This window comes from Achroia grisella, unplaced genomic scaffold (genome assembly GCF_030625045.1).
Source record: "Achroia grisella isolate CSIRO2021 unplaced genomic scaffold, CSIRO_AGI_Agris_v1 utg4748, whole genome shotgun sequence".
Lineage (NCBI taxonomy): Eukaryota > Metazoa > Arthropoda > Insecta > Lepidoptera > Pyralidae > Achroia > Achroia grisella.
The window spans coordinates 19,488-307,845 of NW_026712880.1; the positions used below are offsets into that span (position 1 = coordinate 19,488).

The 288,358-nt window shown below is 34.4% G+C and overlaps 1 protein-coding gene across 1 annotated transcript; it reads left to right on the top strand.

Moving 5' to 3' along the window:
* Nucleotides 1-42,400: 42,400 nt before the first annotated feature.
* On the top strand, nucleotides 42,401-171,977 carry LOC131845593 (TWiK family of potassium channels protein 7-like). The gene is made up of 3 exons (XM_059194669.1): nucleotides 42,401-42,860; nucleotides 169,206-169,864; nucleotides 170,788-171,977. Exons 2-3 carry the CDS (start codon nucleotides 169,315-169,317, stop codon nucleotides 171,528-171,530), a joined length of 1,293 nt encoding a protein of 430 aa, XP_059050652.1. The 5' UTR covers nucleotides 42,401-42,860; nucleotides 169,206-169,314; the 3' UTR covers nucleotides 171,531-171,977.
* Nucleotides 171,978-288,358: the final 116,381 nt, after the last annotated feature.

Here is a 288,358-nt window from a genome sequence, read left to right on the forward strand (position 1 = left end):
CGAGGAATCGAATCGACTATAGGAAGTAAGGCACCGACGCCATCATCTAAACATCTATACATATACATATATGTAAATAGAATTGGAGTGTCTGTTTGTAATATAGAAACAACCGTTTTTTACTATATAAATAATATAAAGACAGTACATACAACAAAAATACACTTTTTACAAATTTTGTCTGTCTGTCTATCGGTCTGTTTGTTCCGGCTAATCTCTGAAATGGCTGGACCGATTTTAACGGGACTTTTTTGGCAGATAGCTGATGTATTAAAAAGCAACTTAGACTACTTTTATTTTGAAAAATTCTTTTATTTTAGAAAAATAAAGTTAAATTCCACGCGAACGAAGTAGCGGGAACAGCTAGTAAATATAGAATAGAATAGAATAGAAATCATTTATTCAAATAAACTTACATTGAAGCACTTTTGAATAGTCATTACATTTTTTTAATCTACCGCTCATTCGGAAAGCTGTCTCATCACAAGAAGAACGAGCAAGAACCTTGCGTGTTGCTCTTTTAAATAATTTTATTATTACGTTACATTTTTAAGTTTAAGTTTAAGTGAATACAAACCACCAATTAGCACTAATTCAATTAAATACTCAAAAAGAAAAAATATTGAATACATAACCAACTGGTTAAACAATTAATAAGAGGAAATCAGTCATAGTGATTAGAGCAGACCAGTCCTTACAAGCAGCACCCGTTCACGAGTATGACGGATGAGCCAGCCATCACTGCGCTCGACCATATTTTAGGGACCCCAATGACCCGGCCCACCACGCCGCCACAAGTCTGGACATTTTAGTGAGCATGACTACTCAAAACACTAGACTACGTCAAAGCTACTTACAATTGCCATCTGATAGTTACATATTCACATTTCACATAAGAATGCATGCGGCAATTAATACAATAACCGCTACGCTTTCATATTTCTAAAGTCAATCAATTAAATCAAGAAAGCAATGAGATAAATAAAATTATAACGTTGTATGCTAATAAACTAATTATTTATATATATATATATATATATAAACCATTTATGAATCATTCCGTTATAAGTTTCCTACAATAATATTGGATGTATGAAATTTATTAATTTTCAGTAGACATGCGGTTTTCAATAACCGATGGTAAGTACATTCAGATAACAGAACTCCCGATATAATACGTTTTGGTCAGTGCACTACCGCAGCAGACTGTTCATCAAAATTTACCATTACTATTATTATTTGTGGATTTTAACTTTATTTTTCTAAAATAAAAGAAAATTCCACGCGGACGAAGTCGCGGGAACAGCTAGTCCTATACATGTAAATAAAATTGGAGTGTAATATTGAAATAACTGTTTTTTACTACATCCATATGAATATATATACGGTACATACACCGAAATAGTATTTTTTACAATTTTTATCTGTCTGTTTGTTCCGACTAATCTCTGAAATGGCAGGTAGCTGATGTAATAAGGAGTGACTTAGGCTACTTTTATTTTAGAAAAATATAGTTACAATTCACGCAGACGAATTCGCGGGAACAGCTAGTCCATACATATAAATAAAATTGGATTGTCTGTTTGTAACATTGAAATAACCGTTTTTTACTACATTGCATATGAATACGGTACATTTTTTACAATTTTTGTCTGTCTATCTGTTTTTCCGGCTAATATCTAAAATGGCTGGACCGATTTTGACTTTTTTTGGCAGGTAGCTGATGAAATAAGGAGTAACTTAGGCTACTTTTATTTTAAAAAAATTAAGTTAATTTCCACGCGGACGAAGTAGCGGCTGCAGCTAGTCATATATAGAACAAGAAACTCAATTAAGTGTACATGCTCTATTAAATATGAATTCCAAAATTGTTTAAGTCTAAAAACATTAAGGCACGTACAAATATTTAGTTTACAACTTAACGAAATTTTCCCCGGGGTCCCCTGAGCAGAGCGGGGGGACATTATCATATTCCCGGTCGGCTGTAGGTAAAAGCTTAGGGGAACAAAGGTCAGAGGGCGAAATATTCCCTAAGTTTCCTGTTATTGTATTTCTAATTATGTTTTAGTATCTGGGCGAGCGGATGTTGCGATGCGTCAGAGGAAATGAGTAGTTTTATCAATTTCTCATTTTACTCGCCTCCGTTGCGTAGTTTTAAAGATTTAAGTATACGTAGGAACGGACAGACAGCGACAGCGACTTTGTTTTATGTGTGACTAGCTACTCGCCCCGGCTTCGCCCGGGTGTACATGTATTATACATATAAACCTTCCTCTTGAATCACTCCATCTATTAAAAAAGTCGCTTCAAAATCCGTTGCGTAGTTTTAAAGATTTAAGCATACATAGGGACGGACAGACAGCGACAGCGACTTTGTTTTATGCGTGACTAGCTACTCACCCCGGCTTCGCCTGGGTGTACATGTATTATACACATAAACCTTCTTCTTGAATTATTCTATCCATTAAAAAAACCGATTACAAAATCCGTTGCGTAGTTTTAAAGATTTAAGTATACATAGGAACGGACAGATAGCGACAGCGACTTTGGTTAAAGTGTGACTGGCTACCCACCCCGGCTTCGCCTGGGTGGAAATGTATTATACATATAAACCTTCCTCTTGAATCACTCTATCTATTAAAAAAGTCTCTTCAAAATCCGTTGCGTAGTTTTAAAGATTTAAGCATACATAGGGACGGACAGACAGCGACAGCGACGAACGCAAATTCATCACAAGAAGAATGCGCAAGAAACTTGTGTGTTGCTCTTTTGAATAGATGTTTTTTTACATATAAATAATTACAGTATAAAGAACATGCTTTTCAAATTTGAAGGAATTAGAACGCGAGATATCCTTACCACCATCTCGAAAAAAGATGTTTCGAGAAATAGAAATAGAAATAATCTAATAATCAAATAAATATAAATCAAATAATAATATTCAAGTAAACTCATTACAAGCACTTTTGAATAGTAATATTTTGATTCTACCACTCATTCGGAATGCAGATTCATCACAAGAAGAATGAGCAAGAAACTTGTGTGTTGCTCTTTTTAATAGATGTTTTTTTTTATATAAATAATTACAGTGTTCAGTGAGAAAAACGCGTTCAAAAGTTTGTGCCAAATTTTCGACGATTTTAACTTCTAGAACGATACAGTATACTTACATATAATCGGGGATTCCTGCTCTGTATAAAAGTCCTCTACTTCGAATATACCTACATACATACAAAAGAAAGGGTCGTTCATAATTTGGGACTCCAGACCTACTGTCTTTTGTTAATTTGTAGCGGTTAACCGGAACCGATGGCTCGTCATTAAAACGGCTATAACTCATTAAATAATAGGAATTTTGGAAAATCCTTTTAATGGCATATTCTTGAAAGTCTTATTGGAAACTAGCTAGTCGGCCCGGCTTCGCACGGGTGTATATGTATTATATATATAAACCTTCCTCTTGAATCACTCTATCTATTAAAAACAGCTGCATAATTCATGTAGGTCTATTACAGACTCTTATGATATGTCAAATCTACCGTCAGTTCGGAATGATTGCGAGATGAGAAGGACTTGCTAGAAACTCAGCTCGTATTCTTTTCAAATAAATGATGTACATGTTTAATGTTACAATAATACAGATTCATTTTTAAATTCAAATTTGAGGAATAGAGTGACCACCAGCATATGCTATTGCAAAAAACAAAAATCTAGTCAGTGTTCGCAACCTGAACAGACCAATCCCAACAAGCAGCACCCGTTCACGAGTATGACGGATTAGCCAGCCATCTTTGCACTCAACCAGGGACAGACCAGTCCCCACAAGCAGCCCCGTTCACGAGTATGACGGATGAGTCAGCCATCATTGCACTCAACCATATTAGAGGGAGCACATCGACCCGGCCCACCACGCCGCCGCAAGTTTGAACTTTATAGCGTTTTTTTAATGTTTTTTTTGTTATCTAAGTAAAATAAAGCTACATATGTATGTAACGTATTTACTTACTGTAAGATGATAAACAGATCTGAACGTAAATACATCTACAACTCATCCCAGCCACAGCATTATCTTATTCAGCCCTATCTCATTGTCTACAATATATAGAGAGTGGCATATGACGAGGTATGTTAGTGGTTAAAGCCAGGGTTGCCAACCAATTCTCATGAGAGGTGGGGTGGACCCCGAAAATACTCGCAAACTAAAGCGCCCCCTCCAATCGATCCCCCGTCCAATGGGGATCGAAATTACGACGGCCTGAGCCGAGGTTCGAACCCATAGTCGTGCCCTGAGACTAAAGTCGTATCCATTAGGCGGAAATTGGCCTTCAGCTGCACTATAAGTCCTTTCTTGGTTTGGAGTGCCATCTGCACTCGCCGCCTATCGTCCGGTGAAGCTGTAAAGGCCAGCTGCGGCCAACAGCATTGGAGTAGTCCGAAAAAAAAAAACTAAAGCGGGTCGACGTCGCCGGAGTTGCGGTGAAGTGACCTTCGATCCCGCGGCTCCGGCTATAGGCACTTCGTGGGGACACCTTGGAGTTTTTAGTAAGTAGGAGTCTCACAGTACCCGCTTGCCTCCTCTGAAATGACAATTTAATATATATATATTTAAACTTGCTTTTGCCCGCGCTCGCTTTAATTTATCACCTTAGGGGTGGAATTTATCAAAATCCTTTCTTAGGGGATGCCTACGTCATAGTAGCTTTATGCATGCAAAGTCTCAGCCCGATCGGTTTAAAATTGACAAAGTTTCATACGAACTTTCATCCCCTATTTTATCCCCTTGGGGGTAGAATTAATCAAAATTCTTTCTTAGCGGATGCCTACGTCATAACATCTACCTGTATGCCAAAATTCAGCCCGATCCATTCAGTGGTTTGGGCTGTGCATTGATAGATCACTATGTCAGTCAGTCACCTTTGAGTTATATATATTTAGAAATAAAAGTCTAAGAAGGTGCGTCTCTTATTAATTGTTTATCTAGTTGGTTGTATATTCAATATTTTTCCAATTTGAGTATTTAATTGAATTAGTGCTAATTGATAGTTTGTCTTCACACACTTAAACTTAAAAATGTAAAGTAACAATAAAATTATTTAAAAGAGCAACACGCAAGTTTCTTGCTCGTTCTTCTTGTGATGAGACAGCTTTCGAATGAGCGGTAGATTAAAAAAAATGTGATGACTATTCAAAAGTGCTTCAATGTAAGTTTATTTGAATAAATGACTTTCTATTCTATTCTATTCTATTTTATAAAAAGGTGCGTTATCAACATCTACCCAACCGGTTTATACGTTTTAGTTTGTTAAAAAGAAAGTTGGCAACCCTAATTATAGTCGCGGAAGTTAAATCCAAAGCGTTGGGATGTAGGAGGTTAGCACAATACGGTTTTACGTTGGTGTTTCACCTTTGAACGAAAACTGCTGAGTAGCGTTTGTTTACTAAGTTTTGGATATGATATTGTGAATTCTATGTGGTCATGAGAATAATTGTTACTAGGGAATATGAATAACTAGCTTTTGTCTGCGGATTCGGTTACGTTATTTATCCCCTTAGGGGTGGTATTAATCAAAATCCTTTCTTAGAGAATGCCTACGTCATAGTAGCTTTATGCATGCAAAGTTTCAGCCCGATCGGTTTAAAATTGACAAATTTTCATCCCCTATTTTATCCCCTTGGGGGTAGAATTAATCATAATCCTTTCTTAGCGGATGCCTACTGCATAACATCTACCTGCATGCCAAATTTCAGCCCGATCCGTCCAGTGGTTTGGGCTGTGCAATGATAGATCACTATGTCAGTCAGTCACCTTTGAGTTATATATATTTAGATACATGTGCACCCGTGCAAAAGCCGAGGCATACTATTCTTTTATTAGTAACTAGCTATGTGTGTATCGTATATGTGTTTATACAAAAATCAACAATCCCTAGTGTTAGAGTTAGTATATATATCAATTGTGGGAGTACTAACTTGTCTCACGCCCAATATATGGTGTCTCGGCAAAAGATTTATCGTTCCCAAAGGTATCCTTCTGCACCTAAGTTGTATCACCATCAATTACTATCGAGACCAATGTCTGTAGAGGTTTAAGAATTTACTTTTTATTGAAATTAAATAATAATATGTACTTCCTATGATCTCTTTAATAAAATAGGTTACCTTGATAACTATTTTATCAAAGTAGATGTTTTGCGGAAGTACATATTATTATTTAATTTCAATAATCATCTGTATATATCTATACATATAAATAAAATTGGAGTGTAATATTGAAATAACCGTGGCCGAGTGGAATGAGTAGTCGTGCTCACTAAAATTTGTATGAAACTTTGTCAATTTTAAACCGATTGGGCTGAGACTTTGTATGCAAAAAGCTACTATAACGTAAGCATTCCCTAAGAAAGGATTTTGATAAATTCCACCCCTAAGGGGATAAATGAACGCGAGCGAAGCCGCGGGCAAAAGCTAGTTATACATATAAAACTTTGTCTTGAAAAACTCTATCTGTAAAAAAAACCGCTTCAAAATCCATTGCGTAGTTTTAAAGATTTAACCTATGTATATAGGGACGGACAGACAGCGACAGCGACTTTGTTTTATACTATGTAATGATGATGTGATGTGATGTGATCTTAAATGACGTGACGTGACGTGACGTATCCTGACAAGACGTGACGTGACGTGACTTTACGTGACGTGACGTGAAGTAAACAGACATTACGAAACGAGATTTCTTCAATGAGACTTGCTGTCAAACACAAACACAAAAACAATCATACTCATATGTACAAAGTAGAAGACAAAACTAAAACACTCATATTTTTCGGAATTAAACATAAAAGGTTTCAAAAAGAAATACCATTGAAATGATATTTCTTCAGTAGAAGAAAAAACTAAAACACACATTAAACAAACAAGAATAACAAACAGTGTGACAATTACAAAAAAAAAACAGTACACAAATTACATGTGTGCGTATCTACTGAATAGGTCCGTGCTCAGCATAATGCTGCAGCGGCTGGAGCGCTGCAACGCTGTTTTTCAGCACAAGACCTGGGGTGGAATCGACAATGGACCATTGCTGGAAGGTGATTCCACAATGTGGTTGTGCGTGGCGAAAAGTTTCAAAATAGCTATATAATAATTACATTATCCCACAGAATCACACAAGGGCAGCGGAAATGTATTTAGCCTATGATATTAATAAACCAAATAACGTGCACTCGGCCGCTCTACGGCCTTGGAACTAATCATTAAAAATTAACTGCCTTGTTAAGAGGATGCGTGCACTTAAAGTACTACGTTATCTGAACAATTCCTCGGTTAAATAGAAAAATGGTACTATTCAAAATGTACATTTTATACAAGACAGACGTTCAAAGTTTTTAATTTTTTTTAAATTACTAGCTGTTCCTGCTACTTCGTTCGCGTGGAATTCATTTTTATTTTTCTAAAATAGAAGTAGCCTATGTTACTCCTTATTACATTAACAACAAACGGACCGATAGACAGACAGACAAAAATTGTAAAAAATATTATTTTGGTATATGCACCGTATTTATATTCATATGCATATAGTAAAAAACGGTTATTTCAATATTAGAAACAGAACCATAAATACGGTACATACACCAAAATAACATTTTTTGTCTGTCTATCTGTTCCGGCTAATCTCTGAAATAGCTGGATCGATTTTGACGGGACTTTCATTGGCAGGTAGCTGATGTATTAAGTAGTACTTTTATTTTAGAAAAATAATTTTAAATTCCATGCGTACGAAGTCATGGGCACAGCTAGTTGATAATAAACAAAAGTCCTCTAGAAATAGAAATAGAAATAATCTTTATTCAAATAAACTCATTACAAGCACTTTTGAATAGTCATATTTTGATTCTACCACTCATTCGGAATGCAGATTCATCACAAGAAGAATGAGCAAGAAACTTGTGTGTTGCTCTTTTTAATAGATGTTTTTTTTTATATAAGAACCGTGGCAGGCTCTCTCTTAAATGGATCTCGCTGACCCCGCCCTTCGGTAAAGTGTTTCCACATTATAATAGCCAACGCTGGCTAATTCGCTTTAAAATTTATGACGAAAAATGCTCAATTTCGCTAAATAAGGGATGTTTCTGTAAGAGACTCGTAATTCCAGTCACGGTGCGGCGCGAGTCATTAGTTGGGGCTACACAAACGTGCTAACTATGTACTGTGAATATTACGGATGTACCGTTATTAATGATGTTTTAGATTGTTAACGTCGCCTATGCATGAGGAGTGCGAGTCCGCGCCCTCACCGGAGTTGAACAATCTTATGTTAAACGCTAAAAAAACAAAATGTGTTAATTTCTCTCTGTCTAAAAGTTTTAATACTAATTGCAATATTAAATTAAATGACGAATCTCTCGAATTTATAGAATCTACTGTCTTTCTAGGAATCACACTAGATAATAAAACACAATGGGGTGCACAAATTCAAAGTCTTGCAGCGAAACTAAGTTCAGCAGCTTTTGCCGTGCGTAAGGTTAGACAGTACACTGATACTGATACTGCTAGATTGGTCTATTTCAGTTATTTTCATAGTTTACTCTCTTATGGAATATTACTATGGGGAAAAGCGGCAGCTATTAAAAATATATTCATATTACAAAAACGTGCCGTTCGAGCGATCTACTGTATGAAAAGTCGTGACTCATTAAGAGAAAAATTCAAAGAGGCAATTATTCTCACCGTTGCTTCTCAATTTATATATTCAAATATCCTATATGTTCATAAAAATCTTGACTTATTTCCAAAAAACAGCAATATTCGTAATATTAATACTAGATTTAAAGATTTTTTGCTGTCCCCAAGTATCGTTTAGAAAAAGTTAATAGGTCTTTTATGGGAATAGGTATAAAAATTTACAATAAGATACCAAAGGATATGTTGGAATTACCCTTAAATAAATTCAAAACATCTGTTAAATCATATTTACTGAGCAAAGCCTACTCACTAAACGATTACTTGAATGACGAGTGTGCATGGCAATAGTTGTTCATGCACTGAATTTTCATTGAATGTTAGACATAGACACCTATATAAAAATACATTGTAAATAAACTGGCTTTAAAAAAAAAAGTAATTCAATTGAGTTTCTTGCCAGTTCTTCTCAATTGGATCTATATACCGAACTGGACGGTAGGGAAAAAATAAAATTATAATGTAAAAATTACGTTACGTGACGTTCATAAGCGGCTAAAATGTCCTACATGAATAAATGATTTTTGAATTTGAATTTGAGCAGGCGTAAACGCGGGGTATAGAACGAGTATGGTACGCAGGGTCGCTGGACATCCTCCGCGGATGGCAGACAGCTGCATCGTTTCTTCGCCGATGTAGGTATGCGGTTGAGGTCTACGTGGGTCGAGCCAGACTACGAGGCGATCCTCAGATCCCCAGATCACTGGACACGGCTGGTTTAGGAAGCGTCTGCATACCATAAAGCTCAGCGAGCAGAGTGGCTGCTACTGCGGGGCTAAAGACGAGGTCGTCCACCATGCCCTGTGGGAGTGTCGGCTGTAAGGCGACGCGAGGATGGTGATGCTGGACGGCATACGTCGAGACAACGATGAGGAGGGACCGGTCTACTACCAGGATCTCGTGTCTACGGTGGATAATTTTAGACCGCTACAGCAGTTCGTGCAACAGTGGCGTAGGAGGCGGAGCAGGTCGGAGAGGATGACACGTGGAGCGGCACCAGGAAGCACAGATGACATTGGGGAGTATCCGGAAGATGGAGTGCTGCCCGGCACCGAAGTCATAACTGCTGTTGCTGTGGAGTCCACTGCCCCAGAAAGGGGGGAAAGTGCACTAGGGACAAGGAATGTAGATTAAATAACTTGTAATTCTTGTATTATTATTATTATTAATTTTAAGTTAGTTTTTTTTTAGTAGAGGTTTCTACATTGATTGTCGCATACCTTGTTAATATGTGTATTGTGTTTACTTAGTACAACATTTATTTAAAAGAGCAACACGCAAGTTTCCCACTCATTCTTCTTGTGATGAGTCTGCGTTCCGAAGTGGTAGTATAAAAAAAATGTGACTATTCAAAAGTCCTTATATTAAGTTTATTTGAATAAAGATTATTTTTCGAATTATAGTTTCGAAGCATTGTATGTTCAGATGCAGGAATATGCTGAGACTTTTTAGTAGTTCCTTTTTACTAGATGTTTTAAAGTAACATATTGGTATCTTTTTATCGGTTTGATATGATTGTGTGTATCCATAATATATGTACGTTTATGTACATGTATGCATGTATAATGCAATTGGCAATATATTAATGTACTAACTTTTGCCCGCGGCTTCGCTCGCGTTAATTTATCCTCTTAAGGGTGGAATTCATCAAAATCCTTTCTTAGCGGATGCCTACGTCATAACATCTACTGGCATGCCAAATTTCAGCCCGATCCGATTAGTCGTTTGGGCTGTGCGTTGATAGATCACTATGTCAGTCACCTTTGAGTTATATATATTTAAATATATTGCCAATTTAATCCATACTTATTTGTAACTAGCTGTTCCCCACGACTTCATTCGCGATGATTTAAACATTTTCTAAAATAAAAGTAGCCTAAGTTACTCCTTATTACATCAGCTACCTGCCAATAAAAGTCCCGTCAAAATCGATCCAGCCATGTCAGAGATTAGCCGTAACAAACAGACAGACAGACAGTCGGACAAAAATAGTAAAAAATGTTATTTTGGTGTATGTACCGTATTTATATTCATATGCATGTAGTAAAAAACGGTTATTTCAATATTACAAACAGACACTCCAATTTTATTTATATGTATAGATGAATGTCAATAATATTAACTTAATATATATATATTCTTCTTATTATACTGATAACTTTTTTCATTAATCACTTTTAAGATAACTTATTCCTATAATCACGAGAAAAATACTTTAGTACTTTGTGAACAGCTGTCCCAATGAGAGCCTGCCCATTAAATCTCTAAATACTTAAAGTTTTAATAGAACTAACTTCTTCCTGCCACTCTGTCCGTGTAGCTATAATTCGTCAACATCACGATCAGAGATATTGTTCAGATTAATACCAGCTGCTGAATATCCTCATCGCTCTACCCGCCAGAAACATTTTTATACTAAGATGGTGGCAAGCAAACCAAATACTATCCTGATCATTTGGATGAATAGAGGTCCTCCAATGTGCGTTTCTGCCACGCACAACCACATTGTATCATTAATTGTATTTCTGAACTACAATTTATATATAATTAATATTACTATTACTAAAAATTATAATAAATATATATAACTCAAAGGTGACTGACATAGTGATCTATCAACGCACAGCCCAAACCATTGAACGGATCGGGCTGAAATTTGGCATGCAGGTAGATGTTATAACGTAGGCATCCGCTAAGAAAGGATTTTGATTAATTCTACCCCCAAGGGGAATAAAATAGGGGATGAAAGTTTATATGAAACTTTGTCAGTTTTAAACCGATCAGGCTGATACTTTGCATGCATAAAGCTACTATGACGTAAGCATCCCCTAAGAAAGGATTTTGATAAATTCCACCCCTAAGGGGATAAATTAACGCGAGCAAAGCCGCGGACAAAAGCTAGTAATATATATATAAGATAAAATTATTTATTGGTATATATCAAAGATATTGTCTGTTCGACGTAATTGTGGATAAATGAAATTAATTTGCTTCTATTGTGAAAATATCAATTGCAATAAAAAAACAAAAGACGAACAGTGACAATTATTTATTGCATGTATAAATATAGTTTTCCTTCTTAAGAACTGTAAATTCTAGATTATTCTTTGAGTAGCTGTTTACGAAATTGGCTGTTAGCAAAGTGTTACTGTGGGATACTACTTTATACGATGGAAAGGTTGTAGGTTATGGTGTTCTTATTCTTCGGTTATTCTTAAGAACAGTTTTCCTTCTCTGTCAAAATTAGGAGAATAGAATAGAATAGAAAATCATTTATTCAAATAAACTTAGTTTAAGCACTTTTGAATAGTCATAACAATTTTATTTATCAACCGCTCGTTCGGAAAGCTGTCTCATCACAAGAAGAACGAGCAAGAAACTTGTGTGTTGCTCTTTTAAATAATCCTTGTCAGTTTCCATTTACAAGTCGAAACGTGTGAATACAAACTACCAACCACCACTAATTTATAGGGTCAAATATAAATATACAATAAGATTAAATCAGCCGTAGTGATAAGAGCAGACCAGTCCCTACAAGCAGCACTCGTTCACGAGTATGACGGATGAGCCAGCCATCTACGCTCGACCATATTTTAGGGAGCCAATGAGCCAAATATTAAGATTAATATATGTATTTTTAGTACCTTTGGAATATTACAACCGTAGAGGAAATAAGGGGCCGCCTTATCGCTGAAAATAGATTTTTTTCAGCTAACCTTAGGAGCGATTACACTTGAGTCTGCTTTAAGATTACTTAAACAAAACTGACTATTATAAGTTCACACTCTATATTTAATTTGTTATATTGGGGGGAAAATGGATTGTTAGTAATGTGGACTGATGATCTCATTGCTAACAATGTACCATGTCAGGTTGACCTCCACGCGGTTCCCTCTGGAAACCATCGTGATAAATTACTGGTGAATTTGTCACGATGTGCTAACTGACCTGATCTCATGTTCATCTTATCATCCTCCACTGGTGCCCCGCCAGCGTAAACCGATAGCGCAGGCGGGTACTCCATTCAAATATATTAAAAAAAAAAATTTTTCAGATGCAATAAATAAAAAAATGTATCCCTTTATACTACACTCCCATATTACCTAACTTAGTCCGACATACATTATCTGTTCGCAAATTTTTATACAAACACTACCTTGAAAGTTGTAGTAGACGAGCCGTTACAAGCCCATCTGTTGAACTCGTGCATGCTACATAAAACAAGTTTTAAACCCGTCAAAAAGTAATTTGTTGTACCCGGGCCGGCGTCCCCGCCTGTTTGCTCTGCACGGATCTTTTACAACGAACAAACAAACAAACAGCGCAATTAACTAAGATAAATAAGGGTAATTTGTTCTATTCCAAATTTCAGACGGGAGTGGCCGTTTTAAACGGTTTTTTTCAACTTGTTTGGCGCGGCGTTGGTTATAAAAATTCAGATTAACGTTAGCGGCAACCAAATGGTAGTTAGTTCGCTGGGGAAAAGTTTTGCTTTGTGTGAAATAAGAATGCAGTTTGTCGCAAATTTCGCTACTACTAGCGGCTACTTAAAGAATAAAGCCATCATATAATCAAACCACAATCTAAATATATATAACTCAAAGGTGACTGACATAGTGATCTATCAACGCACAGCCCAAATGAGGTATCGGGTGAAATTTGGCATGCAAGTAGATGTTATGACGTAGGCATCCGTTAAGAAAGGATTTTGATTAATTCTACCCCCACAGGGATAAAATGGGGGATGAAAGTTTATATGAAACTTTGTCAATTTTAAACCGATCGGGCTGAGAGGTTTGAGAGCTGAGGCTTTGCATGCATAAAGCTACTATGACGTAGGCATCTCCTAAGAAAGGATTTTGATAAATTCTACCCCTAAGGGGATAAATTAACGCGAGCAAATCCAAGGGCAAAAGCTAGTATATGTATATTCAGTGAGACATTATTTCTTCAGTGGTTTTGTAGAAAATTCTAATTGACCGTCTAGAGTTTCTGCATAAATATAACTTCGTGGAATTACTCGAAGTAATTGAGAACTGTCCTCGTAAAGAGTCATTTAAAGTTAAAGGAATTTACAAACGATTTGTTTAGAGGTGACGCCGATGGTAGCAACACTCTTCAGATATTTGTAAACTCTATGTAAGCAAATGATAGCAATATTTCATTACTTTATGTATTGGTTTGACGGCCTCGGTGGTCCAGCAGTTTAGCACACCAACTTACTTCCGATGGTCGGGTTCGATTCCTCGCGTACAAACATTTGTATTCATGAGTATGATTGTTTGTATCGGTCTGGCTGTTTTCTGTGTATAATATGTATTTACGAAAAAATATATCTATGTATTTGCATCAGGTGTCTAGTACCCATAACAAAAGCTTAGCTTAGCTAGTTTAACTTGGGTCTAGATGGCGCTGTGTGAATAGTCCTGAGATTATTACTATTATTGTTTTCATTCATACATTTTATATTCTCGAATTTCTTCGGTGTAACTCTAAACCGGTAACTCTATGATCCTCTATAGTTTAGAGTTACGGATCATATCTCCCTTTGATGGGGTAATAGACTGATCATTGCGGGTAAAAATCCCCAAACAATGATAGTATACCTGATGAATGATGAGGATGGATAATTTTTAAGTGGAAGACAAAAATTTGCGGACTATTCTACAAGTGTTTAACATTATAGCTTTTTGGAGAAGGATGAAAGTAAGTGGGTGAAGTTGTAATATCTTGAGGCTAGTGTGTAGGGATGCTGAGATGACATCTGTTGACTGGATAATAATTGGGAGAGTTTTCACTGTTTCTACCTGCCATTGTATTTTTAGTTCTATTGCCAGATCTTTAGCGACTTTTTCTGTATGTATGTATTATTATTGGTATTATTTTGTTTAATTCCACTACAATTAGCATGCGTGAGACCGCACATATTTAGTGCGGAAACCTGACCAACGCTACTAGAACTGTTTTCTCTCTCTATGTTACAAATTACCGATTGTTATTATTTCTACACCGTTATTATACTCGTAGATAAGGGGGAAGGGAACTGTTAGTAATGGGAACTAGTAACTCCCATTGCTATCAATATACCATGTCAGGTCGACCTCCACGCGGTTCCCCCTGGAAACCATCGTGATAAATTCCAGGTGAATTTATCACGATGGGCGAACTGACCTGACCTCGTGCTCATATTATCATCCGCCACTGGTGCCCCACCAGCGTAATCCGTTAGCGCAGGCGGGTGCACCTTGCCATTATCATACGCAAAAAAAAAATATACTCCTAGATAATTCATCATCAGGCAATGAATAGAAATAGAAATAATCTTTATTCAAATAAACTTAATATAAGCACTTTTGAACAGTCACATTTTTGTTATATCACTTATTCGGAACACACACTCATTATAAGAAGAATGAGCAAGAAACTTGTGTGTTGTTCTTTTAAATAAATGTTGTTTTAATTAAATATTAACAAGGATGAGGCACCTTTTGTACAGAATTTAGAATTTAGAAGGTTTTTCTTAATAGATAGAGTGATTCAAGAGGAAGGTTTGTCTAGACACGCGGTAGCGTGTCAAGCCGAGTTTCAAGTAAACTGGCGAGCAGCACCGTGTGTATATTTACACGAACCATTTGGAGCCACTTTTGACCCCCTCATAACTCAAAAACTCTTTCACATAAACCTGTCAAATTTGGTTCATATATTGAGACTTGCGAGATAAATATGTGTTCCAAATTTCATAAACATATCTCAAACGGTTATTTAGATATTAATGTCCAAAAATCGTCATTTTTATCACTGATCAACTATAGATCAAAATTATAACCCACTTCCAGATGACCTAGGAAGTTCAAATTTGGCATGCAGATAGGTAATTAGGTGAATATAAAGGAAAAAATGGAACAATGGAATAGTTAGACCTTAGGCTACAGTATATTATCCTAAGTTATAAGAAGAAATGATATTTTATATTGTTATAAATACATTTCAGGACAGACCATTGAACTTGGCACCCATTTAGATCTCATATCTTTTGTCGTAGAAGTCAACAATCAAGGCATATATCATAATATTAAACTCGGCTATCATTTCACATTTATGTTTTTGATGGGATATATATAATACATGTACACCCGTGCAAAGCCTAGTCCTTTATGAATAGCAAAACTTATTGTTTGCGTTTAAAATTTTTTGGATGATACTGTCGTTTTACAACCGCAGTGAATACGTTTAAATATGTAGTCTAAATACTCCTATTCAACTGGATGTCTGTTTCCATATTTCAAGCAAAGATAGTACGAAAGTAGGGAGAGAGGCGGCGGCCGGCTTCCGCGGGGCTTTTAGATGTTTTGTGTTCCTTATCAGCCGCGACTACAGTATTGTCGCGTGATGTGCCTGTATTCTTTACGGTTATTATTTTTTACTTGTAACATTGCGACTGATGGAATACTGATTGTTCAGATGTTGAATTATGTAAAGGAGTTGGAACTATTTCTTACTTTACATTGATATTAAAATGCTTTGCATGCTTGTGCACGACGCACCTCTTTAGGTATTATTTGTTTTTATTTTTCGGACTACTCTAATGCTGTTGGCCGTAGCTGGCCTTTACAGCTTCACCGGACGTTATGGGACGAGTGCAGATGGCATTCCAAACCAAGGAAGGTCTTATGGAGCGGCTGAAGGCCAACTCCTGTCTGACGGATACGACTTTAGTCTGAGGGCACCACTAGGGGTTCGAACCTCGGCTCAGCCCGTCGTAATTTCGACCCCCGTTTGAATTGGACGGGGGATCGATCGGAGAGGCCCGGTTGAATGCGCGATATTGAGTGTTTGAGGTCGTCGTCTTCGCCGGCGAGGACGGTGTCGTGTGTGTGTGTAAAAGTGTGGTCGGGGTGGAACGGGTGGGCCCGTGGGGAGGTTACCTGCTGTTATGGGGTCGTCGGGGTCAATGAGAACGTGCCTCGGGCGACGTTGTCGCGTATGTCGGATATTACTCCTCGGTGCGTAGTCGACCGCACTGACTATAAGCAGGTTAGGGTGGGATTGGGCAGAGTCGAAGTAGTCTGTTTTTTACCTATTATTTTTATATAGAAAAATATATATGTCATTGTAATTCTTGTTCTGCTGTTATACTTTTGTATATAATATTATATTATTTCTTCCTAAAACCCGTGTTTGCATAATTATATCTACCAGCCATATATATATATACAGTCCTTCGTTCACAATGTTTTTTTACAAGATTTAAAACGAAGTTGACGAAACTGTCTGTTCGCTTATATCTCTTAAATTAGGTAACGGATTTTAATGCAGTTTTTAGTAATAGATAGAGCGATTCAAGAGGAAGGTTTATATGTATAATATATGCGTGTTGTAGTATAGGAAAGCAGAGATTTTTAAAGATTTTTAATGCGTATCCGGAACGGGTCGCTAGTAACATACTAACTTTCTTTATGTAATAGATATATAAAGTAAGTTAGTAACTGCAATAGCAGTTGATACCTGATTAATAACTAAATACATTTCTTTATTCGGTAGTCGATTAAATTTTATTTTGCTTTCATTATTACTTATAAATGTCAACTTGATCTCCATGCGGTTTCCCCTTGAAATCATCATGACAAATTCTCGGTAAATTTGCCACGATGGGTTGACTGACATGATCTCATGTTTATATTATATCATGTAGGTTTGTTACAGACTCTTATGATATGTCAAATCCACCGTCAGTTCGGAATGATTACAAGGTGAGAAGAACTGAGAAGAAGCTCGTATTATTTTCAAATAAATGTTGTACATGTTTACAATAATACAAATGAATTTAAATTCAAATTTAGGAGAATAGAGTGACCACCAGCATATGCTATTGCAAAAGCAATAAGTCTAATCTGTGTTCGTAACAAGAACAGACCATTCCTCACAAGCAGTACCCGTTCACGAGTATGACGATAAACTGCTAGCGCAGTCGGATGCAGCATTCCATTACAGCAATATGACAACATCTCAGTCCAGAATACGTAGAACGTTTAATAAAAAAAAAATTTGCTCAACTCATAACAATTTTTACGAATTTCGTACATTCCATAAAAAAAGATCGTTACACACGATCACCAACAAAACAACGATAATAAACCAGTCGGGGCAAGCCACATAAAATTCCATTCTTATTTTATGTTACGAATTAAGTGCAGGAATGAAATATTAACTACGATAAGCATTTTCTGACGTACGCAGATAGTACTGGAGAGCCATTACACGTATTTATTACTCAGTGTAAAGTGTATTTTATGTATCTACTAGCTTTTACCCGGTGCTTCGCTCGCATAACTTCATTACAGCTAGTTGACGCCGAAGCAAGCAAAATGTTGATATATTACTTTTTGGTTTTTTGTAAAAAATATTTGTTTTTTATATATATATCTTATATATAAAATTCTCGTGTCACAGTTTTCGTTCCCATACTCCTCCGAAACGGCTTGACCGATTCTCATGAAATTTTGTGAGCGTATTGAGTAGGTCTGAGAATCAGCCAACATCTATTTTTCATCCCCCTAAATGTTAGGGGTAGTCCACCCCTAATTTTTTTTTATTTTAAGGCAAAACGTTTGCCGGGACAGATAGAATATATATATATATAAAGTATTCTAGGTTATTTTTATAATACATTTGAGGTATTAGAATGAACCTAGTTTAGTATCACAACGTATGTTTACGCCTTTTAGTGAGAAGAGGATCTTGATGGTGTAATGAAAATCGGAGATTCCTGGCTAGTTTTTAATTTACTTGACAGATTACAATGATTGCGTATGATAATGCGTATATGATCATTGACAGATTTTGAATATGAAAGTTAAAGGTTAGCATATTGTCAAACGGTAACAAATAAATTCAATCAATATCTCAGGACAATTCATACAGCGCCGTCTAGTCCCAAGCTAAGCAGAGCTTGTGTTATGGGTACTAGACAACTGACAGCTGCTTTAACTACGTTTAAAGAGTTAACCGTAGGAAATCAGACGTTATGAATTTATAAACGTGTTTAGCGAAATTTGTAGTGGTGAAATGCAGAATGAAGCTTTGAATACGTTTAAACGTTTTAATCGCGTTCAGTTCGAACTAAACGCGATCAGTTTCTTTGGTCAAGTCCAGCCTAAGTTTTGCAGAAATATGTGCATTATAGGTATGCACGTAGCAGATTAGATAATATTAACTATTACCACTTTCCATCAAGTAGGCCAACAGATTTCCTTGCTTTTATTTAAAACTAGCTACTCCCACCGGCTTCGCCCCGGTGTACATGTATTATACATATAAACCTTCCTCTTGAATCACTCTATCTATTAAAAAAAAATCGCTTCAAAATCCGTTGCGTATTTTTAAAGATTTAAGCATACATATGTACGGACAGACAGCGATAGCGATTTTGTTTTGTATGTGACTAGATACTCGGCCGGCCTTCGCCCATGTGTACATGTATTATACATATAAACCTTCCTCTTGAATCATTCTATCTATTAAAAAAAACGCTTCAAAATCCGTTGCGTAGTTACATATAGGTACAGACAGCGACAGCGACTTTGTTTTATGCGTGACTAGTCACTCGTCCTGACTTCGCCCGGGTGTACATGTATTATACATATAAACCTTCCTCTTGCATCACTCTATCTATTAAAAAAAACGCTTCAAAATCCGTTGCGTAGTTACATATAGGTACAGACAGCGACAGCGACTTTGTTTTATGCGTGACTAGCTACTCACCCCGGCTTCGCCTGGGTGTACATGTATTATACACATAAACCTTCCTCTTGAATCATTCTATCTATTAAAAAAACCGCTTCAAAATCCATTGCGTAGTTTTAAAGATTTAAGCACACATAGGGACAGTCAGCGACAGCGACTTTGTTTTATACTATGTAATGATAAAAAAGTGGGTAGGTTTTTTTTACCTTGAGGGTATCTGAGTACCTTACATGACAACCAAATATCATTCAGTTTAATAAATTTGTCATGCGTTGTATATTCACAATATCAACAAAAACTCGTTTGTAGTTTGTACCTAACTGCCGTTTGATGAAAGTTAGCAATTCGTTTTATGGGAATTGCAATGTATTGTAAGGAATTGTAAGGTTTTACAAACTGCCAAAGTCTGTACTCAATTTGCCAGAAAAATGATTCTTATTTCTCATAAAAAAGTTTCTTTATAAAAAAAAACTTATTATAAAATTGAAAAATTTATAAATGACAATAATGTTTTTGTAGGAAATATCTAACTTAAAATTCTTAGCGCTGACAATGTTATCTGATTGAACAGATATTAAGTGCATAGCTATGTTCATTGTCGAATGAATAGAATAGAAAATCATTTATACAAATAAACTTACATTGAACTTTTGAATAGTCATCACATTTTTTTCAATCTACCGCTCGTTCGGAAAGCTGTCTCATCACCAGAAGAACGAGAAAAAACTTGCATGTTGCTCTTTTAAATAATTTTATTCTTACTCACAATTTAAGTTTAAGTGTGTGAATACAAACAAATAATAAGAGGAAATCAGTCATAGTGATTAGATGCCATGCCTTATCCTTACTAATGTAAATCAATGACGTGGTCGAGTGGAAAGAGTAGTCATGCTCACTTAAATGTCCAGACATGTGGCGGCGTGGTGGGCCGGGTCATTGGGCTCCCTAAAATATGGTCGAGCGCAGTGATGGCTGACTCATCCGTCATACTCGTGAACGAGTGCTGCTTGTAGGGACTGGTCTGCTCTTATCACTACGACTGATTTAATCTTATTGTGTTTTTATATTTGAGCCTAAATAAATTAGTGCTCGTTGGTAGTTTCACAAGTTTCGACTTGTAAAATGTGAACTTACAAGGATTGTTTAAAAGAGCAACACACAAGTTTCTTGCTTATTCTTCTTCTTTCCGAATAAGCGGTAGATTTAAAAAAATGTTGACTATTCAAAAGTGCTTAAATTGAGTTTTTATTCTAGTTCTATTCTATTCAATATTTATTTAATAGAGCAACACACAAGTTTCCTGCTCTATCTTCTTGTGATGAATCTGCGTTCCGAATGAGCGGTAGAATAAAAAAATTGTGACTATTCAAAAGTGCTAATATTGAGTTTATTTGAATAAAGATTATTTCTACTTCTATTCTATTTTATTCCATGGTGATTTATATTATTCTATTTGTTTATGTTCAGTATATGTTGTTTAATAGAACCTGTATACTTTATAAGTGTCATTAAAGCGTGTGATTGATGGATCACAGCCGACTCGACACTCCAATACACTGTAAAATGAGCCGGTATTAGGGACAATATATTTTTTATACCTTTTATCCCTAAGCTAGGTATTCTTGTCTGACATTTTAGTGGTGATCAATTTTGAAGGAAGAAAGTAAGTGATAGGCAAAGATTGATAGAATAATTTATAATTCAATTGCCTAGGGAGCGATATACGGTTTTGTTATTGTCCTGATATCCGGGATTGTGAGTGAATTATTTGATGTTCCTCGTGATAATGTTACACCGTTATAGGTATGTTATAACGCTACACTACGCATTACTTTCTTTGGTCGTGGATTCGATTTAGTTTTCTATGTGTACTGTATATGTATACTAGCTTTTAACAGCGGCTTTGCTCGCATTGGACCCATTAAATTGGATTCGATAGTGAGTGAATTATTTGACGTTTCCCTGGAGTACCTTTCCCAGGGACGAACACTCAGACGACAGTGAGGGGCACTGGTACTGTTTTTTTTATGGATGATAATGGATATATGCACCCGCCTGCGCTAACGGTTTACGCTGGCAGGACACCAGTGGAGGATGATAAGATGAACATGAGGTCAGGTCAGGTAGCCCATCGTGACAAAATCACCAGGAATTTATCATGATGGTTTCCAGGGGGAACCGCGTGGAGGTCAACCTGACATGGTACATTGCTAGCAATGGGGTCGAGAGTCCACATTACTAACAATCCTTTTCCCCCCGGCCCCGGTGGTTTAGCGGTTTAGAACGTCGATGATCGCGGTTTCGATTCTGTTTTCTATGTATACTAGCTTTTAACAGCGGCTTTGCTCGCATTGGATCCATCAAAAAAGCATCGGAGATCTTATTACTTCAATGACGAGCGTGCATGGCAATAGTTGTTCATGCACGGGATTTTCGTTTAACATTAGACATAGACACCTATATAAATATACATTGTAAATAAACTGGCTTTTAAAATAAAATAAAATAAAATATTTAATTGAGTTTCTTGCCAGTTCTTCTCAATTGGATCTATATACCGAACTGGACGGTAGGGAAAAAATTATAATTTAAAAAATTTGTCGTTCATAATCGGCTAAAATGTCCTACATGAATAAATGATTTTTTAATTTGAATTTCAAAATGATCATTACAATAAAAATGAATCATAATAACTTCATTACTGGCTGCCACATGGCGCTGAATCAGCAAAATGTTGATATTTTCTTTTTTATTTAATTATTTTTAATAAAATGTACCTATACTATGTTCATTCCTATACCTCCACGAATATGTGTACAAAATTTCATTTAAAGAGGTTCAGTAGTTTTGGCGTAAAAGCGAGATAGACAGAGTTACTTTCGCGTTTATAATATTAACTAGCTATCCACCCCGGCTTCGCACGGGTGTACTTGTATTATACATATAAACCATCCTCTAGAATCACTCTATCCATTAAAAAAACCACTTTAAAATTCATCGCGTAGTTTTAAAGATTTAAGCATACATAGTGACGGGCAGACAGCGACAGCGACTTTGTTTTATACTATGTAACTAGCTACTCGCCCCGGCTTTGTTCGGGTGTGCATGTATTATACACATAAACCTTCCTCTAGAATTACTCTATCCATTAAAAAAACCACTTCAAAATTTGTCGCGTAGTTTTAAAGATTTAAGCATACATAGGGACAGCGACTTTGTTTTATACTATGTAATGATGATGTTAAAATACTGAGCATTTTCTGCAACATTAAAGATATTGTGCAGTGCACTCGAGTAGATTTAGTCCCAGAAGAAATTTCTTTACGACATCAAGCCTTAAAAACATTATAACATCTTTAATACGCTGCTTAGTGGCCAAGGAATTCTGTAAAAAATTCCAATACTATAATATTAAAACACTAGCTGTATCCGCGACTTCGTCCGCGTGGAGTTTAACTTTATTTTTCTAAAATAAAAGAATTTTTCTAAAATATAGGTAGCCGAAACCTCTGCTGACGAGTTGAAACCTTCCAAACATTGTAAAATCTTTAATACGCTGCTCATGGTCAAGGAATCCTGTAAAAAATTCCAATACTATAATATTAAAACACTAGCTGTATCCGCGACTTCGTCCGCGTGGAGTTTAACTTTATTTCTCTAAAATAAAAGATAGCATAAGTTACTTCCTATTACATGAGCTACCTGACAAAAAAGTCTCATCAAAATCGGTACAGCCATTTCAGAGATTCGCCGAAACAGACAGACAGACGGACATTAAAATTGTAAAACATGTTATTTTGGTGTATGTACCGTATTTGTATTCATATGCATGTAGTAAAAAACGATTATTTCAATATTACAAACAGACACTCCAATTTTATTTACATGTATAGATAATCGAAAGTATTTACAAAATTATGTGTTTATGTACGTATACCAGTAGTCTAGTACCATAGACCTCCGTGGTCTAGCGGTCAAGCACACTGCTTTACAACCGATGGTCGCGGGTTCGATTCCTCGCACGGCACAAACATTTGTATTCAAGAGTATAATTGCTTGTATCGGCCTACCCAGACCGATTTCTATGTATAATATGTATGTATTTACAAAAAAAATATCAATATATATGTATCAGTTGTCTAGTACCCATAACACAAGCTTTAGCTAACTTAACTTGGGTCTAGATGGCGCTGTGTGAATTGTCCTGAGATTATTATTTTTTTTTATTCTATAAAACAAGCACAGATTTTATCCAGATTTGTAAACTGTAACTGGGATATTATACATGTAAATAAAATTGGAGTGTCTGTTTGTAATATTGAAATAACCGTTTTTTACGATGTAGTAAAAATTTGTTATGCATGTGCATATGAATATAAATATATTATTTTATACCGGATATCCGATAGGTTCGGTTACGGTTACGGAAAATAGCAAATAAATGGTTACATTTGCCTCAATTAGGACCGCTTCTATCCGATATTATGGAAACTCTTATTTCGGATTCGGTTACGGATACGGATAGTACATAAACACACATTTTTGTAAATACATACGGAAAATAGACTAATAAAATGGTTACATTTGTCTCAGATTACTTCTATCCGATATTGTCCGAAACTCTTATGGTTTTTATATCGGATAAAGCAAATAGTCTAACATCCCAATATCGTATGCACACCTCCCGTTCTATTATATAGTTTTATCTCAAAGTTCATTCTGAAACTGCTATGGCTGGTCCGATTCTGATGGTACTTTTTTTGACAGGACATAGTAGTTTACGCTATGTTTTTTGGAAAAATTTTTTATTTTAGAAAAATAAAGTTAAATTCGTTACGGTTCTGACAGCAATATCAGTTGCACACCACCCGTTCTATTATATAGTTTTATCTCAAAGTTAATTTAACTGCTATGGCTGGGATGTCTGATGGTACTTTTTTTGAAAATTTCGGATGTTTTTTGGAAAAATCTTTTATTTTAGAAAAATAAAGTTAAATTCGTTACGGTTACGGTTACAGCAATATTGCACATGTTCTATTATATAGTTTTATCTCAAAGTTCATTCTGAAACTGCTATGGCTGGACCGATTCTGATGGGACTTTTTTTGACACATAGCTCATGTAATAACGGATTTAGTTTAATGTTTTTTGGAAAAATCTTTTATTTTAGAAAAATAAAGTTAAAATGGTTACGGTTCGCTGTAACATCCCAATATCAGTAGCACAGTATCTCCCGCTCTATTATATAGTTTTATCTCAAAGTTCATTCTGAAACTGCTATGGCTGGACCGATTCTGATGGGACTCTTTTTGACAGATAGCTCATGTAATAAGGAGTAGTTTACGCTATGTTTTTTGGAAAATCTTTTATTTTAGAAAAATAAAGTTAAATTCGGATTCGGTTACGGTTACAGCAATATCAGCTGCACACCTCCCGCTCTATTATATAGTTTTATCTCAAAGTTCATTCTGAAACTGCTATGGCTGGACCGATTCTGATGGGACTCTTTTTGACAGATAGCTCATGTAATAAGGAGTAGTTTACGCTATTTTTTTTGGAAAAATCTTTTATTTTAGAAAAATAAAGTTAATTTCGGATTCGGTTACGGTTACAGCAATATCAGCTGCACACCTCCCACTCTATTATATAGTTTTATCTCAAAGTTCTTTCTGAAAGTTCTTTGTCGGTAGATGTAATTTATATAGGTGTAACACGCTCGTACCTGTCAGTCTCTTTTCTCTAAGCCAGCTAAGTCCTCGTACTTTTGCAGACAACTCTTTAGCAAACACTGGACGTGGTAACAATCGCAGACTTAAGGTCTCGTTTCGATTTCTATGTTCGCACGAATTTAACACATAAAGTCACGGTGTATGAAATGTAATGATTAATTTGTTATTTCTGACTTTAATAATAATAATCCTGGATAATTCAAACATGACATCTTCTGCGTGCTGCTCTTTCTGCTATCAATATATTCATCTATACATATAAATGACATTGGAGTGTCTGTTTGTAATAATTAATTAACCGTTTTTTACTACATGCATATGAATATAAATACGGTTCATAAACCAAAATAACATTTTTTACAATTTTTGTCTGTCTGTCTGTTTGTTCCGGCTAATTTCCGAAATGGCTGGACCGATTCTGATGGGACTTTTTTTGACAGGTAGCTCATGTAATAAGGAGTAGTTTACGCTATTTTTTTTTTGAAAAATCTTTTATTTTAGAAAACACGGTCACGGTGTATGAAATACGACGACGGCTCAACTTGTATATTTTAATTATTTCCATAGCGTAATGTCATGGCATACTGCTGTGGGGTAAAGCAGCCGATATAAATACTATATTTATATTACAAAAGAGAGCCATACGTTCTATTTATGGTATGGGTTCAAGAGAGTAATCACGTCATCATCTGCTTCTTCCTTATCCCATTTATTTGGGGTCGGCATAATATGTTTTTGTCTTCCATTCATCTCTGTTCGCAATCATTCCGTTATTTACTCCCTTTCTCACCATATCATCGTTCACACAGTCCATCCATCTCTTTTTCGGTCTTCCTCTACCCTTATAACCATCCACATTCATATGTAACACCGTCCTTAGGATATGATCTTCATTCCTACGCATTACATGCCCATACCACGATAGACGATTACTCTGTAACCTCTCTGACATCGCTCAGTGCTTTAAAGAATCAAACATCCTCACCGTTACTTCACAATACGTTTATGAAAATATCATGTATACACGGAAGAACTTAGAGAGTTTCAAGAAACTTAAAGACTGTACAAGTAGAAACTTACGCAATAAAAATAAGTTAATTTTACCTAAATGCCGTCTACACAAAGTTAGTAATTCATTTTATGGTAATTGCGTAAGATTCTATAATAAACTGCCAGAATCTACTAATCTAAATCTGACAGAGAGGCAATTCAAATTTTATATTAAATAAATGTTCGATTCCTCGCAAGCACAAACATTTGTATTCATGAGTATGATTGTTTGTATCGGTCTGGGTATTTTCAAAGTCAAAGTAATCAATTAGACGATGTAAATTGTGCTATGTCTGCAATATTAAATTGGTTTACATGTAATAACCTATTATTAAATTCCAGCAAAACAAAGTGTATAAAATTTACACTTCCTAATGTAAGACTAATAAATACACAGTTATTGCTTAATGACGAAATAGTAAATTTTGTTAATGATAGTTTTTTTTGGTATTACAGTAGACTCGAAATTACAATGGGGGCCCCATATTTCAAAATTGGCCAATAGACTCAGTTCAGCTGCATATGCAATTAGAAGAATTAGGCAATTAACAGACGTGGCGACGGCTAAACTTGTATATTTTAGTTATTTCCATAGCATTATGTCATATATATACTACTGTGGGATAAAGCAGCCGATATAAATACTATATTTATTTTACAAAAGAGAGCCATACGTTCTATTTATGGTATGGGTTCAAGAGAGTCATTACGTCAGTGTTTTAAAGACTCAAATATCCTCACAGTTACTTCACAATACATTTATGAAAATATTATGTATACACGGAAGAACTTAGAGAGTTTTAAAAAACTCAAAGACTGTACAAGTAGAAACTTACGCAATATAAATAAGCTTATTTTACCTAAATGCCGTCTGCACAAAATCAGTAATTCATTCTATGGTAATTGCATAAGATTTTATAATAAACTGCCAGAATCTGCATTAAATCTGACAGAGAGGCAATTCAAATCTTATATTAAACAATTTTTATGTCAGAAAGCCTATTACAGGATAGACGAATTCATAGATGACAACATATCAAGTAAATAATTAGTTTATTAGCATACAACGTTATAATTTTATTTTCTCATTGCTTTCTTGATTTAATTGATTGATTTTAGAAATATGAAAGCGTAGCGGTTTTTGTATTAATTGCCGCATGCATTCTTATGTAAAATGTGAATACTATAACTATCAGATGGCAATTGTGAAGCTTTGACGTGGTCTAGTGTTTTGAGTAGTCATGCTCACTAAAATGTCCAGACTTGTGGCGGCGTGGTGGGCCGGGTCTTGCCAGTTCTAAAATATGGTCGAGCGCAGTGATGGCTGGCTCATCCGTCATACTCGTGAACGGGTGCTGCTTGTAGGGACTGGTCTGCTCTAATCACTATGACTGATTTCCTCTTATTAATTGTTTAACCAGTTGGTTATGTATTCAATATTTTTTCTTTTTGAGTATTTAATTGAATTACTGCTAATTGGTGGTTTGTATTCACACACTTAAACTTAAAAATGTAAAGTAATAATAAAATTATTTAAAAGAGCAACACGCTAGTTTCTTGCTCGTTCTTCTTGTGATGAGACAGCTTACCGAACGAGTGGTAGATTAAAAAAAATGTAATGACTATTCAAAAGTGCTTCAATGTAAGTTTATTTGAATAAATGATTTTCTATTCTATTCTATTCTATTCTATTTTTTTCTATGTATAATATGTATGTGTTTCCGAAAAAAAAACATATGTGTATTTGTATCAGTTGTGTAGTACCCCATAACACAAGCTTTAGCTAGCTTAATTTGGGTCTGGATGGCGCTGTGTGAATTGGCCTGAGATTATTTCTTTATTTATTTATATCTATATATCTAGATAATCACTATATCAATGAATATCGAAATTTAGTATTTCTTTGATGTTGCCTGAAAAATCTTAATTTATTTTATACTAGCTGCGATTTCACCCATATTAAATTTCAGTATAAAATATAGCCTATGTATTACTCTGAGGCATAAGGTATATTACTGGAAATTTTCATCAAAATTACATTACATTACATTCAAAGTATCGTTTAGAAAAAGTTAATGGCTGTTTTATGAGAATAGGTATAAAAATTTACAATAACATACCAAAGGGTATACTGGAATTACCCTTAAATAAATTCAAAACATCTGTTAAATCATATTTACTGAGCAACGTCTATTACTCACTAAACGATTACTTGAATGACGAGCGTGCATTGCAATAGTTGTACATGCACGGGATTTTAATTTCATGTTAGACATAGACACCTATATACATATACATTGTAAATAAACTGGCTTTAAAAAAATAGTAATTCAATTGAGTTTCTTGCCAGTTCTTCTCAATTGGATCTACATAACGAACTGGACGGTAGGGAAAAAATTTAAATTATTATGTAAAAAACTTGTTGATAAGCGGCTAAAATGTCCTATATGAATAAATGATTTTGAATTAGTTTTTGCGTAAAGTAACAAACATCCATACTTACAAACTTTCGCGTTTATATATAATATTATTAAGATTAAATATTGTATTTATTGTTATTAGTTATTTTTTTTCTTATTTTCGAGAACTTTATTTTATTTATTCATTTAATATTTATTATATATATTTATACCAAAACTCGCAATCGTATTAAACAAACCGTGCCTTAAGAGCAGCGTGCAGTTTCTGCGCTGGATGCTTTTAAACTTTTACAAAGGTTTAAAGGATTTTCTTCTCGTCAATTATTTCCAGTAGGTTTTAGTCACGTATGAGGGAGCCAGTTATTTATAGTCTGCTGAACAGTTTCTTGGATTTATTAGGATTATAACCGAAGAGGCTATGGAAAAGGTACCAAGGTACTTTATATAATAAGATTTACAGGTCTTAAAGTTTAAATTAAGATAGCCAATCGTAGTATTACACTAATATTTAGACTCTAATGAGTTAGTTCTAGTTGATAGCTCAAATTCACACATTTAGACTTAAAAATGCAATGTAACAATGATTATTTGAAAGTGCAACACGCAAGTTTCTTGTTCGTCTTCTATAGACAGCTACTTTGCATAACAGGTCTTAAAGTTTAAATTAAGATAGCCAATCGTAGTATTACACTAATATTTAGACTCTAATGAGTTAGTTCTAGTTGATAGCTCAAATTCACACATTTAGACTTAAAAATGCAATGTAACAATGATTATTTGAAAGAGCAACACGCAAGTTTCTTGTTCGTCTTCTATAGACAGCTACTTTGAATTGGCATAGCAGTTTCAAATATTAGAAATACACAGACAGACATTTTTTTTTAAATGTCATATATACTTTCATGTGTTAGACAGCTATCCGAATGAGTGGTAGATTAAAAAAATAACTAGATATGTCTATTTAAAAGTGCTTAAATTAGGTTTTGAATAAAGAATTTTCTATTCTATTCTATTCTAAATTCCATGACTGACCGATGTCCGATGGTCGTTGTTAAAATGTATGTAATATAAAAGCAGTCTAAGCTACTGCTTAAAACATCTACATGACAGTGAAAGTCCCGTCAAAATTGGCATAGCAGTTTCAAATATTAGAAATACACAGACAGACATTTTTTTTTAAATGTCATATATACTTTCATGTGTGTTTAGTGAAAAGCTGTTAGTTTGAAATTACAAACTGTTTTGTATAGATATCTTTTACTAATATAATAATAAATAATAACGGCCGACTGTACTTCTGCTTGTGTTATAGGTACTAGATAACTGATACTCAAGAGGGGAGATGAATTTTTGTAAAGTTTAAAAAATAATAATAATCTCAGGACAATTCACACAGCGCCATCTAGACCCAAGTTAAGCTAGCTATACCTTGTGTTCTGGGTACTAGATAACTGGTACAAATACAGAGATATTTTTTTTTAAAAACATACATATTATTATACACAGAAAATACCCAGACCGATACAAACAATCATACTCGTGAATACAAATGTTTGTGCCGTGCGAGGAATCGAACCCGCGACCATCGGACGTAAAGCGGTGTGCTAGACCGCTGGACCACCGAGGTCGTCAAATATGATACTAGAACCGAAACACTGTTTCTAAAGTAAGCTATTTGACGATTGTAATATGTAACACTGAGGTACCTAGTGGAGGAACACAACTTTTAACTCAAATTGCCAGAAAAAAAAAATGTAATTTGTTCTGAAATATTTTCTTTGTAAAAAATCTTATTATAAAATTGAAGAATTTATAAATGATAATAATGTTTTTGTAGGAAATATCTAACTTAAAATTCATAGCGCTGACAATGTTATCTGATTGAACAGAGATTAAGTGCGTAGCGGTTTCTATGTTGATTGTCGCATGCCTAATCCTTGTTGTTAATTAAATATAATTAAATCAATATTTATTTAAAAGAGCAACACACAAGTTTCTTGCTTATTCTTCTTGTGATGAATCTGCATTCCGAATAAGCGGTAGAATAAAAAAAACTTGACTATTCAAAAGTGCTTATATTAAGTTTATTTGAATAAAGATTATTTCTATTTCTATTAACAAAGTCGACTTTGATAAAATCTTTTTTACTCCTTTACAGTATATATTTAGGATATTTTTGGTTCATACGTTGAACCTCTGTTAAACATGCCTCGACATGGCCATATTTCAGTCAGGTCACAACATGTCGGTCTGCTTGCGAGCCGTTTCCCTCAAATATAAAAGTATTCCGGACAAGTCACTTGCAGCGCGTGGACGGGTAAAAGTAACTACACACGGTCCGAAAACTCGCAATGATATTGAAACAACTTCCACCAATGCATGGTCATACCAACCTCGCAGTATAAACAACCAAATCTGCAGTGTTTTTGAAAATTATGAATTATTATTCTGCTTCTTGTCCCCTCTGTACGCTTTCTCCCCCTTCTGGTGCAGCGGACGACCATATATAGAAACAGGAACAGAAGCAGAAGCAGAAGCAGAAGCTGAAAAAGAAGCAGAAGCAGAAGCAGAAGCAAAAGCAGAAGCAGACGCAGACGCAGAAGCAGAAGCAGAAACAGAAATAATCTTTATTCAAATAAACTTAATATAAGCACTTTTGAATAGTCATATTTTTTTATTCTACCGCTCATTCGGAATACAGTGTTTTTCTGTGCATTTAATTGTTTCTGGCTATGATGTAGGTGACTATGATACCTGTGGATGAGAGGACTATGGGTATTATATAAACTCCTGCCTGTTTCCAGATTCTTGTCACTTCTTCCATTAGCTCTGCATATTTATTTATTTTTTCAGCAATTGTCTTCTGGAGTTTGTGGGTATTAGAAACTGCAATGTCTATCAGGTAAGTTTTTTTATTTACTTTATCTTGTAGTATTAAGTCTGGTCTGTTGTAATGAGTAATTATTATTATTATTATTCTCTCTATCGTCTCATTCTCTCAGCTTTTGCTTGTTTTTTTTTCACACTTACGGGCCGAAACCAAGTAAGTGCAGTGTGTTTGTGTGTGCGTGGGCGCGTGCTTTTGTGTGTGTGTACTATTATTGTGTGTGTAATTAATGTGTGCTGGTCAGAAATCATCACCGATTTAGCGCCGTGTGTATATGTGTGAGTGTGTGTGCACCATTATTATTATTTATTTATTCACGCAAGCCTTTCAGAATCATCGAAAATGGTTGCCGTGTGTAACGCTAAAAGCGTCGCGACCCCATCACCTTTTTTTTGACAAAAAAAACATTCAACCGTTTATTTTTCAAAGCCTTAGGAAAATCATAATAATAAAATGGGACAATTCAACAGCGCCATCTAGACCCAAGTTAAGCTAGCTAAAGCTTGTGTTTTTTTGACAAATAATAGAATTTTTTTTTTGTAAATAAACATATTATATATAGGGATACAAACAATCATACTCTTGAATACAAATGTTTGTGCCGTGCGAGGAATCGAACCCGCGACCATCGGTCGTAAAATAGACCGCTGGAAAATACATTATTGTTTTTTTACATTAATAACGTATTTTTGTGTGCTATTAATACTAGAGCTGTGACTACACTAGAATGTAACAACTCACAATTGACATGTAACATTTAGTTCAGTAATTATAAATCGTTAAGTACCCATAATGAGTATTTTGTTTTACGCATCACAGTAAAGGTTGAGAATAAAGTATTTTTGCATAAATTCTGTCAAAAAGTATAATTATCAAAAATTAAGTAGGATACGTTAATACAGAATATCAGCGCTGCAGAGTTATCTGTAGCATTATGCTGAGTTGGCTGCCTTTTCACTTTTGCGGCACAAAAAGTCACCTACATTTCTTTTATTAATTCGTGTTTTTTCTATATCTCATGTATGTTATGTGTCTGTAACTGTGAATAAAGAATTTATTTATCTATTTATCTATCTTATTATTGTTAGAATTCACATCATTATTGTAGAAAAAATCCGATATTTTAAAAATATATTAAAAGAAGGTAGTTTGTTTTTAGTACTAATGAAGTACCCAATCTAAAGATTATTACGAATATTGTAAATAGCGCCATCTAGTATTTCTAGACCAACCTACTACACTGACTTTAGTCTATAAATATGGAGGTCGGTAGTTGAATAATCCTCTTTCGTTGGGCGAGCCGCGGCATTCAGTCGACGAGCGCAGAGCGTGCCGGTTGTGTTTTGGATATTAAAGTAAATTGTATTAGCAATGGGTTCATCCCGGTCTTAGTTGGGCCTGGGGGGAAGCTGCAAGCAGTGAAGGTGAGTGTTTATGCATTCTAAAAGGGCCTTTTAAACCTTCACCCGTGTCACAAGTCACTGGCGCTACTTGGGCTTTCTCTTGCGGTAGCCGGCTTCAAAGCCTCAATCGTCCATCATAATTAGTGTTTCTTACATTATAGAGTATGGTTGGCAACCCTAGCGCCGGGCGGCATAGTTTAATCGTAGCGGCTGAAAGCGGGACTTGGTCGAGATTAGTCAGATGGTACACTTCTATATGAACTTTGTGTTATGGACAGTGCAAAGACAATACGTGTCATGACCATCATTTTATAAATGACGACCTCGATGATCTAGCTGTTTAGCATACCGCCTTACTACCGATGGTCGCAGGTTCGATAGAGTGATTCTAGAGGAAGGTTTATATGTATAAAAGATGTACACCCGTGCGAAGCCGGGGTAGTAGCTAAATACTAATGACTATTCAAAAGTGCTTAAATTAAGTTTATCTGAATAAAGATTATTTATATTTCTATTTTTAATAAACTATTATTACTAAATAAATATAGGACAATTTCAGGACCGCGGTATTCTGGCGTTTCGTCGCGGGTTCGATTCCTCACACGATGCAAACGTTTGTATTCATGAGTATGATTGTTTGTATCGGTCTGGCTGTTTTCTATGTATAATATGTATGTATTTACGAAAATATATTTATGTATTTGTATCTGTTATCTAGCACCCATATCACAAGCTTTAGCTATCAAACTTGGGTCTAGATGACGCTGTGTGAATTGTAAAAAAAAAATCTTTACATACTATAAAGTGCAGTCGCTTCCTCTGTCTGTTCGCTTAGATCTTTTAAACTACGCAACGGATTTTAATTTTGTGTTCAGCAGTACATAGAGTGATTCAAGAGAAAGGTACATATCTATAGTATAATCTAAATATATGTAACTCATAGGTGACTGACATAGTGATCTATCAACGCACAGACCAAACCACTGGACGGATCGGGCTGAAATAATAATATAAATTTGACATAAAATATGTTTGAGATCTCATTCCTCGGAGATGAATTAAAACATGGACAGTATCAATTGCTAATTATATTATATTATAGGAGAATTGTATAAACTTACGCCGATGGTGTAGTGAAAGTTTGTATGAGGGCCGTTTGTCCGTGCCGCTTAGTGCTGAGGATTTTTCACATCCTCGCTAGCATATTCAAATTCAGAAATCATTTATTCATGTAGGACATTTTAGCCGCTTATGAACGTCAATTTTTTATATTATATTTTTTTCACTACCGTCCAGTAACAGTATATATAATACAATAGATCCAAATATGAAGAACTGGCAAGAAACTCAATTGAATTACTTTTTTGTATTTGAAAAGGAATATGTAATAAAAATTTACATATTTCTAACAGACAGATAGACAGACAGACATAAGTTGTAAAAAATGTCATTTTGGTGTATGTACATTTATATTCATTTGCATATAGTAAAAAACAGTTATTTCAATATTACAGACACTCCAATTTTATTTATATGTATAGACTAGCTGTTCAGGCACACGTTGTTTTGCCTTATAAATTAAAATCGCTATTAAAAAATAGGGGTTGATGCTAGAAGGGTGAAAATTTAGAGTTGTATGTATTTTTAATAATAATTAATAATAAAATGAAAATATAATATTATGTCGAAAAAATAAAAAATATATATTTAGGGGTGGATATCCCTTACCACTTAGGGGTATGAAAAATAGATAGTAGCCGATTCTCAGACCTTTTGAATATGCATATAAAATTTCATAAAAATCGATGAAGCCGTTTAGTAGGGTATGGTAGGGTATGGTAACTAACATTGTGACACGAGAATCTAAATATATATAACTCAAAGGTGACTGACGTAGTGATCTATCAACGCACAGCCCAAACACTGGACGGATCGGGCTGAAATTTGGCATGCAGGTAGAAGTTATGATGTAGGCATCCGCTAAGAAAGGATTTTGATTAAACCCCCAAGGGGATAAAATCAATGAAACTTTGTCAATTTTAAACTGATGCTGAGACTTTGCATGCATAAATACTATGACGCATACAAAATAATTTTTTAATTTCACCCTTAAAGGGATAAAATAGGATATTTTTAAATCTTCTTAGATTTTCGAAAATGAACTGAAATTAAAGATTGGAGCTACTATGATGAAGACGTTCGCTTAAATATGATTTTGATAAATTCAACCCCCATGGGGATAAAATAAGGGATGATGCAGGATGTAAATTATAAAGTTTGAACCTATCAGTTACCTAATGGAACGAATAAATGAAGACGAACAAAATAAATTCTTTGCTTTTATTTTACAAAAATAAAGTTAAATTCCACGCGGACGAAGTCGCGGGAACAGCTAGTTATTCATATAAACCTTCCTATTGAATCACTCTCTATTATTTATACAACCGCTTCAAAATCCGTTGCGTAGTTTTAAAGATTTAAGTATACATAGGTACGGACAGACAGCGACAGCGACTTTGTTTTATACATGTTTCATGAAGTAATGCATCACCATTTTAGTGCCCCATTTCATTGGGGTAAAATACCCCCAGTACGTAATTAATAGAGTCCCTGGTAATTGACTCCTGATCGCCACTCGTTGCTCATTCTCTGCTATTTTTCTTGCACTAAACACATCGGCGGCCCTCCATAAATCAGGAACAAGCTGGTTTATTGTATCCAGAGGTTTTAGCGCCTTTAGTTTGTTTTTGGTTCAGTGATAGATGTGAATTCTTTATTAGAATAGAATAGAATAGAAAATCATTTATTCAAATAAACTTAATTTAAGCAATTTTGAATAGTCAACATTTTTTAAATCTACCGCTTATTCGGAAAGCTGTCTCATCACAAGAAGAATAAGCAAGAAACTTGTGTGTTGCTCTTTTAAACAATCCTTGTAAGTTTACATTTACAAGTCGAAACGTGTGAAAACAAACTACCAACCAGCACTATTTTTTTTGGGTCAAATATAAAAACACATTAACATTAAATCAGTCCTAGTGATAGGAGCAGACCAGTCACTACAAGCAGCACTCGTTCACGAGTATGACGGATGAACTAATATTACAAATGCGAAAGTAACTCTGTCTATCTCGCTTTCACGCCAAAACTACTGAACTGATTTCAATGAAATTTGCTACACAGATACTCTAGACCCTGAGACAGGATATGATAGTCGAAGTTTGATGTTACACTTATTGGGTTGAAATGAAATAGAAGAAGAAGAAGAATTATGAAACTTCAATCCATTATTAATAAATTTTTTTTTGATCAAAGTCGCGGGCACAGCTATTGATATATATTGTTTTAAATTTGACGCAGTCATCATTACATAGTATAGTAGCTTTTGCTGTCTGTCCGTCGCTATGTATGTTTAAATCTTTAAAACTACGAAACTGATTTTTAAGCATTTTCAAGAAGAATGTTTATGTATAATAAACCGTCCTCTTGAATCACTCTATCTATTTAAAAAACCAGCTTAGTGTTAATACATGTACACTCATGTGAAGCCGGGGCGAGGAGCTTGTTAATTATACGTACAAGTAGAGAAAAGTACGGAAATTGTACAGGCTTATTGTTATTATTATTACAAATAAATAAATAAACAATAGTAATATTGTAAAATTGGGGATTTAATTTATTCTTAGATTATCGATAAAGTGGTTCAGTTTCAAAACTTGTTGAATGGTTGCTAACTGGCTCGAAGATCTAGAGCGGCTGTTCCCAAACTTTTATATCGTAGACCCCTTGCCATATTTTTCGGTTTTGGGTAGACCACCTATTCTTATCTGGTATTGTTTTTTTTAATTTCTAGCTGTAGTAAAATTTAATACAACAAACTCCCAGAGTCTGTAGTCAATTTGCCAGAAAAAAAATTCAAATGTGTCATAAAATATTTTCTTTATAAAAAAGCTTATTATAAAATTGAAGAATTTATAAATGATAATAATGTTTTTGTAGAAAATATCTAACTTAAAATTCATAGCGCTGACAATGTTATCTGATTGAACAGAGATTAAGTGCTTAGCGGTTTCTATGTTGATTGTCGCATGCCTAATCCTTGTTGTTAATTAAATATAAGTAAATCAATATTTATTTAAAAGAGCAACACACAAGTTTCTTGCTTATTCTTCTTGTGATGAATCTGCATTCCGAATAAGCGGTAGAATAAAAAAAAACTTGACTATTCAAAAGTGCTTATATTAAGTTTATTTGAACAAAGATTATTTCTATTTCTATTTCTATTAATGTTAAAAACAATAAGATGACCGCTATCGTAGACCCCTTGCAGTTTGTCATAGACCCCTAGAGGTCTAGAGCTTATACCCAATGCATCCACTTATCACGACATCCATTTAAACATTCTATTCATCGAATCATCCATTAATCTAACTGAATAAAGTTAAAACGAATTAAATTTCAAATTAACATTATTATTCTGCCGCGGCGCCGCTCGCACTGAGACGGGGCGAAGGGTAATGAAGTGTGGTAAGTGATAAAATACGGAGGCTGTTGAATAAACTATGCGCTTCATCTCCGTGAATAGGGCTGTCGAATGCCTCTGAATTGCTGATGGGAGGTGTTCACTTATTTATAAACCCCTACAATATATTATGGTGTATTTTTTAAACTTATATTACACTAACTCTGCGACTTGGTCCGCGTGAATTTTAACTTTTTTTTATTAGAATGGAATTATAATAATAATAATAATCTCGGAACAATTCACACAGCGCCATCTAGTCCCAAGTTAAGATAGCTGAAGCTTGTATTACGGGTACTAGATAAATAATACAAATACAGATATTTATTTATATATTTTTTAGTAAATACATACATATTATACTTAGAAAACAGCCAGACCGATACAAACAATCATATGAATACAAATGTTTGTGCCGTGCGAGGAATCGAACCCGCGACCATCGGATGTAAAGCGGTGTGCTAGACCGCTAGATCACCGAGGTCTATAGAAAATCATTTATTCAAATAAACTTAATTTAAGCACTTTTGAATAGTCATAATTTTTTTTATTACCGCTCATTCGGAAACCTGTCTCATCACAAGAAGAACGAGCAAGAAACTTGTGTGTTGCTCTTTTAAATAATCCTTGTAAGTTTACATTTACAAGTCGAAACGTGTGAATACAAACTACCAACAAGCACTATTTTTGGGTCATATATGATCATGCAATAAGTTTAAATCAGGCGTAGTGATTAGAGCAGACCAGTCCCTACAAGCAGCACTCGTTCATGAGTATGACGGATGAGCCAGCCATCACTGCGCTCGACCATATTTTAGGGAGCCCAATGACCCGGCTCACCACGCCGCCACATGTCTGGACATTTTAGTGAGCATGCCTACTCAAGACGCCCCTCCGATCGATCCCCCGTCCAATTCAAACGGGGATCGAAATTACGACGGTTTGAGCCGAGGTTCGAACCCCTAGTGGTGCCCTCAGACTAAAGTCGTATCCGTCAGGTGGGAGTTGGCCTTCAGCCGCTCCATAAGTCCTTCCTTGGTTTGGAGTGCCATCTGCACTTGCCTCCTAACGTCCGGTGAAGCTGTAAAGGCCAGCTGCGGCCAACAGCATTAGAGTAGTCCGAAAAAAAAGCCTACTCAAGACACTAGACCAAGTCATAGCTACTGACATTGCTTACTTACATAGATAGATTGATATATCGTTTATTTGTTTGTTACTAATCACACACATGTTCATAAGAATAGACAATACATAATACGATATAAGACAACATTTTAGTGAGCATGACTACTAATTCCACTCGACCACGTCACAGCTACTTAAAATTACTATATGGTAGTAATACGAGTAATGATACGAGAGGTACGAATGGTACGAGTATGGTAATGATAAGAGCCGTAAAATCTACAATCTAGTGACGGTAGATAAAGAAAAACTGCTGTCACCTATCTACATTGACATCGCTGTTACTCCAGTTAGCTCGTGACCACGGCTAGTGCAACCTAGTCGAAACGTCAAGAATAGAAAAGAAAGAATACAATATAAAATTCTTTATTCAAATAAACTTAAATTGTTGAATAGTCATAATTTTTTTTTAATCTATCGCTCATTCGGAATGCTGTCTCATCACAAGAAGAACAAGCAAGAAACTTGTGTGTTGCTCTTTTAAATAATTTATTCTTTTAAATTTAAGTTTAAGTGTGTGAATACAAACCACCGATTAGCACTAATTCAATTAAATACTCAAAAAGAAAAAATATTGAATACATAACCAACTGGTTAAACAATTAATAAGAGGAAATCAGTCATAGTGATTAGAGCAGACCAGTCCCTACAAGCAGCACCCGTTCACTGAGTATGACGGATAGCCATCACTGCGCTCGACCATATTTTAGGGAGAGTAAATACCTTTATTCAAGAGAGGTAAAAATATAAAATTATTCGTGTTAAGACCCGGTTAATAATTTAAATAATCTATATCTATTGAAAACAAGGACTGTATTACTGGTTAAAAAAAAACAGTAATCGTCAAAATATAAAGACCATATGGCATAAGAAAACAAACGGTATATAAAAATAGAACGTCAAAATATAAAATTCAAATATATATAAAAAACTATCAAAAAGGTTGCCATCGGCAACATCTATTATATTTTTTTTTAATTTTACTGCATGGCCTGGTATTTTAGGAATTTCTTAATCAATGAAGGCACCGCGAGCATGTAAACAGTATGTCGATATTCTGTGAAGCTTAGTAGCAAATGCCATGAGAGTTAAGGAATTCGCTTCGCTCGGGAATGTGGGCGATGCAGTTGCACTTAGATCAACTTTATTATCATTTTCTATTAGCATACAAGAATGTATGGATTGTACAGTTCATTTTACCTAAATGCTTATGCTGTAAGAAGAATTAGACATTTTACAGACGTGGCAACGGCTAAACTTGTGTACTTTAGCTATTTCCATAGCATTTTGTTATGGGGCAAAACTGCCGATATAAATACAATATCTTATATATAAAATTCCCGAGTCACAGTTTTCGTTCCCATACTCCTCCGAAATGGCTTGACCGATTGTCATGAAATTTTGTGAGCGTATTGAGAAGGTCTGAGAATCGGCCAACATCTATTTTTCATCCCCTAAATGTTAGGGGTAGTCCACCCCTAATTTTTTTTTTTATTTTATGCAAAGCAACGTTTGCCGGGACAGCTAGTTTATTTTACAAAAGAGGGCCATTCGCTCCATTTATAGTATGGGTTCCAGGGGGTGTATGCGAGAGTGGTTTAAGGAATCAAATATCCACACCGTTGCTTCTCAATACATTGTAAACGCGAAAGTTTGTTAGTATGGATTATTTGACGCCCTCGGTGGTATAGCGGTCTAGCACACCGCTTTACGTCCGATGGTCGCGGGTTCGATTCCTCGCACGGCACAAACATTTGTATTCATGAGTATGATTGTTTGTATCGGTCTGGGTGTTTTCCATGTATAATATGTATGTATTTACGAAAAAAAAATATCTATGTACTTGTATCAGTTATCTAGTACCCATAATACAAGCTTTAGGTAGCTTAACGTGGGTCTAGATGGCGCTGTGTGAATTGTCCTGAGTTAAAAAAAAAATAGTTTTATAAGTTGTATAAGTATAGGTATGGATGGATGTTTGTTACTCTTTCACGCGAAAATTACTGAACGGATTTTAATGAAACTTTACAGTGACATAGCTTATACGCTATAAATGTCATGCGGATTCAAACTGCGCGTACAGCTTGTAAATAATATATATATAATATTATTATATTTGATCCAAAAACTTGGACGAGGTCAATGTGAGACGGATGTCCTTCATCTGAGCGTCAATTTAAATTCGGACAAGTGATAATTGGTCATTTTCACGGAACAATCAACCGTATTACTGGGAAATTGGGCTCAAATCTTGAAACTGAAATCACTTGAAACTGGAGGGCCACTGAAGTCCAGTGTAAATGGATTGCTTGTTAACTTACTGGATTTTAGAGAATAGAATAGAAAATATTTATTCAAATAAACTTACATTGAAACACTTTTGAATAGTCATCACATTTTTTTTAATCTACCGCTCATTCGGAAAGATGTCTCATCACAAGAAGAACGAGCGAGAAACTTGCGTGTTGCTCTTTTAAATAATTTTATTGTTACTTTACATTTTAAGTTGAAGTGTGTGAATATAAACCACCAATTAGCACTAATTCAATTAAATACTGAAATAGTAAAAACATTAAATATATAACCAAATAAGACGAATATCATTGACAAGATTCTGAACTTAGTGCTGCCCTCCATGCATTGCAGTTAATATTAACTGCGAATCTCTTCGTAGAACTGTACATGTTGCATGTCCTATCTACAGATTGTCTAAACTGTAATATAACCGTTTACTCAATCAGTATAACGAATCATTCCATAAAACAAAGTCGCTGTCGCTGTCTGTCCCTATGTATGCATAAATACAAAAATAGTGTTCCGTATTCCGAACCTGTTTAGTCTAAGCAGGTTGTATCACTGGCTTGGTTACTAAAGCAAAGGGCGCTTGGTGATACTGGTCACAGATAAACATGTGGCCACTTAAATTTCGATAAAAGAATGATAAAACAATTGAAAACAAGAACTGGAACTAAAAGGACGCTCCGTATTTTTATCTATATAAAACAAGATAATTAATGATTTATTTAACACAATATAATTGTTTTTTATGAAAATATACACTGTAGAGTGCGTGGCCACTAAACAGTACTACACATCGGGACGTTCCTGAACAAAGGTGAGTAAGTTTGGTGTTACATTGCTTACTTTGGGGAGTTCGGAGTGTGGAAGACATTCTTCCAGATCGAAATCGTATTTTTACTTCCATTTCCATTAAATATTTTCTTTTCAATAAATACAGTCCACTCTCTCTTTTATATATTAATTCATAAGGATTCGTAATCCAACAAATAGTATTGTTCAAAAATTATACATAATTAACTATACTGAGAGAAATAATAATAGTCAAATAGGATCTTTCCAGTCGATAATTATATATTGTCAAAAAAATCCTTTAAACTGTAAAATGTTTTATTTTGTAACCATTCTCGTAATGTTTTCTTAAATAATATTTTGTTATTCGTCTTCAATGTCTCAGGAATATAATTATAAATTCTTATACACGTATTTTCAGTTTTTTCTTTTTACGACAAGAAACCAATATGGCACCTAAATATAATTATAATAGAGATAGACTTTCATTACCAACCTTCATTATTCACTATCGCAAACGAAATAAACGTAGGTAAGGGTGAAACCACATTACGTAGGGTACATGCGCGCGCACTCGGCCTAGCAGAGACTCTACACGCGGCCACAAGGCAGTCAGTGATCGCGAGCCATACGGCCGCGCCGCATTCTGCACGCGAGGCCAAGTTTTGGATCAACTACTCTCGTGTTTCAAACGAGAAAAACATCATGTGAAAAAAAAACAGCATTCAAAAAGTAGTGATTTTTAAAACGTTTAGAAACCAAACTCAGTGTCATTTTTAGAATAATTAGTGTTAGGTGTTTTTGAAATTAATATTAATATAAGTGTTGTATTAAAAAAATTATGTACTTAGTGACTTCTATATTTCTCTTAAATTAAACGGTAACATTTTAATTCAAAAGTGTTATAAGTACATAAGGATTATACTTGATTTTGTACCTTACGAGGTATATGTTTAGATAATATATTACTGTTGTGACGTATATTGAAATAGTGGCTAACGACTTTGAAAAACTTGCGGGAGATATCTTTTCCCGGATTTGGATCAACGCTGGCTCCCGGCCAGGACATCTGCAAGCGAAATTAGCTCTTATGTAAGTGGAATATTGAATGAATTTATATATAGGCTATAATCACCCCCATTTATTAAGGGGTGGCTGCGTTATGAATGTTTGATCATTTTCTCGTCAAAGTACGCAATTCTTCATATTGGGATCATATCTGTCGTTTTGATCATTTGTAAACCATTTCTCGTATTAGCTGATGTGTTGTTTGAAGTGATAATTTATTACCTACATCTATACCTATAATAATAACAATATAATAATAATCTCAGGACAATTCACACAGTATCATCTAGACCCAAGTTAAGCTATCTAAAGCTTGTGTTATGGGTACTAGACAACTGATACAAATACATAGATATTTTTTTTTCTTTTTACTTGTGTTATGGGTACTAAACCCATAACACAAGTTTTAGCTAGCTTAACTTGGGTCTAGACGGCGCTGTGTTAATTGTCCTGAAATTATTATTATTATTATTACATATATTAAAAATGTAATCGTTTGCTGTCTTTATACAAATTATATATTAATTATTATATTATTTTATATTTGGCTTTCCCCGTCCCAGTTTCAGAATAAATATAACTTCACGAAATTACTCGAAGTAATTGAGAACTGTCCTCGTAAAGAGTCATTTAAAGTTAAAGGAATTTACAAACGATTTGGTTGGAGGTGACGCCGATGGTAGCAACACTCTTTAGATAATTATAATAATAATAATAAATAACCCTGAACACTTGACACAGCGCCATCTAGTCCTACGGCAAGCAGAGCTTGTGTTACCAGTACTAGACAACTGATATAAATACTTAGATATATTTTTTTCCGTAAATACATACATATTATACATATAGAACACCCAATCAATACAAACAATCATACTCATGAATACAAATTTGTACAATTTTTGCAACGTGCGAGGAATCGAACCCTCGACCATTGGATAGTAAAGCGGCATGCAGGCTATCAACTTTATATACTCTTAATATGCAATATTTAATTACTTAATGCATTTATATTATTTTGTGTTGTGGAAGGAAGGAAGGACTGTATTAGGGCAGGTTAAAAATGAGACACGTTCCTAGGTGAGGCAAAATAGGTGTAATCAGCTCGCTAGCAAAAATATAAAGACCATATGGCATAAGAAACCAAACGGTATATAAAAACAGAACAACGAAATATAAAATTCAAATATATATAAAAAACATAAAAACTATCAAAAAGGTTGCCATCGGCATTTTGTTTAATTTAGCTAACATTAGCAGTGTGAGATCACAAATATTCAGTGCGGAAACCTGACCACTGCTACTGGAAGCGTTACGACCTTTTCTATTAACATATTATCTTTTCTGAACTATTTGTGACCAATAACTGTCGGAATTTGATCAATAATTAGGATAGTGATCAAGTTCAGAGTTATTGGTTCTACACGTATATAGCAACACAACTACCATTTTGTAACTTGAAGTAGCTATGACGTGGTCGAGTGGAATGAGTAGTCATGCTCACTAAAATGTCCAGATATGTGGCGGCGTGGTGGGCCGGGTCATTGGGCCCCATAAAATATGGTCGAGTTATATGGTTAATTTTATTGATTGTTTTTATATTTGACCTTAATAAATTAGTGCTGGTTGGTAGTTTGTATTCACACGTTACGACTAGTAAATCTAAACTTACAAGGATTATTATAAATGATGATAATATATATAATAGAATAGAATAGAAAATCATTTATTCAAATAAACTTAATATTCAATAACATTTTTTTTTAATCTACCGTTCATTCGGAAAGCTGTCTCATCACAAAAAGAACGAGCAACACAAGTTTCTTGCTCGGTCTTTTATTATTATATTTATAAAAAAAATGTTATTGAATATTAAGTTTATTTGAATAAATGATTTTCTATTCTATTCTATTCATGTTTCGCCTCTGACCGAGGCATCATCAGGCAATGAATAGAGTTCGGATATAGCTTCGAAGCGTTCTGTTCTGTTCGACGATCAGACTATGATAGAAGCGTCTAATGCAGGAGACTTTGTATGAAGTCTATTTTGACATAATGATACTAGTTGTGCCCATGACTTTATCCGTGTGGAATAGCAACTTTGACGAAATAAAAGAAACATATTTATCTAACCTAAAAAAGGCAAACAAAAAAGTTTCCTCGTTCTAGCTACAATAATGACAAAATTTCATCCACAATTTTATGTTATACCCTCTAAGGTAAAATTATTACAAACTTTGAATGTCATATTCATTTATATTTAATCAACAGCCTTAAAAATAACTATAATTGCATCCCAGCTTTTGTCTTTGAAAGGGGCTTCAACCTCTTAGATCTCTTTTTCTCATTAAAAAGTAGCCTATGTCCTTTCTGAGGGTCTAGAATATATATATATGTATATCAAATTTCATTTAAATCGGTTCAGTAGTTTTGGCGTTAAACCGCGATAGACAGACAGAGTTACTTTCGTATTTATTATATTCGTAAGAATTATATGATTGAATGACGAGCGTGCATGGCAATAGTTGTTCATGCACGGGATTTTCATTTAATGTTAGACATAGACACCTATATAAATATACATTTTAAATAAACTGGTTCTTCTCTTGAATCTATATACTGAACTGGATGGTAGGGCAAAAATTTATGTTCATAAGCGGCTAAAATGTCCTACATGAATAAATGATTTTTAAATTTGAATTCGAATTTAATAATTTTAATATAATAAGTCAAGAAAAAAAAATATATACAATGTCAAGTACACAGATAGTCAAAAAAAAAGATTCGAATTTAATATAATAAGTATACAATGTCAAGAAATAAAAAAAAGGAAATTTAGTTGAGTTTTTTACCAGTTGTTCCCAACTGGATCTGTATACTGAACTGGACGGTATTGCACTTATAACTCTCAGCAATATTGATTAATAATATTATTTTATTTTCTTTTTACAAAAAAACTTGACCTTCATAAGCGGCTAAAATATCCTACATGAATCAATTATTTTTGATTGGATTTGATTTGATTTGATAGTCTGTTGTGTATTTCATAATTCGTTCATTTAATTAAAGAATTATCCATTATTCATAGGACTTAAAATATGCAAATTATGAAATTGTTAATTTGACGAAAACATTTTGATTATTATTCTCAGCCTCTCCTCTCATAAGGCTTAAGGCTTAAGGTTTACATTTCTATTTGTTTTTGCAAAGCCAATAAAGTTCTTCAAAGCGTATATTTAATTATGTTCGTATTTATTACCCTTCGAATATTGTATACTAACTATTTCGCGAGTTCGTCCGCGTGGAATTTAACTTTATTTATCTGAAATAAAAGATTTTTCTAAAGTAAAAATAGCCTGAGTTACTCCTTATTATATCAGCTACCTGCCAATAAAAGTCCCGTCAAAATCCAGCCATTTCTGAGATTAGCCGGAACAAACAGACAGACAAAAATTGTAATTTTTGTCTGTCTATTTGTCAAAATTTTAGTTTGGTGTATGTACCGTATTTATATTCATATGCATGTAGTAAAAAACGGTTATTTCAATACAAACAGACACTCCAATTTTATTTATATGTATAGATGTTTATTAGCTGTAATTCTGGAGAGCGAAGGGTAAGTTGGTGCCTTAAATTAGGGGTTAAGGGGCTGTAATTATTCAATAATATGCCAGTGATTTCATGATACCAACTTTATTAGAGTTAATAATGTTATTCTGGGGGATGTTTTTATAAGCATACTAGCAGTATTATGTGACTTTCATCATCTCAGTCCGGAAGACGTCCACTGCTGAAAGAAGAATAGAATAGAATAGAAAATAATTTCTTCAAATAATCTTACATTGAAGCACTTTTGATTAGTCATCACATTTTTTTTAATCTACCGCTCATTCGGAAAGCTGTCTCATCACAAGAAGAACGAGCAAGAAACTTGCGTGTTGCTCTTTTAAATAATTTTATTCGAACCTTACAATTTAAGTTTAAGTGTGTGAATACAAACTACCGATTAGCACTAATTCAATTAAATTATTAATATTTTTTATTAATAATATCAGGATAATTCACACAGCGCCATCTAGACCCAAGTTAAACTAGCTAGAGCTTGTGTTATGGGTACTAGATAACTGATACATATACATAGATATTTTTTTTTTTGTAAATACATACAGATTATACATAGAAAACACCCAGACCGATACAAACAATCATCTCATAGATACAAATGTTTGCGCCGTGAGAGGAATCGAACCCGCGACTATCGGTCGTAAAGCGGTGTGCAAGACCGCTAGACCACCGATTGGTCGTAGCGTAATTTTATATAGCTTAAAGCCTTCCTCGATAAATGGTCTATCCAACACTAAAAGAATTTTTCAAATCGAACCAGTAGTTTCTATGATTAGTGCGTTCAAACATACAAACAAACTCTTCAGCTTTATAATATTATTAATTATATATATAAAAACTGTTGCGAATATACCTGATTGTCCGCTCCAGAGGCACTGGATAACGTTGCATTGTGGACCCAGTGCTTCTGGACGTGGACACAGATATATGAATTAAATATATCTACGTATATGTATATTATAAGTTACTAACATAGTTTTATAAGTTTTTACTAACACAATATGGATGTAATCCGAATTAAAATTAAATAAAAATAAATATATATATATTATTATTATAGATTCTACTGTGGCTTCATAGATCTATAGTAGTGCATATATACAATGTTATAGTTTTACTAGCTGTCCGGGCATACATTGTTTTACGATATAAATTCAAATACAAATTTAAAAATCATTTATTCATGTAGGACATTTTAGCCTCTTATGAACATCATTTTTTTTATATTATAATTTTAATCTACCGTCCAGTTCAGTATATAGATCCAATTGAGAAGAACTGGCAAGAAACTCAGTTGAATAATAATAATAATATAATAATATCTGAGGACAATTCACGCAGCGCCATCAAGTCCCAAGATAATATTTTTTTTTGTAAATAAATACATATTATACATAGAAAACACCCAGACCGATACAAACAATCATACTCATGAAACAAATGTTTGTACCGTGTAAGGAATCGAACCCACGACCATCGGATATTAAAGCAGTGTGCTAAACCACTAGACCACCGAGGCTGTCGATAAACTGGCTTTTAAAAAAATTAATAGTTTATTAATTTGTTTTAATTACAATGTATATTTATATAGGTGTCTATGTCTAACATTAAATGAAAATCCCGTGCATGAACAACTAATGCCATGCACGCTCGTCATTCAAGTGTATAAATGAATATTTCAAATACAAGTAGAGGTTGATGGATGAGGGGTGAAAATTTGAAGTTGTGTATATTTTTCAATGATAAAAACTAACAATTTTGAAATCTTGCCAGTTCTTCTCAATTGGATCTATATACCAAACTGGACGGTAGGGAAAAAACTAAAATTATAATGTAAAAATTTTACGTTCATAATACGCTAAAATGTCCTGCATGAATAAATGATTTTGAATTTAATTTTGAACATTTTTCACAATTTTTGTCTGTCTGTCTGTTTGTTCAAGATAATCTCTGATATGGCTGGACCGATTTTGACGGGACTTTTTTTGACAGATAGCTGATCTAATAAGGAGTAACTTAGGCTACTTTTATTGTAGAAAAATAAAGTTAAATTCCACGCGGACGAAGTCACGAGCACAGCTAGTCTATAATAATTTCACCTTAGGTATTCACGTCGAAGCTGACTGAACTTATTTAAGTTAGACCCGACTGTTAGCTGTGTAAGTTTGTTCCAATTATGCTAAAAGTCGGATAAGCGACTATGATGCAAGTTTATTTTAGAAGCCATTGTAATATAAGCTTTTAAGCATTTTCCTTTGTGTGGGTTAATATTTTTACAAAATAATGTTATGATGGTAAGTATATGTTTTTTTTATGAAAATGAGTATATCGCATTTGTTATTAATTTGTAAATCAGTTTTATTTTTGAAAATAAATTAAAGTAATTTTTTTTCATCATCATTATGTATATTGTCAGAAACAAAGTCACTGTTTCTGTCCGTCTATGTATCTTAAATCTTTAAAACTACGCAACGAATTTTAATGCTTTTTTTTCATCATCATTATGTATAGTATAAAACAAAGTCGCTGTCGCTGTCTGTCCGTCCCTATGTATATGCTTAATTTTTTAAAACTACGCAACGGATTTTGATGCGGTTTTTTTTTAATAGATAGAGTGATTCAAGAGGAAGGTTTATATGTATAATACATGTACACCCGGGCGAAGACGGGGTGGGTAGCTAGTAACAGAGAGGGATGAAAGATTGTATAGAAGAATCTTCATTTTCAGCTTCAGCTAGAAGCTTAAAACTTTTTTTTGAGGCAGTTAATTAAATACTAATAAATATGACATTCATAGGGGGGGCTTTGAATGTCATATTTATTAGTATTTAATTAACTTAAGCTTAAGGGGCTTAAGGGGGTGAAATAATTGACCTAAACGGGATTGAAGTTTGTATGGAAAATTTTGTATGCCTTTTTTAGAAACTATTGAATATTTTTTCTTTGTTTTCTCGAGGTCACTAGATCACGCGGACGAAGTCGCGGGCACAGCTAATATTATTATAAATAGGGACTTGTGCAATATATCATCTATGCCAGGAAGAATATAGACAGTTTCAAAAGAGTTAGTGATTGCACTAATAAAAGCTGACGTAACAATAACAAACTGATTTTAACTAAATGTCGTTTGGCTAAAGTTAGTAATTCGTTTTATGGCAATTGCGTAAGGTTGTACAATAAAATACCAGAGTCTGTTATAAATCTGCCAGAAAAAATATTTAAATGTCAAATAAAACAGTTCCTTTGCAAAAAAGCTTACTATAAAATTGAAGAATTCGTTAACGATAATAATGTTTTTATAGAAAAACTTTAAATCCATAGCACTGACAATATTATCTAATACTAATAATAATACACTAATAATGAGTGCGTAGCGATTTCTATGTTGATTATCGCATGCCTCTTACTTGTTATACTGTAATTATTTATATAAAAGAAACATCTATTAAAAAGAGCAACACACAAGTTTCTTGCTCATTCTTCTTGTGCTGAATCTGCATTCCGAATGAGTGGTCGAATCAAAATATGACTATTCAAAAGTGCTTGTAATGAGTATATTTGAATAAAGTTTATTTCTATTTCAATAATGGATTGTTGTATTTAAAGTTAAACGAGCAATTCATCGATCCTGCAACAGAACAGAACAATTTCTCATTAGGCTGGCCGTCAGCTTGATTTCCATTGCAGGTAGATATTAATGGTGCCATCGTAATACAAAAGAGGTAGACATTTTCAATTTAAATCACCTATTCTCGTCGCCTGGTGAGTCAGCGCGGAAAATTGACTGTACCTATCGGGTCAATAAATCTAACTGAAGCCCTGCTCTGCTGACGAATGACATTTTTTTAAAGGGGAAATTCCTTTAAAAAACCCGCAAATTGCCAGTACGACTTGTGTGAAGGGTTCTGGAGTTAAATTCTGGAGTTAAATACATACAAATATATTATAATTTACTAGCTGCAACTGCGACTTAACTTAATTTTTCTAAAATAAAAGTAGCCTATGTTACTCCTTGTTACGTCAGCTACCTGCCAAAAATAGTCCCGTCAAAATCGGTCCAGTCATTTCAGTAGTTAGACGGAATAAACATACAGACAGACAGACAAAAATGTGATTTTGGTGTATGTAGCGTATTTATATTCATATGCATGTAGTAAAAAACGGTTATTTCAATATCACAAACAGACACTACGATTTTATTTATATGTATAGATATCCGCCTAGTATATATTGCATGCTATATAATTTAACTTTTAAGCATATATAGTGTTGGATTACAACCCAGTCTTGTACCAAACTACACTCTCCAAATCTTGTAATAAATAATCTGTTTTGTGTGTAATATTAATATAATATGTATTTATTTACAAAAAAAATGTATCCATGTATTTATATCAGTTGTCTAGTACCCATAACACAAACTCGGTTTAGCTTGGGACTAGCTGGCGCTGTGTGAATTGTCCTTAGATATTATTATTATATATCTTATTCTTATGTAAGAAGTATGAAAGTGGCACCGATGTCAGAGAGGTTAAAGAGTAATCGTCTATCGTGGTATGAAGATCATATCCTAAGGACGGTGTTACATATGAATGTGGATGGTTATAAGGGTAGAGGGAGACCGAAAAAGAGATGGATGGACTGTGTGAAAGATGATATGGTGAGAAAGGGAGTAAATAACGGAATGACTGCGAACAGAGATGAATGGAAGAGAAAAACATATTACGACGACCACAAATAAATGGGATAAGGAAGAAGCAGATGATGATGATCTTATTCTTAATAACGTGAAAGTTTGTAAGTATGGATGTTTATTACTTTCACGCAAAAACTATTGAACAGATTTTGATGAAATTTTACAGTAACTTATGCATCAGAATAACATCTAGACTATATTTTTTATTGATATTTAACGCGGGTGCGACCGCGGGCAGAGGCAGTAAATATATTGTCGTTTTAAAACAAAAAAAAACAAAATAAAGGACTAGTACCTATAACTATTTCAAATTGTTGTAGTTTCTAAACTCAAAGGTGACTGACTGACTGACATAGTGATCTATCAACGCACAGCCCAAACCACTAGACGGATCGGGCTGAAATTTGGCATGCAGGTAGATGTTATGACGTAGGCATCCGCTAAGAAAGGATTTTGATTCATTCTACCCCCAAGGGGATAAAATAGGAGATGAAAGTTTATATGAAACTTTGTCAATTTTAAACCGATCGGGCTGAGACTTTGCATGCATAAAACTACTATGACGTAGGCATCCCCTAAGAAAGGATTATGATAAATTCCACCCCTAAGGGGATAAATTAACGCGAGCGAAGCTAGTCTTAAATATATAACTATGACAGAACTAACTACAATAGACAGACGGACGAATGGATATATTCGCACTATATATAGTCCATTTAACTTTCTCGTATGGAACCCTAAAATAAATTTAATTGCGTGAGAGATTTGCTTTTATTAGAACGCAATGTCTCATGTTTGATTATGACTAAAATACCGTCCATTCTAAATTTATCTATCCCACGCAAGTTGTCTAAGTTTGTTTAAGTTAACTTTATAGTTAATTTGTTATGATACGCCCAATTAAACATAATTGTTAGCATCAAATTCAAATTAAAAATTCATTTATTCATGTAGGACATTTTAGCTTATGAACGTCGAGTTTTTTACATTATAATTTTTTCCCTATCGTCCAGTTCGGTATATAGCTCCAATTGAGAAGAACTGGCAGGAAAATCAATTTGTTGTATTTTATTATATTTGTATAGATAAGAAGAAGGATTTGGTATACAGAAAACAATTTATATTAGGGTAGACTACTGACATATACCAGAATAGAATGAAAGTAATAAACAAGAATCTACAAAAGGTGCTATAAATTTTAAATACAAATTTAGAATATAAAACATTTTTTCATTAGCCAGTTACAACACAAGTGAATTACTTTTTTTTTTAAAGTCATTTTACTTACAATGTATATTTATATAGTACTGTTCCGGCAAACGTTGTTTTGCCATATAAATTAATAACGCTATAAAAAAATAGGGTTTGATGATAGCAGGGTCAAAAGTTAGGATTGTATGTATTTTTGTATGTTGTATCATAAAAAAAAAGAAACTAAAAATTTTGTCTAAAAAATAAAAAAAAATTCAGAGGTGGACTACCCTAACATTTAGGGCGATGAAAAATAGATGTTGGCCGATTCTCAGACCTACTCAATACGCTCACAAAATTTTATGAGAATCGGTCAAGCCGTTTCGGAGGAGTATGGGAACGAAAACTGTGACACGAGAATTTTGTATATAAGATTGGGAAGTTTCAGAAATGATACGTCGATGCAGCAGTACTTTTATTTTATTCCTTTTTCAAATTACATTCCACATAAATTGCGTCGCTGTACATTCACGTGTGGTCGTCTCGGTCGCCTCGAACAGAGAGAGAGCAGCCCGCTCTCTCCTTGTTCCCGGCCTCTTTTACTCTATTACTATTGGTGGGGTCATAATCGTGACGTCACCAACATTACGTGACTCGCTATGGTTCCAAATTTGAAATGTAAGTAGTTTGTGAGTATGGATTATTGGGAAGTTTCAGAAATGATACGTCGATGCAGCAGTACTTTATTTTATTCCTTTTTCAAATTACACTCCACATAAATTGCGTCGCTGTACATTCACGTGTGGTCGTCTCGGTGTGCTCTCTCCTTGTTCCCGTCTATTCTATTGGTGGGGTCATAATCGTGACGTCTCGAACAAATTTGAAATTTAAGTAGTTTGTGAGTATGAATTATTGGGAAGTTTCAGAAATGATACGTCGATGCAGCAGTACTTTTATTTAATTCGTTTTTCAAATTACACTCCACATAAATTGCGTCGCTGTACATTCACGTCTGGTCGTCTCGGTCGCCTTGTTCCTTGTTCCCGACCTCTTTATATCCACTAATTTTGGTGGCGGCATAATCGTGACGTCATCAACATCACGTGACTCGCTATCGTTTTAAATTTGAAATGTAAGTAACAAATTGGTCAACTGAGTGTTATTTATGTATTGAATCTAACAATAGGTGTCTATGTCTAACATTAAATGAAAGTCAAGTGCATGAACAACTGTTGCCACGCACGATCGTCATCATGATTGATAACTTTTATATATAATACATGTACACGCGGGCGAAGCCGGGGCGAGTAGCCAGTTACATTATGAAAACGTTATGTTATTAATACAAATGAGTTTTCCTACCAAGAATTGAGTTGTCTTACTTACCTTGCCTTATGTTGTTTTCTTTCTGCGTACAAAAAAATCGAGCAAAAACGGCGATTTATTCGTATCACTGTCTTTTGCCTCTCTTGATTTATTGCTGTACTAGGAGCAGAACATTTGGGTTATATATTTAGACTAGCTATTGCTCGCGGCTTCGTTCGCGTAAATTTATCCCCTTAGGGGTGCAATTTCTCAAAATCCTTTCTTAGAGGATGCCTACATTATAGTAGCTTTATACATGCAAGGTCTCAGCCCGATCGGTTTAAAATTGACAAAGTTTCATACAAATTTTCATCCCCTATTTTATCGATTTGGGGGTATTAATCAAAATCCTTTGTTAGCGCATGCCTATGTCATAACATCTACCTGCATGCCAAATTTCAGCCAGATCCGTTCAGTGGTTTGGGCTGTGCGTTGATAGATAACTATGTCAGTCAGTCACCTCTGAGTTATAGGTAGGTATATATTTACATTTAAACATAGTAGTATATTTATGAAATAGCTATTGGATACTAGTTATATTCCAAGGCACTGCCCGAGAAATCTGCTAGTATATGGGCACTAGTTTTTGCTTGAAAATAATTTCAATTCTATTTAATAGTAATAATAATAGTTATTGTATAATAGGGTAAAAAGTTTCTGGGATATTATCTGTCTGTTTGCAAAATTTGACGTTGATAGAGTCTTTGCTTTTAATAGTAACAAATTAAACAATTATTTAGGAATGTTTATGAAGTTTGTAAGAAAACTTAAAATTCATAGCGCTGATAATATTATCTGATTGCACTTAGAATAAGTGCGTATAGGTTTTTTGTATTGATTATCGCATACCTCTTACTTGTTAATTTGTCATTATTTATTTAAAACTGCATTTAATTACTGCAGTGGAATTTAACATTATTGTTCTAAAATAAAAGTAGCCTAACTTACTCCATATTACATCAGCTACCTGCCAAAAAATCCCGTTAAAATCGGTCCAGCAATTTCAGAGATTAGCCGGAACAAACAGACTGACAGACAGATAGCCAAAAATTGTAAAAAAATATATTTTGGTGTGTGTACCGTATTTATATTCATATGCATGTAGTAAAAAACGGTTATTTCAACATTACAAACAGACACTCCAATTTTATTTATATGTATAGATAACATCTATTCAAAAGAGCAACATAAGTTTATTGCTCTATCTTCTTGTGATGAATCTGCATTCTGAATTAGTGGTAGAATAAAAAAATTACTATTCAAAAGTGCTTATATTGAGTTTATTTGAATAAAGATTATTTATATTTCTATTTTTAACAGCTCAATTACAAGAAACATTTAAAAATAGACTAAAATCTTTATGTATATATGTAGGTTTATATGTTTATATCTAATTTATGTATGTATGTTTATTAGTTCAGTAAATATAGTGTGTTATTTATTTTTTATTTATTTATTTAATTCAGGCTACATGGCCCATATTATAAATACCTTATAGACTAACATACATAAGAAATATGTAAATAAAATTGTCTCTATGGTCACGGCACTGACGACGGCAATCTGCCACGGTAGCGCCGATAGACCACCCCCTTCGGCCAGTAGTCCTCCTTCATGAAGGTGGGCAGCATGTTGGTGGGGACCAGGGTTGGGTCCTGACGAACGCTGGAATCGAGTTGAGCTTTAAAGCGTTCGTGGCTCTGGTCCCCACCAACATGCTGCCCACGTCATCCTCAATGGCACAACAGGTTACTTTTGGTCCGGATGTAGTCAATAATGTCCTGTTTCTTGGTAGCGTAGTGTAGGCGGGATAGGTACATTGCCGTGGTCGGTGTTGCGGCACGTAACAAGAAGTTGGGCCCTGTCAGTGCTGTGCCACAATGACGTTCCGATTGACCCTCTTTGTGCGCCTCTTCTTTTGTACCGTGACAAAACCATCATCGTCACGGTCATGTGTGACACCATGTAGATATTTCAAGAAAGCAGAGTTTACTGAATCTATTGTTTATTTATATAAAAACTATTTTTATTTATGTAAAGTATAGATGCTTGGTGGCTGATATACATGAACTAGATCTAGATCCTATAGGTAAAAACAAACTCAAGTATAGTACTGAAATGCGTATATTCCGTAATTAGAAAATTCTTTCTTTAGTTTTTTTTTTTATTTTCGTACTACTCTAATGCTGTTGGCAGAAGGTAGGCTTTACAGCTGCACTAGACGATAGGGGGCGAGTGCAGATGGCACTCCAAATGGAAGGACTTATGGAGCGGCTGAAAGGCAACTCCCGCCGGACGGATACGACTTTAGTCTGAGGGCACCGCTAGGGGTTCTAACCTCGGCTCAGGCCGTCGTAATTTCGATCCCCGTGTGAATTGGACGGGGGATCGATTGGAGGGGCGACTGGGGCCACCGGTGTAGAGCTAGCGGGCGTGCGAAGACGGTTGATTGCGCTGTATGGCGTGTTTGAGGTCGTCGTCTTCCCCGGCGAGGACGGTGTCGTGTTATTTAATTACAAAACGTTCCATGTCTCGAGACATAATACAAAAACATCTTGCCACCGCGATGTAGAAATCGAACATAAATGACACAGCGCCATCTAGATCCCTTTTCGGAACTATTATATTGTATATAACTATATTAGCTTAAACAAGTGAAACTGAGGTACGCAGGCAATGTTTTACCTTTCGTGAAAGGAGCATTTCGTCCTAATACTCCTTAATTGAGGTAACAGAATCAACTAAAACAGAAACTGGGTCTCCAATAAGAGGAATGATTCTGTAACTCGCTTCGTAAGAACTCAATTGGGCCACTCGTCAAACTATACGCAGGTTACGGATAGGGTTACCAACTGTGCGGATTCAATTGAGACGTTCCTATTTTAGACGTGTCCCGTGTCCCAACGAAAGGACTGATAATAATAATAATAATAAGAGGGGACATGAAAATTTTTATAAAGTTAAAAAAAAAAAAAATATTTTGAATGTATTACCCCTGTAAAAAGGGAGATATATAAAATACTAGCTTCTGTCCGCGGATTCGCTCGCGTTATTTTATCCCTTTAGGAGTGGAATTTATCAAAATCCTTTCTTAGGGCAAAGTCCTTCAAAGTCTCAGCCCGATCGGTTTAATATTGACAAACTTTCGTAACTTATTTTATCGCCTTGGGGGTAGAATTAAACAAAATCCTTTCTTAGCGGATGCCTACGTTATAACATCTACCTGCATGCCAAATTTCAGCCCGATCCGTCCACAAAGTAATTTTACAACAAGAATGGTATATGATAAATAAATACGATCATCTATACATATAAATAAAATTGGAGTCTGTTTGTAATATTGAAATGACCGCTATTTAATACATGTATATGAATATAAATACGGTACATACACTAAAATAACATTTTTTTTAAATTTTTGTCTGTGACTTTGAATGCATAAATCTACTATGACGTAGGCATCCCCTAAGAAAGGATTTCTATAAATTCCACCCCTAAAAGGATAAATTAACGCGAGCGAAGCCGCGGGCAAAAGCTAATAATTATTAATTACGTACCAAATAGTATAAAAAAATATTAATAAAACGATGTCTCGACTTTTATTAAAGTCCCGAATTATTCCTTATCAGAGTTGGCCAGCCTATCCGCAGATTAAGCAACTTTGGGAGACTCGGCTCGCAGTTCCGGAAAGTAAACAAACTCTTGTAGGCTCGCGAAACTAATTACAAACATATTAATTTAGTTATATGCAACATACATACACACATCGTAGGTCATTGAACTTTACCTCTAGGGAAGAAATACTTAAAGAGTTTTATCGCTGACTCAAAAGAAGGATGTTTTTCTTGGTATATTTGACATTATTTTACCAAATATGATTGCTTGACGCTTCAACATATCTGATGGGAGATCCGTTGCTACCACGTGAGCCGGTGCTGGCAGGGAGCTGGTCTAATTCCTTGCCATCAGATATGTTGTATGTTTTTCTGCTGTCTTAATGTGTTTGTTTTAGTATAAAGCAGTTCCATCTATTTGATTATCTTCTTATATTTAAAACTAGGACCTAGATTGTTTTTTTTATAATCCTGGACAATTCTCACAGCAACAGCATTTTTGTCTATGTTTTTCTTATTAATATTTTATTTTTTCTCGTTTAATTACACTTAGTTAAAATTATATCAAACTAGCTTTTGCCCGCGGCTTCTCTCGCAATTAATTTATCCCCTTAGGGGTGGAATTTCTCAAAATCCTTTCTTAGGGGATGCCTACGTTATAGTAGCTTTATGCATGCAAAGTCTCAGCCCGATCGGTTTAAAATTGACAAAGTTTCATACAAACTTTCATCCCCTATTTTATACCTTTGGGGGTAGAATTAATCAAAATCCTTTCTTAGCGGATGCCTACGTCATAACATCTACCTGTATGACAAATTTTAGCCAGATCCGTCCAGTGGTTTGGGCTGTGCGTTGATAGATCACTATGTCAGTCAGTCAGTCACCTTTGAGTTTAGAAACTACAACAATTTAAGAAAGGACAGATCAATCTAAGAATCAATCTAAGAAGAACAATCTAAGAAAGAATTTTGATTAATTCTATCCGAATTAATCAAAATCCTTTCTTAGCGGATGCCTACGTCATAACATCTACCTGCATGACAAATTTTAGCCAGATCCGTCCAGTGGTTTGAGCTGTGCGTTGATAGATCACTACGTCAGTCACCTTTGAGTTACATATATTTAGATTATACTCTGAACTATTCACATTATTTTTATTGTACACACACAGTCATATTGCTCTTTTTTTTATATTCATTTTAATTAATTATTATTTTCACGTACCCTCAAATGGGTTGAAGCTGAAAATCATTGTTTTGTTCCCTGAACAATGTTCCACGCTGACCTTCGACCTTTTTGTATCGCTACAGATCACACATAATAACACAAACTTGTAAATCTTATATCGTATTATGTATTGTCTATTCTTATGAACATGTTGTGTGTGATTAGTGACAAACAAATAAACGATATATCTATCTATGTAAGTAAGCAATGTAAGTATGCATGACTACTCAAGACACTAGACTAAGTCATAGCGACTTGGTCTAGTGTCTTGAGTAGTCATGGTCACTAAAATGTCCAGACGTGTGGCGGCGTTGTGGGCCGGGTCATTGGGCTCCCTAAAATATGTAGGATTTTTATGAAACTTTACAATAATATAGCTTATACATCAGAATAACATACAGACTGTACTCTCGGGACAGCTAGTACAATATATATATATTTAATTACACATTTACATAGCGTAGTCGTCAAAGCAATGTCTTTTTTGTGTATCTATTTGCTTTACTTACTTCAAAATTACTTTTTCCTGAAATATTAAAATGTTCCTTGAATAAACATGAGCACGACTGAAACCCAGACGGAATGATCAAAGGTGTTCAGCTTTATTTCTTGTGTTTGAGAAAAATGGAGATATATAGCCTTATCATGATGTACAGTATCATTGGTAATCAACGTCTATGTGACAGACTCGACCCATTGGCTTTGCGGCGTGATATTGCATCTCTGTGCATTTTCTACCGCATATATCACGGGGAGTGTTCTGAGGAATTGTTCGGATTAATACCAGCTGCTGAGTTTCACCACCGTACCACCCGCCAGAAACTGAAATACCATCCTGATCATCTGGATGAATGGCGGTCTTCCACAGTGCGGTTTTCTAGAAACTTTTTGCCTCGCACAACCACATTATGGAATCACCTTCCAGCAATGGTATTTCCGAACCGATACGATATTGAAACCTTCAAGAAAAGAGCTTATTCCTTTTTAAAAGGCCGACAACGTACTTGCAATTCCCCTGGTGTTGCGGGTGCTCATGGGCGGCGGTAATTACTTACCATCAGGTGAGCCGCATGCTCGTTTGCCCCTGTGTTATAAAAAAAAAATTGTAATATATAGCAATATTTTTATGAGCTTATTTGTTACTTGTAAAGCATTTTTAATTCAATGATTGTAGACTATAGTGTAACATTATTTATTAATTATAATTAATTTTGTATAAAACATACCTGCCGAGGTTTTCCCACGAGACTACAGCATGGGGTTTTTCAAGAAGGGTATATTAAGGTTTCTTAAGGGTCGGCAACGCGCAAGTGATACCCCTGGTGTTTCAGGCGTTCATAGGCTACGGTAACCATTTACCATCAGATGGGCCGTATGATTGCCACCATCGTAGTATAAAAAAAAACATATATTTAAAATAGATATTTATTCGATTAATATAAGATTGTCTGTAAGATATCGCTTTTTAGCGATAAGGCCGCCCATTGTTACCTCTTTGTCTTGTTTATTGTATTATATATTTTATTTTCTGTGACAGGAACAATAAAGCGTTTCATTCATTCATTCATTCATTCAAAATCTGTAATGTTAAATCTTACCTTCTACAAGAGAAAAAAAAAGATATACGTCAATCTGACATACATCTTTAGAAGTCAATGTCATTCGAATCGTCAGATGTCAAAGTCATTTTTTAAATTAAACTGTATGATCAAAACGGGAAAATAACAAGATTGTCATTGTCGGTTGAGATATAAAAAAGTTGAGAATAAAAACTTGCTTTGTATTGTAAAACTGAACAGCCTTGAATATATTACCCTGATTCTTTTACTGTACAAGCTATTCGTCTCTGGAACTCCTTACCATTTCCCATTCGATCAGCACAATCATATGCCATTTTTCAAAAATTATTAAAATCGCATTATCTATCCCTGTAATAGAATGATATCACGTGCTCTCGTCCATTATTATGTAGTATATGTATGTATATTGTATGTATTGGTATGTAAGTTTGTTTATTTTTTTTTTTTTGACAATTCACACAGCGCCATCTAGACCCAAGTTAAGCTAGCTAAAGCTTGTGTTATGGGTCCTAGACAACTGATACAAATACATAGATAATTTTGTTTTCCTAAATACATACATATTATAAATAGAAAATACCCAGACCGATACAAACAATCATACTCATGAATACAAATGTTTGTGCCGTGCGAGGAATCGAACCCGCGACCATCGGTCGTAAAGCGGTGTGCTAGACCGCTAGACCACCGAGGTCGTCATATTTATGTTTATAAAATGTATATTTATCTATAATTGTATAATAAATAGAGTGTTTAGTGCACCTCCTACCTTCTTCTTATCTTCCCTAAAATATGGTCGAGCGCAGTAGTGGCTGGCTCATCCGTCATACTAGTGAACGGGTGCTGCTTGTGTGGACTGGTCTGCTCTAATCACTATGACTTATTTTCTTTTATTAATTGTTTAACCAGTTGTGTATTGAATGTTTTTTCTATTTTATTATTTCATTGAATTAGTGCTAATCGGTAGTTTGTATTCACACACTTAAACTTAAATTGTAAGTAAGAATTAATTATTTGAAAGAGCAACACGCAAGTTTCTTGTTTGTTCTTCTTGTGATGAGACAGCATTCCGAATGAGCGATAGATTAAAAAAAATGTTATGACTATTCAAAATTGCTTCAAATAAGTTTATTTGAATAAATGATTTTCTATTTCTATTCTATTCTATTCTTCTCTCTTTATGTAAATACTCTCTGTTAACACCGGGTTGTCTGTAAGAGATTGCTGATAGCGATAAGACCGCCTTTTGTAAAACATTTATTTTCATTGTTTTGTACTTACAGTCCTATGTTTATGTATGTGCAATAAAGAGTTATTATTATTATTATTATTATTTATATTTCTAAAAGAAATCTCATCTCCCCTCTTAAGTAGAGGAGATGGCAACTTATCCCCGGCAGAAGCACAGTCGGCCGGGGTTCAGGGCCCCAGGGAGAGAAACCGGCGTACAATGCGGGCAGAATCTAAGAGCACCGCTTTCTGCATCTTTCCCGGGAGTGAGCCGCCTCGGAATCCCAACCGTCTGAGATGTTGTTCCAGACTGGTTGGGATAAGACCGTTCACCGATATAACGATTGGAATGATTTCGGCGGACATCACCCCCCACATTTCGGTCACCTCGTGAGCCAGGTCGAGATATTTTCTCTTTTTCTCAGTTTCGGTTTTCACGAGGTTCTCGTCATGCGGTATGGTTATTATTATTATTATTATATTTCATTATTTCAAGTAATTATTGGTTGCAATATATGTTAAACTGGAATTATATATCTATTATTAAACAGCTGTTTTTATAGTGTAGTCTAGTCTTTAATACAGCGTGTACAGAATGCTTGCGCACGTTTTTGTTATCATATTCCTCCACGTGCACAGGTCACAACTTATCTCAACAAAGGATATATGTTGAAGATGAATTTTAGAAGACAGTTACATTTTGCCACTCTGCTCTGCTCTGCAGCCATATCACTAAATGGAGCTCCATCGCCGATCTGCTCCGATTTCCGGTATCTAGGTTCTCTCCTCCAAAGCAATGGGAAATTAGACCGAACCATAAAGCATAGGATTAACTCAGGTTGGATGAAGTGGCGGCAGGTTACATCGACAACGTGCGACTCACGAGTTCCCCTTAAACTTAAGGGCAAAAGTTACAAGACCATGATCCGGCCGGCCTATTTTGTATGGATCAGAGTGCTGGCCCATAAAGGCGACGGGTGAGAGACGACTGCATGCAACTGAAATGCGAATGTTGAAATGGATGTGTGGTGTGACGAGGATAGATAAGATAAAGAATGAATACATCAGAGGAAGTATGAAAGTGGCACATCTGCTTCCGCTCATCTGCTTACTGGAAGAGAAAAACACTCAAACACATAGAACTGCGTCTTTCAGGGGCTCTTTCAGATACATCTACATCTTGCTGGAATTATTAATTAATTAATTATACATATTCCGCAGATATAGAATTAATATAAGATGACTAGCTGTCCCGGCAAATGATGTTTTGCCTTAAAATAAAAAATAAAAATTTAGGGGTGGACTACCCCTAACATTTAGGGGGATGAAAAATAGATGTTGGCCGATTCTCAGACCTACTCAATACGTTCACAAAATTTCATGAGAATCGGTGAAGCCGTTTCGGAGGAGTATGGGAACGAAAACTGTGACACGAGAATTTTATATATAAGATTTTTTGTAATTGTTCTAAGTGTGTATGTATGTATGTGTATATGTATATGAGTGTGTGTGTGCATATGTATGTATATATATATGTAAAATGTACCTTTGTCAAATGTGAATAATGTAATAATGGTTGTTTGGATGTTTTTCTTTCTTCTTTCTATAGTTCACAGATTATAGGGACCACAAAATTCTAATTCTAATTCAAAATATCTTTATTCATATATATACACCAAGATAACATTTTTTACATCTATACATATAAATAAAATTGGAGTGTCTGTTTGTAATATAGAAATAAACGTTTTTTACTACATGCACAAGAATATAAATACGGTACATACACCAAACTAAAATTTTGAATATTTTTTTAATTTTTGTCTGTCAGTTTGTTCCGGCTAATCTCTGAAATGGCTGGACCGATTTTGACGGGACTTTTTAAAAAAAGACTTTTTGAAAAATGAAGTTAAATTTCACGCGGACAAACTCGCGGGAACAGCTAGTATAATATATAGTTGTATAATATATACTTGTACATATTGTAATTTAAATTTATTAACCACTTTAATTGTTTCTTCATTAGTTGTATATAGTGACACGTGAATACTAATTAATATTCCTCCGCCACAATGTCCGTCTGTCTGTTTAAATAATATCATTAATTCGCGTTCAGTGTCGTGCCGTAAATCACCAGAATTAATACCGCCAGCCCCATTTATCATGGGGGCCGGACGCAAAACTAATTTGATTTAATTGAACTATCATACCGTCATTGTGGTTCCTGTGTTGGGATGTCAGCATGAAGAAGAGAGAACGGTAGCTTCTCAGTTCAATAATATATTAAACTACCTGTACCAGCGACTTCGTCCGCGTGGAATTTAACTTTATTACTCGATGCATTTATATTATTTTGTTTAATTCCACTACAATTCCCACAATTCCCCTTCCTGTACAGCGGGTATAAATACGGCCGCGCAACAGACAACATCAGTCGTGGTTTGGTTTCGTTGTGGTCAGGGACAATAATTGAAGGATATTCTAACATTAAACTTTTTTTTTTATTTATTGGGTTGTTTGGGCTATTGTCAGATGTTTGTAGCACCTGTAGCACTGCGACCTACATAGATCTATTGTGCTCGCCTTTTTTCAAAGTTCGCTGCCTAGACCCGTCAGGGACAAGAATTGAAGGATATTCTAACATTACAACGTAATGTCATTCTTTCTTTTACCTTTCTTTGTTTCTTTCCCTTTTTCTTTTTCGTTCATTTCTTTTAAAGGTAGATAGCGATTTCATTCATTGCATTTTTTTAGTTGTTCTTTCTATGTTTTCTTGTTTTTATTAGTGTACAGACTACAAAGCTATCATTTCAGTTGTCTTTTACCCTAACATTACAACGTAACGTCATACTTTCTTTCCCTTTCTTTGTTTCTTTCCCTTTTTTCGTTCCTTTCTTTTAAAGGTAGCTAGCGATTTCATTTACTGCATCTTTTTTAGTTGTTCTTTCTATATTTTCTAGTTTTTATTAGTGTACAGACTACAAAGCTATCATTTCAGTTGTCTTTTACCCTAACATTACAACGTAACGTCATACTTTCTTTCCCTTTCTTTGTTTCTTTCCCTTTTTTCGTTCCTTTCTTTTAAAGGTAGAAAGCGATTTCATTCATTGCATTTTTTTTAGTTGTTCTTTCTATATTTTCTTGTTTTTATTAGTGTAACTTTCATGTCATCAGTGGACAAGGAAATTGGTAGTAACGTGGACTGATGATCCCATTGCTAGCAATATATCTTGTCAGGTTGACACGCGGTTCAACCTGACACCATAGTAATAAATTCCTGGTGAATTTGTCACAATGTGTGAAACTGACCTAACCTCATGCTCGTCCTATTATCTATATATCTAAGTATTTATATGTATATCACTTGTCTAGTACCTATAACACGAACTCTGCTTACCGTGGGACTACATAGATGGCGTTGTGTTAATTGTTCAGCGTTATTTATATATGCTTTTTTTATAGGTAAACTATATATATAAACATACTAAATATACAACTATGCGTGATGTATAGATACCGCATCTGTCTCACGGCGAAGTGAGCATGTAATTACACAATACTTGGTTATGAATAATTAATTTACGCCTATAATTAAGTGTTCGAGATGGATTTAGTGGTGTAAACGTAATTACATTCAAATTACACACAAAACAATAGTTACTAAATATGCTTATATAATGAGAAATGATGAGTTCATGTAAAGAGCAACACCCAAGTTTCTTGCTTATTCTTCTTGTGATGCATCTGCATTCCGAATAAGCGGTAGAATAAAAAATCTTGACTATTCAATAGTGCTTATATTAAATTTATTTGAACAGAGATTATTTCTATTAAAAAAAAAAGAGGTTAAAACGCAAAAAAAAGACACTCACACACATACACACAGATAAACATACAGACACTTACATAACATACACGCACTCTTCATGTAACTGATGGTCTGTTAAGTTCATCTTAACATCCATTTTTTCTCATAATTTTTTTCTCTTAACATCATTTTTTCTAAATAAATATTGATTTACTTATATTTCATTTACAACAAGGATTAGGCATGCGACAATCAACATAGAAACCGCTACGCACTTAATCTACAATCCTCAATATTAGTAAAAAAAAATGGCTTGTCTATAAACAAGAAAAAGTTCTAGGTTTAAAGGTTCAAAAGTGATGAAATTTCAAAAATAAAATAATAATAATAATCTCAGGACAATTCACACAGCGCCATCTAGACCCAAATTAAGCTTGCTAAAGCTTCTGTTATGCGTACTTGACAACTGATACAAATACATAGATATATTCTTTTGTAAATACATACATATTATACATAGAAAACACCCAGACCGATACAAACAATTATAGTCGCGAATACAAATGTTTGTGCCGTGCGAGGAATCGAACCCGCGACCATCGGTCGTAAAGCGGTGTGCTAGACCGCTCGACCACCGAGGTCGTCACATAGAAAGTTTAAGACCAAGATTATTTTAGGGCCTGAATAGATAGGAGGTGATTTCACCGACTCCCCATTTTCCAATGTTCAACGATCTGCCAAACACCGTATATATATATATGGAAGTCTTTTGTTTGCTATTTTAAGGAGGGAAATAATTTAAACTTAAGAAAGTTCGTGCAAGTCAATTTCCTTGAGAAAATATAAGAATTACTTGAACCAATTAATTGAGTTGAGATAATTGAGTTGAGTTTTTGAATAATAAAGAAAATGGAATCGAATTTACATATAGTTACATAGTTGAACAAATATAAGTAAATATCTACACATATATACATATAAATAAAATTGTAGTGTCTGTTTGTAATATTGAAATAACCGTTTTTACTACACGCATATGAATATAAATACGGTACATACACTAAAATAACATTTTACACAATTTTTGTCTATCTGTCTGTCTGTTAGTTCCGGCTAATCTCTGAAATGGCTGGACCGGTTTTGATGGGACTTTTTCTGGCAGATAGCTGATATAATTAGGAGTAACTTAGGCTAGTTTTATTCCAGAAAAATAAGGTTAAATTCCACGCAAACGAAGTCGCGGGTACAACTAGTAGTGTAATATATTAAGCATAGGCAATTATTTGTGTTATTCACCCATCCAATTCCTTTGAGCTTTTAACTAAGTCCGATCATAAAAGAGCTTTTATTTGTTACGTTGATTGATACAATGTAATATACCTTAAGGTTTAGAGTTGTTTTCAGGCATAGACGTAAATGAAAAGCTCAGGCATCAACATTATTTGAATTAGTAGACTTTGAAAGGGTTGCTTTTCAAGTTTATTATGAAGAATTTTGAAAGCTATGTTTTGTTAATGATAACAAAAAAGCTTACTATAAAATAGAAGAATTCGTTAACGTTTAATAATGTTTTTATAGAAATACTTAAAATCCATAGCACTGACAATATTATCTGATTACACTAATAATGAGTGCGTAGCGATTTCTATGTTGATTATCGCATGCCTCTTACTTGTTATACTGTAATTATTTAAATAAAAAAACATCTATTAAAAAGAGCAACACACAAGTAAGAAACTTCTCATCTTCTCGTGATGAATCTGCATTCCGAATGAGTGGTAGAATCAAAATATGACTATTCAAAAGTGCTTGTAATGAGTTTATATGAATAAAGATTATTTCTATTTCTACTTGATACAACGTTACATATTAGTATAAACCTATAAATACTCTAACAATATGTTTTTTTCCTAAGTTTTTCGATGATCTCGGTGGTCTAGCGGTTAGTACACCGTTTTACGACTGATGATCGCGGGTTTGATTCCTCGCACGGCACAAACGTTTGTATTCATGATTATGATTGTTTGTATCGGTCTGGGTGTTTTCAATGTGTAATATGTATGTATTTACGAGAAAAAAATTATTCATGTATTTGTATCAGTTATCTAGTACCCATAACACAAGCTTTAGCTAGCTTAACTTGGGTCTAGATGGCGCTGTGTGAATGGTCCTGAGATGATTATTTTTATGATTACTATTTACGTATATTGCATGTACACTTATAATTAAACTTTTAAAATTGGTACTGATGTAGTAAGGAGTGACTTAGCGTAAGTTACTCCTTACTACATCAGCTACCTGGCAATAAAAGTCCCGTCAAAATCGGCCCAGCCATTTCAGAGATTAGCCGGAACAAACAGACAGACAGAAAAAAATTTAAAAAAATGTTATTTTGGTGTATGTACCGTATTTATATTCATATGCATGTAGTAAAAAACGGTTATTTCAATATTACAAACAAACACTCCAATTTTATTTACATGTATATATTATTATATATTATCATAAATATATATAATTGCATAAAAATAAATAGACATCCAGTGTGGATCATTAAAATCAAATTTATCTCCCGTACAAGAATACGGTGTGTATTTTTTTGACTTTTCCTTATTTTCATGGAGACAAAGTGATATCGTTATATTGAACGGAGATGGGGGTGGGAAATAAAATAAACAGAAATCGGGGAGGGCAGAACTAATGACGGTGGCGACATTGTGGACCCCTGGATGGGTATATTAAAAAAAGACTACAGTGAAAGAAAGAAAGAAAATACGTTTATTCGATACACACAAATAATAAAAAACGAAACAAAATAAAATATCTATACTTATAAATATAAAATGTAATAATAACAATCTATATATATAAAATGGGAGTGTCTGTTTGTAATATTGAAATTACCGTTTTTTCCTACATGCATATGAATATAAATACGGTACATACACCAAAATGTTTTCTAAAATGTTTGCCTGTCTATTCGTTTGTGTCTTTTTCTATCTTTTTTTGTTTCGTTCTTTGTCTCAATCTCATCAATTTTTTTACAGTTTTTGTCCGTTTGTTTGTTTCGGATAATCGCTGAAATGTTTGGACCGATTTTGACGGGACTCTTTTTGGCAGGTAGCTGATGTAATATGGAGTAACTTAGGCTTAACTTTTATTTTAGAAAAAAAAAAGTTAAATTCCACGCGGACAAAGACGCGGGAACAGCTAGTCTGATATATAAAATTCTCGTGTCACGGTTTTCATGTTTGTACTCCTTCGAAATGGCTTGAGCGATTTTTATGAAATCTTTTATGCAAATTCAGTAGTCTGAGAATAGGATACATTCAATTTTTCATACCACTAAGTGAGGTGGATCCACCCCCAACATTTTCTTCTTCTTCTCTTTTTTAAATTGCTTTATAATGTGCATTTAAAAAATACATATAATCTTAAATTTTCATTCTTCTAGCATGAAACCCTATATTTTAATAGCTATTATAATTTATATTGCAAAACAGACTGTCTGTTCGCTTATATGTTTTAAATTACGCAACAGATTTTAATACACGTTTTCAAATAATGGTAGGACATTATACACTTTTCTAAAATAATGGTAGGACATTATACACTATTCCAAATCATGGTAGGACATTATACACTATTCCAAATCATGGTAGGATATTATACACTATTCCAAATAATGGTAGGACATTATACACTTTTCTAAAATAATGGTAGGACATTATACACTATTCCAAATAATGGTAGGACATTATACACTATTCCAAATAATGGTAGGATATTATACACTATTCCAAATAATGGTAGGACATTATACACTATTCCAAATCATGGTAGGATATTATACACTATTCCAAATAATAGTAGGCAATTATACACTTTTCCAAATAATGGTAGGCTATTATACACTTTTCCAAATAATGGTAGGCTATTATACATTTGTCCAAATAATGGTAGGACATTATACACTATTCCAAATCATGGTAGGATATTATACACTATTCCAAATCATGGTAGGATATTATACACTATTCCAAATCATGGTAGGACATTATACACTATTCCAAATCATGGTAGGATATTATACACTATTCCAAATAATGGTAGGACATTATACACTTTTCTAAAATAATGGTAGGACATTATACACTATTCCAAATAATGGTAGGACATTATACACTATTCCAAATAATGGTAGGATATTATACACTATTCCAAATAATGGTAGGACATTATACACTATTCCAAATCATGGTAGGATATTATACACTTTTCCAAATAATAGTAGGCAATTATACACTTTTCCAAATAATGGTAGGCTATTATACACTTTTCCAAATAATGGTAGGCTATTATACATTTGTCCAAATAATGGTAGGACATTATACACTATTCCAAATCATGGTAGGATATTATACACTTTTCCAAATAATGGTAGGCTATTATACACTTTTCCAAATAATGGTCGGCTATTATACATTTGTTCAAATAATGGTAGGACATTATACACTTTTCTAAAATAATGGTAGGACATTATACATTTGTCCAAATAATGATAGGCTGTTATACATTTTTCCAACTAATGGTAGGACATTATACACTTTTCTAAAATAATGGTAGGACATTATACACTTTTCTAAAATAATGGTAGGACATTATACACTATTCCAAATAATGGTAGGACATTATACACTTTTCTAAAATAATGGTAGGACATTATACACTTTTCTAAAATAATGGTAGGACATTATACACTTTTCTAAAATAATGGTAGGACATTATACACTATTCCAAATAATGGTAGGACATTATACACTTTTCCAAATAATAGTAGGCAATTATACACTTTTCCAAATTATGATAGGCTATTATAATTTTCTAAATAATTGTAGGTTTTATACATTTTTTTCAAATAATGATAGGCTATTATAAATTATCTGGCTCCCGATGGAGCAAGTAATCAAATTACGTAATCACCAAATATTACGTTAACGAAATCCGACTTTATTGCAATAGTACACGGTTGTTATTTCAAACATTTCTTTTATAAATACAACCTTATTATGTCAGATATAATGGACTAATAAAAAATATACGCTTGTGGGAATGCGTCCCACAGCTGCTTCTTGTTATAGATCTTATTGTTTTTTCGTGTTATTTTATGATATCTAGTTATAAGATACGGGGAAAATCTATTTCGATACATGGATGGTCATGTACAAGACATATAACACATGTAAGTATATATAACTAGCTTTTCCCGCCACTTCGTCCGCCTGGAATTTAACTTTATTATTCAAATATAAAACATTTTTTCTGAAATACAAGTAGCCTAAGTTACTCCTTATTACATTAGATACCTACAAAAAAAAGTCTCGTCAAAATCGGTCCAGCCATTTCAGAGATTAGCCGGAACAAACAGACAGACAGAGACAATTGTAAAAAATGTTATTTTGGTGTATGTACCGTATTTATATTCATATGCATGTAGTAAAAAACGGTTATTTCAATATTACAAACAGACACTCCAATTTTATTTATATGTATACATTTACTGTAATATAGCTTATGCGTCAGAATAACATATAGGCTGTATTTTTTATTGAAATTACGCGGGTGAAATCGCTAGTATTTGATATATAAAGATATGTACGTTATTACTGAGTAATTATTAATTCAAAACCAGATTATAGTAATCGTAATGCCCATATATATATACCATTTCGTTATATTAATTAAAACGTTCGTTACAAGTGTTCATTTCATACGAGTCAATACAAAAAGCAATATGGGAAAGTATTAATAAATAAATGGAGACAACTTTGGAACAGTAAATGAAACTGGTAATAGGGAAATTGCGAGGGATCTATTTGTTGCTATGTAATTACGCTACGTGAGGAAAATTATATCGTATTGTGCAGTGGTTCTCAAAGTTGGGCAAGTGGGGGGTCAATTTGCCTATCTGAGAATCGATAGTGGTCTAAGTGAGGTTTGACGGGGAGTGTTCAAAATCTACCCTGTACCAACAGAAACTAACGGACTCTAATATAATAAGCACAGATTATTATATTAGAGTCCGTTAGTTTCTGTTCCCGCGCTTTCGTTCCCCTCCCTTACTCAGTACTGAACAGACCGTACAGCGGTATTAACGCGCGCGCGCATTTGTGTTGTGAATTAAAATAAATTAGAACTGTGTTAAACCTACTGTGAAACTGGAAAGCTAGCGAAGATATCTTCGAGACCCTGAAGCCCAAGAAATCCGCAGAACCATACAGGTACGAGACAGACGTTTCCAAATATTTTTCCCTATATATATACATAGTACTTTCCCTAACATTTTGGTAGCAGAGAGTATTTTCCCTAACAGGGAGTCTATGATACAATGCATGCATATTTATTGTATTATTGTTAGTAGCATTCAACTTGATATATGTAATAGTAGTGATATAATTTTGTAACTCAAAGCGTGCTGTGGTTACCTATAATAAGGAGAACAGTTAGTTTAAAACCATTAGAATTGTATAGAAACATGTCAGATTTTTATTGCTGTATCTTCTGTTGGTAATCCTTAAAAATAAATTAATAAATAAATATGCATTCATGATGAAATGAAGGTTTACAAATTGTTAGGGGGGGGGGGTATAAATTGCTGTATCTTCTGTTGGTAATCCTTAAAAATAAATGAATAAATAAATATGCATTCATGATGAAATGAAGGTTTACAAATGTTTAGAGTTATGGGCTAGAGGGCAAAAATGTTGTCTTAGGGAGATAAATAATCTGGATTACTTAAATTATCAATTACTTAAATGACAAATGTTCATGCATGCGATTTTCATTTAATTTTATATACAGACATCTATATTAAAAACAAATTGAATTGAGTTTTTATGCTAGTTCTTCTCAATCGAATCTGAATACTGAACGATGGTAGGGAATAAATATTCTACTGGAATAAATTATTGTTTATTTAATTTGGTTTAAATATAACAAGCACTATTGAATTGTCATATTTTTTTATTCTACCACTCATTCGGAACGCAGAATCATCATAAGAATAAGCAAGAAACTTGTGAAATATATTCAATATGACGAATGACAAGGAGTAAATAGGCGATCTATAACTTGTACTATGTTTGCAATCTACAAATTTTCTTTGTAAAATCTAGGCCTCACATTTTCAAGAGTTCTGAAATAGTAGAAATTTCTCAGTGGAGGGTCCATCGAAACCTGACAAATTTTGGAAGTGGTCCACAAGAAAATATACTTTGAGAACCACTGGTATGAAGCAATCACGTTATTTTTTATCACGAAATTGGTATAAATGCTACTAAGAACGTGTAGAGAACGTCTCAATATGTTTGTTTACCTCATTTGTATAATCGTAGACGCCCATACAGTTCAAATAACAAACATTCACAAAAAGATAATAAACAATGTATTATAATAAATCAAAAAAAAAATTTTTTTTTTGTCCAATGTTTATTTATATCATAACAAGCTACTCGCCCCGTCTTCACCCGGGTGTACATGTATTAAGGTTGTAACATAAGTTCGTTCGGTTTTATTTATTCTTTTCGGTTACAACGATTTGTAGAAATTTATATAGAGTGTATATACTCATTTGATACAGCTCTTTTTGCTCTATAAAACTGTGTATTTAGTTATTTTGGATAATATAATTTTTCATTGTTTTTATGTCTCCAAAAGGAACTATCCAGGAGGCAAAAAACTCCATTTTCGACACCTGCTTTTCTTCGCTTATCATCGCGGTCAATAAGCAGCAAAAATCTCTAAGGACATATGCTATATTATACATATAAAACTTCCTCTAGAATCACTCTATCTATTAAAAAAAATCGCTTCAAAATCCGTTGCGTAGTTTTAAAGATTTAAGCATACATAGGGACGGACAGCGACAGCGACTTTATTTTATACTATGTAATGATAGGAGTGTGTTTACGCAATTAAAAAAATGGTATAGATTATTCTATTCTTATTAGTATAGAATAGAAAATCATTTATTCAAATAAACTTACATTGAAGCACTTTTGAATAGTCATTACATTTTTTTAATCTACCGCTCATTCGGAAAGCTGTCTCATCACAAGAAGAACGAGCAAGAAACTTGCGTGTTGCTCTATTAAATAATTTTATTATTACTTTACATTTTTAAGTTTAAGTGTATGTGTGTAACCACCTACGCAAATGTTGGAATTCTACCGAAGTAGGACCAAAATTTGGGCGTTAGAATGAGTGGATTGTATGTGTGATGTAAATCAAACAATGGATATAAAATGGTAAATACTTATAATGAAGATACGTGTACAAACAGTTGTAAGACAAAAAGTGACAATACTAAACATACATTTAAAATTGATAGAAAAAAAAACGTATAAAAATGTTCAAAGATTTTGCAAGTTCGGAATGATATCGCTATGAGAAGAACTGACAAGAAACTCAGCTCGTATTTCTTTCAAATAAGTGTTATACACATTTACAATAATACACAGTCATTAAAATTCAAATTTGGAAAAATAGAGTGACCTCCAGCATATGCTATCGCAAGGAACAAATAATTTAATCAGTGTTCGCAACCTGAACAGACCAGTCCCTACAAGCAGCACCCGTTCACTAGTATGACGATGTAAATGTTTATACTAGCAGGTTTTGTATGTAAAAGGCTCGGGAACGTACAACCTTAAGGTAAACAACATACAGAAGATCAGAGAGCGAGTCATAATGAAATTACCGATCTTATACCCGCTGGGAATAAAAATTCTCATATCAAATTACATTCACATGAGATAACCGGGAACTGTCAACAACCGAAAGAAGTATTGAGAATATGAAATGTTGTGTGCACAGAAAGACGGCTTCCTCAAATGTTGTGTGCGTGGGGTAATTTAATTTTGCAAATGGAAGATAACCACGGCCCTGCTAGCTCAATCATGTTTATAATATTTGGTTGTTTAAGATTTATTGCGTGTACATAAGGCGGAGTTATAACTTGGGGTTTCTGTCAGTCTGTTTTTGAACAACTTATATATATATATATATTATATACTATACATTTGTTTATGGTATACATTATGACGACCTCGGTGGTATAGCGGTCTAGCATACCGCACCGTCGCAGATTCGATTCCTCGCACGCCACAAACATTTGTATTCATGAGTATGATTGTTTGTATCAGTGGGTGTTTGAAAAAAAATCTATGTATTTGTATCAGTTATCTAGTATCCATAAGACAAGCTTTAGCTAGCTTAACTTGGATCTAGATGGCGCTGTGTGAATTGTCCTGAGATTATTATATATACTTACTCTACATTAGTTTGTTGTATATAAATATATTATTGTAAATAAACTGGCTTTAAAAAAAAGTAATTCAATTGAGTTTCTTGCCAGTTCTTTACAATTGGATCTATATACTGAACTGGACGGCAGGGAAACAATTGAGGAAAGGACGGAAGAAGGAAGACGATAGGAAACAATTGGGAAACAAAGAGCAACACGCAAGTTTCTTGCTCGTTCTTCTTGTGATGAGACAGCTTTCCGAATGAGCGGTAGATTAAAAAAAATGTGATGATTATTCAAAAGTGCTTCAATGTAAGTTTTTTTGAATAAATGATTTTCTATTCTACTCTATTCTAATTAAAATTATAATGTAAAAATTTGACGCTCATAGGCGGCTAAAATGGATAACTAAACCACCGATTGAATAGACTGTTGGAAAGATTATAAACACAATATATATATAAATAGAGTAAATACCCAGATAATTTTTCAAAGAAATTGATAAATTCTCCTTCGATCGACAAGAGATATGAATTATTTATTAATTGATTTAAAATAATAGATATGTGATTATTTGAGAATGTCCTAAAGAAATAAATCAGTCGGGTAAAATAAAAAGAACTCAAATGATGTAAGATAAAGGCAGAAAAATGGCGATTGTGATTCAAGATAAGTTATCTTTGTAAGCAAGCAACATACGATAATCTATACATATAAATAAAATTGGAGTGTCTGTTTGTAATATTGAAATAACCGTTTTTTACTACATGCATATGAATATAAATACGGTACATACGCCAAACTAACATTTTTTACAATTTTTGTCTGACTGTCTGTCTGTTTGTTCCGGCTAATCTCTGAAATGGCTAGACCGATTTTGACGGGACTTTTCTTGGCAAGTAGCTGATGTAATAAGGAGTCATTTAAGCTACTTTTAAAAAAAATCCTGGACCGATTTTGACGGAACTTTTCATGGCAAGTAGCTGATGCAATAAGGAGTAACTTAAGCTACTTTTCATTAAGAAAAATTCGTTTATTTTAGAAATATAAAGTTAAATTCCACGCGGATGACGTCGCGGGTACAGCTAGTATAATATAAATATGTAAGTAGGTCTGTCCCTCGGATATAAAATTATGAATGTTTATTTTCCTTGTTCAGCCTACCATTTGATTATGTTCTTGTTTGAGTTCATATGTGCAAACAACATATTTTAGACAATGTATGTGTCTTTTATAAATCCTATCCTTTATTTAGTTATTAGCTTTATTTAGTACCCGCGACTTCGTCCGCGTGGAATTTAACTTTATTTTTCTATAAAAAAAATAGCCTAAATTACTCCTTATTACATCAGCTACCTGCCAATAAAAGTCCCGTCAAAATCGGTCCAGCCATTTCAGATATTAGCCGGAACAAACAGACAGACAGACAGACAAAAATGTTGTTTTGGTGTATGTACCGTATTTGTATTCATATGTAGCTTGTAGTAAAAAACGGTTATTTCAATATTACAAACAGACACTCCAATTTTATTTATATGTATATATAATAATAATAATAATGTAATTAATTTAAAAAACATCTATTCCAAAGAGCAACACACAAGTTTCTTACTAATTCTTCTTGTGATGAGTCTGCGTTCCGAATGAGTGGTAGAATCAAAATATGACTATTCAAAAGTGCTTGTAATGAGTTTATTTGAATAAAGATTATTTCTATTTTTATTAATCTTATAACTGCGTATGCAAAACGTATACGCTATGAATAACATCAATAAAGGTATCAAAAAGTAGCTTTTAAAAGCTTCAGAAAAGCAATGAATATTACGCTCCGCGTTTCGAAACTTTTTACCACAAGTTGTGACAATGCCGGAACTGATTGAACACCAATTGGCTGGCGTAATGGTGCTCCGATTTCGATTGGTGCTCTGAATTCTTCTGCTGATTCGGATTACGGCAACTTTACTCAATATACATTCAAACTTCAAAAGGGGCTTGTTACAAAAGCGCTACTAAAAACTTTAGAATTTCACAAAGTTGCAAACAAAGTTCGCTCGCTCGCTCGACAAGTTGTAAGTCGGTCGGTTCTACAATAGCAACTAGCTCTGTGGGAATGTTTTATTTTTCGCTGACGTGGATGACACACATGTTTTACAAAGTGACAATGTACCGTTTTGCAACTAGATCGTGATCTACTTCTTCTAAGGTCTTAGTTTTATTTGTTACATACATTGTTGCTTTCTTCTGAGTTAACTGATCTTAAGACAGATCAGATTCAGCGATGAAATGATTTTGTTCAATTGTAATAAAAAATTCTACTGCATTTTAAAAACATTTTAGTCAACTATTATCAAAAAGTTACCACGAACCGGAAGACGCTGGGAATACCTCCAGCAAGGTGGACCGAAGATCTGGTCAAGATCGCTGGAAGGCGATGGATGCGAGAAGCTCAGGACCGATCGTCGTGGAGGCCTTTGTCCAGCAGTGGACGTCTACTGCTGGACAAAGGGTCCAGGCTGAAATGATGATGATGATGTTGATTGTCAAAATACCTAATTAGAGCAAAAACCCACGACTGCCAGACATACATCATTTTAGTAAACGTAAAAGTTCTTGTATGTGTGTCCCCAACACAGGTAAGAACGATCCCCAAACATGAAACCTGGATCGTGGTTCCTTTGGCAGGTAACAGGTAACAAAGGTGTAAAATTTTTTATACCAAATTCGTTACTTTAAGAAACTCCATTTTTTCATATATTGTTCATAGCAGTATTATAACTTGCGCTGCTCATTGCCAGACGCTTAGTGTCGTTCCAACCCCCCCGCCTGACCCCCCTAAACTATACTATTTTATAAATAAACTTACGTTATTTTAATAAAGCTGAACTGAACATGCAAAAACTTTCACATTTATCTTCCATAAGGCTCTTGGGCAAATTTGTATTACTGTAATCATGTACAAACTCATTAGAAAATAATAAGACATGAGTTTCAAGTTACTTCTTCTTAGCTCGAAAGCACTCTGAACTGATTGTAAATTTGTCATATCATATACATGATTTTACTACGCAATGTATGATGCCGGCGGGGATTGAGGTGCGGGGGCATCGAGGTCGTCGCAGTGGCCGGTCGGCGATTACTCATCAATGCCATCACGATCGGCTTCAAGGACGCGCGTCGTCACTCTCTTTATTAGATTAATTTAGAAATTCATATTAGAAATACATTATATTATACATAGAGTCCGCTTTTATTGAAGATCCCTTAGGGCCTCGACAGTGGTCCTTCGAGCCGGATTGTCTTTCGACGTTTGGTCAACTATAAACTAAAATCCTACTATATTTGTATTTTTAGAATCATTTACAAGCTCATTTGAAAAGAATAAGTTAAGTTTCTTATCAGTTCTTCTCAGCTCAAAAGCACTCCGAACTGATGGTAGATTTAACATATCATAATAGTTTGTAATATTTATAAAGATAATTTTTTTGGTATGATTGCGGGTAGTTTAAATTTTAAACATGATAACAACTATATATATCAAATTGAAGAAGCTGTCTAAACTTTAAATGATAAATTTATTATTGTTCACTTCAATATGATATGTGATACCATACTGATATCAAAACATACAAATACGAGGATGTCGATAGGTTTAGCTCCTGTCATTTTTTATATAAATAAAACTAGTTTCATTTCCAATAGTTCCATATTAATCATAAACTGAGGAAGGCCGAAAAAGAGATCGATGGACCGTGTGAAAGATGATATGATATTTTTTATCTGAATATTTTCAGTAAAATGTCAACACATAAGATTCACACAATTCACGATGCCTCTGGTAATCCCATTTGTGGTTACAATTATGATGATATTTTTTGACGGCCCCGGTGGTCTCGCGGTTAAGCAGACCGCCCTACTTTCCATGGCGCGGGTTCGATTCCTCGCACGACACAGACATTTGTATTCATAGTGCGATTTTTTGTATCGGTCTGGTTGTTTTCTATGTATAATATTGAGGTATTTACGAAGGAAAATATGTATTTGTATCAGTTATCTACTGCCCATAACACAAGCTTAAACTAGCTTAACTTGGGACTAGATGGCGCTGTGTCAATTGTCCTGAGATTATTATTATTTATTGCCATGATATTTAATGTGGATTCATTTAATGAACTTTTTAAACAGTCGTAATTTTGTTTTTATTTTTATGAGTATTTTTTTCACTGAATTTTTTTAGTGGTTTGTAATAAAGGAAAGATTTCCAATGAGATTAATGAGAATTTTCACATAAAGATTTTCGTTTAATTTCACAATACAGTGTTTGAAATAAAAATTTCCGTTCATTTTCCTGCAGCATCAAAGGTCAAACAGATATTGCGCACTTCATTTGAAGTCAAGATTAATCTCGAATCATGTAATGTTAATTTCGAAGTAAGATCTTTTGTCATTCATTAATAACCTAATGTATATTCATCTGAGTGTGATTAGGAGGGAATAGAAGTGCCATCTGCACTCGCCCCCTATCGTTCCGTGAAGCTCAATGAGATATGTCGTATTGTATCCACTCACAGGAATTGCTCCACCAGATATTCGAAGACAGGTGTTGTGTGAGATAGAAAAAAGGAGACAAGAAATCAATTCCTGCCACTCATTTCATAACCACTCTACTCCTGATGTCCGATTAAAAAGCAGGAAGAGTTTTTTAAGAAGGATAAGTGCTTTGACCAACGACCCACATAAAGCAAAGTAGACTTATGGAAGATACAGATGTAGATCATCCAGCTACTTTGGACTTTATTCAACCAGCCGAACACCTGCCCCCAGGTAGCGACCTGCAATGGCCCATTTGGAAATCTCTCAACAGACTACAAATCCAGATGGACCGCTGCAGGTACGGTGGTAAAGTGGGGTGCCGCTTCAAGGGAGGCTTGTGACTGCGGAGCGGCATCCCAGACTATGGCACATATATTGACTCGTCCTTTGTGCCCGCCATCCTGCAGAAAGACCTAAAAATTGCGACAGAATTCGCAAAGGTCGTTGCGGCGTTCTGGAGAGAATATATTTAAATATATGTAGTTAGTTGCCGTTGAAACGAAAGAAGAGGAAGTTCGGTGAAGCTGTAAAGGCCAGCTGCGGCAAATGTATTAGAACAGTTCGATAAAAACATATTTGTATTTTCACGCTATGCTAACATAGTAATAAAGATATATACCACATATATCATTAAATATTTGCATCTAGCAGATATATAGTACAATATATAGTACACTAGCTACTGGCCCCGGCTTCGCACGGGTGTAGATGTATATATATAAACGTTGCTCTTGAATCACTCTATCTATTAAAAAACCGCTTCAAAATCTGTTGCGTAGTTTTAAAGATTGAAGCATACATAGGGACAGACAGCGACAGCGACTTTATTTTATACTATGTAATGATGTTAGAAAAGAACACTGATACCTATAGCACACGTGTAATAATAATAATAATAATAATAATAGTAATCTCAGGACAATTCACACAGCGCCATCTAGACCCAAGTTAAGCTAGCTAAAGCTTGTGTTATGGGTCCTAGACAACTGATACAAATACATAGATAATTTTTTTTTTCGTAAATACATACATATTATACATAGAAAATACCCAGACCGATACAAACAATCATACTCATGAATACAAATGTTTGTGCCGTGCGAGGAATCGAACCCGCGACCATCGGACGTAAAGCGGTGTGCTAGACCGCTAGACCACCGAGGTCGTCTGTGTAATACCTGTTTAGTTTAGGATCAGGGTCCTCATTTTGTATTGTACTGTCTGTCATTTACTTACTTGCTAAGTTTAGTATTTAACTAGCTATTCCCGCGATTTCGTCCGCGTGGAATTTAACTTTTTCTCAAAAAGTAGTCTTCTTCTCATTCGTTTCGTTCTTGTCAGAACGGTCGTGGTCATTATGTAGTGGGATGTGAAGCTGACGTCATCCGCCGCACGACAGCTCGCCATTTGTCTCTACTGTCTGCCATCTGGTACACTCGTGGAGTGGACCGCCTATTGCTGCTTTGATTTGGTCGGTCCATCGCATGGGTGATCATCCACGGGGTCTATTACCATCAACTCTACCCTGTATGACAAGTCGCTCTATGGATGTGTCGTTTTTTCGTGAAACGTGACCGAAGAAGGTAATAACGCGTGATTGTGTTGTTGCTGATAGACGCTGTGTAATGCTGAGTTTTTATATAGAAGCCTAAGTTACTCCTTATTACATCAGCTACCTGCCAGTAAAACTCCCATCAAAATCGATCCAGCCATTTCAGAGAATACTCGAAACAAACAGACAGACAGACAAAAATTATAAGAAATGTTATTTCGATGTATATACCGTATTTATATTCATATGCATGTAGTAAAAAACGGTTATTTAAATATTACAATCAGAGACCGAAAAAGAGATGGATGGACTGTGTAAAAGATGATATGGTGAGAAAGGGAGTAAATAACGGGATGACTGCGAGCAGAGATGAATGGAAGAGAAAAAGATATTACGACGACCACAAATAAATTGGATAAGGAAGAATCAGATGATGAGACTCCATGTTTATATATATGTATAGATTAACATATTTACAAGTAGATATTGTAAGGCCAATAAAAATAATGTAAAAAGCAGTAAATAAAGAAATAATTTTATTGAATACATCACTATAGAAAGAATTCGCCATCCCTCTTTTCTAGCATAATTTTAGTGCTATGGATGAATGCCAAATGTGAACCGTCTGTCTGAACGCATCATAAACTTAAGCAATATAATTGTTGTTACTTCAGCCAGTCGTCTCCTGATTCGATCATTATATTCTTACTTGATTTGATTTATGCTGTAACTGATTGTAGTTATATCTCTTTAAAAATATTGTAAATTTAATATTGTAATGGGTGAAAACTGTGATCGGTACAGCCTATGCTGTAAATAATATAATTGACGTAGTGGAGTAACCTGAAACAGTCATGCTCGCTATAAAGTTCAAACTTGTGGCGGCGTGGTGGGCCGGGTCGATGTGCTCCCTCAAATATGGTTGAGTACAATGATGGCTGGCTCATACGTCATACTCGTGAACGGGTGCTGCTTGTGGGGTCTGTTTAGGTTGTGAACACTGATTAAATTTTTTGTTCTTTGCGATAGCATATGCTGGAGGTCACTCTATTCTCCCAAATTTGAATTTTAGTGACTGTATATTATTATAAACATGTTCCACTATTATTTGAAAAAAAAATACGAGCTGATTTTCTTGTCAGTTCTTCTCATCTTGAAATCATTCCGAACTGACGGTAGATTTGATATATCATAAGATCCTGAAAATCCTTTATTCAAATCAATTTAATTTAAGCACTTTTCAATAGTCATAACGATTTTTTTTTTGGAAAGGTAACTTAGGCTACTTTTATTTAAAAAAATATATAAAACTCCACGCGGACGAAGTCGTGGGAACAGCTAGTACTTAATAAAGTAAGTAATAAAGCTTATTTATATTCCTGACAACCTCGGTGGTCTAGCGGTTTAGCATACCGCCTTACTTCCGATGGTCGCGGGTTCGATTCCTCGCACGTCACAAATTCATGAGAGTCTGTAATAGACCTACATGAATAAAGATATTTTGATTATGAAAAGAAAAACATATCAAACATTTGGTTTAGCACACCGCCTTACTTCCGATGGTCGCGGGTTCGATTCCTCGCACGTCACAAATTCATGAGAGTCTGTAATAGACCTACATGAATAAAGATATTTTAATTATGAAAAGAAAAACATATCAAACATTTGTTTCTGTAAATCAATTACGTTTACATATACACGTAAATATATATATGTATGAGATACAGGAAACTTTCTTAATTTCATTTCGTGTAAGTAGAATGTTTCGCCGATTCACTTCCTCTGTAAGGAGTATGTGTAGATACTAGCTGTTTCCGCGACATCGATCGCGTGGAATCTAACATTATTTTTCTAAATTAGAAAGATTTCTTCTAAAATAAATAGAATTTAATGAGTAACTTAGGCTACTATAATTAAAAAAAAATCTTTAATAACCTAAGTTACTCCTTATTACATCAGCTACTTGCCAAAAAAGGTCCCATCAAAATCCGCCCAGCCAATTCAGAGTTTAGCAGGAACAAAAAAACAAACAGGCAGACAAACAAAAATTGTAAAAAATGTAATTTTGGTGTATGTACCGTATTTATATTCATATGCATGTAGTAAAAAACGGTTATTTCAATATTACAACAAGACACTCCAATTTTATTTATATGTTTAGGTATAAATAGAACATCAGAGTTTAGCCGTAAAAACCAGACAGACAGACAAACAGACAAAAATTCTAAAAAAATGTTATTTTGGTGTATGTAACGTATTTATATTCATTGTAACTGAATGTAGTAAAAAACGGTTATTTCAATATTACAAACAGACACTCCAATTTTATTTATATGTTTAGGCATAAATAGAATATCAGAGTTTAGCCGTAAAAAACAGACAGACAGACAGACATAAAAATTGTAAAAAATGTTATATTGGTGTATGTATCGTATTTAATGTATGAATGTAGTAAAAAACGGTTATTTCAATATTACAAACAGACACTCCAATTTTATTTATACGTTTAGATATAAATAGATAAGTTTGTCTTGCCTAGCCAATTTGATTTATCTCCCGGAACTTCAAAGGAAGGTTACTCGAATTGCGGATTGTAGTACCACCCACGTCACCTGTTACTTAGTCACTTGTTCAGCATTAAGCTTATATCGAGTAGTATTGTGAATCGCGACTGGTATTAATGTTGCAGTTGTGTAGGAGTCTGTTCATCCGGGATGAAAGGGTTGAAGGTTTCGGATTAATCCTTACTAATATTATAAACTAGCTAGTCGCCCCGGCTTCGCACGGGAGTATATCTTATATATAAAATTGTCGTGTCACAGTTTTCGTTCCCATAATCCTCCGAAATGGCTTTACCGATTCTCATGAAATTTTGTGAGCGTAGTGAGTAGGTCTGAGAATCGGTCAACATCTATTTTTCATCCCCCTAATGTTTCAGGTAGTCCACCCCTATATTTTTATTATTATTTTAAGGCAAAACAACGTTTGCCGGGACAACTAGTGTATTATAGATGATCAAACGAACTTGCAAGTGAAGTTCGATCACTATTATATAAATTCGCTTCATTCGAAGATACAAATTAACAATGTAGTCCTTTTATCCTACTGGCAACATTCGCACATTTAGAGGGTAACCCGAAATTGTCGATTTTCCTTATAAATCGCCGCCAGCCTACATTTAACTCATTCTTTAGAGATTGTAACAAAATTTTGAGATTCTAAGGGTTTATGGGAAGGGAGGGTAGTTATATCTTCGAATGAAGCGAATTTATATAATAGTGATCGAACTTCACTTGCAAGTTCGTTTGATCATCTATTATACTTCATTCGCTTCATTCTTCAGATACAAATTAACAATGTAGATGTTTAGAGTAAAATTTTGTTACTAATGAAAATAGGTTCAAAATTTAAAGGCTTATTTCTAATCACTTATGTTTTATTAAATAGAAATTGTAAATTATAAAGTTATGATTGAATAAATCAGTACATAGAATCAACATTACATTACTAATTATTCTCCTAAACAAACTGCTGTAGAAAAGCCACTATGATCTATTATTGGGCGATTATAAAATTTTGCGAAAGTTTGTGAATTTTGTGTCCATCCAGCCGTTTTTCTAATAACATCAAGCGAGATGCCAGCGGCATGTGCAGCAGAGGTAGCCGCATGCCGCGTACTGTGAGCCCCGAATTGTGTGACATCCACTCCACTATCTGCTAACACCTGCTTGATCCAGCGACTAATAGTTGACGCAGTCGCAGCGTGATATGGTCGTTTTAACGTTAAAATCAAATTTTTAACTGTCAGAGGCCTTATATCTTTAGTTACTGACAAATAATCTTGTATTGTAATAGCTGGACAAATATTCTTATTTTCTTGAAAAAAAGGCAAAAAAAGTATCGGTTGTTCACGTCCGACGGCAGAAGTTTTCACTATGTCATTTATTAATATTTCAATTCCATTTTGGTTTATTCTAATGTTATCAATTTTTATTAGTGATAATGTTTGTACCCGATGAGCTGTGCATAATGCGAGAAGGATCACCATTTTTTTTGCTAATTTATCAAGGGTTAATTCTCTATTTGGGATCCAATTTGAAACATGATTTATCACTAATTGGGGATCCCAAGTAAATGTATATTTTGGTACAGCTGGCCTTAACTTAAATACCCCTTTAAGTAATCTTTTAATCCTTTCTTCAACACCAAGATCATTCCCAAAAGGCAAACTAAGCGCAGAGCGATGACTATTTAACGTACCATAAGCAGCACCACGATTAAATTGGTCTGTCAAAAAAGAGATAACCGATGACATTGAGTACACATAAGGATCTTTATGGTTAGTAAAACAATATTCCCACCAGATTTTATACGTAACACCATATTGTAATAAAGTATTTTTAGCCAAAGAGGCCATTATTAAATCTAATGAGGCCGTGGGTACGTCTCGTTTGACAAATGCTTCCCGGAGAGCTTGGCTACAGCCAGGGTAAGGAACTTGGAATGCCGGTTTCTGGAACAAGAGGATGACATATGCTTATTAGAATTAAAGAACAATATTTCTGATACCACCATAGATTTTAATAAAGGGAACCAAGGTTGTGTACACCAATATGGAAAAACAAAAATACCCTCTGATTTGTCATTAATTATTTTTTGTAAACATCTAAGAATTACGGAAACTGGGGGAAATGCATAGAACAGTTCTTCCCAAGTAATGGTAAAAGCATCTACTGTTAGTGCGTCTGGATCCGGTTTCCATGAAATATATTTTTTGCATTTGGCATTAGTACGAGATGCAAAAAGATCTATACTAGGTTGTCCAAAAACACGGACAATTTTTTGAAATGCCGTGTCACTCAAAGTCCATTCTATATCGGGATTAATTTTCCTTGACTCTTCATCCGCTTCTACGTTTTCTTTTGTATTTATATATGACGCTGTTATCCAGATTTTTCGAATCTCGCACCACTGCCATATTTCGCGGGTTAAATCATTCAAATGTGGGTACTGAATACCACCCATACGATTGATATAACTTAAGGCTGTTGTATTGTCGACTCTTAACAAGATATTTGAGTTATATTTGTTACATACAAAACACTTTAATCCGAAAAATACAGCGAGTAATTCTAAATGATTAATATGAAATTTCTTTTCAGTATCCTTCCATTTACCATTAACGCGTTTCCTGTTACAAAAAGCACCCCATCCGGACCTAGACGCATCTGTGTATATTATGGTGTCAAATTTTATTGGTTTTAGTGGACAAACGGTCAATAAAATATTTTCGCTCCACCATTTCAAGTCGGGTAAAATATCTGCCGATGGTTTAAACTTGGCATCATAATCCTGTGATGTTTCAAGTGAAAGGTATTTTTGTCTCTCTAAACGTTTAGTATACAGCCAGCCATATCTTACTGCAGGACAAGCTGCAGTAAGCACCCCTATTAAGTGTGAAAAATCTCTAATAGTACAAAATGGTAAAGAATAGTACTTTCCTACTAGTCCCTTTATATATACTCGTTTTTCATTAGGTAGAGATATTGTTAAAGTAACCGAATTAAAAATAAAACCTAAATATTGTTTTTCCTGACTCGGCCGTAAAGAACTCTTTTTTAAATTTACCACAAAACCTAAGCATTCTAATAGCTTTCTTGTTTCAATTACATTATGTAAGCATTGATCATATGTCAACCCTAAACATAAGATGTCATCTAAATATATTACAGACAAGAAACCACGGCGTCTAAGGCAAGAAATTACTTCACGCATGATTTTTGTGAAAATTCTTGGTGCAGAAGATAAGCCGTACGGCATTGCATTAAACTCATACATTTTATCCTGAAAATTAAATCTTAAATATTTTTTGTGGGTATGGTGTATGGGAACTAAAAAATACGATTCTTTTAAATCAATGCTTGCCATAAACATGTCTTCTTGAATAATTTTTGAAACTGTTCGAAAATCTTCCATTTTAAAGTGATAGTTATATACAAATTTGTTCAATGGTTTTAGATTTAAAATAAATCGTTGACTACCATTTGATTTTGGTATTAAAAATATATTAGATACGTATTGATCGACTTGAGATTCACATTCTGAAATCGCACCTAACAGTAACAAATCCTGAATAGCTAAAAACATATTATGCATCTCATTATCAGATAAAAAATTAGAGGGTAATACAGACTGCGAAATATTTTCTGATAAATCTATCCTATAACCATTACGAATCCAGTCTAGTACAATTTTATTATTAGTCACAGTACGCCAACATTTATAAAAATATTTTAATCTGCCTGCATGTACCTGAATCACTGACGTGGGGCAGGCCTGTTGTTGGATGGTGCACGTCGCGACTGAATTTGTTTCAAGTTGGTTGCCGTGCGACGGTATTGCATGCGTGACGATTGTTGAAGCCCTCCGCGCCCCCCCCTGATCGACGAGGGATAACGAGGAGGGCCTGTCCAGTTTTCCTGGTAACGACCTCTGGAAGTAGATGGAACTGATGTTGATGCGGATAGTTTAGTCCCTATTGTTTTCTTTATTTGATGACCCTGCTTTTCGATAGCCTTGGATGCCTTAATTTTCTCCGGGAGGCTTACACCAAAAAGGGTCTCGTCCCTATCTTCTTTTTCTATAATAGATAGAAACGATTTATCCAGACAAGGAGTGATAAGTTTGACTCTCAGTTTAGTCTCCAAAGAGTGTAAGTCTGTTAAAATCCTGCATCCATCAGATAAGACCTTGATAGCTTGTATTTTGTCATCACCAGAGAGCAGTAATGAAATACCTCTATTCACGGCGGTAATTCCATAGCCTAATTGATCTTGTTTCACTAGGATACTTTTATCACGGTTTCTCACTACCTCTGCCACCGCCGCTGAAATTTCTGAATTGAGGGTAGGAGCTTTTAGCAGTTTACAATTGGCTGGGATGGGATATTCCTTAAATAATTTGGTTTTGGTATCTTCTAACAAACCTTTGCGTAATATGGGCATCCAACGCTCTGCCAAACTGTTATGTATATTTTGCCCATATACAGGCGTCTCTTCAACGGCATCTCCTAATGCTGACAACTCGACCCCGACGTGGGTCGAGTTGCGTCTCATTTGAAACATCTTCATTCGAAGCAGTCTGTATCGATTCTATCTCGGTTACTATGTTAGGAATAGGTACTGATATATCCTCGTTCACAGTTCCGTTATCTACCAAAAAGGAAAAAAAAAATTATTGTAAGGTAGATAATCATTTGTATCATAATCCTCATAAATAAGATTACACAAATATATTTGTAATACACCATACTAAACTTAGTTTAGCTTATAGGTGTTTGTTTTATAGGACCCTCATGTTTGACTTGGTCAAACTTACGGGTTAATATTATACATCATACTGAACCCTTTTATGTTATAAAATTATAAATTTTATAGGTACATAGTAACAATATAGGGCAGCTTAGAGATGCAAAATGTTTTCGTTCGTTCAGTATAAATAATTTCATAATTACCTTCATTTTCTTCGGAATCTGACGATGAAGACAATACAATTCTCCGACGTTTCTTTGTTTTTGCTCTCAATTTTTCAATTTTTCTTTCGTAATATTGTATGTTACGTTTCGGCATAGTAACACTACACTTGGACAAAATATATAATTAAAATGAAAAAAGACTTGTGCTTGTTGCCGCGCACGATAAAAGAATGAGTTAAATGTAGGCTGGCGGCGATTTATAAGGAAAATCGACAATTTCGGGTTACCCTCTAAATGTGCGAATGTTGCCAGTAGGATAAAAGGACTACATTGTTAATTTGTATCTGAAGAATGAAGCGAATGAAGTATAATATATATAAACCTTCCTCTTGAAAAATAAAATATCTATATATTTATATCTAATACCCATAACACAGGCTTTAGCTAGCTTAACTTGAGTCTAGATGGCGCTGTGTGAATTGTCCTGAGATGATTATTATTATTATTATATTATTAAACTACCTACTCGCCCCAGCTTCGCGCATGTAGATGTGTTAAATCTTAAAACTACGTAACGGATTTTGAATCGATTTTTTTTAATAGATAGAGTGATTCAAGAGGAAGTTTTATATGTATAATACATGTACACCCGTGCGAAGCCGGGGTGGGTAGCTAGTATAGTATAAAACTAAGTCGCTGTCGCTATCTATCCGTCCCTATGTATGCTTAAATCTTCAAAACTACGCAACGGATTTTGAATCGATTTTTTTTAATAGATAGAGTGATTCAAGAGGAAGGTTTATATATATAATACATGGACATGTACACCCGTGTGAGGCCGGAGCGAGTAGCTTGTTACATAATATAAAACAAAGTCGCTGACGCTGTCTGTCCGTCCCTATGTACATATGTTTAAATCTTTAAAACTACGCAACGGATTTTGAAGCGGTTTTTTAAGAAAAAGAGTGATTCAAGAGGAAGGTTTATATATATAATACATGTACACCCGGGCGAAGGCGGGGCGAGTAGTTAATAATAAACAAAATGTAACCTATCCTGTAATATTGGAGGATATAAAGATGTTTCGAGATAAACATATTGCGTAAGTCTAAAAATGGCAACGAGGTAAAACTAAATTTAATTTATTTGCTTTTATCTGGAGAGTATGTGGGAATTTCTCGAGTGAGACTGACTTGAGGAATTGTCTTTTATAAAATAATGAGATGACTGAAGGATGTACGCACAACAGGCTATAGGAGAAGGATCTTTAAATAGTTTAAGCGTAATAGTTTTCTAACTTAATCTTACCTATAAAACTACCGCGACTTAACTTAACGGAACTTAACTTTACTTTTCTAAAATAAAAGTAGCCTAAAGAACTAAAAATTATTTTGTTAGTCTTAATTTACTCATTCTATTAGGCTGATAGGTTCAAAGTAATACATTTACATCCTGCATCATCCCTTATTTTATCCCCATGGGGGTTGAATTTATCAATATCCTATTTAAGCGAACATCATAGTAGCTCCAATCTTTAATTTCAGTTCAATCAGTCGAAAATCTAAGAAAGATTTGTACAAACTTTTATCCCCAATTTTATTGGACTGTCTGTTTGTAATATTGAAATAACTGTTTTTGTACCGTATTTACATTAATATGCATGTAACATATTAATGTAAATACGGTACATACACCAAAAAATAACTTTTTACATTTTTTGTCTGTCTGTCTATCTGTTCATTTGAAATATGTAAATTTTTATTACATATTCCTTTTCAAATACAAAAAAGTAATTCAATTGAGTTTCTTGCCAGTTCTTCACATTTGGATCTATTATATATACTGTTACTGGACGGTAGTGAAAAAAATATAATATAAAAAATTGACGTTCATAAGCGGCTAAAATGTCCTACATGAATAAATGATTTTTGAATTTGAATTTGCTAGCGAGGATGTGAACCTAAAGTGACCTCTAGCGACTAAGCGGCACGGCCGGGGAACGGCCCTCCGCACCGAGTCACCTTCACTTGCCACTACACCATCGGCGTAAGTCGTGTATACAATTCTCCTATAATATAATATAATTAGCCAGTTGATACTGTCCATGTTTTAATTCATCTCCGAGGAATGAGATCTCAAACATATTTTATATCTAATTTTGAATGATTTCAGCGAAAATTTATATTATTAAGCGGGTCAAATTTATATTATTAACCGGGTCAAATTTATATTATTAACCGGGTCATATTTATATTATTAACCGGGTCAAATTTATATTATTAACCGGGTCAAATTTATATTATTAACCGGGTCAAATTTATATTATTAACCGGGTCAAATTTATATTATTAACCGGGTCAAATTTATATTATTAACCGGGTCAAATTTATATTATTAACCGGGTCAAATTTATATTATTAACCGGCTCAAATTTATATTATTAACCGGGTCAAATTTATATTATTAACCGGGTCAAATTTATATTATTAACCGGGTCAAATTTATTTTATTAACCGGGTCAAATTTATTTTATTAACCGGGTCAAATTTATATTATTAACCGGGTCAAATTTATATTATTAACCGGGTCAAATAAAGGTATTTACCTGTCTGTACGTTTCGACTAGGTTGCACTAGCCGTGGTCACGAGCCGACCGGATCAACAGCGATGTCAATGTAGATAGGTGACAGCAGTTGTTTCATCCACCGTCCCGACCCGGTTAATAATATAAATAATGTATATTAAACACGAAATTTTAAAAATAACTTCAACGAAAATATTAAGATAAGCTTATTGAATAAAGCCTATTACTTTCTAATGGATTATTTAGTAGACGATCTTGTATGGCCTTAGTTGTTCAGACAAGGGATTCTATATTTTAAATATAACAAACATATAAAAATATACACTATTTACATTTTACGGTCTCGGTGGTCTAGTGGTTAAGCACACCGCCTCGCTTCCGATGGTCGCGGGTTCGATTCCTCGCACGGCACAAACATTTGTAAACATGAGTATGATTGTTTGTATCGGTGGGTCTTTTAAATGTATATAATGAACGTGTTTATAAAAAAATGATGTATTTATATCAATTATCTAGTACCTACACAAGCTCTGCTTAGATTGGGGATGGATGGCGGTGTGTGAATTGTCCAGGATTATAAAAAAAAATCTTAGTCCTAGTTTTAAATGAAGATAATAAAATAGACGGAACTGCTTTATACTAAAACAAACAGATTAAGACAGCAGAAAAACATCCAACATATCTGATGGCAAGGAATTAGACCGGCTCCCTGCCAGCACCGGCCCACGTGGTAGCAACGGATCTCCCATCAGATATGTTGAAGCGACAAGCAATCATATTTGGTAAAATAATGTCAAATATACCAAGAAAAACATCCTTCTTTTGAGTCAGCGATAAAACTCTTTAAGTATTTCTTCCCTAGAGGTAAAGTTCAATGACCTACGATGTGTGTATGTATGTTGCATATAACTAAATTAATATATTTGTAATTAATTTCGCGAGCCTACGAGAGTTTGTTTACTTTCCGGAACTGCGAGCCGAGTCTCCCAAAGTTGCTTATCAGTTGTCTAGTACACATAACACAAGCTTTAGCTAACTTAACTTAGATGGCACTGTGTGAATTGGCCTGAGATCACGCAAGTTTCTTGCTCGTTCTTCTTGTGATGAGACAGCTTTCCGAATGAGCGGTAGATTAAAAAATGTAATGACTATTCAAAAGTGCTTCAATGTAAGTTTATTTGAATAAATGATTTTCTATTCTATTCTATTCTATTATTATTACATATATATATATATATATATTTATTATATCTCCCTTTTTTTACCCCCGGTAATATATTCAAACACGCGGGCCTTAGCCAAGCATGGATGAGTTATGTGATGAAGATAGAAATTTTCTGACTATTCGGCATGTGTTTAGTATGACGGCTTTTTGTAATAGGTCTATTGTAGAGGAGGGGATGTGCAACGTGTCTAGGTGTTTGTTCAGACTTTTTAGTATAACTCCTGTGGATGACAAAACTATGGGTACTATGTGGATGGTGTGTGCTTTCCATTGTTTTTTTAATTCTATTGCTAGATCTGTGTACTTTGTTAGTTTTTCATTGACTGTGCTTTGTATATTGTGTGTGTTTGGGATGGCTATATCTACAAGATATACTTTTTTATTGATTTTGTCGTGTAATGTTATTATTATTATTATTATATTATTAAATGCTACATGATATTTAAAAACAAAAATGAAACTGAGTGAAAAAAAATAACCAGTTGAGTGTCTAGCCAAGTTCTTTTTAACTGAAGAAGCTGATCTGAATCTGATCTATAATAGGGATAAAAACTCCAAGGTTCGAACTCCTACAGGTACCATCAGACTAAAGTCGTATCCGTCAGGCGGAAGTTCGTCATAGACTACTTGGTAGTCCCCTCCGATTTACCCCCGTCCAATTTAAACGGGGATCGAAATTACGACGGCCTGAGCCGAGGTTCAAACCTCTAGCCGTGCTCTCAGACTAAAGTCGTATCCGTCAGTTGGGAGTTGGCCTTCAGCCGCTCCATAAGTCCTTTGGTAGTGCCATCTGCACTCGCCCCCTAACGTCCGGTGAAGCTGTAAAGGCCAGCTGCGCTCAATTTTAGTAGGCCGAAGATAACGTGCACAAGTCTAAAAAAGGTCGTATATGAATAAATGATCCTGAATTTCAATAAGATTATCGAAAAGTACTGTTACACTGATAAATTGAATTGAGTGTTACATTACGAAACATCTAAGATGCAAACATTATATATGGTAGTATGTCGTAAATGTTTACTCTTTGCTTCCGCCTAGGTCTATGTATGTATGTGTATTATTATTATTTTATTATATTTATTATATATGAAGGTATCCGCAGAAAACCTGCGTCGTGGCACCTCACGACATATGCTGAGCGGAGACCTATTTGGTACTGTAAAATTAATATAAACCGATAAAATGTAAATTAAAATTTAAAAATTATTTTCAGTGTACCAAATAAACAATTTTCTTTCTTTCTTTCTTTTCTTTTCTTTTATATCTTTTCTTTTCTTTCTTTCTTTCTTTTCAAACAGCGGTTGCCAACTCCGGTACTAGTTTCCGAGCCGGCGCTAGTGCCACGTAATTTGAAAGTATAAAACGAGTACGTGACGTCATTAGCTCCGGCCCGGACCGGTTCTCCTTGCAAATAGTGCAATGGTTGATAAATGTGAGGGAGCTCGGCTAACTATTGATTGGCTTGCACCGCTGCGTGCCAAACATACATTTGTTATGTGAAAATTGCATTTTCTCCAATATCTTGAAACACCTAATGGAAAAAGAACTTTGAATGTGTTTCGTAAAGTTCTTTTTTGTGTACTTTGTTTTTGTATTTATTCTCATTGCAAAGAATATATATTCTCATGCACACATTTATAAGTGATTTGTTTCATATTTGCTGCAGCATATGGTTATGTTGTCTACAATATTTTGAAATACTTTGTGATAAAAGAACTTTAAATGTGTTTCGTAAAGTTCTTTTTTGTGTACTTTGTTTTTGTATTTATTCTCTTTGCAAAGAATATATATTCTCATGCACACATTTATAGCTGATTTGTTATTTGCTGCAGCATATGGTTATGTTGTCTCCAATATTTTGAAATACTTTGTGATAAAAGAACTTTAAATATGTTTCGTAAAGTTATTTTTTGTGTACTTTGTTTTTGTATTTATTCTCTTTGCAAAGAATATATATTCTCATGCACACATTTATAGCTGATTTGTTATTTGCTGCAGCATATGGTTATGTTGTCTCCAATATCTTGAAATACTTAATGGTAAAAGAACTTTGAATGTGTTTCGTAAAGTTCTTTTTTGTGTGCTTTGTTTTTGTATTTATTCTCATTGCAAAGAATATATATTCTCCTGCAGACATTTATAGCTGATTTGTTTCATATTTGCTGCAGTATATGGTTATGTTGTCTCAAATATCTTGAAATACTTAATGGTAAAAGAACTTTGAATGTGTTTCGTAAAGTTATTTTTTGTGTACTTTGTTTTTGTATTTATTCTCTTTGCAAAGAATATATATTCTCATGCACACATTTATAAGTGATTTGTTTCATATTTGCTGCAGCATATGGTTATGTTGTCTCCAATATTTTGAAATACTTTGTGGTAAAAGAACTTTAAATATGTTTCGTAAAGTTATTTTTTGTGTACTTTGTTTTTGTATTTATTCTCTTTGCAAAGAATATATATTCTCATGCACACATTTATAGCTGATTTGTTATTTGCTGGCGCAGAGGCGCCACTTTACAGGTAGGTACATACTTACCCGCTAAATTACAAATATACAAACCTTGACTGCAAATACAACAGACCTAGTGAAATAACAATATATATAATTGTTAACAATAAAAATGTTATAAATGGCGTAACCACATATGGTATAAAAAAAATCTACATTAACATATCAATCGAGTTTCTCATACATAACATATTGCTACATTATCATCTATATGAAATTTGAATAACTTGTACAGTCGACCTCCTAAACTTATTAAGTAACTGGCAACCGATTATATTGTGCCGCCAAAGTTTAGCAGTTGAACTTTAGGTTGATTTGATAGCGTGCATTGTTGTTAGAATAACACTATTGTTTTAACCACGTGGGGGGTGGGGATTGTTAGTACTGGGATCATGGGCTAATGCGGAATATCCGTCAGGTTTTTAGCCGGTAAGAGTCCAAGAGTCCTCACCAACCCCGCATGACTTCTATGAATATTATTTTGAGGTAAAAGAACTTACCTTTTTTTTATTTATTATTAGATGTGCCCGCGGTTTCACCGCATGTAATTTATAGCCTATATGTTATTCTAATATATAAGCTATATTACTGTAAAGTTTCATCCAAATCCGTTCAGTAGTTTCTGCGAAAGAGTAACATACATCCATCCATACTAACAAACCTTTGCATTTATAATATTAACTAGTTACTCGCCTCATGTACAGATGTATTATACATATAAACCTTCTTCTTGAATCACTCTATCTATTAATTAAAACTGATTTAAAATCCGATGCGTAGTTTTGAAGATTTAAGCATACATATGGACGGACAGACAGCGACAGCGACTTTGTTTTATACTATGTAATGATGATGATAATAAGAAAGAAATATTTTTTAACAGTGCATTTTAAGTTTTGTTTTCAATACTGGTCTAATAAGAAGTAAATCTGTCGCGTTGTATGTTTATGTAGCCTACAGTTTGTAGTATAGTAAATAGACTAATGCGATCCCGATCTGTATGAGGATAAAGTGGATAGCAAAAATCAAGGTGCAAAGTAAATTCGTTTACAACTCGGCTATCGTCAGCCGCCACGTGACCGGAATGTATTGTCTTCAATTTGAAATCCAGACCAATTGTTTCAGTAGTTTTCAGGAGGGAATGCCATTTTACAAGTCATCTACTACTTCTCTGTAGTTTATCGAAACTATTGAATTTTTTACTGTTTTGAGTCAGTATTGTTCTTTATCATCAGTGTCATCACCAGCAGTGGACGTCTTCCGGGCTGCGATGATGATGATGATTGTTCTTTATCAGTATGGCTAGATAGCGATGTATTATTTCATCTATTTTTAAACCTTCGCGTTTAGTACACATCTATACATATAAATAAAATTGCCGTGTCTGTTTGTAATATTGATATAACCGTTTTTTACTACATGCATATGAATATAAATACGGTACGGTACATACACCAAAATAGCATTTTTTACTATTTTTGTCTGTCTGTCTGTATGTTTGTTTCGGCTAATATCTGAAATGGCTGGACCGATTTTGACGGGACTTTCATTAGCAGGTAGCTGATGTAATAAGGAGTAACTTTGGCTACTTTTATTTTATAAAAAGAAAGTTAAAATCCACGAGGAACAGCTAGGTATAAATATAGTCAAACCAGTTTTAATACGAATAATTTTATGGTAAATAAAGGTATTTACCTCTCTCGACGATTCGACTAGCTTGTACTAGCTGTGGTCACGAGCTGACTGGAGTAAATATCATTCATTCATTCAATGATAATTCAGACTCATATAATGATTATTACAAGTAATTATTATTATGTGCTATTGGGATGTTTTTGTTAAAACTTATAGAGAAATGTATTTTTTTTTACTTGTGCTTGGACATTAGATTTTAATCTTTCATATCTAAGTATTTAAATCAACACCGATACAAGCAATCATACTCTCCCAAGTTTTAACTTAAAAATTAATGTATATAATATTAATTTGAGACGAATACGAGGTCAGTTTCTTATCAGTTCTCCTCATCTCGAAATCATTCCAAACTGACGGTAGGTTTGACATATCATAAGAGTCTGTAATAGACCTACATGAATAAAGATATTTTGAATTTGAATTTGACTAATGAAAACGAAATTTTAGAATCAAACCTGCGACCATTAAAAGAATGGGATTATTCTAAACTAATAGATCACCGAGGATGAAACATTCATTAATAATTGTATCATCGAATACAGAACCCATAGCTGTTGGAAGTTCGTTAAACCACTAAAATCTAAACATATATAACTCAAAGGTGACTGACATAGTGATCTATCAACGCACAGCCCAAATCACTGGACGGATCGAGCTGAAATTTGGCATGCAGGTAGATGTTATGACGTAGGCATCCGCTAAGAAAGGATTTTGATTAATTCTACCCCCAAGGGGATAAAATACAAGATGAAAGTTTGTATGAAACTTTGTCAATTTTCAACCGATCGGGCTGAGACTTTGCATGCATAAACCTACTATGACGTAGGCATTCCCTAAGAAAGGATTTTAATAAATTCCACTCCTAATGGGATAAATTAACGCGAGCGAAGCTGCAGGCAAAAGCTAGTTGTTATAATGAACAAAATGACAAAGAAAACAGAGTTTTTTCAAGACAAAAGATTTGTAATTTATTTTTTCTCCAAACTACGTTTATATTTGTTGTAATAAAAAACTTGGACGTCTGTCAAGGAACATAAAATCAATGTTGAATTAATGCTAACGATTTTTAAGGTCATATCGGAGAAATCGTAATATTAATTCATTGGTCTTTCCATATTTTTCGCATAGTATCAGAATAGAATAGAATAGAATTTCCTTTATTCAAATAAACTTAATTTAAGCACTTTTGAATAGTCATCACATTTTTTTAAATCTACCGCTCATTCGGAAAGCTGTCTCATCACAAGAATAACGAGCAAACAACTTGCGTGTTGCTCTTTTAAATAATCCTTGTAAGTTTACATTTTACAAGTCGAAACGTATAAATGGTAGTTTGTACGTTTCGACTTGTAAAATGTAAACTTATACTATATTATGTAAACTTATATATACTAATACTAATTAACCAGCATTAATTTATTAGGGTCAAATATAAATACACAATAAGATTAAATCAGTCGTAGTGATATGAGCAGGCCAGTCCCTACAAGCAGCACTCGTTCACGAGTATGACGGATGAGCCAGCCATCACTGCGCTCGACCATATTTTAGGGAGCCCAATTTTATTATCTATTTAAAGACTCAAAATTCAAAATTCAAGATATCTTTATTCATGTAGGTTTGTTATAGACTCTTATGATATGTCAAATCTACCGTCAGTTCGGAATGATTTCGAGATGAGAAGAACTGACAAGAAACTCAGCTCGTATTCTTTTAAATAAAAATGTTGTACATGTTAATAATAATACACAGTCATTTAAATTCATATTTGGGAGAATAGAGTGACCACCAGCATATGCTACTGCAAAAGCTTACGTAACAATAACAAACTGATTTAACCTAAATATCGTTTAACTAAAGTTGGAAATTCGTTTTATGTGTAAGGTTCTACAACAAAATACCAGAGTCTGTAATAAATCTGCCTGCAAAAATATTAAATATGATATAAAACAGTTCCTTTGTAAAACAAAATTACTATAAAATTTAAGTGTTCATTAACGATAATAATGTTTTTATAGAAAATCTTAAAGTTCATGGCGCTGACAATGTTATCTGACTGCGCAAAAAATGAGTGCGTAGCAGTTTCTATGTTGATTATCGTATGTCTCTTACTTGTTATACTGTAATTATCACTATATAGTATAAAACAAAGTCGCTGTCGCTGTCTGTCCGTTCCTACGTATGCTTAAATATTTAATACAGTGCAACGGATTTTGAAGCGGGTTTTTTAATAGATAGATTGATTCAAGAGGAAGGTTTATATGTATGTGTACATGGACACCCATGCAAAGCCGGGACAAGTAGCTAGTTTATATATATAAAAAAAACATCTATACAAAAGAGCAATACACAAGTTTCTTGCTCATTCTTCTTGTGATGAATCTGCATTCCGAATGAGTGGTAGAATAAAACATATGACTATTCAAAAGTGCTTGTAATGAGTTTATTTGAATAAAGATTATTTCTATTTCTATTTCTTTGACAGTTATTCAATCATTGTAATTTATTCCCGTGGTGATCTGACACTAATTATGCAAGATTGTTCTTAGAGCAAGAAGAGGCCGAGAGGGAACATTACGCATAATAAAAATTAAGTTTTCATAAGAAAAAATGTAGAATTAGAATGGTCTAAATAATTCTTTTTTATGTATAATAAATCTTTATACACCTTAAAAATATCATTTTCTTACCTTTTTTTTCTACTACTCATGTCCCACCTAACTCTATACTCTCTTTCTGCATTTCACGTAACTCCATTATCTGTCTACTAGTATAGTAATATACTCTTTTGCAATAGCATATGCTGGTGGTCACTCTATTATGATTTGAAATTAAAAATTAATCTGTATTAATGTAAACATGTATAATATTAATTTGAAAAGAATACGAGCTGAGTTTCTAGTCAGTTCTTCTCATCTCGAAATCATTCCGAACTGACGGTAGATTTGACATATCATAAGAGTCTGTAATAGACTACCTAATACACCTACATGAATAAATATATTTTGAATTTGAATTTGAATTGAATTTATAGACTAGATAAATAAATATAATTTATATCACATATCGGAAATATATATAAAAAAATTACAACATTTATTTTTTGATGCTTATGTTCCCTCTCAGCGTTTATCATGCTCTATGTTAAAAATGTATTTTTTGTGGAATATGAACCTGAAAGAATAGTTCGCCTTAAGAAAGGTCTATTTGCTGTCTAGGCACTGCGTATAAATAATATTCAGAGATAAATCCACGATCCCGTGCTCCCGACCTCACCCGACACAAACCTGATAAGCCGGATCCCATTCGTCTTTGTCTTTGCAAATGATTCCACCAAATTCGACATTACATAGATACTGTTTCAGAGTGAAATGTTTCACGATAATAATTTAATATAATAATATCTCTGAACAACTCACACAGCGCCATCTAGTTCTAAACTAAGCAGAGCTTGTATTATGGTACTACACAATTGATATAAATCTAAATATATATAACTCAATGGTGACTGACTGACATAGTGATCTATCAACGCACAGCCCAAACCACTGGACGGATCGGGCTGAAATTTCGCATGCAGGTAGATGTCTATATCATACATACAACACCGGCACTAAATCCTCACAGATAACATTTTGAGTCAATTTTCGCTTGGGGCGTATTTGGTTGATCTGCAAGGGTTCAGCCATTGCGATGAGCATTTCCGATTATAGTACAAGATTCGATATAAAATCCCTTCATTATCATGCCGGTTGACTAATGTAACGCAGCAGTCTACGCGCGTTTCTCGAATTGCTCCACTCATTTCATGAGGAACCCACCTTTCAAGCTTTTTCACTTTCCCAATTTGCTTTAAGTGGATTAAAACAGTTTTGTCACAAACAACGCAGCCTGCAGCTAACTCGGACATGGCTAACGATGGATCCGCTTCCACAATAGCATTCAATTTTTCATTATCAACCTTGGACTCTGTTCGCCCACGGGGCTTGTTGTACAGTTCGAAATTTCCAGAACGATAACGTTGGAACTAAAAACGCACTGTGTTTTTTTTTGCGACACCACCGCCATACACATCTTTGTTCCTTCGAGCCGTTTCTGCAGCACTGGTGCCACGGCGGAACTCGTTCTCGTAAATAACACGATATTTTAAGTTTTCCATTTTGTAACCTGAGTGTCGCAAAGAAAAAAACCAAATAAGGAAAAAACATATGGATTACGAAAAAAAATGCATGAGGAAATAGCTGTATAAATTTAAAATTGGAATTCCTAACCGAAGAGGAGATATTCGAGATCAAAGTGGCCAGTACGACGAAATGCCAATTTCATATGTAAGGACCTAATATATATGGCAAAACCACGTTTGCCTGGTGATCTAGTTATTTTATATACATCAGTAAAGTATCAAATAAACATACGACCCTTACACCCCTGAGTAATGTCACGTGCGTATTCACAAGCAAACCCATCGAAGCCTTTTCAAACAGCCTTTGAAGAATCGCTAAATGTACATCTATTGACAAGACCTGAAGGGAAGTTGAATTTATAACTTAAGCCTCTTAAGTAAAGCAACTACGTTTGGTACAATTTTTTAACTGTTACTATATATTAAAGTAGCTACTCGACCTGTTATAATTTCTTTTTCATACTGCATTCTTGATATATGATAGCGTAGCGGCTTTTGTATTGATTGCTGCATGCATCCTTATGTAAAGTGCGAATACTGTAACTACCATATAGTAATTTTTGTAGCTGTGACGTGGTCGAGTGGAATGAGTAGGCATGCTCACTAAAATGTCCAGACATGTGGCGGCGTGGTGGGTGCGGTCATTGGGCTCCCTAAAATATGGTCGAGCGCAGTGATGGCTGGCTCATCTGCCATACTCGTGAACGAGTGTTGCTTGTAGGAACTGGTCTGCTCTTAGCGATGGGCTAACTGACCTGACTTCATACTCGTCTTATCATCCTCCACTGGTGCCCAGCGTAAACCTTTAGCGCAGGCAAGTGCACCATTCCATCATCACACATAAGAAAAAAAAATCAAAATATCTTTATTCATGTAGGTCTATTACAGACTCTTATGATATGTCAAATGTACCGTCAGTTCGGAGTTTCCAGCTTCTATATAATTTTATTATTATTTATTCATTATAAATAATAATTTTAAAAATACGTACATTAAAATTGTAATAAACTATCTCTATTTTATTTTTTGACTAGCTGCCCAACGCAGCTTCTGCATCTTTTCCAATTATAGCACATATGTTATCCTATATTCCTGCATAATTTTATAACAATCTGTTCAGTAGTTTTTGCGTGATAGAGTAAAAAACCACCGTCCATACTCACAATAAGATATTTTCTTTAAACATTTTTTTGTTACAATAAAATAAAGTAATTTATGCTAAGATATACTCATTGGCCGTGTGTAAGCTTGCTAATTCATACACGGTTCACGATACTGATTATTTATGATACGTTAGGGGTTAAGAAGAGGTTAATAAGCCTTATTTGGCACTACCCCCCGCATAATGTTCCGATACAACACCCCTGAGATGGGGGTGACCTCGGTTTCCCCGATGCCGTACATCTTGTTAAGTACGTGTCTAAATAACCTCCGGGGAAGTGCTACACGCTTATAGGAATCTTGTAGAACTAATGGATTAGTTTTTGTGCCGTGAAAATGTTCAAATAAATATTATATCCGGCACGTTTTGTGGATGTTTCTCGTACTAGCTGCGACACGTGTTCTTGTGGAATGTAGTCAAAGTCAAAGAAAGGTTTTAATTCCCATAAAAGACCTATTAGTATCTTTAGAAGTCGTAGTGCTACAGGTTTAAACTATCGAGTACTAGCCCAAATCTCTTGTTTGCTGGAGAAATTTATTTATTGACTCATTTATTTCAGGCAACTAGGCCCATATTATAAATACCTTATAGACTAACATACATATAATATAATATTTAAAAAATAATATAATAAACTAATAATATTGTCTGTGTGATCACGGCACTGAAGACGGCAATCTGCCACGGTAGCGCCGATACACCACACCTTTCGGCCAGTAGTCCTCTTTCATGAAGGTGGGCAGCAAGTCGGTGGGGACCAGGGCCACAAACGCTTTGAAACTCGCGTTGTGACTCGACTTCAGCTGCGTTACCCTCAAAATATTGATGTTCATATTATTGTAATAACGAAATAAGATATGGTTAGAATTTATTGTACATGAATTTAATAGTGACGCCACGGAATGTTCCAGAACAAGTGAAAGAATGTATACAAACTTAAACAAAACAACGTCGATGATGTGACGTTCCAAATTTGAATTTTATAATTTTACTAGCTGTCCCGGCAAACGTTGTTTTGCCTTAAAATTAAAAAAAAAAATTTAGGGGTGGACTACCCCTAATATTTAGGGGGATGAAAAATAGATGTTGGCCGATTCTCAGACCTACTCAATACGCTCACAAAATTTCATGAGAATCGGTCAAGCCGTTTCGGAGGAGTATGGGAACGAAAACTGTGACACAAGAATTTTATATATAAGTTTTTTAAATCTTCAATCATCCCTTAATAATAAAACGGTACATGTCTGTGAAACGTTCGACAATGCCATTTATCTATATAATATCGATTCTATTTCCATTTAGATTTGATCTTTATTCCAATGCGTTAAAATTCAGTTGGTAGATCATGCGCCTGATTTGTTTGATCAGTTTCTTATTTTCATCACAATTTCATACTAGACTAGGTGTACCTAAAATAAAAAAAAAATAGGGGTGGACTACCCCTAACATTTAGGGGGATGAAAAATAGATGTTGGCCGATTCTCACACCTACTCAATACACTCACAAAATTTTATGAGAATCGGTCAAGCCGTTTCGGAGGAGTATGGGAACGAAAACTGTGACACGAGAATTTTATATATAAGATTTAAAGACAAACTTACTGTCACCAAGTATCGTTTAAAAAAGTCAATAATAGGTCTTTTATGGGAATAGGTATAAAAATTTACAATAAGATACCAAAGGATATACTGGAATTACCCTTAAATAAATTCAAAACATCTGTTAAATCATATTCACCGTGCAATGCCTATTACTCACTAAACGATTACTTGAATGACGAGCGTGCATGGCAATAGTTGTTCATGCACGGGATTTTCATTTAATGTTAGACATAGACACCTATATAAATATACATTGTAAATAAACTGGCTTTTAATAAGTAAAGTAATTCAATTGCGTTTCTTGCCAGTTCTTCTCAATTGGATCTATATAAACTGGTCGGTAGGGAAAAAAATATAATATAAAAAACTTGACGTTCATAAGCGGCTAAAATGTCCTACATGAATAAATTATTTTTTAATTTGAATTTGAATTCAGTTGACGTTTAGAAACACGAGATAATCAAATAAACAATCGACTTAAAATAAAAATGAACAAAATCAATCATAATTATAAGTAAATGAATTTATAAAATATTTGCGCGTATGAAACGTTTATTATAAAAGTATTTTTGTTTAGTTATACAAGTATATAGGAGGTATACATGTATATATACATACATACATATATCTAGACATATGTAACTTAAAGGTGACTGACATAGTGATCTATCAACGCACTTTATTACATAATCCTAAACCCAACAATAGAATAGAATAGAAAATCATTGATTCAAATAAACTTAATTTAAGCACATTCTTTTTTTTAAGATTATTGTAATAATAATAATCTCAGGACAATTGACACAGTACCATCCCATAGACCCAAGTTAAGCTAACTAAAGCTTGTGATATGGGTACTAGATAACTGATATAAATACATAGATATTATACATAGAAAACACCCAGACCGATACAAACAATCATGCTCATGAATACAAATGTTTGTGCCGTGCAAGGAATCGAACCCGCGACCATCGGACGTAAAGCGGTGTGGTAGACCGCTAGACCACCGAGGTTATCAATAATCATTGTAACATTTCCAATTTACATTTCCAATTCGAAACGTCCTAATAAAAATCAACTAGCACTAATTTATTATAGTCAGATATTCAATACACAATACAATTAAAATCGTAGTGATTAGAGCAGACCAGTCCCTACAAGGAGTACTCGTTCACGAGTATGACGTATAGCTAGGCATCATTACGCTCGATAATATTTTTGTTCAGTATCATTGAATAGCATCAATGAACCCAATGAGACGGAATCACATCATTGAAGTTATGAAGGGCTGACAAATGAATGGACAAATAATAATTGACGATGTATATCTCACAAACGAATGTCACAATGATCATAAAACGTCATATCTAAATTATTAATGATTAATCAATAAGTGCTTTTATGTGAATTATTAAAAATTCAATAGCCATAGAGTAAAATATAGAAGCCTTATGAAACTATAATTCATTCTGTTCATTCATTTATTCATGAAGAGTTTTTTTTATGGATGACTAGCTGAACCCGCGTCTTCATTCGCGGGAAATTTAACTTTATTTTTCTTTAATTACTCCTTATTACATCAGCTACCTGCCAATAAAAGTCTTGCCAAAATCGGTCCAGACATTTCAGAGATTACCCAGAACAAACAGGTCGATAGACAGACAAAAATTGTAAAAAATGTTATTTTGGTGTATGTACCGTATTTATATACATATGTATGTAGTAAAAAACTATTACAAACGTTATTTCAATATTACAAACAGACATTCCAATTTTATTTATATGTATAGATAATGGAATGATACAGCCGTCTGAGCTAATAGTATACACTGGCACCAGTGGAGGACGATGAGTTGAGAATAAGGTCAGATTTTAAAACCACAAGGTCCTAAGGGTATAAACCAAAACACTACACTCGTGTATATAAGGTTTATTGGTCGGTTTAATAATTTAATTAATTAATATAATAAAATACTGGTACAGGTACAATTTTTTTTTTTTCGGACTACTCTAATGCTGTTGGCTGCAGCTGGCTTTTACAGCTTCACCGGACGATAGGGGGCGAGTGCAGATGGCACTCCAAACCCGCGGAAGAACTTATGGAGCGGCTGAAGGCCAACTCCTGCCTGACGGATACGACATTCGTCTGAGGGCACCACTAGGGGTTCGAACGTCGGCTCAGGCCGTCGTAATTTCGATCCCCGTTTGAATTGGACGGGGGATAGCATAAGGGTGATGTATTAAATTACTGTATGCCAGGGGCATCATTTGCACAAATTATTAACAAAATTAAATCTACTAAAATGAATAAAATGACCACAGTTGTGTTATTTTTTGGTAATAGTATTAAATTAAATAGACAGGATATAATTAAAGGTATTCAATATTTGTTACAATTGAATGTATATAAGATTGTATTGTGCGCTCTTCCTTATACAAGTAGCCATTATCATAAAAAAATTAACAATAAGGTACATTACCTTAATAATTTATTACATACATTGACATGTCGTCATAGTGACGTTTTTACATTTTTTGACACTAATAGTTTTATTAGTGATTTTTATTTGACAAAAGATACAATGTATCTTTCTAAATCTTCTAAGAATAAAATAGCCACTTTAGTGGCTTATAATATTGACTTCATGAACAGTTTACATGGTAAACTTCAATATAAAAATTGTGACATAACAAATGATTCTATTAATTTTTGTTTAAGTAGTGATATAAGTAATTTGACTGCAGATTTAAACTGCTAACAAAGACAAAGGGAAAGCAATTAGAATTGGTAATTGTTCATCAGAACATACAAAGTTTTCCCGGCAGTGAATTTATTATACAATTATTTTTGGAAAAATACAATATTGACATTATCTGTTTCACTGAACATTGGCTTAAAGAAACCAATATGATGTTCAGTTTAAATAATTATAATGTTGTCAGCTGCTTCAATAGAAAGTCAGTTAACAGAGGTGGGTCTATGATAATTGCAAGAAATAATATTAAAGTAAAGGAACGTGCTGACATTGTTAGACTTTCTATTGAGTGTTGTACAGAAATCTCATGTATAGAACTAGATAATTATATACTTATATGTGTTTATAGGCCTCCTAATAGTGATTATAATGTATTTGAAGAGGTGATGGAGGATATATTAAAAAAAGTATTTAATAGCAGTAAAAAAATCATTGTGTGTGGTGATTTTAACGTTGATATTCTTTGTGATACACCCACATGTACAAAAATTATTAGTTTATTTCAGTCTTTTAATTTGAGTAATGTCTTTCAGGAACCCACTCGTGTAACCGCTACGACTGCTACTTGTCTTGACAATGTTTTTTGTAACTGTGAGTATATTGAAAAATTAATAATAAATAAACTTCCTTTGGATCACTGTGGTCAAGTTGTTAAGTTTAGTAATCAGACTAAAAAAAATACCAATAATAAAAGATCAAAAAGACAAATAAATGCTTACAATATTAATAAATACAAAAGCACGGTTAAATATAAATTAGACTTAGAGTTACAATCTGTCAGTCTTAATAATCCTGATATTCTTTACACCAAGTTAATTAGTCTTTTGTCAAAAGAATACCAGAATATTTTCAAGAAAAGAGAATATTGTGTTAAATCTAGATTTACAGAATGGGCAACAGTAGGAATACTTAAAAGTAGAAACATTTTATTTGATTTATATGATAAAAAAAAATATAGATTTGATGACAAATTTACAACTTATGTGAGAAATTACTCTAAAATTTTCAAACAAGTTTGTATTGCAGCTAAATCTAATTTTATAAATAAACAAATTAATCAGTCCTCTGACAAAATTAAGACCATCTGGGGAATTATAAACAAAGAAACTGGACGGTCTGAAAAAGCCTGCAATCAATTCTCATTAAATTATGACAATAAGTTAATAACAGCAACAAAAGATATAGTTCATATTTTTCAAGATTTTTTTGCTAATATTCCGATTGATATTACATCTTCTCTAGACTCATCTCCAATTCGAGCAAAAACATTACTGGAGGCTAATGTCAGCCCTTGCTCTTTAACATTTAAATTTTCACATGTCAGCCCTTTTCATGTCATAAAAATATTCAAACAGTTAAATTTAAAAAATACGGAAGATCTCTGGGACATGTCAGTTAAAGTAGTTAGTACATTCATAGATATTGTTGCTCCTTATCTAGCTACTATTTTCAATAAATGTGTTGATAATGGCGTGTTTCCTCAATTAATGAAATTTAGCAAATTAATTCCACTCTTTAAATCTGGAGATAGATTTGAGCTAGGCAACTATAGACCAATTTCTATTTTGCCAGTTCTAAGTAAAGTATTTGAAAAGATTATGTTTAACCAAATGTTAAAATACTTCAGGGATAACGGACTGCTTCACAGTCAGCAATATGGTTTCACTGCCGGCAAGTCTACTACTGATGCAGGTGTAGCGCTTATTACACATATATTCGAATCATGGGAAAACTCACAGGATGCTTTCGGCGTTTTTTGTGACTTGTCGAAGGCGTTTGATTGCGTAGATCATGAAACACTTTTGTACAAGCTCAAATATTATGGTATTAGAGATAATGACCTAAGTCTAATGAAAACTTATCTAGAGGATAGGGTGCAAACTGTAGATATTGATGGTGTAAAGTCTAAGGGAACTAATATAAAAATGGGCGTTCCTCAAGGTTCAATATTAGGCCCATTTCTCTTTTTAATTTATATAAATGACCTTCCCTACATGGTAGAGAAAGTTGCAGATATAGTGTTATTTGCGGATGATACTTCGTTAGTGTTTAAAATTGGTCGCCAATGTAATCAATTAGACGATGTAAATTATGCTATCTCTGCTATACTAAATTGGTTCACATGTAATAATCTATTATTGAACTCCAACAAAACTAAGTGCATTAAATTCACGCTGCCTAATGTAAAACAAGTAAATACGCAGCTATTGCTTAATGATGAAATAGTAAATTTTGTTAATGATACAGTTTTTTTAGGAATAACAGTGGACTCGAAGTTACAATGGGGGCCCCATATTTCAAAATTAGCCAGTAGACTTAGTTCTGCTGCTTATGCAATTAGAAGGATAAGGCAATTAACAGACGTGGCGACGGCAAAACTTGTATATTTTAGTTATTTCCATAGCATTATGTCATATGGCATACTGCTATGGGGTAAAGCTGCCGATATAAATACTATATTTATTTTACAAAAGAGAGCCATACGTTCTATTTATGGTATGGGTTCTAGAGAGTCATTACGTCAATGCTTTAAACAATCAAATATCCTCACCGTTGCCTCACAGTACATTTATGAAAATATTATGTATACAAGGAAAAACTTAGATAGTTTCAAGAAACTTAAAGACTGTACAAGTAGAAACTTACGCAATAAAAATAAGCTAATTTTACCTAAATGCCGTCTACACAAAGTTAGTAATTCATTTTATGGTAATTGCGTAAGATTCTATAATAAACTGCCAGAGTCTACGCTAAATCTTACAGAGAGGCAATTCAAATCTTATATTAAACAAATGTTATGTAAAAAAGCCTATTATAAGATAGATGAATTTATAGATGATAGCAATATATAGCAAGAATAAGTTTATTTGCGGACAACGTTATAATTTTAATTTTCATACTGCTTTCTTGATATATGATAGCGTAGCGGCTTTTGTATTGATTGCCGCATGCATCCTTATGTAAAGTGCGAATACTGTAACTACCATATAGTAATTTTTGTAGCTGTGACGTGGTCGTGTGGAATGAGTAGTCATGCTCACTAAAATGTCCAGACATGTGGCGGCGTGGTGGGCCGGGTCAATGGGCTCCTAAAATATGGTCGAGCGCAGTGATGGCTGGCTCATCCGTCATACTCGTGAACGAGTGCTGCTTGTAGGGACTGGTCTGCTCTTATCACTACGACTGATTTAATCTTATTGCATGATTATATTTGACCCAAAAAATTAGTGCTTGTTGGTAGTTTGTATTCACACGTTTCGACTTGTAAATGTAAACTTACAAGGATTATTTAAAAGAGCAACACACAAGTTTCTTGCTCGTTCTTCTTGTGATGAGACAACTTTCCGAACGAGTGGTAGATAAAAAACAAATTGTTATGACTATTCAAAAGTGCTTAAATTAAGTTTATTTGAATAAATGATTTTCTATTCTATTCTATTCTATTCTATAGACCAGAGGGGGCGCCGGTATGGAGCGCTCGGGCGCGCGCATGCGCCCGGTTGAATGCGCGATAATGTGTGTTTGAGGTCGTCGTCTTCGCCGACGAGGACGGTGTCGTGTGTGTGTGTAAAAGTGCGGTCGGGGTGGAGGTACAAAAAATATTACAAATAACATATGAGAAATCAATAAAACGAAACATTAGCGCGTTTCAATTTTGTTACAGCGCCATCTATTGGCGTTGAATGCAAACACTATTGTTTCACTGATTATTATCTATTTAAAACTTAACAGTTAGTATATCGTGGTATATGGTTTCCAGGGGAAACTGCCATGGAAGGTGTCAATCTGACATGGATACATTGCTAGCAATAGAATACAATAGAAAATCATTTATTGAAATAAACTTACATTGAAGCACTTTTGAATAGTCATAGCTAGTTTAACTTGGGTCTAGATGGCGCTGTGTGAATTGTCCTGAGATTATTATTATTCAAACCAGAACAAAACTTATAAAACATAAACCTACCGGTTTTGTTAAATTAACAAGTTTCTTTGTTATAATTAATAAAATAGATTTATATTTTCAAAGAGAATTGTTTATCGAAATATTGTGATCATTAGGTACATTTTCAAGTAAAGTCAATTAATATTATTTGAAAAGAAGAAAAGTTATACAAATACGTATCTAATAAAATGTTTAAGATTTTTCCATAGCTAATTAAATTAATTTTGTAGACAAAGGAAATCATTATAATTACATAGTATAAAACAAAGTCGCGATCGCTGTCTGTCCGTCCCTCTACGCAACGGATTTTGAAGCGGATTTTTTAATTAGGTATAGTGATTCAATAGGAAGGTTTATATATATAATACATGTACACCCGGGCAAAGCCGGGGTGAGTAGCTAGTTACATAGTATAAAACAAAGTCGCTGTCGCTGTCTGTCCGTCCCTATGTATGCTTAAATCTTTAAAACAAGGCAACGCATTTTTTAGCGGTTTTTTTTATATATAGAGTGATTCAAGAGGAAGGTTTATATATATAATACATGTACAGCCGGGCAAAGCCGGAGTGAGTAGCTAGTTACATAGTATAAAACAAAGTCGCTGTCGCTGTCTGTCCGTCCCTATCGATGCATCTTCAAAAAAACGCAATGAAATTTGAAGCGGTTTTTTTTTATATACAGAGTGATTCAAGAGGAAGGTTTATATATATAATACATGTATAACTGTGCGAAGCCGGGGCGAGTATCTAGTAATTTATAAATTGAACAAATTCTTTTTAATTACAAATTAGTATCAATACTCATTGTAATCGATGGGTTCCATAAACAAAATATATTCAAATATTGTAATAAAATGGTCAAATGTTTTGTCTATACGTGCGGTGATATTACAATTTGCACTTATAACTGGCGAACGGACAGTGTTGCCAATGTAGCATATTTTAAATGTAAGATTTGGCATATTTTTACTTCGCTTAGCGTATTTATTTGTTGTTTAGCAAATAACATAGTTTTTAGCATTATTTTGTAAAATTTACAATTTTGGCTAAATTTTAACAGTAGATTTGCAAGTTTTGTATTAGTCCATCAGTTGTCTAGTACCCATAACATAAGCTTTACTTAGTTTGGGACTAGATGGCGTTGTGTATATTGGCAAGTAATATTATATTATACTAGCTGTACACGCGATTTCGTCCTCGTGAAATTTAACTTCATTTCTCTAAAATAAAACTAACCTAAGTTACTCCTTATTACATCAGTTATCCGCCAAAAAAAGTCCCGTTAAAATCGGTTCAGCCACTTCAGAGATTAGCCGTAACAAACAGACAGACGGACAGACAGACAAAAATTGTATGCATGTAGTAAAAAACGGTTATTTCAATATTACAAACAGACACTCCAATTTTATTTATATGTATAGACTAGCTTTTGCCAGCGGCTTCGCTCCCGTTAATTTATCCCCTAAAATCCTTTCTTAGCCTACGTCATTGTAGATTTCATCAAATTTTCATCCTCTATTTTATCCCCTTGGGGGTAGAATTAATCAAAATCCTTTCTTAGCGTCATAACATCTACCTGCATGCCAAATTTCAGCCCGATCCGTCCAGTGGTTTGGGCTGTGCGTTGATAGATCACTATGTCAGTCACTTTTGAGTTATATATACATATATATAGATAAAGAACCCTCTAAGAGCAATCCCTGCTGGCACTTATCTTATCTTTTTATACAGAACAATCTTCTGAAATCAAACTCGTAAACATTAACACCAGTTCCACAACGTAATTTCCTTGTATTTTTATTCAAATTCAAATTCAGTTGAACATCTGACATAATACTGGAGCTGCTTACATCTAACGGAGTTATTTAAATGGGAGACTGTAAAAATACACCTAACTGTGGAGACAGATATACACAAAAGATCTTGAGTGGCGGAAACAAATTCCAAACGTTCAAATTCGAAACATATTACAAGGTTGAAAACGAAATGTGATTTTAAACAAATGAAAACATTTGAAATTTGCTCTGAAGAATTATTCGACCTGATGCTTACAGATACCTTTTATCATTTATCATCCCCAGACGTTGGGGCTCCCCAGGGCGTTAGGGCTCCCCAGGGCGTTAGGGAACGAGCAATAGTGGCTGATATTGAAGTACACTTTTATTATATGTAATAGTCCTTTTTTGGACAATTCACACAGCGCCATGTAGACCCAAGTTAAGCTACAACGCTTGTGTTATGGACGCTGGAACCACTTAGGTTACAGCGTGTGGGGATGATGTACAATAGAATAGATATAGATTATCTGTCATACTCGTGACCGGGTGCTGCTTGTGGGGACTGGTCTGTTCAGATTGCGAATATTGATTAGATTTTTTTATTTTTTGCGATAGCATATGCTGGTCACCCGATTCTCCCAAATTTGAATTCAAATAACTATATTATTGTAAATATGTACAACATTTATTTGAAAATAATACGAGCTGAGTTTCTTGTCAGTTCTTCTCATCTCGAAATCACTCCGAACTGACGGTAGATTTGACATATCATAAGAGTCTGTAATAGACCTACATGAATAAAGATATTTTGAATTTGAATAGAAAATCCTTTATGATGAAATCAATTTAATTTAAGCACTTTTCAATAGTCATAACGATTTTTTTTTGGAAAGGTAACTTAGGCTACTTTTATTTAAAAAAAAATATATAAAACTCCACGCGGACGAAGTCGTGGGAACAGCTTGTACTTAATAAAATAAATAATAAAGCTTATTTATATTCCTGACAACCTCGGTGGTCTAGCGGTTTAGCATACCGCCTTACTTCCGATGGTCGCGGGTTCGATTCCTCGCACGTTACAAATTCATGAGTATAATTGTTTGTATCGGTCGGAGTGTTTTCTATGTAAAATATCTATGTATTTGTATCAGTTATCTAGTACCCATAACACAAGATTTAGCTAGCTTAACTTGGGACTAGATGGCGCTGTGTGAATTGTCCTAAAAAAGGACTATTACATATATTTACAGTATTACTTTGAGAGTACACTTCAATATCAGCCACCATTGCTCGTTCCCTGACACTAAGGCCCTTCGTACACATGGCTACTCAAATCTTCGATACTAATGTTGTACAGTACATTAGTATCGAGTAGCACACGATCCGTATACACAACATTGTATCGCAAGATGCAAATCGACTATTCAATCACTAATAAGCGTAGAGGTTAAACAGATCACACGTTTACAAAATGTGTAATGATCCGCCATCTTGGAATTTTCAGCGACTTATGTAACGACGATCTCGACTGACAGATAGCGCACGACTGACGCGATGCGAGTCGCGGGACGAACATCAGCAACGCGACTCGTGTATGAACGTCAATAGATTTATATGGCAGTAGTCGCTTAGAGATTAAAATCGTAGAGTATCGAAGATTTGATAGCCCTGTGTAAGAAGGACCTACTGCTCCGCCATCTTGGAATACGCAGCGACTTTTGTAGCGACGATCTAGACTAACAGGCAGCGCACGACTGACGCATTTAAGTAGCTTTTTTCAGACTACTCTAATGCTGTTGATCGCAGCTGGCCTTTACAGCTTCACCGGATGTTAGGGGGCGAGTGCAGATGGCTCTCCAAACCCGCAAAGGACTTATAGAGCGGTTGAAGGCCAACTCCCGATTGACGGATACGATTTCAGTCTGAAGGCACAAGGTTCGAATCTCGTCTCAGGCCGTCGTAATTTCGATGCCCGTTTGAATTGATCGATTGGAGAGTGAGTAGCCTTGTGTACGAAGAGCCTAATACGGCACTTGTAACAAATGACATCCCAGCTCCCCGCTATCTGTTACAACTGGGGATGAATATCTTTCCCATTAGTCATTCAGTGGCTCTCGCTGAACATAATACATAATGATGAATCGTCATAATATGCAGTATAGCAAATGATGAAGAAATAAAGGTAATGAAAATATATTATATTATTTATTCCACAGACTATATTCAGAATAATGTTGTCATAATGCGAATGAAACAGAATTATTGCGTTCAGTGTATGAAAATGTACAATAAATTACTCAGCAAATATAATAATGTAACGGTAATTAAATGATGTAAGTAGGAGTAAGGATAACTTATAAAACCTATATATACACAATCTAATTAATTAATTGAAAGCAAGCAAAAAGGAAAAAACAATTGGATTTAAATTTATAAAACAACTAGCTTTTGCCCGCGGCTTCGCTCGCGTTAATTTATCTCCTTAGGGGTGGAATTTATCAAAATCGTACGTCTTCTACGTTCTTAGGGGATGCCTATATCGTAGTAGCTTTATGCATGCAAAGTCTCAAAAGTGATTGAAATGTGAAAATTTAGGGTTATATGTAATTTTGAATGACATAATAAAAAAAATGGCCCACACATAAAAAAATAATGTTAAGGGTGGACAACCCTTATCACTTAGGGGTATGAAAAATAGATTCTCAGACCTACTGAAAATGCATATAAAATTTCATAAAAATCGGTCAAGCCGTTTCAGGGGAGTATGGTAACTAACATTGTGACAACAGAATTTTATATATAAGATATAACGTGTTGAAAGGTGTAATTTAGAAAAAAAAAAGTGTAACTGCATAATATTAAATCAAAAGAGTGTAGCTCCTTTTTCTTGTGATGAGTTGGCGTTCCGAACGCGGAACGCCACCTCATCACAAGAAGTGAACTCATCACAATTTCATATATAAATTCATATTATATATGAAATTGTGATGAGTTCATTTCACTCATATATCAGCTGCTGAGTTTCACCACCGTACCACCCGCCAGAAACTGAAATACCATCCTGATGAATGGCGGTCTTCCACAGTATGGTTTTCTAGAAACTTTTTGCCTCGCACAACCACATTGTGGAATCACCTTCCAGCAATGGTATTTCCGAACCGATACGATATTGAAACCTTCAAGAAAAGAGCTCATTCCTTTTTAAAAGGCCGACAACGTACTTGCAATTCCCCTGGTGTTGCGGGTGCTCATGGGCGGCGGTAATCACTTACCATCAGGTGAGCCGCATGCTCGTTTGTCCCTGTGTTATAAAAAAAAAATGTTTTTAATTGTACCACTCGTTAGTGGTAGAAATAAAAAAAATAATATTTCAAAAGTGCTTATATTAAGTTTATTTTAATAAACATTCAATAATAATAGATCAGTTGCACACGCAGCTAAAAATGCAAACAAAAATATAAAACCTAAATAATTAACTATATTACTATTGTATTATTAAGAAATTGTAACTACGACTAACGTTATGTTCGCATAAAGTTTAGACAGGTATATCAGTCTGGTTACCTTATAATTAGACATCAGATACCAGCTTATTTAGCATCAAACAACGACTATAAATGTCTAATTCACGTAACTCTAGGAACAAACTTCGAGGAAACGTTTGAAGTTTCATATTTCAGTTCATCCCCTCCGTAAAATGCATCCTTTTCAATAATAACTTATCCCCCCCCCCCGCAAACCCCGCGATCTCGGTTCAACATCTATATATATAAAATTAAATATAGCAACGTTTTTTTTAACTTTACTTACGCAATACATTTCTGAACGCAACCTGTTTGACAGGTATCAGCCGTTTGTATGGGAAAATATAATGGTTGTTTTTACTGTTTTACATGCAATTTCTTCATATTTTATCGCCGTTTAAACCTTCCCTGGATATCCACGAATATTTCAAGACTAAAATTAGCCAAATCGGTTCAGCCGTTCTCGATTTTAGCGAGACTAACGAACAGCAATTCATTTTTATATATTTACATGCAATTTCTTCATATTTTATCATCGTTTAAATCTTACCTGGACTTCCACGAATATTTCAAGACTAAAATTAGCCAAATGGTACACCCATATGGCTAATTTTGGTCTTGAGTTCAGCGAGACTAATGTACAGCAATTCATTTATATATATAGATTATGATTTTTTAGCATACCATAATATAGAGTAAAAATATAGAAAAACTTATAAATTAATATCGCGCTATGAGCTGAAAGGGCATCCACTCAGCTGGTGTCGCAGCGTCTAACTGCAGCGCTGAAACTCTTGAACATGAAGCGCGGAGTTATTGAAAATTTCATTAGATTTGGAAAAAAACTTAAAATTCATTATGCTGACAATATTATCTGATTGCACAAAGAAAAATACGTAGCGGTTTCTTTGATTGCCGCATGCCTCCTCCTTCTTAATGTGTATTTATTTAAAAGAGCAACACGCAAGTTTCTTTCGTTCTCCTTGTGATGAGTTTGCATTCCGAATGTAGAATAAAAAAAATATGACTATTCAAAAGAGCTATTAAGTTTACTTGAATTATTAAGAATATGCTCACGTCTCGTTCCGAAATTAGAGCTTAACACAACGGAAGAAAGTTGGGGTCGTGAATTCGATTCCTCGTATGGTATAAAAATGTATTCATGAGTTTAATTGTTTGTATTGATGTGGGTGTTACTATGTATAATATATATATATTTAAAAAAAAATATTTAATATCAGTTGTCTAGTACCCATAACATATACTCTGCTTACTATGGGACTAGATGGCGCTATGTAAGTTATTGAGGGTTATTTATTATTTAATTTATTTGATTGTTAGCAGTTTGGCGCGGCCGGCGATTTTTTTTTTTTTTTTTTTTTATTTATTAGAAACCAACAGCGTTACAATTTCATTTACATTAACTTATGTTGTAAAATTAAAGCTACTATAGGTTTCACTTAATTAACACAAAGTATGTAGTATTGGCTTGCGCTAAAACAAAATAACAAAATAGGAAATCAAAGAAATAAACTGAAAACATAAAAAAAAAAAAATGAATTAAATAAATGATTGAATGAATGAGTGTGGAAGCTATACATCTCCATATAATATATATTACACACTGATGCCGGTAATTTGTCCATACAATGTATGCAGTGTGCATATTATAGATACTAGACTATCGCTTCGTAACTGTCACTTATATATTTAACAATGTGCTTTTTAAATGTGCCTTTTGTGTGAAAAAACAAGTCCACGTCATGAAATTCGTTATTGTATACACGAGGAATTCTAGCGAGGGGTGAGTTAGTTGCATAGTTTAACACAACGGAAGTAAGTTTATACTCAGATTTAAATTAAGAACCATAAGTGCTTCGTTTAGTTGGTGCATAGTAGTGGATCAGTACATTACATTACTCCTAATAGTAGCGGGTTCGATTCCTCGCACGGTACAAACATTTGTATCCATGAGTATATATTTTTGTATTGGTATGGGTGTTTATTATGTAAAAAATGTATTTATTTATATCAGTTGTTTAATACGCATAATGCAATCTCTGCTTGTCGTAGAACTAGATGGCGCTGTGTAAATAGTTCTGGGTGATTATTATCATTATATAGTATAAAACAAAGTCGCTGTCGCTGTCTGTCCGTCCCTATGTATCTTTAAAACAACGGATTTTGAAGCGATTTTTTTTAATAGATTGATTGATTCAAGAGGATGGTTTATATGTATGTACACCTGAGCGAAGACGGGACGAATAGCTAGTTATTTATAAGATCAACGAGGTTCATCATTGCCTTGCCGTTATCCCATTATTTGTGGTCGGCGCAGTATGTCATTCTCTTCCACTGCTCTCTATCAGTCGTCATATCTAAACATACTCTTCTTTTATTCATATCATCTTTCACACAATCCATGCATCTTTTCTTAGGGCGTCCCCTCCCTTTACATCCATCCATATTCATATTATACACTTTCCATAAGACATGAGGAACGAGGTACCTCCGCATGATCGCATAAAATCAACCAACCAGGTTGTTATATGATATTCTTATTTCATAAAAATGGACTGATGGACTCTTCGTGAAACGAAGAAGAAGAAAGTTGATGCGTTGGAGATGTGCTGCTGGAGACGGATGCTAGAAATATCGTGGACAGAGTTTAGTACAAATGATTCCATATACGAACTCTCCATCAGACAGCGCCTATCAACCACAGTGCAGTCACGCATTCTGACCTTCTTCGGTCATGTATCTCGCCGTGGTAATGACTCCATAGAGCGTCTCGTAGTGCAGGGAAAAGTGGAAGGCACCAGCTCACGTGGTAGATCACCAATGAGATGGACAGACCAGATCAAGGCAACTAAGTGCTCAGTTTACGAATGTACCCGGAAAGCTACAGTCCGCAACGAATGGCGCCGTATTACCAAAAATCTCACTCATCGTGATTCAAAATGTTGACCACGACCACTCTGACAACAGTGTACCGACTAAGAAGTATTTCATAAAAATGGTATTAAGTTATGATTTTTTAATTATAATTGAATTTTAAAGGCATTGTGCGCAGGAAATGAAAGATTAGACCGAGCATCTCATTCAGGGGACGGTATTATGTCGCCAGCATATCTGATGAGCTTGAAGGCAGACAAAGTGGGCGGAAAAATTTCTTTTAAGGAACTTTGATTAATCAAATCTTGAATAACGTTAGTGAATTACAAATTTGTTAGCGGAGATCAGAATGATAAGGACCTCGAGTTAGTAATGTAGGGAACAGTTCGTTATTGATATTGGCCGCGGTGGGTTAGCGATTTAGCACACCGCCTTCCTTCCGATGGTCGCGGGTTCAATTCCTCGCCATCTAGACCCAAGTTAAGCTAGCTAAAGCTTGTGTTATAGGTACTAGACAACTGATACAAATACATAGATATATTTTTTTCGTAAATACATACATATACATAGAAAACACCCAAACCGATACAAACAATCATACTCATGGATACAAATGTTTAAGCCGTGCGAGGAATCGAACCCGCGACCATCCGAAGTAAGGCGGTGTGCTAAACCCTCTAGACCACCAAGCCTGTCAATATAATATCCCATATTTTTTTATTTTACAGTAATTTTGATGTATTGCTTCATTACATAGTATAAAATAAAGTCGCTGTCGCTGTCTGTCCCTATGTATGCTTAAATCTTTAAAACTATTCAACGGATTTTGAAGCGGTGTTTTTAATAGGTACAGTAATTCTAGAGGAAGGTTTACATATATAATACATGTACCCGCGCGAAGCCGGGGCGAGTAGCTAGTATTATACATAGAAAACATCCAGACCGATACAAACAATCATACTCATGGATACAAATGTTTATTCCGTGCAAGGAATCGAACCTGCGACTATCGGAAGGCGGTGTGCCCTGATATTTCTTTTTAAATTTACAGTGATTTTAATGTATTGCCACAAAATGACTCTACAGAAGACTAGCTTTTGCCGGCGGCTTGGCTCGCCTTAATTTATCCCCTTAGAGGTGGAATTTATTAAAATCCTTTCTTAGGGGATGCCTACGTCATAGTAGCTTTATGCATGCAAAGTCTCAGCCCGATCGGTTTAAAATTGACAAAGTTTCATTTTATCCCCTTGGGGGTAGAATTAATGAAAATCCTTTCTTAGCGGATGCCTACGGCATAACATCTGCCTGCATGCCAAATTTCAGCCCGATCCGTCCAGTGGTTTGGGCTGTGCGTTGATAGATCACTATGTCAGTCACCTTTGAGCTATATATATTTAGATTTATGTGGAACAAATTATGTAATTAATAGCTGTAAAATAACATTAAATGCTATTTTTTTAGGATAATTTTATTTATACGGATAAACACAGCGCTGTTAAGCCAGTATCAGTGAAGTATTCGAGCATGAAATTGAATTTCAAAGTAAAGAAACAATATTTATTTTCACGTCCCTGAAAAAATGTCTAGAGACGACCGCGTTGTAGTTTAAATGATCACCACAAAATATTAGCAATATACGCTTCTAAATATAATTTTCATATCCCAAAATAGATAGAATATACTTTTACTAGCTACTCGCCCCGGCTTCGCGAATGTGTACATGTATTATACATATAAACCTTCTTACCTATCACTCTATCTACTAAAAAACCGCTTCAAAATCTGTTGCGTAGTTTTAAAGATTTAAGCATATATGGGGACGGATAGACAGCGACAGCGACTTTGTTATATGTATACTATGTAATGATTTGCATTTTGTAGTAAAAGTGAAAAGTTGCATTTGAACTATTCATCATTACATAGTATAAAACAAAGTCCCTGTCTCTGTCTGTCCTTATGTATGCTTAAATCTTTAAAACTACTCAACGGATTTTGAAGCCGTGTTTTTAATAGATAGAGTGATTCAAGAGGAAGGTATATATGTACAATACATGTACACCCGGGCGAAGCCGCGGCCAGTAGCTAGTTCATTCATAATTTAAAAGCGACGCTTTTGTCGGTGGAGCTCTTGCCACTTTCCATGATCTTCCATCATGCTCCTTAAACCTTGATACATCACGACTCCAATTCTGTTTGCAATTTGCTTCATGTAGGTGTGTCTTGATCTTCAACTCCACCTCTTTCCTTCTCTCCTTCCCTCAGTAATAACTTTCATAAATTCATTTAACTTTACTGCACAAAAATAAAGTGTTAAATTACATATGTTAGCATCAATACATAAAGAACACTCAGTTGACTAATTTGTTACTTACATTTCAAATTTAAAACCATAGCGAGTCACGTGATGTTGGTGACGTCACGATTATGCCGCCACCAATAGTAGTAGATATAAAGAGGCCGGGAACAAGGAGGGAGCGGGCTGCTCTCTCTCTGTTCGAGGCGACCGAGACGACCACACGTGAATGTACAGCGACGCAATTTATGTGGAGTGTAATTTGAAAAAGGAATAAAATAAAAGTACTGCTGCACCGACGTATCATTTCTGAAACTTCCCAATACGTATTACGGAGGCATGATGCTGTGGATTAATCCACAGAATATTATCAGAGCTGTTGTTTATAATCGATAGAATACTATCTGGAACATCATATAACAATGTAACGTCAGTTATATATATATATATATTCCCCTCCGACTGATCCTCTGTCCTATTTAATTACAGCAATCCGAGTTGGTGGCCAACTAAACTCATATCCGTCAGGAGTTATCCTTCAGCGGCCTTATAAGTCCTTCTTTCGTTTGGAGTGCCATCTGCACTCGCCCCGTATCGTTCGGTGAAATGTAAAGGCCAGCTGCGGCCAGCAGCATTAGAATAATTCGAAAAAAAATGTAAACTGGTGACAGTTACCAGTCTCAATCAAATGGATCAGTCATATGCTCCTCCAGATATAGAAGAATACAATTCCAGCATCAGGTGGGTATTTGGTATAGCGGATTACTACCCCTAACCGACCCTTAATCCCCGAAGGACCCAGAACCACAGAATCGAGTTGAATGGACACGGTTTTCAGTTTCCTTTCATTATTTCACGTATAAACGTTAAAAACATTCAGGTACAAAAACCGTTATTTGTTTAACATCTTTTGAAATGTTCTCTGAGTTTTATTTTCTCTTTAATGGTATATTAACCCAATTTCAAACCTGTAGGTCATGAATACAAATCTGGGCGAGACCAAAAAAAAACTGTGTGGCTATCATATTTCTGTCAACACTTGATATGTTCACATTTCGCTTGGTAGTTTTTGAAATCTGATTTTCGGTACTTTTTTTGTTATCGGTGTTTCCTTCATTATTCATAAAGCGAATGTAGGCATGTACATACCAAAATTATATATATAGCATAATTATATATTATATATGCGTTCATATAGTGTGTGCTGAAACGGTAAAGCTCGCTCAGTAAGACATAAGTAAATAAATATATGTTTACATCGGTTAAGGAATCAGAACCACGAACATCGTTGGTGAACGGTAACAATTCAATTCTCCAACAATATAACCCAAGATGGCCGATTAAATTGCCAAGAAAAATGTTAGCATGACGTGGGTAATAGAGTTACATTATTCATTGCGCGTATTCCATCCTGTTATGGTCCCAGCCGCAGTCCGCCTAGAAGTGTAAAGAATCTGACTACTGGATTTACCTTTAAATGTAAAATAAATAAAACACTTCCTTTGCAAAAAAGCTTACTATAAAATTGAAGAATTCGTTAACGACAATAATGTTTTTATAGAAAAACTTAAAATCCATAGCACTGACAATATTATCTGATTACACTAATAATGAGCGCGTAGCGATTTCTATTCTTCTTGTGATAAATCTGCATTCCGAATGATTGGTAGAATCAAAATATGACTATTCAAAAGTGCTTGTAAATGAATTTATTTAAATGAAGATTATTTCTATTTTTATATCTTCTTAAAAAATGAAGATTATTTCTATTTCTATTTGTTCTTAAAAACCTTGTTTACTTATAATTATATCTACCAGCTCGATATATACAGTCCTTCGTTAACAGGGGCGTTTCAATTTTGTTGCGGTTCACACTAAATCTACGAATACAAGTGTTGTATCTGATATTACATTTGCTTAGCTTGGAGCTAGATCTAGATCTCCAGCGTTATTATTATTAAGGGTCAAATTTCCTCGCAATATTTAGATTAATTCCACCAAAATTCTAAAATACCAGCCCAATATATATACAGTCCTTCGTTAGCAGGGCGTTTCAATTTTGTTGCGGTTCACACTAAATCTACGACTACATGCTAACAAGTGTTGTATCTGATGTTACATGTAATATATCAAATACTTCTTCACTCGCCTCGTACATTATCCCAGTCTGTCTTACTTCTTTCCTCGCACTATATATATCTGAGTATTTATATCAGTCGTCCAGTACCCATAACACAGGTTTTGCTCAGTTTGGGGCTAGATGGCGCTGTGTGAATTATGCAAGGTTATTATTATTAAGGACCAATTCCACCATGTGCACGACGTACATCTTTGTATACCATTTATGTATTTTATCTATTATTTTATATAGAGAAATATATATGGCATTGTCATTATTGTTCTGCTAACTGATTTACTTCTGTACATAATATGACATTATAAAAAAAACATCTATTCAAAATAGTTTCTCACAAGTTTCTTGCTCATTCTTCTTGTGATAAATCTGCATTCCGAATGATTGGTAGAATCAAAATATGACTATTCAAAAGTGCTTGTAATGAGTTTATTTGAATAAACAATATTTCTATTTCTATTTCTTCTTAAAAACCGTGTTTACTTAATTATATCTACCAGCTCGATATATACAGTCCTTCGTTAACAGGGGCATTTCAATTTTGTTGCGGTTCACACTAAATCTACGACTACATGCTAACAAGTGTTGTATCTGATATTACATGTAATATATCAAATTTCCCGTCACTTGCCTCGTACGTTACACCCGCCTGTCTTGCTATCAACTCTATTGTATAATACACTCATAAATTACAGCCCCGTTGTAAATTTTCAACGTAACTATTATTATAATTTGGTTTTACTAACGAAGGTTTTTGTTCTAGTGGTTTTGCATGTTGCTTTACCTCCGATGGTCGAGGGTCCGATTCCTCTTACAGTACAAAAATTTTAATTGATGAGTATGATAGTTTGTTTTAGTCTGGGTAATGAAGATTTTTGTTCTAGCGGTTTTGCGTGTTGCTTTATCTCTGGTGGTCGTGGGTTCGATTCCTAGTAGACAAAAAATAATTTATGAGTGTGATAGGTCGTTTTAGTCTGGGTAATGAAGGTTTTTGTTCTAGCGGTTTTGCGTGTTGCTTTATCTCTGGTGGTTGCGGGTTCGATTCCTAGTAGAAAAACTAATTTATGAGTATGATAGTTTGTCTGGGTGTTTTTTATATATATTATGTAGGTATGTATTTACAAAAAAATCAAAGTATTTACATCAGTTGTCTAGTACCATAACACAAGCTCTGCTTACCGCGAGACAAGATGGCGCTGTATTAATCGACTAAAAAATTACCTTACTTTGTTGCTATTGGAATTTAAAGTTAGTATTAATCATTACATAGTATAAAATAAAGTCGCTGGCGCTGTCTATCCATCCCTATGTATGCTTAAATCTTTAAAACTACGCAACGGATTTTGAAGCAGTTTTTTTAAAAGGTAGAGTGGTTCTAGAGGAAGATTTATATATATATGATAAATGTACACCCGTGCGAAGCTGGGGCGATATTATCATAGAATAGAATAGAATAGAATAACATTTATTTCATAAAATTTAACTTAAGTAACATTGTAACTATGACCCCACACTAGACTATGTCTGTATCGTGGAAATCAAAGTAAGTTTGACAATTAACGTTACATTGGTACGGCGATCAGAGTGCATATAAAAATTTAGTGTTAATATAATATTAATACTAGTAATTTATGACAAAAAATAAAATAAAGAAAGAATACAATAATAAAAATTACAGATATGTATTTGTTAGTTGTGTGTGTATGTGTGTACGTATGAGTGTGTGTGTGTTTGAGTGAGTAAGAATGGTATTTGGAAGCATTGTAAATTCATATAGAATATTTCAGAATTGTCTAAATTTATATTACGGGTTTTGTACTTTCTCGGTGTCCTCATATGTCCAGGACATCAGTATACTGTTGAGGAATGTTTTTAAACCTGATAACTGAGAGTGTTTAATATCAATATACAGACAGACATATGGTACCGTAATAAATAGCAAATGGTCCGGGTATCTACAAAATCAAATGACAATAAATTTAATACCGCTCGTACATATCCTGTTCGGATTCTATTGTAAATATTTGGGGATGAAATTCGAACAAAGGACGACGCATTTGTGTTTCTCCTTCAATAAATAAAATCGCGAGAGCAACCTTTCGAGGGCTCACGAAGTTAATCTCTTCCTTCTGCGAGTTAAAATTGAGCGAGAATAGATATTGGCTGTTTGGAAGTTAAGTGTTTGTTTTATATGATCGTGACTAGATGATCCGCGCAGCTTCTGCGTTGTATTTCCTCGTTATTACTATACAGCGTTCGCCAATAAATAGCCTATTTGAGGTATTATTTTTAAACAAACAACTACTTTACGTACTTTACAATAATAAATAAATAATAATAATAATTTATTATTCTAAAATAAATGTATTTTAGAATAATAAACTTAAATTCCACGAGGAAGCTAATACAAAAAACAAACTTTAAAATAATAACTCATTGTTCAAAATCTACCCTATATCATCGTAAGCACAGATTATTATATTAGAGTCCGTTAGTTTTCTGTTCCCGCACGTTCCCTTCCCCTCCCTGACTAGTAACAAACGGACTGTACAGCGGCCTTGACGCGCGCGCGCATTGTGTTGTGAATTAAATAAATTAGAACTGTGTTAAACCTACTGTGAACCTGTGAAAGTGTGTGAAAGCTAGCGAAGATACCTTCGAGACCCTGAAGCCCAAGAAATCCGCAGAACCATAAAGGTAAATGACTGACGCTTCCCTAACATTTTGGTAGCAGAGTAGTTTCCCAAACACTCATCTATAGATTTGTACTTCGCTAAAGAAATATTAATGATAAAATTTCTGGAGCGCGAATCTTACCCACTCGTGCCATTGGCTGACATAACCGCTAATTGGATCACTCCATCGCGCCGCTGTACTACTCAGCGCCGTCAGTGCCAAAACATTGAGATCTCGTGTCAAACGAGCCGCTAGGATTTAAGAAGTTTGCATTTATAATATACATCTACTTGTATTAAACTTACAGTTAGCAGCCTGTTTTAGAGTTTCGTTAAAATGTATATAATAAAGGAAGCCTACTTCTAATAATATTAGCTATCTGCAAGTGAAAGTCGCGTAAAAATAGAATAGAATAGAATATATTCTATTCTATTCTATTTATTACTATCACACATCACAACACAACAATGACGATACTCACAGCAGCATATAAATTATTATGACATATAAATAGAAATAAATACAATACAAATCATTAAGAGAAAAAAAAATGTTATAAAAAAAAAGCGAACAAGAAATCAAACAAAATAAAATAATATATATACCAAAAACAATGATAAAAATGAAAAAAAAATGCGTATCCACCACTGCGGAGCATCGTCACCGCGTCACTTTACTGATGGTGAGGGGCCCCTCTCAGCATTATGCCATGACAAAAGACACAATGCTGATTTTCAGTGGAACCCCGAATAAGTAACTCACGGACAAATGTGCAGAAAATTTAACTAATTTAATACTTAAATGTTTAATAATTTAAATAAAATCGGTCTAACCGTTTCAGAGATTAGCAAGAACAAACGGACAGACAATCAAAAAGTTTTTTAATATTTTTTTATTTAGCTACCGTATATACTTTCAGAGGTATTTAGTGGGAAGCAGTTATTTTGAATTTATAAAAATCGGTCTAGCCGTTTCAGAGATTAGCAAGAACAAACGGACAGACAATCAAAAAGTTTTTTAATATTTTTTTATTTAGCTACCGTATATACTTTCAGAGATATTTAGTGGGAAGCTGTTAATTTGAATTTATAAAAATCTAGCCGTTTCAGAGATTAGCAAGAACAAACGGACAGACAATCAAAATTTTTTTCAATATTTTTTATTTAGCTACCATATAGGTATTTAGTATATAGTGAAAAGCTGTTAATTTGAATTTATAAACAGACAATTAAAGTTTATATGTTTGTATATATATGATGAAATATCAGGAGGGTTACTAATAAACCATCAACCTGGTTGAACAAAAACCCTAGTATCTCCTAAATTCATCTATACATATAAATAAAATTGGAGTGTCTGTTTGTAATATTGAAATAACCAGTTTTTACTACATGCATATGAATATAAATACACATTTTTTACAATTTTTGTCTGTCTGTCTGTCTGTTTGATCAGGCTAATCTCTGAATTGGTTGGACCGATTTTAACAGGACTTTTTTTGGCAGGTGTAGCTGGCTGACGTAGGATTAAATTCCACGTGGACGAAGTCGCGGGTACAGCTAGTATATAAATAAAATTGGAGTGTCTGTTTGTAATATTGACATAACCGTTTTTTACTACATGCATATGAATATAAATACGGTACATACACCAAAATAACATTTTTTACAATTTTTGTCTGTCGGTCTGTCTGTCTGTTTTTTCCGACTAATCTCTGAAATGGCTGGACCGATTTTAACGGGATTTTCATTCGCAGGTAGGTGATGTAATAATTAGTAACTTAGGCTACCTTTATTTTAAAAAGTTTCTTTTATTTCATAAAAATAAGTTAATTTCCACGCGGACGAAGTCACGTGTACTGCTAGTCCATACATATACTTTTAAAATACTTTCTACTACTACTAGTAGTTTTTGAGATTACGTTACACATATACAAAAAAATAGCCCTCTTATTAAACTTGAAAATCAGTGTTTTGTTCCCTGAACAATGTTCCACGCTGAGCTTCGACCTTTTTGTGTTATATATATCACACATATAACACAATTTTATAAATCTTATGTCGTATTATGTATTGTCTATACTTATGAACATGTTGTGTGTGATTAGTGACATACATATAAACGATATATCTATCTATTTTTTTTTAATAATAAGTATAGTATAAGTAAGGAGCCAACAGAATATCAGCGCTCCAGAGTTATCTGTAGCATTATGCTGAGTTGGCTACCTTTTCACTTTCGCGGCACATAAAGTCACCTACATGTCTTTTATTAATTCGTGTTTTTCTGTATCTTATGTATGTTATGTGTCTGTAATTGTGAATAAAGAATTTATCTATCTATCTATATATATATATTCAATCTTTATTCAATGTTTAATCTTTATTCAAATAAAATAAACTTAAGGTTAGGTTAGCATTTTTCCAATATAATTTTCTAATCTAATCTAATTTTATTCCACTTTTGTTAATTTTGCTATTTATAAACTATATAAAACAAAACAAATATTTTTGAGGGTATATAGTTAAAAATCATTACCTCCATAAGGTAGTTAAAAATGTGGCAAATGTAAAATAATATATTTATATAATAAAGAATGTGAGAGAAATTATTTAATTCACCACACTACCTCTCATTACGACGAGCTGATGTAAGCCCACACTCTACAGGGCACAGAGTAGGTTAACCGTAAAGGGTAGTTCGCGTAAAAACTAAGGATTTTTTTTGTGGATGAGTATAGAATGGTGTACCCGCGCTAACGGTTTACGCTGGCGGGGCACCAGTGGAGGATGATAAGGTGAGCGTGAGGTCAGGTCAGTTATCCAATTGTGACGAATTCACCAAGAATATATCACGATGGTGTCCAGGGGGGACTGCGTGGAGGTCGACCTGACATGGTACATTGCTAGCAATGGAATTATTAACTTAAATTAATATTAATTATATAATTAATATTAAACCTATATATTATTAACAATCCAATTTAAATTATTGTCTTAACACGAATAATAAAGGTATTTACTTCCCTTTCCCATCAAACCGTGGAATTAGTGGTAGGTAGGCTTTTGCTAAGTAAATTGTAAAAAAAAATATTTTGGTGTATGTACCATATACATATCCATATGTAGTTTACGGTTATTTCAATATTACAAACAGACACTCCAATTTTATTTATATGTATCGATTTTCTGTCTCAAGTTAAGTAGAGCTAGTGTTTACTAAACAACTGATATAATTACATAAATTATTTTTATAAATACATATATAAAATATCCCGACCGATACAAACAAACTAAACTCATTAATAGAAATAATTTTACCATACGAGGAATCGAATTCGCAACCATCAGAAATAAGGTTAATCCGCTAGACCATGAAATACAAATAAAACAACAACGCTGTCGAAAATCCGTCTGTCATTATGTATAACTTAAATCTTTAAAACTACGCAACGGATTTTGAAGCGACTTTTCTTAATAGATAGAGTGATTCAAGAGGAAGGTTTATATGTATAATACATGTACACCCGGGCGAAGCCGGGCGAGTAGCTACTTACATAGTATAAAACAAAATCGCTGTCGCTGTCCGTGTCTATGTATGCTTAAATCTATAAAACTACGCAACGGATTATAATGCGGTTTTTTTGTAGATAGAGTGATTCAAGAGGAAGGTTTATATGTATAATACATGTACACCCGGGCGAATCCGGGGCGAGCTATTGCTAGCTAGTATATTATAAACATAGAGAATAGTTCTAAAATACTTGTGGAATTTAAATATTTAACACGGAAATCCATTCTAAACTTATAAAGTGGTAACAACTTCCTTCACTGAAAGCCTTCTCATAACACTTCCTTCTATTCTACATCCTTTTCAGGCTGTCAGGTTATGGAACTCACTCCCCCCATGCATTAGGAGCATTCAGTCACCTGCTAGTTTCAAAGTCTCTGTGAAATCTCACTTTCTTTCCCGTTAAGTTCATATTGTCCTCTATCTCTCATAGTTCCTTACTTTTTTTACATTACTTACCATATATACGTGTGTTTATATTTTATTATATATATTAATAGATATATTTATATACAAATATATATGCATATATTTATGTTCATTACGTGCACCATCTATTTTTTATCTTAGCTTAACATTACATTCTCTACTGGTAGTCTGGAAGATTGCGTAGCGATAAGGTCACTAGTTATGTAATACTTTTGCCCGCGGCTTCGCTTGCGCTATTTTATCCCCTTAAGGGTGGAATTTATCAAAATCCTTTCTTAGGGGATGCCTACGTGATAGTAGCTTTATGCATGCAAAGTCTCAGCCCGATCGGTTTAATATTGACAAAGTTTCATACAAACTTTCATCCCCTATTTTATCCCCTTGGGGGTAGAATAAATCAAAATCCTTTCTTTGCGGATGCCTACGTCATAACATCTACCTGCATGCCAAATTTCAGCCCGATCCGTCCAGTGGTTTGGGCTGTGCGTTGATAGATCACTATGTCAGTCACCTTTGAGTTATATATATTTAGATAGAAGATATCATTTCGTGTGTTTTTTTTGTCTGGTGTAATAAAGAGTTTAAATAAATAAATAAACACACTCGTTGACTCGGATTTGTTCAACAACAAATCAATTCAGCCTGGTGTACTAAAGAGTTTAAATAAATAAATAAACACACTCGTTGACTAGGATTTTGAAAATAGCAAGTTTGTACGGAAATCGTGTTCAACAAACAATTCAGCATTACAATTTGAAATATTCACGGGATCGCCAAAAAGTTACCGAAGGGCAACATAAACTATTCAGTTTTAGTGAATCATCTGCAATTTGTTAGTCTGTGCGAGTAGGGCGCTGACTCCGCACTTCATTACTGCTAACGACCGCCCCTCGCCACATATTATCGTCATTCCCTTCCACTTCCAGTGCTTAAAAGAGCTTATTCTTTTTAAAAGGCCGACAACGTACTTGCAATTCCCCTGGTGTTGCGGGTGCTCATGCGACTTACCATCAGGTGAGCCGCATGCTCGTTTGTCCCCTGTGTTATAAAAAAAACCTTCGTTTGTCTTTAAAAAATGTCTACAAATGTATATATTTGACTCTTTCCTGAGGCTTACCTAGCTCAGGTTCGGTTCTTTTGTGATGGAATGAACTTTTACATTACATTAATCTTATACTGTACCCGTGACTACGTCCGCGTGGAAATTAACTTTATTTTTCTAAAATGAAAGTAGCTGAAGTTACTCCCTGTTACGTCGGCTACCTGCCAAAAAAAGTCCCGTCAAAATCGGTCAAGCCATTTCAGACAAGAGTTGGAACAAACAGACCGACAGACAGACAGACAAAAATTTAAAAAAGTGGTTTTTTGGTGTATGTACCGTATTTATATTCATATGCATGTAGTAAAAAACGGTTATTTCAATATTACAAACAGACACTCCAATTTTATTTATATGTATAGATTTTCTGTGTTTACTAAACAACTGATATAATTACATAAATTCTTTTTATAAATACATGCATAATATATATATAGAAAATATCCCGACCGATACAAACAATCATACTCATTAAAACAAATATTTTTACCGTGCGAAGAATCGAACTGGCAACCATCAGACGTAAGGCTAAACCGCTAGACCACTGAGAACAACTAAAACAACAACTCATGTCAGAAAATCCTTCATTACAAGGATTCATTATTTAATTAAGTCTGTGTATAGATTATTACTCAGGTTAAGTCTGTAATATTTCTGACACAACATTTATTACTAAATATATGAATATTCATATTTTCTTAGTTTTATTTTTACTTAAATGTGTGCATGGCTGTTGTTCATGATTTTCATTTAACGTTATACATAAACTGTAAAATGTTACACCTACAGAAATGAACAGTAAAATATTATTAAACTTTATAAATAGAAACATAGTTGAGTTTCTTGCCAGTTCTTCTCAATTGGAACTTTATACTGAACTGGCGGGTAGAGAAAAAATATCACAATTAATTTAACACTTACATAGATCATCATCATCATCATTAATCATCATCATTATTTTCGATTTTTTTTATATATTATATAGTTTATATATATAATACATGTACATGTACACCTGTGCGAAGGCGATTAACTAGTTACATAATATAAAACAAAGTCGCGTTGTCTGTCCATCCTTAAATCTTTATATGATGCGGTTTTTTTAATATATAAATTCAAGAGGAAGGTTTATATATATAACTACACCTGTGCAACGCGATTAACTTTTGTATAAAACAAAGTCGCTGTCGTATTATTTTCTTAAAATACGCAACGGATTTTGAAGCGGTTTTTTAAAAGATAGAATGATTTATATATATAATACATATACACCCGTGCGGAGCCGGGGCGAGTAGCTAGCAATATATATAATAATACTACTTCTACAACAGACAACATATTCAGATAGAATATTCCGACCGAATTTCACAAACAGATAATATCTAACGATTATGCGCCCCGCCTTAATAAGGTTAAGGGTTGACAGGGTGTAATGAAAAGATTCCTAAACGCTGACTACTATTCTTAGCCTTCCAATTATTCGATTGTCCCGTATGATTAAACGAAAACGATCGAGTTTTTCCTCTCATTATATTAATATTCGATAGGTAAGCTATCAAAATTTTCACTACATTAACTTGCTTGATAGAAATCCTGGAGCTCTACGTCTTAAACCTTATAGCTGTTATAAATAAAGTATAATTTATTATGAGATTAAAATTTAATTACGTCCCTGTCCTCTCACAATGCAACCGCCAGATTTACCTGCAAGCTATTAACAGACTTCGTTCCCGCAATTTAAAGTAAGTAATCGAATGATCGCTCGGTATTACCTTACAACAGATATCTTTTGTTTTGCATGATAAATTACTATGAAAGTGTAAGCTGCTATGGACGGAAAATAAAAGGATTCAGTGTGGAAAATTATTGGAAAGACGAATTACAGATAATAATACAATTAATGATGAGACGAAAGAAAATTTCTAAAATAAAAGTAGACTAAGTTACTCCTTAATACATCAGCTACCTGCCAAAAAAGTCCCGTGAAAATCGGCCCAACCATTTCTGAGATTTTCCAGAACAAACAGAGAGACAAAGATTGTAAAAAATGCTATTTTGGTGTATGTACCGTATTTATATTGATATGCATGTAGTAAAAAACGGTTATTTTAATATTACACTCTTAATCAATTTAATTTATATGTATAGATTATTGCAATATGGCGCTAAAACCCACATGATTCTTGTACACCACCAATACCTCTTGAACGGGTGCTGCATGTGGGGACTGGTCTGCTCTAATCACAATGACTGATTTCCTCTTTATAATTCTCTAACCAATTGGTTATATATTCAATATTCTTTCTATTTGAGTATTTAAGTAAATTAGTGCTAATTAGTAGTTTGTTGCACTTAAACTTAAATTGTAAAGTAAGAATAAAATTATTTAAAAGAGCTACACGCAAGTTTCTTGATCGTTCTTCTTGTGATGAGAGAGCTTTCCGAATGAGCGGTAGATTAAAAAAAATGTGATGACTATTCAAAAGTGCTTCAATGTAAGTTTATTTGAATAAATGATTCTCTATTCCATTATAATTAGAATAAAGTAAAAGGAAAAAAGACAAAAAAACAGAACAACCAATATATTATAGACAACGCTTATCTTTAAAAAACAAAACCATAAATGAATTTCTTCTCCCTACAGACTTTTCCAATTTTCACATCTTCGAGAATTATTTCTATAACCACATCTAAATATATATAACTCAAAGGTGACTGACATAGTAATCTATCAACGCACAGCCCAAACCACTGGACGGATCGGGCTGAAATTTGGCATGCAGGTTAATGTTATGACGTAGGCATCCGCTAAGACAGGATTTTGATTAATTCTACCCCCAAGGGGATAAAATAGGGGATGAAAGTTTATATGCAACTTTGTCAATTTTAAACCGATCGGGCTGAGACTTTGCATGCATAACACTACTAGGGGATTGGTAGTAATGTAGACTTATAATCTTAGTAGCAATGATGTAGGCATCTGGAAACCATCGTGATAAAGAATTTGTCACGATTTTGATATCTTAATTCACTAGTGCCCCGCCAGCGTAAACCGTTAGCGCAGGCGGGGCACCATTCCATTATCATCCATAAAAAAAACACTACTAAGACGTAGGCATCCCCTAAGAGAGGATTTTAATAAATTCCACCCCTAAGGGGATAAATTAACGCCAGCGAAGCCGCGGGTACTAGCTAGTTATACTATAAAATTAAATAATTATATACAAAAGAAATATAGAGAGAATTTATATTTATCAATGTTTATTTCATTTAAAGAATTTGTAAATTATTTCATTTATATATCGCAGCCCGGAAGACGTTGTAAATATATCTGCTATTCGATCTTGACCAGTGCCCCAACGGCCATCTGTTGGACAATATTCTTCGGGCTATGTCGGTCACTCTGGTTCTTCTGCGGATCTCCTCATTTCTGATTCGATTTGCCCTCTCCATGAGTGACTAGCTTGTTGATGGGGCCCATAGTTAGCGACCACGTCTCTGTTCCGTAAGTCATCACTGGCAACACACATTGGTCGTAAACCTTCGTCTTGAGACACTGCGGAAATTTGGACGAAAAGATATATCGGAGCTTCACAAACGCTGTTTGAGTTGGTACCCAATGGTTTGCATTAACTACAATAGTAATAAGTAAGAGATATTTACAAAATAAACACTGAAGCGGACGGTATTGATTTAAAACCAGGACTGTAGTGGTTGACCACAGCTATTTTAGATTAATGATAGTATGGAGGCTATTAACAATTGTAATCTTGATTGAATGAGAGCAGACCAACTCCGTTGCCATTACGAAGCACGTACTCTATTAGATTCCTTCGCAATGGAAAATAAACAAGTTAAATTAAAACTCTTCTAACTTTAGCCTCGGTGGTCTAGAGCTTTAGCACCGTCTTACTTCCGTTGGTCTCGGGTTCGATTCCCCGCACGGCACAAACGTTTGTATTCATGAGTATCATGTATTGTATGTATATGTATGTATTTAAGGAAAAAATGTATCTATGTGTTTGAACCAGTTATCTAGTACATAATTTCTAATTACCCTCTGGTCTAGCGGATTAGCACCGACTTACATCTGATGGTCGCAGGTTCGATTCCCCGCACGGCACAAATATTTGTTTCATGAGATTGTTTGTTTCGGTTTGGGTGCTTTCTATGTATAATATGTATGTGTTTAAGATAAAAATTATCTATGTGTTTCAATCAGTTATCTAGTACATAACACAAGCTTTAGCTAACTTAACTTGGGTCTAGATGGCGCTGTGTGAATTGTCCTGAGATTATTGTTACTATTAGTTAAGCATTTAACTTAACATGTTTAATTGTTTGTCTGTTGTTATTAAAACATTAATTGTTTGAATTTATATAATTTTAGCATTCATTATTATTATTAATTTCTCTTCTCTGACAGGGAATTCATCCCCACACGCTGGAACCTAAGTGGTCTCGGACAGTGTGGTTTCAGAGGAGCTTCCTCCCGCGTACACTTAGATTGTCGAATGAACTACCTGCCGAGGTTTTCTCGATACCTAAATATATATAAGGTTTCTCAAAGGTCGGCAACACGTGACACCCCTGGTGTTTCAGGCGTCCATAGGCTACGATAACCGTTTACCATCAGATGGGCCGTATGCTTATTTACCACCCACGTACTACAAATTTGAATTTAAATGACTGTGTATTATTCTAAATATATATATAGGTATATAATAATATGTGCTGAACGGATTCTGATGAAACTTTATAGTAATATATAGCTTATGCATTTGATTAATTTTATATTAAAATTTAGCGGCATAAAATAGGGGATGAAATATATGTAACTGAAGGTGACTGACGTTGATCTATCAAACCCAAACCACTGGTCGGATCGGGCTGAAATTTGGCATGCAGGTACATGTTATGACGTAGGCATCCGCTAAGAAAGGATTTTGATTAATTACCCCCAAGCGGATAAAATAGGGGATGAAATTTTGTATGAAACTTTGTCAATTTTAAACCGATCAGGCTGAAACTTAGACTACTATGACGTAGGCATCCGCTAAGAAAGGATTTTGATTAATTCTACCCCCAAGGGGATAAAATAGGGGATGAAATTTTGTATGAAACTTTGTCAATTTTAAACCGATCAGGCTGAGACTTTGCATGCATAAAGCTACTATGACGTAGGCATTCCGTAAGAAAGGATTTTGATAAATTCCACCCCTAAGGGGATAAAATAACGCGAGCGAAGCCGCGGGCAAAAGCTAGTGTTATATATATTTGAATATTCCGTAATGTAACGACGTACAATTTTTAATCTGTCCCTTCTCGTCAAAAAAAACATCATGTCACCCGGGACTCGAATATTAACCATGTTGACATTTGAAAGGGCTAATATTTCTTCAAGAAGATGGCCATGAATAATAATTTATGTTATTATATCAGTTTTACAAATTTCTTCCCTTTTTAATATAGACAAGTAATTTTTTTTTATTAAAAAATTCAAAATATAAAATATCTATATTCATGTAGGTCTATTACAGATTTAGGAGTAATTTTTTTTTTAATTCAAAATATATTTTTTTTTTTTTATATAGGTCTATTACAGACTCTTATATGATTAGAGATTATATCAAATCTACCGTCAATTAAATGATTTCGAGATGAGTAGAACTGACAAGAAACGGTGGTCTAGCGGTCTAGCACACTATTTTACGTCCGATGGTCGCGGGTTCGATTCCTCGCACGGCATGAACATTTGTATTCATGAGTATAATTATTTGTGTCGGTCTGTGTGTTTTATAAATAAAATGTAATATGTATGTATTTACGAAAACAAAAATCTATGTATTTGTATCAGTTGTCTAGTACCCGTAACACAAGCTTTAGCTACCTTAACTTGGGACTAGATGGCGCTGTGTGAATTGTCCTGAGATTATTATTGTTTTTTTTTTCTTAAAACAAATTCTCATCTCCCCTCTTAAGGAGAGGAGATGGCAACATACCCCCGGCAGAAGCACAGTCGGCCGGGGTTCAGGGCCCCAGGGAGAGAAACCGGCGTACAATGCGGGCAGAATCTAAGAGCACCGCTTTCTGCATCTTTCCCGGGAGTGAGCCGCCTCGTCTTATTCTTATTATTATTATTCTTTTCAAATAAATGTATTTGCATATCTTTGCTTCTATAAATAAAGTGTTGTATATTTAAACTATTTTATAGACCTTATTGCAACATTACAGCGCTCTTTCATATACTACATACAGATATACCGTGAACTCGTACCTATAGAAGAATAAGATTATTCTGGATCAACAAATCTATACATATAAATAAAATTGGAGTGTTTATTTTGAATTCTATTTTCAAATTAAATTGTAAAATAACAATAAAATTATTTAAAAGAGCAACATTCCAAGAAGAACGAGCAAGTTTCTTGCTCGTTCTTCTTGTAATGAGACAGCTTTCCGAATGAGCGGTAGATTAAAAAAATGTGATGACTATTCAAAAGTGCTTCAATGTAAGTTTATTTGAATAAATGATTTTCTATTCTATTCTATTTTATTCTTAATATTGAAATAACTGTTTTTTACTACATGTATATGAATATGAATACGGAACATACACCAAAATAATGTTTTTTCAATTTTTGTCCGTCTGTCTATTTGTTTCGGCTAATCTCTGAAACGGCTGGACCAATTCTGACGGGACTTTTTTTGCAGGTAGCTGATGTAATAAGGAGTAACTTAGGCTTACTTTTATTTTAGAAAAATAAACTTATATTAAATAAATAAACCATTTTCTAAAGTAAAAGTGCATATTAGAAAAAATATTTTTTTAGAAAAATTAAGTTAAATACCACACGGACGAAGTCGCGACTACAGCTAGTTATAGAACAAATAGCCTAAAGTATTATGTTGTAATTGTTTTCGTAGCTGAAATAAATTGGTTATGTTTCTTTCATGAATACGTACAGTCCTTTAGCTTTTGATTTGACGCCATGAAAGACAAAGAATTGTTTAATTTAATTATGCTTCATCCCTTTTATCATGTAATATGGTATCAAATGGGTCTCGTATGGAAATAATTTTTTATTTATTTATTTATACTCTTTTTTGCACCAATTACAGAACAAAAACAAAAAAAAACAATTAAAATGGAAAATATACACTGATACAAAAGGCGGTCTTATCGCTAAGCAATCTCTTCCAGACTACCTATAGGTGGATAGAGAAATGAAAATAAGAACAGAGAAATAAAAATAATAATTTTGATATCGGACGATTATGAAAGCAGTTTTTGCGATCAACTGATTTGCGACAAAACTTATTTTCATTAGAAATTCTTGGTCCTAACTTTCTTAATATATAGATGACATATATATGTTCGTTAATAGAGGTTTACTATAATGTTTTACTTCTGATAGTAGCGGGTTCGAATCCTCGCACAGTACATTATATTCATGTGTATGACTTTTTATGAGTAGGAGTAGGTATGTTTATGTATATTATTCATATATTTTCAAAAATATATAATTACCAGCTGTGTCCGCTATACATTTGAATATAAGAATTTCCAATAAGAAAATATAGCCTATGTCTTATTCTGATGCATAAGCTATATTACTGTAAAGTTTCATCAAAATCCGTTCAGTAGTTTTTGCGTGAAAGAGTAACAAACATCCATACTTACAAACTCTCGCGTTTATAATATTAATAAGATTTGTATCAGTTTTCTAGTATTAATTTTGCTTGCACCGTGCGAGGAATCGAACCCGCGACTATCGGCAGTAAAGCAGTATGCTAAACCGCTAGACCAACCGGGACGTTATTATCTTAGTTGTTTTATCAAGAGTGGTTTATCACAATTATTTTGCATTGCATCTTTATTTTCTAAATGACATAAGTGCTTACATTAAGTTTATTAGAATAAAGATTATTTCTATTTCTAAATGCTTTATCTGATATCTTTCCATTTCATTTTACGTTGTAAGCCAGCCGCGATAACAACATTTAATTTATTTCAACGAAAATAAACAATATTCACTTTAATATTGTAGTTTGTTGGGATCGGCCACGTAGCTTAATAAAGTGAAAATTTTTAACTTTGAATGTAAAAAGATTTCTATTCTAGATGTAGACAGTATTTTAAGAAATTGAAGATCTTAACAGTTTCTTCATTATATATTTTAGAAATCGGACTGTTTGTAAAGAAACATCCTGAATTATTTAAAAAAAATTATGAATGTAATAAAATTACTCAAAGAGATCCTACAAAATTGAGAATGCCTGCAGTAAATAGTGCGCTATTTCATCAAAATTGTAGAATAATGTGTATAAAAATTTGCAACAAAATACCTCAAACTTTTAGAGAAATGTTTTTATACAGTAAAAGAATTTTTAAATTTTGATGGTAAAATGAGTTAAGAATTGGATTATATTAATATAATAGTAATGACATAACAGTAATAATATTGACATATAATGACTAAATAATAATATAGATATAATAATTTCTTAAAATTGTATAATATAATAATGTAATATGCTATCTGAAAGACAGAATTGTGTAATTATTTACAGAAGCATAACTAATATAAAATTTTGCATGTCTTCATATAAGACGGATTGTATGGAACCATATGTACTTTATAACATCTGTGCACACCACATTTCTCGCAAAATAAAATCATTTCATTTCATTTCATTTCTATTCCTTAATTATGAACATCACACGGCCTAGAATACTCAAATTTTCAAAGTTACCAAATACGGGACAATTTGGCATTCCAGGTGCCATTTCGGGGACAACGGGACTCGTCAATAAAAAGGGACAGTCCCGTTCAAAATGGGACGCCTGGTCGCATTATCATGACATAAAACAACGATTTAAGATCTTGTATTTCATTTAGACTCTTTAACGAGGTACACAGCTCGTTTAATTATTTCACTAGAATTTCGTTCAAAACGATTTATAGTCTCACCATCACTTCTAGTTGCGAAAAAGACGTATTGCATTTAAGGGAAATATTGAATTACGAAACTTCCGGCGGAGAGCTCACCTGGAGCGTTAATCTGCCGCACTGTCCATCATCCCCCCGCTAGGGGTGGATCGCTGCTAGGGGTGGCTGCTATAAAAACGTCGTTAACCTCATCGTGGAGGCGCCTTCAAATGTCTACCGGTTTATTCTTGGTCAGTCGCATATCGATTTCTGTCGACTTTTTGCTATATCATATAAATAGAACATTTCTTTATCATCATCATTACATAGTATAAAACAAAGTCGCTGTCGCTGTCTGTCCGTCCCTATATATGCATAAATCTTTAAAACTACGCAACGGATTTTGAAACGGTTTTTTAATAGATAGAGTGATTCTTTACGCTACTTTTATTTTAGAAAAATAACATTAAATTCCACGCGGACAAAGTCGCGGGAACAGCTAGTTGTTGAATAAAATCATTATGAATTTTCATTTAGTTTCGCTATCAGATATCATTGTATATATATATCTTATTAAACAGTTTGTGTGTATTCGAGAAATTTGTATGTCGTCCCTATATAGAATCTTTAAAACTACGCAACGGATTTTGAAGCAGGTTCTTTTTAATAGATATGTATTCAAATCAGGTTTATATGTTTACGTATAATATTGTAGAGAAAGATAAATTGTTATATGTCGTAAATAAACTTATCTTTTTCCGCTTACATTGCAAACGCTGGCTGAAATCCACGAGATAAATCAAAATAATGTACTACAGTATTGTACACCTTAAAAAGTTCAATAAAAAAGTCTATGATGGTATATATCTATCTCTTAAGGATGACCCACAATATCCTTTTTTTTTATCAATTTGTAGGTAGTTTTTATAAATGCGAAAGTATTAAATTTTATCCAATTGTCTCTTATATACATTGTCTATTTAATATAACTACTGAACCGATTTAAATGAAATTTGGTACACAGATAGTCTAGATCCTGAAAAAGGATGTAGGCTATTTTTTTATGCGAAAACCGGGTTGTAAATCAGTTGACGGTTTACGTTGGTGTAGCAAGACAAATTGTTATAGCTGTAGACCTATACACATAGGCACTCGTATAGGACATTTTTTGGCAATTCTTCAAGGTAACTTTTTTATCAATTTGTAGGTAGTTTTTATAAATGCTCAGAATTTTAGGCTATTGATTAAATATGACACTCAAAGTTTATAAAAAATTACCCTTAAGAGTGTAAAATAAAATAGGGTATGAAAATTTGTATGGAAAATCGTAACTTTTGAAGAAATAGAAATAGAAATAATCTTTATTCAAATAAACTCATTACAAGCACTTTTGAATAGTCATATTTTGATTCTACCACTCATTCGGAGCTAAAACGATGAAATTTTTTTGGTTTAGGTTATTGGAATTTATAAATGATAATAATGTTTCAGACAATGTTATCATATTGAACAGAGATTAAGTGCGTAGTGGTGTATGTGGAAAAACAATATTTATTTAAAACAGCAACACACAAGTTACTTGCTCATTCTTCTTGTGATGAGTCTGCATTCCGAATGAGTGGTAGAATCAAAAACTTGACTATTCAAATATTAATTAATATAGTTTATTTATAAAAATTCTTTCTATTTCTCTATTTGGTAAAGGTCGCTATAGGAAGCGACGTAATCGCGGGCGTAAGTAATATTTGTATATATACACAGCAGCAGGTCGCAGTGCTATCAGGTTTTAGCAACTCATGTTAACAAAACCTTCAATAAAAAAATTACTCCTAGTATAACTCATTTTGAAAGCAGTATGTGATGCACACAGTATAATTTTAACATCAGAAACAGCAGCGTATAAATTGAGTATACTCAGATTTAAATTAAGAACCATCTGTGCTTCGTTTAGTTGGTGCATAGTAGTGGATCAGTACATTACATTACTCCTAATAGTAGCGGGTTCGATTCCTCGCACGATACAAACATCATACAATTCGACAGCCTCGGTGGTCTAGTGGTTTAGTACACCGCTTTACTATCCTATGGTCGTGGGTTCGATTACTCGTATGGTACAGACATTTGTATTCATGAGTATGATTGTTTGTATCGGTCTGGGTGTTTTCTATGTACAATATGTATATATATAAAAAAAAAATGTATCCATTTATTTATATCAGTTGACTGGTCTCATAACACAAGCTTTGCTTATTTGGGACTAGATGGCGCTGTGTGAATTATCCTGAGATAAAAAAATATATATGTATATATTTATGAGTATGATTGTTTGTATTAGTCTGGATGTTTTCTATGTGTATTAGGTATGTATTAAAAGTAACAGTTGTCTAGTACCTATAACACAAGCTCTACTTAGTTTGAGACTAGATGGCGCTGTGAGAGTTGTCCTGGATTATTTTTATTATTTATTTATTTAATTCTATGCCCACAATCTTCATTACATAGTACAAAATAAAGTCGCTGTCGCTGTCTGTCCCTATGTATGCTTAAATCTTTAAAACTACGCAACAGATTTCGAAGCGGTTTTTTTAATAGATAGAGTGATTCTAGAAGACGTGTGTACATTTATTATATATATATATATATATATATATATATATGTACATCCGGACGAAGTCAGGGCGGGTAGCTAGTACAAAATATAGTAAAGTGCATTTGGATTGGTGTTAAGTCCACACTAGTGTAGAGTATTGGAAAATCTTGAACACTAATATATTTAACTAGATTTTAATATGTATCAACACTGAAAGTTTATTTTTATACTAGGATGGTGGCAAACAAGCATACGGCCCATCTGATGGTAAATGGTTACCGTAGCTTAAGGAAGATGTACAGGTTGCGAACATCAATTAGTATTTTTGTTTTTGGCAGTAGCATTTGCTGGTGGTCACTCTATTCTCCCAAATTTGAATTTTAATGACTGTGTATTGTTGTAAATGTGTACCACATTTATTTTTAAAGAATACAAGTTGAGTTTCTTGTCAGTTCTTCTCATCTCGAAATCATTCCGAAGTGACGGTAGATTTGACATATCATGAGTTTGTAATAGACCTACATGAATAAAGATATTTTGAATTTAGAATTTTGAAGTTTCAAGTTTGAATTTAGAGTTCAGAACTATGAATTTCGAATCGAATTTCGAATTACGAAATTCCAAATTCGAATTTTTAATATTGAATTTTGATTTTAGAATTTAGATACTTGAATTTTGATATTTTAATTTTGATATTGAATTTTGAATTATGAATATTAAATTTTGAAGTTTGATTTATGAGTTTTGAATTTTGAATTTTGATATTTATTACAAACTCAGCTGTTCGGGGAGCCACAAAACAATAATAATCAGCCTATTGTTATTGCGAAAGTTTAGCAGCAACTTTGATTGTATCGGTTGTAGTAATGGCTTTAGAAACATGTTTCGCAGTATGCTCGTTAGAATTTACTACTCTTTATAAATAGATTCATTTCGTTCATGATTTATTAGTTCTTTTCTTAGATATCTATAAAAAAGTATTACATATCCCCCTATGATCGAAACCCGTTCAATTCAAAGGGAGATCGAAATTAGAATGCCCGGGCTTCGTCAATTCGTTGGTGATTTCTTAATGATTTTTTTATATATCTATAAAAAATGAAATTCAATGTTTTTATTAGTATTATAGATCCTCCTCCGACCGAACCCCGAAAGATAAATTCAATGAATTTATTAGTATTACATAAATTCCCCTTCCGATCGTCCAATTCCAAGGAGATCGAAATTACCACGCCCGAATTATTTGTCACGAATGAAATGACGAAGCTTGGGGGTGGTAATTTCGAAGAGTATTATCTTTTCTTATATGTCTATAAAAAACTAAATTCAATGTTTTTATTAGTACAAATAGAGATGAAACAAATATAAAATTATCTGCAATCAGTACTGGTACTATAAGCAGGTGAGTTGTCGGTATTAGGCGTGGGAGGATCTCTATCCTTTGACAAGGTCCCCATGTTTCAGCTAGCTAGAAATCTTTCATCCATCTCAAGGATGTAGTACATTATATTGATCTTTTTAATCTTTTTGCTTGGTTGTTGACTAGAAGCTTCTGAGCTAATTCGTTTGGGTGAATAGCAAGGCGGGCCTTATATTTGATGCTTGATTTCCCAATTTCTTCCCTGACTGTGGCGCGTGGTGAACCTCAGAGTTGGTGATGAACCATGGAGCTTTTAAGATACACTTTAGGATGCAGTTTTGACATCTTTGGAGAATTTTGATATTCGAGTGACAGGCGCTTCCCCATAACTGAATGCCGTATGTCCAGATTGGTTTGAGTGCAACCTTGTATATAAGAAGTTTGTTCTCCATGGCCAGAGATGATCTCCTACCAAGTAGGAACTCCAGATTTCTGAATTTTATATTTGTTTCATCTCTAATTCTACTAATAAAACATAAATTCCCCTTGATCGCGCGCAGTTCAAACGGGGATCGAAATTACGACGGTAAGAGTCAAGGTTCGAACCCCTAGCGGTGTCCTCACACTAAAGTCGTATCCGTCAGGCGGGAGTAGGCCTTCAGTCGCACCATAAGTCCTTCCGCGGGTTGGAACATCTACACTCGCTCCCTGTTTCCTGAAAATGTAATCAAATTTCATACAAAAAATACATAAAAAACAAACAATTCTGTCATACATATTTTTTGAGTACGCAGCGAAAGTACTCAAAATCTTTTTTGTAAAATTTTTCTTTGCTGCTCCGCTCCTATTGGTCGTAGCGTGATGTTATATGACTTATAATACTCGAGGAAAATATACCTAACTGTGAAAGAATTTTTAAAATTGGCTAGGCAGAAATGGAGATTTTCCCGATCAAACAAACATACAAATTTTACCTCTTTGTAATATTGGTATAGATTACTTTATACATAACTAGCTACTCGCCTCGGCTTCGTCCGGGTGTACATGTATTATATATATAAATCTTCCTCTTGTATCTACTAGAAAAATCCGTTGCGTAGTTTTAAAGATTTAAGCATACATAGTGACGGACAGACAGCGACAGAGACTTTGTTTTATATATATGTAATAATGGTCGTACGTTCCATTAGAAATATAAAACTATGAAAATAGAATATACAATAACAAAAAATAACTTTAAACAACTACTCCTCTATGCCAGCAAAGTTTTTATTAACTATTACAAATTCTAAACAATAATAATAACTAACAATGGGGCACATTCAAAACACACTAAAGTTTCCCCATTGTCTAAAGCAGTGTTTTTCAATCTTTGATTTGACCCCTTTAGTGGTTAAAATATTCTGCCGACCCCCCTGTGTCATGGAAAAGTAAAGAAATTTAATTAAAAGCTTACATACGTTTGTTAGGTAAAACTGGCAAGAAAGGCTCATAAATTATTAGTGCCTTTCGCCGCTTCACTTCACTTCACTGACATTTTCTGCAATGGTAGATATTAAAACTAAAAATAGAAGTAGACTGCAATTAGAAAATCATTTGATTAACGTTTCAAACCCACCCCCGAAAAACACTGATCTAAAGTGTTTAAAAAATAAACAAACACATCGTTATGTTTTTGTTGTACATCCATTATGTTTTTGTTGTATATGAATTTTTACTTTTTCTTTCAGGCGACGACCCCCCGAGTAAGGCCTCGCGCCCCCTAGGGATCGCGACCCACATTTTGAAAAACACTCATCTAAAGTGTTTAAAAAATAAACAAACACATCGTTCCCACTAAAATTGTGTTTTTGTTGTATATGAATTTTGACTTTTTCTTTCAGCCGACGACCCCCCGAGTAAGGTATCGCGACCCCCTTAAGGTTCGCGACCCACAGTTTGAGAAACACTGATCTAAAGTGACAGCACAGTTTGAAAAACACTGATCTAAAGTGACAGATGTTCAGAAATGTCCTAACTTTTAATTGACCAAGTGGAGTCGCGCGAGCGACTGGTCCGACACAAACGCGCGATAATTCCCGCCAAATGGTTCGTTTTGCAATTCTACGATGGCATTAGAGCGGCGTGGATGCAAAACGAACGTTTTTACGCCATTTGTCGGGTTTTGATACAGTTTATTCGATACTCAGAGGTTGAGTTATATTCGTGAAAGAAAGGACTATAGGGACTGGTCTATGTACTGTAATAAGTACTGATTAATTTTGTTACTCAAGTAACTTATTTACATAAATAACCACATTCCAATAAAAAGCATAGCCTATGTGTTCTTCTGATGTATAAGCTATATAATAATAATCGCAGGACAATTCACACAGCGCCATCTAGACCCAAGTTAAGCTAGATAAAGCTTGTGGTATAAGTACTAGATAACTGATGCATATAATTAAATATTTGTTTGTAAATACATACATAATATACATAGAAAACACCCAGACCGATAGAAACAATCATACTCATGAATACAAATGCTTGTGCCGTGCGAGGAATCGAACCCGTGACCATCGGTCGTAAAGCGGTGTGCTAGACTGCTACACCACCGAGGTAAATATAGTATATTACTGTAAAAAAGTTACATCAAAATCCGTGCTGTAGTTTTTGTGTGAAAGAGTAACAAACATACATCAAACTTTCGCGTTTATAATATTATTAAGATACTAGCTACTCGCCCCGGCTTCGCCCGGGTGTACATGTATTATACATATAAACCTTCCTCTTGAATCACTCTATCTATTAAAAAAACCGCTTCAAAATCCGTTGCGTTGTTTTAAAGATTTAAGCATACATAGGTACGGACAGACAGAGACAGCGACTTTGTTTTATCCTATGTAATGAAGATTAAGATGTATTCCGTCATACTCGTGAACGGGTGCTGCTTGTAGGGACTGGTCTGCTCTAATCTCTATGACTGATTTCCTCTTATTAATTGTTTAACCAGTTGGTTATATATTCAATATTTTTTCTATTTGAGTATTTAATAGAATTAGTGCTAATTGGTGGTTTGTATTCACACACTTAAACTTAAAAATGTAAAGTTATAATAAAATTATTTAAAAGAGCAACACGCAAGTTTCTTGCTCGTTCTTCTTGTGATGAGACAGCTTTCCGAGTGAGCGGTAGATTAAAAAAATGCAATGACTATTCAAAAGTGCTTCAATGTAAGTTTATTTGAATAAATGATTTTCTATTCTATTCTATTCACACATAATTCTCAATAATGTAATTTTGAACAATATTTATTTAAAAGACCAACGAAGAAAAAGAAGTGTATCCGGAATGAGTGGTAGAATAGAATATATAACCCTGGACAACTTACAGTGCACCATCTAGTCCCACGGTAACCAGAGTTCGTATTATGGCTAGACAACATAATACAAGATACATATATAATATACATAGAAAACACCCAGACCGATCATGAATACAAATGATTGCATCGTGCGAGGAATCGAACCAGCGACCATCGGAAGTAAAGCGTCGTGTTACACCGCTAGACAACCAAGGCCGTTAAACTTCAAAAATGTAAATATTAAGTTTATTTGAATAAAGAATATTTCTATTTCTATTTGAGTTTACTACGCAATGGTTGAGTTTACGTTGCTCAACGGCTGAGTTTGGATATTGTAAATATTGTAGCCTCCATTTTGTTGTGTATAAATTATGTTTGACAAACACCCGCTGTGGGAACACGCGCCATTGTTAAATGAACCGCCATTTTGGATCCGCCATGTTTGTCGCCAAAATGGCGATATATATGAGTTGATTCGGCGGAAAAAATGTCACTCTCGCTGTTTACTTGCACCGTATACCTGCATTTTTGTGATAAGGACACGTGTTTCAGAATTTTTATGTTTACATATATATTTATTTATTAGTACATACTTTAACAGTGTTATAACAGGTGTGTTGGTAATTCCCTAGCGGTTTTTTCGCTAAAGAAAACATATTATATTAACACCTACAGTGGATAGATATTTATTTTTATTAAAATAAAATATGATCGAGCGCAATGATGGCTGGCTCAACCGTCATACTCGTGAACGGGTGCTGCTTGTGGGGACTGGTCTGCTCTCACTATGACTGATTTCCTCTTATTAATTGTTTAACCAGTTGGTTGTATATTTTTTTCTATTTGGGTATTTAATTGAATTAGTGTATTCACACACTTAAACTTAAAAATGTAAAATAACAATAAAATTATTTAAAAGAGCAACACGCAAGTTTTTGCTCGTTCTTCTTGTGATGAGACAGCTTTCTGAATGAGCGGTAGATTAAAAAAATGTGATGACTATTCAAAAGTGCTTCAATGTAAGTTTATTTGAATAAATTATTTTCTATTCTAAACTATTTTGATTTTGATTGATTATTGTTCAAATTATTGGCTACTTGATTTGTGTAGTTTATTTTACAATACTATATTCAATTTAGTACATATACGTCCTTACTAATATCATAAATGGAAAGTAAGGATGTTTGTTACGCTTTCACGCAAAAACTACTGAACCGATCTTCATGAAATTTTGTACACATATTCTTGGACGTATTAGAATGAACATAGGATACTTTTTATTTAAAAATAAACTAAATATTTTTTATAAAAAAACAAAAAGAAAACATTTTACTACTTCAGCTCCATCTAGCGGCCAAAAATGAAGTTATGCGAACGAAGGCACGGGTAAAAGCTAGTAGGTACAACAAAAAACAAGACAATGAGTGTAGAAATTTAATTTAAAAGTAGTATTAACTAAAAAAATTTTACGTAATAATTAATACAAGCCCCGACTTTGTGGAAGTGTATATTGCATGTGACAGAGGTCACATAACTACGTGAATGTATTATCTAAACATCTATACATATAAATAAAATTGGCGTGTCTGTTTGTAATACTGAAATAACCGTTTTTTATTACATGCATATGAATATAAATACGGTACATACACCAAAAATATCATTTTTTACAATTTTTGTCAGTCAGTCTGTTTGTTACGGCTAATCTCTGAAATGGCTGGACCGATTTTGACAGGAGTTTTATTGGCAGGTAGCTGATGTAGTAAGGAGTAACTTAGGCTACTCTTATTTTAGAAAAATAAAGTTAAATTCCACGAGGACGAAGTCGTGGAAAAACTAAAAACCATAATGAAAATACGTTGCATGCTTCATAAGAAGTGAGGGATTAAACAGACAGACGTAAAGAGCAACTATTGATAGTATTTATAGATTTATATAGATACATAAACTTGTTCCGAGACAGAGCAGTCAAAAGCTAACATATACGTGTGATTTCCAAATACTTGGGGTCCGGAACAGATGGCGTCTGTACCCTCGCGGTTCAATAGCGGTTAGGTACGAAATAATAGCCACTTTATCTAACATATTCCTTTTTCTTCTGACATTTTTCAGCTATCGGGAATTCGATTACAATTTTATTGTCAGTAGTATTTATGGCTTATTTTATTGGTGTACTAGCTCAATTTCGTGGCGTTGCACGCGTTTATTCAAATAAACTCATTACAAGCACTTTTGAATAGTCATATTTTGATTCTACCACTCATTCGGAACGCAGATTCACAAACGTCTATATAAATCCACGAACTTTTGACTTATGACTTATTTTCTCTTATTAATTGTTTAACCAGTTGTTGTATATTGAATGTTTTTTCTATTTTATTATTTCATTGAATTAGTGCTAATCGGTGGTTTGTATTCACACACTTAAACTTATATTTAAAAGAGCAACACACAAGTTTCTTGCTTGTTCTTCTTGTGATGAGACAGCATTCCGAATGAGCGGTAGATTAAAAAAAAAATGTTATGACTATTCAAAAGTGCTTCAATGTAGGTTTATTTGAATAAATGATTTTCTATTCTATTCTATTCTATTCTTTTGTTCGAGCAGAATAAAAAGATTGCAATATTTAAAATGCAATAAGCACTGATAGTTTTAGATAAAACATTTCAATTATTTAAAACCTATTCATGGTATAAGTACTACCCCCCGGGGGTAGTTTTAAATAAATGGTGCAACCCCTACAACACAAAGGAGTTACGGCTGAATACATTCAAAATGTACGCAAACTGAAACTGAATAGTCGTGTTTTACTCTATAACTGCTCGGTTATTGATAAAGTAAACGTTAAAAGAGTGCATGCAGCTATAACGATCAATGTAAATAATGAAATAAAATTATGTTTGTTTATTTCGTTACGTCGATTGCACTGGCCGGATCGAGTTCTTCCATTTAATAATTAGTTCTGACTATTTGTATTGGAAAATCTTTTACGCTTCATTTATACTAATATTATAAAGAGTAAAGTTTATGTTTGTTTGTTCCGGATAATATCCGGCTCTACTGATACGATTTTAAAAAATTATTTCACTGTTAGAAAGGTACATTGTCCACGAGAGCTATATGCACATAGCATATAGCTATCCGCCCCGGCTTCGCACGGGTGTACATGTATTATACATATAAACTTCCTCTTGAATAACTCCATTCTCCTATTTCACCTATCATTCATCACCGTTGCTTCTCAATACATTTATGAAAATATCATCTATACCAGGAAAAATATAGACAGTTTCAAAAGAGTTAGTGATTGATATATAAGATATATATATATATATATATATATATATATATATATATATACTGATTTTACCAAAAATGTCGTTTGGCTAAAGTTAGTAATTCGTTTTATGAAATATAAAAAAAAAAATATGTCTTGATAGAATATATATTTATTTATACAATAAAATACCAGATAAAAGTACTGACTTAATAAATCTGCAGGTTGTGCAGAGAAAAAAAGATCAATAAGAAAAATAATATTGTCATAAATAATATATATTTACTAAACGTAAGTTGCATACATATACAAATACATACAATATATATAAAGCTATAGATAAATATAAATAAAATATATAATATTTTTATAGAAAAACTGACAATGAAATCCAGATAGAACGTAACAAAAAAAACAAATTCTGACTATAATATCTTATATGTATATAAAATTCTCGTGTCACAGTTTTCGTTCCCATACTCCTCCGAAACGGCTTGACCGATAATGAGTATTGTAGGTCTGAGCGATTTTTTCTATGTTGATTATAGACAAAATTTTTTTATGATACAACATACAAAAATACATACAATCTAAATTTTACTTGTTATCAACCCCTATTTTTTATAGCGTAATTATTTATATAAAAAAAACATCTACAAATAAATAAATAATGAGCCACGCAAAAAAAAAAAAATCTATTCTACATAATAGAAAAACACACATTTACGCATTAAAAAAAAATTATCTAATATTGATGTATGTGTGATGATAAATTCTATCGTACCTAATATTTTCTTCTTCGCCATCTAGTTACTTAGACCTAGTTTGGAACTAGATGGCGCTGTATGAGATATTAAAAAATATAAATCGTGATATACTAAATCCCGTGAATGATAAATACAGCTTAAAGTAAGTAGATACGTAAACAAAGTTTATATCCCATCATGTATAGCCGGGTCGCATCAAACAGTTTGAAATAGTTGAGCTAAAGTTTACGTTACAGGAGGTGTCGTGTTTTAAGTGGCTTGTAAACTAAACTAACCTGTATCAGCTTGTTTTACTTTACATAATAATTGGATAACATCACGGCTGTTATCCTAGATAGGGTAGATAGAGATGGTGACAACTGGTGGCGTTAAGGACGCAATATTGTGCTTTTTTTTAGCGTGACGAAAAATCTTCAAAATGACGATGTAAAGTGACGAGGATTATGTGGTCAAAAAAGTCTTAAAACTACCTGAACGTAGAAGAGGTAGTGGATGTCATGAAGCCACATGGTGAACCAGGAGTAAACTTATTGCTACGGGAAAATACCCGACCCAATAACCCAGGACGGATTGTCCTGGCGCGGTAAAATTAGGACCGACCTCACATAAAGTGGAACAGAGCTAAGACGATGAAGCAGAAAGATCTTCAAAAGCTATCCCTCACCGGAGGGGTGACAAGGGTTTTGGTTTCTTAGCCACTAAAAAACTACACGGTGTACCTACAAGTCATTGCCGGAGTCACGAGGTCGCGATAGCATAACTACCGCGGCTCGGCTTGTGGAAGCGTGTAGGTACACACGGCTCCGGTGCCAATTAGTTAGGGCGTTGTCTGGTACTGGTGAGCTTACTCTATAGCTTGTATTAATTTACTTTGTTATCGATGTTTCCATCACCGGAGAATCACTCAAATATATAAATTAACACGCAAAGTTTTTTTGTTGACCATATTTTGTACTCATGACCTTTGGCGTCTAAGTCGGATATTTAAACCACTAAATCACGACGCTCTATTATTTGATGAATTAAATTTGAAATAACATATGTTTTTATGTAGGTACTTCGAATTAGAGATGTGTCAACTCGAGTTACTAACTCGTGATAACTCGAGTTGAATTCTGCCAACTCGAGTTGGAAGAATTCAACGGGTAAATGAATGAATCAAGTAAAAGAGCGAGAGCATGATTCTGTCATCGAACCGACAATGACATCAAATTTTCTGATCATATCATATCATACGAGACTACAGCATGGGGTTCTTCAAGAAGGGTATATTAAGGTTTCTTAAGGGTCGACAACGCACGTGACACCCCTGGTGTTTCAGACGTCCATAGGCTACGGTAACCATTTACCATCAGATGGGCCGTATGCCTGTTTGCCACCATAGTAGTGTAAAAAATAAGTACAATTTTCACTCATCGCAAATATTTCAGTATTGATTTGCGGTTGTTATTTTTTTTCGCATATTCAGAAGGAAGGAATTCGCATAATGATGTAATCATTAAAATCATTATGCGAAGTCCTTCTGCGGGTTTAAAGTCCCATTTCTGGCGAACAGAAATGGGTCTATGGGTCCCTATAGTTCGGTCAAGCTTTCAAGGCTAGCTGCGGCTAAAAACAATAGAATTGTTCGAAATAATAAAAAAAAAACTTTTTATTCCAGGTAACTCGAGTCAACTCGAGTTAACTCGAATTACCTGAATTTCAACTCGACTTAACTCGAGTCATGTTTATTACGAGTTAGCACATCTCTCTCATCCTGTTATTTTGTTTTAATTAGTAAATTAATTCACCGTTCTTACTTACAAGCAATTCAAAGTTTCTGAAACAAATATCTATATAAATCAACCTCTTTGTTTGTCGATTCAAATATTCCAAGTTTCGGCTCAGAGTAGCATTCCAGTGTACGAATATCCTAGACTGTTACATTATCCGATACCCAGCGTCTATGATAAAAGTTTTCTTGCGGACGTGACCTTTATTAACTGAACCCTGATCGCATACAAATGATTCCGCATATGGGATCAAATAAAATATGCCTCGGATACAAGGGTTAGTTTTCCCTTATATACAATGCAGATTGTTATCGTTCTAGATCAATGTGGTCTTGTGCCCTACAAAGTTATATTAGATTGATTAAAGGAAGTTTTGGTAACGCAATTAACATAGATTGGAGAGTATGTTGTATTAACATATGTTGTAGAACATGTTGTAAACATAAACTGATGTTACGATGTAGATTTTTTTTATTAGGTCTACAAAACTGGATGTCTATAATAATGTTGAATCTAATACCGATAGAGAGCACATTTGATTATATAAAATTAACTGACTTTTGCCCGCGGCTTCCTTCGCGTTAATTTATCCCCTTAGGGGTGGAATTTATCGAAATCCTTTCTTAGGGAATGCCAACATAGTAGCTTTATGCATGCAAAGTCTCAGCCCGATCGGTTTAAAATTGACAAAGTTTCATACAAACTAAAAACTTGAAAAACCCCATGCTGTAGTCTCTCGAAAAATCTTGGTGTACGTAGGAGGAAGCTCCTCTGAAATCACTACTGAACTGTAGAAAGAAAAAGGGGGAAGCTAGACAAAACTCTAACTTTAACTGGTCTTCGTCCCATGATTTCGTCGCAAATTCATAAAAATTGTGTTTTTATAACTCTATCTCACGTATCTAAATATATATAACTCCAAGGTGACTGACGTAGTGATCTATCAATGCACAGCACAAACCACTGGACGGATCGGGCTGAAATTTGGCATACAGGGAGATGTTATGACGAGATGATTTTGATTAATTTCAAGGGGATGAAAGTTTGTATGAAACTTTGTCAATTTTAAACCGATCGGGCTGGGAATGCATAAAGCTACTATGACGTAGGCATTAAGAAAGGATTTTGATAAATTCTACCACCCCCGATGATCCCTTACCAAGGGTATTAAAAATAAAATAGACCTACTGAATATGATGAAAGTTAAAATGATGAAATGAAACTTTGTCAATTTTAAACCGATCGTGCTGAGACTTTATATGCATAAAGCTATTATGACGTAGACATTCCCTAAGAAAGAATTTTGATAAATTCCACAACTAACGGGACAAATTAACGCGAGCGAAGCCGCGGGTAAAATCTAGTTGAAAATAATTGTTTATTTAAGGAAAAGGCCGCTGTTAATAGAAAAACGTTAAGAGGAAATCGATACGTACAGATGGACTGCCCAACTGTTTTCGACACCCACGTACAGTTCTCAAGCAAATATAATTAACAGAAAGCTTTTGTTGAAATCCACAACCCATTGACCCTTTATAATGAATATCAACAAACTGATAGAGACAGCCCGGAGTAGGGTTGCCAACCATATTTTATAATAACGTATCCTACTTTAATTTTTTTTTTCGATAAAGTGGTCAATTGTGAATCCAACTCAGATGGGCAGCATTCGGGAAGCTCCGATATATCTTTGCGTCCAAATGTCCGCAGTGTCTCAAGACGAAGGTTTACGACCAATGTGTGTTACCGTGATGTGATGACTTACGGCACAGAGAAGTGGTCGCTAACTATGGGCCTCATGACAAGCTCAGAGGCACTCAATGGAGAGAGCAATGCTCTGAGTTACTCTGCGAGATCGAATCAGAATAGAGGAGATCCGCAGAAGAACCAGAGTGACCGACATAGCCCGAAGAATTGCCACACTGAAGTGGCAATGGGCAGGGCACATAGCCCGTAGGACAGATGGCCGTCGGGGCAATAAAGTCCTCGAGTGGCGACCGCTGGCCGCAGGCCTCCAGCAACGTGGACCGACGATCTGGTCAAGATCGCTGGAAGGCATTGAATGCGAGCAGCACAGGACGTGGAGATCTTTGGGGGAGGCCTATGTCCAGCAGTGGACGTCTTCCGGGCTGCGATGATGATGATGATGATGACTTTATTTTTGGTAACTATACTTTATACTTTGACATAAAGTTTGCAAAAATACTTTATTCTCAACCTTTACTGTGATGCGTAAAACAAAATGCTCATTATGGGTACTTAACGATTTATAATTACTGAACGAAATGTTACATGTCAATTATGATTTGTGACATTTGTCACAGCTCTACTATCAAAAGCACGTTTTTAATGCAAACAAAAATTTTGAAAAATACACTTTTTTCCTAATACTTTATTTTTTATTCTTTGTCATAAAAAGTTGGCAACCCTGGCCTGAAGTAACTTAATATATGTATAACAACAAAATATTGTACATTTTCATTAATATTTACACAATAATAATTGTTTAGATTTACGACTATTATCCCGGGTGGGGTAGTCAGAGATAATGAACTGTTGGCGTTATGGTGAATGCAACACGTGGAAGGGGAAGGTAATTGTTAGCAATGAAATGAAATGAGATGAGATGAGATGAGATTAGATGAGATGAGATGAGACTAGACGAGACGAGATGAGATGAAATGAAATGGTATTTATTCGGTAGATGTTTAAACACACGACACTCATAATTACAATAAATTAATGTGGACTTTGATAGTTTATATATAACCTTCGATACAAAAACACCCACTTATGAAATATGCAACTTATAAGGCAAGTAAATTGAGCTTAAAAAAGCTCCACCGATAAGAGCGTGGCTCTTAAATTATGAATGAATGAATGAAATAAAAAAAAATGTTCTTACATAAATTTCAGTACCCCTCCGATCGATCCCCTGTTTAATTCAAACGGGGATCGAAATTACGAAGGCCTGACCAGAGGTTCGAACCCTAGCGGTGCCCTCAGACTAAAGTCGTATCCGTCAGGCAGGAGTTGGCCTTCAGCCGCTCCATAAGTCCTTCCTTGGTTTGTAGTGCCATCTGCACTCGCCCCCTATCGTCCGGTGAAGCTGTAAAGGCCAGCTGCGGCCAACAGCATTAGAGTAGTCCGAAAAAAAATTAGTGTTGATTTGTAAACGTTATATATGGGGTTCAATAAGATAAAATAAATTTGGTTGGTGTTATGTTATCTTTAAAGTTTAGGGATCCAGCTGTTCCAACTAACGGGTAGTGAATCTTTTTTTTTATGGATGATAATGAAATGGTGCACCCACCGGCGCTAACGGTTTACGCTGGCGGGGCACCAGTGAAGGATGATAAGATGAGCACGAGGTCAGGTCAGTTAGCCCATCGTGACAAATTCACCAAGAATTTATCACGATGGTTTCCAGAGGGAACCGCGTGGAGGTCAACCTGACATGATACATTGCTAGCAATGGGGTAATTAATCCACATTACTAACAATCCCCTTTCCCCTAATGAAATGGTGCACCCACCGGCGCTAACGGTTTACGCTGGCGGGGCACCAGTGGAGGATGATGAGGTGAACATGAGGTCAGGTCAGTTAGCACATCGTCACATTTATCACGACGGTTTCCAGGGGGAACCGCGTGGAGGTCAATCTGACATGGTACATTGCTAGTAATGGGGCCATGAGTCTAGGCACTGGACTGTTTTCCTAGGATACCAATTTTCCAGGTCACTAGCGGAAATTGAAAATTGTTTATTCAAGTCAAAAGTAGCAAAGGTTAATTACAAAGTTCCTTACAACAATTGTAGAGTTAATTGGATTCTCTTTGATTCAGAATAACATTGTTTCTATCTTACTAAAGATGGAATGGAAACTATCAGATATACATACATACAAAACAATTGTTTGAGTCAATTCTAAAGATATTAAATATAAGTTGTTTCTAAATTAAATCACTACACTAGCTGTTCCCGCGACTTCGTCCGCGTGGAATTTAGCTCTATTATTCTAAAATAAAAGTTGCCCAAGTTACTCATTACCTGCGAAAAAAAGTCCCGTCATAATCTAACGGGCCATTGATGCCAAAATAAACATATTATTATTATTATAATTGGTCCAGCCACTTCAGAGATTAGCCGGAACAAACATACACACAGACAGACTGACAAAAACTGTAAACAATGTTATTTTGGTGTATGTAGCGTATTTATATTCAGATGCATGTAGTAAAAAAACTCATTACAAGCACTTTTGAATAGTCATATTTTGATTCTACCACTCATTCGGAATGCAGATTCATCACAAGAAGAATGAGCAAGAAACTTGTGTGTTGCTCTTTTTAATAGATGTTTTATTTATATAAATAATTACAGTATAACAAGTAAGAGGCGTGCGATAATCAACATAGAAGTCGCTACGCACTCATTATTAATGTAATCAGATAATATTGTCAGTGATATAGATTTAAAGTTTTTCTAAAAAAACATTATTATCGTTAACGAATTCTTCAATTTTATGGTAAGCTTTTTTGCAAAGGAACTGTTTTATTTGACATTTAAATCTTTTTTCTGGCAGATTTATAACAGACTCTGGTATTTTATTGTAAAACCTTACGCAATTGCCATAAAACGAATTACTAACTTTAGCCAAACGACATTTAGGTAAAATCAGTTTGTTATTGTTACGTAAGCTTTTATTAGTGCAATCACTAACTCTTTTGAAACTGTCTACATTCCTTCGGGCATAGATGATATTTTCATAAATGTATTGAGAAGCAACGGTGAGGATATTTGATTCCTTAAAACACTCTCGCAATGACTCCCTGGAACCCATACCATAAATGGAGCGAATGGCCCTCTTTTAACAATCTACTAAATCAAAACATATGCTGAAATTAACATTCAAACATTTTTAAATAATGGAAATGCATATAAGTAACATTAAATTCGATACTTATAACTCAAAGAATTGCCTGCTCATCACGGCCCTTTATTTATGTACAACAATATGATTTTCTTGAATTTTAATACTTTGAATTGCCTCCTCGTGCTTCCATTACTGCGTTTACCTGGTTTGGCATGCTGTACACCAAGTTCCTTATACGATTTTGGGACATATTCTCCCATTCCTCTGTGAGAGCAATTTTGAGCTCACGAAGCATAAATGGGGAGAGGGTTTCGTTGTTTTACGCATCTCCCTAGCTCGTCCCAAGCATGCTCGATCGGGTTGATATCTGGGCTGCGTGCTGACCACTCCATACGAGTGATGTTCATCTCTTGTAGGTAGTTATTCACAATTATACCTGTATGAAGCATTGTAATACATGGCTGTGGTACATCTAGTTCTGTCTGTTCCTGGTCTACGTAGGTTAGAACCAGATTCCTCGTAACGTCGGAGAACTCTTTGTACTGTTGACAGCGACACACCGACAGTCCTGGCTGTATCGCGCTGACTCCGGCCGGTTTCCAGCATTGTGAGGATTCTGGTGCATTTTCAGGAGTAAGAGACATTATTACAGGTTGACTAATAAATATTCAACACTATAAATATGGTTTGCGTACCCATTTAAATGATAGATTAGAAACAAAAGTAAAATCAAATGCAGTAAATTCATAGAACCATCTTCGAAAGTCTTTTTCAAATTTGATTTTTTATGACATAACCCTTATTTAATTAATACCTTAATTTAAGGAGAATTTAATTGTCTATTAAACACAATATATTTCATTAAGCTAGCATTCTTAGTTTCCGAGATATATAGGTTTTTTTAAGTGACCCGGATTCATTGCTCTCGAGTGTAGCTTATACATCAGAATAGAATAGAATAGAATAGAAAATCATTTATTCAAATAAACTTAATTTAAGCACGTTTGAATAGTCAACATTTTTTTTAAATCTACCGCTTATTCGAAAAGCTGTCTCATCACAAGAAGAATAAGCAAGAAACTTGTGTGTTGCTCTTTTAAACAATCTTTGTAAGTTCACATTTTACAAGTCGAAACGTGTGAATACAAACTACCAACCAGCACTAATTTATTTAGGCTCAAATATAAAAACACAATAAGATTGAATCAGTCGTAGTGATAAGAATAACACATACACTATATTTTATAATGAATTTTGTACATTGAAATCTAACGCAAGTGAAACCGCGGGCACAGCTAGTAATATACATTTTTGAAGGTTTTTTTTGATGGTATATCATTTATGGGTTATTAAACGCGAAATAACGGATATATTGTCGAGATGCGGCGTAATGTTTAAAAAGGGTTGCGAATGGGAGCTCGTATGTCGAATATTTTTCAAACTTTATTATACAAATCCATCAAAATGAGTGAAGTCAAATGGACACATATTCCGCATAAAATCACGTTAGACGAATTAGAGCTCTATTATATATACCAGTAGGTATATATTATCTGTTCACTAGCTGTTCCCGCGACTTCGTCCGCGTGGAATTTTGTTTTATTTTTCTAAAATAAAAGAATTTGTCTAAACTGAAAGTTGCCTAAGTTATTCCTTATTACATCTGCTACCTGCCAAAAAAAGTCTTGTCAAAATCGGTCCAGTCATTTCAGAGGTTAGCCGAAACAAATAGACAGACAGATAAAAATTGTAAAAAACGTTATATTGATGTATGTACCGTATTTATATTCATATGCATGTAGTAAAAAACGGTTATTTCAATATTACAAACAGATACTCCAATTTTATTTATATGTATAGATGTATAGATTGTTTACTCCCAAACAAAAGGCAATAAATTTCTGACTATATTGAAATGAACCCTTGGCTGAGCCCGTTTGCAGTCCATATTAAATAGAACAATAGTTCAGATTTTTTTTTGTTTTACAATCGATGGGAATTTATGACGAGCGTGCATGGCAATAGTCGTGCACTGAGTTTTATTTAATGTTAGACATAGACCTATATAAATATGCATTGTAAATAAACTGGCTTTATAAAAAGGCAGTTCAGTTGAGTTTCTGGACCCCTCCGATCGATCCCCCGTCCAATTCAAACGGGGATCGATATTCTTACGGCCTGAGCCGAAGTTCGAACTCCTAGCGGTGCTCTCAGACTAAAGTCGTATCCGTCAGACGGGAGTTGGCCTTCAGCCGCTCCATAAGTCCTTCCGCTGGTTTGGAGTGACATCTGCACTCGCCCCCTATCGTCTGGTGAAGCTGTAAAGGCCAGCTGCGGCCAACAACATTAGTTGATAGAGTTGAGTTGAAAATGAGTTCTTCTCAAGTAAATTCCACACTATAGTCATTGTTATGAATTAATAAATGAAATAAATAAATTTAAATTATTAATATTTCAAAATATTAATACAAAACTCTTGACGTTCATAAGCGGCTAAAATGTCCTACAGAATAAATGATTTGAAATTTTATATGATTTGAAATGACAAATATACTAAACTAGCTTTTGACTGCGGCTTCGCTCGCGTTAATTTATCCCCTTAGGAGGGATTTATCAAAATCCTTTCTTAGAGGATGCCAACGTCATAGTAGCTTTATGCATGCAAAGTCTCAGCCCGATCAGTTTAAAATTGACAAAGATTCATACAAAGTTTCATCCCCTATTTTATCCCCTTGGGGATAGAATTAATCAAAATCCTTTCTTAGCGGATGCCTACGACTTCGTCCGCGTGGAATTTAACTGTATATTTCTAATATAAAAGTATCCTAAGTTACTCCTTATTACATCAGCTACCTGCCAAAAAAAGTCCCGTCAAAATCGGTCCAGCCATTTCAAAGATTAGCCGGAACAATCAAAGCCTGTCAGACTGACAGATAAAAAATGTTATTTTAGTATATGTTCCGTATTTATATTCATATGCATGTAGTAAAAAACGGTTATTTCAATATTACAAACAGACAGTCCAATTTTATTTATACTTATAGATGTATAGATTGCGTGTATGTATACTTTAATGAAATTCCTGAAACAACAAAACTCGATGGGAGGCGCAGACATACTTACAATTTATATTCTTTCGACTTACTTGAGACGCAGCGCCGTGAGCATTTGAGAATATTCACAAACAAGTGTTATTTTTGTTTGTTGATTTTGTATTATTATCTTTATTAAGCTTCAATTCTCAATCTGTATTCCTAATGTAGTGAAAACAAAATGCTATTACAAATTATGTATCTGCATTCTGAATTATCAATCTGCATTCGTAATGTGGTAAAATAAAAATACTATTACAAATTACATATCTGCGTTCTGAATTCTCAATCTGTATTCCTAATGTAGTGTAAACAAAATACTATTACAAATTATGTATCTGCATTCTGAATTCTCAATCTGCATTCCTAATGTGGTGAAAAAAAAAATACTATTACAAATTATGTATCTGCATTCTAAATTCTCAATCTGCATTCCTAATGTGATGAAAAAAAAATACTATTACAAATTGTGTATCTGCATTCTGAATTCTCAATCTGCATTCCTAATGTGGTGAAAAAAAAATTCTATTACAAATTGTGTATCTGCATTCTGAATTATCAATCTGCATTCATAATGTGGTAAAATAAAAATACTATTACAAATTGTGTATCTGCATTCTGAATTCTCAATCTGCATTCCTAATGTGGTGAAAAAAAAATACTATTACAAATTATGTATCTGCGTTCTGAATTCTGAAACTACATTCCTAATGTGGTGAAAAAAAAATACTATTACAAATTATGTATCTGCGTTCTGAATTCTGAAACTACATTCCTAATGTGGTGAAAAAAAAATACTATTACAAATTATGTATCTGCGTTCTGAATTCTGAATCTACATTCCTAATGTGGTGAAAAAAAAATACTATTACAAATTATGTATCTGCGTTCTGAATTCTGAAACTACATTCCTAATGTGGTGAAAAAAAAATACTATTACAAATTATGTATCTGCATTCTGAATTATCAATCTGCATTTGTAATGTGGTAAAATAAAAATACTATTACAAATTATGTATCTGCATTCTGAATTCTCAATCTGCATTCCTAATGTAGTAAAATAAAAAATAATATTTCTAAAATATATATTTTGACGACCTCAGTGGTATAGTGGTTTAGCACGTATGATGGTCGTGGGTTCGATTCTTCGCACGGTAAAAACATTTGTATTCATCATCATTGTTTATATTCGTCTGGATTTTTTTATATATATACATATATTATGTATGTATTTAAGTATTTATATCAATTGTCTAGTACCTATAATACAAGCTCTGCTTGGCTAAGACTTAGATAATGCTGTGTAAATTGTCCTGAGATATTATTATTGTTACTGCGAGCGGATTAAAACGGTCTCGGTAGTCTAGCGGATTAGCCTTACTTCGGATGGTCGCGGGTTCGATTCCTTGCACGGTTCAAACTTATTTATATCAGTTGACTAGTTCAAAATACAAGCTCTGATTAGCTTGAAACTAGATGGCGCTGTGTGAAGCGTCTTTCTCGCTTTAATTGTATTAAATTAATATTGTGTTATATACTATAAAGTTGTTGTTTACTACGATACCGTAGCCAGTGATTACTTGGTGATTACAGACATGGTCGCTAACTATGGACCTTATGAACAAGCTCAGAGTCACTCAGAGTTCAATGGAGAGGGCTATGCTCGGAGTTACTCTGCGGGATCGAATCAGAAATGAGGTGATCCGCGGAAGAACCAGAGTGACCGACATAGCCCGAAGAATTGCGAAACTGAAGTGGCAATAGGCAGGGCACATAGGACAGTTGGCCGTTGGGGCAACGAACTCCTCGAGTGGGAAGGCCTCCAGCAAGGTGGGCCGACGATCTGGTCAAGATCGCTGGAAGGATGCGAGAAGCGCAGGACCGATCATCGTGTATATGGACGTCTTCCGGGCTGCGATGATGATGAAGATGATGACATATATTTATGTTTATACCAAGCGAGGAATCGAACCCGCGACCAAATATATATAATGGGCCGACGATCTGGTCAAGATCGCTGGACGGCGATGGATGCGAGCAATGCAGGATCGATCGTCGTGGAGATCTTTGAGAGAGCCCATTGTCCAGTGGACTTCTGAGATGATGAAGATGATGATGATGTTATCTTAGTATAGTAAGGTGATGAAATTGAATTTCGAATCTCCATCCGGCAACAAAATATATATAATAATAAACCCGCATCTCAGTTTTTTTTTTATGAGTAATGGGGGCTGCCTGAGAACCAGTGCTGTATAGGTGCACCTCATTGAGGTTGTGCTTACATCAGCAACAGCTGAGGCAGCTCCTATTGCCAACTTTCTATGTTGTTATTTATTTCTTATTTTGTGTCTTATTGTAAATTATATTATTTGTGTTATGTTGGCAATAAATCAATTATCTATCTATATATAAAATTTCATTGTACCAACAGTAGATGTTACTTTAATAAAAAAATAGAATGTCCGTTGGACAAACACACAGGAAATCGAAGCTTCAATCGCAATAATGAAACAATACAGACCTTTGTCATGTGTTTACTGAACTAAGGGTCCAATACAGACGCAAAGATATTTGATAACAATATTTGGTACGAAATAAATGTAAGAATATTACATTTTTTTTTCAACTATGTCTTTTGTCTTTAGTTGATATCTTTATATATTTTATATAAACATTAATAGTTGTGACTGTCTGTATCGAGAACGTCACAGTTCAGTAGTATTATGACGACTTACAGACAGTAAAGTCTGGAGTTTGAATTTGATCAGAATCAAAAATTTTTTTTTCATTAATATGAAATTTGACCGTGTTTAACTGCAATCTTAGCTGATGTTAACATCTTCACTTAAGTGAATAATTAATTTAGTAATATCGCTACTACCGATTAGGGGTTGGTGACGGTAGATAGGTAGGGGTGAAAAGTCAGAGCTGTATTTTTAATGACAAATAGTCTATACATTATCTGTTCGCACGGGTGTACATGTATTGTACATATAAACCTTCCTCTTGAATCACTCTATCTATTAAAAAAAACCGTTTCAAAATCCGTTTTTAGTTTTATAGATTTAAGCATACATAGGGACAGACAGACAGCGACAGCGACTTTGTTTTATACTATGTAGTGTTAGGTAGATATTTTATTGCAAAACTCATTTATTAGATTTGTATAGGTTTTATTTGACTGAGCAATTGTTATTACATTTTTATATACAACATAGCTGTTCCCGCCACTTCGTCCGCGTGGAATTTAACTTTATTTTTTCTAAAATAAAAGTAGCCTAAGTAATTCGTTATTACATCAGCTACCTGCCAAAAATAGTCCCGTCAAAATCGGTCCAGCCATTTCAGAGATTAGCCGGAACAGACACACAAAAATTGTAAAAAATGTTATTTTGGTGTATGTATCGTATATTCATATGCATGTAGTAAAAAACGGTTATTTCAATATTACAAACAGACACTCCAATTTTATTTATATGTATAGATTTTATTATGCCACCGTAATTGCGTTACATATTCATTTTACTTGGTAATTTGAACAAGATGTTTTATATGATTTTGATAAGAAATATTCAAATGTTTCTAATTTCTTACATTCAATTTGAATAATGTAGAAAATTACGACTAAATGTTGTATGCATGGATAGGAACGTGCGATATGACAAGGACAGATGGTAACGCTTTTATGCAAAAAAAAAACGTATAAACTGGTCTGGATAGGAAAAACATAAAGTATAGAATAGAAAATTAAAAATTAATATCCCACTCCTCAGACACACATCTAGGGTTGCCAACCATACTTTATAATAACGTATCCTACTTTATTTTTGTATATTGCATAAATAAAGTATGCAAAAATACTTTATTTTCAACCATTACTGTGATTGTTAAATACAAAATACTCATTGTGGGTACTTAACGATTTATATGCTTCACCCGCCTGTACTAACGGTTTACGCTGGCGGGGCACCAGTAGACGATGATAAAAAGAACATGAGGTCAGATCTGTTAGCCCATCGTGATAAATTCACCAAGAATTTATCATGATAGACTAAAGACGAAATGTTAGATGTAAATTGTGAGTTGTCACTTTTGTTACAGCTCTAGTGTTAAAAGTACACAAAAATACGTTTTTAAGGCAATAAAAACATGATATTTGAATAATACTTTTTTTCCTAATACTAAAATATGGTCGCGCGCAGTGATGGCTGGCTCATCCGTCATACTCGTGAACGAGTGCTGCTTATAGGGACTGGTTTGCTCTAATCACTATAACTGATTTCCTCTTATTAATTGTTTAACCAGTTGGTTATATATTCAATATTTTTTCTATTTGATTATTTAATCGAATTAGTGCTAATCGGTAGTTTGTATTCACACACTTACTTAAATTGTAAAGTAAGAATAAAATTATTAAAAAGAGCAACACACAAGTTTCTTGCTCGTTCTTCTTGTGATGAGAGAGCTTTCCGAATGAGCGGTAGATTAAAAAAAATGTGATGACTATTCGAAAGTGCTTCAATGTAAGTTTATTTGAATAAATGATTTTCTATTCTATTCTATTCTATTCTATTCTATGCTCCGGAAGTAAAGCAATGTGCTAAACTGTTACAGCAACGAGGTCGTCGAAGAAACAATTTGGTCAAAGAATACACAAATTTATATTAAAAATGTTCAGTTTCATAACTTTTAATTTTATTACATTAACTTTTTTACCTATTCCCATAATCCATCACGTATCCTTTTTTAAATTAAACAAACATTCGTTCATTCCTCGATAACCCGTATATAACACGCCTTGAATTCCCGAAAGGGAAACTTTCACGTTTACACATTCAGATCGAGGTTTGATTTGGGTGTTCATTACTCATGTTATGAGGATTTCAGGGGCCCACGACGTAGGTAGCTATGTTGGCGAAATCCGTTTAATCCAGACCCCGTTTACGACACTATAAACAATATGGCTTTAGAAATAAATCCACCATTTGCCAGTTTTTCTTTATGGATGCATAACGCTTTATCGTTGGATAATATTTTAAATTCAAACATTTGTTTACATCCTTTAGAATAGAATAGAATAGAAAATCATTTATTCAAATAAACTTAATTTAAGCACTTTTGAATAGTCATAACAATTTGTTTTTTATCTACCACTCGTTCGGAAAGCTGTCTCATCACAAGAAGAACGAGCAAGAAACTTGTGTGTTGCTCTTTTAAATAATCCTTGTAAGTTTACATTTACAAGTCGAAACGTGTGAATACAAACTACCAACCAGCACTAGTTTTTGGGTCAAATATAAATATGCAATAAGATTAAATCAGTCGTAGTGATAAGAGCAGACCAGTCCCTACAAGCAGCACTCGTTCACGAGTATGACGGATGAGCCAGCCATCACTGCGCTCGACCATATTTTAGGGAGCCCAATGACCCGGCCCACCACGCCGCCACATGTCTGGACATTTTAGTGAGCATGACTACTCATTCCACACGACCACGTCACAGCTACAAAAATTACTATATGGTAGTTACAGTATTCGCACTTTACATTCGGATGCATGCGGCAATCAATATAAAAGCCGCTACGCTATCATATATCAAGAAAGCAGTATGAAAATTAAAATTATAACGTTGTCCGCAAATAAACTTATTCTTGCTATATATTGCTATCATCTATAAATTCATCTATTTTATAATAGGCTTTTTTACATAACATTTGTTTACATTCTTTTATAATCGCCTTCGCCAAAAGGTCTTATCACTATATGAAATCTCTTATAGACAAACTTGTTAATATATATATTCCTAATTCTAATATTAGTATATATATTAACAAGGTTGTCTGTAAGAAATTTCTTATAGCGATAAGACCGCCTTTTGAAGGCGATTGTTAGTAAAGAAGACTAAGGACCGCATTGCTAGCTTCTTCTCAATTGGATCTATATACTGAACTGGACGGTATAGATATAAATATATTATAAATATATAATATATAGTATCAATATAAATATATAGAATTTCCTCTTATTAATTGTTTAACAGTTGGTTATATATTCAATATTATTTCTATTTGATATTTAATAGAATTAGTGCTAATTGGTGGTTTGTATTCACACACTTAAACTTAAAAATGTAAAGTAATAATAAAATTAATTAAAAGAGCAACACGCAAGTTTCTTGCTCGTTCTTCTTGTGATGAGACAGCTTTCCGAACGAGCGGTAGATTAAAAAAAAAATGTAATGACTATTCAAAAGCGCTTCAATGTAAGTTTATTTGAATAAATGATTTTCTATTCTATTCTATTCTATTCTATATTTTTTTTTACCGACCAGTTAAATAGGTAGGTAGAAAAAAAATATAATATAAAAGATTTGACGTTCATACGTCAAATTTTTTATATTATAATTTTTCGCTACCATCCAGTTCAGTATATAGATCCAATTGAGAAGGACTGGCAAGAAACTCAATTGAATATTTCTTTTAAAAGCCAGTTTAGCGGCTAGCGGCTAAAATGTCCTACATGAATAAATTATTTTTGAATTTGAATTGAATAAGTTTAGAAAACTTTTATAACAATAAAAAAACACATACTCATGAATACAAATGTTGTTACCGTGCCATGTGAGGAATCAAACCTGAGAGCATCGGGCGTAAAGCAGTGTGCTAAAGCGCTAGTCCAGCGAGACCGTTATCACGTTGGACTATCATCATACAGCATCAAAACTACAGCACAATTTTAGAAACCTTCAAGAATTCAGTTTAAAAAGATAATTACGCGATGAATTTGCATATACAATGCTTCTAGTCTCATATCCCACGTGGCAGGGGCGGATCTACCTAAGGGCAGCAGTCCAGGGCCCCGATGACACAAAGGGTTCACTGAAACCAAATTTAGAAAATAAAAAAATATCTAGAATGTTAAAAAACTTATCATAAGGTTGGCAACCCTGAGATCAATCAACCCTTGCTTCTTTCTTTCTGGTCGCTTGTTTTTTATTATATTTATTTATTTAAATCAGGTAGCTAATGGTCCATATTATAAATACCTTACAGACTAACATACATATGAATAATATAATTATAAAAAAAGAAATATAAATTGTCTGTGTCATCACGGCACTGATGATGGTACTGCCACGGTAGCGCCGATACACCATACCCTTCGGCCAGTAGTCCTCCTTCATGAAGGTGGCCAGTATGTTGGTGGGAACACGGGCCACAAACGTTTTGAAACTAGCGTTTTGACACGATTTCAGCTGCATCACCCTCAATGTTAGGTTACTCCTGGTAAATAGTCGCCAATGTCCTGCGTAGTGTAAGCGGGACTGGTACATTGACGTGGTCGGTGTAGCAGCACGCAATAGGAAATCTGGTTTTTGATCGGTGTATTTTTAGTTGAATATTTTTATCATTAAGCCCCTAAGTAGATTTAGCCCAGGGCCCCACAAATTCACGATCCGCCCCTGCCACGTGTAGTTTTTTAAGCCCCTAAGTAGATTTAGCCCAGGGCCCTACAAATTCACGATCCGCCCCTGCCACGTGTAGTTTTTTAAGCCCCTAAGTAGATTTAGCCCAGGGCCCCAAAAATTCACGATCCGCCCCTGCCACGTGGAGTTCATTAGACCTCTAAGTAGATTTAGCCCAGGGCCCCAAAAATTCACGATCCGCCCCTGCCACGTGTAGTTCATTAGGCCCTTAAGTAGATTCAGCCCAGGGCCCCAAAATTCACGATCCGCCCCTGCCACGTGTAGTTCATTAGACCTCTAAGTAGATTTAGCCCAGGGCCCCAAAAATTCACGCTCCGCCCCTGCCACGTGGAGTCATATCAAATGACGATCTAACCTAACAAATGCTAATATAAACCAAAGAAGAGTATCTTCACAAACTCGGAAGCTTAAAATAAAGTATTATGGGTCGCTATAATATTTTATTGGTATGTTTATTCACGGTACATTAAACTTTAACTGCATCGTACTAGCCATTATTAGAAACTGGAAATGTAATAAACAATTCTTCCATACAATTTACTACATCGATAGCAATAAGGGGTCATCAACGTCTGTATTTGTCTATATCATATGAATCTATTTTATTCATACTTTCATACTAATGTATAATTAAACCAATATTTATTTTAAAGAGCAACACACAAGTTTCTTGCTCGTTCTTCTTATGATGAGTCTGCCTTCCGAATGAGCGGTAGAACCTAAAAACTTGACTATTCAAAAGTACTTATATTATGTTTATTTCAATAAAGAATATTTCTATTTCTATCCCTATCCCTATCCCTATCCCTATCCCTGTCCATATATCTATCCCTATTTCTATTCCTATAGCAGTTTAGCAGATCTACACATCGCTTTACTACGCATTTAATTTTGCACGGTACAAACTATTGTATTTTGGGTGGAAGGGGATTGTTAGTAATGGGATTATTAGTATTGCATGTCAGAAACGACTAATGTGTAGAACTAATATATATGTTAATTATTTTATTTATTTTTTTATTTATTTAACTTTACTGCACAAAAACAATGTGTACATATGGCGGACTTAACACCATGCGGCGTTATCTACCAGGCAACCATGAGTGGTGCAGAGAAATATTGTTGGCGGTGCACTAATATAGATGAGAAATGTCAAAAAAAAGATATATATAAATATAAAGCAAAATATTTTAAATATAAATTTCAATAAAAATTAATAATAATAATAAACATACATAATGATCTGATAATCAAATCATAAGTACAGCCTCAAATTGAAAGTAAGAAAAAAATATATAGATATAGATCTATAGGGAAATAACAGAAAGATATGTAAAAGGTAGAAAGACAGTAAAAAAGTTACAAATTTAAATAATGTTCCCGCAATTTCAGTTTAAACGAAATTTTACTAGTTAATTATGTGAAAACCTGAAATTTCATTTCATTTCATCAAATTTGGTTATTTTTAAATATGCCTCCAATGCTATTCCTGAACTATTAAGATACGTTTGAATCAAGTCGTTTATATAGAAATGTATCTCTTGTTACAGGTATAAAAGCTCAGTCAATCATCTCATAAGCAATGCCCAGAACAAAGAGAAGACACCACAAGAAGTACAAGGTGCGATGAATCATACGACATGAACCGACGCTAGCATCATGCTTGAAGACGGTAGCAGGGAGCTGTCCAAGCGAGCCTACTGCAAGACTGAGATAGGCTTCGTTGAAGAACCGAAATGCTGCTTTCAAACCAAAAGAGGCATCGACGACACTAGACTTTTCTGCTGTCGCTGCGTCCATAAACGACGAGCATCCCCTTTAACCTGTCTAGCAATTTGCTTTCTCGTTCTTACCTACAACCTCCTTGGTGGGTTTCTCTTCCTGGCAATAGAAGGGAACACAGTCACAGAAGAAACTGCAGTAGCTGCATCGAAGCCTAATCTTAGTCAGTCTCAGAGTTCAAGTAATGATTTGCGTTCAAAAACTGTAGAGAGACTTTGGTCTATAACAGAAGATTTGAATATTCTGTATAAAGAGAACTGGACAAAGCTAGCAGCTAAAGAGTTGATGGATTTCCAGAAAGTGCTAATTAAAACGATTAGAAGGGGTGCAGTACTTGAAAACAGAGTAACGTTTGATCACGCCGGAGACTACAGGTGGACGTTTTCTAGTAGCTTCCTCTATGCCCTGACGCTCATTACAACTATAGGTAAGTTTAAGAAAAAGAAAGAATAAGGAAAGAAAATTGTTTATTTGGTACACTGAAAATAATTTTTAAATTTTAATTTACATTAATAATTACAGTACCAAATAGGTCTCCGCTCAGCATATGTCGTGACGGGGTGCCACGACGCTGATTTTCAGCGGATACCTTCATATATAATAAAATAATAATAATAATAATACACATACATACAGTTTTACTATATTACGCTACAATATCCTAAACCATTAACAATGATGTATCTACCGAAAGTCAGAATTAAAACATATATGCTATGTCTCATTAAAACCAGTCTAATAGTTCTTGGGCAAAATCTAATCTAAAACCTGTGGCTATGATTAGTATAACTCCTTAGCTGCAGAATGTGGTAGATGACATATAGTATGTTATTGGAGATGAAACAGTAAATTAAGATGATGATATTGTATCTATTGGTCTTAATTTTTCCATTATTGAAATAATAGTAACAAAGAAAAAATAATAGTTACATCAAGAAATTTATATAGTTATATCTATTGCATATAATATGTTTTGATATACTTTAATGTAAATATTTTGACAGACTCATTCTGTCAAAATCAATACATATAAATAAAATTGAAGTGTCTGTTTGTAATATTGAATAAACCGTTTTTTACTACATGCATATGAATATAAATACGGTACATACACTAAAATAATATTTTTTACAATATTTGTCTGTCTGTCTGTTTGTTTCGGCTAATCTCTGAAATGGCTGGACCGATTTTGACGGGACTTTTATTGGCAGGTAGCTGATGTAATAAGGAGTAACTTAGGCTACTTTTATTTTAGAAAAATAAAGTTAAATTCCACGAGGACCAAGTCGCGGGAACAGGTTAATAAAAATAGTAGACTGTCAGAAGGTTTATTAAAACAATTTGTTTCAGGTCATGGAAACGTCACGCCGCAGTCATCGGTGGGCAAGATAGTGGCAGTCGTGTACGCGTGCATCGGCATACCAATTATCATGCTGTACCTTTCAACTATTGGAGAAACACTCGCAAGGAACTTCAGAGTCCTCTACTCCAAGATTTGTCCTTCAACTTTGAAAAATGGGAATTTCCACTCCAAAGCCGATTGCTTGAGCAGATATGCATTGCCTGGTGTCGAATGCAAGCAGTACAATGACTGTGATAAAAAAGATAAGTACTGCGAGAGGCAGCGGCGCACGCCGTTCCAAGCAGCTCTGAATCTGGACAGTTTTAGTGGAGGTTACCATTGGACGTGTAGGGACCATACGCGAGTGCCAATTATCCTAAGTTTATTCCTTATCATATTATATATCGCACTAGGTACTATTGTGTTTCATACCACGGAAAAGTGGAGCTATATAGACGGTTACTACTTCTCCTTTTCGAGCCTCGCGACGATCGGCTTTGGTGATCTCAAACCTGGACACTACGCAAGCACCGTATCAGCTAAAGCGGAGGATATAGCAATCGGGGTGTGTTGTATATATATATTAGTGGGTATTGTTATCATTGCTATGTGTTTCAATTTAATACAAGAAGACATGAGCTCAGCTCTAAGAAACTTTACTGCGCTTTGTACAGGTGGCTCTAAGTCTCGCGCTGTGCACAGTGTAGAGAAGATCTGCGACGATAAGATATCCATGTCGGTTGTGTCCTGACATCGAGAAACGGCCGACACCGGGCCGTCAGTTGCATTCGCTAACTGCCAAGAGAAACGTCAGCAGGTTACGTTCAAGATCGACAGTTTAAACCCAACAAAGTTCAATAGTTTACCGAGGCGCAAGTCTTCGAATTATGGGGAGGAGAGCTTCCAAAGGAATACCCCGGTGCGTCGGTCGGCTGGTCACGCCGAGAAGTGTATAGAGTATTTTGTTCCGAGGAGTTTGAGCGAATTTAACTTGAGTGGAGTTGGCGGTGAATTGTGTGATTTGTCGACTTTTGGGGACAGGGGGAAGGCTCAGGAGAGTAAGGGACAAAGTGTGGGGGGGAGTAAGGGTCGTGATAAGATGGTGACGTTTGAGGACGACCGGCCTCAGGGCAAGGCACTGGCCGACGACGTCTTCATGTGACAACGACGCTCGGTACATGTAGATATAGGTTTGTTGGTCTGGACACACTTTGTTACACAATAAATATGATTTTTTACATTATGTTGTTAATTATTTAATTTGATATGATCGCCTGAGGCTTTACCCTAATCATTCTGTACATGTGTCTTCAAGAAGATGTTGAGCTTCATAGATATAATTATTTTAAATGAGAAAGATGCAGGAATTTCTGATCTATTATAGTAAGAAAAAGTCACATTCATATTTGGACTAATATCATAAGAAAGTAAGTATGGATTTTTTTGTAATGTAGAATTTTAAGAAAATGCTCACCCGCATCTAAAATCCGAGTAACATAGACTGAATTTTGCTCTAAAACTGTATAGTGATCCCTGCCTAATGCACCCATCGAAATTATTTAAAAGAGCAACACGCAAGTTTCTTGCTCGTTCTTCTTGTGATGAGACAGCTTACCGAATGAGCAGTAGATTAAAAAAAAATATTGACTATTCAAAAGTGCTAAATTAAGTTTATGTGAATAAACGATTTTCTATTCTATTCTATTTTATTCTTGCTCGTTCTTCTTGTGATGAGATCTTACCGAATGAGTGGTAGATTAAAAAAATGTGATGACTATTCAAAAGTGCTTCGATGTAAGTTTATTTGAATAAATGATTTTCTATTCAATTCTATTTTAGTCCAATTGATTTTAATTTGTTCAAACAAACACACAACACAGAGTAGGGTGTATATTCAGATGAAACCCCAATGCAATGCATTAAACTGTGACTCGATAACACAATCACGTATTGATTTATAGTTCAATGCTTGGCTGAGATTACGTTTAGTTGGTTTTAGTCATTACCATGATTCAGTTAACGGCAAATCTAGTTTACTATTATATACATTGTGATTAATTTGAACAATGATAGAAATTGGTATTAATGGTTGACGGCCCCGGTGGTGTACCGGTTTAGCACACCGCCTTATCTACGATGGACGCAGGTTCGATTCCAAGCTCGGTAAAAATATTTGTACTCATGAATGTGACGTTTAACGGCATTAGTGGTCTAGCGGTTTAACACGCCGCCTAACCTCCGATAGTCGCAGGTTCGATTCTTCGCACGGTACAAATATTTGTATTCATGAGTATGAGGTATTGGTTAACGGCATTGCTAGTCCAGCGGTTTAGGACACTGTCTTACCTCCGATGGTTGCGAGTTCGATTCCTCGCACGGGACAAATATTTGTATTCATGAGTATGATAGTTTGGATTGATCTGTTTGTTTTCTATAGATATATATTTCATGGATGATAATGCAATGGACCACCCCCCTGCGTTAACGGTTTACGCTGGCGGGGCACCAGAGAAGGATGCTAAGATGAATATGAGGTCAGGTCAGTTAGCCCATCCTGACAAATTAACCAGGAATTTATCACGATGATTTCCAGGAGGAACCGCGTGGAGGTCAACCTGACATGACACATTAGCGCTGTCGCTGTCTATCCGTCCTTATGTATGCTTAAATCTTTAAAACTACGCAACGGATTTTGAAGCGATTTTTTTAATAGAGTGATTCAAGAGGAAGGTTTATATGTATAATACATGTACACCCGGGCAAAGCCGAGGCGAGTGGTTAGTAATTAATAAAATTTGATTAACTCTGCAAAAACAAATCTAAAAATAAATACAAAACATCGTCTTCGAGAAATAAGTTGTACAACAAAGCTACTTAAATCAGAGAAGCAATTACGTACTCGCAAAACTATTCGTGCAATTACAAAAGTCTTTATTAATTAAAACTTCGAGGTACGAGGGATATTTTTAATCCAACAATGATCCAAAGTTTAAGCACTGTATTAACAACTTCGGGGCAGTTTTGAAGAAAAATGTAGACAACAATATTTTTATTGCTGGCAATCTGTACGAGAATCTAATTATTTATCTGTGATTTAACATTACGAATTCACACCCAACTAAATAATAAAGAAATAAAAATAGAAAGAATCTTTTTTCAAATAAACTTATAATAATAATAATAAATAATAATTCCTCTCCTTAAGAGGGGAGATGAGAATTTTTGGATAAAAATAGTAATAATAATAATCTCAGGACAATTCACACAGCGCCATCTAGACCCAAGTTAAGCTATCTAAAGCTTGTGTTATGGGTACTAGACAACTGATACAAATACATAGATATTTTTTCGTAAATACATACATATTATACATAGAAAACACCCAGACCGATACAAACAATCATACTCATGAATACAAATGTTTGTGCCGTGCGAGGAATCGAACCCGCGACCATCGGTAGTAAGGGGGTGTGCTAAACCGCTAGACCACCGAGGCCGTCTACATATAAAATTACTAGCTGTTTTTTTGCCATAAACGTTGCAAACGACGTTGTATTGCCATATAAATTAAAATCGCTATTAAAAAATTGGGCTTCATGCTAGAAGGGTGAAAATTTAGGGTTGTATGTATTTTTAATGCCACATTATAAAAATTGTTCTAAAAATATTAAAATAATGTTAGGGGTGAACTACCCTTATGACTTAGGGGTATGAAAAATAGATAGTAGTCGATTCTCAAACCTACTGAATATGCATATAAAATTTCATAAAAATCGGTCAAGCCGTTTCGGAGGAGTATGGTAACTAACATTGTGACACGAGAATTTTATATATAAGACAAGCAGTTTTACCTATACGGAAAACTAATTATTTATCTGTAATTTAGCATTACTAATTCACGCTCAACTCAATAATAAAGAAATAATCCTTATTCAAGTAAAGTTATTACAAGCACTTTTGAATAGTCATATTTTCGATTTCATTCGGAATGCAGATTCAGCACAAGAAGAATGAGCAAGAAATTTGTGTGTTGCTCTTTTGAATAGATTTATTTTTATATAAATAATTACAGGTTCCAAATTTGAAATGTAAGTAGTTTGTGAGTATGGATTATTGGGAAGTTTCAGAAATTATACGTCGATGCAGCAGTACTTTTATTTTATTCTTTTTTCAAATTACACTCCACATAAATTGCGTCGCTGTACATTCACGTGTGGTCGTCTCGGTCGCCTCGAACAGAGTGAGAGCAGCCCGCTCCCTCCTTGTTCCCGGCCTCTTTATATCTACTACTATTGGTGGCGGCATAATCGTGACGTCATCAACATCACGTGACTCGCTATCGTTTTAAATTTGAAATGTAAGTAACAAATTGGTCAACTGAGTGTTCTTTATGTATTGATGCTAACAATTATATTTTTAACAGTTTTCCTTAACTGCAGCTAGCCAAACTGGATAGGGTAGAGAGATAGGGATAGTTATAAAATCATCTCGAAATCATTCCGAACTGACGGTAGATTTGACATATCATTAAAGTCTTTAATAGACCTACATGAAAAAAGATATTTTGAACGTTGAATTGAATTTGAAAGGATATGAATAACTTATTATAATTTGACTTCAAGAAGGGTATATTAAGGTTTCTTAAGGGTCGGCAACGCGCACGTGACACTTCTGGTGTTTCATATGACATTAAAGTCTGTAATAGACCTACATGAAAAAAGATATTTTGAACGTTGAATTGAATTTGAAAGGATATGAATCCATAGACACTTCTGGTGTTTCATGCGTCCATAGGCTAAGGTAACCATTTACCATCAGATGGGCCGTATGCTTGCTTACCACCATAGTAGTATAAAATAAAACAGCCTTTTAAGTCAAATTTATTAATCATAAAGTTTTAAAAGGGTATTTTCTATGTATGTGTGTATTCACAAAAAAAAATATCTATGTATTTGTATTAGTCATCTAGTATCCATAACACAAGCTTCAGCTAGCTCAACTTAGGACTAGATGGCGCTGTGTAAATTGTCCTGAGATTATTATTATTATTTCCAAAAACACTAAATCAGAAACTAAATTAAAAAATCGATTTTTGTTTTAAATTAAACGATTTATAAAGTTAATAAGTGCTCTGCTAATTGCTTTGTGATACGTTAAGATAAAGTTCATGAACTCGGTTAACAAGTTTAATCTACGTAGGAATACTATGTACTTATTCCTTTCATTATTTGCTTTACGTATCAAACTTCTGTAAAATCATGGATAAACAAAATATACGATATTACTAACTTTAGATGCGCGAAGCAATGTGCATATATATATATGTACTTTAAACAGTGACTGCAAAGTTGTGTAGTAGATATCTGCACATAGTATACTAATTATTTAAATAAATAGTCGAGTAATTTCTAGAGTATTTAGACTTATTTACTCTATTTGTTTCATTAAGTTCCAAACTTACAATATCATTGGTTGTTTCAATAAATTCTTAATTTTTTTATTTTATTTAATTAATATTGTAAGCGTATAGCGTGCACACAGAATTTGGAATCAAAACTTCTTCCTATATCGATTTCCTCTTACGTTCGTTATGTATAGAATAAAAGAATAAAGTAGAAAATACACTAACCGGGGAGCCGCGTGGAGGTCAACCTGACATGGAACATTCTAGTAATGCGGGAATGAGTCCACATTACTAACAATCCCCTCTATATATATATATATATATATGTATTTTTTCTTTATGGGTGATTATGGAATGGTGCACCCGCCTGCACAAACGGTTTACGCTGGCGGGGCACCAGTGGAGGATGATAAGGTGACTATGAGGTCAGGTCAGTTAGCCCATCGTGACAAAAACACGAAGAATTTAGCACGATGATTTCCAGGGGGAACCGCGTGGAGGTCAACCTGACATGGTACATTGCTAGTAATAGGGTCATGAGTCCACATTACTAACAACCCCATCTCCTTCCTATATATATTATGTATGCTATTAAAAAAAAGTGTTCAAGTATAGCTATCAGTGGTCTGGGATACATAACACAGGCTCTGCTTAGATTGGGATTAGATGGCTGTTGTTAATAGAATAGAATAGAATAGAATAGAATAAAAAATAAATTATTCAAATAAACTTAATTTAAGCACTTTTGAATAGTCATAACAATTTTTTTAATCTACCGCTCATTCGGAAAGCTATCTCATCACAAGAAAGACCAGCAAGAAACTTGTGTGTTGCTCTTTTAAATAATCCTTGTAAGTTTACATTTTTCAAGTCGAAACGTGTGAATACAAACTACCAACCAGCACTAATTTATTAGGGTCAAATATAAATACACAATAAGATTAAATCAGTCGTAGTGATAAGAGCAGACCAGTCCTAAGCTGCACTCGTTCACGAGTATGACGGATGAGCCAGCCATCACTGCGCTCAACCATATTTTAGGCAGCCCAATGACCCGGCTCACCACGCCGCCACATGTCTGGACGTTTTAGTGAGCACATTTAGGACTACTCATTCTACTCGACCACGTCATAGCTACTTAAAGTTACTATATGGTAGTTACTTTACTATGTGTAATACATTGCCTGCAATAGCTCACAGTGCAGTTTATACATATATCTTATACATAAACATATAATACAACTGTAGAGGTTGAATTTCTGAACATAGAAGAAATACACTAAAAATAGATCTTAGAAGATTTTCATCAAATTTATTGTTCCTCTGTCTGTTTGTCTGTTTATATAGGTTCATCTCCGAAACTGCTAAACCGATTTAAATAGAATTCTGTATGGAGATAGCTTACATCTCCGGTCAATATCTTAGATACATAGTTAAAAAGGTATAGTAACTTATTCAGCTTAGTACACAACTTACTTAAGTAAAGTCATTTGAACGAGAGATGAATGATGATGATGGTGATGATTTTGAAAGAGTGAAGATAACGACACATACACATCTTGGTGGGTGGGTACAGTACCACAGTGGTTCATTGGCCATCTTTTTTTTCGGGCTACTCTAATGCTGCAACTGGCCTTTACAGCTTCACCGGACGATAGGGGGCGAGTGCAGATGGCACTCCAAACCAAGGAAGGAAGTGGAGCGGCTGAAGGTCAACTTCCGCCTGACGGTTACGACTTTAGTCTGAGGGTACCACTAGGGTTCGAACCTCTGCTCAGACCTCGTAATTTCGATAACCGTTTGAATTGGACGGTGATCACTCGGAGGGTATTGGCCTCTTCTTTTGTACCACGATGAAGCCACCAATAACAGCACAAATATAATATTATATGAGAATCGAACTTGGGACTATAGCAAACCGCTAGACCAGCAATGCTGTTGATAATACAATCATAACCGTAATCGTAACCGTTTACCATCAGATGGGCCGTATGCTTGTTTGCCACCTAAGTGGTAAAAAAAAAATCGTTACATAATATAAAACAAAGTCGCTGTCGCTGTCTGTCCGTCCCCATGTATGCTTAAATCTTTAAAACCACGCAACGGATTTTGAAGCGGTTTCCTTTAATAGATAGAGTGATTCTAGAGGAAGGTTTATATATATAATACATGTACACTCGGACGAAGCCGGGGTGAGTAGCTGGTATTAATTATAATTTATTATTAATTAGTTCAGTACGGTTTTCTAGAAACTTTTTGCCCCGCACAACCACATTGTGGAATCACCTTCCAGCAATGGTATTTCCGAACCGATACGATATTGAAACCTTCAAGAAAAGAGCTTATTCCTTTTTAAAAGGCCGACAACGTACTTGCAATTCCCCTGGTGTTGCGGGTGCTCATGGGCGGCGGTAATCACTTACCATCAGGTGAGCCGCATGCTCGTTTGTCCCCTGTGTTATAAAAAAAAAAAAAAAAATTAGTTGTGCCCGCGGCTTCATCTGCTTGAAATTTCTAGTCTATATGTTATTCCGATATATAAGCTATATTACTGTACAGTTTCATCAAAATCCGTTCAGTAGCTTTTGCGTGAAAGAGTAACAAAGCTCCGCAGGCGTATTATGATCTCTTACTCCCATTCAGTTTAAGGCCGTAAACTGAACTGCCTGAAAACTGACTGGATTTTAAAGAGTTCATAATACGCCCCCAGATGATGGTAGAGGAATCAAGAGGAAGGTTTATATATATAATACATGTACACTCGGACGAAGCCGGGGCGAGTAGCTAGTAAATAATAAAGTGAATGACAAAACGAAGTTATACAAATAATATAATGAATAACATAAGCTGGGAACGTGGAGTGGTCGTATTTGCGAAGTTCCAATACAAATCTATTACACATAATATAAAGACGCCCAAAACTTACTTAATTGCCCGCCGGCGACTACATAACAAGTGTCTATACACTGTATTACTACTTGCTTCGGTCGGATTTCACCAATCGTAGCATAAACACGTTCAAGGAAACGGAGTTCAGTGTGAACTCGAAAAAAGAACGACGTTAATCTCGTTTTACTTTAAATGGAATTCACCAGCGTTATATAGATCGCGTTTACCAAAATCAAGTTTAGATTTTCATTCGTTCAGTGTTACACGCTCATATATTGATGCAATGGGTCATTTAAATAAAATAATTCTAAAAAATATTTGTAATTCAATCATGTGATAATTAGGATAAGTATTTTAATTTTTAATTTCAAAAGTGCCGTCGACTAGAATATATATAAAACAACCTATACCTATAAACTAGTAAAACATTATTTTATTGAGGATATTTTTTACACTACCGCCAATTTTCTTTTTACTCCCGATATTGTATTGTCAAAAATTTGATTGATGACTGTTTGACAACAAACAGCTGATTTAAATACGTTTAAAGAGTTAACTGTAGGAAAACAGACGTTCAGAATTAACCCACTACAAATTTCGCTAAACACGTTTATAATGTGTTCACCAAAATTTGTAGTGTTGAACTGTTTCCATTTAGTTTTAACATTAAAACAGTTAGAAATAACGATCCAAACTGAAAAACTATTCAGTACCCACTCATAAGAGTAAGAGATTGTCATTTAGGGAAATCGTCCTTTGCAAAATGAAGCTTTGAACACGTTTAAACGTTTTAACTAATTACTTCCCAAGCATCGATGTAATAGGATTAAGGTCTTAATACATAAAAAAAAGTTATATTATGTATTAAAATGACGTAAATATGTATTACTACTTAAAAACATATTTTAATAGAAAAAATATTTTAAAATACAAACTTCATTAGTAGCTATAGTGTAAATACATAGTTTGTTGAAAAAAAAATTAAATGTAGTGTCCTAAAAATAGGACAGTGGGAAGGAATGGGTTACGGCGTTCAGTTCGAACTAAACGCGATCAATTTCTTTGGTGAAATCCGACGTTTAGTTTGTTAAAAAAACAATTAAATGTAGTGTCCTAAAAAAAAAATGGGTAACGGCGTTCATGTTCGAACTAAACGCGATCAATTTCTTTGGTGAAATCGGATATTCAGTTTGTTGAAAAAAAAAATTAAATGTAGTGTCCTAAAAATAGGACAGTGGGAAGGAATGGGTTACGGCGTTCAGTTCGAACTAAACGCGATCAATTTCTTTGGAGAAATCCGACGTTTAGTTTGTTAAAAAAACAATTAAATGTAGTGTCCTAAAAATAGGACAGTGGGAAGGAATGGGTTACGGCGTTCAGTTCGAACTAAACGCGATCAGTTTCTTTAGTGAAACGTATAGTTTGTTGAAAAAAAAAATTAAATGTAGTGTCCTAAAAATAGGACAGTGGGATGGAGTGGGTAACGGCGTTCAGGTCGAACTAAACGCGATCAGTTTCTTTAGTGAAACGTATAGTTTGTTGAAAAAAAAAATTAAATGTAGTGTCCTAAAAATAGGACAGTGGGAAGGAATGGGTTACGGCGTTCAGTTCGAACTAAACGCGATCAGTTTCTTTAGTGAAACGTATAGTTTGTTGAAAAAAAAAATTAAATGTAGTGTCCTAAAAATAGGACAGTGGGAAGGAGTGGGTTATAGCGTTCAGTTCGAACTAAACGCGATCAATTTCTTTATTGAAATCCGATAGTCAGTTTGTTAAAAAAAAAATTAAATGTAGTGTCCTAAAAATAGGACAGTGGGAAGGAATGGGTTACGGCGTTCAGTTCGAACTAAACGCGATCAATTTCTTTGGTGAAACTGGACCTTAGTAATACACTTGCGAGAATTGATTATAACTCGTGTATTATGTACACAATCACGAAGATGTGTATATTTCAATTATTAAGTTGTTTGGTAAGTGATTTCGTTCGACAAGGTATTTCATTATAATTTTTCAAACACTTAAGCCACATAATCTTATTAATACTACTAGCTGTACTCGCGGCTTTGTCCGCGTGGAATTTAACTTTATTTTTCTAAACTAAATGTAGCCTAAGTTACAACTTATTACATCCGTGACCTGGCAATAGTCCCATCAAAATCTGGAACAACCAGACAGACAGACAGACAAATATTGAAAAAATCTTATTTTGGTGTGTGTACCGTATTTATATTCATATGCATGTAGTAAAGAACGGTTACTTCAATATTACAAACAGACAGTCCAATTTTATTTATATGTATAGATGTATAGATAAACGCGTAAATTTGTGAGTATTGATGGATGTTTGTAATTATTTCACTCAAAAAGTACTGAACGGATTTTGATGAAACTTTACAGTAATATAGCTTATAGCAGAATAACATATAGACTATAAATTTCATGTTTTAGAAACTGCGGGCACTGTTAGTCATTCTATAGTTTAAAAGATGATACAGAGAGACTTTTTTTGTGTAGTCAAATATATTTTGATTGGTGTCTTTTTAAATATGCAGAGCAATATACACTTTCGTCATATTTTCCTTTTTCACTATGGAAAACGTAAAAATGCTAGAAACGTAGAAATTGACTGTTGTATCTGGATAATTGGAAATGTATCTATATTTTTAATTTTAATTTTTCTTGACGATCTCGGTGGTCTAGTGGTTTAGCACACCGCTTTACGTCCGCTGGTCGCGGGTTCGACTCCTCGCACGGCACAAACATTTGTATTCATGAGTATGATTGTTTGTATCGGTTTGGGTGTTTTCTATGTATAATATGTATGTATTTACAAAAAAAATATCTATGTATTTGTATCAGTTATCTAGTACCCATAACACAAGCTTTAGCTAGCTTAACTTGAGTCTAGATGGCGCTGTGTGGATTGTCCTGAGATTATTATTATTATATATTTTATAGTATATTCTTGTTTATACTTCATTAGGTCTTGTCAATAGTTTCCTAATATATATGTCCAAATTCTAAGTTTTTACCGTATTTATATTCATATGCATGTAGTAAAAAACAGTTATTTCAATATTACAATCCAATTTTATTTATATATATAGATTATAGATGTATATTAAAGACGAAAGTTAAAAACAACTAAAACTAATTTAATTTAGATAATAACACAAAATTAAGTGGAAGCCGATACAATACGGGTCTAATAAAACAAAATAGATAAGTTGGAGTGTACGCAGTAGGTACTTCGAATAATAAAACAAGTTGGATAAACCTTGGAAACATACTTTACTGATATTATAAGAGAAGTGTATAATAATATACTTTACCGACTTTGACTTTTTACAAAGTTATATGTGAAAGGAGTTGGTATAATTGAAAATCAATATCATACATACAACGGATGTCAGAATGTTACACAATCTAAATTACACAAAATTAAATTAACTGAAACTGGAGTTAGTTACCTGAAGCTTCCTAGGTTAGTGATGAGCTTTTTAGTTTTATTGTCCGATAATGTCTTCACACAACTACCGCTACTCGTTAAATACTCCAATAATACATTTGTTTTTATTTTTCAGACTATCTAATGCTTATATACTACTTTGTGACAATACAGTATACGGTAGGCCATTGTAAGAAGCACTAATTATGGTGACAACTTAGGTCGGATTTCACCAAAGAAACTGATCACGTTTAGTTCGTACTAAACGCCATTAAAATGTTTTAACGCGTTCAAAGCTTCATTTTGCATTTCACCACTACAAATTTCGCTAAACACGTTTATAAATTCTGAACGTCTGATTTCCTACAGTTAACTCTTTAAACGTATTTAAAGCAGCTGTCAGTTGTCAAACAGTCATCAATCAAATTTTTGACAATACAATATCGGGAATAAAAAGAAAATTGCCAGTAGTTTAAAAAAAATGCTAAATAAAATATTTTTTTACTAGTTTATAGGTAAAGGTTGCCTTCCAGGCAGTTTTTTATACTTTGTGGTCGACGACGTCTTCCGGGCTGCGATGATGAGGTAAACTTGTTTTATATTAACTTATTAAAATTTTAAAAATTAAAAAAAAAAACCTATCCTAATTATCACATGATTGAATTATAAATATTTCTTAGAATTATTTTATTTAAATTACCCATTGCATCAAATATTATTTTATTACCGTGTAACACTGTGAACGAATGAAAATCTAAACTTCATTTTGGTAAACGTGATCTGTATAATGTTGGTGAATTCCATTTAAAGTAAAACGAGATCAACGTCGATCTTTTTTCGAGTTCACGCTGAACTCCGTTTACTCCTCCTACTACTCCGCAATTTAACGTAAGTTTAAGACAATATTAATAGTTTCTTTAAGGTAATACACATATAGTTATTTTTAAACTTTCGTCTTTAATATAGGTATATCTTATATATAAAATTCTCGTGTCACAGTTTTCGTTCCCATACTCCTCCGAAACGGCTTGACCGATTCTCATAAAATTTTGTGAGCGTATTGAGTAGGTCTGAGAATCGGCCAACATCTATTTTTCAACCGTCTAAATGTTAGGGGTAGTCCACCCCTAATTTTTTTTTATTTTATGTCAAAACAACGTTTGCCGGGACAGCTCTGATTATTATGTATTGTATATGTGTATTTATATTATTAAACGGGTCTTAACACGAACTAATTTAATGGCAAATTAACCTTTCTCATTGATCACTAATCAATAATAATAATAATAATCTTTATAATAATAATCTTTATTCAAATAATAAACTTAAGGTTAGGTTAGCATTTTTCCAATATAATTTTCTAATCTAATCTAATTTTATTCACTTTTGTTAATTTTACTATTTATAAACTATATACAGTTAAAAATCATTACCGTGAGTTAGATAACTGTGTGTGTCGCACTATATGAATAGGGCTCATTTTTAAATGGCGAACTTTCGTTAAACAGATAATTTAAGTATTTTTTTTTTAATTAAATCTAGTGCTCCATATACGGTATTTATCCTATATATTTATATTACGTAATAAGTGTACAGATAGAGTGCTGTGTGTGAAGAAACTGCTGAAGTCGCCTATCTACATTGACATCGCTGTTACTCCAGTCAGCTCGTGACCACGGCTAGTGCAACCTAGTCGAAACGTCGAGAGAGGTAAATACCTTTATTTGCCATAAAATTATTCGTGTTAAGACCCGGTTAATAATATAAATAATGTACACATATAATCATACAAATGCCATACTGTCGTGCCATGTCGGTACATTTCAGAACCGACAATACACTACCGAGCCTCACACTCGTCGGTGGCACTCAGTTATAATGTATTACATAAATAACATCGTCTTGAAATATTATCATATTTTTGTGGCACTAGCGGCCACCAGTGAGAGCTGACGGAAATGTATTTACGACTAGCTGTACACGCGACTTCGTCCGCGTGGAATTAAATTAAATTTTTCCTAAAATAAAAGTAGCCTAAGTTACTCTTTATTACATCAGCTATCTGCCAAAAAAAGTGCCGTCAAAATCGGTCCAGCCATTTCAGAGATAAGCCGGACCAAACAGACAGACAGATTTTTTTTTTTTAATATTATTTTGATGTGTGTACCGTATTTATACTCATATGCATGAACTCTAGCACTAGCGGCCACCAGTGAGAGGTGACGGAAATGTATTTACGACTAGCTGTACACGCGACTTCGTCCGCATCGAATTTAATTTATTTTTTTCTAACATAATTTTCTTTTTCTGAAATAAAAGTAGCCTAAGTTACTCCTTATTACGTCAGCTACAAAAAAAAGTTCCGTCAAAATTGGTCCAGCCATTTCAAACAGATAGACAGTTTTTTTTTAAATGTCATTTTGATGTATGTATCTATATACATATGCATTTAGTGAAAAATGGTTATTTCAATTACAAACAGACACTCCAATTTATTTATATGTATAGATATATCGTGGTGACATATTTATCCTCGTGGATATACGAATTCCATTGTTGGGGGAACATTCATTTTTATCCTGTGTGTATTTCATCTTACTCTGCTGTCTCGTGTGGTACTGACAATTACTTTATCTGCAACTACGACGACCTCGGTGGTCTAGCGGTCTAGCACACCGCTTTACGTCCGATGATCGCGGGCTCGATTCCTCGCACGGCACAAACATTTGTATTCATATATGTATTTGTATCGGTCTGGGTGTTTTCTATGTATAATATGTGTGTATAGATACATAGATATTTTTTTTGTATTCTATTTACAAAAATATATCTGTGTATTTGTATCAGTTATCTAGTACCCAAGACACAAGCTTTATCTAGCTTAACTTGGGTCTAGATGGCGCTGTGTGAATTGTCCTGAGATTATTATTATTATTATTATTTTGTACATGTACCCTAGCAGTCTTAAAAGGACGTCTCTGATACACCTTACGTATCTTTTCTCTTAATATTTCTACTACCTTTTTACTTTCTCTGATCTACCTCGGTTCGTTTCTTTTCTCTTGATGTTTCTTCTAACTTTCCTTTTGCTCAGACATCTACAGGTATCATTTCAAATTCAAAATATAAAATATCTTTATTCATGTAGGTCTATTACAGACTCTTATGATATGTCAAATCTACCGTCAGTTTTTTTTTTCAAGATGAGAAGAACTGGTAAGAAACTCAGCTCGTATTCTTTTCAAATAAATGTTATACATGTTTGCAATAATAAACAGTCATTAAAATTCAAATTTGGGAGAATAGAGTGATCACCAGCATATGCTATTGCTTAAGCAAATAGTCTAATCGGTGTTCGTAACACGAACAGACCAGTCCCCACAAGCAGCACCCGTTCACGAGTATAACAGATGAGCCAGCCATCATTGCACTCAACCATATTAGAGGGAGCACATCGACCCGGCCCACCACGCCGCCACAAGTTTGAACTTTATAGCGAGCATGACTGCTTCAAGTTACTCCACTACGTCATTTAATCTTAATAATATAAATAATAGAAAGCTTGTTACTTCACGCAAAATTACTGAATGGATATAGATGAAACTTTATAGTAATACTAGCTTTTGCCCGCGGCTTCGCTCGCGTCATTTTATCCCCTTAGGGGTATAATTAATCAAAATCCTTTCTTAGTGGATGCTTACGTCATAACATCTACCTGCATGCCAAATTTCAATCCGAGCCGTCCAAAAGTTTGAGCTGTGCGTTGATAGATCACTATGTCAGTCACCTTTGAGTTATATATATTTAGATAGGTTATACATCAGAATAACGTATAAGCTTTAATTTAAAAAGATGTTAAGTGATATAGGCGAAATATGATAATGTTTTTTTTATGGATGATAATGGAATGGTGCACCCGCTTGCGCTGATGGTTTACGCTGGCGGGGCACCAGTGGAGGATGATAAGTTTAACATGAGGTCAGGTCAGTTCAATTTGTCACAATTGTCTCGTGACAAATTGACCAGGTATTTATCACGATTGTTTCCAGGGGGAACCGCGTGGAGGTCAACCTGACATGGTACATTGCTAGTGTATACCTTTCCCGACAAGATGATAATGTTAAGTAAATGAGAAGCAGACGAAGTTGCTTGGGTTAGGCTAGTAAGCTACAAGCATTAAGCTACAAATGAAATGGCTAGTGGTTTAGCAAATCATCTTGCTTCGTATGTTCGCAGGTTTGATTTCGATTGTACGACTTCTAAACATTCCTTTCTTAATATTTTAGTATCGTGGGACAAAGTTACCTAGATACATCAATATAATAATTGCATTTAATAATGTCTAGTAAGACAAATTCAATATTGTCTACTAGGCACTGCTGTGTCTAAACTGTGTCACCCCACCTTACATTTTCCTATTGTTATTTAGTATATAAGATCATTATTTTTATGGATATACTGTCAGTCTATTATCATCTGTAATATAAGATATACGTCGTCTCAACCGACACCATTCAGTCAGTTTCGTCTTTCAAACATCATTTTAAAAAATATTTACTAAAAGTACAAAAATCATAAACGTGGCAGATAAATACAGTAGTTATATATACATATATAGTGATTAAATAAATAAATATATTCAAGCTATATTACATTACACAAAAGTCTTTCTATTAAAAATTTTTTATACTTATATTTTTCTTCTATTTATCCACACATACTTATAAGTCATCCATTTAACTGATTCTTCCTTTTATATATTTAAATTCATCATGAATGCTCTTTCTTTTTTTTCAAGTGGCTCCACTGAAAATCAGCGCTGTAGTGACACGCTGCGGCACCAGCTGAGTGGAAGCCTTTTCAGCAGCGAATTATTAGTTTTTAAGTTTTCTTTTTTACTCTGTGCTCTTTTTTATGCTGAATAAATAATAATAATAATAATCTCAGGACAATTCACACAGCGCCATCTAGACCCAAGTTAAGCTAGCTAAAGCTTGTGTTATGGGTCCTAGACAGCTGATACAAATATATAGATTTTTTTTTTTCGTAAATACATACATATTATACATAGAAAATACCCAGACCGTTACAAACAATCATACTCATGAATACATATAGGAATCGAACCCGCGACCATCGGTCTTAAAGCGGTATGCTAGACCGCTAGACCACCGAGGTCGTCAATGATTATTATTATTATTCTTTTTACCTTTTTTTTCTCTTCTTTTATGGATTTAAAAGAAGGTAATACTCACCTACACGGGCCTTAGCCAAGTGTGGGAGAGGTTGTGCTGTGTGAAGATTATTATTATTATTATTTTTTTTTTTTTCTCAGCTTTTGCTGGTTTTCTCCAGACTTACGGGCCGAAACCAAGTAAGTGCAGAGTGTGTATATGCGTGTGTGTACATATGTGTCAGTGTGTGTGTACTTATTGTGTGTTATATCCTTTTCATCGATTTCGAGAAATTTTCGGACTGTACGACAGGTATTTAAGATGGCAGCCTTTTGAAGGGTGATGTAAAGTGTTTTTTTATATCTAACTGTTTCAGGCTATGATGTAGGTGATTAGGTATGATACCTGTAGATGAGAGGACTATGGGTATTATATAAACTTTTTCCTGTTTCCAAATTCTTGTTACTTCTTCCTTTAGCTCTGCATATTTGTTTATTTTTTCAGCAATTGTCTTCTGGAGATTGTGGGTATTAGGAACTGCAATGTCTATCAGGTAAGTTTTTTTATTTACTTTATCTTGTAGTATTATGTCAGGTCTGTTGTAATGAATAGTCTTATCAGTAAGTATTATTATTATTATTATTATAACATCGTACGATTACCGAACAACAAGTATCTTTAATATAGCTACGAAATTAACAAAAAACATATAGAAACGTAAAAAAGGCACTTTCGATAAATCTGATTGTAATATAGCAAAGGAAACAAATGTAACCAATTAGGCAAAAAATTTAGAATCTCGTTCAGAGGTAAAGAACATCACTGTATCCACTGATTGCATTAATCAAAGGGAAAACAGCTTCTCGAAATAGGAATTACAAGATAGCACCATCCGGGCCGGCCGACTTACAGGCTTCGCATAGCCCGAGGTTGGGTTCGTACGGATGGTAATTTTCTTCAAAAGGTTAATCTTTTCAATTGTTCTTGTACAAATGTATACTTATATTTGAATGCTCGTTTGAGCACAGAAAATCCTTTATTGTCGAATGAATTAAAAAGTAATTGAATCTCTGAATTTGCCGAGAAATTGTATTGAATCTTATATTAAGTGTGCTTTGGAAAGACTGCAATATCATAAATGGGTATTTCAAGAGAGATTTTTCGTGTTTTTTAACTTTGTATAATATATCTACAACTGATTCACCTATTTTTTTAACTAGTATTGCAAAAAGAACGGTGCTTGCATATTGCATAAGCATGACTTGTCCGAGTTTATCTGTTACATTACAGCTTCTAAACTTTATGTTCTAGAAAGAATGTGATGTTTTTATAAACTCATGTAATGAATGATTCCTAACTACTATTTGTAAGGTTTTTTTGCTTCGGAATTTCCTTAATAATAGCAGTCAGTTTCATTATAAAATTCTATTTCACCATTTTTGCTATTCTACGTAACAAAATGTGTAACGAAAATTATTTATCAACTTGTTAATGTGTAATAACCATCATACTGTTAGTATTAAATATATATATATATGCTAGCTGTCCCGTCAAACGTTGTTTTGCCTTAAAATAAAAAAAAAATTGTGTTGGACTACCCCTAACATTTAGGGGGATGAAAAATAGATGTTTGCCGATTCTCAGACCTACTCAATACGCTCACAAAATTTCATGAGAATCGGTCAAGCCGTTTCGGAGGAGTATGGGAACGAAAACTGTGACACGAGAATTTTATATATAAGATAACTTATAAAATACATATATAATAAGAGCAATAATCTGTAACAATTGTTTAGAGCCGTTACCAATATATACAGAAAAAACGGTTCTTTATATTATCCTACTATATTATTCTTATAATAAACATTATATATCGACGACCTATAAATATTCATATCGAAGAAAATAATATTTTTTTGACTTTCAATAACAAAAAAACATGAGCCGTTACAGTATATACAGAAAAAACGGTTCTTTATATTATCCTACTATATTATTCTTATAATAAACATTTTATATTGACGACCTATAAATATTCATATCAAAGAAAATAATATTTTTTTGACTTTCAATAACAAAAAAACATGAGCCGTTACCAGTATATACAGAAAAAACGGTTCTTTATATTATCCTACTATATTATTCTTATAATAAACATTATATATCGACGACCTATAAATATTCATATCGAAGAAAATAATATTTTTTTGACTTTCAATTAGAATAACAAAAAAACACGAGCTTTCTTATGGAAAGCCCACAAAAGTCTGAAAAAACTCAATATCAATCAGGAACAATGGAATGTTTCAAACGAACAACACATTGCGACTCCTTCAAGAACGTGTCAAACATTTGTTTTATATTTAAAGGAAGCGGCGGATAACAAACGATATTCTTGTCAGTGTGACGTACGTACACACATACAATCGGAAATTGTAAGTGACAGACAGAATCCCCGCTCGAGTCGCGTCAGTGATGCGATATGTGACGGTAGACAATGTATTTGACGGTCGATAGTTCGGTAAACGTTACCGATATTTTGAAACCGGATAAGTTGTCAAGGTCCCGAGAATCTAATGTTTTTTTTATAGTGAGTTTTGGGTTATTGTGAGGTGTTAATGAAACCGGATAAGATGTAGAAGTCTCTAAGCTGACAAGGTCTCGAGAATCTAATGTTTTTTTTATAGTGAGTTTTGGGTTATTGTGAGGTGTTAATGAAACCGGATAAGATGTACAAGGTCCCGAGAATCTAATGTTTTTTTTATAGACAGTTTTGGGTTATTGTGAGGTGTTAATGAAACCGGATAAGATGTAGAGGTCTCGAGAATCTAATGTTTTTTTTATAGACAGTTTTGGGTTATTGTGAGGTGTTAATGAAACCGGATAAGATGTAGAGGTCTCGAGAATCTAATGTTTTTTTTTATAGACAGTTTTGGGTTATTGTGAGGTATTAATGAAACCGGATAAGATATAGAGGTCTCGAGAATCTAATGTTTTTTTTTTATTGTGAGTTTTGAGATATTGTGAGGTGTTAATAAAACCAAACAAACTGTAGAGGTCTCGAGAATCTAATGTTTTTTTTTATAGACAGTTTTGGGTTATTGTGAGGTATTAATGAAACCTGATAAACTGTCAAGATATCGAGAATGTAATGTTTTTATTATAGATAGTTTTGGGTTATTGTGAGGTATTAATGAAACCGGATAACATGTAGAGGTCTCGAGAATCTAATGTTTTTTTTTATAGACAGTTTTGGGTTATTGTGAGGTGTTAATGAAACCGGATAAGATGTAGAGGTCTCGAGAATCTAATGTTTTTTTTATAGACAGTTTTGGGTTATTGTGAGGTGTTAATGAAACCGGATAAGATGTAGAGGTCTCGAGAATCTAATTTTTTTTTTTATAGACAGTTTTGGGTATTTATGAGGTGTTAATGAAACCGGATAATATGTAGAGGTCTCGAGAATCTAATGTTTTTTTTTATAGATAGTTTTGGGTTATTGTGAGGTGTTAATGAAACCGGATACGCTGACAAGGTCTCGGGGATCTAATGTTTTTTTTTATTGTGATATGCTCTAAGACCTATGTCACTGCAACCTGCTTATATATATTGTGCTCGCCTATTTTCAACGGAGACCGTTGGTCTAATTTTTTTTTTATTGGGGAATATTGAACTACTATCAGGTGCTAAGAGAGAGATGACAAGAGACGGAAGCGCCACCTAGGTGGCTCAGGACAGACTACTGCCGATAGTTTCCCTTGTCGGGCCTGTGGTAGGCCATGCCGTTCTCGTATGTTTATACAGCTACGAAAAAAGCTGTTCACGGACCATTACGCGATAAATCGTCTTAATAGACGCATAGGCCATTATATATATCAGGTAAGTGCGTGTTTTTATTCTAAACGCAGACTCATGACAAGAAGAATGAGCTAGAATCTTGCTTGTTTACAACAATTTGATACTCGTAACTCACCATTCTTTCAGCCTCAACATTCAGTATTCTCCGGCACTCAAACTAATTTGTCTTGACGGAAGCAAAATAGAATACTAAATCGACCTAAACAAACATCTATTTATGTAAACTAGAAAATTGCTTTATGAACTGTACATAGACGGAATGTGGGTGGAAAACATAATTTATATCTAAATATATATAACTCAAAGGTGACTGACATAGTGATCTATCAACGCACAGCCCAAACCACTGGACGGATCGGGCTGAAATTTGGCATGCAGGTAGATGTTATGACGTAGGCATCCGCTAAGAAAGGATTTTGATTAATTCTACCCCCAAGGGAATAAAATAGGGGATGAAAGTTTGTAGGAAACTTTGTCATTTTTAAACCGATCGGGCTGAGACTTTGCATGCATAAAACTGATATGACGTAGACATCCCCTAAGAAAGGATTATAATAAATGGGGGGGTCGACTCTCAGGGGATAAATTAACACGAGCGAAGCCACGGGCAAAAGCTAGTCTTATATATAAAATTCTCGTGTCACAACGTTAGTTACTGTTGCGGGTAATTGATGCGATGTTGTTGGTCGAGACGATGTATATTACAGATTGTTATAAACTAACAATGTGTACATAGAAATAATGATCTTACATATATACTAAATAACAATAGGAAAATGTAAGGTGGGGTGACACAGTTTAGACACAGCAGTGCTTAGTACACAATATTGAATTTGTCTTACTAGACATTATTAAATGCAATTATTATTTTGATGTATCTAGGTGACTGTGTCCCATAGATATTCCCCCCTTGAGAGAAAACGGCTTGACCGATTTTATGAATTTTTATATGCATATTCAGTAGGTCTGAGAATCGGCTACTATCTATTTTTCAAACCCTTAAGTGGTAAGGGATCATCATCATCATCATCATCTGCTTTCACAGGTTTCACAGTAGGTTTAACAGTTCTAATTTATTTTAATTCACAACACAATGCGCGCGCGCGTCAAGGCCGCTGTACAGTCCGTTTGATACTAGTCAGGGAGGGAAGGGAACGCGCGGGAACAGAAAACTAACGGACTCTAATATAATATAATATCTGTGCTTACGATGATACAGGGTAGATTTTGAACATAGCCCCCGCTCTAAACAGCTATGATGTTTACGGAACAAATTATCAAAATTAAGGGAAAAATTACAAGGTAAGGGAGCTATACAATACATTACTCAATAGGGAGGCGTATCAATCTCATACATCACCAGGACACGCCTTCAGCTCGGCTAATAGTCGCCAAAGGAATAACGACCGACTTAATGGTATTTTATGTGGTTTGTACTCACTGTTGAGCTGTATTTTTTATTCTATTGGGTTGTTTGGGCTATTGTCAGGTGTTTTTTATGTGTATGACTGATGGAATGATGCACCCGCCTGCGCTAACGGTTTACGCTGGCGGGGCACCAGTGGAGGATGATAAGATGAACATGAGGTCAGGTCAGTAATTCACCAGGAATTTATCACGATGGTTTCCAGGGGGAATCGCGTGGAGGTCAACCTGACATGGCTGGTAATAGGGTCATGAGTCCACATTACTAAGAATCCCTTTTCTTTTCTTGTTGTCAGGTGTCTGTAGCACCTGTAGCACTGTAACCTACATAGATCTATTGTGCTCGCCCTTTTTCAAAGTTCGCTACCTAGACCCGTCAGGGACAAGAATTGAAGGATATTCTTAGGAGCGATGGTTTTTATCTCTTCTGGAATGAATGTAAGCTGAAACTGAGTTGAGGTGTAGCGAATAACAGCTTTCAAAGTATACTGTTTAAATTTAACGTGGTCATTATTTATACGTATAACTAGCTGTTCTTTATCCGCGTGGAATTTAACTATATTTTCTAAAATAAAAGTAGCCTAAGTTATTCCTTATTATATCAGCTACCTGCCAAAAAAGTCCTGTCAAAATCGGGCCAGCCATTTCAGAGATTAGCCGAAACGAACAGACAGGCGCATCCAATGTCTTCCAGCGATCTTGTCCAGGTCGGCGGTCCACCTTGCTGGAGGCCTTCCCACACTGCGTCTTCCAGTCCGCGGTCGTTACTCGAGGACTTTACTGCCCCAACAGTCAACACACCGGCGCCATCATGGAATGTTCTCGCCGTAAGCGTGGTGACCATAGACACCATCTCATTTTTTAATTATTCTAATATTATAAATGCGAAAGTCTGTCTGTCTGAATCGCTTTCACGCCAAAACTACCGATTTAAATGTAAATTTAGTACATAGACTAGAAAGAATAATCTATGTATATGTATCTGTTATCTAGTTAGTTAGTCATGTCTATGAGTATGATTGTTTGTATCGGTCTGGGTGTTTTCTATGTATAATATGTAACTAAAAAAATCTATGTATTTGTATCAGTTATCTAGTACCCATAGATAACTGATAATGTATATTATATTAATATACACAAGCTTTAGCTAGCTTAACTTGGGTTCGCAGGCACACTTGTATTGTATCTACGTCACTTCTTACTTCTTATTCAAAATACTTATATATAAATACTATATTTATTTTTGGACTAGATGGCGCTGTGTGAATTGTCCTGAGATTATTATTAGTAAATATATTCAAGTTTTCTACAAATGCTACCCTTAAGGGGATAAAGTAAAATAGGGGATAAAAGTTTGTATGAAACCTTTTTTTGGCTTTTGGATTGAATATATTTGTTTATTTGGTCATAACACCCGGATGAAGTCGCAGGCACAGCTTGTATTGTATATACGTCACTTCTTACTTCTTATTCAAAATACTTGGATCACGTGAGAGAAGCTACTTCAAAAAATAAGGCAATAATGCTTGTCGATTCGTATAATTGGCGAAACATTCTAAAAATAGTAGATGTATATACTATGTGTATAATATATAATACGATACATTATTACAACAAATTTCGAGCATAATATTTATTTGCTTCAATATCTAAATACTACATAAAAACCCGGTTTAAAGAAAAAACACATACTCTTTTTAGAGATCATCTGGGGCTTTGATCAGCAGCGGACGTCTTCCGGGCTGAGATGATGATGATGAGTTTAAAAGATCTAACCGAACAGACAGCGACGTTATTTTATACTATGTAAAGCGACTTCGATATTCCACGGCGATGTTTAATTAATGAATTTAGTATGAGCAACACAAATATAAACTTATTAATTTGCTGTTGTTTTGAGTAGCAGTTTAAATATAAACGTTGTTTATTGAAGCGGAAGCTGTGTCAGATCTCATGGTGTAATTGTTTCACTCGAAGACGGCGTCTTGTCTCCAGGGCTGACATCCGATACGTTTCAATTAAAAGTGCTTCAGTTTGTTAAACGAATAGTAAATAAAATAAATGTTTGTATACATTTCATATTCAAACATATCAGGTAACAAAAACTGCGTACGTTTTTGTTGCACGTTGCTCTTTTAAATAATCCTTGTAAGTTTACATTTACAAGTCGAAACGTGTGAATACAAACTACCAACTAGTACTAATTTATTTGGGACAAATATAAATAGACAATAAGATTAAATCAGTCGTAGTGATAAGAGTAGTACAGTCCCTATAAGCGGCACTCGTTCACGAGTATGACGGATGAGCCAGCCATCACTACGCTCGACCATATTTTAGGGAGCTCATCTATATGTCAATCGAAAAAGTTATAAATGAAAATAATGTTTTTGTAGAAAATATCTAACTTAAAATTCATAGCGACGAGCATAACAATGTTATCTGATTGAACAGAGATTAAGTGCGTAGCGGTTTCTATGTTGTTTGCCGCATGCCTAATCCTTGTTTATGTACTTAAAACAAACTTTTTTTAAAACAGCAACACACAAGTTTCTCTGTCAAGTCAAATCTGCATTCCGAATGAGCGGTAGAATAAAAAAACTTGACTATTAAAAAGTGCTTAAATTAAGTTTATATGAATAAATGATTCTCTATTCTGTTCTATTCTATACTATCTTTATCAATTCAACCATAATCAGGCCAATCTTCACACGGAGGTCTTGGAAATCATCGTGTTTGGTCATAAATTAACTTAGTAACCTATATTTCTCCTCGTTTTATCCTTCGCAAGTAACCGTTAGTATCTGTAATTAGAACAAACGGTATCATCTATACATATAAATAAAATTGGAGTGTCTGTTTGTAATATTGAAATAACCGTTTTTTACTACATGCATATGAATATAAATACGGTACATACACCAAAATTACATTTTTTACAATTTTTGTCTGTCTGTTTATTCCAGCTAATCTCTGGAATGACCAGACCGATTTTGACGGTACTTTTTTTGACAGATAGCTGATGTAATAAAGAGTAACTAAGGCTACTTTTGTTTTAGAAAATTAAGTTAAATTCCACGCGGACGAAGTCGCGGGAACAGCTAGTTATATAGAAAAACTCATTTCTATAGTTTATCTACGTAATAGTTACCGAAATCAAACTGAGATAGTAACATTATATTGCAGAGTCTGGTAGCGCGCGTATGTAAAATAGAAAATTTACAAAGTTGCAGTGCCTCTACTGCAGGGTTGTTAGGAAACTCTGTAACCGTAGCCGAAACTATCGGATATCCGATATAAAAAATATCCGTAACCGTAACCGAATCAGAAATAAAAGTTTCGGACAATATCGGATAGTGGCGGAGCCTAATTGAGACAAGATATGTCACCATTTTATGAGCTATTTGTATTTTAATTTTTAAAATACCTTAAAAAATTCGTAACCGAAATTATCCGAAACTGACGGATAATCCGAAACAATTTCATATCCGCACCCATTCCATCCGAGACCTATCCGTATCCGAAATTTCATATCCATAACATCCCTGCTCTATTGTAACAAACTTTGCCATCGTCGCTGCCAGTTGGTGAATTTAATTCATCAGATAACAAGCTCCGCGTCCGCGCCCGCTTCCGTGCCCTTCTCCGCGCCCGCTGCCGCGCCCGCTGCCGCTCGTCAATGTGTCCGCTGCCGCCGGCGCGTGGTGTAAGTAAGCTGGCTAAATTATTACCGGGAAGCATTTTTAACGGAGACCGTTAAACAGATTTTACATGAATAAATTATTCTAAAGGAAATTTATCTTCAGCTTGGATTGCGGATTTACCTGTATTTGCTAATGATGTTGAAGTTTTAAAGTTAGAAAATCACTAATAAATTATATTTTAATGTATCTATGTAGGCGTACATTTATTTGAATTAATATAGTTATTAGTAAAAATTTATTACTAGTATTTACATAACCTGTACAACTAAGAACCTAAAATTAAAAAGAATAGAATAGAATAGAATAGAATAGAATAGAATAGAATAGAAAATCATTTATTCAAATAAACTTACATTGAAGCACTTATGAATGGTCATTACATTTTTTTAATCTACCGCTCATTCGGAAAGCTGTCTCATCACAAGAAGAACGAGCAAGAAACTTGCGTGCTGCTCTTTTAAATAATTTTATTATTACTTTACATTTTTAAGTTTAAGTGTGTGAATACAAACCACCAATTAGCACTAATTCAATTAAATACTCAAAAAGAAAAAATATTGAATATATAACCAAATGGTTAAACAGTCAATAAGAGGAAATCAGTCATAGTAATTAGAGCAGACCATATAATATGATGACTAAAATATATTATTAAAAGGGGTCACTTTAGGCAAAGTTCCGAAGATACTGGCAGCGTTCCCTCTTTGAATAGCTAGACTAATTCTTTGTCCAAGGTAGCTGCCAGCTCTTCGGTCTTCTGTGATGTCGACTAACCTTTTCGTTATTTCTTTAAAAAGTCTTATAGCGCTAGGACCCCACGGACCAAGGGTCTCGACACCGAATGGGACAAATTCATATTCGGAGCCTAGACCCCTGTATTTACATATTTTGGCTTTTTCAGCCGCTTCACACGCCGCACCAGCTCTGTTGTTGGTTCCATGTAGATGGGATGGGGCCAGCGTGTCTGCACAGGTTGCATCCCATACCAGCACCCGGCCCATCTTCCATGGAATCAAACTCATACCGTCCGGTCTCTTACCATCGTCTCTTGCAATACCAGTCGGCTCAAGTTAGAATATATATGTACTAGTATTATTGATTACCGGAAGATGCTGGGGAAGACATCCAGTAAGGTGGACTGATGATTGTAGTGGAATTAAACAAAATAATATAATTTATATATTCAAATATCCTATATGTTCATAAAAATCTTGACTTATTTCCAAAAAACAGCAATATTCATAATATTAATACAAGATTTAAAGACAAACTTGCTGTCCCCAAGTATCGTTTAGAAAAAGTTAATAGGTCTTTTATGGGAATAGGTATAAAAATTTACAATAAGATACCAAAGGATATGTTGGAATTACTCTTAAATAAATTCAAAACATCTGTTAAATCATATTTAGTGAGCAAAGCCTATTACTCACTAAACGATTACTTGAATGACGAGTGTGCATGGCAATAGTTGTTCATGCACTGAATTTTCATTTAATGTTAGACATAGACACCTATATAAATATACATTGTAAATAAACTGGCTTTAAAAAAAAAAGTAATTCAATTGAGTTTCTTGCCAGTTCTTCTCAATTGGAATCAAATCAAATCTATATACCGAACTGGACGGTAGGGAAAAAAATAAAATTATAATGTAAAAATTTGACGTTCATAAGCGGCTAAAATGTCTTGTGATTTTTGAATTTGAATTTGAATATAAATCTATCGAGTAGTGAAATGGACTTCCGCAAAATAATACCTAATTCGATTAAATTCTTTATATGTGACTATCTGTATAAAGAATGAAATTATTTAATAACTGCGTATTACCTGTGGATTATTTCGCAAGCAATTTTGGATATTTAATAGCAGGAAATGAAAAATGTAGTTCAATGCAGCTGAATGTGAAATCGTACAATTTTGTTTTTATTATTATTAATGTGTTTGCGCTTGCGCGCTTCACCTCGACCAATGTTTTACTCGAGGCCAAGAAATGAAACAACATCGAATTGGACAATAAACAAGGATATATTCGGGTGAAAATCAAACTCAAAAACCGTACTAAGTAATAATGAAAACTTAATAAACTTGAGCTACTTCAAAATATTTTTATCAGATTTATTTTCGGTCTCCGAAAATATAATAATAATAATAATAATAATCTCAGGACAATTCACACAGCGCCATCTAGACCCAAATTAAGCTAGCTAAAGCTTGTGTTATGGGTACTAGATAACTGATACAAATACATAGATATTTTTTTTTTGTATATACATACATATTATATATAGAAAACACCCAGACAGATACAAAGAATCATACTCATGAATACAAATGTTTGTGCCGTGCGAGGAATCGAACCCGCGACCATCGGTTGTAAAGCGGTGTACTAGACCGCTGGACCACCGAGGTCGTCAAATATGATTACATTTCCGAGTTTTGCAATAAACTCAAGTGGCTTCTCATTCGCTTTCGTCAGACTACTCACCTTCTTATCCTTCTTCATAACATTCTTTATAACCCTTCAACTCCTCATTTTGAAGAGCGGTTTACCTTCCTCCATGCCTCGAATTGCGTTGATCTTAGGTCGTCAGAGAGTCTCCAGTTAAAGATACCAAGACATAGCACTACATTCTACGACAAAACGTTTAGTGTGCTAGCTGATGGTCTTTGGAACGAACTGCCCACATCTGTTCGAAGACTAAAATCACTGCAGAGCTTCAAATTAGGTATCAATAACCACTATTTACGTAAGTTATCGTAATAGTAGTATTACGGTCGTATGTATGTGTGATTGTATATATATTCATATATATGTATGTATATGTAATTTGATTATATTATTTTGTATTTTATTATGTTATATGTATATTTATAAGATTTCTTCCAATATTGTTACCGTCATTACACCTCTACCAGACTCAAATCTAATCACTTCTCTCCATTTTAAGGTTGCCTAGAAGAGATCGCTTATTAGCGATAAGGCCGCCCATTGTTACCTCTTTGTCTTGTTTATTGTTTTTTTTTTAATTTTATACATAATTGTATATGTAATTGTATTTTCTGTGAGAGGAACAATAGAGTTTCATTCATTCATTCAGTCATTCATTCATTCATTCATTCATTCATTCGTTCAATGAAACTACCTTCTATTTAATATTTTGAATTATCGTATTTGTCTCCCGTGTGATCTCTAAAATAATGAGTAAAATTAATTACTTTAATGGGTAGTCTGTTGTTACAAAAATAAATGTAAAAGGCTGCGTTAAAACCGAAATGGAGTTAATTTTGAAAAGTTTGTTGCTTAATCATCGCACAGCTAACTCACCTTCTAGCAATTCCGTTAATAAATCTATTATTAGAATAACAATTATAACAAGAAGGCCACAGATGTTGTTTGTAAGGGAATGGATAATAATTTGTGAGTTCAGGACAAGCATCAAAGGGAAACGAAGGGACTCGGCCTTTCTTTGAAATTTGGGTACGTTCAATAATAAATAGAAATTTGGATATAAATTCATTTATATTTCGTGGAAAACTTATCAGTTTGTTGGATAACTAGTATATGAGCTCGATATCAGTTTATGTTGGAGAGTTTGGCAAACTCGGAAGCTTACGAAATTCAGATAGGGGCAAATCGATAATAGATATAGAAATAATCTTTATTCAAATAAACTCAATAAAAGCTTAAATTCAAATTCAAATTCAAAATATCTTTATTCATATAGGTCTATTACAGACTCTTATGATATGTCAAATCTACCGTCAGTTCGGAATGATATCGAGATGAGAAGAACTGACAAGAAACTCAGCTCGTATTTTTTTCAAATAATAGTGGAACATGTTTATGATAAATACAGTTATTAAAATTCAAATTTGGGAGAATAGAGTGACCACCAGCATATGCTATCGCAAAGAACAAAAAATTTAATCAGTGTTCACAACCTGAACAGACCAGTCCCCACAAGCAGCACCCGTTCACGAGTATGACGTATGAGCCAGCCATCATTGTACTCAACCATATTTGAGGGAGCACATCGACCCGGCCCACCACGCCGCCACAAGTTTGAACTTTATAGCGAGCGATACTACATCAGCTGTAGCTACTAATCTCTGAAGTGGCTGGACCGATTTTGACGTGACTTTTTTTGGCAGGTACAAAAAAAGTCACGTCAAAATCGGTCCAGCCATTTCAGAGATTAGTCGGAACACACAGACAGACAAACAGATAGACAAAAATAGTAAAAAAAAATATTTTGGTGTATGTACCGTATTTATATTCATATGCATGTAGTAAAAAACGGTTATTTCAATATTACAAACAGACACACCAATTTTATTTATATGTATAGAAGAGTATTGACCGAGTGTGATGAGGCGTGAGGCGCTCCTTTCAGTGGTTGACTAACTTAATTTGCAGCTGTCTCTTTCACTTCTTACGGCGTTCTGTTCATTACAGCGAAGTGAAGCTGGCATTATATGCCTTAATACAATACGGAGATGTAATTGTATAAGTCAACGGCCCCGGTGGTGTAGCGGTTTGGCACACCGCCTTAGTTGCGATGGTCGCTGGTTCAGTTCCTCGCACAGTGAAAGTATTTGTATTCATGTGTATTGTTGTATCGGTCTCGGTGTTTTTTTTATGTATATTATGCATGTTTAAAAAAGTATCTGTTTCGTCATTATTTTTATTAATTTACTAGCTTTTGCCTGCGGATTCACTAGCGTTAATTTATCCCCTTAGATGTGGAATTTATCAAAATCCTTTATATGCGGATGCTTATGTCATAGTAGCTTTATGCATGCAAAGTCTCAGCCCGATCGGTTTAAAATTGACAAAGTTTCATCCCCTATTTTATCAAAATCCTTTCTTAGCGGATGCTTACGTCATAACATCTACCTGCATGTCAAATTTCAGCCCGATTCGTCCAGTGGTTTGGGCTGTGCGTTGATAGATCACTACGTCAATCACCTTTGACTTATATATATTTAGATATATACGTTTCACATATGCAGTCTAAGTGAATTGAAACGACCAATCACTGACCAGATTCTTGACTGGTCGTACTATAGCCAATCATAACAACAATCAGCTGATCACGTGACAATTTTCATGGTCGACGGCAGTGATGGCTGGCTCAACCAGAATGACCGACATAGCGAAGAATTGCGACACTGAAGTGGCAATGGGCAGGGCACAGCTCGTAGGACAGATGATCGTTGGGGCAATAAAGTCCTCGAGTGGCGACCACGGACCGGAAGACGCAGCGTGGGAAGGTTCACGCTGAACTCCGTTTCCTTGAACGTGTTTATACTACGATTGGTGAAATCCAGCCTAAGTCCTCAAGAATGGACTCTTATAAGGGGTGACACACACGTAACAATGTTGATTATTATAACATCCATGGTACGGGGGAAAGAGGGTTGTTAGTAATGTGGATTGATGATGTCATTGCCAGCAATGTACCATGTCATGACCTCTACGTTCTCCTGGAAACCATCGTGATAAATTCTTGGTGAATTTGTCACGTTGGGCTAACTGACCTGATCTTCATGCTCATATTATCATCCTACACTAGAGAGGTTTTCTCACGAGACTACACCATGGTGTTTTCAAGAAGGGTATATTAAGGTTTCTTAAGGGTCGGCAACACGCGCGCCGTCATATTGGAAAATGGCGTCTAAAAACAGTTTTTTGGCTATATCTCCTTTCCGACTCATTTTACGATAAAAATAGTTATATAATAAATTAAACTAGAGAAAAATTCCTATAATTTATATAACAAACTATTTTTTGTCAACTCAATAGTTTTAGAGTACGGGCGCCGCAAAGTTACCACTTTTCAAAACTGCCGGAAAACTTTACGGGTAAAACTACCAAATGGTTCTACTATTATGCCATTATATAGATGTTTTAACTTGCTTTTAATGTTCTGAATCTAGAATGTAATGACTACTATTTATGTCTTAATGATGTTCAAGAACATTTAAGAGATTTCTTTCGAGTCGTATGCAGATCCTCATTAATACAGCTGTATAAAATGAAAAAGAAACTCTACTCCGCAAGTTATTAAGTCTACTTTCTCGTGCAGTTTAACTTAACGATTAAGTGCACATGGGAATTTGGATTTAATGAGATTTGGGTTAGAGTTTGATTTGCTACAGTTGAAGGTTTTAGAGTGGTAATTAATGTTGACAAATAGTGTAGTCTCGTGTCAATATCTCTTGAAATACAGTAAGGTCATTCGTTCATTGATACAAACTGGAATACACTCGCACGGCACAAACATTTGTATTTATGAGTATGATTGTTTGTATTCGCACGTTGTACCGTGCGAGGAATCGAATCCGCGACCATCGGATCGTAAAGCGATATGGTTAACCATTATATCATATATACAACAACACATTGCTATTTACAATCACTATTTACTGCATCACGAATCAGAGAGAATAAAAATTAATACAGTGTTGACAGCTACAATTTGACAGTATTGCCAACATACACAACTAGTATTAAGTGCAACTATGTAGTTAGAAATGTATGCGAGTTGCCACTCAAATAGTCAGGTCAGTCACGTCCAATATTCCAGGACACAATCTCCACACTCGACTCGAATACTACGATACCGGTCGCCTGCAAGCAAAGCAGGGAGGCGGGGTTTAAGTACCAAATGATCCACCATTCAAAATGAATAGATCGCCAATTCTTGACAGGCCATTCTTCCCCACTGGGCACACTGGGCACGTACCCAGGGCCCCGCGATGGATTGGGGCCCCCTAGTCTAGTCTAGTCCCTACTCTATTACCAAACCATTACCAACAGCTATACCACTCTCACCTGAAAATCAGTCTTAACAAACGCTTACCGAGTATGGTCAATTTGTTCGTATTTATTAATTTCTTTATAAATGTCTAGCAATCTCTCAAACGGTATCGAACCACTTAGCTTGAGACGAGAGTTCGCATCGCTTTGTGTGTTCTACCGAATATACAACGGACTGTGTTCTGATGAATTGTTTGACATGATGCCTACGGCTACCTTTTACCATCGCACCGCTCGCCATCGACAGGGAATTCATCCCCACACGCTGGAACCTAAGTGGTCTCGGACAGTGCGGTTTCAGAGGAGCTTCCTCCCGCGTACACTTACATTGTGGAATGAACTACCTGCCGAGGTTTTCTCGAGAGACTACAGCATAGGGTTTTTCAAGAACGGTATATTAAGGTTTCTGTCGGCAACGCGTATGTGACACCCCTGGTGTTTCAGGCGTCCATAGGCTACGGTAACCGTTTACCATCAGATGGGCCGTATGCTTGTTTGCCACCTAAGTGGTATAAAAAAAAAGAACTTAAACCCATCATCACATAACGATTTTTTAAAAATATTTTTGCCCGATTTGTTTTGAAGGTAGGGCATACCGATATACATCTCTATAGAGTCATGTTCAAAAATGACTTAGTCTATTCTAATGTAATAGTGCTTTATTACTATGATCATAGGGACCTCAAATTCTAATGTGCCCAGGGCCTGTAATAAGTGAAAAACGCCCCTGATTCTTGTTAAAGGATTCTGAAGATGTTAATTGTTGGGCATCAAATATCATATTTCTGCAGATCATTATTTCCCCGAAATTATACAAAAACTCTTGACTTTCACTGTTTGAGAATATTATTAAGATTTCCTCGAACACTGGTTCGATATCTCTTATCAGTTTTTTCCCGCAGCTTCGCTCGAGTTAAGAAGTATTATTATTAATTAGATATAGTTTTGCGGCTTTACTTTTGTTTAGCGTGTGTAAAAAAAATAGGGCCTAGGGGATGCCTACGTCATAGTAGTTTTATGCATGCAGAGTCTCAGCCCGATCGGTTTAAAATTGACAAAGTTTCATCCCCTATTTTATTACCTTGGGGTAGAATTAATCAAAATCCTTTCTTAGCGGATGCCTACGTCATAACATCTACCAAATGCCAAATTTCAGCCCGATCCGTCCAACGGTTTGGGCTGTGCGTTGATAGATTACTATGTCAGTCTGTCAGTCACCTTTGAGTTATATATATTTAGATTTACTGTTTATATAGTATAATCAACTTTCGATAAACTTATATAATTCGCACAGAAAGACTTGTGTTTATATTATTGGAAGTCGTTTTAGTAAATATACATTATCGATTTCAATCGAATTATTCTGCGAAAGTCTATTTCACTACTCGATGTATTTATTATTTTGTTTAATTCCGCTACAATTGTTGAATTCAACAAAATAATATAAATCCATGGAGTTTATTGTTTTTGTCAATATCTATATTTACTGACAATTATAATTTGTTATACCTTATACCTATGAACACACGTTACAATCCTTTTTTATATATAAGTAGCTGTTCCCGCGACTTCGTCCGCGTGGAATTTAACTTTATTTTTCTAAAATAAAAGTAGCCTAAAGAACTAAAAATTATTTTGTTCATCTTTATATATTCGTTCCATTAGGTATTAATAGGTTCAAACTAATACATTTACATCCTGCATCATCCCTTATTTTATCCCCATGGGGGTTGAATTTACCAAAATCCTATTTAAGCGAACGTCTTCATCATAGTATTCAATCTTTAATTTCAGTTCAATCAGTCGAAAATCTAAGAAAATTTACACAAACTTTCATCCCCTTAGGGGTGGAATTTATCAAAATCCTTAGGGATCCCCATTGCTTTATGGGTAAAGTCTTAATCAAAATCCTTTCTTAGAGGATGCCTACGTCATAACATCCACTTGCATGCCAAATTTCAGCCCAATCCGACTAGTGGTTTGGGCTGTGCGTTGATAGATCACTATGTCAGTCACCTTTGGGTTATATATATTCAGATAGCTTATTGCACGATTCATCTTCTTATATGTATATAAAATTCTCGTGTCACAATGTTAGTTACCATACTCCTCCCTAACGGGTTGATGGATTTTTATGAAATTTTATATGCATATTCAGTAGGTCTGAGAATCGGCTACTATAATTTTCATACCCGTAACTGATAAGGGTTGTCCACCGCTAACATTATTTTTTTATTTATATTTTTTTATTATGTGTCATTAAAAAATACATACAACCCTTAATTTTCGCACTTCTATCACCAACCCCTATTTTTTATAGCGTTATTATTTATATGGCAACACAACGTTTGCCGCGACAGCTAGTTTTGTATAAAAGGACACAAATACCTTATAAAATAAATGCGTACAAGGTCCATCTTACATCAAAATAGTAATTTTTTCGAATCGACCTTTCTACTTATACTTTTATATATATTTTATGTTCAAAGTAAATAAAAATGTATATACTTTACATTATTTTTTCTATCTATGCTCATCACAAGAAAATATTATATATCCCATTATTTTGTTATGATGAGTCTGCTTTCCAAATCAGTGCTAAAATAAAAAATAAAAAATTGAGTAGTAGCAGTTTTGAATAAGTGCTTATATTAAGTTTATTTCAATAAAGATTATTTCTATTTCTATTAATACATACACAATAATATCTAAGGACAGTTCACACAACGCCATCTAGTCCCAAGCTAAGCATAACTTGTGTTATGAGTACTAGAAAACTGATATAAATACATGGATGCATTTCTTTTTAGTAAATAAATACATATTATACGTAGAAAACACCCAGACCGATACAAACAAACTCATGAATATAAATGTTTGTACCGTGCGAGGAATCGAACCTGCGACCATCGGATAGTAAAGCGGTATGCTAAACCACTAGACCACCGAGGCTGTCAAATACATACATAGATACACTTAAATTGAACTCTATAATACAAGATTTGTTTGTAAAATATTTGTTTATAAAAAATCATATTTTGGTGTATGTACCGTATTTATATTCAAACGTATGTAGTAAAAAACGGTTATCTCCATATTACAAACATACGCTCCAATTTTATTTATATGTGATGTATCTTGATATAAATGTAATATAATAAAAAAAATATGTAAAATTGTATATAAAAATATATAATCAATATATTCAACTATTGAAAGTAATTTACGATTTACTAAATGTAGTAAATAACTATTAATGAAACACGTTCTGTTTTAAACATCAAATTAAAAGGGTTCTGTTTACTCGTCAGCGGGACCCTGCGAGGTCAATTTGCCTCACTTTGTAGCCGCCGGCCATAAATATTGAATAATACTATTTGTTCACTCTCTGAAAGCGAGCGACGATTTTCCAATAATACTTATTTACCATCCTGATGTACCTTTGAAATAAAAAACACTACCGAGCTTTTTAGTTTAGTTTAGTTCAGTCTTTTTTAGTCATAATCGAAATGACTAGTGAAGCCGACGTAAGCGTGGAGTGGTGAAATGAGCATGCGGCTCACCTGATGGTAAGTGATCATGAGCACCCGCAACACCAGGGGAATTGCAAGCACGCTGTCGGCATTTTAAAAAGGAATAAGCTCTTTTCTTGAAGGTTTTGATATCGTATCGGTTCGGAAATACGTCGCGTTACGATCACTGATTAGACAATTTGCTTTTGATAAAATACCAATAGCCTATGCTGGTATAGAGTGACCCTCTATTCTCCCAAATTTGACTTTATTAATGAACTTATATTATTTTAAAATTGTATCACCGTGTTTGAATACAATACTAACTGAGTTTCTTGTCAGTTCTTAGCTTGAAAGCACTCTGAACTGACGATAGATTTGACATATTATAGGAGTCTGTAATAGATCTACCTGTTAGGGTTCACATCAATTACAATATTGATGTAAGATAAAAACAACAATTTAAAAAACAACTAAAAAAACCTAACCACTAACTGCTAATCTACTAACTGAACAAATTACTTAGGAGGTTCCTTCTCTGCAGAGCTTGATTACCAGCTGCTTATCCAACTTAGTCCGCAAGCATTGTCTTGCATCATCTTCGTCATCATCAGTCTCGCGGAGCCTATCACCACATCAATATATGTGTAATCCTTGTTATAGTATTTATGTAGTATAAGTAGTTTAATCACATAATTCATCACATTATTTACAGTTCATTCATACTTTATATTTTGATAAAGAGCTCGAAGTTTAATATTTATGTCATTTTCTTAGTAATAAGTATAGTATAAGTAAGGAGCCAACAGAATACCGACGCTGCGGAGTTATCTGTAGCTTTATGCTGAGTTGGCTACCTTTTCACTTTTGCGGCACATAAAGTCACCTACATTTCTTTTATTAATTCGTGTTTTTCTGTATCTCATGTATGTTATGTGTCTGTAATTGTGAATAAAGAATTTATCTATCTATCTATGTTGATGTGAAAAATCCGATATTTTAAAAAGATATTAAAGAAGGTAGCTCGTGTTTAGTACGAATGAAGTGTTAAGATTATTACAAATATTGTAAATAGCGCCATCTAGTATTAATAGACCGAACAAAGTTGTTTGTCATAAGACAACCGTTATTCCTGTTTCTCTCCCTTCTTTGGTCTATAAATACGGAGGTCGGTAGTTGAATAATCCTCTTTCGTTGAATAAGTGACGGCATTCAGTCGATGAGCGCAGAGCGTGCCGGTTGTGTTTTGGATACTAAAGTGAATTGTATTAGAAATGGATTTATCTCGGTCTTAGTTGGCTCTGGGGTGCAAGTAGTGAAGGTGAGTGCATTTAGTTAATGCATTCTAAAAGGGTCTTTTAAACCTACACCCGTGTCACAAGTCACGGGCGCTACTTGGGGTTTCCCTTGCGGTAGCCGGCTTCAAATCCTAAGTCGTCATCATAATTAGTGGTTCTTACATACCAGAATATAGATTTATATTTTAATTTTGAATCTTACTGCAATCTTATCATATTATCTGGATATTTTGTTATCATTTAAGAACAATCTCGTAATTCTTACAGCCGGCTGCTTGTTAATTCATCAATGCTCGCCTTGATCCAACAACGCTCAAGATGAAACAATATGCGGGCGATCTGAGTTAATCCTGCAGATAAATAGATTATCTTGGCTTACATAAACACCATTAACAGGGGTGGGTGTTATCCGAATGACGTTACAAAGCTTTCGACAGGTATACCGTTACTATTTGTTCACACCTCACGATGTATGGCTGAGTATGGGAACTGCAATTGTTATCTTTACATAGTAAGTGCTAGCTGACCCGGTAAACTTTTAACCATATATTAAAATCACTGTTAAATAATAGGGCCCCCTGCGATCGATCCCTCGTCCAATTCAAATGAGGATCGAAATTACGACAGCCTGAGCCGAGGTTCGAACCCCTAGCGGTGCACTCAGACTCAAGTAGTATCCGTCAGGCGGGAGTTGTCCTTCAACCGCTCCATAAGTCCTCCCGTGAGTTTGTGTTATATGGAATTATTTAAGCTTAAACTATTTTTATTTAAAAAAATTTATTAATTTCACGCGGTTGACAGCAAGTCTTTTTAGCTACTTGTCCTGACTTCGCCCGGGCACACATGTATTATATATATAAACCTTCCTTTTACTCATCACTGTATCTATTTAAAAAAACCGCTTCAAAATCCATTGCGTAGTTTTAAAGATTTAAACATACTAATGGTTAAATCTTTAAAACTACGCAACGGATTTTGAAACGGTTGTTTGGACAGATGGCGACAGCGACTTTATTTTATACTATGTAATGAAGAAGCCAGTCAAAGATACCTTCAGTGTATTAAAAACAAAATAAGTTGTCGCATCTGAGAGCATGTTAAATATTTATAATGGCTGCAGTAGTGCACTGGGCACCGGAGGAATACCAAAACAGTTATAAACCCCGACGGCGACAAAATAAATTTGTCTTTCTTGAAAGTGTATGTAATATTTCACGACAATCCAGTTGAGTACTACACAGAAATGCTTCTAGGGACATATTTTGATGTTATAGTGTCGTTATTAGATGAGTCCACCAATTAAAATGCTAATTAGGACGTTGAAGAAAGTGGTAGCTCTGTTGCAATTATAACACAAGCCCTGTTTGCTATTGGGGCAACAAGGGTCTTATAATATAACTAGCTTTTGCCCGCGGCTTCGCTCGCGTTAATTTATCCCCTTAGGGGTGGAATTTATCAAAATCCTTTCTTAGGGGATGCCACCGTCATAGTAGCATTATGCATGCAAAATCTCAGCCCGATCGGTTTAAAATTTGACAAAGTTACAGCAATATTCATAATATTAATACTAGATTCAAAGACAAACTTGCTGTCCCCAAGTATCGTTTAGAAAAAGTTAATAGGTCTTTTATGGGAATAGGTATAAAAATTTACAATAAGATACCAAAGGATTAATCAAAATTCAAAACATTTGTTAAATCATATTTACTAGCGGATGCCTAAACGTCATAAGATCAATAGTTGTTCATGCACTGGATTTTCATTTAATGTTAGACATAGACACCTATATAAATATATATTGTAAAAAAACTGGCTTTAAAAAAAAAACAATTGAAGTTCTTCTCAATTGGATATATATACCGATGGACGGTAGGGAAAAAATAAAATTATAATGTAAAAATTTGACGTTCATAAGCGGCTAAAATACTACATGAATATGATTTGGGCTGATGCCTACGTCATAACATCTACCTGCATGCCAAATTTCAGCCCGATCCGACTAGTGGTTTGGGCTGTGCGTTGATAGATCACTATGTCAGTCACGTTTGAGTTATATATATTTTGATATTAAAATGATTTGAAATAAAATGAAATTTTATTAGATAAAATGTAGTTAACATTAGTTGTGGTGTTTTTAAAATTTTGTTTCGCACATTTAGTAATTTCTGACATGCAATAGATAGCTGTCAATTTGAATGGTCACTTTTTTACCATTTGGGAAAGATATTCATCTACATTATAGAAACACATAGATGACAACCAATTATAAAGTTCTTTTTTTAATTTCCTTCTATTTAAATACATCAATTCCTCTGGCAATTTGTTAAAAAAATTATGGCCATTGGGTAACAATTTGCAATTGTTTTATTGCTAATGTTGACTTTATAAGCGGTATTGTAGAAGGAGTAATGTTGTGATAGTCTGTGCAATTATGTTAGGAGTATTAATCTATGCTCGGATTGGTAAGCCTTTTTAATATAAATGTAGACATTCTCAAATTGGCTGTTTAATTTGGAATCCTATATAATTCTAAAATGCAACACATCATCTTACAAGCGGATATCATAATTTATTAGGACGCCATCTTGTACTTTATCTAAATCATTAGATCTCTTAATTCTGGATGCGATTTAACAAATAGACATTTCATATATGAACACGGATGGCAATGACACAAGTTTTAATTTTTGAAATAAAGGTTTGCAACTTGTTATTAGCGAAACATCAAATATGGCTCGTATACATTTCTTCTTGGAAGGAGAAGCGCTATTATATTCCACAGAATTTCCCCATAAAAGTAAACCGTATCTTAATTTAGAGCAACTTAAGTGTACTAGAATAGGCGTTTTTATTCCAGCTATTTTTGCCAATCGCAATATTGCAAATGAGAAACGATTTCATTGATTATACACGTTACCAATGTGGGTTTTACAAGTGCAGTCTTTATCCAATTCCCAAGAATGTTAAAGCATTTTTTTTATATACTACGACTGTGGCAATCAAGTACACGGCCCGTCGGACACCAGGGGTATCACGTGCGCGTTGCCAGCCCTTAAGAAACCTTAATATACCCTTCTGGAAAAACCCTATGCTGAAAAAATAATTTGTATTTTGTATCATTGAATAGTTACAATGTTTTATTATAAAACAAAACATTATAACTATACTAATGATCGTAAGCATTTGGTGAATAACTGATATTTTCAAATTATTTTAATTAAAAAAACAATTCAGTCAATTTATTTGAAATTTATCTATGCGTTTTATTATTAAAACAAAAAGAAAATGTTGTAAATGGCTATATTAACATAATGCTTTCGTAAGGAAAGGAAATTTGAAATGGTATAAAAATTTACAATATGATACCAAAGGGTATACTGGAATTACCCTTAAATAAATTCAAAACATCTGTTAAATCATATTTACTGAGCAAGGCCTATTACTCACTAAACGATTACTTGAATGACGAGCATGCATGGCAATAGTTGTTCATGCACGGGATTTTCATTTAATGTTAGACATAGACACCTATATAAATATACATTATAAATATACTGGCTTTTAAAAAAAATTAGTAATTCAATTGAGTTTTTTGCCAGTTCTTCTCAATTGGATCTATATACTGAACTGGACGGTAGAGAAAAAATTATAAAAAAATTTGACGTTCCTAAGCGGCTAAAATGACCTACATGAATAAATGAATTTTGAATCTGAATTTGAATGCTATACTGCACTAAGAATCCCTTCCTGTTTTTGAAGTCGGTTAACAGTGTAAACCAATATTAAGCGAGAAGTATTATACAACACTAGTTTCTCCTAGTTATTTGAGATCACTGCATAACCGTTAAGACCTAGTGTAGTCCTGAGATTATTATTATTATTATTATGTAATAGAGTAGTTGTACCTAAGTAATGCCGTTTAACGAAAGTTAGTAATTCGTTTTATGGAAATTGCGTAAGGTTTTACAACAAACTGCCAGAGTCTGTAGTCAATTTGCCAGAAAAAAAATCCAAATGTGTTATAAAATATTTTCTTTGTAAAAATGTTTATTATAAAATTTAAGAATTTATAAATGATAATAATGTTTTTGTAGAAAATATCTAACTTAAAATTCATAGCGCTGACAATGTTATCTGATTGAACAGAGATTAAGTGCGTAACTGTTTCTATGTTGATTGTCGCATGCCTAATCCTTGTTGTTAATTAAATATAAGTAAATTAATATTTATTTAAAAGAGCAACACACAAGTTTCTTGCTTATTCTTCTTGTGATGAATCTGCATTCCGAATAAGCGGTAGAATAAAAAAACGTCACTATTCAAAAGTGCTTATATTAAGTTTATTTGAATAAAGATTATTTCTATTTCTAGTAAGACGTAATCTCACACCGCATCCGGCCACACTCCGGCTATATTTTAAGCCCGGGATAAGGAACTCGCTGCCGGCCGACGACTCCTATATACGAGCCGATTGATCCCACTTCTCGATACGATTCTCAAGCTTAGAACTGTTATTGATTATATTCCAGACGGAGTAATATAATAATAATAATAATCTCAGGGCAATTCACACAGCGCCATCTAGACTGAAGTTAAGCTAGCTAAAGCTCGTGTTATGGGTACTAGACAACTGATACAAATACATCTACATATTATACATACCAAACACTCAGACCGATACAAACCATCATACTCATAAATACAAATGTTTGTGCCGTGCGAGGAATCGAACCCGCGACTATCGTATGGACGACTACTATAATAATATAGTAACGACTATAATATGGATTCTTTTTAGCGGTAAACGCGTAAACTTGTGTCTTCTTAAGCTTTAGCTAACTTAGCTTGGATCTAGATGGCGCTGTGTGGATTGTCCTGAGATTATTATTATTATTATAAAACTTATATCTATGATTAATTCTACATCCTACTTATATTAACAAAAGGAGGAATTGATCGTCTGTCTGACATATCAGCACCGGCTGACTTTGTACTCGAAATTTACTAGAACTTCCTTATACGATCCGTGCATACACTAAACTATATGTGGGAAGTTCCGCAAGAAACAAGCGCCGTAGTGAGGGTAAAGTTTGCTTTTAGTCTCGTACAAAGATAAATCCGGCACACTTATCTATCAACGTATCTATACATATAAATAAAATTGGAGTGTCTGTTTGTAATATTGAAATAACCGTTTTTTACTACATGCATATGAATATAAATACGGTACATACACTAAAATAACATTTTTTACAATTTTTGTGTGTCTGTCTGTTTGTTCCGGCTAATCTCTGAGATGGCTGGACCGATTTTTATGAAATTTTATATTCATATTCAGTAGGTCTGAGAATCAGACAACTATTTAAAAAAATGTACCTCAAACTATACCTAAAACAGATAGATGTCAACTTTCTCGATCATTCTTCTTGTGATGAGTCTGCGTTCCGAACGAGTGGTTGTGGTAGAATACAGAAATGTGATTATTCAAAAGTGCTTATATTAAGTTTAGTTGAATTATAACCTTATATATAAAATTCTCGGTCTGAGAATAGGCAACTATCTATTTTTCATACCCCTAAGTGATAAGGGTTGTCCACCCCTAACATTATTTTTTTATTTTATGGACATATATTAAAGCTGAGTGGAACCATATCAGTGCATATATGGATGTAAAAAATGATTATTTTATGTTTATTTTTAATTATCTACACGGTAAATTAAGTTTAATTATATGTACATTTTATTTGCTCTTTTTTTTGTTTTCGTTTGTTGTTTATATTGTATTTTTTACATTGCACTGAATAAAATACTTTTTTTTTTTAATTTTTTGGAATTTTTTTTTATTTATATATTATTATTATTATGTGACATTAAAACATACATACAACCCTAATTTTTCACCCTTATATCACTAACCCCTATTTTTTAGTAGAGACTACTGTACACAGTTTTAAAAAACATCGCAAACAATACTTATTAAAAAAAAAATAGGCATTCCACAGAAATTTCTTGGCTAGCGGTTGCAATCTCAGGTAATGATTTTTAATATTATATTCTATGTTTTTCTCGTCGAATCCTTACCACTTAGTTAAAATTATATTCTAAACTATTTACATTGTTTTTATTATACACACACCACACAGACAATCACCAATAATATTGCTCTTTTTCTTTTATATTTATTTTAATTATTATTTTCACGTACCCTCAAATAGGTTGAAACTGAAAATCATTGTTTTTTTCCTTGAATAATGTTCCATGCTGAGCTTCGACCTGTTTGTATTGCTACAGATCACACATAATAACACAATTTTATAAATCTTATGTAGTATTATGTATTGTCTATTCTTATGAACATGTTGCGTGTGATTAGTGACAAACAAATAAACTATATATCTATCTATGTATCTATCATTGAAACACTCTCTCACATAATGTCTGCCACCTCCTATACCTCAACGGGATCCAATTAATTCCTGATTACGGTTACACATAATTATTTTAATTTCGTATACGACACGTTGTTTGTTATTATATTTAGAAATAACTTTCAGATCGTCGTAGTTTCAGTATCACAGTACGACCTCGGTGGTCTAGCGGTCTAGCGCACATTACGTCCTATGGTCGCGGGTTCGATTCCTAGCACGGCACAAACATTTGTATTCATGAATACAAATGTTTGTGTCGGTCTGGGTGTTTTCTATGTATAATATGTATGTATTTACGAAAAAAATATCTATGTATTTATATCAGTTATCTAGTACCCATAACACAAGCTTTAGCTAGCTTAACTTGGGTCTAGATGGCGCTGTGTGAATTGTCCTGAGATTATTATTATCATTATGAAATTTTGTTTCCAAGGGTCACTCACCGAAAAATATTTATTTAATTTTTTGGGATTTTTTTTTATTATGATTTGACATTAAAAATACCTATAATCTTAAGTTTGTACCCTTCCACCACCAACCCCTATTTTTTAATAGCGATATTATTATTAAACTTATGGACAGCAAGTACAATAATAAAATATATTGTATAATGTAAGCGCCATTTTTATGGCCCGAAAATAAAAGCGTAATGGAAAAATAATTGAATCGCCATAGTACCGGCAGGTGAGATGTACCAAAAGAGCTTTAGCAACGAGTTACTCGCGGATGCATTATAAGGAAGACATCTTTATTCGCTTTGTGAACGGAATCTTTTGAAGTAATTGAGGCTGCCTATTGTGACCCGGGCTCTTTGGAAATTTCTATCACAACCTCTTTTAGTATTCGTAATAATTTAAATCGTGCTCTATGCCATTTATGTTTTAGGTTTGTTTTGTATTATCAAATGGTACATATCAGGTAACTGGCGTATACCTGAATAACGCTACGGATGTCACAAAACATGGTGATGGTAAACCTCCTCGAATTGTCTTTCACGCAGGAAAGAATGTACATGTAAATGTGACATTTACATGTACACATGTTTAGACATGTTTAGACAAAGAGAACGAGAACAACCGCGCATTCCATTCAAACAGTGAGCCATTCCCGCCTTCTTTGATCGTGCGTGTTTTAGCGCCATTTTGTAATAATCAGTTATAATTCCAAAATGGCGGACATTTGTCTATGGAGTAGACATGATTATTGATAATTTATAAATCTAAAAGGTGTCTTTTGTAAATGAAATACCTAAATATATATAACTCAAAGGTGACTGACATATGAGTGAGTGATCTATAAACGCACAGCCCAAACCACTGGACGGATGGGGCTGAAATTTGGCATGCAGTTAGATGTTATAACGTAGGCATCCGCTAAGAAAGGATTTTGATTAATTCTACCCCCAAGGGAATAAAATAAGGGGTGAAAGTTTGTATGGAACTTTGTCAATTTTAAATCGATCGGGCTGAGACTTTGGATGGATAAAGCTACTATGACGTAGGTATCCTCTAAGAAAGGATTTAGAATTGTTTATTGTGTTAGAATTCACATCATTATTGTAGAAAAAAACCGATATTTTAGAAATATATTAAAAGAAGGTAGTTTGTTTTTAGTACCAATGAAGTACCCAATGTAAAGATTATTACGAATATTGTAAATAGCGCCATCTAGTATTTATAGACCAGATCTACTACACTGACTTTCGGTCTATAAATACGGAGGTCGGTAGTTGAATAATCCTCTTTCGTTGCGTGAGCCGCGGCATTCAGTCGACGAGCGCAGAGCGTGCCGGTTGTGTTTTGGATGCTAAAGTGAATTGTATTAGGAATGAATTTATCCCAGTCTTATTTGGGCTTGGGGGGAAGCTGCAAATAGTGAAGGTGAGTGTTAATGCATTCTAAAGGGGCCTTTAAACCTACACCCGTGTCACAAGTCACGGGCGCTACTTGGGGTTTCCCTTGCGGTAGCCGGCTTCAAAGCCTAAGTCATCATCTTTTACAAGTGCTCCTTACAATTAGTTGATTTCAAAAAGTGAATAAAGTAAGTTGTAATATAATTTGTGTGCCTGTCATAAATTTAGAATATATATAATTATTGTATTATATACGGCCCTGTGTATATATAGCATTCATGATTTTTAGAACACAGTTACACAATTTTAATTGTAAATCATTGTTTTTAATAATAAAATAAAAAAAATAATTACCTGAGTAAGTTTTAAATAATAAATAAAACGTGGCAAGATCCCGTAATTTTCTTTTGAATTTACATAAATTTTTGTTACACACACACGCACAACTCGTCCGTCCCGTTCGCTGTCTGCTCGTAAAATGCCTTTTTGCGAATCACTGTTTAGAGGCCGCCATCTTGCGCCCCACTACTTTCGAAAAACCGGAAGTGATAACATTTGATCAGCAAATGCGACGTGATTTTGTTTATTTCTCAATAGAACTGTTAACTAACTGAAGGCATATGTAAGTGGTTTTGGCGAACAAGCGATTACATAGCAACTCGTGCCAAACCGCAAACGTCGCTGTTAATTTACGCAAGTGTACTAAATAGATTTAATGTGACGTGACGTCACAATTAACTACATCACCTTCGCCTATGTCTGCACTCATTTGCGTCACTGTGACGAATTGTTTTATTTTATGACTAGCTGTTAACTGCGACTTCGTTCATGTGGAACTAAAATATCTAAAATGGAATAATCCTTATAATATTGTTTGTATTAATATTATTAATATTAATCTCAGGACAATTCACACAGCGCCATCTAGACCCAAGTTAAGCTAGCTAAAGCTTGTGTTATGGGTACTAGATAACTGATACAAATACATAGATATTATTTTTTCGTAAATACATACATATTATACATAGAAAACACCCAGACTGATACAAACAATCATACTCATAAATACAAATGTTTGTGCCGTGCGAGGAATCGAACCCGCGACCATCGGTCGTAAAGCGGTAGACCACCGAGGTCGTCGTCGTCGTCGTGTATGCTATTGAAAGTCCCCTCAAGATCGGTCCAGCCGTTTCAGAGATTACCAAACAGGTAGACAGACGAATTTTTTTTTTTATGTGTCGTGTATACTAATCGTCGTATGTATTTAGTGTAAACCTGTTTCATCAGACACTTCAATTTTATTTATATGTAATCAAATAATAGTAGATCTATTTATTTTCAATGTAGGTATATACTGCTCTATGCATTTAATTAATGTTGTTAATTTGAAACTACAGACAGACACTCCAATTTATTTTTTTGTACATATTAGTTCCAAGTTCTGCAAAAGAATTTATAAAATTTGACAGCCTCGGTGGTCTAGTGGTTTAGCACACCGCTTTACTATCCGTTAATCGTGGGTTCGATTCCTCGCACGGAATACAAACATTTGTATTCATGAGTATGATTGTTTGTATCGATCTGAGTGTTTTCTATGTATAATATGTATTTATTTACAAAAAAATGTGTCCATGTATATATATCCGTTGTCTAGTATCCATAACACAAGCTCTGCTTTGCTTGGAACTAGATGGCGCTGTGTGAATTGTCAAGAAATAAAAATCTTTTAAGTATTTTAGAGTCAATAATTTTTGTGACTTCTATTTTTTGTACTAAACAATTGCGAAGAAACGTTCTACAAATGATCCTCCAATCGTATTGATACGACCGGAAATCGACGATCAGCATTTTGTTAAATTTTTATTCTGGCAATTCCCTCCGCTGAGCAAATTCCTTCACATCTCCGCGTGTGTACCTTTCAATGTAGTTGAGACGTCAGAAGATTCTCGCTGTTAAATTGCCAAGTTTATTACCATAATGATTGCGTCGGCGGAGTTTCCTCACTGTTGTATCTCGGCGGCGCCCTCGTGCGGTGAATATCCGCAGATTGCTCGCCTTACAATTTATATTTGCCATTTTAATCATGAAGCTGAAATTTGTTGATGTAACATCATGTCATTTGTTTGACTTTAATTATTTCATGCTTCGGGTAAACATTATTACTTTATTATTTTTTGTTACGGGGTGTTTCGTCGCAAACTTTCTAGATTAATTTTATCGTTAGTTTTTTTTTTATATACTCAATATATATCACTAATTATGATGGACGACTGAGGCTTTGAAGCCGGCTACCGCAAGGGAAACCCCAAGTAGCGCCCGTGACTTGTGACACGAGTGTAGGTTTAAAAGGCCCTTTTAGAATGCATTAAGCTGCAAGTAGTGAAGGCGAATTTCACTACTTGCAGCTTCCCCCCAGGCCCAACTAAGACCGGGATAAACCCATTTCTAATACAATTCACTTTAATATCCAAAACACAACCGGCACGCTCTGCGCTCGTCGACTGAATGCCGCGGCTCACGCAACGAAAGAGGATTATTCAACCTCCGTACTTGTTGGTAGTTTGTACCTCCGTATTTATAGACCAAATCAGTGTAGTAGGTTGGTCTATAAATACTAGATGGCGCTATTTACAGTATTCGTAATAATCTTTACATTTTAATACAATTTTAAAATATCGGATTTTTTCTACAATAATGATGTGAATTCTAACACAACGCATAGCAATAGCAGTCGTACAAGCTCCACCACGCCCAGTTGTATCTGTGACTACGGCGCGAGTGTATGTCTATCGTTACGACAACTATACTATTCAACTTCACCTCATGTATTCAAAGACAGATCTACCGAAGGTGGATGTTCATAGAAGGCCTTAGCAGAACAAGGTACGTGTGTGCATTATATTTGCTATTGTCTACGAGTTTTTGAACATCGATTTATTCGTATACATAATAGTCCCTATGTAGTATAAAGCCACCGCAATTTCGGATTGATATTCATATGCATGTAGTAAAAAACGGTTATTTCAATATTACAAACAGACACACCAATTTTATTTATATGTATAGATTACGAATATTTGTACTGCGAAAAATCGAACCATAGGTGTGGTATACCGCTAAACCACGATGGTACAGCCTTGGTGGTTTAGCTGTATAGCTGCTTAATGTTCATACATGTTCTAGTTCTGCAAAATGCCCGATGTGATGAATCGTTTCATGTTCTTCCCTCTCTAGGACGGATTCCTAATTGACGGGGAGGGTGCCCGCCGTAATATCTCTGCATGTAATTGGTAATAAATTTGCTGAAGGTAATTAGAAAGCCGGCTTGTAGGGGCCCTACGTACGTACAGACGATGCGTGCAACTTTGCTCTAGTAATTACACTCCATTCAGACTGCCATACGTGAGAGAAGTGAGCGTAATATAATTACGACTATGTATTAACATCCGCATTTTGTTTTAACGATACGCGTAAGAATAAAAAGGACTGATAACATTACTCACACGAGCTTAGGAATATGTTTCTTTATGTGGGGCTAAAAAGAACTTGTATCCAGAGCCGTAAAATATTAATAAATTAAAAAAAAAAGAGATCAGAACTAAGTAAGTTCACATTAAATTTTGTGCGATATATTATCAATTTTTGTATAAATATAAAACTTTATTTTGCCTGAAAATTGGTTTATAGGATGATATAATTTATAATTTATGAAGCACATTCTTTACCTGAATCTGGCATGCACATTGACAGCCTCGGTGGTCTAGTGGTTTAACACATCGCTTTTTTATCCAATGGTCGTGTGTTCGATTCCTCGCACGGTACAAACATTTCTATTCATGAGTATGATTGTTTGTATCGATCTGGGTGTTTTCTATGTATAATATGTATTTATTTATAAAAAAAATCATCCATGTATTAATATCAGTTGTCTAGTACCCATAACACAAGCTCTGCTTAACTTGGAACTAAATGGCGCTGTGTGAATTGTCCTGAGATATTATCTTTATTATTATAAACTTACATATCTATACACTCACACTAAAATAAACATAAAATAAAATCCTTACACATTTTGATAATCCGGATGAATTACGTTCCTGCGCCATTCGGTTTTCCATAAACTTTTTGCCACAACTACATTCTGGAATCACTTTAAGAAAATAGCTTATTCCTTCCTATAAGGCCAACAACTGTTGTTCCATCAGGTGAGCCGTAAGCTTGTTTGCTACAATGAGATAAAAAAACGAAATCTTATTAATGTAATATTGTAATACAAACGTAGTTACGTACGTAATTAAACGTAGTTATAACAATTGAAGTCAGATTATTGTGAAAGTAACAGTGAAATGAAATATATATATGTTACTCGATATAGCTTACAAAACTGTTGGAATCATTGTAATTTTGTCAACATTTAATTCTGTTTTTGCGGTCGGTTTGCACACAATTTCACAACTTTCTTGCCGTGTCGACCTCTCTGAATTAATTTGTATATTGCTCAAGTATTTTTCAGTCTATTACATTAATACAAAAAATTCCCATAATATATTATAAAGTATATCTATTCTTTTTATTGAGGGATTTGGGCTATTTTCAGGTGCTAACACCTGTAGCACTGTAACCTACATAGATCTATTGTGCTCGCCCTTTTTCAAAGTTCGCTACCTAGACCCGTCAGGGACAAGAATTGAAGGATATTCTTAGGATCGATGGTTTTTATCTCCTCTTGAATAGAGTGTATATTTTCCAAAGATTATATTTCGTTTCTTCTTGGCAAAATCTGTAGAATGAATGTCAGTCTGTTCGGGTTACGGACACTGACTATATCCTTTTGACAAAATTGCAATATCATATGCTGGTGATCACTCTGTTCTGACAAATTTGAATTAAAAAATGAATCTGTATTATTGTAAACAATATTTGAAAAAACAAATAAACTTAATACAAGCACTTTTGAATAGTCAAGTTTTTTGATTCTACCACTTATTCGAAATGCAGATTCAACACAAGAAGAATAAGCAAGAAATTTGTGCGTTGCTCTTTTAAATAAATATTGATTTACTTATATTTAATTGTTGTTAACAAGGAACACTTATCTCTGTTCAATCAGATAACATTGTCAGCGCTATGAATTTTAAGTTAGATATTTTCTACAAAAACATTATTATCATTTATAAATTCTTTAATTTTATAATAAGCTATTTTACAAAGAAAATATTTTATAAGACATTTGAATCTTTCTGGAAAATCGAGTACAGACTCTGGGAGTTTGTTGTAAAACCTTACGCAATTTCCATAAAACGAATTACTAACTTTCGTCAAACGGCACTTAGGTAAAACTAGTTTATTGATATTACGTAACCTTTTATTAGTGTAATCACCTACTTTTTTTTAAACTGTTAATGTGTTTCCTGGCATACATGATATTTTCGTAGATGTATTGAGAAGCAACGGTGAGGATATTTGATTCTTTAAAACATTCACACAAAGACTCCCTGGAACCCATACCGTAAATGGACGGCCCTCTTTTGATTCTCTTTATAATATTAGTAGTATTTGTAAAAAGCTTTATTAATAGTGAACATAACTGATAATGAGTTGTAAAGCTCATGCAAGTCCCAGCGGACCATCTGGTATTACCTGCTCGATGGTAATAATAGATTTCAAGAGATTCTGATTAAATTTTAAGTAGAATTATAAGGTACTAGCAAACGTTACACTCTGCTGTATCTCAGTCCAATGTTAATTATTAATTTTCCACTACCGTTGATATTAAAGTGCATAAAATATTTTAATACTAGAACTTTCTGTAAAAAAATCAAGCGCATACTTCTACTAGTGTTAAGCTTCTAGCTTCAAAAACGATTCTTCTATACAACATTTCATCCCCACTTTTAACCCTTACAAACCTTTTTTCGCATTGAAAAGTAGTCTATGTCCTTTCTCAGGGTCTAGATTAATTGTGTACCAAATTTCATTTAAATCAGTTCAGTTGTTTTGACGTGACAGCGAGACAGACAAACAGACAGAGTTACTTTACATTTATAATATGAGTAAGGATATACTAATATTATAAAGAATGAGAGATATTGCACGCATTTTTTTAAGAGGCAACTAACCTTCTCTTAGTAACCATCACAGCAATTTTTTACAATTCGAAAAATCTTTCAAGAATTTTTTTTACTATCCGAAAGGTAAAAAAATTATTTAATAACATAGCCTAAATATTATCTATACTTCTATACTAATATTATAAAGCTGAAGAGTTTGTTTGTTTGAATAGGCTAATCTCAAAAACTTCTGGTTCGAATTGAATTTCTTTTGTTGGATACTCCATTTGTCGAGGAAGGCTTTAAGCTATGTAACAACCAATAGGAGCAGAGCTATGAAAAATATTGCAAATGGTAGGGAAATGAAACGCAGACGAAGTTGTCAGCTAGTCTAAAAATAAATACATCGCGACGACTTCAAGAAACAAGTTGTAAAGCTGACTACTTAAAGCAGAAAAACAATTACGTACTTGCAAAACTATATAACATTACGCTATAACCAATAGGAGCAGAGTTGCAATGAAATATATTGCAAAAAGTGGGAAAATTACGAAGACAAAGTGGCGCTGACAAAGTCAGCTAGTATTAGTATATATATAGTATATTCGACGACCTCGGTGGTCTAGCAGTCTAGCACACCGCTTTACGTCCGATGGTCGCGGGTTCGATTCCTCGCACAGCAGAAACATTTGTATGCATGAGTATAATCGTATCGGTCTGGGTGATTTCTATGTATAATATGTATGTATTTACGAAAAAAAATATCTATGGACTTGTATCAGTTATCTAGTACCTGTAACACAAGCTTTAGATTAGCTAGCTGAACTTGGGACTAGATGGCGCTGTGTGAATTGTCCTGAGATTATTATTGTTACATAGATAGTTCATTAAGTATGCACCAGGGCAAAGTCGGGGCGGGACACCAGTCGGTAATAAGAGAGATCACTGACTCTACTACGTCGTACTAGAGAGTTATAATGAAGTTTCGAAGTGACTTACCAGACGATATCCATTCGCACGTAATAGTTTGAAAGCATCAAATGTAGAACTACTGTAGAATAGAATAGAATAGAAAATAATTTATTCAAATAAACTTAATTTAAGCACTTTTGAATAGTCATAACATTTTTTTTTATCTACCGCTCGTTCGGAAAGCTGTCTCATCACAAGAAGAACAAGAAACTTGTGTGTTGCTCTTTTAAATAATTCTTGTAAGTTTACATTTACAAGTCGAAATATAAACAACGTGAATACAAACTACCTACCATCACTATTTTTTTGGGTCAAATATAAATATACAATAAGATTAAATCAGTCGTAGTGATAAGAGCAGACCAGTCCCTACAAGCAGCACTCGTTCACGAGTATGACAGATGAGCCAGCCATCACTGCGCTCGACCATATTTTAGGGAGCTCAATGACCCTGCCCACCACGCCGCCACATCTGGACATTTTATTGAGCATGACTACTCCATATATTTGAACTACTCGAACATCTATTACTTAGAATCCTGTGGGGAGTAAAATGATTTTTTTTTAAATATGATTTCAAAAATGTTTATTAGTATAAACAAATTAATTAGTAATTAACAAAGTAATTAAATTAATGACTATATAGTTAATTTATATACCAGAGAAATATCATTACAATATTCTAAAGGAACTTGGCCTGTCTAGAATTACAATGTTGGACACATACACACAATTCACATAAAGCCGTCGAGTCCCAAGCTAAGCAGAGCTGTTATGGGTACTAGACAACTGACATAAATACATACATGCAATTTTTCTTGTAAATAAATACATATTACACATAGAAAACACCCAGAGCGATTCAAACAAACATACTCATGAATACAAATGTTTGTACCGTTCGAGGAATCGAACTCACGATCGGATAGTAAAGCGTGCTAAACCACTAGACCATCGGGGCTGTCAAAATTACAGTAAGTACTAATCAACTAACGAAAGCTAGGATTAATACATTCAAAAGTCCTAATATCGGGCTACTCGAACAAATACTCCAATAGACTACTGCTATTGAGTAAAAACAACATATGCATGATGACTAGGGCCCTCACAGGACACTGCAAATTAAACAAGCATATGGATAAACTAGGCCTATGCACGACAAGAATCTGTAGATTCTGCCAAACTGAAGAGGAAACGCCGCTTCACATCCTATGTGGTTGTAGCCCACTCATGCATAAACGAAATATCTCCTTTGGAAAGTTTACACTCTTTCCCGAGGAGATAAAAACCATCGCTCCTAAGAATATCCTTCAATTCTTGTCCCTGACGGGTCTAGGCAGCAAACGTTGAAAAAGGGCGAGCACAATAGATCTATGTAGGTCGCAGTGCTACAGGTGCTACAAACATCTGACAATAGCCCAAACAACCCAATAAAAAAAAATCCATACATAATAAACCTCAACGATAATCGTTGTGAAACAGAAATACAGAAATATATGTCAGAAAGCGTATAAAAAAACAGTAGGCGTAATACAAAGAAAGGGGGATTGTTAGTAATGTGGACTAATGATCTCATTGCTAGCAATGTACCATGTCAGATCGACCTCCACGCGGTTCCCCCTGGAAACCATCGTGATACATTCCCGGTGAATTTGTCACGTTGGGCTAACTGATCTGACTTCATGCTCATCTTATCATCCTCCACTGGTGCCCCGCCAGCGTAAACCGTTAGCACAGGCGGGTGCACCATTCCATTATCATCCATAAAAAAATTACAAAGAAAGGAAACAATGTAAACGGAACTCGCTATTAATATTATTTGTTTGGTGATCAAATGATTCCATTACTCCGAATGACTGTGTAATCATTGCTTATTTACAGAGCGGCAGCAATTAACTTGCTGGAACAGTGTTATGTCTTGATTTAGTTGTGAGGTCGTGGGTGGAGGGGGTAGGGAGTTGGAAGTACATAGAAACAGGTTAAAGGCCATCTGTGGCAATATATTTAGATAAAACGAAAAAAGTACAACTAATTGTGAAGATATAATGTTATATATAAAATTCTCGTGTCACAATTTTCGTTCCCATACTCCTCCGAAACGGTTTGACCGATTCTCATGAAATTTTGTGAGCGTATTGAGTAGGTCTGAGAATCGGCCAACATCTATTTTTCATGCCCCTAAATGTTAGGGGTAGTCCACCCCTAAATTTTTTTTTTTTTTATTTTAAGGTAAAACAACGTTTGCCGGGACAGCTAGTATAAAATAAATTACAGTACTAACACGAGAAGCGTGTTTGTATCATAAATACTCATAAATCATATATCTATTTATTCTTAAAAAAATTCACTCATAATATAATATATTTATTCAAATAAATTCATTACAAGCAATTTTGAATGGTCATATTTTATTATTCTACCACTCATTCGTAACGGAGACTCATCACAAGAAGAATGAGCAAGAAACTTGTGTGTTGCTCTTTTGAATGAATGTTATCTATACATATAAATAAAATTGGTGTATCGGTTTGTAATATTGAAATAACTATTCTTTACTACAAGCATATGAATATAAATACGGTACATACAGCAAAATAACAAGTTACTCCTTACATCAGCTACCTGCCAATAAAAGTCCCGTCAAAATTCGTCCAGCCATTTTAGATATTAGCCAAACAGACAGACAGACATACAAAAATTGTAAAAAATGTTATTTTGGTGTATATACCACATTTATATTCATATGCATGTAGTAAAAAACGGTTATTTCAATTCAAACAAACAGACTGTCCTATTCTATTTATATGTATAGATTACAGCAACTCGACAGTATCTGGAGGGTGTCACTAGACACAGGTGGCCTACGGTGTACGGTGTACGGGTGTTCAAGTACATATGGTGGCCAGCTACGGGGACTTATGTTCAAGTACATACGATATATCGTAATAACATTAACACGACAGTATGCTGGTAGACAGTAGACATGTAGCTAACGAACTTACATCAACGTACGGCTGCAGGCGACAGCACTAACAGCCACAGTGTAACGAATTACAGTGGTCTAACTCTATATTAACACTAGCTGTTCCCGCGACTTCGTCCGCGTGGAATTTAACTTTATTTTTCTAAAATAAAAGTAGCTTAAAGAACTACACATTATTTTGTTCGTCATTAGGTACTGATACATTTACATCCTGCATCATCCCTTATTTTATCCCCATGGGGGTTGAATTTATCAATATCCTATTTAAGCGAACGTCTTCATCATAGTAGCTCCAATCTTTAATTTCAGTTCAATCAGTCGAAAATCTAAGAAGATTTATACAAACTTTCATCCCCTATTTTATCCCCTTAGGAGTGGAATTTATCAAAATCCTTTCTTAGGAGATGCTTACGTCATAGTAGTTTTATGCATGCAAAGTCTCAGCTCGGTCGGTTTAAAATTGACAAAGTTTCATACAAACTTTCATCCCCTATTTTATCCCCTGGGGGGTATTAAAATCTATAATGATGAGGATGCCTACGTCATAGCATCTACCTGCATTCCTAATTTCCCATACCCATAACACAAGCTTTAGCTAGCCTAACTTGGACTAGATGGCGCTGTGTCAATTGTCCAAAGGTTATTATTATTATTGTTACTATTATTAAATCGGCCTGAATAAAGATTAAAATGTCATATAAAACATTTCTTTTGTAAAAAATTAAAATATAAGAAAATAAAATTGAAGAATTACTCCTTATTACTCCTAAGTTACTCCTTATTACATCAGCTACCTACCAAAAACAGTCCCGTCAAAATCGGTCCAGCCATTTCAGAGTAAAAAATGTTATTTTAGTGTATGTACCATATTTATATTCATATGCATGTAGTAAAAAACGGTTATTTCAATATTACAAACAGACACTCCAATTTTATTTATATGTATAGATAGATTAACTTACTGTAAAATTCATTAAACTGTGATCACGAGGTCGACAATGAAAATCGTTGGCGATAGACAATATTGATACAAACGATACTTGTGTTTGTAAGTCAGCGACGCGTACAAACCAACTAGTTAGCGGAGCCGACCGGCGACCTAATGGCCGAATTCAATTAAAACATTAATTGATTCGCAGATAGCGTCTAAACAGAAACGGGCACCATTCAATTTCACATTACGCCGGCCGTTTCGTTGCTTTAACGAGCGCAATCTCTGCGCCCATGCTCCCCGCTAATCTATTCAGGTTAAAGACCTCTACCTTTATCCATTAAGGGAACGTTCGGTCACAAAAGCCCTTTTGATGCAGTCGTCTGTCTACCAAATTGTTTAATAGTTCGTCTTCGTCGGTCGAGAGTCCAACGGCGCGGTGGCGGTGACCGAAAAATTGTAGTTACGGTGGAGCGGGGACAGCCCATCGGCCGGGTTACTTGGGCGATTGCAGACATGACCAATTTATCACCTTTACAATACAGGCGAGAAATGTAACCGGGGACGAGTTACAACATGTCATATTATATGCAGTTGATTTAAAAATTGTAGTTACGGTGGAGCGGGGACAGCCCATCGGCCAGGTGACTTGGGCGATTGCAGACATGACCAATCTATCACCTTTACAATACAGGCGAGAAATGTAACCTGTTGACGAGTTACAACATGTCATATTATATGCAGTCGATATAAAAATTATAGTTACAGTAGAGTGGGGACAACGCATCGGCCGGGTGACTTGGGCGATTGCAGACATGACCAATTTATCACCTTTACAATACAGGTGAGAAATATGACCGGGGACGAGTTACAACATGTCATATTATATGCAGTTGATTTAAAAATTGTAGCTACGGTAGAGTGGGGACAGCCCATCGGCCGGGTGACTTGGGCGATTGCAGACATGACCAATTTGTCACCCTTTCCAGGGAATACAGGCGCCAAATGTAACCAGGGGACGAGTTACAACATGTCATATTATATACAGTCGATTTACGAAATTTAATAGATCTTTCATGGTAATAGGTATTGATTGCCTCGCTAGTCTAGCGGTTTAGCACACTGCTTTACTTCCGATGGTAGCAGGTTCTATCGCACGGTATAAATATTTGTATTCATGGATGTGATTTTTTGTATCTGGATATTTCTATGTATTTATTCATTATAGATATCTAAGTATTTATATCAGTTACCCATGATGCAAGCTCTGCTTAGCTTGGAACTAGATTACTAGATCAATTAAAGAAAGTGTTGAACCAGCATGTGTTATGCATTTTATACTACGCACTAGCAGATTCACTGATTAGTTATGGTCTCAGTGTATATGGGCGTCCTTTAACTATATATCTAAATGAAATAAAAACAATACAAACTATGCTACTGAAATACTTAATTAATAAGAAAACTAAAACTGTATTTAACGGTGATTATGAAAATACTACCCGTGCATAGTAAGGTTAAATATTTGATAGCTCTGGAGCAGTTTAGCAATAATGAACACAAAATTATAATAAATAATATATATAATACCAGAAATAACACGAAGAGTAAATTTGTTCAACCGAGAGCTATTAATTATTACGGGGAAAGAACTACCGGGTTTTTGGTTCCGAAAATTTATAACAATTTAGATGGGTTACAACGAAATTTTAATTTAAGTAACCAGTACTGAAATAAAAATTAAAAAGAGCATTTTTAGATAGACTTTAAAAACAAAAATTGTAATTGTATGTAATTATCTGTAAAAACGTGTATTTATGTGGATAGAAGTTTATGGGAAGAATAGTATTTAAAAAAAACTGAGCGATATCTTGCCAACAAACTGTTCTACAGTTTGGCGAGTCAATGTATAAAAACAACTGTACAATTATCTTTATTAAATAAATTGAAAAAAAAGGATGGTGTTCTGTGGATTGTCCTGGGTTATTGTTGTTATGAAGTTTTAACTTCTTAACAAGCAATGTTATACCTTTCATTTATCTACGTCTCAACAATACACATAATAAAGTCCCATAAGTTATACAATAATGTCCAAGATTTACAATCACACCAATGTCAACACAAAGGCCTCTATTTCATTATGGTTTATCCAATATAATTACCAGGGATGTTAGGGAGCTCCGTAACCGTATCCGAAACTATCGGATATCCGATATAAAAAATATTCGTAACCGTAACTGAATCGGAAATAAAAGTTACGGATAACATCGGATAGGGGCGGAGCCTAATTGGGACACGTTATGTAACTATTTCATTAGCTATTTGTATTTTACTTTTGAAATTTAAAAAATTAATATCCGTAACCGAAATTATCCGAAACTAACGGATAATACGGAATAATTTCATATCCGCATCCGTATCCGTATCCGGTATAATAATCATTCCTATATTCGAAACCTGTCCGTATCCGAAATTTCATATCCATAACATCCCTGATAATTACGGTCCAGATACGGTCTACGGTCCGGTGCGGTGGTGTGGTGGTGTGGCGGCCGATTATGACAAACAATAGTTATAAATTCTATCTAAATTTGATAGGCAATTTCGGAGATGATTTAGAAATTTGTACCCTAAAGTCATATAACATTAGTGTACAAATTTCTAAATCATTTTACATAAATAATTTTCAACCTCAATGAATAATAATTATCTCAAGTCAATTCACACAGCGCCATCTAGTCCCAAGTTAAGCTAAAGCTTGTGTTATGGGTAAAAGATAACTGATAAATATATAGTTTTTTTTTCGTAAATACATACATATTATATATAGAAAACACCCAGACCGATATAAACAATCATACTCATGAATACAAATGTTTGTGCCGAGCGAGGAATCTAAACGGAATATATGACTATTCAAAAGTGCTTATATTAAGTACTTTTGAACAGTAATATTTTATTGATTCAACTGCGAGTCATCATCATAAGAAGAATAAGAAGGAAACTTGCGTGTTGATCATTTAAATAAATCTTGTTTTAAATAAATACACATTACCAAGGATTAGGCATGCGACAATCAACATGTTACGTAATCAATATTTGTGCAATTTGAAAATATTGTCTGCGCTATGAATTTTAAGTAAATTATTTTCTATGAGAACATTATTATCATTTATAAATTGTTCAATTTTATAATAAGCTTTTAAGTGTTTTATAAGACATTTGAAACATCATCAAATTGAGAACAGACCCTGGCAGTTTGTTGTGAAACCTTACGCAATTCCCATAAAACGAATTATTAACTTTCGTCAGACGGCACTTACGTAAAACAAGTTTATTGTTATTACATACATTTTTATTAGTGTAACTAGCTTTTGCCCACGGCTTCCCTCGCGTTAATATATCCCCTTAGGGGTAGAATTAATCAAAATCTTTTCTTAGGGGATGCCTACGTTATAGTAGCCTAGTTGCATAAAGCAAGCAGTCTCAGCCCGATCGGTTTAAAATTGACAAAGTTTCATACAAACTTTCATCCCCTATTTTATCCTTTTGTGGGGTAGAAGTAATCAAAATCCTTAGCGGATGCCTACGTCATAACATCTACCTGCATGCCAAATTTCAGCCCGATCCGTGCTGTGCGTTGATTTGGGCTGTGCGTTGATAGATCACTTTGTCAATTTTAAACTGATCGGGCTGAGACTTTGCATGCATAAAGCTACTCTGACGTAGGCATCCCCTAAGAAAGGATTTTCACAAATTCCACCCCCAAGAGGATAAACTAACGCGAGCGAAGCCGCGGGCAAAGGCTAGTGGAATAATATAATGCTATATTTTCAGTTTTCACGTGCAACCCTAGGAATAGAGTGTCCAAATAAATCTATGTTATGTCGGAATAAATCCTTTAGGTACAATCCGTGAGATGACGCTAAAAAGAAAATGAAATATGTTGGTTTGTGTGTGGCATCATACAGAGCGGGCCGCGTAATCTCCACTGACTAGACCTCTTTCAATCACCTTGACGTAATATTCATATAAATATCTTATTATATAAATTACTAGCTGCAACCGCGACTTCATCCGCGTGGAATTTTACTTATTTTTCTAAAGTTTACTTTAGAAAAATACCTAAATAGTAGCCTACTTCTTATTACAGTATGTTTGGGAAACTACTCTGCTACCAAAATGTTAGGGAAGCGTCAGTCATTTACCTTTATGGTTCTGCGGATTTCTTGGGCTTCAGGGTCTCGAAGGTATCTTCGCTAGCTTTCCCACACTTTCACAGTAGGTTTCACAGTTCTAATTTATTTTAATTCACAACACAATGCGCGCGCGCGTCAAGGCCGCTGTACAGTCCGTTTGTTACTAGTTAGGGAGGGGTATGAAAGGCGCGGGAACAGTAAACTAACGGACTCTAATATAATAATCTGTGCTTACGATGGTATAGGGTAGATTTTCAACACAGTAAGAACCTGATGTAATAAGAAGTAACTTCTAAAATAGTTACTTCTTATTACATCAGGTACCTGCCAAAAATCCCGTCAAAATCGGTCCAGCCATTTCAGAGATTAGCCGGAACAAACAGATAGACAAACAAAAATTGTAAAAAATGTTATTTTGGTGTATGTACCGTATTTATATTCATATGCATGTAGTAAAAAACGGTTATTTCAATATTACAAACAGACACTCCAATTTTATTTATATGTATAGATATATAGATAACTACTACCCTCATGCAATTAAAATAGAACAATAATAATCTCAGGACAATTCACACAGCGCCATCTAGTCCCAAGTTAAGCTAAAGCTTGTGTTATGGGTACTAGATAACTGATACAAATACATAGATATTTTTCGTAAATACATACATTATATATATATAGAAAACATCCAGATGGACACAAACAATCATACTCATCAATACAAATGTTTGTGCCGAGCGAGGAATCGAACCCGCACCATCGGACGTAAAGCGGTGTGTACCGCTAGACCACCGAGGTCGTCATAATTAGATAAATGATTATTATAATAATACATGGTAAATAGAAGACGCGTCTATTTTTCGTAAAGGTTTTATCATTATTGATGGTGCTAGGTTGTATGTCTGTGTATACGAGCTTCCGATGTGGAGTGAGTCGGCCCAATGTCCGGCGGAATATAGCTGGACAAATTGCGGCTCAGGGCGGAACTGGCCGCCCGCCCTCACTCCGCCGCGGAGCTCCGCAGATTGAACGGGAGAAGAATCCGTTGCATTTGACCTATTTATTATTTAGTTTGAAATACGATAAATATGAGTTTGAAATTCGGGGTTCCACTGAAAATCAGCGTCGTGTCTTGTCATGGCATAATGCTGAGATGAGCCCCTTACACACACATCAGTACACAGTGACGCGGTGACGATGCTCCGCAGTGGTGGATAGGAGATGCATTTTACTTTATTATTATTATTTATTTGTTTGTTACTATGCTGTTCTTTTTTTTTTTTTTTTGCATATAATGATTTCATCTCTAATTTAATGAATTGTTTTTTATTTACGTTTATCTTATATAATAATTTATATACAGTTGTCGGCATCGTTTTTATTGTGTTGTGATGTGTGATGTAATAAATGTTATTCTATTCTATTCTATTATTCTAAATATATTATATTATTATTTATACTAGCTGTTCCCGCGACTACGTCCGCACGTACGTACGTTTCCATGACCTGTAACAAATTGTTTAATAAATCTTCTGATAGCCTACTATTTTTATTTAGTACTAGCTGTTCCCGCGACTACGTCCGCGTGGAAATTAACTTTATTTTTCTAAAATAAATGTAGCCTACATTACTCCTTATTACATCAGGTACATGCCAAAAAAAGTCCCGTCAAAATCGGTCCAGTCATTTCAGAGATTAGTCGGAACAAACAGACGGCCAGTCAGACAGAAATAGTAAAAAATGTTATTTTGGTGTATGTAACGTATTCATATTCATTGTAAATGAATGTAGTAAAAAACGGTTATTTAAATATTACAAACTGACACTCCAATTTTATTTATATGTGTAGATTAACTAGCTATGCTCGCGGATACACCCGCATCAAATTTATGGCCTAATGATTTAATCTTATTGTGATTTTATATTTGAACCTAATAAATTAGTACTGGTTGGTAGTTTGTATTCACACGTTTCGACTTGTAAATGTAAACTTACAAGGATTATTTAAAAGAGCAACACACAAGTTTCTTGCTCGTTACTCTTGTGACGAGACAGCTTTCCGAACGTGCGGTGGATAAAAAAAAATGTTATAACTATTCAAAAGTGCTTAAATTAGGTTTATTTGAATAAATGATTTCTATTCTATTCTATTTTATTCTATTCCCCTACCGTCCAAATTAATCAATCCGCTCAAATTCAATTTGGGAGAGTTCCAGGTTATTGCCGTCTCCAGGATTTTGGTTTGCTACCGGTGTATCCATCACATGTGAATTAGTTAGACATAACACTGTTATATGGTAGTAGAACACATAGAATAATAGAACATGTCAGTGTATGATCTAATAATCTAAAGTCACGTATTTCACGTAGCGTTTAATATACATACTCGTAATTATTTCTTATAATATAAGAATTTTATATCTTATATATAAAATTCTCGTGTCACAGTTTTCGTTCCCATACTCCTCCGAAACGGCTTGACCGATTCTCATGAAATTTTGTGAGAAAAATTCCCAGACCTACTCAATAGAGTAGGTCTGGGAATCGGAATTTTTCCAATATCAATAACCTTCGATAACCAATAAAGCAACCTTCTATAATCAGCCCCTATTTTTTAATAGCGATTTTAATGTATATGGCAAAACAACGTTTGCCGGGACAGCTAGTAACTAGTATAAGATAGAGTAACAACATAAGAATAAAATACATACTCAAGTTCCAACCCTACTGTGTGTGTGTATATGTGTTGGTTACTCCAAACACTGATCCTGTCACCATCATACAACACGGTATCATTTTTGTTTCCGTTGAGACTTGAACTCGTGTCTTTTGTTGTCTATTCGAGGTTACAAACCACTCAGCTCCGACGACATGTAGGCTACCAACCTCCTTGCATAAACTAGCCATATAACACAAACACATTTAATAAAAAGTATATTGTCGAAATGTCAAATTGATTCGCTTGCAAATGACTGATTTAAATGAGTTGTTAAATTAATTATTATTTGTTATTTTTAATTCTGATATTATATACACCGTCATATATTCAATCTTTTATTAATATCACTCCTTCTGTATATCAACACGCCAACCATAACCACAGACATTATTCTCTAAATTAGTCGTCTCTTTATAAGCCAACGAGCTATTTATTCAAACGAGTCGTTCTCTTTTGTCTGGTAAGTATTTAGGTAATTCAATAGGTTCATTTCTAGCTGCTTGTTCACAATCGAGTTTCCATTGATTGTAATCAACATAAAAGCCTCGCCGAGAAATTGCAATTTACAAAAACTTACGCTTTGATGTTCATTTCTTTAGCGGAGATTCGTTGTGGCGTAGATATGATGTTCTTTTTAAGTGACGTTAAATAAAGTTTTTTTTTATAACACAGGGGACAAACGAGCATGCGGCTCACCTGATGGTAAGTGATTATCGTCGCCTATGAGCACCCGCGACACCAGGGGAATTGCAAGTACGTTATCGGCCTTTTAAATAATAGAAATAGAAAATCATTTATTCAAATAAACTTACATTGAAGCACTTTTGAATAGTCATTACATTTTTTAATCTACCGTTCGTTCGGAAAGCTATCTCATCACAAGGAGAATGAGAAAGAAACTTGCGTCTTGTTCTTTTAAATAATTTTATTATTTCTTTACATTTTTAAGTTTAAGTGTGTAAATGCAAACCACCAATTAGCACTAATTCAATTGAATACTCAAATAGAAAAAAATATTGAATATATAACCAATTGGTTAAACAATTAATAAGAGGAAATCAGTCATAGTGACAGCAGACCAGTCCCCACAAGCAGCACCCGTTCACGAGTATGACGGATGAGCCAGCCATCACTGCGCTCGACCATATTTTAGGGAGCCCAATGATCCGGCCCACCACGCCGCCACAAGTCTGGACATTTTAGTGAGCATGACTACTCAAAACACTAGACCACGTCAAAGCTACTTACAATTGCCATCTGATAGTTATAGTATTCACATTTTACATAAGAATGCTTGCGGCAATCAATACAAAAACCGCTACGCTGTATTGTGATGTATTGTGAAGTAACGGTGAGGATATTTGATTCTTTAAAAAGGAATAAGCTCTTTTCTTGAAGGTTTCAATATCGTATCGGTTCGGAAATACCATTGCTGGAAGGTGATTCCACAATGTGGTTGTGCGTGGCAAGAAGTTTCTAGAACCGCACTGTGGAAGACCTTAAGTTAATCTTTATATAATTGGTTGTAGGGACTGGTCTGCTCTAATCATTACGACTGATTTACTCTTAATTTGTTGCTCAAACAGTTGGTTAATATAATAATATTTTCTCTATTTGAGTATTTAATTGAATTAGTGCTAATTGGTAGTTTGTATTAATACATAATACATAATTTCGATAAATAAATTGTTTTGCCCAAAAAATTAAAAAAATATGTAGAATAGAATAGAAAATCATGTATTCAAATAAACTTACATTGAAGCACTTTTGAATAGTCATTAGATTTTTTAATCTACCGCTACCGCATATAATCTATGTTAGGGGTGGACAGCCCTTATCATTTAGGGGTATGAAAAATAGATAGTAGCCGATTCTCAGACCTTCTGAATATGCATATAAAATTTCATAAAAATCGATCAAGCCGTTTCACAGGAGTATGGTAACTAACATTGTGACACGAGAATTTTATATATGTACTATCTGTTGCCACGACTTCGTCCGCATGAAATTCAACTTTATTTTTCTAAAATAAAAAGTAGCTACCTGCCAAAAAAAGTCCCGTTAAAATCGGTTCAGCCATTTCAGAGATGACCCGGAACAAACAGACCGACAGACCGATGGTGTGTCTGTTTGTAATGTTGAAATAACCGTTTTTTACTATATGCATATGAATATAAATATGGTACATATATCAAAATATTACAAACAGACACTACAATTCTATTTATATGTATATATGTATAGATAAGATGTACATATATTAAACTTCTCATTTTCACAGTCGAGTAAAAATATTCAACTTGAAAATAAACACATCCGTCATAACAGTTTCTTAACAATCGTTTTGTTTTTACTGAAAGGGTAACGAAATTCGGTTTCCGGCCGTCGGCTGCCGGCGACATTTTTTCATTTAATAATGGCGGAACAACACAGTATTATCTTCCATTTTATTCAAGGACCAGCTGTTCCCGCGACTTCGGCTGCGTGAAATTTAACTTTATTCTTCTAAAATAAAAGTAGCCTAAGTTACTCCTTATCACATCAGTTACCTCCCAAAAAAAGAGATTAGCCCGAATAAATAGACCGACAGACAGACAGTAGAAAGTGGTTATTTGGTGTATATACGGAGTGGCGACCGCGGACTGGAAGACGCAGCGTGGGAAGGCCTCCAGCAAGGTGTAGCGACGATCTTCTCAAGATCGCTGGAAGGCATTGGATGCGAGCGGAGGACCGATCGTCGTGGAGATCTTTGGGGAAGCCTATGTCCAGCAGTGGACGTCTTCCAGGCTGCGATGACGATGATGATGACCGTATCTATATTCATAATTCAAATTCAAATTTCAAATTTTCAAATTCAAAATATCTTTATTCATGTAGGTCTATTACAGACTCTTATGATATGTCAAATCTACCGTCAGTTCGGAATGATATCGAGATGAGAAGAACTGACAAGAAACTCAATATGCAATATTATCTGATTACATTAATAATGAGTGCGTAGCGACTTCTACTTGTTATACTGTAATTATTTATATAAAAAAACATCTATTAAAAAGAGCAACACACAAGTTTCTTGCTCATTCTTCTTGTGATGAATCTGCATTCCGAATGAGTGGTAGAATCAAAATATGACTATTCAAAAGTGCATGTAATGAGTTTATTTGAATAAAGATTATTTCTATGTAGTAAAAAATGGTTATTTCAATATTACAAACAGACGCTCCAATTTTATTTATATGTATAGAAGATAAAGTGAACTGAACAAAAATGGGTATATTTTATCGGGAGTCTGTAACCCGTCGTCAGCGTGGCTCACTTGGGTAGTTATTCTGACCCTCGGGACAGGATGCCTCAAGCGATGCCGCTAAGTATAGTAGATACAATCCTTTGAGAATTTGGAAATCTCTGAAACTTTTGTGCAGGTCATTTCAATCAAGGATTGTATCAGAAATGATATCGCTCTAATATCTAATATAGATTATATTTGCTTTTAATAATTGGTTGTAAATTTTTATTCAATGAAAAAAAAAATTTTTTTAGAATAGATTAGAATATAGAATAGAAAATCATTTATTCAAATAAACTTAATTTAAGCACTTTTGAATAGTCAACATTTTTTTAAATCTACCGCTTATTCGGTAAGCTAAACTACGATGTTGGCAAACAAGCATACGGCCCATCTGATGGTAAATGGTTACCGTAGCCTATGGACGCCTGAAGCACCAGGGGTGTCACGTGCGCGTTGTCGACCCTTAAGAAACCTTAATATACCCTTCTTGAAAAACCATTAACATATTTTAATACTGACAATGATGCAAAAGAACCAACTTGTGTGTAAACCTATTTATTGACGATCTCGGTCTGTCTAGCAGTCTAACAGACCGCTTTACGACCGATGGTCGCGGATTCGATTCCTCGCACGGCACAAACGTTTGTATTCATAAGTATGATTGTTTGTATCGGTCTGGGTGTTTTATATGTATAATATATATGTATTTACAAAAAAATATATATCTATGTATTTATATCAGTTGTCTAGTACCCATAACACAAGCTTTAGCTAGCTTAACCTGGGTCTAGGTGGCGCTGTGTGAATTGTCCTGAGATTATTATTATTATTTATTAAAATAGTAAATGAAATGTCTACAAATCTAAACAGATTAAAATATTTAACTGAGAAGTATGTAAGAAGTGAAAGAAAGTTTACAATTATCTTCTATCTTCTTCTATCTTAGTTAGAATAGTTTTTATTCAAATAAATTTAATATAAGCTGTTCAAAAATGTAGGCATATTTGGCCTGCCCTCTTTTTTTCTCCTTTTTTCCCTACCACGACGTGGACTGTTGCAAAGAACTCGTTACCGAGCCGACACGCGCGAGTCGCTCCTAACCTAAAAGTAATAACGTGTTATAAACCTAACGAGTGCAAGTTCCTGAACAGTGCTATTACCTATCCTGGACCCTGATACGAGCTATGATGACCGTATGTATGACGGCTTATTATATTATGATTGTTTTTATATATATATTATATATCTCCCTTTGATGGGGTGTTAAACTTATCATTGCGGGTGAATATCACCAAACAATGACAATTATAAAATAAATGATTATTATGACAAAAAATTGCGGACTATTCTACAGGTGTTGAGAATTACAGCTTTTCAGCTTTTTATTATTATTATTGAATTGTTATTTTAAATGGTATACCTACATTTTTTTTATTATTATTATTTTCAATGCACTGCCACATAGATTTCTGTTTGCCCAAAGGTTGACTGGAAGAAAATACCTCATGGTGTTAAGTCATATGCCATATGCATCTATATTTGTGTATTTGTGCGTAAAAGATTTAATAAATAAATAAATAATATAAAATATAGTGCTATTACCTATCCTGGACCTTGATGGGAGCTGAAGATCAGCGAAAACCTAGGCGCATCTAAAAGGTACGACTGACTTTATCCCTCACACGCTTCCACATTTATTCTCAACATCCATGGTAGCAGAGCTTTTCTTAACATAAGCTCTTTTGAATAGTCATATTTTACTCATTCAGAACGCAGACTCATTACAAGAAGAATGAACAAGAAACTTACGTGTTGCGCTTATAAATAAGTTGTTCAGTGGTCTAGAGGTGGAGGACACCGCTTTTCTTCCGATGGTCACGAGTTCGATTCCTCGCATGGTACAAACATTTGTATTCATGAGTATGATTTTTTGTATCGGTCTGGGCGTTACCATGACCATGTACCATATTGAACACCACGCGGTTCCCCCTGGAAACCATCCTGATGAATTCTTGGTGAATATGTCACGATGTGCTAACTGACCTGATCTCATGTTCATCTTATCATCCTCCACTGGTGCCCCGCCAGCGTAAGCCGCTAGCGCAGGCGAGGGGTGTACCTTTATTATCCATAAAAAAAATTACACTGTAACCTGAAACCCGTACAATATTATTGTCGCTGTAAAGCTACCCATCCGGATATAAGCATGTCATAGCTAGAAATGTGTTTTTTTATTCAATAAATTTCAATAACTCGTAAGATTCATCTCATTATATAAATAACAGAGAAAATACACGCGAAGGTCGTCCGCTAACAAAATATAACGACGTATCTTGTCTTGTAATAAAAGCAACAATATTATTTCCAATTTTATATACTTACCCTGAGTTTATATTTTTACATTCAGGTGCTTCGTACTAATTTAGATAGGCCTTACTCCTTTACAATAAAGTCGAATATTGTGTAATATTACGTGCTCGATATTGATTTGTTAGATATGGCTGAGAATAAAATGTCTTTGGTGCTCTAGCGGTTTAGTGGACCGCCTTACTTGTGATGATCATAGGTTCGATTCCCAAAAAATCGAAACATTTAATAATCTATACATATAAATAAAATTGTAGTGTCTGTTTGTAATATTGAAATATATATGAAATCATAAACTAAATAAAAATAATTTCGCCAGATTGTAATCGCTACAAGAGAAAATCTATGGAATTGTTATTATTTGTTTTTGAAATAACTGTTCCTTTATTAATTTTAAGTGTCAAAATGGCTGCGGGATGTTGTTTTAACATCTTGTTGTTGGTACCGGAAGCTGCCAGAGGACGCCACAGTTGTGCACTTGGAATGATAATGTCACTCGAATGAATAGAGTAGCTTTGTCTATGAACTCCGATGTATAACAACTGTGTTGTATTATTATCTATATATATAAATAAAATTGGAGTGTCTGTTTGTAATATTGAAATAACCGTTTTTTACTACATGCATATGTATTATCTATACATATAAATAAAATTGGAGTGTCTGTTTGTAATATTGAAATAACCGTTTTTTACTACATGCATTTGAATATAAATACAATATAGACTCCAAAATAACATTTTTTACAATTTTTGTCTGTCTGTCTGACTGTCTGTTTGTTCCTGCTAATCTCTGAAATGGCTGGCCCGATTTTGACGGGACTTTTATTGGCAGGTAGCTGATGTAATAAGGAGTAACTGAGGCTACTTTTATTTTAGAAAATTCACAGAGCGACATTTTGTCCCCAAGCTAAGCAGAGCTTGCGTTATGTTAATAATATTAATTTATTTGCTGAAAAACTCTAAGTACTAATTTGTTTGCTACATTATTGTATTAAGGTAAGACCTGTAAATATATATATATATATATCTGTGGAAATAAGATAAAATAAAAAAAATCAACATCGTGTGAAGTTCCGCAGATCAGATAGTACATATACACAATTATAACACAGTAATGATATTAAGTACTAAGATCCAGTACCAAATAAGATCTTAATTAGCAGCTATTATATTCCGCACGTTACCCTTGAGAGCCAGGATCCACTCGGGGCGCAACAAAATGGATTTACCTCACCCTCATCACTTTAAATTAGATCAACAAATTCCGCGATCTTATTCATATTAATAACTTAAGTACTTGCGAAGCATCTCAGGTGTACACACGACCACATAAGAAGGCCATCTAATAAAATCATAGACTATCTGTATAGTAAAACTAGCTTTTGCCAGCGGCTTCGCTCGCGTTAGTTTATCCCCTTAGTGGTGGAATTTAAATCCTTTCTTAGGGGATGCCTACGTCATAGTAGCTTTATGCATGCAAAGTCTCAGCCCGATCCGTTTAAAATTGACAAGGTTTCATACAAACTTTCATCCCCTATTTTATTATTTTGGGGGTAGAATTAATCAAAATCCTTTCTTAGCGGATGGCTACGTCATAACATCTACCTGCATGCCAAATTTCAGCCCGATCCGTTCAGTCGTTTGGGCTGTGCGTTGATAGATCACTACTTCAGTCACCTTTGAGTTATATATATTTAGACACCATTGTTACTCACACACATATACTCGCAGACTAACAAATACATATACATACAACTGTAATTTTTATTATTGTACTAACTGTTCCCGCAACTTCGCCCGCGTGGAATTTTACTTATTTTTCCTAAAATAAAAGTAGACTAAGTTACTCTTGATTATTACATCAGCTACCTACCAATAAAAGTCCCGTCAAAATCGGTCCAGCCATATCAGAGATTAGCCGGAACAAACAGACCGACAGACAGACAAAACAAATATTGTCAAAAATGTTATTTTGGTGTATGTATGTAGCTGTTATTTAAATATTATAAACAGACACTCCAATTTTATTTATAGGTATAGATTTATTTTTATTACTATACTAGCTGTCCCGGAAAACGTTGTTTTGCCTTAAAATAAAAAAACAATTTAGGGGTGGACTACCCCTAACATTTAGGGGGATGAAAAATAGATGTCGGCCGATTCTCAGACTCAATACGCTCACAAAATTTCATGAGAATCGGTCAAGCCGTTTCGGAGGAGTATGGGAACGAAAACTGTGACACGAGAATTTTATATATAACATATTACTAGTACAATATTTTATAAACGCTAAATTATTATATACACTCTGATCGCCGTACCAATGTAATGTTATGTAATTGTCAAACTTGCTCTGATTTCCACGATACAGGCACAATCTAGTGTGGAGTCATAGGATACAGGCATAGTCTAGTGTGGAGTCATAGGATACAGGCATAGTCTAGTGTGGAGTCATAGGATACAGGCACAATCTAGTGTGGAGTCATAGTTGCAATGTTACTTAAGTTGTATGAAATAAATGTTATTCTTATTATTATTCTCATTCTCATTTTCACTCTCACTCTTACTATCACTATTTCTCTCACTCTCACTATCACTATTTCTCTCACTCTCGCTATCTCTTTTTTTTCAAATACAAATACAAATATCTTTATCTTGCCTGAAAAGTGGTTTACAGGATTTTAAAAATTATAATTTATGTATCACACTTTTCACCAGAAACTGGCATGCAAAATTAACAGGGTCCATTTATTATTATAAGAGCATACATATTTCTCAGTTTCATTTTTATTTTCGTCAATATTAAATTAAATTTAAATTTCTGGGCAAAGTACTACGATTAACTACTTCATGAATTAAAGTAGTCATCAACAGAGTAAAACACTTATTGATCAGCCATCTTTTGAACTCTCTTGAACATATTTATCGGTAGTATTTTTATATCATCATGCAACTTATTGTAATTTTTTATTGACATACAATAGGCATTTCTGCTATACAAGTTTGTAGTATTGTATGGGAGAATAAGATTATTTGGATTCCTTAAGTTAAAATTACAGTATTCACCTCTTTCACTCTCACTCTCACCCTCACTCTCACTCACACTCGCACTCTCACTCTCAATCTCACTAACACTCTCGCTCTCACTCTCACTCTCACTCTCACTTGCACTCGCACTCGCACTAGCACTCTCACTATCACTATCTCTCTCTCACTCTCACTCGCACTATCATCATTTTTATATAATCAATTACAATAATACTAGCTGAACTTTTTGCCATGCACTACATTGTGGAATCACCTTCAAGCAATGGTATTCCGAACCGTCAATATCGTATATATTGAAACCTTCAAGAAAAGAGCTAATTCTTTTTTTAAAAGGCCAACAACGTACTTGCAATTCCCCTGGTGTTGCGGGTGCTCATGGGTAGCGGTAATCACTTACCATCAGGTGAGCCGCATGCTCGTTTGTCTCCTGTTTTATAAAAAAACAAGCTGAGCCGCAGTTTCACTCGCGTGAAATTTATAGCCTATATGTTATTCTAATGTATAAACTATATTCCTATAAAGTTTCATGAAAATCTTTTCAGTATTTTTTACGTGAATGATTAACAAACATCCATCCATACATACAAACTACATCTTTATATACAGCACAGATGGTGGTCCTGAGAGAGAGAGATATACCTCCACATTAAGTATAGTACATACCAGGGGTTCCCCAACTGTGCGTCGCGATGCCCCGGGGCGCGTCGTGGGGTTGTCTCAGGGGTGTCGCGTGTCGATGTGTCATTGCGACCGAGTCGAAAGAGCACCGACCTCGTTTATATTTTTTTTATGGATGACAATGGTATGGTACAGGTGCACAGGCAGGTGCCTGCGCTAACAGTTTACGCTAGCTACGGGGCACCAGTGGAGGATGATAAGATGAGGTCAGGTCAGTTAGCCCATCGAGATAAATTCACCAAAATTTATCATTCATCATGGTTTCCAGGGGAAACCATGTGGAGGTCAACATGGTACATTGCTAGCAATAAGATCATTAATCCACATTGCTAACAACCTTTCTCCCCGCGGCGATTATGTGACCATTTCCGATTTTGTGCGTATGTAGAACGTGCTTTTCTGCTATTGCAGTAATTAAGAACAAGTACAGGTTATAGACTTAGAAAGAGAAATGAGAGTAGCAATTTCTAAACTGGAGCCCCTGTTTCATAAGCATTTCATAAGGTATGCTCTGAAAAGCAAGCACACTTTTCACATTAACCAACCAGTTACATATGTCTCTTTTTACTGTTGTGCTTATGTTTTGATTTCGTTCTAATTTTCTAATAAAAATTATAAATGTTCAAATAGTTTTTTTTGTTAACCTATTACTAGATTAGTACCAAAATTGCTAAATATTTTTGAGGCTGGGTTGAGGGAAGTCGCAAAAAAATAGCAAAGTAGCAAGGGCGTCTCGATACGAATAAGTTTGGGAAGCCCTGCTATATAAGTAAGTGGGTAAAAAAACTCCTACATAAATAACACTTTTCACTTCGACTTTAAAATAAGGTTTGAAAATATGAACAAGTCGAGCGTTGTGTCATAACGGTGAAAGTTGACAAATATCTGTGGACACCCCCTCTGGGATTACAACCGTAACATACCTACCCATTTGGTTTAGGGTTGAGATGGCTCCATGGGGGTTTCAGAACTTCAGCGTGCGGCAAGTTGCGAGAAGCTTTGAAAAAGTGGTCCGATGTTTCGTGGAGATAATTACACAGATACATACACATTTGTGGGACGTCGACTTTTTGTGAGACTGCCGTAAAATGATGTAATATTTGCATGGACAAATTATTAGGTATATACATACGTATGTATTAAAAGGTAAATACATATCTTTCTATATAAAAATTACGTGTCGCTGTTTACAAGCAATGGACACCTAAACTACTAAACTGATTACAAATTTGATTTGCACATTGTGTGCAATTTGATCTAACTTGAAAGATAGGATAGCTTACATCGCAATTTATAGTCGCAATATTATTTTATTGCAAATAACCACAGCAACGCGTGGCCGGGTCTGCTAGAGTATACATGTATTTACCTATAAATCTCGATATTTATCCTTACTAGTATGTTTAAGCTCTCATCTTCGAAGGAGCCCATTATTGGACTTGGACCCCGTCTGTGGGCAGGCTTCACAGATGGGCCCAAACTTCCATCTGTAAGAAGACCTGAAGAATTCTCAAGTCTGATCTTGGTTATTGTCGTTTGGACACCTAACATTTGAAAGGGCTATTCTTTCAAATGTTAGGTGTCAGACAGACAGATAGAGATATGAAACGAATTTCTTAGCATTCCATAGATTCGTCGTACAAATGTCCATGGTGTGGTACAGAGGGAAATTTCTCCCAGTAACCAGGACTTGTGACCCGGGTGTAGATTTAAGGGCCTCTTTGACTCGTGTTTCTGGTAGGAGCCTGCTAGTGCAGCTCTAGATACATGTTCTAGTATATAATCTACTGCAGTTCTAGACAGGCCAAATCTTTTAGAAGATTCTAGAGAGATTTCGCTGTTTTATTTTTTGATGGTTCTCGCACGGGATCAACTTTTGCATTCATGAGTATGGTTTGTAACATCTGGATTTCTATGTTTATGATGTATCAATTAAAAAAATAGTATTTAATTATTTATATCACTTGTTTTATGAATGATAATGAAATGCACCCGCCTGCGATAACGGCTTACGCTGGCGGGGCACCAGTGGAGGATGATAAGATAAACATGAGGTCAGGCCAGTTGGCCTATCGTGACAAATTCACCAAGAATTTATCACGGTTTTCAGGGTGAACCGAGTGGAAGTTAACGTAGTACATTCCTAGCAATAAGATCATCAGTTCACATTACTAACAATTCCTTTTCCCCATTTTATCAGTTGTCTAGTACCCATAACACAAGCTCTCCTTATATAGGAACTAGATGGACTTGTGTGGATCATCCAGGTATATTATTATTGGCTCAGGGTGTAATTATCTCAGTCGTATCAAAACAAATGAGCTTATGATGATGGCCATTATTAGAAACCGTTCATTAATATTGGACGCGGCTGTTTGTAATTCCGAGCACGGAAGCACGCGCGGCGGTCCCAGTGTCCGCCGACCCTCATCTTGTTTCCACTTCTCTATTCGTTGTATGCGCCCGACGTTTATTGACACTCCGCCTTTGTGAAGCGTTGCTTCTTTTTATTTCACTCCAACCAAATATAGCTTCTTTAGGGATATATAGGGTAATGGTTTGCGCAAAAGGGGCTGGCATTGGTTTCTTGTGTCAGCACAATACGCGTGCGAACGATGTATCCCGTAATAGTACAATAAAAAAATACTTTTGTAGATTCACTTCTCACTGAATCGTATCAGCCAAAACATCTTCGTAGAATAGTCTGTGTTTAGTAGTTTGTATTTGAATTTTATTTTATGTGTTTATATTTATTGCAGATACTAGCTGTACACGCGACTTCGTTCGCTTGGAATTTAACTATATTTCTCTAAAATAAAAGTAGCCTAAGTTACTTCTTATTACATCAGCTACCTGCCAAAAAAAGTCCCGTAAAATCGGTCCAGCCATTTCAGAGATTAACCGGAACAAACAGACAGTTTTTTTTAATGTTATTTTGGTGTATGTACCGTATTTATATTCATATATGCATGTAGTAAAAAACGGTTATTTCAATATTACAAACAGACAGTCTGTTTGTACCGCTACTTTTATTTAAAAAAAATATAAAGTTAAATTCCAAGCGGACGAAGTCGTGTGTACAGCTGGTATATGAAGAAAGTCACTTCTGCTGTTTGTTCGCTTAAATTTTTTAAAGTACGCAACGGATTTCATTTCAGTTTTAGTAATAAATAGTGATTTAAAAGGAATGTTTATTTATATGTGTACCTACCTGTACGAAGCAGGGTGGAGTAGCTAGCTATTATTATTAATAATATAAATGACATAGTGGAGTAACTTGAAACAGTCATGCTCGCTATAAAGTTCAAACTTGTGGCGGCGTGGTGGGCCGGGTCGATGTGCTCCCTCTAATATGGTTGAGTGCAATGATGCACGTGAACGGCTGCTGCTTGTGGGGACTGGTCTGTTCAGATTACGAATACTGATTAGATTTTTTGTTTTATGCAATAGCATGGTGGTCACTCTATTCTCCCAAATTTGAATTTAAAAATGAATCTGTATTATTGTAAACATGTACAACATTTATTTGAAAAGAATACGAGCTGAGTTTCTTGTCAGTAATTCTCATCTCGAAATCATTCCGAACTGATGGTAGATTTGACATATAAGAGTCTGTAATAGACCTACATGAATATATTTTTAATTAGAATTATATGTATTTTTTACTTATAAAAAACACAATTCCAGTTAATTCGTGAATATCGTTTTTTTCCTTGTTTTATTCGTAACTACCGTACCTATTACATGAAACAAAAACTAAACACGGGAAAAGAAAAATGCATGGGAAAATGTAATTCTCGCCGGGAGCAAGCTCTCAGTCGCGTGTGGGCTGGAATGCGATAGAAAAGTTCGTTCACGAAAAGATATTAAGTAGACGAGATACCGTTATATTTATTACTTGGCTAAGATGGCAGAAAAATTGGCTGGAAGCGTGTAAAGTTAGATAAACGAAGAATTTTAATGGAGGTAACAATTTATAGATTTAAAGATTACATTCAACATCTTTTAATTTTGGTAATTAGACATCAATAGAAAGTAGACATCCAATATTTGAATATTCTTTATTTAGGTAACATAATTTTACAACTACATTCTACAACTGCAGACTCCTTTTAATCATAAAGATACCTGTGCCAGGAGACTCCACTCTTCTATAGCCTATATCAAACATTTGTAAAATATTTCTATAATAGTTTATTATACTATAATACAACAACACACAAGTTTCTTGTGATGAATCTGCATTCCGAATGAGTGGTAGAATCAAAATATGACTATTCAAAAGTGCTTGTAATGAGTTTATTTGAATAAAGATTATTTCTATTTCTATTTAGTATTGTATATGTTAACTATCGTCTGAAACACCATTAATTAAAAATGGTAAAGTCAATAATCGTGTTTCTTTATCTAAGGCATTCAGAGTAACCTGAAACGAAACTGCAGAGGCCAGAGCCGAAATAATCTTTGTGACATTGACAAGTAGATTGATGGATGGATGGAACTGACGTAGCGGGAGTTTGGAGCGAAAATGTTGGAGTGTTTATGATTACAAAAACAAATAAGAGATAGGTAATTGTGAGTATTATAGGCATTGGGGGGGTTTACTAGTTGGGACTGGGAGGACCCCACAAGTAGTGAGGGTGAGTGTTAATGCATTTTAAAAGGGCCCTTTAAACCTACACCCGTGTCACAAGTCTCGGGTGCTACTTGGGGTTCTCTCCCTGAACCATCGGTGGCCGGCATCAGGGTCTAAGTCGTCATCATAACTAGGGGTTTTAAAATATACTTATGAATACTATTTCTCGCCAGACATTAATTTTATAAGATAATAGAAATGTCAAAATGTTGTTAGTACCGGGAGTGCTGTACACACGTACAGAAACAAAGCTGGCAGTTATACAATTTGTTTTTCTCGTTCCGTTTCTGATAATAATTTGAGAGTTGCTCGCACCGACGACCCAGTTTCCCAGGCAGGTGATTAGAACAACACAAATGTACGGAGACAGTTGTACGGGTAGATTGGGTACACTCTCGACGGTCTTAGTGGTCTAATGGTTAACACACTGCCTTGTTACACTGGTCGCGGGTTCGATTCTTAGCAGGTAATGTAATGTAAGTTGGACTCCATTCTCCGCAATTAGCCTCTCTTCTGGGCCGTTGTGCGTGTAGAGCCAGACTACTAACGTAGCCAGCTAAACTCCTCCCAAAAGCGCAGTAGTCTCCTGATGTCTTCACAGGCTTCACGCAGTGACCTGGCCGTTCCGAGGATTTCTTTTTGTTGTGTGGCCACTGCAAGCGCTCCAGGATTGCGTGAGCAGCCATTTCTTCCGCTTTGAAGCCGAAGCAGCATCGACAAAGGAGACTGTCTGTACAGATGTTTGTTTAAGGGATAGTGGCCCGTTATACCTCGCACGGTACAATCATTAGTTTTCATGAGTATTATTGTTTATATGGATCTAGGTGTATCTATATATATTATATATGTATAAAAAATAGTATCTATGTATTTATATTAGTTACTGCACTACTTAACGAACTTTGACGACCCCGGTGGTCTAACGGCCTAGCACACCGCTTTACGCCCGATGGTCGCGGGTTCGATTCCTCGCACGGCACAAACAATTTGTATTCATGAGTATGATTGTTTGTATCGGTCTCGGTGTTTTCTGTGTATAATATGTATGTATTTACAAAATAAAATATCTATATATATGTAACAGTTATCTAGTACCCATAACACAAGCTTTAGCTAGCTTAACTTGGGTCTAGATGGCGCTGTGTGAATTGTCAAAAAAAAAACACAATATAGGTACAACCTTTTGTCTCCATTTTTTTAACATGTTAAAACCTTTTCACGTTATTATATCCTTTCTCAGGCTCTAGATTATCTGTGTACTAAATTTCAATTAAATCGGTTCAGTAGTTTTGGCGTGAATAGAATAGAAAATCATTTATTCAAATAAACTTACATTGAAGCATTCTTGAATAGTCACCACATTTTTTTTCAATCTACCGCTCATCCGGAAAGCTGTCTCATCACAAGAAGAACGAACAAGAAACTTGCATTTTTAAGTTTAAGTGTGTGAATACAAACTGCCAACTAGCACTAATACAATTAAATACTCAAATAAGGAAAGTATTAAATATAAATCCAACATAAATATTAGTAAAGATATTAATAGCATTATATACTTGAATACAATAAATAAAATAAACTGCAAACATTACTACACGAATTTCATTTTACGTTCACTGAAAGGAAATATTTTGATACTGTCATGCGAAATCTGCGAAAGGTAACTCGTTTGCAATATTTTTATACGAATTGTCTGGAGTATAGAATTTTGTGCAGTGAATTCTGCGGAGTTATAATATAATAATAATATCGTTGGACAATTCACACAGCGTCATCTAGACCCAAGTTAAGCTAGCTAAAGCTTGTGTTATGGGTACTAGATAACTGATACATATACATAGATATTTTATTTTGTAAATACATGCATATTATACATAGAAAACACCCAGACCGATACAAACAATCATACTCATGAATACAAACCGTTGCCGTGCGAGGAATCGAACCCGCGACCATCGGTCGTAAAGCGGTGTGCTAACCGCTATACCATCGAGGTCGTCAATTCGGAAATGTTATGTCTTATTTGTAAAATAATTAGACAAAATAATTAAAAATGCTATCTAAGATCATTTTCTACACGGATGAATTTTTTTTTAAGATAATGGAATGGTGCACTCGTCTGCACTAACAGTTTACGCTGGCGGGGCACCAGTGGAGGATGATAAGATGAACATGAGGTCAGGCCAGTTAGCACATCATAACAAATCCACCAAGAATTTATCACGATAGTTTCCAGGGGGAACCGCGTGGAGGTCATACTGACATGGTACATTTCTAGCAATAAGACATAATGTATTATGTCTTATTGTTAGTAATAGAGTAATTACTCTACATTACTAACAATCCCCTTTCCCCCACGCGGGTGAAGTTGCGGTCACAGCTAGTACTCTCTACAGATATATAAACTTGTTTGTTTGTTTGTTTGTTTGTTTGTTTGTTTGTTTGTTTGTTTGTTTGTTTGTTTGTTTGTTTGTTTGTTTGTTTGTTTGTTTGTTTGTTTGTTTGTTTGTTTGTTTGTTTGTTTGTTTGTTTGTTTGTTTGTTTGTTTGTTTGTTTGTTTGTTTGTTTGTTTGTTTGTTTGTTTGTTTGTTTGTTTGTTTGTTTGTTTGTTTGTTTGTTTGTTTGTTTGTTTGTTTGTTTGTTTGTTTGTTTGTTTGTTTGTTTGTTTGTTTGTTTGTTTGTTTGTTTGTTTGTTTGTTTGTTTGTTTGTTTGTTTGTTTGTTTGTTTGTTTGTTTGTTTGTTTGTTTGTTTGTTTGTTTGTTTGTTTGTTTGTTTGTTTGTTTGTTTGTTTGTTTGTTTGTTTGTTTGTTTGTTTGTTTGTTTGTTTGTTTGTTTGTTTGTTTGTTTGTTTGTTTGTTTGTTTGTTTGTTTGTTTGTTTGTTTGTTTGTTTGTTTGTTTGTTTGTTTGTTTGTTTGTTTGTTTGTTTGTTTGTTTGTTTGTTTGTTTGTTTGTTTGTTTGTTTGTTTGTTTGTTTGTTTGTTTGTTTGTTTGTTTGTTTGTTTGTTTGTTTGTTTGTTTGTTTGTTTGTTTGTTTGTTTGTTTGTTTGTTTGTTTGTTTGTTTGTTTGTTTGTTTGTTTGTTTGTTTGTTTGTTTGTTTGTTTGTTTGTTTGTTTGTTTGTTTGTTTGTTTGTTTGTTTGTTTGTTTGTTTGTTTGTTTGTTTGTTTGTTTGTTTGTTTGTTTGTTTGTTTGTTTGTTTGTTTGTTTGTTTGTTTGTTTGTTTGTTTGTTTGTTTGTTTGTTTGTTTGTTTGTTTGTTTGTTTGTTTGTTTGTTTGTTTGTTTGTTTGTTTGTTTGTTTGTTTGTTTGTTTGTTTGTTTGTTTGTTTGTTTGTTTGTTTGTTTGTTTGTTTGTTTGTTTGTTTGTTTGTTTGTTTGTTTGTTTGTTTGTTTGTTTGTTTGTTTGTTTGTTTGTTTGTTTGTTTGTTTGTTTGTTTGTTTGTTTGTTTGTTTGTTTGTTTGTTTGTTTGTTTGTTTGTTTGTTTGTTTGTTTGTTTGTTTGTTTGTTTGTTTGTTTGTTTGTTTGTTTGTTTGTTTGTTTGTTTGTTTGTTTGTTTGTTTGTTTGTTTGTTTGTTTGTTTGTTTGTTTGTTTGTTTGTTTGTTTGTTTGTTTGTTTGTTTGTTTGTTTGTTTGTTTGTTTGTTTGTTTGTTTGTTTGTTTGTTTGTTTGTTTGTTTGTTTGTTTGTTTGTTTGTTTGTTTGTTTGTTTGTTTGTTTGTTTGTTTGTTTGTTTGTTTGTTTGTTTGTTTGTTTGTTTGTTTGTTTGTTTGTTTGTTTGTTTGTTTGTTTGTTTGTTTGTTTGTTTGTTTGTTTGTTTGTTTGTTTGTTTGTTTGTTTGTTTGTTTGTTTGTTTGTTTGTTTGTTTGTTTGTTTGTTTGTTTGTTTGTTTGTTTGTTTGTTTGTTTGTTTGTTTGTTTGTTTGTTTGTTTGTTTGTTTGTTTGTTTGTTTGTTTGTTTGTTTGTTTGTTTGTTTGTTTGTTTGTTTGTTTGTTTGTTTGTTTGTTTGTTTGTTTGTTTGTTTGTTTGTTTGTTTGTTTGTTTGTTTGTTTGTTTGTTTGTTTGTTTGTTTGTTTGTTTGTTTGTTTGTTTGTTTGTTTGTTTGTTTGTTTGTTTGTTTGTTTGTTTGTTTGTTTGTTTGTTTGTTTGTTTGTTTGTTTGTTTGTTTGTTTGTTTGTTTGTTTGTTTGTTTGTTTGTTTGTTTGTTTGTTTGTTTGTTTGTTTGTTTGTTTGTTTGTTTGTTTGTTTGTTTGTTTGTTTGTTTGTTTGTTTGTTTGTTTGTTTGTTTGTTTGTTTGTTTGTTTGTTTGTTTGTTTGTTTGTTTGTTTGTTTGTTTGTTTGTTTGTTTGTTTGTTTGTTTGTTTGTTTGTTTGTTTGTTTGTTTGTTTGTTTGTTTGTTTGTTTGTTTGTTTGTTTGTTTGTTTGTTTGTTTGTTTGTTTGTTTGTTTGTTTGTTTGTTTGTTTGTTTGTTTGTTTGTTTGTTTGTTTGTTTGTTTGTTTGTTTGTTTGTTTGTTTGTTTGTTTGTTTGTTTGTTTGTTTGTTTGTTTGTTTGTTTGTTTGTTTGTTTGTTTGTTTGTTTGTTTGTTTGTTTGTTTGTTTGTTTGTTTGTTTGTTTGTTTGTTTGTTTGTTTGTTTGTTTGTTTGTTTGTTTGTTTGTTTGTTTGTTTGTTTGTTTGTTTGTTTGTTTGTTTGTTTGTTTGTTTGTTTGTTTGTTTGTTTGTTTGTTTGTTTGTTTGTTTGTTTGTTTGTTTGTTTGTTTGTTTGTTTGTTTGTTTGTTTGTTTGTTTGTTTGTTTGTTTGTTTGTTTGTTTGTTTGTTTGTTTGTTTGTTTGTTTGTTTGTTTGTTTGTTTGTTTGTTTGTTTTGGTATGTTTGTTTGTTTGTTTGTTTGTTTGTTTGTTTGTTTGTTTGTTTGTTTGTTTGTTTGTTTGTTTGTTTGTTTGTTTGTTTGTTTGTTTGTTTGTTTGTTTGTTTGTTTGTTTGTTTGTTTGTTTGTTTGTTTGTTTGTTTGTTTGTTTGTTTGTTTGTTTGTTTGTTTGTTTGTTTGTTTGTTTGTTTGTTTGTTTGTTTGTTTGTTTGTTTGTTTGTTTGTTTGTTTGTTTGTTTGTTTGTTTGTTTGTTTGTTTGTTTGTTTGTTTGTTTGTTTGTTTGTTTGTTTGTTTGTTTGTTTGTTTGTTTGTTTGTTTGTTTGTTTGTTTGTTTGTTTGTTTGTTTGTTTGTTTGTTTGTTTGTTTGTTTGTTTGTTTGTTTGTTTGTTTGTTTGTTTGTTTGTTTGTTTGTTTGTTTGTTTGTTTGTTTGTTTGTTTGTTTGTTTGTTTGTTTGTTTGTTTGTTTGTTTGTTTGTTTGTTTGTTTGTTTGTTTGTTTGTTTGTTTGTTTGTTTGTTTGTTTGTTTGTTTGTTTGTTTGTTTGTTTGTTTGTTTGTTTGTTTGTTTGTTTGTTTGTTTGTTTGTTTGTTTGTTTGTTTGTTTGTTTGTTTGTTTGTTTGTTTGTTTGTTTGTTTGTTTGTTTGTTTGTTTGTTTGTTTGTTTGTTTGTTTGTTTGTTTGTTTGTTTGTTTGTTTGTTTGTTTGTTTGTTTGTTTGTTTGTTTGTTTGTTTGTTTGTTTGTTTGTTTGTTTGTTTGTTTGTTTGTTTGTTTGTTTGTTTGTTTGTTTGTTTGTTTGTTTGTTTGTTTGTTTGTTTGTTTGTTTGTTTGTTTGTTTGTTTGTTTGTTTGTTTGTTTGTTTGTTTGTTTGTTTGTTTGTTTGTTTGTTTGTTTGTTTGTTTGTTTGTTTGTTTGTTTGTTTGTTTGTTTGTTTGTTTGTTTGTTTGTTTGTTTGTTTGTTTGTTTGTTTGTTTGTTTGTTTGTTTGTTTGTTTGTTTGTTTGTTTGTTTGTTTGTTTGTTTGTTTGTTTGTTTGTTTGTTTGTTTGTTTGTTTGTTTGTTTGTTTGTTTGTTTGTTTGTTTGTTTGTTTGTTTGTTTGTTTGTTTGTTTGTTTGTTTGTTTGTTTGTTTGTTTGTTTGTTTGTTTGTTTGTTTGTTTGTTTGTTTGTTTGTTTGTTTGTTTGTTTGTTTGTTTGTTTGTTTGTTTGTTTGTTTGTTTGTTTGTTTGTTTGTTTGTTTGTTTGTTTGTTTGTTTGTTTGTTTGTTTGTTTGTTTGTTTGTTTGTTTGTTTGTTTGTTTGTTTGTTTGTTTGTTTGTTTGTTTGTTTGTTTGTTTGTTTGTTTGTTTGTTTGTTTGTTTGTTTGTTTGTTTGTTTGTTTGTTTGTTTGTTTGTTTGTTTGTTTGTTTGTTTGTTTGTTTGTTTGTTTGTTTGTTTGTTTGTTTGTTTGTTTGTTTGTTTGTTTGTTTGTTTGTTTGTTTGTTTGTTTGTTTGTTTGTTTGTTTGTTTGTTTGTTTGTTTGTTTGTTTGTTTGTTTGTTTGTTTGTTTGTTTGTTTGTTTGTTTGTTTGTTTGTTTGTTTGTTTGTTTGTTTGTTTGTTTGTTTGTTTGTTTGTTTGTTTGTTTGTTTGTTTGTTTGTTTGTTTGTTTGTTTGTTTGTTTGTTTGTTTGTTTGTTTGTTTGTTTGTTTGTTTGTTTGTTTGTTTGTTTGTTTGTTTGTTTGTTTGTTTGTTTGTTTGTTTGTTTGTTTGTTTGTTTGTTTGTTTGTTTGTTTGTTTGTTTGTTTGTTTGTTTGTTTGTTTGTTTGTTTGTTTGTTTGTTTGTTTGTTTGTTTGTTTGTTTGTTTGTTTGTTTGTTTGTTTGTTTGTTTGTTTGTTTGTTTGTTTGTTTGTTTGTTTGTTTGTTTGTTTGTTTGTTTGTTTGTTTGTTTGTTTGTTTGTTTGTTTGTTTGTTTGTTTGTTTGTTTGTTTGTTTGTTTGTTTGTTTGTTTGTTTGTTTGTTTGTTTGTTTGTTTGTTTGTTTGTTTGTTTGTTTGTTTGTTTGTTTGTTTGTTTGTTTGTTTGTTTGTTTGTTTGTTTGTTTGTTTGTTTGTTTGTTTGTTTGTTTGTTTGTTTGTTTGTTTGTTTGTTTGTTTGTTTGTTTGTTTGTTTGTTTGTTTGTTTGTTTGTTTGTTTGTTTGTTTGTTTGTTTGTTTGTTTGTTTGTTTGTTTGTTTGTTTGTTTGTTTGTTTGTTTGTTTGTTTGTTTGTTTGTTTGTTTGTTTGTTTGTTTGTTTGTTTGTTTGTTTGTTTGTTTGTTTGTTTGTTTGTTTGTTTGTTTGTTTGTTTGTTTGTTTGTTTGTTTGTTTGTTTGTTTGTTTGTTTGTTTGTTTGTTTGTTTGTTTGTTTGTTTGTTTGTTTGTTTGTTTGTTTGTTTGTTTGTTTGTTTGTTTGTTTGTTTGTTTGTTTGTTTGTTTGTTTGTTTGTTTGTTTGTTTGTTTGTTTGTTTGTTTGTTTGTTTGTTTGTTTGTTTGTTTGTTTGTTTGTTTGTTTGTTTGTTTGTTTGTTTGTTTGTTTGTTTGTTTGTTTGTTTGTTTGTTTGTTTGTTTGTTTGTTTGTTTGTTTGTTTGTTTGTTTGTTTGTTTGTTTGTTTGTTTGTTTGTTTGTTTGTTTGTTTGTTTGTTTGTTTGTTTGTTTGTTTGTTTGTTTGTTTGTTTGTTTGTTTGTTTGTTTGTTTGTTTGTTTGTTTGTTTGTTTGTTTGTTTGTTTGTTTGTTTGTTTGTTTGTTTGTTTGTTTGTTTGTTTGTTTGTTTGTTTGTTTGTTTGTTTGTTTGTTTGTTTGTTTGTTTGTTTGTTTGTTTGTTTGTTTGTTTGTTTGTTTGTTTGTTTGTTTGTTTGTTTGTTTGTTTGTTTGTTTGTTTGTTTGTTTGTTTGTTTGTTTGTTTGTTTGTTTGTTTGTTTGTTTGTTTGTTTGTTTGTTTGTTTGTTTGTTTGTTTGTTTGTTTGTTTGTTTGTTTGTTTGTTTGTTTGTTTGTTTGTTTGTTTGTTTGTTTGTTTGTTTGTTTGTTTGTTTGTTTGTTTGTTTGTTTGTTTGTTTGTTTGTTTGTTTGTTTGTTTGTTTGTTTGTTTGTTTGTTTGTTTGTTTGTTTGTTTGTTTGTTTGTTTGTTTGTTTGTTTGTTTGTTTGTTTGTTTGTTTGTTTGTTTGTTTGTTTGTTTGTTTGTTTGTTTGTTTGTTTGTTTGTTTGTTTGTTTGTTTGTTTGTTTGTTTGTTTGTTTGTTTGTTTGTTTGTTTGTTTGTTTGTTTGTTTGTTTGTTTGTTTGTTTGTTTGTTTGTTTGTTTGTTTGTTTGTTTGTTTGTTTGTTTGTTTGTTTGTTTGTTTGTTTGTTTGTTTGTTTGTTTGTTTGTTTGTTTGTTTGTTTGTTTGTTTGTTTGTTTGTTTGTTTGTTTGTTTGTTTGTTTGTTTGTTTGTTTGTTTGTTTGTTTGTTTGTTTGTTTGTTTGTTTGTTTGTTTGTTTGTTTGTTTGTTTGTTTGTTTGTTTGTTTGTTTGTTTGTTTGTTTGTTTGTTTGTTTGTTTGTTTGTTTGTTTGTTTGTTTGTTTGTTTGTTTGTTTGTTTGTTTGTTTGTTTGTTTGTTTGTTTGTTTGTTTGTTTGTTTGTTTGTTTGTTTGTTTGTTTGTTTGTTTGTTTGTTTGTTTGTTTGTTTGTTTGTTTGTTTGTTTGTTTGTTTGTTTGTTTGTTTGTTTGTTTGTTTGTTTGTTTGTTTGTTTGTTTGTTTGTTTGTTTGTTTGTTTGTTTGTTTGTTTGTTTGTTTGTTTGTTTGTTTGTTTGTTTGTTTGTTTGTTTGTTTGTTTGTTTGTTTGTTTGTTTGTTTGTTTGTTTGTAATACTTTATTGTACAATAATATTATAAATAAAAGGACACAATTGACTTAGTTTGTTTGTTTGTTTGTTTGTTTGTTTGTTTGTTTGTTTGTTTGTTTGTTTGTTTGTTTGTTTGTTTGTTTGTTTGTTTGTTTGTTTGTTTGTTTGTTTGTTTGTTTGTTTGTTTGTTTGTTTGTTTGTTTGTTTGTTTGTTTGTTTGTTTGTTTGTTTGTTTGTTTGTTTGTTTGTTTGTTTGTTTGTTTGTTTGTTTGTTTGTTTGTTTGTTTGTTTGTTTGTTTGTTTGTTTGTTTGTTTGTTTGTTTGTTTGTTTGTTTGTTTGTTTGTTTGTTTGTTTGTTTGTTTGTTTGTTTGTTTGTTTGTTTGTTTGTTTGTTTGTAATACTTTATTGTACAATAATATTATAAATAAAAGGACACAATTGACTTAGAAAAAAAAACATGCGTACAATGGCGGACTTATCCCAGAAGAGGGATTTCTTCCAGTCAACCTTTGAGTTACTGAGAGGAATTGCGCAGTGGTGGAAATAGGTACAATAAATAATACGCGTCACAATGACATATATAGACAATAATATATACAGAAAATACACAAAAATATATATACATATACATACATACATACATACATATACATATACACATATACATACATATACACATACACACACCAGAAAGGAAAAGAAAAATAATGCAAATAAGTGGAGCATTAAAAAAGTAAACTAAATTATTTATATTAAACTTATTTGTTTGTACAACACAATTTTTTACATAACACAAGCTCAGCATAGTTTGGGACTAGATGGCGCTGTGTGAATTGTCCAAGATAATGTTATATATAAAATTCTCGTGTCACAATGTTAGTTACCATATTCCTCCGAAACGACTTGATCGATTTTTATAAAATTTTATATGCATATTCAGTAGGTCTGGGAATTACCTACTATCTATTTTTCATACCCCTAAGTGATAAGAGTTGTCCAAACCTAACAGTATTTTTTTTTTATTTTTTTATTACGTGTCATTAAAAAATACATACATCCCTAAATTTTCACCCTTCTATCACCAACCCCTATTTTTTTATAGCGTTATTAATATATATGGCTAACGTGTTTTGTTGTGAAATAGCTAAAAAGCTGTCCCAACTAGGGAGGTCTTTGTTCAGTGGACTTAGATGATGATGATGATGACGATGATGCAATCATGATGATGATAATTATAAAATAAGTGTATTCACATAAGTTAATTTATTAGAATGGAATAGAATAGAATAGAATAGAATAGAAAATCATTTATTCAAATAAACTTAATTTAAGCACTTTTGAATAGTCATAACAATTTGTTTTTTATCTACCACTCGTTCGGAAAGCTGTCTCATCACAAGAAGAACGAGCAAGAAACTTGTGTGTTGCTCTTTTAAATAATCCTTGTAAGTTTACATTTACAAGTCGAAACGTGTGAATACAAACTACCAACAAGCACTAATTTTTTGGGTCAAATATAATCATGCAATAAGATTAAATCAGTCGTAGTGATAAGAGCAGACCAGTCCCTACAAGCAGCACTCGTTCACGAGTATGACGGATGAGCCAGCCATCACTGCGCTCGACCATATTTTAGCGAGCCCATTGACCCGGCCCACCACGCCGCCACATGTGTCTGGATGGAAATGGAATGGAAAATTATTGACACATGTCAATAGATACATATATTTTTTATTATAAATATTCAAACTAGCGACTGGTGGCCAGTATATGACAATAATGATGATGATTAATATCCTACAGTCGCCACATATTATTCTACACCACACATGGTTATGTCCAACCAAGTGAGAATTCTTTCGTATCCAATAATTCAATTAAATGCTATTGGTATTTTGATCTATTTCCTAGTTCAAGAAAGAAATAGGTATCGATAATATGAACAGAATCGGATATCCGGGTCACAAGCGCCAACAGTTGTGTAACACTGTGCGGCGGGGAGGGTTAACTTAATTAGTCGCGATGACAGTATGACGTACTGGCCGCCGGAGCAGACGGGCCACTCAATGTTGCTCACTCAGTGACGTGGAAAACATTAATTAACAAACATAAATAAAAAATCACAATAATGAATACAATGGTAATAATAAGGTAGAGTTTATATTTTTTCTGTATCTTCTATATGTAGTAACCGTATTTTAACCTTATCCCTCTTTTAATTGTTCATATAAACCATAGAACATAAGGTATGGTGATGACACAGGTTCTTCGGATATCTAGGTGTCTATGTAGTGTATGTGGAAACACTAGCGGTTTATTATCTGTTGTCTCGCGCCGAGCGTACACGGGCCGCGGTGCAAGAGGGAGTAAAGACGTGGAGCTGTGGCTAACGAGCCGATATTATGTCGATAACAACTTACATACTAGTAAGAAGACTTAAATAACAAATAAGTGAACACTGCAGTCTTCAAATCCAAATCAATCGAACTTTAATTCATTGGTCAATTGTGAATAACCGAATGAGCGAGCGGCGGGACCGCGCGGATGGATGGGTGACCGTTGAGTCATTCTAATTCGACATCACGTATATAAGAAGCACTAATTATGATGACGACTTGAACTTGAAGCCTGCTACCGGAAGAGAAGCCCCAAGTAGCGACCTATAAAAGGCCCTTTAAAATGCATTAACACTCACATTCACTACTTGCAGCTTCCCCCCAGGCCCAACTAAGACCGGGATAAACCCATTTCTAATACAATTCACTTTAGTATCCAAAACACAACCGGCACGCTCTGCGCTCGTCGACTGAATGCCGCGGCTCATGCAACGAAAGAGGATTATTCAACTACCGACCTCCGTATTTATAAACCGAAGTCTGTGTACAAGGAGAGAAGCGGGGGTAATAGTTATCTTATGACAAACAACTTAGTTCGGTCTACAAATACTAGATGGCGCTATTTACAATATTTGTTATAATCTTTACATTGGGTACTTCACTAGTACTAAACACAAACTACGTTCTTTTAATATGTTTTTATAATATCGGATTTTTCTACAATATTGTTGTGAAACCTAACACGCGGATAACCGAGAGTCCCGCATCTCGGTCATTCGAAGGATGGGTGACAGTTGAGTCGTTCTAATTCGACGTCACATTACTACATTATTTCACAAATTAATACATTTTAATGTTATACTTTTATTCACACAATAAATTGTTTTTTTATAATGTTTAAAATACAAAATCCAGAGCATCTAACATACCTGTGGAACTCCTGACACTACTTCTCTAAAAAATTGTAGTGTGCATTCAGTTGACACGCCCAAGTGGCTCGTACACTGTATATAATAGTAATATAATTATAAATACATAAATGTGCAACCGCACTCTCTTTTATACAAGAAATCTGAATATTAACCATAATTTCACTTATTAGTCGCTTCTTCACTTAGAGATCGTTACAAAGCAACAAAAATTACCTCGTGTACAAACCAGCGAAACTCGGTCCCCGAGGTTATCTAATTTTAGACCTTACGTCAATACATTAAGGTACCAAATGGTGTACGTAAAGTTGGGTAAGTAATCCACGCGTCCATGAATCGTGTAATATTATGTGGAAGGCGGTAGTTTAGTTGATAATAGCACGTAAGGCGTGTAAATTAGAAGCTCTCGAGATAAAATACGAGACGTAAAGGTAGAAACGAGCGCGGGAGAGATCTCATTTGATGTTTATAGCAAATGTGGAGATGTGAGTTTATCTATTATATTTGAGAAGATTTTAAAATTCCTGGACACGCTAGGTGTTTTTTTTATGGATGATAATGAATTGGTGCACCCGCCTGTGCTAATGGTGTACACTGGTGGGGCACCAGTGGAGGATGATAAGATGAATATGAGGTCAGGTTAGTTAGCCCAGCGTGACAAATTCACCAAGAATTTATCACGATGGTTTCCAGGAGGAACCGCGTGGAGGTCAACCTGATATGGTATATTGCTAGCAATGAGATCATCAGTCCACATTACTAACAATCCCCTTTCTCCCCACACGCTAATTGTTATAACTGTAATTAATTCACAATCAAATCTAGTAATAATTCTTAGACTAAAAACTTGTGATTATAATCAATCGATAGTCTAATAAAAAGATAGGACATCACTAGTTGTAAATGTATGACATTGTCACGTGCGAGACGTAAAAACTCTTTTTCAATTATTTTAATTTTAGAATGCGCTTCGCGTTCATTTGTTTTATGAATAAAATATTATTGGAGAGATATGAAAATAGCATCATGGCGTTTCATTTACCTCCACAAATTTCAAATATCATTTACATATACACAGTTTAATGGTCCTTCGAGCCGGATATCAATCAGCGACCTATGGCCATCACTAGTCATCACTAATCATCGTAATTGTTTTTTTAATTGTAATGACGTAATTGTTAATACGTCATATTAACATTATAAAAGCGAAAGTTTCTGAGTGTGGACGGATAGATGGATGGATGGATGTTTGTTACACTGTCACGCAACAACTACTAAACTAAAAAAAATAAAGATATTTTAGATAGATAGATAGCTAGTAATAAATATATATTAATTAATCGTAAGTTTACATATCATTTGGTTAAACCAATACATGTTACCCTGTCTTACACACATAAGTTCAAATCTGCACAACATCCAGAAAATAAATACATTGTACATTTATTTACATTTGTGACTACGGTGAAGGATAACAAAACCAAGGATTAAGCCAAGAAATGGCGGGAGAGTAGCATTTAATATACGCACATCATGTGTTCACCATGATGTCTAAAATTGACAATAACTCTTACCACCCCACTGGAAAAAAGCGACGTTGTTTTTTTTAATATAATAAATGGATTGCTTCACGTAAATTTTTCAGGTACGTGATTTATGACTGATTTAACGAACTTAAAAATTACTGATAACAAACAAAATTTATTGCAGAGATATACCTCTTTAGCTGCCACATGCAAAAATTCTAATGCAAGTTCTTGCTAGTTCTTCTTGTAAAGAGATAGATTTCCGAATAAGCTATGAACTAGAAAAATAATTATGATAATTCAAAAGTGTTTCATCGTCATCTCAGCACGGAAGACGTCCACTGCTGGACATAGACCTCCTCCAAAGATCTCCACGACGATCGGTCCTGCGCTGCTCGCACCCAATCTTCCAGCGAGCTTGACCAGATCGTCAAAATGGTTTACAAGAAATTTATTTGAATAAAGAATTAAAAAAAACTATGACTATTCAAAAGTGCTTAAATTAAGTTTATTTCTAAAGTATTTTCTAATCTATTCTATTCACATAAAAAGAAGTAACATTGCACCACCTTTTACCATCGCACCGCCATCGACAGGGAATTCATCCCCACACGCTGGAACCAAAGTGGTCTCGGACAGTGCGGTTTCAGAGGAGCTTCCTCCCGCGTACACTTAGATTGTGGAATGAATCTGCCGAGGTTTTCTCTAAAGACTACAGCATGGGGTTTATCAAGAACCTTAATAGACTATTAAGGTTTCTTGAGGGTCGGCAACGCGCATGTGACACCCTGTTGTTTCAGGCGTCCATAGGCTACGGTAACCATTTACCCTCAGATGGGCCTTTTTCAGATTTTTATAATAACCCTACGCAACCTACAAATGTTACTTTTATGTGAGTACACAACCTTTTGTGCATGAACATTTATTATCCGCATCTAATAAATAATATCGACTATACAACAACAAGTAAATATAAATATAGCAACGAATTTACGACACCCTGAGGGATTAAGAAAAACAATTCCTATAATATATTACTCAAAGAGCATCCGGTTATATAAATATCATATTCGGCGGCCGAAATTACTGTTGCTGCAAAATTTTGTAGCAAGATAAAACCATTATAGGAAGCCGTACTCGTGTTCAATAAGGAAATAAGATATTTGATAGTGTTGTGGGAATTCCGTAGTTTTCCTCTTGATAAACATTTGCATTTTATTTAGTTACAAAGAAAATTTCGCGTCGAATAATTCTCCACGATAAGACTGACGCCTTATGCGTAAACAATTCTGCGCCAAAAATAGAAGAAATATATGGAAAGGAATTTAACCAGTAACAGTAACTAATCCGGCTCGAAGGATCACTTACAAGTGGTCCAACGAGCCAATAAGAATTAGATGAATTTAGAAATACACGTGCAAATGTATAATAATACGAGTGTACCAGTCGACTTTATTTATAGCACTTTTTAACTGTATCATTATTACATTGTATAAAACAGAATCGCTGTCGCTGTGTGTCCCTATGTATGCTTAAATCTTTAAAACTACGGAACGGATTTTGAAGCGGTTTTTTTAATATCTATTAAGCGATTCAAGAGGAAGGTCTATATATATATATAATACATGTACACCCGTGTGAAGCCGGGGCAAGTAGCTAGTATATTTATATTTGACCTTAATATATTAGTGCTAGTTGGTAGTTTGTATACTTGAAAAATGTAAACTTACAACGATTATTTAAAAGAGCAACACAAGTTTCTTGCTCGTTCTTATTGTGATGAGAAAGCTTTCCGAATGAGCGGTAGATAATAAAATTGTTATGACTATTCAAAAGTGCTTAAATTAAGTTTATTTGAATAGAGGATTTTCTATTCTATTGTACAATATCAAGTTAAATCAAACCAGTTAATGTAGATAGGAGTTCAGCTAGAATTGCTCGTGGAAACGGAATGGTAGACAGTAAGACAGCCCGCCCGGACTGTCCTCAAACAGGATTAAAGTAACGAGCGGCAATCTGTACTAGATGTTGGTCGTAGACAATAAATCTTATATATAAAATTCTCGTGTCACAGTTTTCGTTCCCATACTCCTCCGAAACGGCTTGACCGATTCTCATGAAATTTTGTGAGCGTATTGAGTAGGTCTGAAAATCGGCCAACATCTATTTTTCATTCCCCTAAATGTTAGGGGTAGTCCACCCCTAAATTTTTTTTTTTAAGATACAACATACAAAAATACATACAATCCTAAATTTTCACCCTTCCATCATCAACCCCTATTATTTTATAGCGTTATTAATTTATATGGCAAAACAACGTTTGTCGGGAGACCTAGTATAAAGAGCGACTACTAGCTAAGCTCGCGATTTCACCCGCGTTAAATTTCAATAAAAAATGTAGCCAGTATGTTATTATGATGCATAAGCTATATTTCTGTAAAATTTCATCAAAATCCGTTCGGTAGTTATTGCGTGAAAGAGTAACAAACATCCTTACCGACAAACTTTCGCATTTATAATACTACTAGCTGTCCCGGCAAACATTGTTTTGCCACATAAATTAAAATCGCTATTAATAAATAGGGGTTGATGCTAGAAAAAAATTCAGGATTTTATGTATTTTTCAATCCTAAATAATAATAAAATGAAAATAAAATACTATGTTGAAAAAATAAAAATAAAATATATATTTGGGGGTGGATATCCCTTACCACTTAGGGGTATGAAAAATAGATAGCAGTCGCTTCTCAAACCTACTGTATATGTATATAAAACATATACAGTATTGTGACACGAGAATTTTATATATAAAAGAAGATATATTAAGATTTACAGGAAAATACGGTTATAGTTACTTACATTTCGACGACCTCGGTGGTCTAGCGGTCTAGCACACCGCTTTACGTCCAATGGTCGCGGGTTCGATTCCTCGCACGGCACAAAGATTTGTATTCATGAGTATGATTGTTTGTATCGATTTAGGTGTTTTCTATGCATAATATCTATATATTTACAAAAAAAAATATCTATGTATATGTATCAGTTATCTAGTACCCATAACACAAGCTTTAGCTAGCTCAACTTGGGTCTAGATGGCGCTGTGTGAATTGTCCTGAGATTATTATTATTATACATAAATATATATATTTATGTGAATAAATATAAAAAATTAATTTTAACAGTGTTAATGGAACTGGTTTAACTTTTGTATCATTATGTGTTTTTGAATGGCTGACTTGAATTAGATTAGACACGCAGTTCGATTGACATTTCAATAAAACGTGTTTTTGAACTCTCAATCGCACTTTCTCTTCCATTTCCCCTACTATTTGCTTTTACCGACTGAACAAAAACTTTCCTCTCTAAATTCTACAAATGAGAGCCCAATATCTGTATTGCTGCTCGTGCTTCATCGAGCAGTACTGCCCCCAATCTGAATGTAATTTCATTTCCTGCGGCTTGTACTCTGAGATTACGACTGCATGTGTTCTGAGATTGATTATTTTACCACTGTTAGAGCTGCTGTGACTTCAAAAATATACTCGTAGAATAAGAGCAGAGGTTCTCGTCAGTTCTTCTCATCTCGAAATCATTCCGAACTGACGGTAGATTTGACATATCATAAGAGTCTGTAATAGACCTACATAAATAAAGATATTTTGAATTTCAATTTAAAAAACTAGAAATCGAATGGTTTCGCACGGGTTTCTGGGGAAATCGCATTTAGTTGCCATTTAATAATAATAATAATCTCAGGACAATTCACACAGCGCCATCTAGACCCAAGTTAAGTTAGCTAAAGCTTATATTATGGGTACTAGATATCTGATACAAGAAGAATAACAACGCGTACACACTACTAAGGAGTCGTCAGAATGGTTATATCGGTTGCAATATGCAAAATGGGGGGAAGGGGAGCTGGTAGTAATGGGAATTAGTAACCCCCATAGGTACTACGTCAGGTCGACCACCACGCGGTTCCTCCTGGACACCATCATGATAAGTGTATTACATAGTGAATTTCTCACGATGGGCTGACTGACCTGACCCCATGCTCATCTTATCACCCTCCACTGGTGCCCCGCCGTAAACCGATAACGCAGGCGGGTGCACCATTTCATTATCATCCACAAAAAATATGCAAAATGTACGTTATGTACGTGAAAGCAATGCCAAAGGAACATAAATGGATTAAGTTATACGAACATTTCCTGCAGCTCGGGGTCTGTTTTTTCCTCCCCCGTATGATCAGATGGGATTGCACGTGATTTGTCTCTGTCCTAGTGCGCTCCGGTCCGCACATTCATCACTTCGGCATGTAAAGGAATGTCAAATATCCCACTTTGAATATTGTCTCAATATTATAACTGTTTGGGTTTGTTCCTTTGCCTGTAGTCCATTTTAAAAAGGTGAAATAAATTTGGCGCCAAAATATATTGACATAAAATAATAAAGAATATAATATTGGAGAGACCAGTGGTATTTCTATGAAGAAATATTTCGTAATTAATCAAAATAATAAATCATGTTATTTGTAGGCAGAAATTTAACATCGATTCAAATTAAAAAATCATTTATTCATGTAGGATATTTTAGCCGCTTATGAACGTCAAGTTTTTTACATTATAATTTTAATTTTTTTCCCTATATTATTTATTCATCTATACCTATAAATAAAATTGGAGTGTCTGTAATATTGAAATGACCTTTTTTTACTATATGTAGCTGATGTAACAAGGAGTAACTTAGGCTACTATTTTAGACAAATAATGTTAAATTCCACCTGGACGAAGTCGCGGGTACAGCTAGTACTACATAAGTTATTAACACTTGGCTCCCAACTTGACTCCGAAATAACCATTTCTATTTCACAAAGATGCCGTTTAATTAGTTTCTTAAGCTCACAGCTAATTTAGTGGGGTTCAGTGTAACGACCTCGCAAAGGGTCCAATTCAAAAGGGTCCAAAAATGTAATTTACAAATTGTAACCACTCAACATTTTGCAGTTACTATCGTTTGCAACTTGTAAAATACAATGGTGTTCACGGTACGAGTTGCTATTGTAAATTAAAAGTTAGCCTCCTAGAGTTAAATTATATTACCATTTGTCAATGCAGTCTGTCTGGTCTGTTCTATGGCTGGGTAATTAAATTATTTGAAGTTTATTAGACTCACTTTGAAGTTTATTATTAGTATGTAGTACTAGCTTTTGCCCGCGGCTTCGCTCGCGTTAATTTATCCCCTTAGGGGTGGAATTTAACAAAATCCTTTCTTTGGGGATGCCTACGTCATAGTAGCTTTATGCATGCAAAGCCCGATCGGTTTAAAATTGACAAAGTTTCATACAAACTTTCATCCCCTATTTTATCCCTTTGGGGGTAGAATTAATCAAAATCCTTTCTTAGCGGATACCTACATCATAACATCTACCTGCATGACAAATTTCAGCCCGATCCGTCCAGTGGTTTGGACTGTGCGTTGATAGATCACTATGTCAGTCAGGCACCTTTGAGTTAAATATATAAATATTTAGACAGAATTTTCTAGAAAATAATAGAATATGACTACGACTATTAATTTAAATGGGGTATATGGGATATTGACAACTGCAAAAATATAAAAAAAAATTAAAAATATTAAAATTTTAAAATTTTAAATTTTAAAATATTAAAAACTAATTTCTTTTATCTACTTGTATCGCACTTGTTTGTATCGGACTGGATGTTTTTCATGTATGTCCAGCGCTATACTTCCGATGGTCGCGCGTTCTATTCCTCACCGATACAAAGTCGGCATGTGTGTTTTTCATGTATGTATTGACCAAAAAAGTCTTTCTATGTGTTCATATCAGTTGTCTAGTACTCATAACACAAGCTTCGCTCAGTTTTCGGACTAGATGGCTCTATATGTATTGTCCAGGATTATTATTGCTTACTAGCTGTTTCTGCTACTTCGTCCGCGTGGAATTTAACTTTATTTTTCTAAAATAAAAGTAGCCTAAGTTACTCCTTATTACATCAGCTACCTGCCGAAAAATGTCCCGTCAAAATCGGTCCAGCCATTTCAGAGATTAGCCGGAACAAACAGACAGACAGATAAAAATTTGTGTAAAAATGTTATTTTGGTGTATGTACCGTATTTATATTCATATGCATGTAGTAAAAAACGGTTATTTCAATATTACAAACAGACACTCCAATTTTATTCAAATGTATACATTAATAATTATTAATGTATACATTTGAATAAAATTTAATAACTTTATTTTTCTAAAATAAAAGTAGCCTAAGTTACTCCTTACTACATCAGCTACCTGCCAAAAAAAGTCCCTTCAAAATCGGTCCAGCCATTTCAGAGATTAGCCGGAACAAACAGACAGACAGATAAAAATTGTAAAAAATGTTATTTTAGTGTATGTACCGTATTTATATTCATATGCATGTAGTAAAAAATGGTTATTTCAATATTACAAACAGACACTCCAATTTTATTTAAATGTATAGAGTATTAATTATTGTGGATACATTTTTTACGCTTCTACGCTACGCCATTCTAAAGGACTGAAATTAAATTTGGTACACAAATTGTTAACATCCCAGACTAATACAAAGCAAACATTTTCACCGCGGCACTGGGCTACCAATAACTTTCCCCACTAACTGAATTTAGTAGCGACAATCCATACACGCTGCTCAATATTTTATTCGGGATCGTATTGAACGGGCCATAAGAAGGAAAGAAGGAGGAGAAACCATTCATTCCCCCGCCGATACAAAACTGTCTACAATCGCAGAACCTTTGTCTGCATTCGTGAGGTGGCGTGTGTAGATCTCCCAAGTGTCTACTCCTTTATTTTTATATCGACGAGTCGAATTTATTCCGCCTAGAAGAATGTGCCATTGGGCGATCCCCAATAGATGCGGGGGATGATAACGAAATATTAAATACAAAGAGAAACAGAAATAATCTTCTCAGAAGAAACAAAAATGAATACATTAGAGGAAGTATGAAAGCGGTTGAAGAGTCTATCATGGTTTGGACATGTAATGCGTAGGAACGAGGATAATATTTTAAGAAAGGTGTTACATATGAATGTGGATGGTTATAAGGACAGAGGAAGGCCGAAAAAGAGATGGATGGACTGTGTGAAAGATGATATGGTAAGAAAGGAAGTAAATAACGAGATGACTGCAAGGATGAATGGAAGAGAAAAACATATTACGATGACCACAAATAAATGGGATAATGAAGAAGCAGATGATGATGAAACAGAAATAATCTTTGTTCAAATAAACTCATTACAAGCACTTTTGAATAGTCATATTTTGATTCTACCACTCATTCGGAATGCAGGTTCATCACAAGAAGAATGAGCAAGAAACTTGTATGTTGCTCTTTATAACAGATGTTTTTTTTTATATAAATAATTACAGTATAATAAGGAAGAGGCATTTGATAATTAACATAGAAATCGCTACGCACTCATTATTAGTGTAATCAGATAATATTGTCAGTTCTATGGATTTTAAGTTTTTCTATGAAAACATTATTGTCGTTAACGAATTGTTCAATTTTATAGTAAACTTTTTTGCAAAGGAAGTGTTTTACATGACTTTTAAATCTTTTTTTCTGGCAGATTGATAACAATAGAATAGAATAGAAAATCATTTATTCAAATAATCTTAATTTAAGCACTTTTGAATAGTCATAACAATTTGTTTTTTATCTACCACTCGTTCGGAAAGCTGTCTCATCACAAGAAGAACGAGCAAGAAACTTGTGTGTTACTCTTTTAAATAATCCTTGTAAGTTTACATTTACAAGTCGAAACGTGTGAATACAAACTACCAACAAGCACTAATTTTTGGGTCAAATATAAATATGCAATAAGATTAAATCAGTCGTAGTGATAAGAGCAGACCAGTCCCTACAAGCAGCACTCGTTTCCCGAGTATGACGGATGAGCCAGCCATCACTGCGCTCGACCATATTTTAGGGAGCCCAATGACCCGGCCCACCACGCCGCCACATGTCTGGACATTTTAGTGAGCATGACTACTCATTCCACACGACCACGTCACAGCTACAAAAATTACTATATGGTAGTTACAGTATTCGCACTTTACATATGGATGCATGCGGCAATCAATACAAAAGCCGCTACGCTATCATATATCAAGAAAGCAGTATGAAAATTAAAATTATAACGGTGTCCGCAAATAAACTTATTCTTGCTATATATTGCTATCATCTATAAATTCATCTATCTTATAATAGGCTTTTTTACATAACATTTGTTTAATATAAGATTTGAATTGCCTCTCTGTAAGATTTAGCGTAGACTCTGGCAGTTTATTATAGAATCTTACGCAATTACCATAAAATGAATTACTAACTTTGTGTAGACGACATTTAGGTAAAATTAGCTTATTTTTATTGCGTAAGTTTCTACTTGTACAGTCTTTAAGTTTCTTGAAACTATCTAAGTTTTTCCTTGTATACATAATATTTTCATAAATGTGAGGCAACGGTGAGGATATTTGATTGTTTAAAGCATTGACGTAATGACTCTCTAGAACCCATACCATAAATAGAACGTATGGCTCTCTTTTGTAAAATAAATATAGTATTTATATCGGCAGCTTTACCCCATAGCAGTATGCCATATGTCATAATGCTATGGAAATAACTAAAATATACAAGTTTTGCCGTCGCCACGTCCGTTAATTGCCTTATCCTTCTAATTGCATAAGCAGCAGAACTAAGTCTACTGGCTAATTTTGAAATATGGGGCCCCCATTGTAACTTCGAGTCCACTGTTATTGCTAAAAAAACTGTATCATTAACAAAATTTACTATTTCATCATTAAGCAATAGCTGCGTATTTACTTGTTTTACATTAGGAAGCGTGAATTTAATACACTTAGTTTTGTTGGAGTTCAATAATAGATTTACATGTGAACCAATTTAATATAGCAGAGATAGCATAATTTACATCGTCTAATTCATTACATTGACGACCAACATTATGTGTTTTACAGATACAGGGAAATAATCCAAAGCTTTCATCTACTTTGTTGTCTAATTATACAGAACTGAGCAGCCAGAATCATTAGTAATCAAAGTCTATGTGACAAACTCGATCCATTGACTTTGCGGCGAGATATTGCATCTCTGTGTATTTCCTACCGCATATATCACGAATTGTTCGGATTAATACCAGCTGCTGAGTTTCACCACCGTACCGTACCACCCGCCAGAAACTAAAATAGCATCCTGATCATCTGGATGAATGGCGGTCTTCTACAGTGTGGTTTTCTATAAACTTTTTGCCATGCTCAACTTCCTTCCAGCAATGGTATTTCCAAAACCGATACGATATTGAAACCTTCAAGAAAAGAGCTTATTTCTTTTTAAAAGGCCGACAACGTACTTACAATTCCCCTAGTGTTTCGAGTGCTCATGGGCAGCGGTATTCACTTACAATCTGGTGAGCCGCATGCTCGTTTGTCCCCTGAGTTTTAAAAAAACTTAAGTTTTAAGGCTGCAACAAGCAAGAAATGTACTAATCTAATTTAAGGATAAAGTTGTTTATTGTAGATTAAAAATTAATTTTAATACACTTCATCTAACTGGTGGTATTTGTCAAAACTCCATTTCCCTACTTAATGACTTCCCTTAATTTATATTAATCCGAATCCAATTTGGTCGATTTTTTATTGGTCCAAATTTGATAAAATAAAGAAGTTCCTAACGTAAATCATCATCTACTTCTTCCTTATCCCATTTATTTGTCGTCGTAATATGTTTTTCTCTTCCATTCATCTTTGTTCGCAGTCATCGCGTTATTTACTTCCTTTCTCACCATATCATCTTTCACACAGTCCATCCATCTCTTTTTCGGTCTTCCTCTGCCCTTATAACCATCCACATTCATATGTAACACCTTCCTTAAAAGATTATGTTCATTCTACTAAAGATTACTTTCTATTATATGTATACAACTAAACAAAATTGGAGTGTCTGTTTGTAATATTGAAATAACTAGTTTTTATTACATGCATATGAATATAAATAAGATACATACATACAACAAAATAACATTTTTTACAATTTTTATATGTCTGTTTATTCCGGATAATCTTTAAAATTTGAACTATAATAGGATATAATTTTATCCACGAAAATTAAACAATTGAATATTTTGTTCTCTTAATTTTAGTCTTGTTATATTTTTTATTTATTTTGTATCTATTTTAATATCTCCATTAATCTTGTAACTGGAAGTTATAATCATCAATTATGAATTTTCTATTTCCGTAAATAACATTGTTAGGGAAAATACTCTCTGCTACCAAAATGTTAGGGAATGTACTATGTATATATATAGGGAAAAACGTCTGTCTCGTACCTGTATGGTTCTGCGGATTTCTTGGGCTTCAGGGTCTCGAAGATATCTTCGCGAGCTTTCCAGTTTCACAGTAGGATTCACAATAGGTTTAACACAGTTCTAATTTATTTTAATTCACAACACAATGCGCGCGCGCGTCAAGGCCGCCGTGCGGTCAGTTTAGTTAGGTACGGGAGGGGAATTTAACGGACTCTAATATAATAATCTGTGCTTACGATGATACAGGGTAGATTTTGAACAAACATTATATTGGAATACTCGAATATTGCGTTCGGTACAGTAACAACGGTTGGGTGCACGTGTCTTGGATTACTTTCGAGCCCACTTGTACGGTATTGCTCGTTGGAGTATAAAATTAAGAGTAAATTGTATTATCTAATTACATATTCACATACTAATTACCGCGGTTTCACTCGCGTTAAATTTCAATAAAAAATATGTTATTGGCATGCTATATATATTTTTTAAGAATGATAATGAAATGGTGCTCTCGCCTGCGCTAATGGTTTACGCTGGCGGGGCACCAGTGGATGAGGATAAGGTGAGCATGAGGTCAGATCTGTTAGCCCATCGTGACAAATTCACCAAGAATTAATCACGATGGTTTCCAGGGGGAACCGTGTGGAGGTCAACCTGATATGGTACATTGCTAATGGGGAGCCCCCTGTCATGCTATATTACTGTAAAGTACGGCCTCGGTGGTCTGGTGGTTTAATACACTGCCTTACTTCCGATGGTCGCGGGTTCGATTCCTCGCACCGTATAAACATTTGTATTCATGAGTATGATTGTTTGTATCGGTCTGGGTGTTTTTTATGTATAATATGTATGCATTTAAAAAAATATCTATGTATTTGTATCAGCTATCTAGTACCCATAACACAAGCTTTAGCTAGCTTAACTTGGGTCTAGATGGCGCTGTGTAAATTGTCCTGTGATTATTATTATTATTATTATTATTATTATTATTATTGTTCTTGCAATGCATAATTATTCTCAGCACTAACTATGGTTGACTGGTAGAAAATACCACATGGTGTTAAGTCCGCCAAATGTACTGTGTGCATTAAAGTTAAATCTATACATATAAATAAAATTGAAGTGTCTGTTTATAATATTGAAATAACCGATTTTTACTTCGTGCAAATGAATATAAATACGGTACTCACAACAAAATAACATTTTGTACAGTTTTTGTCTGTCTGTCTATTTGTTCCGGTTAATCTCTGAAATGGCTGGACCGATTTTGACGGGACTTTATTTGGCAGGTAGCTGATGTAATAAGGAGTAACTTAGGCTACTTTTATTTAAGAAAAATAAAGTTAAATTCCACGCGGACGAAGTCGCGAGTACAGCTAGTAAATAAATAAAAAATAATTGCTAGGGCTGTTTCCGAGAACTAAAAAATATAACTATATAAAAAAATAATGTAACCTAAATAGTCTATTTTGTTAACACCGCTAAAAGTTAACTAATGGTCCCTGATCGCGCCTGGGGGCGTAATTGTTGGACGTGTGAAAGCGCTATCAGAAAATAATAACATCAAAAGAGAAACAGCCGGCAACTAACATTAATGGAATAAAAAATGTCCCTTGTCACGCTATTGAAAAACCAATTAATTTTGGTTGAGAAAATGAAAACGTTTTGAAGCGAGATAGTGACGAGTCACCGGGTGCCGCGCGCTGCACGGATCTAGGCTCTCGTACAATATCCTAGAATTGTCAAGTATGAAATAGTAATAATACAGTAATAATAATAATAATAAACTCTCCAATTATTATCTCGTCCACAGGTGTCATCCCAACAGCCCTACACACTAGCCTCAAGATATTACAACTTCACCCACTTACTTTCATCCTTCTCCAAAAAGCTATAATGTTAAACACTTGTAGAATAGTCCGCAAATTTTTGTCTTCCACTTAAAAATTATCCATCCTCATCATTCATCATTTATACTGTCATTGTTTGGTGATTTTTACCCGCAATGATCAGTCTATTACCCCATCAATGGGAGATATATAATATATATATAAAAAAAATAATAATAATATCTGTACATCACAAGAGACCAGATATAACGCTACATGATAAGAAAAATAAAATAGTTTACCTTATAGATATTGCAATACCAAATACACATAATCTTCTATCAACACATACAGAAAAAATTACTAAGTATACTGATCTAGCAATAGAACTAAAAATACAATGGCAGGTAGGAAGAGTGAAAAATTTTTGTCTTCCACTTAAAAATTATCCATCCTCATCATTCATCATTTATACTATCATTGTTTGGTGATTTTTACCCGCAATGATCAGTCTATTACCCCATCAAAGGGAGATATATAATATATATATATAATATATATATATATATAAAAAAATAATAATATTAATACAGCCTTGACAATCATCATCTGCTTCTGCTTCTTCCTTATCCCATTTATTTGGGGTCGGCGTAATATGTTTTTCTCTTCCATTCATCTCTGTTCGCAGTCATTCCGTTATTTACTCCCTTTCTCACCATATCATCTTTCACACAGTCCATCCATCCATACAGCCTTGACAATATTCTTACAAAAATATAATTGCTTAGCAAATACAGCGTTTTGTACACGTTTAGTTTATAGTTAAACAATTCAAATAATATTAAACAACAAACAAATAAAAACGACATAGTGCGGTGACAAAATAATTTTAAGTCCTTATTAAATGCGTGTTGATGAAACAAATATCAATTCTAAGCACCACTGGTGCCCCGCCAGCGTAAACCGTTAGCTCATTCCATTAACCTTAAAAAAAACTTCATCCGTGTAGAAAATGATCTTAGATAACATTTTTAATTATTTTGTCTAATTATTTTACAAATAAGACATAACATTTCCGAATTGACGACCTCGGTGGTATAGCGGTTAGCACACCGCTTTACGACCGATGGTCGCGGGTTCGATTCCACGCACGGCAGAAACATTTGTATTCATGAGTATGATTGTTTGTATCGGTCTGGGTGTTTTCTATGTATAATATATATGTATTTACAAAAAAAAAATATGTAGCATACATTTATATTAATATGCATGTAGTAAAAAACTGTTATTCAATATTACAAACAGACACTCCAGTTTTTTCTATTTGTATAGATTACTTCGTCGTGTCGTATCAATTGCCCTAACATTTTCCCCGCCTATTCTCGATAATATCTACGATCTGTCTCTTTTCTATAACCCTTTCAAGTAATTCCTCATTCCGATAATATCTACGATCTGTCTCTTTTCTATAACCCTTTCAAGTAATTCCTCATTCCTTATTTTGTTTTTAACATATAGCCTATAAATTTCATACAGTACAGCTTGTTAGTTTTTGTTACTTACGGCTAATTTAGTCAAATTAATATACTTGTAGATGCAATTGTAGTACAAATACTATGGCTAGTTGAGAATAAGTACGAGAGAAGTGGCTCAGCACTTAGTTTTAATGTCTTTAGACTCGCAACTGTGCAGTTTGGTAAACAGTTACAGCGACCAAAATGAAAATTGTACTTGTTGTCTGGAATTTATACGAGTGTTTTTATTTCATTCTGCGTGTAATTTATGTCATTGTTTTCTTCTTTGAAGCAATTGTATTATTGTACTTGAGATAGAAATATGTATACCGGATACAGATAAAAAAAATCTGGGTATTTTCTATGTGTAATATGTATGTATTTACGAAAAAAAATATCTATGTATTTGTATCAGTTGTCTAGTACCCATAACACAAGCTTTAGCTAGCTTAACTTGGGTCTAGATGGCGCTGTGTGAATTGTCCTGAGATTATTATTGCCCTGAGATTATTTATCCCTATTTAAGTAAAAATCATTCTGTGTTTATTACAGTTATCTAGTACACATAATATATGTTCTGCTTAGCTTGGGACTAGATGGCGTAATGTGAATTGTCCTGATATATTATTGTATGTAAACTTGATGGTGTGTTTTGTTTAATTGGCGAGAATGGAATGGTATAACTGACTAACAGTACACGCTGGTGGTACATCAGTGGAAGATGATAAGATGAGCATGAGCAATAGTTTTTTTTTTTGTTTTTTATATAAATGCTAACAATAAAAATCACAAATATAATTTGTGGGAAATCTGGAGCCCAAACTAAGCCATAGCCTGTACCTTAGACACCAGGTCTCTCCTTCATATAAATTTGTAATACATCTAGTTTTAAGTTTAAACGTGGAGTGAATTATGTGTGTGTGTGTGTGTGTGTGTGTGTGAGTGAGTGATCTATGTAAAATTTATATATAAATTTTACATGTGTGTATTTAATTGATATTATATTATAGTAGTGCATATCTGTTCGGTTTCATCGTAATTTTGTTTTAAAAGCCATTTTGTAACTTTATATTTACATTCTCCCAAATTACTTCGGGTTGTATATAGTAATTTATATATTCTGTTATATAGGAATCTACTTTGAAATCAGTAAAATCGCTGTGCAAGTGTATTACATATGTCTAAATCACTTCCATGGAACTACATCCGGGACCGCGGTGCGAACTTCCACCAGCGTGACGCCGCACAATCTTAAACAATACGCTTTTGTGCGGGCTTAGTTTGCTGAAAAATTACACTGAAACATGTTTTGCTGTACGCTCCCTTTTAATTAAATATGATTTTTTACCCGAGCCCATTCATTGTCTTCAAGTCAACGCCATTCATGTAAATGTACAATGGCTGCGGAGTCAGCCGCACCTGTCTAGTGAGGCATTCAGTAAACCACACGGCTTCCACCAACATCAATTTTGCTAATGGCGCCTCGCTGCTTCCTTTTAGTTTTGTAATCTCTTTGTTTCTAATTACAAAATGGAACTTCGCTTTAGTTGTGCGAGAGCAATTTGCATTCAAATTGCCCGTTAATCAACATCTATCAATGTGTTTGAGTGCAGACAGGAAGAGCCGATAATCTTTAATTACCTTATCTTTATAATTTAATCTACTCACTAATCTATTACGTTCTTAATTATCAAAGCTAGAGTCGGAACTAATCGGTTGTCTTTTGCAGAGACAATTATTTGAATATATATTATTTCTATATTCGATTTCTTCAATTTACGTAAGTTCAGAATGATTATAATTGTCATGTAATGTCATTGAAAGAAAGAAAGAAATAATCTTTATTCAAATAAACTTAATATAAGCACTTTTCAAGTTTTTTTATTCTACCGCTTATTCGGAATGCAGACTCATCAGAAAAAGAATAAGCAAGAAACTTGTGTGTTGCTCTTTTAAATAACTATTGTTTTACTTATATTTACATTAACAAGGATTAGGCATGCAACAATCATCATAGAAACTGCTACGCACTTAATCTCTATTCAATCAAATGACATTGTCAGCGCTACGAATTTTAAGTTAGATATTTTCTACAAAAACATTATTATTATTTATAAATTCTTCAATTTTATAATGAGCTTTTTTACAAAGAAAATATCTTATAACAACAATTTTTTTTTTTGGCAAATTGAGTACTCTGGCAATTTGTTGTAAAACCTTACGCAATTTACTTAAAACGAATTACTAACTTTCGTCAAACGGCACTTAGGTTAAACTAGTTTGTTGACATTACGTAAGCTTTTATTAGTGTAGTCACCTACTTTTTTAAAACTGGCAATGTTTTTCCTGGCATACATTTTTTAATGAATGGAAGAGAAAAACATATTACGCCGACCAAAAATAAATGGGATAATGAAGAAACGGAAGATAATGTCAATTTTTTTCTCCTTCCTTCAAAGATCTCCACGACGATCGGTCCTGCGTTGCACGCATCGAATCGCCTCTTCCAACGATCTTGACCAGATCGTCGGTCCACATTGCTGGAGGCCTTCCCACGCTGCGTCTTCCGGTCCGCGGTCGCCACTTGCCCCAACGGTCATCTGTCCTACGAGCTATATGCCCTGTTAAAAATATAAATAACGTATATTAAACACGAAAGTTACAAAATGATGAATGCATTATTAGTTTGTAAGTTATCAAGGTAGAAAACAGATAGATCGGAATTCTATTCTCCAATTCATTATCTTGAAGCCTTGGATGATCTAATATATAAATACCAAGCAAAAAAATATAAATATGGACCTTGCTCTGATATTATAAATGAGTTAGTAATTATGTCTATTACATAACTTTTTAATTGTCTATTTTTAATATAATTGTCATTGATTTCTTTGTAGTGTAACGATGACAGTTCAAGTACCTATATTAATTATATATCTGATCTAAAATAATTCATTTTTATTATTTATATATCTATTGTTATACACAAAGTAGTGTCAGAAACAAATTAAAAAAAAATAGAACATAAAGAAAAGAGTCTACAGGATTCACACGATTCCGAACATAATTGTATGTATGTTTATATATATAAACGTTATAAATAAGTAAAATAAACTGTCACCAAGTTTTAAAGGAACTTGCGTGTCTCGAGAATTTTAATTTATTAATGCGTCAGGCGAGCGAAACACGGCGAATGTTTTTGAGGATGACATGCTGAAGTAACCCAAGTGTACCCATTGGATTAATTATTAGCGGGGAAAGTTCCCAGACGATCCCATGGGCCTGAAGTTTGTACCCAGAAATAGGAGTATAATAATCAATCAATCCTCTAAATTGAAATTAAAGGAGCGTGCCCATAATAAAAAATTCTTTCTCACTTAATTTTCGGTGGGCGTCAATGCGTTTTTGTGCTACTTTCCAATGAGTTGGCGTTTCTTTACATATCAATCGCTAAGTAATGACCGCCTGCCTAACGATGGTAACAAACACATCATTAACGTTCTCATCATTCTGTATTTATCCTCTGTTGGATGTAGACGTTTTCCAATGACTTCTACCGTGTGTGATCCTCCGCCTTTCAAAGGCCGAGAGTCCACTCCCGGCCTGTGGTACCTCACCTTCATGATTATTTTTATTATTAATCAGGTCTTAACACAAATAATTCGACGCACCAGCCGTGGTTTAGTCAGCTCGTGACCACGGCTAGTGCAACCTAGTCGAAACGTCGAGAGAGGTAATTACTTTTATTTGCCATAAAATTATTCGAGTTAAGACCCGGTTAATAATATAAATAATGTATATTAAACACCTTCGTGATGTCGTCGGTCCATCTAGCAGAAAGGCGCCCGACACATACGCGGCCTCCACTTCATAACTTTTCTTCATCTCTGACTCGGCTGATATGCCCGGCCCACTGCCACTTCAGCTGACATTTACATTCTGTGCAATTTATTATTTGAAATAACTATTCAACTAAATAATCTTTAGTCCAATATATTTAATATAAGCACTTTCGAATAGTTTTATTTTTGTATTCTACCACACATCACAAGAAGAATAAGCAAGAAACTTGCTTGTTGCTCTCTTAAATCTCTGCCAAGTCATTTTCCATTTCATTTGGGGACGGCTCTCCTTCTTCTTCGCCAGGCAGTTGTCCTGGGTCGTCGGCTATTTCTGTTCTCTTTAGGACTTTATTGATAATGGACTGCCAAGTTAGAAGGCGTTATACTCGTCTCTTTGGGCCGGTGTTAAGGTTCAGGTTGTTTTTGTTCTTTTTAATAAATATTGTTTTAAGTAAATTATATATTGCATGATGCGACAACAATCAACATAGAAACCGCTACTCAATCTTTGTGCAATCCAATAAAATGGAAATGTGGGTTTGTAATTACAAATTAACAGTTCTTCAACATATGTACATCATCATCATCATCATCATCGGAAGACGTCCACTGCTGGACATAGGCCTATAGACATAGACATGTGTGTGTGTAACGTGTGTAGTGTAGTGTAGTGTAGTGTAGGTTGGACTCCATTTTCCGCAATTGACCTCTCATTCGGGCCGTTGCGCGTGTAGAGCCAGGCTACTAACGTAGCCAGCCAAGCTCCTCCCAGAAGCGCAATAAGTCTCCTGGTGTCTTCGCAGGCTTCTTGGAGCGACCTCACCGTTCCGAGGATTTGATTTCGTTGTGTGGTCACCGCTTCGCACTCCAGGATTACGTGAGCGGCCGTTTCCACGGCTACAAAGCAGCCCCGGACACCCCCGACATATGTACATATTTGAAAGTATTTTTATTTCTTGACAAATTGATATGTCACTGTAATCTTCGCAATTATAGGATTCGACTTTCGTTCTTTATTAAAAGAAGCATTCCCTACCAAAAGTCTGGTACTATGATGCTATTGATATTTAGTGGTCTAGCAGTTTAGGTCCTCCTATTTAGGTTCTGGTTTCTCGCACAGTACAAACATTTGTATTCATGAGTATGATTGTTTAAATCCGTTTGGGTGTTTTCTATGTGTTGGCGACCGACCGCCGAACTCCTTTGACAGTTATATTATTTTTAAATTTATATTTTTGAAGAGTTCTTTTTTCATCATCATCGCAGCCCGGAAGACGTCCACTGCTGGGCATAGGCCTCCCCCAAAGATCTCCACGACGATCGGTCGTGCGCTGCTCGCATCCATCGCCTTCCAGCGATCTTAACCAGATCGTCGGTCCACCTTGCTGGAGGCCTTTCCACGCTACCTCACTTTATTGTATTATTCTCTTATTATCTTTTGATAGTTCGCAACTGCATAATAATATATTATAAACAACGTGTTTTCAACATTTAGACCCCATATAGTTTACCGATCCATTACAATGTATAATATGTATGTATTTACAAAAAAAGGTATATGTATGTAGGATTTGAAACTTGGCGGTATGAACGAATGGGAACGAATGAGTATGAATGAATGGAAACGGAGGAGCGAATGGATAGAAACGAAAGAGTGAATGGATGGAGAAAGGAATGAATGAGAAAAGAGGATGGGCGTCGCTCTTTTCCTCGTAGACTGCCATATATTTAGGTCGTTTCATCTGTGTAGCAATTGTTTTTTTGTAATTTAAATAAAAGGAGTTCTATAAAAATATTCATACTGTTATTTGCGAATCCTCATTCCCAAATGTATTTATATTAGTTATCTAGTACCCATAACACAAGCTCTGTTACCTTGGGATTAGATAGCGCTGTGTCTTGAGAAGGTCTTGTTGAAATGCCCTGAGAAAAAAAAAGAATAATATAAAACTAAATTTTAAAAACAAAATATGATAAAGATTGAATGGTACTTTAGAGCAAATATATATATTGTCATGTTTATTATATAAGTATATTATAACAGTTTTGAAGTGCATGTAGTGGTTGAAAATGCATGTACATTGAAAAGCTACGAAATAAATGTATGATTGATTACACTTCTTATATGAAGAGTTTCTCAACAGAAGAAAAAAATAATAATAATATAAAATGTTTGCCCTAGTTTTAGTTCTCATAAAATATGTAAACAATAACTTATATAATGACTACGCAAGTTGGAAAATATTGTAGAAACAAAAGATTGTGTTGGAACGAAAACATATTTTCCAGTTCATTTGACAATCGATACAAAACTGCGTACACTATACAGTGGGTAGGTATCGTGCGCAATAATTTATGAAATATGAACACAGCCAAGCGGAATGAGCGTTTAGCTTCATGAAAGCGCTGCATCACGCCTTTGTATATTAGTACAATCATTTGGTATTTTTACCTGGAAAGTTTCCCGGGAGTTTTATAAATTAGTAATCTTATAGATTTCGATGTGCTCTTTGCGAAAACTTTGCCACCTCATATCTTTGCCGCTCGCGCCGCCATATTGGAAAAATGGCGTCGAAAAACAGTTTTTTGACAATATCTCCTTTCCAACTCATTTTACGATCAAAATAGTTACATAATAAATTAAACTAGAGAAAATTTCCTGTAATTTTTTATTTTTTTTATTTTACACATTTTTACACCAGTTACAGAAAATATTAATTAATATAAAAATATGTATAACAATGACGAGTACAAAAGGCGGCCGTATCGCTAAACAATCTCTTACAGGCAACCTTTAGGTACCACTTACTCTTTTTCTTATATTTTTACCGTCTAAAAATATAATAAAATAGAATAGGTGGTATATATGACAAAACAACTAAGATTGGTATAAATAATACATGCAAATATACATAAATATATATACACATACATCATTGCCTTGCCTTTATCCCATTATTTGGCAAGGTCGGCGCAGTATGTCATTCTCTTCCACTGATCTCTATCAATCGTCATATCTAAACATACTCTTCTTTTATTCATATCATCTTTCACACAATCCATCCATCTTTTCTTAGGGGCGTCCCCTCCTAAGGTTTACGATGGTAAACCTTTTCCATCCATCCACATTCATATTATACACTTTCCATAAGACATGGTCCTCGTTCCTCCGCATAACATGCCCATACCAGCTCAATCTGTTACCTCGCAACTTTTCTATAACCGGCGCAACTTTCAAACTTCCTCGTATATACTCATTCCTTATTCTGTCATTCCTGGTAACCCCACACATCCATCTTAACATATTTTTATACTCATTCGAAACGCAGTTTCATCACAAGAAGAATGAGCAAGAAACTTGAGTGTTGCTCTTTTGAATAGATGTTTTTTTATACAACTAATTACAAAATAACAAGTAAGAGGCATGCGATAATCGAAATAAAAACCGCTACGCACTCTTAGTATAATTATATAAAACATGCAATGCGTCACATTAAAATAATTCCCCATTATTTTAAAATGTAAGTGTTATGTTACCATGGGAACCATTGTTACCTACTTAACTCGGTTTAAGCGAATCAAGAGCCAGCGAAGTGCAAAATTCCCGCGTCGCTGGTTGAGTGTTCGAGAGCATCCATATGAAATTGTATTAAATTTGCGGCACTCGTGTGAACTACCCTTGCGCGAGGTATAAACTGTATATTTACGGCTGTTATCCCATATGAGGTAGACAGAGGCATTGAATGATCGTGCGATCTACTGTATGAGAAGTCGTGACTCATTAAGAGAGAAATTCGATGTCAAATTTTCTCACGCTTCTCAATTTATTACTCAAATATTCTATATGTTCACAAAAATATTCACTTATTTCCAAAAAAACAGCAATATTCATAATATTAATGCTATATTTAAAGACAAACTTGCTGTCCCCAAGTATCGTTTAGAAAAAGACAATAGGTCTTTTATGGGAATAGGTATAAAAAAATATAATAAAGTACCAAAGGATGTACTGGAATTACCCTTAAATAAATTCAAAACATCTGTTAAATCATATTCACCGTGCACTGCCTATTACTCACTAAACGATTACTTGAATGACGAGCGTGCATGGCAATAGTTGTTCATGCATGGGGTTTTCATTTAATGTTAGACTTAGACATCTATATAAATATACATTGTAAACTGGCTTTTAAAAAGAACGGAATTCAATTGAGTTTCTTGCCAGTTCTTCTCAATTGAACTGGACGGTAGAGAAAATTATAATGTAAAAAATTTTACGTTCATAAGCGGATAAAATGTCCTACATGAATAAATGATTTTTTAATTTGAATTTGTTCATAATACTAGACGCTTTCAGATTCCGATGAATATTTTTGAAACGAGCCGGGGGCGAGTCTAGCGTAGTCGCTTTTCGGAGCTATTTGCTTTGTTATCGGTATTTCCTCTAATCCAATAAAGAATTTGTTGTATAGAAAAAAAAAACTACTTCAATGTACACAACAAACACAGAAGAACTACATTCAACTATATGTTTTGTAATCGTGTTCGTTACGGAAGCTACCAGCCGGATTTGAAAATTTCTTTTTACGATTTATCGTTAAATTCTAGAGGAATATTATATACGTGCAAATGTGATGTTGATTTAAGGTCACGATGTGATCTTAGATTCTATATCTGACTAGAAGTTCAACTTTATTTTATGTATTTTTGAAGTACAGTTAACAAAGGTCTTAAAATAAAAAACATGTAAAAATATTCAGCATCATCGGAAACATAATTTTTATAGCGGGAGGAAAATGTGATGGAATGCAATATTGCATTTAAATTACATTGTGGATGAAACCACGAGGCAAGACTAGTAATAGATATTGGGAAAGACAGAAGACCTTCAAACTGAGAACGAACGAAAGAACTTAATTTCTGTTTTTTTTTCCGACTACTCTAATGCTGTTGGCCACAGCTGGCCTTTACAGCTTCACCGGATGTTAGGGGGCGAGTGCAGATGGCACTCCAAACCCGCGGAAGGACTTATAGAGCGGCTAAAGGCCAACTCCAGCCTGACGGATACGACTTTAGTCTGAGGGCACCACTAGGGGTTCGAACCTAAGGCCGTCGTAATTTCAATCCCCGTTTGAATTGGATGGGGGATCGATCAGAGAGGGTACTTTCTGAAGTCAAGGAGCAGTAGTAAAGCAAGCGTGAAGTACAACGACGTGACTAATGCGATCATTAGCCCACACAATGCCACTGCAGCGTCCATTGTCAGTGGAGTGAGGTGCGTGATATCGGCTACTGGATCACATTGTAACTCGAGTGGCAATGTAAGCTGATGTCTGCAGAAATTCCAAGTAGGATTATGGAGACAGAAAGATTTCCTAGTAAATACCTATTCTTTGTTACATTTTTGTTTTAAATTGATCACACATCTCGTTTGTCACGGGACCATCCGTTTCTGTAAATGAATAAAATTTTATTCGTATAGGAGATTTTAGCCAATCAGTTTTAAGAGTTTCGAATCAATAAGGAAAAAGGGACCTTGAAGGTCCGACTATGTTCGTCTTTCCTGTCTCAGGCACTCTCCGATCTATCCAACAGTAAAAGAATTTTCAAAATCGGTTTAGTCGATCCAGACAACCTCACAAACTCCAAAACTACACAACTTTACCTCTTTGTAGAACAAGCGTATGTCAAAACTAGGCCTATGCACGACAAAAATCTGCAGATTCTGCCAAACTGAATAGGAAACGCCACTACACATCCTATGTGGTTGTAGCCCACTCATGCATAAACGAAATATCTTCTTTGGAAAGTTTACACTCTTTGCCGAGGAGATAAAAACCATCGCTCCTAAGAATATCCTTCATATCCCCTCCGATCGAATCCCCCATCCAATTCAAACGGGGATCGATATTACGACAGCCTGAGCCGAGGTTCGAACCCCTCCTCGCAGGAGTTGGCCTTCAGCCGCTCTATAAGATAAGGTTTTGAGTGCCGTCTGCACTCGCCCCTTAACATCCGGTGATGCTGTAAAGGCCAGCTGCGGCCAACAGCATTAGAGTAGTCCGAAAAAAAAGAATATCCTTCAATTCTTGTCCCTCAAGGGTACCTAGGTACCGAACTCTGAAAAAGGGCGAGCACAATAGATCAATGTAGAACGCAGTGCTACAGGTGCTACAAACTCCTGACAATGGGGTGGAAAGGGGATTGTTAGTAATGTGGACTGATTATCTTATTGCCAGCAATGTACCATGTCAGGTTGACCTCCACGCGGTTCCCCCTGGAAACCATCGTGATAAATTCTTGGTGAATTTGTCACGATGGGCTAACTGACCTGACCTCATGCTCATCTTATCATCCTCCACTGGTGCCCCGCCAGCGTAAACCGTTAGCGCAGGCGTGTGCACCATTCCATTATCATAAAAAAAAAACTCCTGACAATAGCCTAAACAACACAATAAAAAAAATACCTCTTTGTAATATAATAATATTACATACAAATTACTTTTATAGCCGATTATTCCTATAATTGAAATTTAAGTAAACTGCACAAAACACATACAAAAGCAGCGAAAATTTATTGTTTCTTCAGAAATTCAATTAAAATGTTTTATTAATATCGTGTCACATCGTTAAAGAAAACAAACAAAAACAACACTCAATCAAACAAACAAGATATCCTCTATGTACATACAATATAATTTTTACCTCCGACAAAAAAAACAAATATTGTAATATTAATTACAACCCATATAACATGTAATCCTTATCTATACATCTATACATATAAATAAAATTGGAGTGTCTGTTTGTAATATTGAAATAATCGTCTTTACTACATTCATATGATAAATACGGTATATACGCCAAAATAACATTTTTTTCAATTTTTGCTTGTCTGCCTGTTGGTTCCGGCTAATCTCTGAAATGGCTGGACTGATTTTGACGGGACTTTTTTTGACAGGTATCTGATGTAATAAGGGTTTTTCCCTTTTCAGAGAAAGGCAAAAGGACTCAGCCCATACAGCCATTGTCTTCAGTAATATTTTCTTATATTATTTTTTTCTAATAATTGTCTTCACAAGTTCGAGTACGTCATATCAAGATTTCAAGATTTATCTTGAAATGTTGATATGACGTACTCAAAAATGGGTTTGTAGGTTTCTGGGTTCTGCAATATGTATTTTAATATTAATTATTTGATGCGACCTTGCGAAAATGACGGCAATGCGAACAAGTAACGTTTTTTTTTATGTGCACGGATATAGATTCCCAGTATGAGTCAAAGACGATCGCGAACATTTATATTTTAACAAGAACCCTTGCCTCAATAGCCGTAGTACCTAAACATGGAAGGAACGAAACAAAACGCCTGAAGATACACGGCAAAACTCTCAGATTTGTGGTAATTGAGGAAAGTTTCTGAATAGACCCCTACACAAAATAGCGAGTTAATTTATACAAAACAAATTGTACTGCCTCGTAATCGCCCAATAATTATTAATATTTAATGAGCCCTTCGAAATTATACAATCTGAAAGCAAACAAAATGTCTAATTTGACCTTTTTGGAAGTTTAAAATATCATTAATTTATATTTAATACGCACCTTCACAAAACTGTACAATATTCAACGAGGAAGGTCGTTTGTGGAAATTTATAAGAAACTTGTACAACTACAATTTATTTATCTAATTGGTATTACTAACCTGGTAAGAGTCGCGTATACTATATACCATGCACCATATGCACCATATGCGGTATGCATATGGTGCATATGCATAGCGTATATATATGTTATGCATTGAAGCCCTCACAAATGGTATTTTTATTTATTTTTTCGAGTATCAGGTGAAAAACACAATCTATACATATAAATGAAATTGGAGTGTCTATTTGTAATATTGAAATAATCGTTTTTTACTACATGCATATGAATATAATACGGTATACGGTACATGCACCAAAAAAACATTTTTAAAATTTTTGTTTGTCTGTCGGTCTGTTTGTTCTTTATATTTTTTTTTAATATTTGAATTTTATATTTTGACGTTCTGTTTTGATATACCGTTTGTTTTCTTATGCCATATTAATTACTTTTACATTTTTGATTGCGAGCTGATTACACATATTTTACCTCACCTAGGAACGTGTCTCATTTTATACCAGCCTTAACCCATTACTTCCCAAGCATCGATGTAATAGGATTAAGGTCTTAATACATAAAAAAAAAGTTATAATATCTATTAAAATGACGTAAATATGTATTACTAACAAAAAAAAAATTTTAATATAAAAAATATTTTAAAATACAAATTTTATTAGTAGCTATAGTGTAGTTATAGTTGTAGTGTAGTTTATATGAATGTGGATGGATGTAAAGGGAGGGGACGCCCTAAGAAACGATGGATGGATTGTATGAAAGATGATATGAATAAAAGAAGAGTGTGCTCAGATATGACGACCGATAGAGAGCAGTGGAAGAGAATGACATACAGCGCCGACCACAAATAATGGGATAACAGCAAGGCAATGATGATTAGTAGCTATAGTGTAAATACAAAGTTTGTTGAAAAAAAATTAAATGTAGTGTCCTAAAAATAGGACAGTGGGAAGGAATGGGTCCAGTCAGTACAGTCCTTAGACACAGACAGGACACGACAGGACAGTCCTTCCGTAACAACCATATTATCATCTTGTCTATCAAACCTGAACATGGTGTGTAAATCAATCGGTTGGCAATCGATTTAGGTTACTTTTTTTTAAATTTAGGGACTTTTGTACGATCTAAGTACATTTCAGTCCCATTGTACTCTAAAACCAATAGCT

Excerpts from the sequence above, each read along its gene's own strand:
- LOC131845593 (XM_059194669.1), top strand. The coding sequence starts at position 169,315 with ATGCTTGAAGACGGTAGCAGGGAGCTGTCCAAGCGAGCCTACTGCAAG. Across the intron at positions 169,865-170,787 it reads GACGCTCATTACAACTATAG|GTCATGGAAACGTCACGCCG; the intron begins GTAAGTTTAAGA and ends AATTTGTTTCAG.